Source organism: Condylostylus longicornis, unplaced genomic scaffold, assembly GCF_029603195.1.
Source record: "Condylostylus longicornis isolate FDR11 unplaced genomic scaffold, ASM2960319v2 ptg000055l, whole genome shotgun sequence".
Lineage (NCBI taxonomy): Eukaryota > Metazoa > Arthropoda > Insecta > Diptera > Dolichopodidae > Condylostylus > Condylostylus longicornis.
In genome coordinates, this window is record NW_026578024.1 from 7,038,452 (window position 1) to 7,326,809 (window position 288,358).

Genomic DNA, 288,358 nt, shown 5'->3' on the forward strand with positions numbered 1-288,358 from the left:
TTATTTTCAAATATACAATAAATATTTCGAATTTGGATTTATACAATAGTATATATAGAATAATTTATTGGAAATACAACAATTAATTAATTTTGAAAATTATATAAAAAAAAAAATAAAAAAGAAAGAGATGACAATAAAAATAAAGACGCTTGTATTAAGAATTTTTTTTTTACTTTTTTTTTTAATTTTTCTTTTGTTTTAATTCCATATTTTATCATATTTTATTTATATTAATGTTTTTAAGAGTAAAATTTAAGGCAGATTCATGATATAAAATATTTTTAAAATTAAAAAGAAATTTTATAAAAATTAAATACTATTTTAAGAGGAAATCAAAATAATGTTAAAATTAAAATAATAATTTTTTTATGCGCGTTTCTTAAATCGTATTTGTTTTATTTTTAAAAATAAATTTTGCCGATTGACAGTGTTAGTAATGAAATTTTTAAATTTTAAAGGTTTATAAAATGTTTTCATAAATTAAATGAATAAGGAAGAATGAAATTAAAAATTTAGCCTCTAAGTATTTCTCTATTTCATTAAGAATTTATATTGCATAAAATAAGGCGTTAAAGTTGATCGAAAAATTGACGATAAATATTTGGTATTTTTTTTTTTTTTTGGTTTTTCTTTTAATAGTACCTATTTTTATAACATTTATTTATGTGGGCACTTAATAGCACATTTTTCCAATTTGAAAATTTTTTAATAAAGAAATTTGACTCTTATTTTTGTTTTGAAATAAAATATTTTTAAAATAAATTATTTTATTGGATATTTTTAGGGGTAGTCAATAAATTTCAGTTTACTTTTAACTGAATTCATGCAAAATTTAAATATTCTCAAAATATTTTCACGTGAAATAAAAAAAAAATGAATTTGTAAAAGAAATTTCAAATATTTCTTTGTTATTTCTTTAAGACCGAAAATTAAAGTGAGTCTAAATTGAATAAAAAATTATTTTGAAAGAAATTATGGCTTTATCTTGAAGTGGAATCAAGAGAAATTATGGCTAATATTTTAATTATGCGAAGTTTTTATAATTTCATTTAATTAATTTTTTGTGTTTTTGATTTTTAATAATTTTCTTAATTTTTTATAAAAGTAGGTTTGTTTTAATATTCGATTTATTGTTTATTTTAATTTATTTTTATATATTTATAATTTTTATTAAACTTTTAAATTTAAATTTTTTTTTGCTTCTAAATATATCACTAGAAATGCTTTTTTTTTGTTTTGGTTTTTAAAATGTGTAGAGGCATTTAATTTTATCAATTTATTTAATATTTTTTTTTTAAATTTTCTTTGAATGCATGCTTAATGGCTTCTTATAGATTTTATTTTCAATTTCTTTACAGTTTTTAATTTATATATAATAATTTTTGAATGATTGCTATTATTTAAGATGACAATATAATTTTTAATTTAAAAATATTTCAATTTTAAGAAAATTATTTTTTTTTTAAGAAATTAATTTAATTTGTTGCTTTTATATTTACTGTTATATTGAATATTTTTTCTTTGTTTATCTGAAAATGTTATAAATTACCAATAATATTATTAATGTCCTTCTGAATTGTTTTCATAAAAAAAAATTAAAAATTATTTTATTATTTTTTTTTTGTATGCGCGCTTTATTTTTTCTACCGATTAAATTATATCTAAAAAAAATCTATTGAAATTAAATGAGAAAAACAAAAAATTATTAAAATTTTAAAAATAATGATAATTTTTACAAATGAAATGTTATATATGAAATTATTGCAAATAATTATAAAAAAATTTTGGAAAATTTAAAAAATTTATTATTTTCGTTTTCAATTTATTTATGATTTTAAATTTAAAATTTTTATTTAAAAAAAAAAAAAAAGAGAGAAAGCTTATATTTATAAAATTTAAATTAAATTAAAATTAAAAATTTTTTTTTATATTAATTTATTTTTTTTTAAATATATTTTATATTTAATTTAAATATCGGTATGATTACTAGTTGTTTTTCCTGTTGGTTCAATTATTTCAACTGTAACACTTTCAGCTGCTGGATTTGGTGTTACATGTGTTATCAGTGGTGTTTGTTGATTTGATTGTTGTGAATTTTTACGATTACCATGATGATGGTGTGGATGATGCCCTTTTATTGAACCAGCAGTTGTTGAATCACAACGTGAACGAATTGATGCAACAGAACCGTTACTGTTGCTATTACGGGATGCTATACATATTTTATGATTGTCATTGAAATGTCAATTTGAGTTGATATTATGTGATTGTTAATTCGATTATAAAATTAGAGAGAATACATTTTGAAAAAAAGAAGAAAAATATTTATTTTAATAATGTTATTTAAGAAAATTAAAATTTTTTTGAAAAATATTAATTTTGAAGCTATTTTTTAATTTTTCTAATAAAATTTATTTCTTTTTTTTTGTTTTCAAACTCTTTGTTCTAAAGAAAAGCATAACATTTACTAATTATTGCAATTATTGTTTACTTTATATTTTTTTTGCTACAGATTCAATAATAAATTCAGTTTTCTTTGAAATTTTAATATAGTTAGATAAGAAAGTGTTGAATTTAATATTTTATCACCTTATGGTGTACGTATGTACACCAAGTAATGTATTATGATGTGGCACTAACATGTATGATAGTACTTAAAAACTTATAAGACAAACAGTATGTATGATTATTTAGTAATTTACTAATAAAATAATATTATTTAGTAATTGATTAGTAATTTTTACTAATGTTCAATGGAATACTAATATTGAACTAGTATATGTATATTATGTATGATTAGCAACATTTTAGCACATGTATGATAAATAGTAAACGAAGCTTGTACCCATACATACATGTCAATATTCGATGATACATGAATAATAATAACTAATTAATAGCTGCACATGCATCATAAGCAGTATACTCGGTTTATATTATTTCACACTAATGTATGATGACATACCAATAAAATTTATTCAATTACTATAATCATTACCATACTGTATTATAATCATACATCTACTGTATAATCATGCTCATGTATAATCCACAAATATTGTATAAGAGTATGTGTGTGATTAGTAAGATATATGGTAATTTATAAATACTACTGCATGATCATACACTAATAATACATATTAAGAACATGTATGATTAGTAAAACACATGGCTAGCAGAACAACACACTAATCGTATGTTTGCATGATTAGTAGTATAAAAAATAAGCATTCAATTATTAATTTAACAAAATTTACAAAATGTTATTAGATTTTTACGAATAAAGAAATTTAATAATAATTCATTAGATTGAATTCCACCTGGTGGAAAATATGAGAATGAATTTTTGTTTCTTACAGGAAAAACTCAATTTGCTGAATTCATTATATATATATATATGATAAGGGCAATTGTCAAAATTTATAACTATTTGTGACTGGTTGTAATTTGTTTGATGATTTTGATTGATTATTGTGTTTCGCTATTTTGTATTACTATTGTTATACTATTGTTACTATTGTTATTTGATATTTGTACGAGTATTTAGAAAATAAATTTTAAATTTAAAACTGAATTTATTATTGTATGTTGTTGTTTTTTTCTTGGAAAAACAAATTTTAACCAAAAATTTTCTATTCTACGTTCAAATTTTACAAAAATTTTTATTCTCTTGTCTGCATTAAATTTAGCATGGAGTATAGAATATATTTTATTTTATTTTTTTTAATAATTTTCAATTATTTTTAATAATATTTACACTATAATGAATGAATATATTTTTGTGCACATAAATCATAATATAACTATAACTAAAGCATTTTTTGTAATCCAATAACATAAAATATAACAAAGATTATAAATGAAAAACTCAATAAAATTTTTACTGAAAAACGTTTTCTAAACAATTTTTTTTTTCTCATGAAAATCTACAAAACAATTTTGAAACAAAAAAAAAAAAACTTTTTTAATTTGTATATGTTTTTTTTTTCATTTAAAAACGAATATGAACAAACTAATATAAGAATAAACGCACACGATAAAACTCATATAAATTGTATAACAGCTTTAATATCATACGAAAAATTTGTTGAATGAGAAAAACTATATAAGATTGTAGATGCTTTATAATAGATTTTTAATTATATATTTTTTTTCTATATTGTATATATTATGTGGTGGTGTATATAACATTATGCAAGTTGAAGATGGATCTATAGAAATGTATTTATAAATGCACATATCATAATAATATTATGTATATAATATATATAGTAGGTGAGTATATAATATACATACAACTTTTGATACTACAATTGATATAACAAGTCATACAATTTTAGTTTTTTTTTTGTTTATACATAGCTATTTTCTAGATATAGTATAGAGAAGTATTATGTGCTATTAAATTAAGTATTTTGTATATATTATTATAGTATAAAATTAACAGAAACCAAACAATTATTTAACATGTTATTAATATAAAAAATCAAATATTTTTTGTTGTAACTGTTTATGTTGTATATTATATAATAAAAAAAATTAAATTGTCTTAAAATAATCCAACTTAAATAATTTTAATCTTTTTTTTTCAAAACGGTAGTTTGTAGAGTAGATAGAAGATTTTCAAGTGAAACATTTGAATTATTGCATATATTCAGGATGAGAATAAAATTAAAAAGATATTACGAATTGATGCGTTGATAGTCGGCGTGGCGTACTGACGTACAGAATAAAACTAAAAAGATATTACAAATTGATGCGTTGATAGTCGGCGTTAAAAAGGGCAGAGTTTTCTATTTTATAGATAACGTGCTAAATGTCCTTTATATTACATAAATTAAAATATAACAAAATTCACAACAATAATTAAGTACTAGTGTTGATAGAAAAAAGTTGTCAGTCGTTGCTGCAATTATGTTATTACAACCAAGATGAGGACGTCTCTTCCTCACAGCACTACACTAAATTATTCTTTTTTAGTAGATTTTATTTTATTATTGAATAAAGCTTTGATTTTTTCAGTTCAATTTAACCTATAACAAGTGTTACAAGAGAAGTGCCTTGTTAGTCAGTGCTTTTTTAAAGGTTTTAGTAATTGACCAGAAAAATAAAAGTTTAAAACTTAATGTTTATTATATACAATAAATTTATAAAGAAGTTAAGGGATCGAAATCAGAATATCGAAGTAGAATCTGTTTCTATACCTGCAAAAGGTAATTATAAAGGTAGATATTATTGAAAATAACTGTTTTGCTTATAACTATATAAGTGGAAAAATTGACTACAATAATAATTTAATTGATTAATTAGCCTAATTGAAATGCCAAAATATTTTGTTACAAGAACTAATTTAAATATCGAACAAATTGTAACAAAATGTTCTAATAAAACATTACAACAAAAACTATAATTCATTATTAGTTGGATTATTTTAAGTTTGGTGTTTGAAAAGAAAGAAAGTAAGGGAAAATAGAAACAAAAAATAAAAACAATTAAAAAAAAAATAAATAAACGTTTTTAAGTAATATTGTTCAACTGGGCAAAATGTTCGATGTAGTTGAATCAAACTGTTTTATTTACTCAACTTTATTGAACATTTCATATTATAATCACAATCTTGATCCAATATTATTACAAAGTAAGAATAGTGTGTTTTTAATACATATAAATAAAGATTTGTGTAGGCACGTGTATATGTAGTATTCCAAAAAAATTTTCAATAATTATAGAAGAATGCTTGTATAATAGTGTTTGTTGTATAATTGACATGTTCTTTTGGTATGATTGAAGATTTATTAATTGTGTTTGTTTTGGTTTAAGATTATATAGATCTGAAGCAGAAACACAAGTTCTCGTATTTTTTTATGTTTTTAAAATCATATGTGTTTGAAATAAATTTATGAGAGTCATATAAAGTAATTAAGTTCAAACATAGGGAGAAGAACTACTATATAGATAATTTGAGCTACTATATTAAATAGATATAATAACAATAATAACAAGTCTAAAAATTTTTACATATAATTAAGAACGATTGTTTTTTGTAGGACAATAAAAATCATCAACTCAACGAAATATCAATTAAGAAGATAAAGACGCATAAACGAACAAATAATTTCACTATTTAAAGATATACAATAAAGTATATAGTTTTGTATATATGTAAGTGTAAAATAGCATAATAGTAATTAATATTAATGTTATTTTAATAAAATTGTAAGATTGAAAATTAGTGTAATTCTCTTTTCAATATAATAATAATTACATATGTAACAGAAAAACAAACGCAATTTATTGTAGAGGTTAGAGTTAGTTAAGCAAAGTATTTGAATATATTAGTAAATTTTTTAATACATATACCTTATTTTTATTTATTAAAGAAATTGCAGATTTATGATCAAAAAATTTAATAATTGAATTTTGATAACATGAATATTAAGAATTTTCATTGTGAATGAATTGTTCTTTTTCAATTTTAAAATTTTGTTTTATGGGATGTTGCTGATGTTGCTGACGGTGATATACTACCAGCTGTCGCACTAGTTGATGGTTGATTATTTATATTACTATTATTATTATTATTGTAATTTTGACTATTCGATGATGAACTTGATGCCGATTTTGGTGGCGGTTGTTGAGATTGTGGTTGTTGTGGATGAATTTGTGGATAATCTATTGAACTGAAATTACCAGATTTTTCGCTGGTACGTGAATCATTTGATCTTGTATTACTTTTTGAACGTGTCATTCGGCCTATAATAAAATTTGTTTGTTTTTCTATTGATTTTGATTTTTTTCTACATACACATTTTTTTTTTATTGTATATATATCATATTATTATATATATATATATATATGAATATATATATAAAATTAAATAAGAAGAATATAAAAAAAAAGAAAATAATCGAAATATATTTTATTAGAGAAAAATGATTAAGAGAATTAGAAAAGAATTAGAATATTTTTGTTTTTAAAGAAGATAAATAAATTTTTGACATTTTATAAATGTATGTATGCAAATATTATAGATATAGAATAAAGGAGGAGATAGAATTAAATTAAAATGAAGATTTTACGGAAAAAATTAGATATTTTTAATTTTATAATTACTTAAATTTATTTAAAATATTTTGATTATTATATTTTAATTAAGAAATGAAAATGATTGATAATATTGAAGAATGTGGCGAATAAATTACCCCCAAAAATCAATTCATATTTTGTTATTCATATATCAGAAAATTTTATACCAGCATATTCAGTATCGAGTATCATAAGATTACTATTTCAAACAATTTTAGGTTTTCTAGATCTTTTAAAAAATTTTATTGCTCACTACTATTCAATATGTTGTTCTTTAAAACTTGTTCACTACCGATTTATTATAAGTTTTTTATAATGATTTTTCCGTAGAAATTTCAAAATTGAGCCGTTTGATGGTGCTTTTTTTTTGTTAAAAGAACGTTATTAAGTCAAGCTTTTAAGATTTTAGCACATTTCCAATAGGTTTTCTTTCATTTAGTACAACAAGTGGTCGTGTTCTCACAATCTGGTGCAACAAAATATACAATTATCTCTGTATAGATGTATCGGAAATATTGCTATAAAACTAATTTATGTTTTTGCTCTTAGATAAGAATCGTCATAGGGTCATCGTCTAAGTAATGTAAGAAAGTATAATTCAATGTGCTTCAAAAATTCAATTAAATGCAACGAAAACGTTACTTTTTTGCCAAACTCATTAATAAACTAAATTTCCAAATAAAATTTTCAACTATGATTTGCATACTTTTAGGAAACTGTACGTTTTCTTCCGTATTTTGGGTATATAAGTATAAAATGTCAATATTAGATAGTCAAATTATCCAAGATAAAACTTAAAAGCATAATGTCAAGATAGTTAACATTATCCTTTTAAGTTTTTATTTATTGAAAATTTCGTACCATAATCTCTTTTATAAATTTCCATTATATTCAACGAATTTTTTGCATATTTTCAGAAAGTTTATAAGTTTTAAATTAAGTTAAAGAAAAAGAGAAAACAAAAATTATGTTTCTTAGGTACGTGATATCCTTTTTTTACTCATATATTTAAAAATTCAATAAAGTAGTAAATAAAAATCAAAAAGAGTAGCGAAAAGGAACAAAAAACTTAACTTTAACTTTTTGCATTAAAATAAAAATTTTCTTTAGAAAACATTTCTTTTCTGCTCTTGTAATATGGTAAAATTTTGAATAGAAGTGTAAGGTATGTAAGAAAAAAAAATTGTTTTTAAACTTGAATATTTTTTTTTCTGCATTTCAATGTTATTTTGTTCGAATGCTATATAAATTGGGATTTCGAGAAAGAAGGAAAGAAAATGAAATATTTATTCAACTAAGTTGCAAAATTTCCTTAATTTTCTTGGATTAAAATTGGGATTTGACGTAAAATGCACCTGCAATAAATATTTCGGAGTATGCATTAACTATAGTAATTAAAAATTCTGAGATGTGTCAGAACTTTTAGGGACAATTTTAAAAATAAGTGAAACAACACGATTAAAATTTCAATTTTGATTATGCAATTTGACTAAAAAATTAAGCTGTAGAAGGTTTAAAAATAAGTAAGAGTTCAAGATCGATTTACGGATTAAATAGTGTATAAAGTGGGTGTTTTTTAAAGATGTTATTGAACATTGTTTTTCAAGGCAGATTTTCAATGTTTTTCTGACCTTTCTAAGGATACTTTCGGGATCTGCCACCTCTTGTTATCGAGCAACAAAAGAGTTTTTGAACAAAAGTTTTCTAACAAATTTTTTTGTTTGAGCAAAACTTTGGGCCTTTTTTAAAGACATGTTGTACAACCACATACGGCGATCTTTTTTTACATTTTTAGGGTGTGGTATTCCGGTTAAATTTGCATTAAAAATTCTGGTTCCAGTAACTCAATTATGGTCTTTTACAATACCGATCTGGAGGTAGTAACAATAGGGCTCATAGAAGAATTGTTCAAGTGTTCAAATTCGAAAACATGTTAACTTTTGTTCCTGAATAATTTACATTAATTTTTTTTTTAATTTGTATGCAGTGAGTGCAATTTTTTGGTAATTTTTGCTATACTATGTACAATTTGCTTTTTTGTTTCTATTGTTTTATTTTATAATACGACATTTGTATATTTTTCATTTCAGGATTTTCTCTCTAAATTTTGCTTTAATATTATTCTCTATAATATGAGTATATACCTATTTGCAGAAAATATAAAATTGCAAATTCATATTTCTTGTTTATTATTGCATTTTTTTGTTTTCAAACTCATTTCTTGCATCTGCAATAATCGTGTTTTTTTTTGTTGCTATTTTAGAACTACCAAAAATAAAAAAATAATTTTTTTAACATACCCATATTATGTATATCTTATGTATACTTGTAAATATACCTCATTTTTTTAAATAAAATAAATGAATATTTGAGTAAAAACATTGTATAGTTTACGTAGAGACTTATATAGAAGAGTAGAAATTGTGATGATTGTATCTAATGATGTTAACATCGCCTGTTATATTTATAAAAATTTTATTATTTCATTCATAAGTATGTGATACTTTTCTATCATGTAATATATGATTCTCAATTATACTATTTTCAACGCTTAATTTCTTTTGATTATTATGAAATACTCGGATAGCTGACGACAATATTATACGTAAACCGATTGTATAATTATTTTCATATATGTTTGTATGCAGGTAAGATGAAAATGTCGATGAAAAGGTTGAAAATTCATGAAAATAATAAATGAGAGAGAAAGATCTCATTAGTTTTAACATTTCTAAAAAGTTATTAAATTCGTTTTGTTTTAATTTTCTTTATTATTCATGTTCATTTGTGAGAAAGGTTTAAAGTTAAATAAAAAGTAAAAATTTTATAAACAATAAAAAACCATATTAAAAAATAACATTATTGTATAAGTATTTAGATATTATGGTATATTTTTAAAAATTGCATATTTATAGGGTTCGTGAAATCGCGATCTTTAATACTATTATATCGCTTCTGTTTGTCATTAGACAAACGAAATGAAAGCAACTGAAAATAGGCAATTGAATGGTAAATTTTCAAAACTCCAAATTTAAGAAGACTGCAATAAAACTGATTTTTAATCAATTATTTAGTAAAATGCTCGATTATTATATAGTTACTCCAACACAATCCTAATGAACAAGCAAAAAGATTGTAATGAATATTCGCGTATTTTCATTTTTACGACACTCCATTTTTTGATAGTATTATACAGTAGGTACAACATAAACATGTCGTACATGTACTGAAGTCAATTAAATATTTTCTATTATAATTATTTTCTTATAAAAATTCGAGTTAAAGTCTTAACTTGTCTATATTGTACGAAATAAAATTCACTTATAAAAAAACTGTGTTTGAAAATATTTAAATGATTTAGTTTACAATTTATAAAAGTTCAATACATAATATTATACACATAACTTTACAGTAATTTTATACAATTGAATCATGACTGTCTAAAGCGGCAACAATTAGTAAAAAATGGCAACCTTTAATATTTTACAATCTTAAAGAATGAACAATGTTTTTCAATTAACTTTTATAAGAATAAGAAAATTTCAAACAAAATTTTTATTTTAAAATTTTCAAGCAATTCCTTTCAAATTAAAATCTGATTAAATGTCAAAGCATTCACTCTTACATTCTTTTTGAAATACTTTTAGCTATTTTTAAAGATCTTTAATGATTGTAAGTATTATATGCGTAGTAAGCAATGCTTTACATAATTTAATTTTCAGCTTGCAGTTAAAATTCATGCCATATAACATAGCTACCAAAACTTTTTTGCATTTTTGGAATTTCGCATTATTTTACCTTATGTCAGTACGTTTTTAAAACTTATTTAAAATCAGCTCTATATTAGAAATACATAGTATATATTTCTATAACAGATATTTAAGTAAAGGCTGGCCAAGACCGCAATACTTCAATTTAAAATTTTTAGAAATAATTTTGTCCAAATTGGCAGTAAATATTGTTAAATAATATTCGATTAAAATATAGAATGATTTTCCATTGTATGGCACATGGTTGTATTAATAATTTTAAACGGAATTTAAGGATAATTTCTAAATTCGCTTTTAAAAGTGAATGGCAGTCATCTGAGCCTATCAAACTGTTCTGACGGAACTTCTAAGATGGGCTACAATTGGACACATTAAACTATTTAATTAAAGATAAATATTTAAAGCTATAGTTTTTAGGGTTGTACGGTAACTTTTAAAACGAGAACAGCCAATAGCAGGCACCTTTGACAGAAAGAAAAAAACTTCTGCGTAAGAATATGTTCTGGTCCCTTAAGTGTCTACAAACTCCATCCCAAAATTAATATTTCATAATTTAATTTGTGATTTAAAACTTCTACTGTATATAAAGCTGTTTTTAGTTAATTTTGTCAGCAGATTCAAGTTCAAGCATTCTAGTAAATTTAAAATTAAGTGCTGTTCAAATATTAACGTTTTAAGCGTATTTCAGCAATTTTCACAAAGAGAAGGTTACAAAAAAACTAAAGCTTAATTTTCACTTTTGATAAAAAATAAAAAAAACCAAATAAAAAAAAACATCTTTTCCATTTGTCCTAAGTGTACTTTTCTCTACGGTTTGCATTTAAATTTTTCTAAGCCTTAAAACACTTTAAACCCTTCTTTAAATTTTAATTTTAAAAAATTAACAATTTTTTGAAACGAAAAGAATGCAACACTCAGCAAAAATTCTTTTAAGAAAACCTTTTACTTTTCAATCAATAAAATCAAATCTTTTTATATGTATATTTGTATGTATAATATAGATAAACAAAAATCTATATAAATTTATTCAAAATACCCGACTAAACAAAGCAAACATTTAATTATTTAAAAAAAAAAAAAAAACAAACAATAATCAATAAATTTTAACTAATAATAAAAAAAATCATAGTTAAAAAAAAAATAATTAAAACAAAACAAGAAAACGAAAAAAAGAATACGTTTTTCTTTTTCTCTTTTTTTCTTTCGAATAACAAAACGAAAAGTTTATACAAACCCAGGACAACTGAAACGACATTAAATTAATGTGCAATGCGATGAGTACTGTACCTCTCTTACCTAATGACGGATTAGGTGAATGTGGTCTTAATGATGCCATACTAGGTTGACGTGATGGCCCTCTAACCGACATTCTGGAACCACGTCGTTCCTGTCCATGTAATAGTTTACTTTCACGCAATAACGATACATTCATTAAACGTGGATTTGGTGTATTAAATATTGTACGATTCTCACGCCATCTTGCCCTGTAAATAAAAATTATTAAATTATAAATTATTACATGAATATATATTACATTATTTATGCACTTATATACTTATATTTTGAGTTATAATGTTACATAAATTGTATTACGTATAAGATTCAAGGTATTAGATTACTTGAACGTTTTTAACCCTTTTGTTCCCCTTAATAGTACATTATAAATATGGTGTATAATCTCACTTGAAAAATGAGTTAATTACTTGTTAAAATCATTTTTTCTGGATTCATAACGAGGTTTGTACTTTTGGATGGCAAAAGTGATAAAGTCTGGAAATATTTTAAATTTCAAGAGTACGGCTTCAAGTTTACAGTAAACTTCTCGAAAAACTTTTGTGTATAAGCTGATCAGTTTCTATTAAATTTTTATATACCGAGTAATTATAGAAAAATTTCATAGTAATTAAAGAAAGATTATATTTTTCTAAAAACTATGTAAATTGAATGTCGGAACTCGGTGAAATTTCCGGTAACAAAAATGGGGACTTAATTATCGCTTTTATAATCCATGTTTTTTTAATGTGATCACGGATGGGTTAAAGTAAATGGAGTATAGCTTTATTAATTTTATTTTGTAATTGGTAAATATATTATTCATGCAATGCCAATTCTTATTGATGAACCGGCTGCAATAGGAAAATTTTTTTACGGGTTAAGCTAAATTATAGAAATCTGCTAACAATCCAAAAGTTAATGAAGCAAGGACTTAAATTACGACCTTCCGCACATCGAAAAAAACCCAAAAAAACTATTTTTAAGTGCCTGGGTTTGTGCAATACTACTTTAGCCCATTGTCAACTTGAATGACAATTTACTCGTAAGTTTAAGTTTCTCTCATGAATTTCATTATTTATGAAACTATTATTCTCAAATTCAATTAAATAACACACCTTTAACAGAAAATCCGAAGTTAAATTTTTACCAGTCTTTCGAAGTTAAATTTTAGCGGTCTAGTTGCTAGCGGGCTCATTTTTCATCTTTAATCAAAATTAGTATATAACACATAAAATTTATATTTTAAACTATGAATAATGTCCTCGGCCATATTCTGACAGACTGATAGAAATTTTATTTGATTTTCTTTCGAAGTTTTCTTTTTATATTTATGTTATTAATTTTAATTGCAAAAAATTTATTTGACATTCTAATTACTTTATACGAACAAAGAAAATATTATTTCAGTCCTTTGTTTTGTGAATTGAACTTTTTATTTACAATTTTTTGCAATTTTTTGTTTAACAACAAAATGCTATGAAAAATTAAAATCACAATTGGTTTTAGTAAAATAATTTTAAAAGTATTTTTCTGTAATAAACTTGTGGATCTGAAGGGAGTCGGTGTATAAGACGAATATGCATACACATATGTACAAGAATTTCGAAAATTATTGGAATTTAATAAAATATTAGGAAACAATGGTACGAAACAAGTTCAAAGTGACTATGTTTTTGGAACTTAAGGTTCTAAATGAACCGGTATAGTCGAATATTTAGCTTTCTTAAGTTATTTAATAGTTTTGGTTATCTGTAATCTTTTCAGATATTCTTCATTTGGGAGTATTTCGAACTTTAAAACTCACCAAAATGTGATTTAATTTGAATTTGAGAAATTTAAATATTAAGGTCACAATATTGTTCTAAAATCCTATTTGGTTTTAAAGTTTTAAAAATGACTTAATCATTATTATTTCGAATATTGTTTTTTAATTATTATTATGGTAATTAAATTCTACAAAGCAATCGAATAATAATTTAAATATTTATTGAAATTCTATAATTTATTTTTTAAATTTTAATGTAATTATAAAAACATGAGAATTGTATCCTCTTCTGCCCAATTCATTTATAGTTTGTAATTAAAATTATTATAGTTTACAATAAAAGTTATAATAAAAATTAAAATTCTAATATTGGTTAAATTTTTAATGGGTTCTTTTAATTTTGTACATATGTATGTATGTATAATAGAGATTTGGTTCAGTAAAAATAATGAATTACTTCTCTTAATAAAGCCAATAGTTTAATATTTAAAACTTATTAAAATTTTAATATTTAATATTTATATATTAAAATCAATATATCAGATATTTTTTGGTCAGAATAATTACAATTATAGGTTCAGTGGTCTTTTATTATTTGTAAATAGAAAATCGAAATGAATAGAAAACTATTTTAAAAAAATTAATTTTTTACCATCATATTGAATTTTAATAAATCTTATCTACTTATTTTGCAATTTAGAATATTGTATTGTACTTACAATATAATATTTCTACAGGATGTTTCGCAAGAGGTCAAAAATAATTTCAGGTGTGATTCTTTGAGGTGGTGGGGGTTGCAGATATACTCGTTTTCGAGCTATAGCATGTTGAAAAAAAAGGGTACCAGACTTTTCTTGCAAATAAATAAAAGCTTATAACTTCGAAACCAAACAACATATAGTCATCATAAGGAGCTTGTCCTACAGGTGATTGAATGTTCTTTATTCTTAATCTTATAATTAATTTGAGTTGAACCATCTAAGTTTTCAAGTACAGTTCGTCAAAATTTAAATTTTTTTTTACAAAACTCAAAATTTCTCGAAAATTTTTGTTATTATTTTCCTTTTTTTTGTTTTTCAAAAGTTAACCCATAAAATATTTTCTTTTATTTATCACCGTTTTTCCAGTATGGAAATTCCAATCCAGTAGAGAAATTGATCGAAGAATCATCCCTGAAATTCCCTATGCGAAACACCCTGTATATCTGTAGTTATTTTTAAAAAAATTGAGAATATTTACCTAAAAAGTTCATTAAATGCAAATTAATTTTAAATATTTGAGTTGTACACAACACAACAAATTTTTAAAGTACACGTCGAATTTTAAAAAAAATTCCTATTCAGTAGAAATTTTAATTCATAATTTCTACATTTTATAAACAGTCTCTTTTATGATCCTGTTTTTCAGTGCGTTCTGTATGCATTTAATTCACATAGTATATATTTTGGTTTTTAAATATGGATGAAAAAATATTCAACTATGCAAAGTTTTTTTGTAAGAATCATTGTGGTTTTTTACTAGGATTGAAAAGTAACCCTCTGGTGGTCTTTTTAAATGTGGATTGCATCTATAGTATATTATATGAGATACTTAACCTGAGTTCACTCTTATTTTATTACAATGCATTTTGGTATTTTCATGTATACGTATGTGTAAGTGGGCTTATTATGTATGAATCATAAAAAAAATTGTTTTGGGAAAAATGCAAAAAAAAAAAATTTTGTTGTGGTTTTAGATTAGATTTAGATTAGAAATTTAATGTGGTTTTAATGCATATGGTTTTTGTGTGAAAATGTTTAAAAGTTTATTATTATTTTGTAAAATTTACTTTTAGAAAATAAGAAGAGCAAAAATTGAAGAGAATTTACAAAACAGATTTTACAGAGGCATTTACTTATATTGGGTCATATGTGCGATTCTGTGAAATTCCGACACGTTTCAGACAGTGAAATATTATGTTAAAATGTAAAAAAATTTAGAATTTGTAAATAATTTGCAATCAAATGTTACAGTCAGCTTTCGTTAAGTACTTTACTTTAATTTAATGAAACTCTATAAAATTTTTATGTATTGTCAATTTTTACAAGGAAAACTGCATAATTACATGCGTAAAAAAAATATTTTATACATAACAGTACAAATATTTAATTGCACAATGGTAATATCTAATTAAAGTCTAAAAAATAGAACAAGAAATGAAATAAAATTTTATGACAACACACTAATTTTGCATAACTTTAGGCTATCATGTTAAAAATAACTTAGCATTTTACAAGACATACTCGAGACAATTATTATTGTAATTAAAGTTATTTTTAGGATTTTTATTTTTTACAAAATAAAATAAAATTTTGAAGATTAAAGAATTTAAATTTAAATTTTATATGGTAAAAATTTTATAGGAAAATTGTAAAATGTTGGTTGCGTTCTAGTTTTGTGTCGTCAAAATTTAAATTAATTTTATTCAAAATATCCTTGAGAAATATATTCCTAATACTAGTAGATTGTAATTTATGAAGTTACACTACGTATTTAGTGTTAATTTTGTTTGAATTACGTGTTTGAATGGGTCAAATATACATGTACTGACATCGTCAAGTGGAAGTTCCATTTACTTCAAATTTCTAATAATTTTGAAATTTTTAAATATTCCAAACGGCACTATAAATAACTCAATTTTTGCTCTTTGAATAAAAGATATGATAGATTTCATATTTAGAAGGACTGCACTTTGGTCCTTTTTGTTAGAAATATTTTTTGTAACTAACATTCATTTAACCCTTTCTGTATTCTTGCAAAATGAAAATATTTTTGTCTCATTTTGTTATTTTTTTCTGCATATATTTTAGTTTTTCATTAAATTAAATCGGGATCCATTTATCATAGTAGATATTCAATATATCTATATATATATATATAAATCAAAATTATAATTCGTTCATCATCATCATTATCATTGTTATTCAGTATAAAAATATAATCTTTCAATAGAAATACCATATGTGAAAATATTAAACTGAAAAGGATATAAAGGAATCATTTCCCATATACGAGTATAACCAAAAAATCATTACTCAAACGAGAAAGCCTTGAGGGGTAGTTAAAAAGAAAACTTATATAATATACGAAAATTCTCACCTTCCTTGGTGTTTTTTTTTTTTATTTAAAAGAAAACCCCATTATGTAAATCAACTGTATATAAGAAAGGTAAATCTTATATTAATTTTATCAAAAGGATTTTTTTTGCTGAGTAATTTTGAATATCTACAGGTTGTCATTATCATTATTAGTTACTGTTTTGAATTCGGTCTCAAACCATTACAGTTCTCGCGGTATAGGAATTTCATTAATTGAAGTTTGCCTGCCCGTGTTTGTCTGTTGATAACTTCCTTTCTAAGAAAAAATAAAAGTTTCAATTAAAAATTATCGGGAAGGATTAACAAATACTCTGAAATTCAACATTTTCGTTTCTTTTCCTTTCCGGTATCGTTCGTTAATAAAATGATGAAAGGTACATCTAGTTTTGGTAAGAGGCATAATAAAACACATACCCTGTGTAGGAGATGTGGCCGTTCATCGTACCATATTCAAAAATCACAATGTTCCAGATGTGGTTACCCATCAGGTAAATTACGATCATATAATTGGTTAATCAAAGCCAAAAGGAGGAAGACCACTGGAACTGGTCGTATGCGTTATTTAAAAGTTGTAAGACGGCGTTTTAGGAATGGAAACTACCTAAGTTAAATAGTTTGGCATGCAAAATAACGAATATATTGCCCTACTTGCTTATATGCTTTTGGAATAACGGACTAATTGTTTTTGGAAAAATTCATTTCCAATCCGTTTCCCTTTATTAATCCTCTCAGAAACTTTTTGTTTGAAACATCTATTATTCGTGGAAAGGAAGTCATAAGCAAATAGAGACGGTCAGGTAAGATTCTGTAAAATTTTTCAAAAACCGGTAATATTAATGATTCACTCTGTACTTAAACTTGTACATGAATGTACGTTAAAGAAATCATTGTGCATTGCTTTATGTTATTCTTAAAGCTTATTTATTTGGAGCCTGTCTAAGTATTAGCATGTATTATAGAGTTCATTCATATGTATATTTATAAGTATTATGCAGAATGAGGAGAACTAAAAATAACTTAAGTACCAATCAACCAACAACAAAAGCATAACTTTTTTATCCCATCCAAAAATTATGAGCAAAAATTGTTTTTCTTTCTGTGTTGTGGAGAGCCTCATTCAACTAATAAAAAATAATTTTTCGATTTTATCAAGTCAACCATTTAAAAAGATTTTAGTATACGATATTATAATAAAAACGACTTCCTCCATCTGTTAGTGAATTTAAAAAACAATAAAAAGAAAGCAAAAATAAAATAAAATAGAAAAAAAAAATTCTTTTTCCACAATGTTTTGCGGTATGTTAACAGATTGTTTTTTTCGGAAAATCTTAAGCATCTTTGGCAAAAATGGCAAAAAAATAAAAATAAGTACTTAATGAAGTATTAAAATTGTATTCCCACCACCGCAAACTTCTGTTGTGTCCAATAAAAAGACATAAATAACAAGGAAAAAGGACATTTTGTTAGCATATGTAACGTGTATATTTTGTGATTTTTTATGATGCGACTAGCTATAGCTTATAATTTTGTTAGAACTTTTGGCTATTAACAAGTTTCTTTTTTACTTTCTTTTTTGAAAATTTTGTTTTTAAATTTAATCAGTTTTATATTATGGTTGTGTTGCCTTATCGATTGAATTCTTTAAAAGGATTTTGTACACATATTATAAATTGGTCACTTATGAATTAGGATATTGATGCGCCTATTAAATCTAGGATATTGTTGAATATCATTCATTGAAATAAATGTAAGGTAGAGAGAGAGAAAGAAAGACACAGAGAAAAAGGGTTCTTATCTTTATGCCAAATTAGTAAGTCTTTAATCAAATCATTGTGTATGATGAAAAACTAATAAAAAATAATAAAGAACAACTAAGATAAATAGCATGGTATGACAATAAAAAAAATATTCTGAAGATTTTTTAGAAAATATTCTTAAACCGCAAAAAAGGATTGAAAATATTGCAAGAATTTAATGGATTTTTGTTTTACGTTTTAGTTTATTTTAAAAGTTTTAGAAATAAAGGCAATTTTATTTAAATAATATAGAAAATAATATAGAAACTGGCTTTGCTTCAATATTATAAAGAAAATACTATATGCAGTTCACAATAGACTCTTCATACCTTGTTTATTTACAAAATTTCAAAATTATTTTGTAAATATCAAAATTTACGAAATCTCATTTTGTTACTCTTAGAGAAAAGAGAAAATATCGCAAATTATCGTTTTTATTATCTCCAACAAATTCCCACTGATTTTAAACTTAATTTTCTCTTGAAATGTTATACAGTGCGGAAATTGAAAATTAACAGCTTCTGGTTGCTACACAACACTAAAAACATTTAAAATATCTCTAAATCTATCTCTACTCTCGATTGAAAATTACATGGTAAAGAACTAATTCTGAATCAAGGTTCTTCTTTTGCTGTTGTGGCAGTATTTAACTTCTATTTTATCAGTGCTATAGCAGCAAAACGAGATTCCTTCTCTGGTAGTAACTTTTACATGATACACTTTTAAGTTTTTTTCAAGAAGTGAGAGCAAAACCGTAAGAAACAAATATGTTGAAAATTTTATTAAAATTAAAATTAATTTAATTAATTTTAAACTTATGTCTAAAGGAATTACTAGGTATTTAATTAATTTATTTGATTTTATTATCCTGTGAATTTATTTCCAACATATTGCTTTTATAATTACATAGTATTTAGAAAATATTTTCAAATAAAAATATTTACTTAAAATGAGTAGAGTTTATTATATGTAATCAATTTATTTTAAGTTTTTGTGTAAAAAATATGTAAGTACATACAATGTCACATGTATTTTAAATTGTATTTGATTCAAGTACATTGTAAGTTTTTGTAAAATATTTATGTAAAAAAGATTTAAGTGTCATATAGATATTGAAATTGATTTCATGATAGAAAATTTTGCTCATAGGCCATATTGTATTGTAAAAGATATCCTTAGGTAAGATTTTATTATTATTTGTTAGATCGTAAATTATTCATTGAATTCATTGGATATAAATATTCATATATAAATACAATATTATAACTTATTACTATATACATATATGAATATTATTAGAATTAGAAAATAAAATTTTTCATTTCTTTATTTTTGTATTATACAGAAGAGACATATTACGTTATATAATCTCACAATTTTGTTAAATAATTCTAATATTTTAGAAAATATTTAGAAAAAATAAAATTTGTGGTTTCTTCAAATTCAATATTCTTTCAAATAAGAACAATTGTTTTCCAAGCATAAAGGATTTATTCAATTTTATGTAATCAGTGAATCTCAACATTTTTAAATTGATAAACGGCATCAACTGAATTGCTATTGGTATATAACATAAAACCTGATTTATATTACGTAAAAAATAAAATATCATGACGTAATTTGAGTATCAAAATATTGAGGTACGTATATTTTGTTATGGTTTTTCATTTCTCTCGTAAGTCCCATAATAAAATTTTTATATGTTATTTTTCTAGACTAATGTTGTCGTATAGAAAATACTTTGGAAGCCAATTTATATTTTATTGTAGCCAATATTTAATTTAAGATTTTTTTATTGAATAAAATCGATTTTTTTCAATTAAACTATCAAATTATTTTTAGTTTCTTTAAAAAGAAAATTTCCTTCCCCTTTCTATTTTCCAAATAAATAGTCTAATGTTACAAAATAATTATTGTTCTTCATTGAAACTTAAAGAAAATATAGGAAGAATGGAATAAGAAGTCAAATAATAAATTCTTTTGTTGGTCCTTGTCATTTCGTTTGTCCTTATATATATATATATATAACGTGTAGTAAATGAATTTAATTATTCATTTTAAATTTATTTTTTGGAAAAAAATTTCTTTATCATTTTGATTTTTGGTATTGTTTACTTATAATGAAAGTAATATTGATTTTATAACACCAAGGTTAAAATAAAATAAATGAAAAATACTTTAAATAGAATAATTATTTAATTTTGTTTTTTTTTTTTTATTGCGGTCAGACTATTGGTCAAATTTCACAAAATTTTGAAAAATATTTGAGTTCATTCATCATTGTGTTTATTGATGATATCGAATAGATTTTCTAACTTTATATAAAAGTGTTGGGAATTGTTGGAAACTATCAAGAAAATCGTGTGTATAAATTTTTTTAATTTCAAATTTAAATTAATTTAAAAATTTAAAGTAAAATACAAAAGAATAAAATTAAAATAATAATAAGCTTTATTAAAATTGTAATAAAATTATAAAAACAAAAAATTAAACAAAATTTTTTAAAATATTTTAAAAATTTTCATTTTCATTTACAAAAATAAAATATCAAAATTAATCAAAACCAATGTAACATGAGAAAATCAAAAAATTGTCCTTAGATCAGGCCATCTCAATGTTATTTTGACGTTTACGTTTAGATCTAAAAAAAAGTTTTATAAGAATTCTTACCAATTAAAAGCTTTTTAAAAATTTTAAGATATAAAAATCAACTATGTAAGGCAATTATACTTTTAAAAACACAATATTAATTTATTCGTCATCATGGATTGTGATAATTTTAATTAAAAAATTAAATTAAAAATGAATATTAATTAAATTGGTTAATACTTACTGACTGAATAATCTGAGTACAACGCATATGATAATAAACATTAGAGCCATACCAACTAGGACACCAATCATAGCAGGATCAATTGAATGAACTTCACGGACTTTTGGTTGTTTAGCTTCAAAAATTAAATTCAATTAAAAATTCATAAAAAAATTAAGTGCAATAATGTTATAGTTCCTTAATATTTACCTCCACATTCAAAATTTCCATTATTGTAAACAGGTTGTAAATCAAATTTACAAATGCATCGTCCATCACGACATTCCGTTTTGAAATGGAAAGCTTCACATTCTTCATTAAAATTGCATGATTCATTATGAGATGCAACTGAAAAATTAAAAAAAAAAATGTTGATGTTTATTTTAAATAGAATAAAATAATTTAATAAATTCATAAAATTAATCCGCAAAACAGGTTGGATTGCTAAGCGGAATACATTTTTTTTAGTTGTAGTCATATAAGAACTGTGAAATTTCAACTTTAACTGTTCAAGTTCATAGTTTCATTCGTACGTACAACATTCGGAAACAAAAAGAGCAAAAATTTTTTATTACGACATCCATAATTTCAACTTCGGTGACAAAATTATATTTGCAGATTTTGCATCTCATATCGAAATTACCATCAAATATTCAGAGAAAATTTTACCATCAAACATTTAGATTTTGTATCAATTTGATCGGACCCAAACATTTTATAATAAGTTAATTTTTTCTTAAAAATATTGTTTATTTGTAGGTCCTTTATCTTTGGTCCCAATATTGTAAGTTCACAAAACATAAAAATTACTCAATGTTTTTATTTTTCCTCTACACCGCAACAATAACCTTTCGCATTGATTTTTATAAGGTTTACATACGTATGTATGTTTGTGCATTTTCATTATATTGTAATAGCTGCAGGACCTACATATTTTATCTATATAATGTATAATAAATACTCTCCTTAAAGATTATAATATTATATATACAGGGTAATTTCTTTTATAAATACATAAATGAAAAATTTGCTATTATTTAAATTTAATAGTAAATGTTTTGAAAATGTATGACTCATCATAGTAGTTGCATAAGTATTTGTATAAAAATGCCGCAAAGAATAAAAATTGAAAAATTATAAGCAAGAAATTTTAAAGAGAATAATATTAAGTTATTAGAAGAATAAAATGAAAAGGGAGAGAATTCATAATAAGAGAAATTTAACGAAATATCTCTTAAATAAATTGATGATTGCTGAGAACAGTATTTATTGTGAATATTTATCGATATGCATATGAGAATGAGATATAAGATATTTATATTAAAGAGTACGAGTACATTAGTGCCTAGTATTTTTTTTTTGCATAAGCATTAAGTACTATTAATTTATAACAAAAATTTGAGAATATTGAAGTTGACATGCATTTACAATATGCAAGTTCCTAATTATTTCTATATGTGACAATATTGATTTATTTGTTACATTACACATGAAATAGTTTCCTTTAATGTGGAATTAACCATATAAAATTTGTTACGAATGAAAAATGTTTTAAATCTATGCATACTTTTCTTCTTATTTTCGTCAAATTCTCTTCATTTTAGCTGTCGGTTGAATTTGTATTTCTCCCAAATGAAAATTATTATGGCTGCGTATATAATTTTGAATGTGTTAGTGCAATATAATTTCAGAAATTCCGTATACAATCTTATTATGAATGAGATTGTATGCATGTATGGCGTAATGTGAAATTTTTTTTAAGGTTATAATCAATACTCTTAATATAAATGACACTTAGTCAAGCTAGACTATTCATAGTAATTATTGAATATTCGAACGGTTACCAGCGGATATTATCGCTTTGTTTTTTTTTTGTGAATAAGTGAATTATTAATTACAAAAAATAAATAAATTCAAAATGGTATATTTATAATTTATTATTTAGTAAAATTAAAATCGATAAATGATGTTAATTAAAATGAAAAAAAAAAAAAATTGAAAGTTCAAAATCAAATTTTCATAAGAAATAATTTTTTTTGTTTTTAGAATCCACCATTTTTATTTCAATTGCCACAACAATTAGCACCTGGAAATTCAATAAGAATTAGAGCATTTATTCCACCTAATGGTGATAGGTATGCTTAAAATATTATTTATTTTTTTTTCTAACTTATATTTAGTATAATGTAATTGTCATGTTACTGGATTTGCCTGCTTTATTACATTTGAGTTGGTTTCATAATATTGTCGGTATACTTTTTTTTCTGATTTTGGTTATGTTTGTGTCGGTATAGTGAAATTGACGTTTGGATAGTAAATAAAACATAAAGTAATAGCAAATAAAATTCGAATGTATGTAATTGTTGTGACATAAATATTAGTTTTATTAACTACTAACTGTGATGATAATACATTGGTATTTTTGCAACAAATTATTTTGATGCAAGTGTATTTTTCAAATCTATGTCATACAACATTTTTTAACATTAGTAATATGCAAGACTTTTTATTAGATTAATCTAAACAGAAACATAACCAGAAATATGAACTTAAAGTATAATTACTACTGATAGTTGCTCTGAATCTAAAGTCATTCCAATTCTAGTCATAAAAATTGTTTAAATACCTTTATATATTGTCACATAACAAGAATTTTACAAAATAAACTAGGTATACTACAATGTGTCAGATGTGGCATTATTTAATAATATTCAATTGAAAAATTTACAAAATTATTTTTATATTATTTATATTCAATGGGATGGGTGCGGTGCGTCTATGGTACCTCAATGTCTGTGAAATTTATAGATTATGATTTTTAAAAATTTTAGTTAAGGAAACAGTCTATTATTCAAAACTATTACTTACCTACGTAAGTATATTGTAAGTTTCTATTTACCCAGTGGGAAATTTTGTCATTACATTAATAACTAGTCACATATGTATGTGGCAACAAAGGTTTGGTTTTGAGAAATTTAGGTATGTAATTTTTTGTTGTGGTCAACAATATTAATTGCTATGTAATGTAAAATAAATCGATGAGGAAATCGGTGGTTAATATTCAATTAAATTTATGATTCTTTCAAAATAATTTTTTATAATATCATAAAAAATTCCATAATATAATAATCATAACTGATAAATGAAAACGAGTTTATTTTATTATTAAATATTAATTAGTATTGATATTGCTATAAGAAGTCTGTTTTTTTTTTTTGAAAATATTAAGAATTACCAGCTACATATATAAGTATATATATATTTAAGTGGATTTTGTTTATTATACCATTATAATTATGACTTATGAAAATAAGAAAAATAAAAATTAATATTTCGACTGTACCTATTTTATACCAGTAATTTCTAGAGTGTGATTCATTTTAAAGTCCAATAATGAAATAAATTTTGATAGCAGCTATTTAAAATGAAAAGCTTTTATATACAATGTATAACATATATGTATATATGTATTTAATTTTCAAGATGATATCTCGTGATTTAGTTATAAATTTTAAAAAAAAAAAAATTTTGTTTATTTTATAAATTATATAAATTTATTAAAGAACAATGTTTACTTTTTAACACTTTGATACCTATATCCCTCTATTTATTGGTATGGGTATGTAATTTATACATGGGTATATTAGTATCACACATATAGAGAGTCAGTATAAATATGAAAAAATAATACGAAAAATTAAGATTTTGTTGGAATGACATCATAATGGATAATGTTTTTTTTTTAGTTTTATAAATATCACCGAATAAAGTGTAAATTTTACAAATTACAATGTATATACACAGAATATACATAATATATATTTTCAGTAGAGCAGCACATGTAAATTAATCAATATTTTGTATATAAACGACATCTATATACAGCATTATTTACATGCCCTATAATACTTCTTATATGTTATAAATAATATTTATTAGCAAACAGCAAAACAAAATTTGCAAGTAAATTTGCTAACGCAAATGTATTATTAATGTTATTGCTTCAAATTGTTTCTACAATGCAGTAAGCTACATAACTACGTAACTTTAATATAACAGCCTTATTATTTTGTATAGGAATTTTTTGTTATGGCATTTATGCGAATAATACAAAACAATATGAATTTCTCTTAAATTTTTAAATTTCTCGTTTTACAATTGGTTTCTCTTTTATTTAAATTTTCGTTAAAATTTCTTTAAGTACGTTCAATATGTTCATCGTATGTATATACGTTTATGTAAAACATGTATCGTATAATTCTGTAGTTTTTTTTTATATACATTAAATGCATGTGTAAATATAAAAATTATTTTGTGTCGCAGACGTATAGGGGAAATTATTTTTAACAAATCAGAATTTATAATAATAAATTGAATGAATAACGTAGCTAATTACGATAAGAAAAATTCCTATATTTTAAATTTATTTATTTTCTTGGAATTAATTTCAAATTACCACGTATGGAAAATGCATTTAGTTATTATGTACATACATATACATATGTATTTATAATTTTAAGTAATATAAATATTGTAATGAAGCCTGTGTTTAATTCATGCTTAATGCATTTAATATGTATACTATTATGTGTTTGTCATATGCTCGTATACGTATAATTTACTATTCGTGATTCATTTCGGTATTTTTATAGAATTTTAGTACATTATGTATGTAAATATGTAATTTAAATGTTTTAAGGTTAATGCAGTTTTTAGTTATAGAATTTATTTTCATTTATTTTTTAAAATTTAACATCTATACGTAATACATAATCGTGTACATAGTACTGCTTAATTTATGTATATATTATTGTGTACATAAAGTAGTTTAAATGATTTAATGTTGACTATAAATTATTTTCTTAAAAACGTTTTTTCTTTAGTGAAGAATTGATGACGCAGTTTTGTATTACATACACACTTTCATGTTTCCATATAATATGCAAATTGCAAATTGATGAATCATATGAACCTATTTTAGTTGGTATTTTAAATATTATGATCGAGTAACGATGGCAACAATACAGAAAAATATTCTAAATATTCTAAATTACTAATTATAAAAACATAAATTTGAAGTATATTCCAAATTATGTTAATGAAATTCCGAATTTAGTTGTGTACATCCCTGGTTATTTATGTTGAAATTTTATTTAGTGTCAATTGCTCTGCAACTGAAAATTTTTCTTGGCAGGAAGAAATATATTTTTCCATAGGTATAAAATTGGATGATGTTATTGGGTATCTGAGTAAAAATTTTATAGTAAAATGCAAATAATGATCTAATTTTTCGAAGAAAATTACAGAAAATAATAGCCAATTAGTTAACTTAAATAAATATCTACTATACATCAAAAACTTCATTATATATAAAGAACTAGTAGGATGAAATTTCTGTTCGAATATAGAGAAAGTTGTTTATATCTACAAATTATAAGTACGGCCCCTTTTATTTATAATTTTATTTTAATATTGAATTAATAATTATTATATTTATTTTAACTTTTTTTTTTCAGAGCTACAATAAATTTACAAAAAGGATCAACTGTTAATCCTGATTATGAAGATGATGAAATTCCACTACATGTTGATATTAGACAAGAAGGTGAAATTGTAAGAAATGATTTTTCACGTAATGAAGGTGGCTGGGGTGAAGAAGAAGTATCACAAAATCCAATACAATTTGGTACTGAATTCGAAATGGAAATATATGTAAGAGATTCAGCATTTTCAATTGCAATAAATGGAAATCATTATTGTGATTTTGAATTTCGGCAAGCATTAGAGGATATTCATTTTATTTATGTATTCCGTGATGCTCAAGTTGTATATTGTATGTTAAATGGTAATCCTCTTAGAAATTAATAATGTTATAAAATTAATTAACATAATATAAAATACAATTATATTGAATTAAAATAATAAGATCAAATATTTTCAAAATGCATAAATAAAATTAAATAATAATTATATTGAGAAATTAAATTCACACAAGAAAATAAAAACAAAAAAAAATTGTATTTTGCTAAAGACTTTCAAATTAAATGGAACAAAAGCTATGAACGTACACACATTTTCATACAATAATATTATGTATGTTTGCGTAAATTAAATAAATAATATTTATAATGCACTTAAAGTTTTCATTAATGTTTTTGTTTTAAATTTTTTTATTGTCAATAGATTTTTAATATATTTTAATTGCTTAATTCGAATTCATATGTGTATTTTTAAAATAAAATTAAAATCTATATAGTTATTTAAAGTTAAAAATTTCTAGCTGTTAAAATGAAAAGCGTTTACTCTACAAAACTGTTTGAAAAATAGCTATAAAATTTAATTAGAAATTTGTTAAAAAAGAAAAAATTGAAAAATTGTTGTTTTATAAATTTTAATTTATTGTTTCCGTACATTATAATTTTTGAATTTTACTTGAAATATATTTAAAATTATAACTGTTTCATATTAGATCTTTTATTAAATATTCACTATCTAAAAGGAATGCATTTGGCAGGAAATAATGCTAAAAATTGTAATAATTAATTTATATTCTAAAAAATCGCTCTTCACTACTGATCTGATTTCTGTTAAAATATAGAGACCGTCCGAATTTTTCATTTCAACTCAGAAATATTAAACACATTTTTTACAAACTTTTGATATTAATATGTTTTCGGAACCTTCTAAATCATTACCAAATAAATGTATCACAATATATTTACATTATTAAACTAATCTAGTCCTAAATATATGCAATTTTTATATAAATTCTTTTTTGACCACATCTAAATTCAGTAGGTATCTGTAATTTATTTTTTAATCTCCTATACTTCCCAAATAATAATCAATTACTTTTGATTGATTGAACTCATTAAAATTTGACAATATTAAGAAAAGTGAAAAAGAAAATCACGGTCAACTTAATTAAATTGTAAAAGAAGCAACCACAACAAAATGAAAATAACTGATTCGAAATTCTATGAACAAAAGGGTATGTGATATGAAAAATCAATGAATCTTTTATAAAATTTATATAAGTTTTTCATTCTTCATACCACTCCTACACCATTTCTGCGTATTGAAAGCTTTTTTTAAATATTTAACAAAGGATCTTTTTATGGTTAACATTTTCGTGTAAATGTTTTTGGCGTCAAAATTCTTTTTATTCCTGTTCACTTGTTATGAATTGACTAAGTGAATAAAGCTTCAAAAAAAAATGAAATAATAATGTTGGTGCACGTGGGAATGGAAGGATATTAAAAATATTTTGTATATTTACAATAAATAATAATATTTGTGGATATTGCTGTTCTATATTAAATATTTAAAAATTTTTGTATAGGTATGCACTTCATTTCTAAATGAATTCAGGTTAAAACAATATTATTCTTTTAATTACTTAAATAAGTCAGAACCAATGAATTTGTGTATTATTTTCTTAAAGAACTAACACCGATAAAGAATTTCAATGTTACTTTTCACAAACGCAACAAAAATTTTCGTCAATCATGTGCATGTCAATTATTCTGTAGTCTTAATATGAGACAAAATTGCTGGCACGTGATATTAGAAGAATTCATTGATCTCGTAAATGGAAAAGGGAAAAACAAAACAAATTAGGCATTTTAACAAAATATTTATATATAATATTTATTTTGAAATGTCTTTTATTAATGAATTTTACTATTACCAAATTTTTATCCTTAAATTTAAAAGTTCTCCACAATTTTATATTGTACGCACAATAAAAATTTTCAATGAAAATCTTAAAGTTTTCCCAAAACACAGCATTTAATCATAATGTGAAATTGGAAGAACTTACTTAATTTTCTATATACAAGTAAATGAAATACAATTCTTTACTATAGGATACTTTTTCTATAGTTGAACTACCTACGTACATAATTTATAATACTTTATAATGGAGACACATACACACAATGCATAATATTAAAATATATGATCATATTATATAAAAACTAGGAATCATGCTGTCGCCTATTTAATTGATTTCTTCTGTTTTCATAAATTTTCACATTTTTATCCTTTTGTCATTTGTTTTTCTCATATATGTCCTGTTTTATTTTATATATTTATATATATTTTTCTTGTATTATTTGTTTAAACGGATACATCTGAACGACGACAAAATATGATTACATAGTTCAGTAGAATAGGCGTATGAAATGTTAAAATAAAAGAATAATAAAAATAAGGAAAGAAAAAATTATAAGAAAAAAAAAGGATAATATTTAATGTAAAAGAAGAAAATAATAATAAAAAATAATCGTGATATAATGTTACGATAATTTTATAAAGATTATAAAATGCAAACATGGAATTTGTTTCGATAAAATTGGATTCTGGGAAATTTTATTAAAAATAATTTTTGAATTTCAAGTTAAGCAATTACATTTATTTATACGTGTGTGTGTATATAATGAAAAAAATGTGAATGTACAAATAGAACCATGCTGGAAATGGCGGCAGTAATGGTAAATTTTGCTGTACCAAAATAAATATTAATGCGGTGGCGTTAGTGAAGCTTTGGTATCCCGCTGAGAATAATTTTAATTTATAATTTTATCGCTGCCCCTTTGTAATTGATTTGTTTTTTCTCTTTTTATTTTTCTCTCTGTTTTTGTTGTGGCTCTCTGTTTATTGTCAAAATTATTGATGTATAGAACTATGAACGCGAAGAATAAGCTATCCATGACGTTACACACTTTAGAGTTCAACTAGATTTAACTGTATCTAGACATAAGTCAATTTTCAGAATTATTGATGTTGTGCTGAAATAAAATTTTTGTCTTCAACAATAAATTATTGCCAACATATTTCATACACTATATAGACTTCATATACCATGATATATCATGGAAAAGCCATTTTCGGGCGGTTTATTTATTTCAGTGGTGTTTATATAATAGAGCTGTACTGAGAAAATAAATTTATAAAATTAAAATTATGGAGACCAGTGTGCCTGTCTGCATAGTAAAATCTTCCTACGCATTTAATAATTAAACTCTTTTAAGAGGCGGAGTTCAACATAGTCTATTAAGTTGGTCGTACAATCTGAATATTTCTTTAAATATGTTTTATTGCTCTATACAGTTTTTATTTCAATAATAAAATTGTAATCATAATTCGTAGTACAAGTACAATATTACCATACTTCAGTTTTTTTTTTCAAAAAAGAAAATTAAGAATAAAGTAATAAAATATTTTTTTTCCGCCTTGTACTCATTGTGTCTCATCGTCATATACATTTTGGTTTTTTGTGATTTTCAGATCAGTAAATATTTAAAATTTTGTTGTAATAAAATATTTCCATCCTTTATTTATTATTAAATAAGTGAAAATGTTTGTTCATGGTTCATTCATTTCTTGTTTTTCCTCTTTAATTTTTTGATTAAATAAAAATATACTCAACAGATGGCATTATTTGTATGATATAAAAGAAAAAATAAAAATTGAAAATTAATAAAGTGATTTCAACATTAAATATGAAAACATTAAAAAAATTTGTAGTTAGCAAAAAAGCATTTTAAAAAATCTTAAATTAAAAATTCGTATAAGGGAAATGTACATTTATTGGCTATTATTTTATGTCATGATAATTTTACTCTACAAATGAATGGTCAATAATAATTGTTTAAAAATAGTTTGTGACAATCTAAAGTCTTCGAATCTCAGTGAAAATAGGTGACTCTTGAGTGAGTTTTTACATGGTAAAAAATTCTCAGTATTTAGAGCTTTATTAATTCAACAATTTTGAATAAAAAAGTATTCAGAGCTTTATGAATGCAACAATTTGGATTTTATAACAATGCTATAAAGGCTTACCGTTATTATTTTCATATTTTAGAAATCAAAATTAAAAGAATTATAAAAGGAAAGTATTTTGCCAGATTAAGTAATATAGATGCTATAATAATTAAATTAAATACAAGTAATACTCTTAATAAATACAATTTGCAACATGTCGTCAAACCATTAAATTAAATAGTTCATTTCATACATGAACTCCTTTTAATTTAATGTAAATATAATCCTTGTATTTGAATACGCAGCAAGTAGCATGTAAATTAAAATAAAAATCTTTTTAAAATTCATAATTGTATAAAAAAATTTTTTTATTATAATTTAGTCTAGACAAAATATTTGTTGCTATATTTATTTAATTGCTATGAGAATATATGCAAGCATACTAGCTATTTGGAGATTTCTAAAACTATAAAACTTTTAAAATTAAAAAATTCAAATTATTGTACTTTTGATAGTTTCGAAAAAATTACATATACAATCATACTCATGTATGTTTTTGTATGAAAATCAAGTTTAATTTAAAAAATTATTTTGTGTTTTATTTCATTTTTTAAAAGGATATTTAAATATTTTAAATTAAATTAATTGTTCAACTTTTGATTTGATATTAAAATTGTTTTTTATTGGCTTGAGGAAAATAATAAAAGTTTTTGTTTAAAATTTTATTCACTGACACTGTCAACCTTGCATGATCATACATTCTTTGTCGTGTATGGAATCTGTTTCCAATTTCTTAATAATGTGATAGATTTTATAATGAAAATCGTAGCTGATTACGAAATGATAAGTGGATTTCAAATTAAACTTTTTAAGGAAATTTGAAAATGTTAACGTGTTCCAGGGAAGTGAAGTTTCCAAGACTAAAAGGTATGCTAAGACTGTAAAATTTCTGTTTCTTTGTAGTGGAGAAAAAATTTTTAAATTACTTTTAGTTTCAATAGCTAATTTTAAAGCACTGTCAGTACGCCAATTGAATTCAATTATTTGTTATGAATAAAAGTGAACTTTAGCACAATATTTTAAAATTTTCCAAACTTTAGATGGATTTCTCTAAACTTTAGAAATTTAATATTATACAAACATTTTTTTACGCTACACAAATTCGAATTATAAATGCATTGTTGTGCTCTGCACCTTCGCGTAGGATACATTAACTTTGGTATGGAGTTTGTAACCACTTGAAGAAATCGTTTGCAGGATGAACATGTATATATTTTTGCTCAGCGTATAATTCTGCGTTGATTTAAACATGTCCATCCGTCAGTTCGTCTCATAGCACGATAACTCAAAAACGAAAAATGCAATCAATACCGAAATTTCACAAGTTGTTTCTTTTCTACCAAGGGTGGCTGCTATTGTGATTGCACCAATTCGGATAACAGATTCGGATAGTTGCCATACAACTTAAAAAGATGACTTTAAATACTCGGAAAAATAATCAGAATCAGAAGTCAGACGTGCATCTGTTAAGTTCCTACAGAATGGTTTTACAGGTTCAAATAATGGATAAACTCAGATTCTCAAGGTGCAAGGTATAATTCAGTCAGTTTATATCAAGTGAAACGTTTTTACTTGCTTCTTTTTTCATTTATTTCAATTATAAAATTTATTTTAAATTTAAAATTTATAATTTAGTAAAAAATTTTTTTCATATTTCATTTTATAATTTAAATATTTTATAATCTCAAATTTTACTCAATTTTCAGTTCATTTAACCGTAAAAACTACTAATTAATTAAATTTTTTGATGTTTTATGTGCGATTTAAAAAAAAACTCTATTATTAATTTCTAAAAGGAAATTTATAATTTAAAAAAAAAATAAATTAATTTGCGAAATGAATTTCAATTATAAAGTACCTGTGTTCCAACAAATGTAGACTTTAAAAATTATTTTTTGAAAAAAAAGTGTTATAATTGAGTGAGACAAAACAAAATGCTCCAAAAATTTTGGTTGGAATTAGATGGAAACTACTAAAAACATAAAGTTAACAATAAAGTTAATTTCAAAGCCGGCACAGTTTTATTTTGTAGAACTTTGAATTAGAAGTGCTTTTAACCACTTCCAAAAATGGAATGATGGTTCTCGTATTAAAAGTTTTCAGAATTAATTATAGAATGAAGATTATTGAGACTTTAAGTTTCATCTTTTGATACTTTTTCACATACAAAGAGCTATTAAGCAATAGGGATCCGAGAACTTGGGGAGTAACAAAATCCGAATATGGAACAAATAATTATTTGGAATTTTTTAGAGCATGTTTCTAAAATTTAAGATTGCATAATTTGAATTCCAAGAGACACTGCAGTTTTCAAAGCAATCATGTGAAAATCGTATAACGGATTGAATACACAAAATTTTTCTTCATAGATATAATGTATACAATAATTGATGATGTAAAATATATGTAAAATATCTCCCATAAATTTTATAATTTTCCTTCTGTTTTAAGCAAAATAAAAAAAAATATTTATTATAGAAGAAATAAACTGAATTTTTATATTATGTGGGCATAAATTGTCTTATAACTTGCATTTATAATAAAATTCCTTGAAGGACCTCTTATTGTTTTTATTTCTTAATTTAATTTGAAATTATATTTTGTTATAAATGAAAAAAAAAATACAAGAAATTGCATATTTATTGATATTACAAAATTTTTCAAAATCTTACATTACGGCATCGCATTATTAAGGTTAAATTACACATATATTTGGAAATGAAAGCAAATGCTATAAAAATTACAATACCATATAACATAATAATTGAGTTCTTCCATAAATAAATGGTAGCTTTACATTTTAGATAAATGGTATTAAATGCTTTTTCAAATTAAAAAAAAATTAAAAAAAACTTTTCTTTGGATTTTTTTTTGAATATTTTTATGAAGATGAAGGGCTTCACGATATTATTGACTTTTATAACTGTGTATCCATCTTTGTTCACAATGCAGGAAGAAATTTAGGCACCTTAAAGATTAAAAAGACCATTTTAAGGTGTCTTTGATTTTCGAAACATATTGTAGTGAAAACAATGGAGGAAACTTTAGATAAATGAAAAATTCCATTCAATTTTCCATTATGAGACCCATTTCAGGACGCATCAACAATTCCAATCTTTTAAAATTAATTTTTGCCTAAAGCAATTTTTCTATTATTTTTAAGATTATTGTAATATTTGCTATTATCATTATTCAGGTTAAGTTGAAGAAAAATAAAATTCAAAGTTTTTATCCAGATACAGAAACTTATATGTTTGACACAATTTATTCTTATAAGTTTCCCGTCATTCTTGTAATGGAAAATAAGACTTTAGTGAAAAATTTCATATTAGATTATCATAAGTAATGCGAATATTTTAATCATCTCACATTGTCATAATGCAATAAAAATTTTATTTGCAATATGCGATTATCGCAAAAATCGTAGGCACTCATGATTTTATGAGTACTATTTTAAAACTTAAAAAATAGAAAAGAATTATAGACGTTCATATAATTTCTCTAAACCTATTACTGTAGAATTTTTTCCCCGAAACAAGTTGCAATTTATGATTGAAATTTTATGGTAAATTCAATATTTATTTCATAAGTCAATATGGAAGAAAAAATTGAATACTACCGAGAAAATGGCAGCATTATGTTGTTATATTTTGATAATTTGTTTTTTTTTTGCCTATATGCTTTGATTTATTGCTGACTTTCCATTCTTTGTAACTTGATATCTTTGACACCTAATATTATATAAATTCAATTAAAGAAATAGACATTTGATTTTGAAGATTTTCTTGATATTTGTCTTGTAATCGAATAAAAAATAAATGCTTCTTCTATGGATTTTGTAGAACATTTTCAAAATATTTTAATAAATATTTATAGTCACCATAAGGATATATGCCATAATTATAATGGATTGCTTGGCAATAGAATTAAGATGGTGAGTTTTAATAGAATAAAAAATAAAGTAGAAATTCTAAATATTTAAATTATGAGCAGGAGAATAGTTTTATGCAATTTTTGAATTTTTTTTTTTATAATCAGATTTTTTTGTATAAATTAAAGTAACACACAGCTTTAGGCTCAGAGTTTTCTAGGAAATAAAAATAATGTTGAGATACTAATTGTTTTAACAGTCAAAATTAATTTAGAGCCTGATCGTCAATCTTGCTACTTTACTCGGGAAGTGGGAAGAAAGTGAATAACGCTCATGTAATGTAATTCTCAAGTGAGAAGAATTATTCCGTATGCGTTTTGAGTGAGAAGAATTATGCTTAACGCGTTATGTTCTAAAATGTATACAAAATTTAACCACTTTGTGAAGGTGAGACGTTCAGTCGATAATTTGAGAAAAATTGCAAAAAAATCTGTTCACAAAATGAATAATTTTACTGGAAAAAAGTAACATCTCTTAGAAAAACGGAAAATTTCTATTTGAAAGCGATTAAAGATTGAGATAAAAAATGACATACACAATTAGGCTGTTAATTACTCAACTATGACTGCCCAGTTTTAATAGGCTTTCCAAGCTCTTTACACCTCACAGTTTTGTTATTGATTGTTATACAAAATTATGTAAGCTCGCACATTAAAACATCCTTAATTTGTAATAAAACATTTAATAAAGCAAGATTTTGACAACTAATTCACACTTATCACTTATACTTATTTTATTGCCATGTCAAAATTGACATTTTCAAAAATATTATCGTTTATTACCGCGTACGTAATTAAAATGTACGAAATTAAAACAATTCAAAAATCTATAATGAGAGTTGACCATAATCTTCATAATAGGTACTTAACAAAATTATAAAATAACCTACACTCATTCCAGGAACGATTAATCTCTTATTTATCAAAATATGACACAAAAATCACACATAAAATTTAAAAGAGAACTTTTACAATATAAATGAAAAAGTTAAAGATGGCATCTTCTTTCCTCTCTCTCTTTTTTAACCTAAAAATGACAGCTCTCATTTCATTTTGCTTCATTTTTATTAGAAAACAACTTGTATAGTGAATAAAATATAAAAGAGAAAACGGATATGAAATATTTTTATAAAATAAAAACTTTTGCTCTTTTTCTCTATTGATAAAACGTTTGCTGTAAGAAAACAAAACAGTAGAAAAAATATTATAATAAAGGACAAAATAAAAATGACAGGATGTTGACAGTTTTTGTCATAAAATTTTCATTGAAATTTATGATTGATGTGTAATTATAAAGTGTATAATAAGTTTTATGAAATATTCGTATATTTGTGTGTGTATGCTTGTGTAGTGTTAATACTTTTATAAAATCATTAAGTGTACATAGCGCCGTACTCATAGTGAGTGAAAAGTATAAAATGGAGAAGTTGGTCAAGCTGAAGTTTCCCGATTTTTTAATTGTTAGGACAAAAGACTTTTTTTTTTTACGTATTTTTTGTTTTAGTTCATTTCACTCTTTTTATTTGTTTTTTGCATCATTTATTTTGTGTCAGAAAATTTATTTGACAAAAGGACAAAAAAAAATGGAGGGTTTATTTTTTTGAATTAATACCCTTCTTTTTTTTTTATTAATTGGGAAAGTTTACAAATGAAGGGGTAAAAAAATTAAATTTGATAACGGTAATTGTTTTATTCACTTTTCTTCTTTAAGTTTTAGGTTGTTTTTTGTTTTCTTCTTTTTTTTTTGTTAAAAGCCTTTAAGGTCTTTTAAATTTAATGAATTGATGAAATGAATTGCCTAATTGAATAGAAACTGATGTGACAAAACACTTAGGTTTAAATTTTTGAATAGAATTTGAATTTAATGTGGGAAAACTAAAAAAAAATTACATTAAAATTTTTGACATCTGTGTCAGGGATTTTGTTAGAGCTACCAGAAGATCACTGCTATATTACTTAATACTTTTGTACAAAAATCGAAATATACAATAGCTAAAACTTAAAGCTTTAAATCTTAGAATGATTTGAATAAAATATTCGCAGACTCCAAGTTTGCGTTCTTGCAACAACACGGAAATAATTATTAATTGTTCACTCTTATTATGCAGTAAATCAAATTAATTAGATTAATGCAATATTTTAAATGGCCTGACCATTGGTGCATTGGTTATGGCACCGGCCCTTTAACCGAAGGTCTCGAGTTCAAACTCCGGTCAGGTCACTATAAAAATTATATTCAATATTATTATAACTTAATATACAATACTAATAAATATTATACAAGTAATTTTCAAATATTCATAATATTCAATACTAAAGACTAAGAAAAATAAACAGTAAATATTAATAAACTGAAATATTTAATATAAATAAAAAACTACGGCAGACTAGTCAGCTACCTAGCTAACTCTCTATGACTATAGAAACTAGGGCATGATAGATATCATGCACTAGCCCTATACTCCTCCTAGGAGTGAAGAAGGAAAAAAAAATATTTTAAATGAAAATTGACTAATGCAATATTTTAAATTAGCAAATATTCAATTTTTTTGAATATAGCTAGATTTTTTAAATATAAAGAACCATGTTGGATTCTGTTTTTTAAGATTTTCTTAAAAAACTCTTTGGTATAGAGGTATATATTTGGTGTATCTGTGGTATATCTCTTTCTTTTACATTAATGTTTGCCTTGACTTGAATTTACTATAAAATTTTCAACTTCATATTTTTTTGTAAACGAAGGAAAATCTTCACTCAAATACGAAATTCATTCCTTTGCAAAAAAAAAATAACTATGACGGCTATTGGAAAATCATTTAATATCGAAATTTTTAAGAAGTTTATCAATCAAAAAAGTTTAAGAAAAAGTCCATTTTTTTTCTTCCTCTAAAAGGACAATTTTCCTAAAAGACGAATTGATTTAATTGAAAATATTTAATCGATTGAAATTTCAAGAATAAGCAAAATAAAAAAATTAATTTAAAAATAAAAGAAGACCATAAACCAGTTTTTGAAGATATAAAAGAGCTCAGTACACACTGATCTGTTTATACAATTTAATTTTAAGGAAATATAGGGTTTTATCTTCAATCTAAATTCGAATACAAATAATATTTTAGTGGGAAAGTTTAAAAACAAAAACAAAAGGAGACAAAACTTTTAAGAACTTAAATTTAAGGATATTTCTTAAAAAAGTAAAAAAACTTTGATCATATTGTGATTTTTTTTTTATAATAAAACTTTCTCTCATAAATCTTCCTCTTATTATAAGAATCTATATAATTTTTCTGATTATCCGATTGGAATTTTGGTAGAATTATGAAAAAAGGATAATGAATTTTGTGGAAAATATTTTTTGTTTTTGTTTCTCTAAGTACTTTATGAAATATTAAAAGTATTTTTGGAAAATAAAGAGTTAAATTATATAAAAAGTGTAATAAAATAAATGAGGTACAAATGGTGCTTGGATAAAGATTGTTCTTTTTTGTAATCCTGTGAAAGAAAAGCTGCATAACAGCAGAAACAAAAAAAAAAACATCATTTATTTTATTTATTTGTATAGGTGTCCTTTTGTTTCTTTTTATCAAAACTTTTAAATACGTTTACAAATAATTAAATAATTGTGTGAATGTGAGTTATATAAACATTTAAAATTTATCCTATAAACATTTAAAATTTGATTAAATTTATTATATATTAGGTATGTATAATTACATATGTTTGTATATGTATTTGTATTTAAATATTTTGCTGATAAATTAAAATAAAAAATCAATAAATAAAACGCATTGAATGAGTCCACTGCATAAGATGGTGTTGCCATATCACATAGTATTAAATAAAGATTTCAGTAGTTCTAAAATTATACAAATTAACTCGTTAATCGAAATTAGTTAGAAATAAGTAGAAGACATATTTTTTTGCTACAACATATACTGGATATCTGACTATTACTGGCAGAAACATGGAAATCTACGAGTAAATACTAGAGCAAACATGTTATGTAATAAATTTGACGAAATTCGAAAGCTATAGCATCCATGTCCGTAAAAATGTCAAGGAATATCAAGTTAAAGAACTGATTATAGCAATAATGGTAATGAAGTACTTCTTGTTTTACTTTACATATCTGATTTTACTTGGTATAGTGAAGTAATTTTACTCTCTTGGAATTGGTACGCTGATTTTTCCCTATACGATTAGTTAAATAAATTGCTCAAATTTCGAATTTCTTAATCGTATATAATTTTTCACTTCCATTTATTTTTGCTTAGCGATTTTTTTACGAGAATTTTTACATTTTCATTCCATTAATAAAATGGTACTAAATTGTTTACATTTTAACTTTGTTTCTTAAATTTCATAATTATATTTAATTTGTTTTTAAATAAGAAATGTTGGTCATATTCGGAAGGTAACTGATTTTTTCAAATATAATGACTTGGCATTACTTTAAAATTTTTCAATCGAATTTCAATTAATGGTAACACTTTATACTTTCATTCATTTTCTTATTTAACGGAAAAATTTTGTTTTCAATTCCATTGGATAAAAATTGAATAGATGAAAGAGAACGAGAAATAGGACAAGTATATAGAACCGATTAAATTAAAAAAGTGTTGCCAAGAAAAAAAATATTCTACAAATTGAATGTAGTTTTGGAAAAATTGTTTGTAAAAGTAGTAATTTTGCATACTTTTGGGCGCAGACAAATTTTTTTTAGTATAATTTTGATAGTATGTTAATATCTATATTCCTTTGGAAAAAATTTTACCTAAAAGACTAAATAGAATTTTCGGCAGTGTACCAACTAAGTTTTATGAACTGAATAATTTTTATTGCTCATGTTTATTTTATTTTGAAAATATTTTGAAAACTTGTACCTATTTTAATCAATATTTTTAGTAGTTTTTGTTTTTAGTAATATTAAAAAATTTCAACTTTAACCTTGCGCATATTATAATAATTATGCAAAAATAGGACAAGAACTTTTAAAATAAAAATAAATTTCTAAAATTAAAATGTAAGAAATTAGTTGAACAATAAATTATTTCTAAATATATTCTAATGATGCTCGAAACTGCAAAATAATTTTAGAAAAATTTTCAATTGAGAATGCAATATACAAGTATTTGAAATTAATATCTTTTCATTGCTACATACATAATATATATATAATTTTGAGATCATTTGCAAACTATACCCATATACGTATAACAGTACGTATTGAATGAGCCTTCTAAAATTATTCAAAGAACGTTGTTCAGTTCCAATTTTCATACATTTTTCTTTTATCAGTCCAAATATAATAATATTGAAATTATAATTTCCAACAGCTAGCTATTTTTATAAAACACTTGAACCTATCATTTAACATATCTATTGTTTTTTTCTTGATGTCATCATAATGCATACAATATCACATTTCATTATTTTTATTTTCTGAAAGGATTCATTTTATATAGAATGCAAAAATTTTAGAATAATAAATTTGTTCTTAATGCATATTTTTACATTAATGGTAATATGTTATACCTAACAGTATTACACATAAATTTATAAAATATTGGAAGTATATGAGGACTGGTATATACTATGTGTGTATTGTTATTTTTGTAACACAATGTAAACGAATGAAGACGTTTTTAAAATTTATATTTGACGGCATTACAACAGATCTAATAATATTTCTCGATTTTTTTTTCTTCTAAGTCATCTCACTCGTATATGTACTTAAAATATCACTATTCAAAGTGTGTATTGTAATATAATCCTTGTTGTTATATACGTATTTATGTCCTTAATTTGTTTTTTATCATGTATGTTGTTTCAGTTTTAAAGTTTGTTTTCTGTTTTTTTACGTTGATTCCTTAATGGGTTTGATTGTCTTCTGTATATCAAAATGTCAAGTTGTTTAGATTTCAAGTTATGTTTAGTGGGGGTTTTTTTTATGTATGTATATGTTGTATTTTTGTATGGAATATGTGAGAATATGTGAGATACAATGAAATTTGTAAAAAACTTTTACTTTTAATGTGTCAATTTGAAATTAAATTAAATATTTAAACTCCTAAGTTTGATTATTTTGGTATGATTGTTTTACATTTATACAATCAAAAAGTTTTATACATAATATACTGTTTTATAATCGGGTAGAACTTAGGCAGACTTGCAATTTTTAATTGTGCAACTGTTTGATTGCTTATTTATAAACTTTAGATTTACTTACAAGCGCGCACATATGCAACTGTACGATCGCATGCAATTAAGCAATTATAATTTTTTACTAACTGATTACAATTTTTAAACTAAAAATTGCATGACTGCCTTAGCCCTAAAACCAAAACAAAATTTTCTTAAATAAAACGATGTTTTGTATATAAGAGACTCAAATATTGCATGTTTCAATCAAACAATTATTTTATAATCATACATAATTTGTTGCAACGTAATATGGCTCATACAAGTATATTAGGCGATGAAAATATCCTATAATGCATAAAATAATATTAATTCCGAAAAACGTCAGTAAAATTTGTTCTATTTTTGAAAATTATAAATTTTGCTGTAATAACCAATCTTTTCTTACTCGTCAGACAATCATACTTTCATACAATATGTATGAATGTATGATTGAGAGATATAGATTCTCAATTGTAACATTAATAGACTTTCTAAATTAAATTAAAAGCATCATCATGTTCATTGTTCTCTTATATTAGTAGTTATAAGACTTATAATTAGTAGTTATTATTTAAAATTAGAAATCTTGAAAAATGATATTTCATTGAAAAATAGTGATATGACACACATTGAAAAGATAATATGTTCTAAATATATTCTCAATATTACAGTAATGAAGTGCAGTTGTTAGGATTTAAATAGCTCATTAATGATTGGATTTTATTACGATTTAATAATGCAATTTTTATTTTTTTTTTCTATAGATGCAGTTTAACTGCGTAGTTGCAGCATGAAAGAATTTTGTCACTGAAACTTACCTGTTTCAATTTTTATAGTTTTTAAAGATTTTGCTTCTGCTTTCTTTGAGACCTTAAATCTTACTGTTTTGCTTTGAGTTTATATAGAGGAGAATGTTAATAGAATCCTGTGTGAAAGATGTCAAATTTATAACATACATGTTCGACATGCCTCAAAAGTTTCAACTACAATTTCAAATATTTATTAGGCTAAAAAATTACAGTTAAAGAGCTACTGAGAGCTTCTCGACATTTTGCCAAAGAGCTGATTCTTACTTTATTTTTACACGATTTTAAATTTAAAACGTTTTATAAAAGTTTAAGGAATTTCGTCTAGAGTAGCGAGATTTTGAATGTTTTGAAAATTCTATTTAATTTTAACTGTTAAAAGACCCAAATCACAAAGGATTTAAGTCGGTGTGCTGTGACTTTATTAAAATTTAAAATTAAATTTAACAAAACTAACAAGCACGTGAGAATTAACTGGATACATTGCAATATTAAACATTGAATGACCTGTTCGAAAACAGGCAGCTATAAAGTCTTAGTCGAAGTCGAAATTATCTAATTTCTGAAAGAGGACATTTTATAGGTTGGTTTGAGCGGGAAAATTATGCACACACAATTTGAGTATTTGCTTTAAAGTTTCATTAAATAGTGTAAAAGTTGTGAAGTGTATTTTTCTTTCGGCTTTAAGAAATTTTGTTAAATGAAAATCAATAAAATCCAAAATAACAAATTTATTATTTTAATCATCATCTTCATAATCATCGTCATCAGCATCCTCGTTATGTTTATGAAAAATGTTGCGAATCTTTCATTGAGTTTTTTATGGTTTGTGCCAGTGATTCGTAAAAAATTTCTAATCCTGCTATTTTTACAAAAAAAAGAAAATGAATAAATTTCAGTTATACTTGGATCTATATGTACAAATGGCATTGTTAAGTTAAAGTTAAGTTTGCAACATTATTTTAGAATGATTTAGAAGAAAATGTTGAGCTTCCTCGATCATTTTCTAATTTTTTTAAAATGACAAATTGTCCGGTCAATTGGCAAGTCCTTTAACCTAAAAACAAAATCACTTTTATAAAAATTACGCAAGTAATCTTTTAGGTGTTGGTAAAGTCAAACCTAAATCATAAGAAAAAGAGATTTAAACAACAAAAAAAGTAACCTTCATTTTATTTCATTTTTTGTTTAGGAAAATGAAAAATGTATTCTTCAGTAGATTTAAAAAAAAAAACAAAAAATTAAACCAGAAGAAAGAAAACAGAAAAATTTTATGACCGGGGCTATAAATTTCTCAGTTCCTTTTTAAGTTGATATTTTAATATAGCCATTTTTTATTTATGATGATTTTATTTAGAAAACCAAAGCATATGGAAATCTGCGATTTGATGGTTTCTTTGGAGGTAATTTTTTTGTATGTGATTCAATTTAATATTGTTCGCACCAAATTAGAACCGTAGATTTTGGAAATTGTAATTTATTTAAATAAAATGCTATGATTAGTTTAATAATGGATCGAAACGATCCGCAATTGGAAAAATGTTTTTTTAGTTTTTCGTAGGGATGTTAGGATTTCTGTTCTCTTAAAAAACTTGTTGTGTCCTTAATTTAATTGTAAGATATTATATATTATGAATTACAGATTTACTTCAAATGGAGAGCGGTATACAACTCCCTATATGTGCTCTCAGTGCAGCTAATATAAATAAATATACAAGTTGCCTAGGTATACAAAACTATGAATTTGAAACAATATAAGGAGTGCCTGACAACTCACAAGACAATGGTTTTTGGAGAAATATTTCACTCTCTGTACTGTACAGCAAAGTAATCATAATAATTTGAAGGCCAGGAGACTTGTTGTTGTACGTTTACAAATAATGTTTATGGATTAGTTTTGTTAAAAAATATTTCATCATATTTAACTTAAATGATGTTTAATTCAAAAAATCTTAAAATTTACAATGTGATTGAATGTAATTGGAATCTTTAAAATATTCAAAGCATTAAAAAATGAGATGAACTGAGATATCTTGAATTGTCAGTTGTCACACATTGTCATTGTTCAAGTTCTCATGCCACATTTATATTTAATGTTCAAAATATATTGTGGCATATTTCAAAAATTTGTTCGTGTCTATATAGAATTCAAAATAGAATAATAAGAATTAATTCTTTAGAAATTTCTTCTTTTATACAGACATTCTCTTATACCAATCGAAACTGATATCTTTTAAGCAACGAATTCGTTTCCTTTAAAATATAAATATACAAAACAGCTTCCAAGTAAATGAAGTAGAATTACACGATTAAAAATCTCACTGTATAAGTTTTTAAGAACATGGTTTCCTTTTTGAATTTAACGTTCTTATAGATTATTCCACACCATCGAATGCATTGAAAAACAGTGAGCCAAAATTCAATAATACTTTTTTTAACAAAATTGTTGTATCTTTGAAATAAGATGAAAAATTCAATGGAATATTGTACTTTGTTAAAATTTTTCACTAAAATGGAATACGAATTGCGTTAAAAAAGGACCACGTCTCAGGACTTTCCAGTCTTTGTTATGACTTTAAAAGATACTAAAATGTTAAATTTTTTTATGTACAATGTAGTGTCGACAATATTTAAAAATGAACTAATAAATGAGCGGAAACTGTCTGCCGTGTGTTATCAGTAAATTTTTATTGTAGAATCGAACATAACTTATAATGTACTGCATTTTTACAATATCTCTATCTTCCCGTACAGTTGTTAATACTAAAAAATATTCAACAGTACTCATAAATATTTCTGTAGTTGGAAGTTGGCATAGCTGTTCAGGCACAATTCAATAAATTTTCAGAATTTTACCAGAATTTTTTCATTTAATATTGAAGTTAAACATCTGCGACTTGATTTTAAAGCATATTTCAGGTATAGATTATAGTATCATAATTTTTGCATGAATATTTCGAAAATTCTGAAAATTGGATTAGGTCTGAATAGATATTTGGATATTAATAACAATATTTATGATAAAATTTCTTTTCCAAAATTTTAAAAGTTAAATTTTTTTTTTTTTGAGGAACGTGATATTTTTGGTATACCGTATTTAACTATCTCATAAGAGGAAACAACAAAAATACATAAGGTATATACAATATTGAATAGAAGTCACAAACTATCAGAAATTCCAATATACTTGTATAACAAAAATCAACCACACAGCACATAATATAATATTGATAATGGTATACGTATAAAAGTGTGTATGAGTGAGAAAGTAAACCGGCGGTAAATTTAGTATTATAAGGAAAAAGAAGAAGAAGAAATGCAAGTACAATATGATAAGAATAGCGAGTATATAGGGAGTGATCTCTGTAAAAAAAAACCAATACTGAAAAAAAATAACAAAGTATCGGTAAGAATGTGAAAAGTTAAAAATTTTATTCGATTTTTTTTTTCTGCCTCTTTTTAATTTTTTTTGGCATTATGCCAATAAAAAATAATTTTTCTTTTTCTTTTAGTACAACTATAACAACACACACACAGTTCAAAAATTCAAGGAACATGAAAAAAAAACAAAATCAAAAAATGTTTAAGTTCAAATTTAAAAAATGAAAAATAAAGGGAAATTGCAGGGAAAAAAAGATATGTCAAAATATAAAAGAGAAGGATAGCCATAATGACATAAGAAGTTATGATGAAAATTAGAGAAACAGAGAGACAAATAGTAGAATATAGTGTACAGAGAGAGAAGAGAAAAATTTATATGAAAAAAAAAACAAAATGGCCAAACAGAAAATAAAATTAAAGAATACTTGTCAGCACAATTTTTTATAAGTACCTTGAGGATCCATTCATATTGATATAAATGGTTGTTACAAGCATTTTTGTTCATTTAAACTGTTTTTTTTTCTTCGTCTGTTTTTCTTCTTCTGAGCTTTAGATTATTTTTTTAACATTCTTGCTTTGCTACTGATACTGAAGCTGCCATTGCTTTACAAATTCTATTCATTTCTTTCCTATATTATATAGATATACTTGGTATACCTACATATTTTATTGTTATATTATATTTACAAAGGATTTCCGACCGATTTCGCTCTTAAAAAGTATATTATATTGTGAATTGTAGTAGTAAATAAGATTGCATTAACAATCGTAATTGTCCATAATATAAAAATAAAGGAATAAAGTGACCATATAAATCAAATATAATGAAATGAAAATTAATTGTTATTGCCAGACTATCAAATCTCTCACTCATTCGTATGAAAATTGCAAGGTCTGTTATAAATTATTTGTATCAAGGGAATTGATTAATATTTTTTACTCTGCTGATACTACTTGTATAACTTTGATATTTGACATGGGCGGGAAAATAAATGGGATTGCCCTGAATCAAGCGAAATTGCCCTTGAAATTTTTTATTTCCATGCATGTGTGACATTATATGCAAAATATTGAACATTTGATTTTGCTATTCCGTCTTTGTTTTGGGTTGCCAACGGAAAGTGTTCTTCATTTTCGTTCATCGCTTTGGATATGTTTTTACAATTAAAACAAATTATTTTGAAATTTTGATACATTGTACTTTATTGCCTTCCAATTGGTAGGATACTGAAATGCAGTAAAAAATTTTTGATTGAAAAATTGAACAAAAAAATTATTCAATTGGAATACTTCGGAACATGAAACATTAAGCATTGTTTTTGTAAATTTTACTACTTGCGAATATTTTGGAAAAAAATTTCAGCTTGGTTGCGTGATTAATATAATATATATGGCATTAGTTATTATATTACATATTATGGATAATTTGTTCAATGAATTAAAAGGCGGCGAATTTCGATATTCTCACTACGTTTGCAACGTAATCGTATTCCAGTTTTATTTATAATACAATAAATTTACTTTTTATCGAATTGTTCTTATTTAAGTGCCATATTTTTTTGTATACTAAAAATATTTTGTAAATATTTTTCTCTTTTATGTTACAAAATTACAAAATCTCAAAATAAAGAAAACTTTTGCTTAGTCTGGTGGAGATGGTCACCTGAACAACATCTATATCTTCATAATATAATATCCAATATTGTATATAACTGCGAAAATGTGAAAATATTTTGTTATTATTTTGGTTTTTCTTAATTTTTTATTTTGTCAGTTAATTTTTGGTTTCGGCTTTTTAGGTTTTGTTATAGTATGGTAAAAAATTAATATTGAAATCTTTTATAAATACAAAAGATTTTAAATTTTAAATTTTTAAAATGAGGATAAAATGAAATTTTTAAAATTAAATATTTATGGTTTTGGCATTTTAAAAGGTTAAGGGATTTTTTAAGAGTTTTTCAAATTTAAAAGCTGGTGAAGAAAATAAAAATTGTAGTTGAAAAAATTAATTCCCAAGTTTTTTAATTTTTGCTGTCGTAGAATAATGGCGAAATTGGTTATAGTTAACTCAGGAGGTGAATTTCACTATTTTAGAAAATTAAATATTTTCAGCTTTGTTAAGGGAGGATTGAGCAATTTTTTTTTTTCCTTCTTCACTCCTAGGAGGAGTATAGGGCTAGTGCATGATATCTATCATGCCCTAGTTTCTTATAGTCATAGAGAGTTAGCTAGGTAAGTGACTAGCCCACCGTAGTTTTTATTTATATTAATAATATTAAGTATCTTAGTCTTGAGGATCGAATATTATGAATATTTGAAAATTACTTGTATAATATTTATTAGTATTGCATATTAAGTTATATAATATTGAATATAATTTTTATAGTGACCTGACCGGGGTTTGAACTCGAGACCTTCGGTTAAAGGGCCGATGCCATAACCACTGCACCAATGATCAGATGGATTGAGCAATACCTCTTAAATTTATTAAAGTGCTATGCAAATTGCACTTTATTAAAGTGCATTGTTTTTGGTTTCAAAATTATAGCTGACTGAACTTTTAAAAAATTGTTGAAATTATTAATTTTTAATCGAAATCAATTTCAAAATAAAAAATCAATTTAAATTTTTCATTTCCCCAAGCCACTCTGCTCAATTTTAAATCTCAATTCAATAAATTTTTTTCATTTCTTTTTTTTGCCAATTTTAATTATTCTTCAGTGAATTTCACGTGAAAATAATTTTGCATGACTTTAAAATTTTGTTAAAACATATTAAATTTTTAGTCTGTAGCTACTTGCATTTTAAAAGTTTTCAAGTTTAGAAACTTTTTCACAAAATTTTATTGAATATTTAAAAAAAAATGATCATAAAAATAAAAAAAAAGTTTTTCAATTATGAATATTTGAATAGCATATTGAATAGAGTTAATCTAAAAAATTTTTTAAAATTTATGCAAAATCATCATGTCTTGGGAATAAACAAGTAGGTCTACCAACAGGTTACAGTGCCTTGATTTCACATATTTGAAATTGAATAAATTAAAGTTTTTATGTTCTTAGGTTGTGATTTAATTTCCTTATCAAATTTTCTAATTCTATAAAGGGGGAAAACCCCTAATAATTAGAATAATTATAAATACAATTTTATTGAGTTCTTTAATGCAATCTGTATATGTTATGGCCCCCATTATTTTTTTTACAAAATAATTACAAATAGCAAAGAAAAAATCAATTAAAACTGTAAAGTAAAAATTGAATTAATCTTGACACCAATAATTCCTCCCCTCCCTCCACTGTATTCTTATTTTATTTGTTGTTGTTATTATTTATTATAATCCTTGAATTATTTAATTCAAAAATAAAATTAAGTGACATTAAAAATTTTCCAAAAAAAAAAACAACAAAAACAAAGAATCCATATTAATCTGTGTTAATTTTTAACCTTTTAAATAAATGATTATAACCATTTATTATAGCGAGAAAATAATTTAAATAAAATATTTGCATAAAAAAATACAAACAAGAACAAGCAAAAAAACAAAAAGGTAAAAAGGATCTTTATAGTTTACCCATTTATTGTTAAAAAAAATTCATGTTATATACGAAATGAAAAGCTTTCCATTTCATTATTCGAAGAGAAAAGGTGTTTTTCTTTTTTTCTTACCCATTTCAATGCGCTCGGAAAAAAATCGAAATTATTTGCGTGACTTTATTATTACTCGTATACTTAAGAAAAAGGAGGAAAATTTTACTAAAGCAAAACAAAAATCAAAATGATATGCAAAATAAAAAAAAAAAACAATTTCGTTTTATGGAAAATCCAATTTTTAATAAAATATTCCAGACTTAATCAAAAAATCTGGTGTGAGCAGCACATGACCGACCGCAATTGTTATTGTCTAGTTTAGTAAAAGTATTGCAGAAAACTATAAAAATGCGGTTTACACACTTCTTTAAAATTTTAAGGGCACTGTAAGTTAACATTTCTTGAAAAATGTAAATTTGGCTCTTGGTGTTGTTTCGTTTTTTACCATCCGAATTCCCAGAAAGGGTCGTCCTTTCGGTTAGGTAACAATCAGAACTCAATTCTAAAATATCAATAAATTCTATCAATTATTTCCGTAGATGTGATAATTGTTTGATTATTTCTTTTTATATGTACAAAACTGTAAAATTGGCCCGCGAAGAAGTCCATTTCCCGAAGTCTGACATTTCCCAAAAGTTGATCAATCTGTGACATAGCCGAAATAAACTCACAAGTGAAATTTCATTAGAATCGTTTCAGTTATTTTGTGAACGTGCATAAGATACACGCGTGGCAAGACCGAAAAACCGAAAGACCGACAGACCGACATTTCTCTAAAAATAGTTGGCATTTGCGCTTCCCTATTTTTAAGAAATGTGTTCCCACAGAAAAATCAACATCCGAAATTTGGTGTCATCACATGACCTTCCTTATTGAATCCAATGCGGACGGTAAAAAGGAAAGAAAAAGCAAATTTAAAATGATTTTTTATAATAAAATAAGAAGAGAAATCATAAAAAACTAAAATTTTATCGTTAAAATTAGAGTTATAGTAAGATGGTAAAAGTAGAGAGCTATTTGGCGCCTTAAAATTTAAAAATTTTATTTTTAATTGCTTCATCAGTTTTCTTTAATCATTTTGATTTGATTATGTTGCATGCTAAAGTCTTTATCTTAAAAAATATTAATTCAATAATATTAATGATGAAAATACGATAGAAATTGAATTTTCTCATTATAAGAAGAAAAATGTTAGAATCGAGTGAAATTGAGATTTTTCAAGCACCTTATATCAAAACTTTTATAATAATTTCATTTATTTCGATTTTCTGTTCTAAATTAACCTCTAAACTATTTGAAATTTTACATAAACAAAAGTTACAAATTTTTGCTAGTCACACATAATGTGCTGTCGCCTTAATATTGAAATTTCGTGAGAACAATATTGTCTGAACTAAATGCATTTACGTTATTGAACTCTAAATAAATGAGATCAGAATTACAACAGTCATATTATAATGTACTGTTATACTGCTATATTCTTTTCTTTGTTTCAGAGGTATTTGGTAGTTCCTTTGTTTGGTCGATTAACGAATGGTGGCAATAAGGAAGACGAAGAAAAAAAATAATAAATATAATCATAATTTAGAATAAAATAAAAGTAAACAAGGAAAGCAATGTAAAAGCATTTTTTTTTATTTTATTTTCTTCTAAAAAAGAAAAGTCACGAAACAGTGTAAATATTCGAATTATTATTTTAATATATTGTGTGTGATTATTATTGTACCATTGCAGAGGTTATTTTGTGCACATACATACCTAAAGTTGTATGTGTGCAACTATAAAAGGATTTTATATCGTGTATATTTAGTGTTATATGTATTTATAAAGGAGTAAAGGAAATTATATATGATTTATTTACAACAAAGAAAAAAATTATTGGGTATATTGTGTTTGTTGTATGACAAAGAAAATTATTTGTTTAGACATGATACAGGATATTTATTGTATTATGATTTTGTTGTTTTTTATTTAAATAATATTAATTTATAAAATAATATATGAAAATTTTCCAAATTTTCATTTTATTAACTATGTCCTTTAAAATGTTGTGGAATGTCAAATTTTAAATAGTTCAAATTATTTCTGAAGTTGGTAATAATTTCTGGTCAGTTTTATTTCAAGTGATAGTCGTGCCGAAAAATTTATTGGTGAAGTAATTATAAAATAAATTTAAAGCATTAATTTATTAGTATTGAAGCTGGAACAAACCAATGGTTTATAAGGTAGCACTTTTCCTTTCAACAAATGAAAATAGTGCTATACAATCTATATATACCTACTGCATTATAAAAATTATATTTATTCGTATAGGAAAAAATTTCAAAGATTGCATACATTTAGGATGAAGCAAAAAGGAAAAAATTGAAAGAGACTTTAACATAGTACTTGAAGTTAAGGGCTAATTGCGTGAGTTAAGAAAAATATTTATACCTTTTAATAGTATGGCATTTACTGTTAGCTTTCTGCGTTTATAGAAACTTGGAAAAGCTTGCAGTTTCGAAAATATAAGACGTAAAAAATTCAAATTTTACAAATTTCGAAGAGCAATAATTTTAGAGGGAGGGAGAGTTGGAAAAAAATTTTCCTCTAATGAATTGAATTATTTGTTCAAGAGCTGCTAAAATTGCAAAATCCTGGTGCGTGCGGTCTAGAAGAAAATCGATATGAAAAATTTGCAAAATTTTAATAGCCATTTTGTTTTTTCAAAATTCATAAGTATAGATTCAACGGCGGCAGAAGAAGCATTCAAATACTTTTTTGTGCTTGCAAAATTTAAGAAGTGCTTATTTTTTTGCTATAACAAATATATAGTTAAAAAATGGAAGGCAGCTACTAAATTAATTCTTCTTCTTCCACTGCATTACAGTCCTCTGTGGACCAAAGCTTCCTTCACTATCCTCTTCCAATTGTCTCGATCTTGTGCAGATGTTGTGTAGTTATTTATGTTCAATATTTTTAAATCTTCGACTACTGAATCTAACCACCTCAATCTAGGCCTGCCTCTAGCTCTAGTTCCGTGATCTTTTCTCTGCAATATTGTTTTGACCTTACTGCTTTCATTCATACGGATTACATGGCCCAGCCATCTTATCCTTTGCGATTTTACATATCTTGTAATTGTTTCAAATTTCATCATTTCTTCCAGCTCATGGTTGTATCTTATTCTGAAAGTTCCGTCCTCATTTCTCGTTGGTCCAAAAATCTTTCTCAATATTTTTCTTTCGAAAGTAGCTAACAGGTTCCAATCAGACATTTTAACGGTCCAACATTCGCATCCATAAGCAAGTACAGGTCTAATTAAAGTCTTGTATATTTGTAATTTACTATTTCTCGAGAGTAACCTAGATTTCATCAGCTTCAGGTTCATGTAATAACATTTGTTAGCTGCATTTATTCTCTCTTTGATAGCATTTGTAAAATCGTTTGTACTTGAAAAAACAACACCTAAGTACTTGAAATCTTGTACATTTTCAAACTCATAGCTTCCGATTTCTAAATTTCGAGAATTTCTTGAAGATCTGGTTTTGATGAAGTACTTTGTTTTTTCTTCATTTATGTTGAGGCCGATTTCTTTGGTATTTTTAACTAGTCTTGTGAAGATCTCCTTTATTTGCCTTTCATTTCTGGCGACAATAGCTATATCATCTGCGTAAGCACAAATTTGAAACGATTTTGTAAAAATACTTCCTCCATGATCGATTTCCCGGATGGTATAATGAAGCATCAGATTGAATACTAGGGAAGAGAGCGCATCCCCCTGTTTCACACCACATTCTATATTGAAAGGGGCCGTTAACTTTCCTTGGATTAAAACTTTTGCACTATTATTTTTCAAAGTCATGCATGTCAGTCTTATTAATTTTTCGGGGATACCTAATCTCTGCATCACTCCAAAAATCCTTTCTCTATGAATGCTATCGAACGCCCGTTGGAAATCAACAAAAAGACAGTGAACCTCTTTCGAATATTCGTTGAACTTTTCAAATATTTGGCTTAAAATGAAGCATTATTCACATAGAATGAATTGAATTAATTCACATAGAATAAATTTAATTTAAATAATAATCTTATAAGCTAATTGAAGTGTTGTAATAAATAAAATCACAATCCATAATCAAGTTTTGAAAAATTTTTAAAATTATGTGATTTAGATTTTCGATAAAATTCTATTTAATTTTAATAATACACAAATTTATTACAAGTCAATTCGTTTAATAATAAATCTTTTTTTTTAGAATGACAATAGCGATTTTCAAATTGAATGTTATTTTTTAATAAATTTTCTATTAATTCAATAATAATATTACAACTCATAATAGTTTAATGGAATTACAGGCAAACTATATACGAGTATCTATTTCAGTAATCTTCTTATTGTAATCTAGAAATTTATTATGTACAGTAAAGAATTTTACTTATTTTATTCATTGCATTTTTTTTTCAAAATCTACAATACCTACATATATACAAATCTAAAGTTATAACTTGAAATATTGTGCATTTTAGAATATTTGTTAACATAGTAATAGCAATTTTCAATATGAAATTGATAAAATATTTCAATTTATTTTCAAAATTGATTTTTATTTTAAGTAGCGGAAATAGAAATAGCGGAAAAATGTTTTTATTTTGTTGTCCTTGCACAAAATTTTGAACAATCAAAGTAAAAAATCAGGAAAATTTATACAATATATTTTAAGTATTATAGGAGGATTCGCTCTGATGGGAAATAAAATATGTATGTATTTATGTGTGTTGTCTCAATCAAATGTTTAATAAATGTCATTATTGAAAAATGTTTCGTCAATGTGCTGTTTTTTTTTTTGGTGTAATTTGAAAATCTGTGCTTTTTAAATTGGCTTTGGTATTTTAGTTGTCTGAATGTTTATTTTGTTTTCATGTTGTTTATCGTATCTAAGTATGTTATACATAAGAACTTTAAAAATTATTGAAACGAAAGAATTTAGATTGTGTCTTTCATTTAAAAAAAATATTTAATAAATTAGTTAAAATATAAATACTTTGTTCCTTATAGTTACACATTGTATCCTTGAATTAGAATGTATTACCCTAGAAGTATGCAAAATTTTAGTCATCAAAGAAAAGTTACAGATCTGTCTTTTTTGAAAATAATGTACGGAATTTCTAAAAACTAAAATCTATTTCATACAAAATTTTTCACAAATTTAAAAAAAACTTTAAAATAATCATGCACCTTTCATATAATTCCTCATAGAAAACATGTTCTGCCGTACCGTAAAAAAAATAGCAAAATAGTTTTGAATTGTTTTTCCCAAAATCGGGTTTCTGATAAACAGAGCTTTCCGTTCTTGAGTTAAAGATTTACAAAAGTTTCGAAAAGCTCAAACGTATATGTGTCTATTCTTAGAACATGGAAATATTTAACAAAATTTTTACATATAATGTAAAATGAATTAAAAGAAGCAGCACAGTCCATGAAAAATGATTGTTACTGTAGTCTAAATTTTGATTTATACGATAAACATATTTGATCATATACGATAAACACAAATATTTTACAAACAATTTATAGTTTGTGATCGATTCTGCAAAATGTAAGAGTGGGACCCGAGTCTTCACTCATCTTTAGAGCAGTTATGTTCGTACTATTGCAATAAACATCAGTATTAACAGATTTGTAAAATTGGGGTTTCATTTTTATTTGACCAATTTTAACTTCTTTGCGACCTTTTAAGAAAATGAAAAATTTTGAAAAAAACTTAATTTTATGAGACCTTATAATACAAAAATAAAATAGAGTAAGAGATAACGTAAAGAACACATTTTCAACTTCCGGAACAAGTCAATAAATAAACTTGTGCCTATTTAACCCCCCTATATAATATGCTTAATATTTTTCTATTCATAAATAAAACATAAATGTTACCAATCTGTGAAATTGCTCTTGTCGTGAAAATGCACGTGACATGAAATTCAAATGAACAATTTGATTATGTATGTACCTTGGTATGATTGAAAAATTAAATTATATTTTCATTTTTCTTCTTTTCCCATATCCACCAAACATTTTTGGTGAGCATTTTTTTATTTTGAATATGAAAAAAATATTTTATTTACTAGAATGCTAAAAATTAAGAAGAAAAAATCTCTGTATAAAATGGGAGTATGAATACAATCTCATATGGGTACAAATTCAAAAAAAGTAAAGAAATGAAACAGAAAATATTCCAAAAAAAAGTCATCAATCACTGTGTTGTGATGAAAACCCGAAGGATATTAAGAGTTTTGAATGTTTTGTTGTTATTTTTAGTTGTTTTTTATTTAGTAAACAAAATGTAACAAAATGATGGAGAATATTTTTTGTCTGTCAGATTCTAGTTTCTAGTTAATTTTCATATTTGGAAATAAGCTAAATATTAAAATAAAGAAGAAGAAATATTTCTTATACCTCAAGCATTTAGTATAACAAAATAAAAGTCACTTAGCCAACAAAAGTGGCTATCAGTTAGTGTAACTAAAATTGTCATCACTTATGAACGGAAAGGGAAGAGAAAGGGAAAGGAAAAACGAAGAAAAAAAATAGTATTGGTATCAATTTAATATTAACAAGTCAATCAAAAATTTTAACATTTAAAACCGAACGTATACGACTACTGTACGGCGACATAATGGAAAGCGTCACATAAATTAAGAATAAATAAAACAAAATCAATGCTACCGTAGAGTCTGATCCTCTACTCTCTCCCTTATATTCGTACAAAGAACATACGAATACAAATTAATTTCGCACAACATACAAGTCGTTGTCTAATGCATCTTATAGTCCGTTTCGTACTAAGACGGGGAATTTTATGAGAAGTTTATTTGAGAGAACTTAAATAAGACAAATTAAATTAGAGAGCGAAATCAGAATTGAAATTCTCACATTTCAACCATACATTCTTATTCTATGGAAAAGAGAAACTTTAAAGTAGTTGGATGCATTTATATTTTTTTGTAATGAGAATAAGTGTGAAATTTTTAAAATTTACAGTTCCAATCTCAGTTTAAGTTCTTGTTTATTAAAACATTCATTTAAACGGCTCCTCTCAATTATACATTCAATCTACTCATTTCAAGTAATTTCTCGATTTCATTCTCTCAAAATTTTTAAAGTTTTTAACATTCATACGAAACTGCCACCTTGTGGAACTTTTTTGAATATATTTCTGTTCACTAGATATTTTTAATATTTTAATTATTATTATTCCAATCAATTAAATACTTATATATAAAATCAAATATCCGTTAATTAAAGGCAATTCAATTTGTTAAATTAAATTTTATCGCTATAATATTTTATTTTTGGTTGTTACCGTTTTATGTGTTTTCTTTTGCTTTGAACCAAAACAGGTACAAAATGTACCTGATATTGTGATGCTTTTTTTTTTTGTTTAAATTTAGGTTAGAACATCATAACGTTAATTGGTTACCTTGAGATTTGTTATTATAAATTAAAATATGTATGTACAAATAAAATATTATGTATGTACAAGAGGCACAAGCACAATTTCTCTAGTATACGCATTCCAATGATTTTGCATAGGTATATAGAGGAAAAAATGTAGAATGAAATTCATAAATCATGTCGTTGTATGTGTTGTGTTAGTCATTGTGTTGTTTACGTTAATTTTATAGATACCTACATACATAGAACACTAAATTAATGTTATACGGGTACGTACGTAGCAAAAATTTAAGAACATAAAAAAAAAACGAAAAATGACAATAAATTACCGTTATTCTGTTATAACGTTAATGCCGATTTTTTATTTCCAAATTCGTTTCTCTTTCTCTCTCTATCTTTCTTTTTTTAAAGTATTTCAAAATACTTTAAATGCTAGCAGAGCTAGAGTATGTATTTAATGTCTTTTTAAATAGTCATTTGCAAGTAATGTTGTTACATATTACACATATATACATATACGTATTTTATGTGCAAAAAAAATCCTTAATAGGACAATACTTGAGGGAGATACCATAAATAATAGTAGGTACCGCAAAAAAGTAAAATTAAACAAAATAAAAATAAAAAAAGTAAGAAGAAAAGAAAAAAGGAATTTTCACACTCAATTAAGAGTGTGCCTACTTAAATTTCTTTTTTTTTTTTTGGTAGCGAACCCTATTAAATTTTTTTTACAAAGGAGTTTGTATATGCCAAGAAGGAAGTTGTCATATTTTTTTAGTGAAGAAAAAAATTTTTCTTAATCACTTGTTAAGTGAAAAAATTTGTTAAAATTTTGTCTTTCTTTTTAACATTAGCCTAACATTTTTAGTTTGAAAGTGTATGAAATATGAAATTAATATTTTAAATTAACATTTAAGATGGTTAATTTTCAGAGAGTTTTAGCAATGGATTAATCTTAAAATGAATAAAGAATGGCACATAATTTTCGAAATTTTGGAAAGTTTTCTTAAATTTTTGGAGTCCCTCTTCTAGGTTTTTTGGAGTGCTTTTAGAAAAATTTGAAATGATCATGAAATTATATATTCATAGGTTTTTCATAGCATATGTAGGGTTTAAGCATTATAATAGGAAAATTTTTAAAATTTAAATGACACCTGCCGGTCTAGTTAAGTATTTTTGTACTGTATTCCTACAGAAGATAGATGACCAGTAAATATTTTTTGGTAACCATAATCATTATTGTAAAATATTTTGTCATTAAAAAGTATTTTAAGTATCATAAAATGGCGTACTGTATAATAATTATTATTTTGGGTAGTACGATAAGTGAATGATAAATTTGAGAAGAAAGGAATTTTAAGGAAGGACATTGTACCTAAACTTAAGTCGGCGTTTTGTAAAATATTTTGAAATACATTATGTGGTATAATTGTAAGAGATAGATTCTTTTCAAATGAATATTTAATTTTCTCCAAATTGAGTTCTTTCTATGGATGTTGAGTTCTTACAGGAATAACTACAGAAATTATTACTAAATTTTGAACAGATATATGCGCAGTGTTATTTTATTGTGCTTTAATTTCGTACTAAATTTTCATTTAACTTTTTACTAAATTTGTATTAATTTGGCTCAATATCTTTTTATAATTACCATACAGGTGGAAGGCATATTCTTTTAGAATTTACAAGTTAGCTGGCCTTTTAATTTATTTAATTTGAAAAGAGAAGGGGAAGATGTCAAAAGTACAAAGAGAAGTTACGAAATTATCATACAGATAATGTATGATGCTTTAAAGTTAACAGTTAACAGAATAATGTAAAAATCTTAAATATTTTAATTTATTAACTTGGCTACGCTCTTAATGTAAATTGATGTTCGAATTTTCGGTGTTCACAAGCACAAATTTATGTAAAAATTTTACAATCCAAACTAAACGTATTAACTATTTTTTACCATAATTAAATATAACAATATTATATGTACTAGTAAATAAATAATAAAAAATTAAAACTTACCGCGGCCACATTTATCGATATGATTTGTAATTGGGTAATCTTCAGTGCAACGGCATGTTTTTTTCTTTGAATCACATATTGATCCAGGAAATCCACATTGTAAAGTATTTTCGCATTTGTCGCCAAAATACTTTTGTCCTCGACTTGCATAATCTAAAAAGAAAAATAATAAAATTAATATTTTTTAAAGAAAGATTTAAAACATAAAAAATAAATAAAACTTAAAATTTCTGAATATTGCCAGTTTTCGAATACAATAAAATTAAAACACTCTATTATGCCTTTGTACACATTGTGTATTTTAATTTTGGTAGATATTTTTACAAGGTTTATTTTCTTCCACACAATTTAATAAATTAAACTTGGCACAAAAGATGAATGGTATTGAAATCATTTTTCTTTGTAAACATATGTTTGTAATAATATTTTAAGGCCATATTGACTTTATAGGTATCTTGCGCTTTGTTATTTTAAAAGCTAGTTTCCATTTAAGTAAAGGTATTGCGGTAAAAGGTTAAAAATATAGGGTTGTTTTATGTAAGTACAGTTTCAGATTAGAGTGAATTGAATTGCTAAAATATTTAATATTGAATTTGTAGAATAGTAATATCATTATTGGGGGTACAAGGCCGGTTTTAAATCGCATGGCATGATATAAGTTTACTCATTAACTGGAATAAATTGAACGATTTGAATTTTTTGCGGAAATTTGCACTTTCTTTGTGAAAATTCACTATAATTTGATCAAGATGACAGTATTCAAATTTAAAAACTTTTTACGGTTTTCTTTATATTTTTTAACATTGATATTTTTAATTCCATGTATAGATGTTCCCAACGCAACTAATACGATTTATAAAGATATTTAAGGTCATAAGTTATATTCCGATACTATTAAGTAGGTTTTTGTGGCGTTTCTAATTATTGTCTTACGAGTAAAACATCTAAGTATTATACTTAGCATACGGATAGGCTGAAAGTGTTCTTCAGCATACTCTGTCGGGAAATGGACAAGAAGAGACCATTGTTCACTATCTCTGCGGGTGTCAAGCACTGAGCGGTGCACAGACGTGTCACGTAGGACAAAGACTAGATTAAGATAGATTAAGATCTTCGAGGATTAGATAGCTTCCTCAAGAGAAACGGGTGGTTTAGATAGGCCACGAACTGTAATCGTACGTTCAATGACGGCCTGGTGATCATGGGGTAGTGGTAGCAAAACGGCGCATTTGTGCTAATTGGAGTGTCGTATTCCTGCTGAACCGGCCACGTTAACCAACCAACCAATAATAACTATATATCTATAATTATTTTTTTAATGAAAAATGAATTTCCTTCTTATTGGTAACTCCCAAATTGCTAAAATTATTTGCAAATGTTTATGGCTTAAAATTATAAAAATTGTTCCTAAAAGATTTAAGCACCAAAAAGAGGTCTTTTACAATTAACAAATAATGGTTTTATTAATCAATCATATTAATCAAACAAGGAACATATTCCAAGATTGAACCTATGACACCTGAGATTTGAAAAAATTCCTTAAATTTTATTTTTTAGGTCCTTCATTTTAATAAAATTATTTCAATAAAAGAAAATTCATTTAGAATAGCTGGGGTTTTCAACTTTTGCAAGTCTAAAATGAACTTTAAAACTTGTTTATCACTTGTCTCGTAGTTCAAAATTCAACAAAGAAGAAGCTACCTATACGAAAGGTAAACAAATAAATCAGATAAAGAACTTTTTTTACAAAATGGAGAACTCAAGAGAAATGAAAATAAAACATAACTTTATTCTTAAAATTATCCTTTAATATTAATAAAAATACAAAGAAAAAAAAACAAACGAAAAAAAATGAAAAAATCATTTTTTTTCCACACCACTGATTTTTCACACATAATTTTAAAAATTTTACCAGATAAATTCCGTATGTGTTGGGTATAAGCTCCTTTGAAACATACGAGTATGTAGCGATGCATGTAAAATTCTTTTATTGTGTATTTTTAGTTAAAACCCCTTAATTCTTCAGAAATCCCCTGCATTCTTTGTTGAAAGTGTACAAAAAGAACAAGAACAAAATAAATTTTCAAAGAGTTCATCGTATTTTGATTTACGATATGACAACAACGGTAACTTTTGTTTTTCTATTAATTTAATTTTTATTTTTCTAATTTTTTTTCAAGAAAAGGTTCATTGCTTTTATTTTTTTTATTTAATTTTTGATGGTTAGATAACCTTGTTACAAGTATAATGTAAACATTTTGTGTATAGCAAAAGAAAATCGTAGTTGTAGTTTTGTTTAATATTGCGTTATATATTTGGATAAAGGTTGCTGTCATGTAAATATTTTATAAAACATGAAAGTTTGAAAAAATTTTAAAATATTTAATAGAAATAGTTTAGTTAAGCTTAGAGGATTTATGTTTGAGTGGAGTCAGGAGAAATCAATGAGTTAGGTTAACTTATTTATGTTAAAATCTGTGGAATTGTGATGTCATTCTGCTTTGCATATATTCTCCTTTTGCATAAAATATAATTCGCGTGCTTAGGAATGTACGAAATATTAAAAATTTTTTCAAATTATCCTTTGCAACTTTAGGGTTAATTAACGGAATATTAACAAAAATGCGAATAATTGTTTTAACCTTTTGACATAATGTAAATGAGGTCAAAATGTCGTTAGCAGATGCGTTTATACAAAACAAAAATGTCGGTTATTACTATAAGATGGATGTCACTTACTGTCGGTATTACTATCAACCTTAAATTTTTGAAAGCAATTGTAATCAAATCAAGAATTTTTCCTTATAATTTATTTTGCCCTCAGAAATTTGTATAACCAAATTTTGTCTCAGAAAAAACTAAATAACTCGATTCAAAATAATGAGTATTTAACGTATACAACAAATGCATTTTACATATTGATACATACATATATGCCAAAATTTTGATAGCAGATAATCTAGTTTATTGTTCTAAACTCTAATGCCATTTTGAAATCCAAAAAAAAATGAAAATCTGCTGATTGTGGTAAATTTTTTTAAAAAATTTAGTATGTTCTTTACTGTTTTTAAAAATTTGATAGAAAATCTGATGACAATCGGGTTAATCCTATAATTTTCGATGTTTCCTATTAGATTCAATTTGTGGTGAGAACCTAATTTTCATTTTATTAAGATGAAATCTAGAATTTAATCTTATATGATGAAAATTAAATATTTGCTATTATTACTGCTTTAAATACATGATAGCTACAAATTGGCAATGTTAACAATCATTAAAACCGAGCATACTATTTCATTTTTATATTAAAAATTTTTTTATTGCCACAACGTTATGTTAATATTTCACATATTGTACTAAATAACTCATATGTTGTCAAAATGGACTAAAATAAAAGAAAAACTATTTAAATATTTATGCAGCCGAGTATTTGTACATAAATAAAATGTTATGTGCTTTGACACAAATGTATGTTGACGTAAATATTCATTTGAATTAATGTTTTATTATAGTTTTGTTTCTAAAAATATTCAAGAATATTTCCATATGGTTGTGTACACAATAAGTGATGCCTGGTGGTTGTAACCTTTAAAAGCTATACACGATTTAAATGATACTTAATACGCGCTATTGAATTTCTTGACGTCTTCTTCTTCTTTTAATTTGTTTTAGTTCTCTTGTCATTGTTTATTTATTTATATAAATTTATTTTAGGTATTTACAATTCAAATGAAAAAAGATCATGATGTCAAAACAATAAAAAAAGGAATGTACTAAAGAGTGTGAATTATAAAAGTTATAAAAAAGGTATGGAAAAGAGAAGGAAGAAGTTACATTTGAAAATGAGAAAGAGAAAAGTGGATTTTAATTGTAACTCTACAAATCATAAGAGTGAGGATAACATGTTTTTAAGATATAGTAAGAGTAGTGTTTCTTTACTTTGCGTAATAAAAGCGCATTTGGGAGTAAAAAGCTAAAAACAATTGGAACTAGAACTATGCATATTGTTTATACAAATGTGTACAATCTAAATAACACTTTGGGGAAGAACAATTTTTTCCATATACTACGCATAAAATTTATTTTTCAGTCATTGCATTTAGGGTTTATTTGTATTTTTTATAATAAAATCTGAAGATGTTTGAAATATTTTAAGTTTGAGGTGGCTGGTTGATAATAGATCCTTCACAATCTACTTAATGTATTAAGTATTTTAATATTTATAAAAAATATTTAAAATTTTCTTCTAAATTTTTTATTAAAATTATTCAAATTTTTTAATTTTGCATTCAAGTCATTTAATTTTAACTAAAATTTTTAAATTCAATAAAAATACTAAATAAAAAATGACATTCTAATGTTCAAAATTATTTGAAGTATAATGTGTAAGAATTTATTTTCAAATTCGAGTAATTTACATTGTCTTTTATAACTATGTAATATTAAATGTACTATCTATGTAAAAGATTCTATAGTATCCTCTATAGCACACTCCTATAAGAGAACAATTAATTTATTAATTTATTGTGTGACAACTTCGAGTCGCAAAATGAGGAAATTTTAATGAAAAATATTTATAAGATCTAAAAAAAAATTTACCTCAAATTAATTTTAGTTGCGGTTTACCTATATCATTAAAAGTTTTGATATTAAATTATACAATTTGAAAAGGGTTACTTTTGATTGACAAGTTGTGGTTATAATTTTCCTTTAAATTTTTTGAATTAAATTTTAAAATAGTGAGTAAAGTAATAGGAATGAAAAATTTCTAATTTATTAATTATTTTGCGTTTAAAAAGATACTCGTATTAAGCAAATTTTTTTTTAAAAAAATTCTCTTTTATAACAAATTTAAAGAGAAATGTGTCTATTAGTTTCGCTGTGTTTCACCGTACAAAATAAAACAAAATGTTTTCTCATCTTATGCCTTCTACCGAGTATGATTATGTCCACATACAAAAAATTCTAACGGAAAATAATTTAATTGAACTTAATTAACTGCATATAAAACTCTTTTAATACTAGAAGTGCTTCATTTAATTTGTGCTCCTATCCTAAATGTAATAAGAAAACATTTTACGATAATAAGAGAAAGATATGTAAATATAATAGTTAGCTAGCTAGCCAGTTAGTTTTGAAAAGAATTTTTTTTTATATTTTCTTTTAGTAAAATGTTCTAATTTCCATACACTTAATTTAATTCCATTCTATTTTTATGCTTTCTGCTTTCTTATTTTATTAGGCATGTTTTTCGCATTTCACATTAACTTTGATGTACCATGAAAATTTAATAATTTTAAATATCGTTTTTAATACGATAGATCTGTTAAGTTTCCGCCTACATTTTCTCTTTTAAGTCATTGAATTTATTAAACAGAGATATTGAGAAATTTGAAAAATGTTGAATTTCCACAGTATTGAAAAATTTTTTTCGATAAAATTTTCTCCCTTTAAATAAAATTTAGCATTTCTTAAATTTTTATAAATTTATTTCAGTATAACTCCTTTGTTCACTATAATAATATTTTTATTTCATTTAGAATATTTCCCTTAGATTTAGGTTTTATACTACATGCATATAGAAAACCAAATTACAATTGTTTTCTAAAATATTGAAAGAAAAAAAAAATTTATTACATAGCAATAACAATAAAAATCCGAATTTATACGATTTATCTCTTAAGATTTTCTCTTCTTTTCATTACTTTATTAAGTATCATGTACATATATAGAATTTTGTATAACCTCAAAATGTCTTTCTGTTTAACCGCATACAAAAATGCATTTTTTATAATCCTGTGTCTTAAGTCATTTTGATTTTATACAATGTTTATATTTGGATGTAGATATATCTAAAAGATTTTATGTGTAGATTTCTTATTTATTTATAATGTACTATATTTTTTATTTACATAATATATTATATACGTACAAAAGAATTTTGTTATTCTAAACCTATTTTTAAATTTGTCTTTTGTTTTACCTTTCAATATCACTGCATACATAATATAATATAAATGTTATACAAAACTTTAACTTTTTATCCGTTCATGAACATTTCATAGTAATACATATATATATATATATATATATATATATATATATATATATATATATATATATATATTACAAATCCTTTTCCATTGGTATCTGTGCATGTTATTATGCAAAGTAAGTATAAGTAAAAATATGTCATTGGAAGAATATTTATGAAATAAAAGAAAAATTTTTTCTACACACTTTAACTTTGCCTCATTCATTCTTATATTTTTCTGTATATTCCTACATGTGTACTACATTATGTCTGTATATACTCTTTTATATTTTAATAAGAAAACTAACGCGGGGGATGTTAGAGGGGTTGAACGGATTTAATTAAGGAGGTTGTATAAAAAAAAATCTCTACATTTGTATAATAACAATAGTGAAATAAAATGCAAAAAAATTGTTGTTATAGGGAGGCGAAAAAAAAAAGAGTAAAGAGAGATTAAATTTTCGGTTTCGTATATACAAGATAATAGAAAGGAAAAATATGTATAACATATGCATCCTTTTGTCATACACATCCTTTAATATTTTTTAAACGTTCTAGTTATTTTGAAAAATATTAAATACATAAAAATAATAATAATAACAATAATAAAGATCATATAAAGTCATCGTTATCATCAATTCAATCAATATCATTTACTTCATCATAATCATGGGGAGCAACGAAGAAGGCGACGACGAAGACGACGACGAAGACGATGACAATAACGACAACAAAATGTTTTTAATATTTTGTTTTTATTTGCACATTTTCATTCATTTCTTAAAGGAATTAGAAAAACCGGAGCGAGGAGAAAAAAAAAACGCTGGAGAAAAAAAAAATAGCATTTAAAGGACCTCTTGAGAAATTTTTTATTTTTTATGTTTTTTTTTTCTCGTATTAAAAAAACAGTCTTTAAATAGAACCTTAACATCATACTTAGAGAAAAAAAAGTGAACACTTTTAATTTTTTATTTTTGTTTTAATTTTATTTTATGGGTAATCCGGATAACATTTGAAACAAATATTTTGTTCTATTATGCTTTAAGATTAAAATTTTTTCCAACATTGTAAAAAATATTAAAATATTCTGTAATTTAATTATTAACAATAAGAAAGTTAATAACAATAAAGGTAATTTCAAAATTTTATTAGGAAATAGTGAATTCTCTCAGGAATTCTTAAATGTGCTCCAACTATTTTTATGAATTCTCTCAGTAATTTTTATGAATACTCCTTATGAGTTCTCTTAGTAAGTTTTAAGAAATTTCACAGTAATGTTTATGAATTCTTTTAGGAATTTTTATGAATTCTCTCAGTAATTGTCCTAAATTCTCTCAGAAATTTTTATGAATTAAATAATTTAGAAGCTGAAATCTTTTAATCTTAATTTTAATTGTACAATTTAGTATTAAATAATCCAGGCTGCACTCTTGTGATTATCTACATACGAATTCTTCTTATTAAATCTTCAAAAGTAATTTCAAAATAGAGATGCACATCCCTTATTGTACCAGTTTTGGTAAAAAATGATTAAAATTTGATTATTTTTGGTTATTTGAGGGTTAAGTTTATTCATTCTAGATCAGTGTACTAAACATGTGGTGTCTAAGATTACGTAAATAAAATATTCTGACAACGTTATTTTTTTTGTTTAGATGAAATGAATTTTAAAATATCCCCTTGCATACGTTTTGTATTTGTTTTTATATACGAACTCCTTATGTCGTAAAATGAAACGTCTATTGAATAGAAATTATTATAGTTCAACTTATTTTAATAATTATATATAAAAGAGAATTTTATTAGAGACATTGGGCTACCAATATAGAACAAATAAAAGAATCTTTGGATTGCCAATGAAATTATAATATAGAAAAGAAAATGAAAAAATAATAATAATTTTTTTCCTTTAAGATTTCCTTTAAAATGTAAGAGAAAAAAATTTTTATATTTGTAGTATATTGTATCCTTTCCGTTTATATATATATATATACAGAAATAAGTGCATATATGTTTGTACACCATCATTACTATAAATAAATCGTATATGTATATAGAATCTTAAAAAACATCTAAATGCCAGAAACCTTATATGTAATTTTCTTTCACTTCTCAATTTATGTGTGGTATCATTATTATCCTTTTATATCCTTATAGAGAAAGTTTTATCTACAATGTTCATTTATTTATACGTATATAATTTATTTTGCTGTTATTTTTTTTTTGTTGCCTTTCTTTACTACGATTAAAATTTTTGTTGCCCTTGTAACGTAAGAAAAATGAAAATAAAATAGGCGAAAGAAAAAAAAAACAGAAAAAAATATGAATGATGGTGATGATATGTCTAGGACCTCTTTAAGAATTTTTCTTCATAGTACAGCAAAGAGAACAAAAAAACAAAAAATAAAAAACGAGCAAACACAAAATAGTTTAAGAAGAAAACAAAAAAAAAAAGGAGGCCGCCTTTAATCCGGTATGTAATATCCTTGAGAATACTGTTATTTTACCATTTACTTAAAGCTTATTTTTATGATTATAGAAAAAGAAAAGAAAAAAGAAGAAGAAAAAAATTTGTTTGTTTTTTCCCTTGTGTTTTTCTTTTTATTTTATTATTATTTTTTTTTGTATGAAAAGAGGCACTCGTAAAAATTTTGCTATTAAAAAGTTGTAATGCGTTTTGTTTTTTCTGTTTCTTTTTCTTTTTATATTTTAATTTCATTAGAAATTCTTAAAAAAATTTTGTTTGAATTTATAAAACAGGTAAAATATTTTATTGATTTTCACAATTGAAAAAAAATTCTTTTTGTTATTGTTTTTAGTTTTTTGTTGCCATTTTAATTTGCCCGTTTATTGATAAAAAATTTGTGTTCCATACAAGGATTATTCGGTTTACATGGTAAATGCTACTGAAATTTTTTTTTTAAATATTCTACTTTGGATTTTATTAAATTTTTTAATTTTGTTTGAGAAAATTTTCAAATAATTTTAATTTTGTAGAAATTTTTCAGTGTAGTTCTTGAAATCGAAAATATACTGAAGGCGAACAATATACAGACTGCTGCAAAAGTAGCAGATTAGTATTTGACGAGATAAGTATTTGGTTAAGAAGTGTCTTTTTACAAATTAATGGATTTCTAGCACAATAGCTTTCAAATAAAATGTTGACAAAGAAATATATGAAAATTTCGTAAGGTACGAGTATAAGATTTTAAACGGATAATTTAAATTATTTAGAATTATACTAAGCAAACGAATGGTAGAACAGAATGACGTTTCAGAAAAAATTCAAAATTCGAAATGGGCCCCATATATGTATGTTATCTTGTACTTACATAATGCACCTGTTTAAGTTATATGGAAGCATTTATAATTTAAATAAAAAAAATTAAAATAAAAATTGTTTAATGACTTAATAAAATTTTTTATAACTGTTATAAGTATCTACACATCATAACACAAATATAATTTAAGTATGTGCATATGTATTCAAATAAAATGAAATGATAAAAACTTTATAAAACTTAGATAATAAATCATTTTTATATATCAGTAATATTAACCTTTAGAAATTACATAAAATATAAAATGTCAAAAAAATTGTATAAATAAAAGTTATAAAAATAAAAATATGAGATTATTATACATACATACACGTTATTCATATATAGATACTGTAAAAACGCCGACTAAATTATAAAGTGTTTGGCATATGAAAAATTACATATATACCTTCCAAATTTTTTACATTTGAAATTCTTTGGAACCGAGTGAAAAATATAGTCCCATAAATCAATTTATTCATTTTTTTTTCTCTTAAAGTTCTGGTAGCTCATATACAAAGTTTGCTTAATTATAAATGTAGCCATATCTCCAATTTTTAGAATATTGAAACTAGAAATTTTTTTAGTTAATTTCAAATAAAAAAATTTGATTATCAATACATAGGCATTATTTGAAAAAAATCACAACAAATTCAAAACTTCTAAATATCAGGAATGCCAACCAACCCACCCAGTTATGTTTATTCAAAATTAAAAAATTTAGTGCTAAATTAAAATCACACCTCAAGCAAATTTTCTGAATTCCTTGAACCTCATAAATTTTAATTAATAAAAATTGACTTTCTTACAAAAATTTTCATAATCGTAAATTTTGGTTGCCGGTCTTGTACAATATCTTAAACTATTTGGTCTTGATGAAGAATTTTAATACAAAAATTATTTTTTTAATTCACAGGTCCTCGAAATATGCACTCACTTGATTTTTAATATTTTATTTATGGTTTCTCTTAGGGCCTGATCGTCCTTACCGATCGTTCTTAATTTTTTACTCGGAAAGTGAGAAGAAAGTGAGTGACTATCATATTATATTTGTATAACAAAATTTTCGAAGAATTATTTCGTATCTCGCAATTACGTATCTCGCCTTTTTCTAAAATATATAAAAAATTTATTAACTTTGTATTAGAAAGTGAGATGTTCTGTCGATATTTTTTGAAAAAATGAGTAATCTTATTGGAAAATACCCAAAAGAAAAACGGAGAACTCTGATTAGAAAGTGAATACAATGTAAGTAATAAAGTGAGATATACGATTAGGCTGTTAATTTCTTATTTTTACTATTTTTTCAGTTCTATCTTAACCCTTTTTTATTTGGTTACTGTAAATTTTTCTTTACTTTTGCTCATTTCTTTATATTGTCATTTTTAATTTATTAACATTTGTTTTCCATCAAAAACAATACACTCATCATGAACTCAAGATTAAAATTGATAAATTATTCTTGTTGAAACTTTGCATTTAATTTGCATATTACACTTTGCAAATATTTACATCAGGATGATGACAGAATATTAACTTTTCTGACGTTTATAAAAAGGTTTCCATTTTTTTTTTTGTGAGAAGAGCTTTTATTAAAATAATTGCAATTGAAATTTAATCAAAAAAATTGAATAAATTACAAATTTTTTTAATTAAATTTTTTAAAATTGAAAATATTTTCAATTAATTATGAACGTCAGATTCTATTAAATTATAAAAATTAATGTTATATCAGCCTGCTTAACAAGAATTGTTAACATACCAGTAATAATTGTCATAAATATTGTTTTATTATTGTACAATTGCTATTTATCGTAAAAATATGCAATTTTCATTACATTTATTATTACAAGTAAAATTGAAATTAAGTGAAATTTCGAAATTTTTCCTTAAAGTATTAAGTGGAGCTACTTACATGCTGTATGCTATGAGGAAATATTTAATTTTTGAAAAATTTGGTTTATGTCATTGTCACTTCAATACTGGCAGGATACTGTAATATTTTGTCTACAAATATACCTACATATTATATCAGACAAGATCAACACTAAAGTTTTGTCCTCACGACATTTCTTTAAATATGTGGTATACCACATAGGACAGACACTTATTCCGTTAATACTTCTTATAATGTTCGTTCACTGTTAGTATTGGACAGAACGAGTACAATATAATCTGTGTTGTTATAGAAATGTTGCCAATTTTCATTTTCATCAAAATAACAAGGAAGTGTAATTTATTTCCGACCATATCCGTAAGGAATTTGGGATTATTAAAGGAATTTCCATTAGGCTTCTAAAAGTTTCTCTTTTCAATTTTTGTTTATTTTCTCTCTACATTTTTAAGGTTCTTTACTCCTTTATTCATTCAATATTATTAATAACTGAAGACTTCCTCTTAAATTCAATGTTGATAAGTAAATCTTATTTGATCTCTTTGAGAAAATTTTAAGAACTCAATCTAAGGATTTTCTTTTATTAAAATGAGTAAATGCTCTGGTATAACTTTATTAACAAATTTTTTTGCAATAAAAATTTTTAAGAAAAAAAAAATGATTGATTTTATTGTTAGAAGAACAAGGATAATAAAAATGATTTAAAATTTTTCGAGAATTTATCAAAAATATCTAAGAACCAAATTATAACAATATTACCTGCAAAAATAAGGAAATTATTTCAAACACATAAATATTGTTATACAAAGTACATGAAAACTTAAAAAACAGACATATGCAGTATAAAATTAAAAAAATAATAACGATGTTAAAGTTTTCAATAAAACTTCATCAATATGTCATAAAGAATTCTGCATTAACCCATCATAATGTGTGTATGCGCCACTCCAGCAGTCTATAATAATATGAAGAAAAAATTTAATAGTACCATATTAAGTACATGAACCGTAAATGTATTTATATATACATATATATATATATATATATACCGGAAATTAAATTATCAGTCTGCCGGATATTGTTCATAATTACATTAAGTATCTGGAAAAAAATTTTTATTTTTCTTTTCTGATGTTCTGTAAAAGAATTTCTTTCATATCATAAAAATAAATTGCTTTTGATTGGCTTTAATTTAAGGACATATGTGTAGCCAATATTCAGAAAGAAAAAATGGCAGAAAAAAAAACAGAGAAATTAAATTGGATTAAAGTAAAAATATTGGTGTTAAGTTAAAAAGATTATTCGAGAGTTTTGTAAATGGAATTATTGGAATTTTGTTTTTGTTGAATATTGATTTGACTGGCTTTCAAGTATAACCATATAGAGAGTATTTGAGTGTCATACACTTAATAAGTTGTTTGTGATTTGCTATCACCTGTTTATATAAATTGTGTTATTAAAAGAGGAACGAAGAATAAATTTTAAAATATTTGAAGCATGTCGCAAGTACGGGTATATATAAATACAGAGTCCCGATAAAATGGAAACGTAGAGTAATATGAATTTGTTTGTAATAATTTAGTGTAGTACGCAGACAATGATTATTGTAAATCATAAAAATTATTGACTACAGAGATATTGTATAAATTATCTCTGAATTGAAAATTTTTTTTCAGATATTGGTAATCTTCGAATAATTCTTCAGATATTGTAAATCTTCATATTTCGACCATATACAAGGAAAAGCTTTTTATTTTAGAAATTTAAGACTCGAATTATTGCTATGTGAATACAGATTGCTAGGAAGTATTCGATAACATTTCGATTTTTTTAGGAGTTTGCACCTTATTGCGAAAGAATTTATTGTCTTGTTTTTTAATTTTAAAACATAGAACGTGTTATTTATCTATGAAAAATGTTATTGCCTTTTTGGAAATCGCATTTATATAATTAATAATAAAGAGTCAGTAAAGGAAATGAGTACCTCAAACCTCTTCATCATAAATCCTTAAATTTTTCCAATTTTTTTAAATATATTCTCTCTAATATCCGTATAATTTTACAATTATTTATTCTATATTAAAACAATTTATTTTGATAAATTTTGTATTCTATTTTAATTAGAAAAATTACACGTTCAATTTTGATTTAGAACCCTTAAAAAATATTCAACTGTGAAAATATAATTATTCCATGTATGTATAGGGTAAATTTGAAGAAAAACCTATAAATAGAATTAAATATACTTGATATTTATCATATTATGCATTTGTGTATATACACATTAGGCTTTGAATATAAAAATGTATTCTTATGTGCATTGTGAATATTTTACACGAATAATGTACGGAAATGAAAAGGCAATTATTTCCACTTAAACATTTATTTCTCAATGGAATTGGAATTATGAAAATCATCTCACGGAACCTATTACGACAACCTCTTAAAATGAGAAAAAATACAATCTATGTGATAAATCATTATTATATAACACATAGTATTATAGCATATGTATATGTATTATTACATTAATAAATGAATTCCATATGTCGCACCCCAAATGTTATACAAATTTAATAAATTCAGTTTCGATGTTTTTCAGAGATTTTCTAAAATTTGAAATAGAAAATGTGAAAGCAATATTTCCTTTTTCTTTAGAATGTCATGCAGCAGATTTTCTAATGAATGCAATGCAGATAATTTAAGATTAAGATTTAGAATAAGTGATTAAGAATTATTACGCTTCTAGATATGTCACCGCTAAAGTCATATATTTAATATTTATCATCAGCGCAATTAAATAAAACAATTCTAGATTGCTGAGATTCTCAATTTAATGTTCATCTTTTACTCTCACAATATTGTGCATTCTCTAAGTACTGAATTAATTTTTTTTCATTTTCGACCATTTTGGACAGATTCTTATTAAATTAATATTTCGAACATAAATCAAAAAATTTCTGCATGTCATTTCTCTCCTAATATACTGTAATTTTTCATATCGAAATGATACTGTACATTTTTTAAGATAGCTCTGAGTTGAATAATATCGCACTTGTAGTGAATGAAAATGAAAGCAATTTCATATACATATTTGTACTAATATGCATGTGTGTAATGTATGTAATAGCGAGTAGGCATATTTATTGTAATACTCGTATATTGGAAAATTTTGCTTTAATAAGAATTCATAAATATTGAATAAAAATATTAAAATATAATAACCCCCATCAAATGAAATATGAAAAAAAAAATTACCCGTAAATGAGATTACATATTCATTTGAGTCTCTCCATATTCTCTTAATCAAAATTTTAATGAATTCAATATATTCATACTTGTATGCATGCTTAAATCATGTGAGACCACAATGAAATATGTCTGATATATGAATATGATGTGAGGATATTAATTCAATTGAAAAATTGTAATATGTTAAAATCTAAAAAAATTGCATACGGTTAGGGGTTATGGTTATCAGTTACATGGACTTTAACAATTATAAAATGATAAACGTTTGATTTGACAAACGTTACAAATTATGATACAAATTGTAACGTACCTGTAGTCAACACTGGCTATCATTTTAGTGTGACTAACTTGCTGTGAGCCAGTCAGTCTCATTCTTCTGAGTATAACCAATGAAAATATTCTATTTTTACAATACGAGTATATATGGAATATTTTTTATGGAATTTTTATTAGATTCTTAACTGTTATATTATATGCGGCAATTTCGACTTAAAATAATGTGTGACAGGGAATTCGGAGTCGATCAAAACATTTATTTTTTCCTCCTATTTAACGTATTCCAATTAAATTAAAGATTATTCCATTTTTGTTGCTTTTTTTATTGTAATAGGACAACTAATTGGAATAATTTTGTTATTTTGTCACCCTATTTGAAAAACATATGTATTCATTTGGTATAACAACAAAATGTTGAATAATTAGGTACACAGTTACTTGTGTACTACGACGCAGAAAAATGAAATGAAGAGTGAAATAAAATAACAATCATTATAACAGTTTTATTTTTGTAACGTTTTTGTGGAATTATACAAGCATAAAAGCATTTTGTATTAAGGTAAACAAGAAATTGTATTGAAACATCACCACTATTGCCATGCCACTATATTCAACCTTTATCACCGTTGATTTCGATCCTATTATGAAAAATTCATTTCTTTTGTTGTATAAGCATTCGAAATATTTTTTAACGCTAAAAATAACTTTTGCTTATTTTTTTTTTTATTTTTTTTTTATTTGGCGTTTATTTCTGCTTATTCGGAAATAAAAATCGAATCATGTGAAATTGGAAAAAATAAAAAGGAATTGTGAAAAAAAGGAAAAATTATGAGCATACAAAATGTTAGTTTCTTAATGCATATACACATACATATATATAAGTGTATACATATGTATTAACGTGTACATATACACATTTATTATAACAGTTTTGGGAACTCTAATTAATGATGTAATTAAAAGGATTTCTTTTTAATTAGGTTGGCATTAAATTTTTTGTTATTTTTCTTTTTTATTCTGTTTTAAGTTTATGTATTCATTTTTATTCGTCATGGATTTGTATGTGCCTATGTTTGTTTCGATATATGGCTCCTATAGTTTGAAATGCCTATAATAATGAAAAAAATCTTCTTCTGACAACATTTTTGTTGTATATTAAATATAGTTCGTATAATGAAGAAGTTCAAATAAAATATTAATACCAAGTTGTATAACTATAGAAAATATTATACACAATCATTTTGCTATCTTTTTGTGTTAATAGATCTAATATACTGGTATAGGCTGGTATAATACATACAAGTATGCTATTTCAGTGGTAGTTATAAATTCTGTAATAAAATATTTCGGGACCATTTTGAATATTTGCGACTTATTATGGCAATATAGTATTCCGCTTTACTCCGCATAAGTTCGAAGAGAAACCCTTTTGAATAGGATAATTGCATGATTTATGTTATAACTTTCGGTATACCAGTTTCATTCTGAACAATAATCTCTATATTGAAATATTTGATCTCATGCTCTATTCCATAATATTTTCATAAAACTTTGTTAATTCATTTTCTCTCTATATGTGGCATATTTGTATAAACGTTTTCCCAAGGGTCGATATGAGTTTTAGGTTGGCGCTCACTGTACTATGAAGCATCAGAGTTTTTGTATAATTTTTATTGTATGTATGTAGATGGTATATATGTTTTATTTCTATTTTGTTAATTACTTAAAAGCATAAAAAGATTTTTACTCTTTTTGAACTTTGAGATTTTTTCTGTTTGTTGTTTATTAAAGTTCAAATAGATATTTTCGGTTCATTTTGGAATAAATAGAAAACGTCTATCCAAAGAAATAAAATAGAATAATATGTAACAATTGGATTATAGGTATAATATTAGTATATAGTAACACTCCGTTTTGTAAAATGAATGATAATATTGGTAGATTTTTTCGTATTATATAACGCACATATTGGCAAAGCTATTTTGAATAATAGAATTTTAGTGATAACGTGTACGAGAAGATTTTTTAAATACCCTAAGGATATTTGTTTCAGTATGCATGAATTTAACCGCTAGCTTGGAATATTGTTTTACATGTTAAATTTAGTTCCCAATCAAAATATGAAGCTTTCCAATTGAGTTCCGCGTAATATTTTTGTTGTACCAAGAAAGCGGTCAGTTTTGCTTCAATTTATCAACACACATCTGATATTTAAACTGAAAATTGCTTTGTTTTTTTAGGATTTGGTACATTCTCATAAAAAGTTTATCAAAAGTTTCAGGAAGTTGGAATATTTCCAAATCCTTTGATATGTCTTGGATCAACTTGCAATAATTATATTGATTGTTTTGTTTTGTTTTGTAGGCATGTTCAATATGCATTACAGACCAATAAGTTATGCTGATATCGGATTTTGTTTCAGTGCTATATAACTTTATAATTCAATCAGAACCTGAACCCGAAACCTTATACATTTCAAGAACCTACGCTATAGTCACCGTATTATCACTCGGGAAATAAAGATAAACGTTGCTTGAGCAAGTCCTTTCTTAATCAAAAAAAATTCGATACTAAAGTCGGAAATGGAAATAATACAGGTAATTAAGATATAAGGATGTAACAAACTTTAAAAGTTGTATTAATTTTTATTCGAATGTACTCGTATATATGTATACAATATGTATATTTGAAAGTAATTTAAAAAAAAGAAACAAAAAATTTAAAGAAAGCTCTCAGGATATTTCGTTAATTAAATTAAATTTTGAAAGTTAAAAGGAAATAAGAAAAGCAAAGAGAAGAAAAAATTTCATTATTTAAAACAAGGATATTTTTTTTATTGATTTTAAATTGTTAACATTGCTAAAACAAAAGAAAAATTGCTTTAAGAAAAAAATTTTTTTCGGAAGTCATCCAAATTGCTTATACGATACAAACTGTTATACAAGGTTTTGTTATATTGTTAAGTACCTAAACATATTTTCATTGAATATTATTTTACAAAAACAAAAATGAAATTTGGCTGTAATTCTGTGAGAATTTTTAAAAAGTCGAAAAGGATTTAGGCGGAATTAAAAGTTATTAGTTATACAAAGTACATAAACACGTTTCTTTCTTATAAAGAAAACAAGGAACAAGATTATCTCAATTTAATTTTTAATGTTTTCGCCTGAAGTTTATGATTGTTCAGTGCCTGAAGAATTAAGCTTTTTAAATCATTAGATCGTACATCATTTATTTTTAATTGTCTTTAGAAATCAATAAGAATAACGATATGAAAGAGCATAACATTATTAACACGAATTAATTTCTGGCATTCGATTATTTGTCAGAGCTTAATGTCAGTCAAAATTGTCAAAGATTATGTCATTTGAGAATTTTTATAATATGAAATTCGAAGTTAGAAATTAAAATTTAATTAGTTGGAAACAGAAAGTTTCCGGTTAGTAAAATGTCACACTATTGCTGCTCTCAATTTTATAGCGAATCAAACAATTTTTTATATTGCGTACTAGGGGACAACAATTTAGAAAAATAATCCAGATACTTCAACTGATTTTAGAGGCACTTAGGGAGATTTTTTTTAATTTTAAACCCAAGTTAATTAATCGGCTGGAGGCCTTTTTGTATGATTTTCAGGAGTGCCATTAACGCTCAGTTTTTCAATTTAAATTATAATGAATTTGTACATAAAGCACCAAATTTTAAAAATAGATCATAATAAGGTTTTAAAATTCTTATATAAATAATTAAAATATTATAAAATAAACTTACCGAAATCAGGTTGTGATGAATCTGGACTTAAGCTGTATGAATTGAAGCTAAAAAAATCATTTTCATCGCATTTCACGGATATTGGTAATGTCGCGAAAATAAAAAAATTAAATAAAAAATAATAAAAGAATGGCATAGTTTTAAATAAGCGATTTTTTATTTTCCCATTACGATTTCCGTTACGGCCGATATTTTCATATTTAATGGTGTCGCGACCGTTTTTATCATCCGCCGTAAATAATAATGATGACGCAAATAAAAATATTGGTGATTGTATTGAACGCATTTTCATTTTAATAAAATCAAATTTTTGTTGATAACTAATTACCGCCAATATAAATTTTATTATATTGTTGAAAATTTTACGTAATTTTCGTAAATCGTACAATAATGATGTTGTTATATTTTTATCTTTCTTATATTCACTAGAGTTTTCTGCCACTACTATTCCAAATGTTACAATACTTGGTAACACTTGATTTTTATTATAATTCTCTTGAATAGTTAATGTTGTTGTTGTTGGTGTTGTTATTGTTACGTTCCTGTCAATTCTATAACGAGTACTAGTACAACATAAACTATTTCCAATGATGTTATTAATGTCGTCGTTGTTTTTATTATTTTTAATTAAGTTGTTATTATTGTTGTTATATTTTTTCTGATTTCGGATGTTTGTAAAATTTTTGTTAATGTTGGTATTGTTGTTATCAACTTTTATTAAGGATTCTTGAAATCCTTTAATATTTTTCAATTGTGTTAAATTTTCATTAATATTTTTAATGTTATTAGCATTAGCGGTATTAGCTTGTATGCAATTTTTATAATATACAATATTTGAATCTTGTTGCTTTTGATTAAATAAATTTGAAATAATATTGATTTCACTGTTATTATTATTTATTATATTGCTGCTATTGTTTCTGCTGTTGCTGTTGCTACGATTATTGTTGCTATAATAATTACTGCTGCAAAAATTATTTATGATAATTTTATTGTTATTATTAAAAAAATTTTTATTGAAATTTATTTCTTTCTTGTTGTTATTACTAATATTATTATTATTGTTGTTGTTAATGTTGTTGCTGTTGTTTTTGATGTTATAACTGTTATTATTATTTATATTGTTAATAATACAAATATTGTTGTTATTATTGTGATTATTGCTATAAAATTTATCACGATATTTTCTATTTTTAGCACCTATGGAGCTTTCGACAACATATGGAAAAGCTCCTTGGGGCTTGAAAGCCCCATCTAATTTCATATTGTATCTTCTCTATCTTCATCCATTCTGATGTTGTTGGTTTTGTAGTTATTGATGAATTTTTTGTTATTTGATTTATTTTAAATAATTTTTTATGTTTATTAAAAATTATCGGAATTATTTTTGCGGTTTTTTGTTGAATTTTTAATTATTATTATTATTATTTTTATCGTATATAGAAAATTATTTTGTATTTTTGCTTTTAGATTAAAAAGAGATGTTTTATTAAAAAATTGAATTAAATATTTAAATGTGGTCTTATTAAGAGTATTATATAGGTATTTTATAGTGTTTTAATAGTAAAAATATGAAAATTTATATAAATAATTATATTTATTTACATGAAACTCTATTATAGAGGAAATTTAGTATAATTTTTGGTGATTTTTCGTTGCGTTTACTTTTTTTCGGTTGAATTTTTATATTTTTTGGCTGAAATTATAAAAAATAAATTTAAATTATTTTAATTGTTTTTTAAAAATAATTTTATATAAATTTTGTTTTAATTGGTTTTTAATTTAAATATGAGAGTTTTCATACACTATGTGGTATAAATTTGAATTAATAGAGGTCATTGATATAGTTCAATAAATTATATTCTTAGTTAGTATACAATTAAATTTTAAAATTTCTAAATTTTTTTCTAAATATTTGGCTAGAGTATTTTAACATTTTAATTAAATTTTAAGTGATAATTTTAAGTAAAATGTCCTCAATTCAGTGGCATGTCAAACAATTGTTTTCTTTCAATGAAAATTAAAAAACCGTAAACCTCTCATCAGTAATATTTTTGTTTTGAATTAATAAAGTTCAAATTTAAGCCTTGTCAACTTCAAAAATTCAAGCTGATATTGTGTAAAAACTATAGTGTTATCACGAGGAAAATCTCATGAAGTGCGATTGTATTCAATTGTGCAATTGACATCTCATACTTGTATTTCATATACCATTCCTATATGTTGTAATACTCGTAATTATATACAAGGTACCATACCTTAATTTTTATACAAGTTTGTATGAAAAATTGAATTCTTTAGTTGATTGATCCCAGCATGTTTTTCTATTATAAAATTTTACACTAAAACTTTCTAAAAATATGAAATATACAAAACATATAATGTTTGTATAGACCATTTCATGTCATATATACAAAATTAAAATTACTAAATCTGAGGAGAATATTTTCATTCATAATAACTTTTTAGACCTGACATTTTGATCCCTGATTTTCAAATAATTATTAAAATATTTTTATTATCCTTAAATACGTAAAGATGTGTTACAATATCATGGTTGTCCTATGTAGAGAGTATAATTTTTCATTTTAAATTTAATGAATGTATTAATAAGCATGTGTTTTGCTACTTGTATACCAATATTATTGTTATGTTGCTGTTATGTTATATTATAATATTTCTTTTAAGCATACTGTAATATTGTTGTGTGGGGTTAAGTTTAATTATACATAAAATATAAATACGGATTGTATATAACAATATGTAAAAATTTTTATTTATTATTCTTTTAATTTAATTAAGTGTCATTCATATATTAATAAATATAATTACTATTATACAGGTTATAATAACCTTTTAGGGTTTTTTTGCCTTAATTATGAATTATATAAATATTTACATATTTATTTTAATAGAAATAATAACATTTATTTTATACTGTTAATTATCACTGCCAAACTTTTAGTTTATAATATGATTACTCAGGACTAAAAATCTTCAGGCTCTAAAATTTTCAAAAATGAGTGGAATGAATTTTCTGATAATGCAATATTATTGTGTACTCGTAACAGCCTTTTCTACTGCAAAAAATCTTTTTATATCATAAAATAAATTTTAAAATTAATAGATTTGATTAACATTTTATTGAATACTTTAGATGACTATTGAAAATACTGTAGCTTGTCTGATAATTATTAAAATTCAATTAATATTGGGAAGTGAACGGCTACTACACTCGTATGTAGGTTTAATCTGCATTTGAATGCTAGCCTATTGTAAATATTTTTCTCACTTGATACAACTTCTTTAACGCGAAATTCCGGAAAGTAATAGTGAATTTAAAATCTTTTTTGAAATCCTTCAATGTTTCGTTTTCAAAAACCTTTCAACAATTTTACGTTACCACTGACGATGCTGGATTCGTTCAGAGAAAAATTTTATTTAATGAACCTATCATTTAAATAAAAATATCATTTAATGAAACTGCCTCATATGCAAGTTCGAACTGAATATTATAATAATTCGCATATAAATTGGTGTTAATCCTGCAATAATTTCGCAATTTATGAATGAAAAAACTACAATACATAGAATTAATATTTTCTATTTCAAAGCAAATACAAAATTATTTTGATCTAAAAATCTAGACTCAAAATAAATTTAAAAATATTTTTAATGAAATTTAATAACAAATATGAAAATTCCAAAAAAATCTTCTTCCATTTTAAATTTTTATAAAATTTCAATATTCATGCCTTTTTATTTGCATAAAAGTTATACACTTGAATGGAAACAGAAAATTAATTGTGTTTTACCGAACATTAAAATGTCGAGGACTTATAAAAAAATTGCAATATAAAAACTTTTAATTTGGATGATCATAAAATTGAACAGAAAAGTTTTTGTTTTTTTTTTTCTTATTCTACAACTTTTTATTATTATATTCATACATAACTTTTATTTTAAGGTCTTAATTTTAAAGTTTTTCCTTTATATATAAGCAATTTTATAAATTTTGCCATCATTGTAGACTTCATGTTTTTATTTGCAGTAAAAAGAGCCAAAATTTAAAATTTTCTTAATTCATTGTAAACTTTTATTATAAAATTATAATTAACTGTACACACATACAGTTACCTTCAACAACAAAAAAATAGTTCCCGCAAAGGCTGTCAAAAATAGTTCCCGCAAAGGAGCAGATTTCCGTTCACCTCTGTTCACTACATTCATGAAACTAAGTCGATCTTTACAATATTTATTTCGATTATTTGGTGAATTTTGAAGGTGAAAATATTTTCTTTTAAACAACTCATTTGTAAATTATCTTATTGCATATATTTAGGCGACACATTATGGTTAAGTGAGATAAACGGAATAAATTTATGATAAATTGTAACTGTATGTAGGACAGTAATGCAATATGCTAGGAAATGATAAACTGTTTAGGGTAACAAAATTCGAGAGCAATAAATAATTCTAAAATTTACATTTTTAATCTTGTTTTTGAAAATATGCTAAAAACGATATGTGTACAAATTCACCAAAATCCGAATACCCATTTTTTGGCCTATTTAAGTTAGTGATAAAAATGAAGTGCTAAAGAGTGAATCTTTGCTCTACATGCATCCCATGAGCTTTTTTAATTTAAAAAATAAAAATATTAAAAGTTGTTGAACCCCATAACTAGATAAACCTAACTTATCAATATTACGAAGTCGTAAGGCTTTTTTGGATGTATATTTACTTAATCATTTTACAAATTTTCTGAGATTGAGTTAGAAAGTGCAAATTTCTTAATATTTGAGTTTCTTAAAATTTGAAATTTCAAATGCGATGAAATCTACCGAATTTTGTTTATTAAACTACATTCACATATAAATTTTATAATTATATATTAAGAACGCTTTGTGTTTTTTCAACAAAAATTTCCAATTTGGTGATAATGGAATTACGTTTAGCAAAATCACTCAAGATTAAAATTACTATTAAATTCAACGGTTTAGAGTTATTAATTAAAATGAGTTATTATACTCGTAATTAGAATTTCGATGAAAAAAATAAATTAAGAAATGAAAATGGTACAAAACAGAGCCTATACGAGTTGCCATTACTCGGGTTGCATATAGTAATTAATTGCGTATGTACAGTAGGTTGGTACTCATTTATTATAAAAATTATAAATTTAAATAATTTCATACAAGTAAAATCCACGCCTACCATCTGCTTTACTACTTTTTGACCTTAAAATATCGTAATACTTTTTAAGAAATATACTTACGTTCATACATACACCTACCTGTATAAGATATATACATACATGTATATTTGTAAATATGCGTACATTTATGTAAAAAAAAATTACTTTAGGCCGGAAAACAAAAAAAATTTTTTTTTCATACATTAAAATTTTCTTTTCAATTTAGTTTTCAAAGTTTCTATTATAATTGTAATTAAATTCTCTGTACGGGGAATACACACATTTAAATATTATGCATGAAGTCCCTTTAGCTGTTATGAAGTTTTTTACCACCCAACCTACTTTTGTTTTACGTTTGTTTCTTCTTCTCCCGTGCTTTTTTTTATTTTAATTTTAATTTTCTTTTCTCTGATTATTTGTTTTTGTAGTCTTTCAATTTTCTTTTAACTTTTTGTGAATTGGCAAGTGAATAAGTGATACACAATTTTAATAATTGTTTTTTTACTTTACACACGTGTACAAATTATGTATGTTTGCATGTACATGTAAATAATTAAATGCTTAACAAGAATACTGATATACCGACCTACTATACAATTTTGCGTGTGTATAGATTATTCCATAATAATAATATGTATGTAAATTTCTTTTAATACTGTTACTGTTCTGTTAAAAAGTGTTATGTAAAAATTCTACCTTAAGTAAATGAGGATTTTCAAATGTATTTTTTATTTGATTTTGTTTTTTATTTTCATTTCGTGTTACAATATTAATGTGTGGCGATAAATGTAACGATTATTTTTTTTTCTATTAGTTGTTGTTGCCAAACTATAATTTATACGGAATTCTCTGTGTAAATTGCGATAAATGCGCCTGAGGAAAGCAGAATGACGATGTAAAATGAAACATCCTCATTATCATATTCATAAATACAAGCAATGTGAATAAAGTGTATGCATATAAATCAGGAAGTTTATTGGTAGGTTTATTTACTTAGGAAATAAATTTTTTGTTAAAATTTCATACATGTTTTGTGAATGTATTTTAGATATTACGAAAATGAAAGTTATTTTTATTAAGAAATTATAGATTTTCTCTTACCACTTCGTTTTTATGTAAAAGCCAATAAAATATGGGGTTTCATTTCATAGTTGCCAATGCCAATATATTATGAAATTATCATTACACATATTATATTACCAAAGCCAATATATTGTATGTGCCAGAGATTTAAATTAGATTTTTCAAGCATTTTCGAAAAGAAATTTTCCACCGAATATACTGAATATACTAAATACGAATATACTAAAGCAGAGAAGCTGCTTTTATGTCATTAAACCAATACTGCTATAACTGTTATAACTGTTATACTACTCGGAATATTATAACTGTTTTACTGCTCGTACTTTTATAATTGTTACAACTGTTGGTGAAAACAACAACCACATTATTGAAGTAGGTACAAAAGCTATTGCGCTTTTTTAAAGCACAACATCTGTCAAATTATTGTCTTTATATGTAAAATTATTGGTTTCACAGTAATGAGTAGCCTTTTTATTGAAAGTTTTATATTGAAAAAAAAAAATATTAAAGAATATGTGCAATGGTATGGCTTTACTTATTCGTATCACAATAATAAACAGGTTATTCAAGAGTTCAGAAAGAGAGTTACCCTCAGATATCATTAAATAAAGTGAGTTATGCTAAATAAAGAGAAGTTCTATTTAAAAAATGTTCGCAAAATATCTATGTGATGTAAAATTAAAAAAATTTCTTGTACAACTTTCTAGTCGTATTAAATTTATAATTAATTTATGATTAATTCTGGATGAATAAGGTCTCTGAATTTCATTAAATATTTCGATCCGGATTATTATCATATTATGTAAGTATAAATGAATCTTCTACCCATTCTTCTTAAGATATTCAAGTTTTTATTAGCTTTAGGTATAATTACAAAATAAAATATGTGTAGACATACATAATGTACGTGTTTCGGAATAAGTATAAATATTGATTTCAAATTAAATCTAATCGAACAAATTTTATTTATATTTTCATTTTTATGTTTTGTTATTTTTATTTGTTGTCCTTATATACATAGTATAGAGATATGATAGCAAGTTTGTTATATAAAGGCATATATGTCTAACTACATTTATCCAAATTATTTATAGATATATAAGCTTAAAATGTATACGATTTATTCTGTTCTTACAAGTTTTTAATTAAATTAAGCCGAACAAGTATAATATCGTAGTTAATATTAATAAGGTGGATAACTACAGGATTAATACCGAACATGTCCTGTTAAAAGTGAAGGTATATGGTTGAATAGTTTGTTAAGTTATTCAATAATGTTAATGTGATATTATTTAGAAAAAATATACTTAAGTATATTAAAAATTCAATTTTATTTATTAAACATTTTTTTGATTTATTAGCTATCATTTTAGTATAATATTATAAGATGTCTTCCAAGAATTTTATCAAAAGATCATATGTCAATCAAACGTATTTTCTTAAGAGTAAAAAATAAAATTTTAGTAATAATGTCATCCATAAACATGTTAACCCCTTTTTCTCTACACGATAATAAATCAATATTTATGTCAGTTTTTTGGCATACTTACCCTTTTCTTAAAGTAGAGTGTAAGTATTTTTTATTGTTATATTTTCTTTCTATGTTCAACTGAAAAGGTCTGAAAATAGTAATATAATATGTAAAATGTAGAATGATTTCAATAGGATTCTCCATTCAATAAAATTAAAGAGAATGTCTTGGCATGCTCCGATATTTGGTACAATTAACTCTGATCAAATTAATAGTTTGTAAAATAGCACATTTTCTTTAAGCAATTCATTTATTATTACTTCTCTTTAACAAAAATTAAAGCAAACTTTTAAAGATACGGCATTGAACTACATAATTCTTTTAATATCGTAACATGCCCTCTGATTACATACTTTTAGGGGCAAGATAAAAGTTAAGAGAAGCGTTACCATCAGGCTCAAATTTCTTCCGCATTGATTTCTTCATGAATTTTCGATAATTTTCGTGACGATTTTCAGAACGTGTTCTCAAAAAACAGCCTTATGGTGGAAATAAATAGCTATCTTAATCAGTTTATAACTGTATTTTCTGTTATAAAAGTACATTCAGTTAGTTCTTTGCACATGTAGAGTTTTGGAAGAGAATCGTATGTTTTCTTTTTTTTTGAAAAATTCGGAATCCATGAATTGTTGTTCTATAATAAAACATAAATTTTTGAAGTTCTTATAGTAAGCCATTAGTAACGTGATTTGTGTTAATTGTTATTGAATTCCTCTTAAAATCAATTGTCTTTCTATAAATCAGCATAATTTAAAAATATTTTATCCAAACTATATAGTTAACAAACTCCTGATACCTATGTAGAACTATTTTAATTTCATATAGTGTTTATAATAAATCATCATTAGTTTAAGTACCATTAGTTTTTCCTTCAAATTATCCTTTATATTTAATCAGTTTTCTCTTACAAAATTTTCATTCATCAAATTTCGTATTTCATCAATTTTAATATATTTTAGTTAATGTTCTCTATTTTGGGATGATTTGATTAATTTTTCTTTTGCAGAAGAAATTTATGCAACAAATAAAATAAATTAAAAAAGGAAAACTGAAAGGGTATGAAAACAAAATCTTCATGAAAAATAATGTAGGTGTAAAATTTTAAATTATAATTTGGCATTTTTCAAACCTTTGAAAAAAGAGTATGTTAAACGCAGCAACATTTTAATTAATTAAAATTCGTTTTAGAAAATTTTAATTTAAAGTTCAAATATTTTGTGGAACTTGTAAAGAAAATGATGGTAAAATGGAAAATATTATACAAAATGTCAAAAGTTTATGTACATGGTGTACATATAAATAAAAAATTTATAAATTTACTTTTATTAATTATTAATTTATTATAGAAGGTCATGGCAAGTTCTGTAATTATTTCTACGTTATGAGAAAAATATGGAATTATTTTCAAACTTGATTATAAGTCTAAGAAAATCAATTTTAATAAATTTTTGAAAAGATTTTGAAAATGTCAAATAATTAGTAGTAAAGTAGGGAGTTCGAGATTATTTCGTTGTGTTATTGGGAATAAACAAATGTGCTCATTCAAAGTGACACTTTAAATTGTGTTAGTGTGAATTAAAAGAATTGCTGCCGTTCACATTTCTGATTTAAACTGGTTGTTTTTTATCATTTATTTTCATGTGTATATGTATATACAGGGTGTCTCATAACAAAGTGCACTGGTATATACCATCGTATATAGCAGTGCAGACGATTTTCATAGCTCAACAGGTTCGGATCTACAGGGGCTTAATTTCGACTCAATTTCGACAGATTTTTTAACATTTTGAAATTTTAAGTATAGCCCCGCGAATGTGTAATACAGGCGAATTAATAAATAGGATTTGGAAACCTCAGATTAAAGGCTTTCTTATGATCATTTACATTAGTTATAATCTGTTCAGATTTCGGAATCACATGATTTTAAAATTCGAAAAATTTGAAATTTTAACTTTTAATTTTTAAAAAACAATTTTAATTTTCAAGGTGACGTAACATGGGAGCTTTCTCCAATTTTAGTACAGCTGACAACCTACTCAAATCAGTTTCAAATGTTTATTGAAACAACTTTAACCTAAAAGGGAGAATAATATTGACATTTAAATAATATTTCCTTGAAGAATCGCCACTTCCTTAAAACAAAAATTTAAGAAATTATTATTATTCCTCAATGAAATATTATACTTCTCCCCCGTTGCAACTAATAAATTTTATAATGGTGACAAAATATCCTCAAATGTAATCCCTCCTTTGAACCAATTTAATAACAAGGAAATTAATAAATGTGCAATTTAATTGAAATTTCTTCCGGTGAACTATCGATCATCAAAAAAAATAAATTTCAAATAATTTCCCAAAAATTTTAAATAAATTTTCCTTAAAAAATTTTAATACTTCTTCCATCTTATCAAAATCAATGGAACTTTTTTAACAAACTTTCAGAAATTTTTTAAAAGATTTGAATAATCCTAATGAAGTTGTTATAATTTTAAAAATTTATAGACCTTGACTATAATTTCAATTAATCTCAAACTCTTTTATTATTTTTATTTTGCCGAAATCAATAACAAGTTTCTAATATAAATTAAAATAAATTTAAATTAAAATTAGAATTGGATTAATTTCTGAGAAGTAATTGCGTGGAATAAATAAATAAACCTTTTATTTTTCTAAAGAAAATCATTATAAAACTTCTGATTCGCTTAATTTTTTAATAAGATGTTTGAAAAAGAAAGAAAAAGTTGGTTAATTTTAATAAATAAATTCTACTTTAATAAATTTATCAAAATTATACCGAAAATATCAAGCTACTCTAGTTCTAAAAGATATTATAAAAAATAGGGGCTATAAAAGTAAAAAGTATTGGTGTCATGTTTTCAAATTTTAATTAAAAAGAGTGCTTGACTTTTTTCTAAATTAAAATATTTAAATATTTAAAGGAAAAGAGTTTAAAAATAAGTGAAACATTAACTTTATTTTCAACAAAACCTTAAAATAAAATCAACTTTCATGGTGTTGCATAATTTATAATTTAAACGAAATTAAAAAGATTGTATAAAAAATGAATGTACTGTATGTGTAGGTACAGTTATTTTCAATTGTATTAACTTTGTTAAGAGGAATGTAAAATCGCACAGTCATCACTCTCACTCACACCACGGGATCCACTCTAGGAAAAGCGATTGCAAAAAGTGAGTGAAATGTGAGGCGATGGGGGCTGAGTCTGCGGTCATGTCTCACGCCAACTCTGTTTTCCTGAACATTTTAGCTTGATACTTCAAACCGATTTACGGCAGACGTCCTAAATCCTGGTGGTGCAGCCTACGCTGAGGACTGCGTGGCCAAGGGCGAGTTTGGTCGTTAGTAGATATGTGGACCCCTGATACTAGGCAACCTTCGCTTTTATTTAACCTTGCAGTGGTATTGGAGATCTCAGTCATAGGTGACCGTCATTTTCCCCCTACTCGCGAATACAACATAAAGAACATTAAAACGAGCAAATAAAAGCAAAGATGAACGCTGGACATGACAACCGTGTCATCACTGGAGGCTACGGTAACTTCAAGTGAAGCCGACTGCAGTGCTAATAACATGGCTATTGTGCCGCTAGTAACATCTGCAGTCCCCAGCGGGCCAGTAATTTCAATGGGTATGGCTTAAGTGCCATTGACGTCAGTAGTTAACTATAGAGCTAGCCTTTCGACAACTACAGGCCATATAAACGAAGATGAACTATTGTGCAAGTACCTGAGAAGCGACACATGCTCCCAGATATTGTTACTCTCTGACGAAAAGCGGATTTTGTTCATGGCCTGACAAGGACTTAGGTACCTCCAGGAAGGTGAAGATGATAAGTACAGTGAAACATTAATCATATAAGTAAATCAAAAATTTCTGCCAGTACTGTAACTGCAAAATTTTTGCTTTATATATGATTAAACTAAAAATAAAATCATGCAATTTTTGAAATTAATTTATTTAAAAATTCTACTAATTCATATAAGAGAGTATATAAAGGACCATTTTTCCCTTTTTCAAAAATTTTGAATATATTTTTTTATAATATTTAATTCACTTCACTTTAATCATAATTTTTAACACCATTTGACATTTTTGTTTTTTTCTCCCTGCGTTTTTCTGTTTTTTAAATTAATCTCACCAATTTCTATATGTTTTTTTCTCTCTATTCATTTTCATTATAGCCAAACTATAGCGTATATCAAAGAGAAAAAATTTTAAAATGTAATGAGTAATGACGAACCCATTTTATAATATGGAAAGATTTTTTAAGTATTAAAAATAACTTTGTATTTTCCTTTTGCTTTATTGTTTTTGTTTGTAATTTTTTTGTTTTTCTGGGATCCTTTGAAAAATTAATGTGAAAAACTAATATTTTTCTTTCTATGAATATAATTTTAAAAAGCAACAAAAATAAAAAATCACCAAGAAAAATAATATTTAATTCATATACACTGAGAAAAAATAAATGTAAAAAATACTACAAAAAAACTCAAAAAAATTATTGCATATTTATTCAAGCAGTCATAAATTTTTGTCATACAAAAAACGCAAAAAGAATTATAAATTTCAATTTGAATTAGTTAAAGAATGTAAAAATATTGAAATTTTGAGATTTATGTGTGTTTCTTGCAAATGTTATCGAAAGTAGATAAAAATATCTGGCTATATTCAAAGAGACCGTTCGTGACACTGTTTATATTCAAAATCGAAATTAAGTTATTTGAAATAATTCAACGTTTACCATAGTCATATGGTGCCAAGTGCCAGTAACATTAACATGTTTATGTATGGTTATTTATCGTACTAAATTTCAAGATTTAGCATTAATGTTTTCAACTGCAAATATTCAAAATACCTTCATGTTTGTTAACCTAATACTCTTTTAATAAGCTACATATATTTATTACAATTTACTTCTTTAAATTAAGTTCCCTAACTACGGCTTAAATGTTTGACCATTGGTATGAGGATTTGGTATGAAATCATTGCGATAACAAAATCTAACAAGAAAATAAAATGTTTTTTTGTAATTTATTATTCTCGATTTTCTAGAAGAAGAAAAGTTTGCAAGAGAGCATCTTCACATTTGGCATTCTGATGAATCTTTTGCTTGTATATTATTGTACTGAAATTCAACAAAAATTTTTTATAGTGTGAATAAATGCAATAGCAACGAAATTTTATATTTTACGGGATGCCACAAAATTTACCCTTATATTTCTAATATCTAAATTTTTTTTTTTTTTTTTGAAAATTTTAAGATGTTTTTGTACATTATTTAAACGTTCCACAGAGTTCTATAGTTAGTCAACTACTTATAAATTATTATAACTAAAAAAGTGAATGAAAAATAGGGTATTATTAAATATTTAAGTCACGTACAAATAGTTTTTTTTTTATATGGGTGGTGCAGTACCCCTATTATAACATTTTTCTCAATTTTTTTGTTTTTGGGTAGAAGCGAATTGCTAAACTACATAAAGTATATTAAAAATTAAATATAAAGAAAAGGCGAAAGTCATATTTTTTCTTGAACGAAAGACATTGCAGATCTAAAATATTTTTTTTTCTCTATTTTCCTTTTTTTTCAAAAATAGTTCCAAAATATTTTCTTCGTTTTTCATCTTCATGGTAATTATTTATAAATTACCCTCATTGTTGTTTCCATTTTGAGGTTTTCAAATATAAAGTTTGCATTAATAAAAAACAAAAAAAGAAAAAAAAATGGGAGGAAAAGCATTTCCCATTTTAACTGATTCAAGTTTTAAAAAGATGAAAATAGAATAATAGCGTAATTTAAAAATTATTTTGTTTTACTCACTTTGCTTATATTCTATAGAAAATTTTCTGGTACTCGCATAACATAGATGACATTTTCTTTATTATATTGTTCAAAACTAATTAAAATTATAGTATTGCTTGTGTTGATTTCTAACACACTTCAACATATAATTTGCTCTACACATTTCAAGTGTGGTGAAAATTTGAGATTGTATGTTACAAATAAAAATTTGTCAAAGTAAAAATTAAATGACTTAATCCATATAATTTAAAAAGAGGGAGAGACTGTAAAACCGAAAATATAATTATGAGAGTTACATTGATTTGATTTTAAATTAAAAGAGAGTTTTTATACAATTTTCTTACCCACTCCATGCAATTTATTCAAAACCTGGTTCAAAATTAATACGCGTCACAATATTTGTGCTGCCACCAGATCGTGTTATTTTCAATAGAATGTGAATAGTTGCAGATGATTTACATCAATTTTTAATTAAAATTGCGACATTTTCACTTTTGTTTCGACTTGTTAACTTGAGTATCGAGTTACAATGAAAAAATTTACAATATTTTGGCAAATGTCCTTATAAAAAAATTATTATAAATTTCCATTTTATGCTCATCTGCTTTAGGATCTTTATATTTGGTTAAATAATTTCATAATAAGTAAATAAAATTGGACATTTTTACAATTTCTTTGTCCCAGTGAAAATATAATTTACGGAATACCCATAAAAATCTTTTCAATATAAAGATAAAAATCAATTTCTTTTAAAATTTTTTAATTTAATTCATTAGAAATTTTATAAATTTAATTAAATTTAGCAAAAAAAGCATGGTACATATGTGCCAATTAATTTATTTCAATTAAATGTAAAAAAAAAATATCAATATAAAAAATGTGCCACATATCTTTATTTAAAAATAAAATTCAACTATTCAAAATGGTAGCTAATTTGAAATTAAATCCAATTATCTGTATGTCTTCGAATACTATGACGATAGTTCCCTTTTTTATCATTAAGCCTCAATGTATAGAATATTGTAATTAAAAAAATATATTTCTAATTTTTTTATTTTTGCTCTGTATTTTCTAATTTCTCCGAAAATTATGTTCCACAAAAAAGCAAAAAAAAAAGAGGATGCAATAGAAAGGTTCAAGGATAATTTATACTTATACTCAGAATTCCCCTATTCTGATTTTATATATACAAGTATGCACCAATATTTTCTAGCAATACATAATAATGCTTAATATTTTTTTTTGGGGCAATATTCACTCATTAGTTATAAGAGAATTTCTAATTCATAATTTAGATTGCATTGAAAAATTTGGGGTAATTTACAAAGTGTAGAATTATGTTCAATATATCATAAAAATTGTAAAGGGTTGCTTTTGAAAAATATATTTTTTTTTTTTATATAAATATTTTGTATATTTGTAGTCTTTTGCTTTTGATAAATTATTAAAAGTTATCGACACATGAAACAAAAATTAAGAATAAAAATAGTTTTTTCTACGATTTTTTTTTCATATTTTATCATTGAAATTTACATAAGAGTAACTGGGGTTTGTATTACAAGTACCAATTTTTATTTTTTCCTATATATAATTTTAACCATAAAGTTTTTTTCATAGAATGTGCCATACTAGAATCTGTTTTTATAATAATTCACAAATTTTATATATCCTACTGTTAATGTACAAGTTTTCTGCATATTTCTTTAACTATTTTTTTAACATTTTTTTCATGTGGTGATATTAAAATTTATTCATTGCATGTGCGAGATCCATATCTGCATAAAACTACCCCAGATTTTTTTTTCATTTTTCTTAATTTTTGTTTTTCTTTTACTTTTACTTTATTATTCTAATTCTAAAATTTATGTACGATGAAACAAAAATAGATAGAAGTAGAGAGAATATATTAAAAAGTAAATAGTAAAATTTATGATTTGCCCAACCTTAAGATCTAGTTTTATATGTAGGTACAGAACTTTAATATGTTATTAATTTTGTTGCAGAAGTATACCCATAAAGCTAAATCTGTGATCTATATTAGAGCCATTTTTTGAAATATTTACAATTTTTAATACAATTTTTTAAAATTGAGTTTGTAATTGGTATGAAATTGATAAGTCGAATATGATTAATTAAAAATACTCAAATATGTTGTTAATTAACTCAAGAGCGGGATTGTCTTATAATAAATAATTTTCGCATATATCTATACGTTCTTATTGGAAATTCCCAGATTTATTAAATTAATGTGCATAAATTTTTAATACGAGCTTAAAATATTTAAATTTTAAATTAATATTATAGGCTTCGTTCTAAAATAAAGTTATATTTAGTATAATTGTTAGAACGGTTGCGTCGCACGGAGTATAGAGGAGATGACTTTGTAAAACATTCGTTTCTTCGAAGTTTAAGAAAAATGTTTACTTCCTGGATTTACTGGAAACCATTTCATGCTTGGAGAACAGTTAGAATAACATTATCATAATTTTCTAAAAGGTTCCTTCCAGAGCCTAGGTTTTCAAAGTATGCATTTTCTATGCCTTTGCTCTATATTTAAACAAGGGTTTTTGCAAAATAATTCAAAAACAATTGGATGCGAGTTTTATCAAACTCAATTTTTCTGAAGTTTCATTTCGGAACCGGACTACTAACTTAATGGGAGTGCATTTCGACATTTTGTTAATTTACTCAAAGCTTAGTTTTCCGGAATTCGAATATGTTTTGATTACCTTTAGGTTTTTACTTAAGAACGGGTTGACTTTCGAACAAACAGGTTTTTTTTCAAAAATTTTACAAATTAAAATTAACTCACAGTCATTCAATGTGAAATTAAAGGTCTTTAACTAGATATGATATTTAAATTTCGACTAAATCGATTCAGTAATTTCATTGTCAAGTATGATCAAAGCCAATTAATACACCTAGAGCAAAAACCAACTGGAACGGAACAAAAATGTCTGCATATTTCACTTTTACTTCGGTGAAAAGTACTATAAACTCAATTTCAAATTAATTATGTGCTCCAAAAATAATTTCTATATATTAAAAAATCATGGAATGTTTGATAGTTCTCTACGCACTCGTAAATTCCCGAAAGCATTGAAAATACTGAAATTGGAATTGGAAATAGAAAGTGGAATACAACATGTATACCTACTCACAGCACATATCTACGTTAATTATATAAGTAAATCCCATTGTGTATTGCCACATTCTTTTCAAATCATTGCAAGCATCTAGAAATAAGCGCTATAAATTATTCGAAATACGGTTAATGCTATCAATATGCAAAGCAAAAAAGTTCATTAAATAAAATTCCTTGCAATAAAAATTAAAAAAATGAAAGGGAAAAGTTAAAAGAGTTTTTTAATACTAAACTAGTAATTTTTTTTTTCTATTTTTTTTTTTTTTGGATAGTTTTATATTGCGGATGCTCATAACTTTACAGCTTTAACTACATAAAATCCTTTAAATTTATTGCTTCCATTTAAAGCGTAAAATTTTTATTATGCGCTGAAACAAAAGAAGGTCATAAATATTAAAAATGGAAAATGGCGTAAAATCTAAGAAAACAAAAAATTATTGGTTGATTGATTATAAAAAATATGAGGCAGGCCAGGATAATTTCACGGTTTAGGCTTGTTTTTTTAATATGAATAAATTTTATGATTTCATTACGTTCATATATTATCGTAATTTTGTGTTCAAACATTCAATTTAATACTTGATTTTGACGTGCATTAAAATTTGAAAACAAATTGAAATATTCTACATAAAAATTTTTACTTCAGAATCATAGAAATATCGGATTAGTTTAGTATTTTTAGGTATTTTTTTTTTCAGTAAATTTCGAGTTTTTAAGACTTTGGTTCGAATATATAGAAGCTCTTGTTACTGTTTCAGTTATTTGTACCAAGGAAAAATGAATATTTTAAACGCATATTTCTTGCTGCATTTCTGTTTTTGTTTATTGAGTAGGATCTTTCAAGCCCCTATTTGTGATCATTAGTAAATAACAAGAAATATGCGACATATCTAGAGTACAAATATTGCATCATTCTAGTTTGTTTAGTTACAGATTTGTTCTATATACAATGTAATTATAATAAAACATTTTCCAATGCTATTTCCGCTAGCTGCTGTAAAGGCGATCATCCCTCCGCGAGCTAAGTACGATTATAGCAAACCATCTGCTCTTGAATTAAAGCTGCATGTCTAGAATATCTGCATCTGTATCTTAACATTTATTCATTAGTAATCTACTTTTGATCTGCCTTTCAAACAGTTTCGCTGGTGCTTTATTTGATGATAATGATACTGATATCCATCTATTGTAAAGACAATGCCCCCTTTCAAGCAGATAACATTGAATATCTGTACACAACAACTTTGATAAGACTTCTTAAGATAACTTTAAGTTTGTTGAAGTGAGGCACTAATTATTAATTTAATATTCGCATTGCAGCACATACCCGTATATATATTTATATTAATTCAGCACATTTAAATGAGGGAAAAGTGAGTGAAATGTATCCGTTAACAAGCTTACAAATTTATAATTATAAAATCTATTGATATACACACAAAAAGCACTTCTGACTAAGTCAATGGTTCCCTTTTTTAGCAGAATGCATGGAATATTTTCCATATTTTATTAAGAAAAAAAATTTATAACGACATTGTCACATGCTATGCTAATAAAAATCTTATTGAGTTTACGACGTCGTCTCGTTACCCTAAATAAAAAGGATAATATCAATTCATGTTATTGAATTAAAAAAAAAAAACCAAATCTAGTTTATTCTCAATGATGAAAATGCATTTTTTTAGTATTTCTTTAAATGAATTGTTTTATTTTATGAAAAAGGAACCATAAAAATAATGAAAACTTGTAAAATGGTTGCTAAAATCACGCATACATTTATTTTGTATGAACTTAAAGATTATGTAGAATTGGTAATTGTCCATGAAGTCTGTTTGATTATTGAAATCTTAACCACAATGCAGAATATTCCCTTCTTACTTCATTTGCATGCGGTTACTTTAAAATATTGTGAAATTTTTTAGAAGACAAAAGTCTTGAATTTGAATAGCATCTTCGATATCTGCTTTTAATTTAATTATTGTGGTTAAAAATCCAATGAGTACAGAATTATTTCTAATGGTATCTTCTAACCATTTTTTGTTTAATTCGAATATTTTAAGCGACATTTTGATTTTTTGGTATTTGATGTGCTCATTTTAATTTCAGCAAGCAAATTTTTGCATACAAATAAAATATTCTTTGAATATTTTTGCATTTTTATTATATTCCTTAGACACAATGAATTGCATTGTGTTAAACATTGAGTACACATATTCTTAACTTTATTGTTTCAGAACTATTCCAATAATGTTTTACTAAATTATTATGTAGGTATGAATAAGTTTTGAATAATAATTATTGTGAAAATATCAGGATTACTTTTTTAGAAACTTTGGTGGTACAATTTCTATATTGCATTTTCTATTTTCTAGAAAATTCTTAAGAAGAAGGAAAACTATAAACAAAGAGAAAAATAGTTTCTCTATATACTTGGATTTTTTATCCTTTAGGATTCTTTGTATATCAGAATGATTCGCAAAATTAATATTCATCTAGGATTATTTGCTTTCCTAAAGTTTTGTTTTATGCGACAGAGCTATAACAGTGGTATTTTTCATTTAATCAAAAAAATAAAAACAAAAATATTAAAAAACGTGGAAAAATCCTGTATATTTTTTTAATTGAGTTTTTCAAAGAATGATGACTTCATATTTCACGTAATCAGTAAATTATATGTCAACTCTGAATAGTTAAGATGTAAGAATTTCACAATTATTATAAAAATTACCAACTGAATATAGAATTCAATTTTTATTAATATTTGAATTTAAAACCGCCCAATGTATTGTAAGTGTCTTTTATTTGAAAACTTGTCAAAATTTTTGTAATCGACAATTTTTGGCATAAGTTTTTATTCCCGCACAAACGTATGCTGTATCGACGTAGTATTGAAATTTCGAACTAGCAAATATTTTATTAGGACTCTTATATTTGATAAAACTAGTGGTTTTACCTGCCATAAAACTTTGTAATTGCATTTAGTCGTGTATTATGGAAAGTATTGAAATTTCAGTGTTGAAATTTTGCATAAAGTAATAAAAAACCTTGATTACGTATAAAACATTGTGGAAATTAACCCACAGCAATTATAATCATTCATTCGTGCGGGTTTTACAAAGTTGTAACTAGTATTTTAAGCTGAATTAGTTTCAGTCGGGCTGATTGCTCTCGTAAAAGTTAACTGCTTCGCCAGAATTGAACTTATGCTCGCCGGTGAACAAATAAAATTTTTAGGAACCTTTAGAAAAAATATTCGACGTTTTACAAATATTCAACGGTTATACAATGGGACATAATCAATAAATACCATCATATTAAACATAATTTCAGGCATATTTATTGCATAACTTTAGGATGATAACAACATTAAAAGAAGTCAAAGCAAAATGATGCTATTATACTTTTGATAAAAAGATATTCACAGTTACTTATTTCCGGTTATAAAATTTTGATGTAGCTTATAAAAAGCACCATAATTGCCAAAGCACCTAAAATGTAAATTGTTATATCTAGTGTCAATAATAGCATCTTTCGTAGTTGTAGTAAGTAAATGTTTTCTCTTTCTAGCAAAATTTGAAATTATTAGATTGCAAGTCTAAGAGAGAAAATATATTAAAAATTTTGAAAAAAAAATCAATTGTCGCAATAAATTAAATATGATGTTGAATTTTCCCATAACTCCAGTTTTCCTATTTAACATTAATATTATTGCAGTCAATACCAATACTAAGATGCAATTTATATTAACAACAAATTATTATGTGTATATGCGCTTATATTATAGGTACATACATAGGTAATCAAAATATTCATTTAAAATATTTTACATCATACATAATCACTAATTTTATTCGATCAAATCATTTTTAATTGAAACAAATATTAATTAAAATAAACATTTCTATTGTATGTTTTAAATAATCCTACATAATCTCGAATATTATTAGAAAATGGGGAAGAGATAGATTCGTATAAAAATATAGTGAATGTCAATTAAGGGATTAAGTTCAATAAAATCAATAAAATGTAAAATTTAAATGTTTTCAAATTTAATTCTAATTTCAATTATTATTAAGACATTTTATTGGCACAAGTATTCAATTATAACACGAAACAGTATGACACAACACAAAAGGTGATATTTAATTAAAATTTTAATAAGCTTATGTGTAAAAAATTAGAATGTTCTTTGATTAAAATTAAAATAAAATAAAATTAAAAATGAAAATAAAAATAAAATTTTCAATTATTTAGTAAGAAGATTGAATTTTTTTTTCAAAATCTTGTTACAATATGAAATAAGTATTTGGGTGTACGACCAACTACCAAGCATAAATGAGAAGACATGTTCAAACTCTGCTTTGAAAAACGAAATTTATTACTTTTCGTATTTCGAAATAAAATATTAATAACTTTATGTATTAAAAGAGTAGAGTCGTTAAATGAGACAAGGAAGTGAAAGTTATAAAACAGAATTAAGAACAAAAACAAAAAACATAAAAAAATGAAAATTTTGTTATTAAAAACATGAGGAATAAATTTTCCATCTATTAAAAATAACACAAGAGAAACAAACTCCTTAGGCACTTCATTTTCTCTTCATATATTTTTACAACAGCCCACCTTATATACTATTATATAAATACATTCATGTATTTGGGTAAATATGTAATTGTGTGGTAAAGATTTTAAGCTCTATCTTTTCATTTATTTTATTGTTCTAAATTTGGTATAAAAGAAAATTATTTTGGTTATTTTCCTCTTTTTCTTTTATTTATGCTTCTTTTTCCACATAAGTTCCTTTCATTTTTCATGTTATCCTTTATTCATGAAATAAAAAACGAAAAAACAGAACGAAACAACAAATCAGAACATAAACAGAATAATAAAATAAAAATATAGAAGAAGGCATATAATAAAGCAAATAGGGATAATATCATTTTCTTTCCTTTTCTCCCACTTTATTCTCTTAACATCAGGAACAGAATTTTTTTAACAAAATTAAAAACAATTTATGTTTTCGTCTTCAATTTTCAAATTTAATTTTTTGTTTATTTCTTAAATTAAAAAAATAGTCTTCATAAAGATACTGTTTTTACACTTAAGATATTGTATTCAACACTGAATGTTACTGTTAGGGAGAGAGAGTAATGTTAAAATAAATTAAGCTTACTGTTTAAGTACCTATTTACATTATTGAAATTACTTACAGTATGAATGAACATAGCGTACAATAAGGCCCATTAATGTTATATATTTGATATCAGTAAAAACAAAATATATTGCATATAATTAGGCGTTATTCTAAGTAATACAAAAACTGCGTCTTATTAGATATTAAGAAAGTGAAATTATTTTAAAATTTTTATTAAGCGAAAGAAAATTTAATTGGTTTTTTGAATTAGTAGATATTACGAATATTGCGCTCTATATCGTAATTATTCTCTCAAGAGCATAAAGTATGTTTATAATCTAATTTTAAAAATATGAAATGGGTGTATGTTAAAAAAAATTCCAGGAAAATCTCATTTTTATTTTTTTATTATCGTTTTTTATTATTTTTATACACTTTTCGTAATTAACAATTAAATCTCTGTTGAAAAAGGTATCGTTTTTCATTATTCAGTGTGTTAAGTTAATTAAGGGTAACAAGTATATCAGAGAGAAAAATTTATTTCTGAGAAAACAACTGAGAACCAATAAAATTTAGTCATGAAAAAATTTTTTAATTATTTCTAATTTCGTTCAATATTTTTTTGGTTTCTGTTTTTCTCAGAAAAAATACTAAAGGAAAACAAAAAGAAAATTTTCAAAAATTTTACTGCCAGATTACTTTCCTTTTTGACTTAATAATTAATTCTTGATTTTTTTTACATACTTTTCAGAGTTCCCGCTGGATTATTATTTGGTTTTTGGAAAAACTTCTTTAAAAGGTTGTAAAAGCTCTTGCAGTTGTGCAAGACAAGTGTTTATAATTAATTTTTTTACATTGCTATGTAAGAGTATAAGTCAGAAATAATTTATTGAAATTGGCTTTTATTACATAATAAGGCTTACATACGTAGTTTTGTTATGGACTGCTACGGTAGGGCATTAAGTATAATGCCTTTGCGGAAGATATTGTTATAATTGTTAGGGGGGAGTTCGAGAAGATTCTATGTGATATTGTACTCCAAATAACACTGCAAATAACGCTAGGAAACTCGGCAGAGAACAGTGGTTTCCTTCAATAGAAAAAGAAGTCTGGAACGTGTCGTGGAATAACATTGCTCGATGAAACTATTGAACTGAAGAGAAGGTCAAATATTTGGGTTTAACATCTGATAAGGGACATCGGTGAAACGAACACGAGGAGGCAGTCATGGCAAGGGCTACCGAGGCCATCATGGTATGTAGGTCTTCCACCGACTTGGTGGCTTTCCTTAGCCTTCTTATCATGGATACATATCGTGATGGTGATACAGTTTCAAACATACGGGGTGGTAGTGTTGATAGAAAAGATCAGACATTTAAATTTTAGAAAAATCCATTTCGAAATTCATGGTTGCATCTTTAAAGTTTTTTTAAATTTCAATATTTTCTAAAATCCGAATTTTTTCTTTTTATTCATAATGCGAAAACTAATAAAACTATGTTTTCCTTTCAGTTTTAATTTTGGATATAAAAATATTATTTTGTGTTAATATTACTGTTAACTTTTCTTTTAAATTAATTATTATGAGAGGGAATTGTAATATTAATATTCACCATGTTTAATTAGCTGTGAAATAATAATAACCATTTATTGCGTAGAAATTCTTGTATATATTGTTAAACGATCTATAAAAAGATTTTCTCATACATGTATTCTTATATATATTTATTCAACTTATCCACCATATTTATTTAAATTAGTATGATGAAATAATAATTTACTTCAATATTTTTATACTCTAATTATATCTTGTGTGCTTATAATAATATAATAATGTTTAAAAAAAAAATTTTTTTTTGTCATTCCAACCGGTTAAACACCATCATATATGAGTTTATTTTGTATGTGTATAAAATGAACAAAAGAATAAAAATAAAAAGAAGGTCCCTTTTTAACAAAAAATTATAAATATTCACATATGAGCAAATATAAGAAACTACATGCTATGCATAAAATACAGTAAAATCCTGCTATATTAAAATTCTAGAAGTTTCTAGTTCTTTCTCAACTCAACTTTAGTGATTGATTTTTAAACACAAATGATTGTGAACGTTTGTCATGTGATTGAATTAAGCAACATGTGAAAAATATAATAAAAATTATCTTCGAATATTAGAAACGACTGCAAATGTTAAGGATTTTTAAATGCTCAATTATTTTTTCATTATATTTGCTTGTAAAAGAACCGAAATGGTACTGTGTTTTAACCAGCAGAAATTAGAATTCCTGCCGTAACAAAGAACTACTCCTTTATTGATTTTGGAAAAAGTTTATTTTTAACTAATCTGCTCCTATTGTACACGTATTTGATTAAGTTTTTTTCCAGTTTTCAGTGCTGTGATATTTACAGAATTGTTGAATTTACTTATGAGCCATTTTAAGAACACGATAACATGGACACAATTTGATTACCTTTCCTTAAAGTTATTAATAAAAGTTTATACAGTAGTAAAACTAACACATCCTTATGTTAAGACCACTATGTTACAAATCGTAATCGAAAATATCAAAAACTAAAATCATTTCTATACACTCGTTTTTACAGTTGAAAATATCAGCATTTTATTATGAATGTAGCGCTTCCATATTAGAGCTTGCATGCATACGTACATATATATTTATTTAGTAATAATAAGATAATAAAATAATAAAATTCTCTTATAAAAATGACAAATAAAATGAAATTTTTCATTAATTTTTTATGAATTTTTTCACAAATTTCTAAGCCACTATCTCCTACTACCGATCCTAAAAACAAAACACACACAAAAAAATACTCCTGCCATTAAAGTAAGCGTAAAGCGTTAAAAAAAAAGAATATTGTACTTTTGTTTTTCAAAATAATCTCATGGGCCTTTATCCAAACCAAAAAAAAAAACTAAAATGAAAATGGTTGACTATAATTTGTGTAATAAAAATAAACTAATGTAAAAAAACGAAACAAAACATATTTTTTATATAAACAAGAAAAAGGAACTAGAAAGGACTAGAACAAAAATGAAGTTAGGTCCATATTGACACACCTTAACTGGGTAATATTAGTTATAATAAGGTATAAAAATTTATATAATGCCATTTTTTCCTTTTTTTTCTCGAAAATATTTTATAAAATTTGTTTGTTTTCACATACCCATATATGTATATGCATATGTGCTTACCTACCATGTAGTATTGTAGATTAGCCATGGGAAATATGGTATTATTTAGTCAAAATGATAAAGTTAAGCAGTTAAATTTATTTAAATGCATATGTTCGTACTATAAATAGGCTAAAAAGCCTGTAAATATTTTAGTTGTAAGAATTTCTCAGGTGTTTTTACTGACATTTTGTCGTCAAAGTTTGAATTTTGTGACGAAGCAACGTATGTTGTATATAGGGTAATGTTAAAGCTTTTTTGAATAATTAAAGTGAAATTTTGAATAATTTTGTAAGAAGAATTCGATATGATAGAGTCAAATTAGCAATTAGAGAAAAAATCAGCATTAACAGTAATTGAATGTGAAAATGAGAGTCAAAAATGAATGAACAATTCAACTTGGTGAGTCAATAAAAGAGTTGCATAAAAATGAAATAATGGAATAATTTCAAATTTCTAAGGATATTTTGGTTCCCTTTTAACAATTTAAGTTTTATTTATAATAGTTTTCAAATTCAATTTTAAATACTGTTATACAAAAACAGAATTGATAAAAATTGTTACAATACTGAGATATTGTGCTCTCACGGCGAAAGAGTTGCGGTGTCTCCGCTCCTTACAAATTATTCGAGTACATAAGGGTAGTGCATTTCGAGCGGGTACTGTACAACCATACTCCGCAGTCAAGAGGAGGAGGGCCGGCGGACAATAGAATAATCGTATTAAGATATATGTGGTCGTGGTGTACTGCTACCCCGGTTTTATAAATCTACAAAATCTATAGAAACAAGTCAGCACTTCAAAATATAATTGTTTTCAGATAGATCTTATTACCCTTGAAAAACTCAATTTTTCATAGATTTTTATTGAAAATTTCAATGGTTTTCCTTAAATGAAATTAAGATTAATGAAATTTTTCTCAATTTTTTTCACTGCGTATTCTGAATGAAATTTAATTTTCTTCTATTTAAAAAATTTGTCTTCTGACTTTCTATTGCTAGTCAAACTCTCTAAGTATTAATTTTGCATCATAATTCAAGTTAATTTCATCGTTTAAAATATGGAAAAGTTTAATCATAAACCTTAGGCTATAGACAAATTTCTAACATAATTTTTATTAAAATTGTAGAATAAAATTTCACATAAAATAAGTACCTAAATTCTAAAAAATTGCTATTCTAACTATAAGTGCATTTAAATATCATATTAACCTTAAAAATAAATTTTAAATAAAATATCCTTACAGTTACAAAGTATGAGGACAGAAATAAGTATAACAAAACAAAAAAATATCCTTGTGCAAATAATATTTCTGAAAGGATAAATGAAAACGGGGTTAAATAACTCATTAATGGTACTAGAATTAATTACTTAACAAATTTTGATTAATAATTAATATTCTTTTATAACTATATATAAGGAGAAGAAGAAAATGAATATGTTTCATAACCCTTTTCTCTTACATTTTCTCTCCTAACTATGTACATTTTTTTGCATCCTTTATTCAAACTTTGAAATATAAATGAATAACTTATTGACGGATCAGATATATAAACTGTTATACTTCAATATTTTTTGTATCTTCTTACTTTTGAAATGAAGTTTAAAAAATAAAATTTATTGAAGGGTACTAGAAATATTGAAGTATATTCTATCATCTATTATAACTTATGGAAATTGTATATAGATTTCGAGTAATCGAAACTCTACAAAAAATATTTTATACAATTTTATAAGGATCATAATATCATTTCAATAATATTTGTATGTATTAAGATTCTGAGCAATGATGTATATAAATATGTTAATATTCCATAAATTCATTTGTGGCTTATAAATTGTAGTGTAGTATATACGAGTACGGGTAAAATTTCATAACTAAAATAATAAATTTAATTAAATTTAAACATTTCTACAAAAGTTTAAAGAACTTTTCATCAATTAAAACTAAAATGTATTTATAAAGTAATTTAATTTATTTAAATTAAAAGAAAATAATAATAAAGAGTGGTATGAGAAAAGTAAAAAGTAAAATAAAATTTAACAATTTTATATTTGGAAAAAATTTAAAATTTATTGAAAGTTTTTAGGTTGTTTTTAAATTTTTTAAACTACAATTAACAAGTAATTAATTTAATCTTAAAAGAAAATAGAGGCTATAGGGTATAAGGATGTTATTTTAATTTTAATTGGTTTAATTTTAGTTTCTTAAAATAAATTTCAACGTGATTGTAAAAATATGAAATTGAAAACAAAAATTGAAAATAAAAATATAAATTTTTAGCAAAGAAATCTTATTACTAAGCCTACTTTTAAATTAACTACCACACCATGACAGTTGGAAATTTTAAAACTAGCTCGAGTCAAATAAGTAATAACTTTCCGAGTCAAATAAGTAATAACTTTTTTAATATTATTTACTTTGTAAGCTACTTATTGGGGATCGTTAACTATTTAAAACAATAGCTTTACACCTTAAAACCATCACATTCAATTGCAAGGGTTCTACGCTATTTCTACTTTGATTTTTGGTAATCTCCATTAGTAAAACAATTTTTTCGGTAAACTCTTATTGTTGCATATTTTTCTAAAAATAAAATTATGTTTATATAAAACTATTTTAGAATTAATTTCTGTCAAAAATCCAATTTCTAAAATTCCAATATTATTATTATTAAACTAAACGTCCAATATTATTGTTATTAGTTTGGCGGTTAAGGCCAATTTTCCTTAATTTTATTGCATATTGTAAGGGAACCTGCAATAAAAGAAGTATTAATCAATATTATTGAAATTATACGATCAACTATATTTCTTCGATGAACTACGAGTACTATAGACAATTTAATATTTTTGCAGTCATAACTTTTTGCAGAAAGAAAATGAGAGACCAGGGAACTTTTTCCTTCTATAGAAAAATAAAATTCCCATTTCTCAAATTATTCATATTTTGTACAGATAGACAACAATAATCATTATCGCAACCTTTGCTAATTGATTAACTGCGATTGACACATTGATTGTCACGTTATTGCGTGTTTTCTAAAATCTAAAAGAACATAAGTACATTTTCTGACGACCTTGAGAACGAATTGATTTCAAAATAAAGTACGATTACACTTTCGCATATTCATCTGCAATGAACATTTTGTTACATACAAATATCTAACAATACATACATATGTATTTGATTGCATTAATTATTTTTGTTGTAATTTCATTGAATATTATGAACTTTTACTTACATTTATTTACATGTATACTCGTACAAACAATGTTTGTATATATTCAAAAATTTTGTTTATCCTTGAATTTTTAAAACCTAATTATAATGGATTTTAATTGAAATGTATATAGGCATAATATTTGTGCAATTATTTATTTTTTTTTATATTATTTACAAATAATTTCAAAATTACATGCACACACACATACATTCATATACTCATATAAATATGTACAATATACGCTTAAGTGAATATTATTTTAAATTTATGTTTATGTTTTTCAACTTATGATAAACAATACAAGTACATATTATTCATTTCAATAAAAAAAAAAAAAAAAAAAAACAAAACATAAAAATTCCCTTCAATAAATTATTTGTTTTAATCTGAAATAATTTTTAATTTTAATTTTTTTTTTTCCTTATATGCCTCTACCCTGTAGGCTCATGATGGAAATGAAAATCTTCTTTCAACCAAATCAAAGTACGCGTCATGAAAAATATTACACACCATGCTTTATTATGAATTTTTAATATTTATTTTTTTGTTACATACTTATACAACTATACGTAATAATTTTACGAAGAAAAAATAATAGTGAGTCCTTAATAAAAAAAAAAAATAAAAGATAAAAAAAGGAAGAAAGGAAATATTAAAAATTTTCGTAAATTTGAATATTCTGAAGATGAAGGATTTTAATTCAACAAAAATTGAAATATTCTGCTGTTATCAGTTCGTGCCCCTCTCATATTTTTCATATAATAATAATATGTATATGTATATGTAGAAAATATAATAACGGGAAACTTAAATTAAATTCAAACAATTTATAAAACAAAGAAAGATAATATGTTACAACACGTGTACTGTACATACGTTACATACGGATTCGAGGATAAAAAAATTAAAAAATAAAAAACACAAAAATGAAAAGAAATTTCCAAAAGATCAGTATATTATTGCTTTCGCTTTACTTACTTTTTTACGCGATTTACAACGGAGGTATGTCACAATTTAACATAAAAAAATGAAATGAAAAAAAAAACAAGAAAAACCAACTTGAAAATGTTGTAAAACTCCCCAATGTGGCATGAAACGAAATCAATGTAGAATTGAAATTATTTTTTTTTCTTTTCTTTTTTTTTGTCTTTCATTCACTATTTGAGTGTTTTCATGTAATTTGAAATATGTGCAAAGATATGTGTAAGTATTTTTGAATGTAAGACTTTTATGGGATAATGGAAACAAGGATACTTGTTTAACGATGCCAACTTGAGGTTTAAAAGAAGTTTTATACCGTGTTGTATGCTCTTTCTCACTTTATAATAATGAAAGCCGAAATGTATACTATTAAAAAAGCAAAATTTAAACTTTAGTGCTTTTAATTGTATTTGAAAATTCAATCGAACTAGAAAGAGTAGAGCAGCCCAACGGAATTCAATTTTCGTTTATTTAAGAGAAATTTCTGTATTACGTCACTTTGATGCTATCGTTAGTGTAAGAAACACAAATACAAAGGAATAAAATCAAAGGATGCACTAATCGAAGTTATAAAAACTTTAAAATATGCACTTGCTGTAAGCAAAAATTACCATGGAGTGGAAATATTTTCTAATATAATCATATTTGAATGACTGGTTGCAGGTTCCGCTGCTATGATAATAATATACCGAAATTGCAATATAAGATGTTGTCGACGGTTCGTGCTTTCCCGGTTATATCTGCGGAATCATTGATGATAAAAAACAAACTTACCTAAATGACCAAATGTGTCACTTGTGATGTATTACACTTTACTATTCAAAAAGCCATGTATTTTCAATAGATCGGAGATAAGATATATTGAAAATGATTTATTGCTTCATGCTCTATTTTAGGGATATAGATTTTTGTGTTATCACCGGTGACCACCAGACGTTAAATTCACTAAATTGACAAGTTCACTTGCAATTATACTGCAACAATAATTACAAAATTTGAGTTTTAACCTTAAATTAAAATTTGACATTCTCCACACACAGTTTCTATTCCCAATAATTGACAGAGATAAACAATTGGAATAAGATCTATTCCTACCTCCTCATATTTTCGTTATTTGTTTATATGTGTTATGAATGAAAATTCAAATTCTGTATACGAAACAAATTTATTTATTGAAAAAATTTCTAAATAAAGTAATAACGAATACGAACACTTAACAACATATCATATGAAGCTATATAGGTATGTAACAAGAATGAATGTATGAAACGAATGAAGCTGAAATGCTTACAAATTCCTATACGAATAAAATACGAAAATATTCTGTTTTTCACAATTTACAATATGTTCGCCTCACATTTGCTCTTAAATCGTTATTTACAAGGTTATTCTCGCTCTTATAACAAGACTTTATCAAGTATTTTGTCGGTATAGTGTAAATGTATGATTAAATAAAACATTGATTATATGTGAATTTCAAACTTGTTTGGAAAATTTGATGTGGCTGATTATATGGTAATTTTAAATTTTATTTTATTGTGGCTTGGTTACATAAAGAAAATGTTTTGTGGCATGGTTTGGAGCAAACAGTAACTTTTTATACATTAAATTAAATACATGAAAGTCACAAGATTTTAAAGCTTATGTTAATAAAAGTACATTAAATTGGATAAGAACTGAAAATTTTAGAAATTCTATGTTTTTAAGAAATATCGTTGATCATCGATCACAAAATAATGGAGCAAAATCATATAATCTCATAAAATTTGCTCTTTGACATATTTTTATTGATATTGTTATGGCATCTTATAGCCATGTTTCATTGTTCACTGACCGATTTCTGCTGTCCAACATTATGTTGCAATCATTACAAATCGAACATAAATATATGTATTAAACCCATTTTAGTGACATAACTCGAACCTGTTCGAGTTGCAACAAACATTTCAACTAAAATTAAAATACCCAATTGAATTTGATCATGCAAATGTGCTCATACCAATTGCTAGAATAAAATGTCAATATGGATAATTTTTTTTTATATTGTTGCAAAGTCACATAAAATTACAAACTTATTGCATTTATCAGAAAGAAAATAAAAACGTAAAATAATATTCGGCAAAGCAGATGTGTTTCAACATGATTCTATCACTATATATATATATATATATATATATCACATTACATTCACTGAAGTCAATGAAGTATGCACTCTCCCTATTGTATATAAATTACAATTGTTTGCTCGTATATTTTATTGCAACAAAAAGTCACTGTCATTTTGTATGTTTCATTTCTATTCGAATATTGTCTTTGTATAACATTTCGCTTACATTACGCTTACATTCCACTTCAAATATAAAATTTATATTTTTTGTTGAACAGGTGACTAAAAATTTTTCGAACATATTTTTTTTCTCTTTCGTTTTTCTGAAATAAAGAAATTCTTTTAATTTTAATTTTGATTGAAAATATTAAAAAGCAAAAGGAAAAAATTTAATTGAAAATTTTGATTAGTAAATGATTGAGATTCGATGAAGTTATCCTTGATTTCAAATTAATATTCAATTTTTGTGTAAAAGAATGAATTTTTGATTAAATTATTTCACTTTTAAAATTAATCGTCATTTTCTATTTTGACGCGAAACAATAAATTAAGATTTAATTTATGTCAAGTTTTTCTTTTGTTATTTTTGTAATTTTTCGTTTGATATTTATGACAAAAAAAAGAGACAAAAAAGCAAAAAAAAAAAGAGATAAAAACATCGAAAAAGGGAGTGGGAAAATTTTACACAGTTAATTAGTTTTTAAATTTACGGGCCTATTGAAGGATAATCATTATTTTTTAATATTGTTAGCGCGCGCGTAAAGTCACAATGTTGTTTTTCTGTTTCTGATGAAATTTGTTATACTCGTAATTGTACACACATATAGATAGCTAGTATGTACTTAATGACTATATTCTCCAATGGGATATGATTATATTTTATAGTTTTATAAAATAATTAATTTATTTTAATGAATTCTTCAGAAATGAAAGGCAACAAAAAAAAAAACATAAAATTATTCATCCAGACACTTTCCCATGGGAAACTACTGCATTGAGTAAAATTTGAATTAATTTATTAGAATATAAAATGTTTTTGTGTAATTTGAGTTTAAAAAAATTAATTTTGTAAATGTTTTTTTTTTTTTAACAATAATGAAAATTAACTAATGAAAATTAAAATAATGACTATATTGTAAGCAAGTAATAAGCGAAATTAATATTGTAATAAAATTATTTAATATTAAAACAGAACGTCAACACTTAATATGTAGGTAATGACCCTATGAGTCACTCTTAATACTATTAATACTTACACATTTTTCAAATGAATGAATAATGAAGTGAATACGTAATGAATAATAATGTAGGTGTATAGGCAGTAAAAATTATAAAATACGGGTTTGAGGTCAGAATTCATACAGAGATGAAAACCGAACCATGAATAATTCCATAACAAGAGAAAACTATTTGGCGTGCAATAATCTAAAGATTTTTCAAATTATTAAGGGATTAAGGGATGATTTTTAGAAATAAGAAAAAACGTTTTCTCCAAAATATAGTGGAACATCCTACGTATGCATTGTAGTTTCTGTATGAATTAGTTTAGAGAGGAGGAGGCAGCAGCCCCAACGGTGCCACCCAACACTGGGCCAGCAGAAAGCCCACCGGCGTCCCTCCACAGCACACACCAACAACTAAATCCATTGAACTCCCTTAAAAATCCTAGCAGATCACTCAGAGACACCTCTGAGAGCTCTCCAATCCGTCGAACCAATATTCTCCCAAAAAGCGCTCCCTCCTCTGAGTTAAAGCGGAGCATTCGCACAGCACCCCAACATCTTGGCATCCCCGGCATATATCCGATGAGAAAATGCCCAGCCTCTTAGCCATCTTTCCCAATTAACAGTGTCCCGTCAAGATGTCTACCGCAATCCTGAGATCTCCTCTTTTGTATGATTTACTAAGCACAAAAATACCTTATTAAATATTCATCCTTTTCTCCGTTTTTCATCATTATACGGACATATATGAAGAAATTTTGCAATCAACAACTTGAATCCCCTCTGTAAATTTCACATTTCACTAGAACACGAATAGTCTCCAATTCTTTTAGATAGATCATCAAATTCCCAGTAATGCTTACAATTTCAGTGTATTTATGTATACATAATAATTATCGAATATGTCTGCTAAAAACCCGATGTCTTCCGAATTTCACATAGAAAACAGATTAAATTTAAAATAATTTTGTAATTTTTTATACATACTGTAGTAGGTTCTTTCCATAGTTCAAAGATATAGTTGAATTTATTTTTTGACTTGCATAAATTTTTTTGTTTTTTTAATTTTATTTTATCAGAAATTCTGTCATTATTTTAACTTTAGTCATACATATATCTTAAGTTTCTTTTTTCATTTTCGCATTTATTTTTACTTTTTTTTTCTTGATTTTTCATTTTTACCATTGCCTCTTAGCACCTGCCTTAATTTATTTTGCAATAGTTTGGAAAATTGGAATTCATTTTTTTTAAATTTTCTTCAGGATTCAAGTTTTTCTTTCGGTTTTTCTTTGCTCTTCTTAGTTTTCTTATATTACAAATTATTTTCTGAACCACAAGAAATAAAAATATAAAAGTTTTGTCATGGTATTTTTATGTGCTAGTGCTGGATGTATGGTGAATATTATGCATTACAACTACAACTACGAAAAGTAAATCTTTACATTTCAAATAATATAAAATTAAATTTAAATTTCGGGAGACAATGTTATGGTTTAAATTAAGTTTTCAATTCGTTCTGCAATTGATCCTTTGTAATTTAATAAATTTTTTGAAAAATCAAAAATTTTGTAAAGTTTTAATAAACAGGTTCAAAACTGAATGAACTGGTTCAAAACTTAGATTGTGATCGAAAATTTATGATTTCAATTCGATATAAGAAAAACGGTTTTTAATGAAAAATTTGAACTCTAAATCTAACTTAAATTTCCAGTAGTTTTAGAAATTCAAAATATAACCACTTCGTATAATTGAGATGCAATTTGTTTCGAAAAACTTGTCTTTTTTGGCCACAGTGTTAAAATATTCTACGATCTTATTCGAAAAATCAAATTACAAAATATTTAATAAAGAATTAAATAATTCAAATTAAGGAAAACACAATACTTTTGTCCATAAAGTTCTTAAAATTCGAAAATTATTTATTTCGAATAAATATTCACATAAATGAATGTAATGAACTTACATATGTGTGTAGTTATTGCCTCACATGAAATAAACACCATTTTTTAAGAGTCCTTTATTTTCAAATCAAAAAAAAAATGGAATAAATTTTAGAGTACTACATGGGAAATTTCTGTATTGCCTCAGGGAAATTGAAGAAATTTTTGTTTTGGATGTTTTTTGTTGCTTTTTATTTATTGCAATTAATTTTTAAAATTACTTACGTTTGGGTTTTCTCTCATGTTTTTTTTTATATATATTATATATGACGAGTAGTATGTATAAGTATCTGAATATGAACTCGGCCACAAAATTCTCGCAATATGCAGAACATTTCAAACGAAAGGAAAGCGCTATTCACAATTTAATTTTGAACTACTCTGCTTTATTTTTTTCTCGTAGTGTGCAAAGTAGAAGTATAAAAACCTAAGAGACAGTAAAAATTTCCTCAAATGATTTAAGTAATTAAGGTTAATAGTTTTATTATGCGGTGCAAAATTAAACAATTATGTACGCTAATTAAAGACTAAATTTCTATACAATTACATACAATTGCACTTTAAAGCATTTGCATTTTTTTATTAAAAAAAATTTCAATTATGGATTTTTTTTATATATTTAAGTTAAACGAAATATTTTTATACGTTGCCAGAAACTACTTGAAGCTATTGTAGCATAAATCTTAAATGAATGCCTAAAAACAATTTCTCTATGCATAATTATAAAAAAAAACCTTTAAATAAAACTGTGAGCACCACATTGTGCAATCTCCAACAAAATTTCAATACAGAATTTTGAAAGAACTGAGTAAAAAAATATCTAAAATATCATCAAAACAGCAAGACAACAAAAAAAAATTTCTTTTTTTTGGCATCAATTTTATTGTACATTTAAAATAAAATTGAACAATAAACAATATTGTTAAAAATATTTTTATTACAAAACAGCTATTGCAACTGTGCATGTTTTGTATATGATGGAGAAAACAGCGCCTATAACAAAAGAATAAAAAAATGCATACGGTATGGAAAATTTTTGCAAATTGACATGCAAAAATATTCTATTTTGTAAAAACACTATTGAAAGCAATAATAAAAGTGTGTCCTAAATTTTTCTCTGTCTGAATTTGGTCGGAAATATACGCACTAAAAAATAATATGTATTAAGTTAGGTGAGAGTTTTTCACACAGTTCAATTACATACCAAAAATTGTATAAAATTCTGTATAACAATTTATAAAAATTAGTTTCATTTTAATCCTAGTTAAATAAATCAAAAAACGAATTATGCACGAAAAAGCACGAATAAAGTACGAAAAAACTTTCATTATATCACCAATTAGAAAATAATTCGGCACAGTAACATTTTGCAATTAAAATAAAGTACTCAAATTTTTTGTTGCAAACTAAGAAGTTTTAAATTAAACAGGTTGCCAAAAGACTTTTTATAAAATTTATCCAAGTTGCGACCTTGCGTCAAAAATATAAGCGACAAAATAATAAATACATTAATGTATTCTTTACTCTTGCGGAACACCTTGTACAAATATTTTTTACAAATTTTTCATAAAGATTTGCGAGAAAAATGCTTTTAACAAACCTATTATTTAAAACTAATTTGTTTTTTTCTTTTATTTTTCTTTTTTGTCCGAAAATTTCATTTAAAAATTCTGCAATTTCATTACAGTATCATTTTTACTTTAAATCTGTTCAGAATTGAGTCATTTGAATTTATCAAATAATTTTCATTAAAAAAATATAGATATACAAACGAATTTTGTACCAAAAGGTTATACACCAATTTGGTTGTTGCCCGCCATCATAAAAATAAACCTACTCGTAATACAATAAAATTATGTAAGAAGCTGAAGCGAGATAGCCATTACACAACAAAATTGAAAGAACAGTTACGAGTAGTTTCATTACATAAGTTTTAAATTTAATTATTTTTTAAAATAAAAAATTTATTAATTAAAATTTTAGAAAAATTAATTCATAAAATGTCACTTGACGTCGCTAGTATTAACGAACTCGACAACTTGAGTGTCAAATCAAATATTATCATCAATGAACAAACTAATAATAATAAAGTGATGTTAACCTCAAATCAAAATAATGTTGTCAAATTCAATAATCCACCACTTAAAGTAATTAACAAAAGTGAAAATGAATTGAAATTAATATTAAAACAATTGAATATAAATGATTATAAATTAAAAATAATGAAAATTGGAATTAAACTCTCACTATTTGGAGATGAGAGTGTTTACAAATCTTTATTGAATAATTTAAAATCTCACAATTGTCAATTTTATACTTATAGTAGACGTGGTCAAAAACCATATAAAGTAGTCTTATATGGTTTACAAGAAACTACAATTAAAAACTTCAAACGAACAACAACAATAACATCAAATGTAATAAACTGTAGTAGTTCTACTTGTAATATTAATTCAAAAACGTCAACACTGATTACAGATAATGACATTTTAATCGAAATATTAAAAAATAATTTCAATTTACCAGTTTTAGATGTAAAAAAACTTGTATTAAAAAAATATAAATATTCAAAAAATTCAATTTATTTGATTTTTCTAAAAAATAAATTGATTACAATAAATCAATTGAATGAAAAAATAAAAAATTTATTTGGCAAATCTGTGCATTGGGACGAATATCACGTAAATAAAAACTTTGTACCACAATGTCGGAATTGTTATATGTTTGGACATGGTTCCAGTTTTTGTAACATGAAAACAATATGTGCACATTGTTCTGGTAATCATTCATTAAAAAATTGTAATGTTAAAAATATTCCTGGCAAACGAAAATGCATCAATTGTGGTGAAAATCATTTGGCAACAGATCCATCATGTCATAAACGTGCGATTTATATAAAAATGAAAAAAAATCAAAAAAGAAATTTTTAAAATACATTTTTAATATACATACGTAATACAGCATGCATATAATTTGTATGTAAGTACACAAATACGAGAGACGATTGAAAAATAAATTTTTTAGTTCAACAAAAATTATGTAGTCTGTTTTTTTTTGTATAAAATACCAAAATGAATACTGCAAATAAGATGTGTGCCACAATGTTCTTTAATGTGTGTTTGTTACAAGGAAATACCTTTTCCAAACACATAAGCTTAAAAGGCTATATTAAAGCTTAAAAAGCAGCTTTAACTTGGTTAAAACATATTTGGTTTTTCTTGTTTAAATGATCATTCAAGAATGAGATGAGCTAGAGACTTGGCAGACATACTATTTTTTACAATATTATTGAAACCGTTATTGCAAAAGTGTCAGGCCAACTTGGTGGAACAAGTACATCCTGTATACACACGTTAAAATAGACACGGAAACTTAAATCAATTTACCAAATATGATCACACGACATAACTTTGAAATGATGAATAATTTTTTTCAGTAACAGATTTAAAATTTGTTTGGATGACTCCTCAGATTACAAAAAATATTTTCAAATACAGCATCAGCAGATGTCTTACTTGGAAATTATGTCTATAAAGATTAAGAAGTCATTAGATTGTCTAAAATAACATTGAATTGGAAATTGTTTCGTGTAAAATTCCAAGCAATTAAATTTCGGAAATAAAAATTTTTAGCAAATCAAAACTAAATTTATTTCTCAATTTATCAAGGACTCATATTATTTCAAGAATTATTTTGAGGACGTGGTATCATGAAATTTTAACAACCTAAGAAATATTTATGGCTCTTTCGTTTTTGCTATAAAATGAAAAATTATTCTACTTAATTTCGTAGTTTACACAGTAGATTTCTTATCAAAGGAATTTGATTTTTATGATTTTAAACATATTGTACGCACACTTAAAAAATTTTAACATACTATATGTACGTAGCTATAATAATGGAGCATTATTTAAGAGAACCGAAATTTATTTTAGAAAATTCTTAAATTTTAAAGATTTTATGTAAATCTCCTATAATATTTTTAATACTTACAAACAATTCTAAAAAATTTTTTATTTATTTTCTGTTTCATTTTGGGTATAAATTTCAATTTATGTTAGTGATTTTAATTTGTTAAAATTTTATTAATTTTAAAAATAAATATTGGAACAGCAACATCCTTTATATTAATCGTAATGTTTTCCATTTTTATCGTTACTATGATAGGAGAGATAGGAAGACTCCTGAATTCAACACTATTGCAACTTATAAAAATTGTTTTTTTTTTTTTCTTAAAATTTCCTAGTTATATAAAATGCTAGTTTTTTTCTGTAATTTTAAAATTTACGCTTCTGTCCCGAAAATGAACGAGGTTCTTAACATAATATAAATGTTTTTCGTGAATCATAAAAAATTTATGGCATAATATAACCTTAATAGTGTAAATTTAAAAAAATTGCATATACTTAAGGATATTTAATACACACTATATGCAATAGCATACATGGTACGTAACATATACAATTTAATATTTAAACTCGAGATGGTATACATTGAAAATTTTGGGTTGTTTTTTTATTTCCAGAAGAAGATACACAAATAGTCGTAAATTAACAATAGTTTAAGCAATAAAAATTGTGTTTTTTTTTGTTCTTGTTTTTTCGTACATTTATTTGTAATGTTTCATGTAAAACACGTAGGTTCTTCTGCATTTATAATATTTATATATTAACATATAATATTGGGTACGTGTGTTTTTGTGTGTACTCTCAATTGGTGTCCTTAGATAGTCACATTTATGTTACTGAAGAAAATTTACTTTGTATTGTTCTATTCTAAAGATTCTGGCATTTACTATATTCGGTTAAATCAATGAATATATTTTTTTCGTTTTCTGGACTATCCATTTTCCTTATAAATGAAATAGAAAAATTTAAGTTTTCCGAAGGATATACTAAGTAAAAATAAACATTCCTAAATGTTTATTTAATACTAAATTTAAACTTCAAACAATTTTGTAACAAGATATTGAATGAATTAAGCCACAATCGAAATAGGAATCTTATACGGTTAGGGCTAAGCTGTACTAAATTTTTTATACCAATTAGATAAAATTATTATAGGAAATTTTTAATGTTTTTGATCGAATAACGTAACATTTGTTATATCCGATATATCGAAAGAAATTCAATTGAATTAAACGACTTTTTTATAAACTATTGGCTTTAATTATTCCGAATTATTGGCACTCTTCTCTAAGTACCAATCTTGAAATTTAGTGTAGTTTTTTTCCATAGTTTGAATATTAATTTCACAACGCCTAATTGAAGGCAAGAAACTAATGAATTTGATTAAAAAATAACGAAGGATATGCATATGTAATATGGCAATGCACTATTGCAACTCTATGACAATTATTTTTGTCAGTAACATTGAATAATAGGCGGGTAATATAATCAAATTTCTATTTCAAAATGATTAGTGTGACAAATTGCCTGTAATGAAAATGAAATGAATTTCAAAATGAAATTTTATACATACATTGCTTGGAGAGCAATTGCAGAGCACAAGACCAATAAAAAATTTCAAATATAGAAGATGAACAGTATATAGAATATAGATCAAATAAAATATTTTAACTCTCTGTTCTTTGTCAATAAATTGTTCGCTTGTGCTCAAGTTTATTAGTCTTGTTTTATATTAAAAACTTAAAATGTCTTTGTTCTCTCTATCAACATTTTTATTTATAAACATTTCACATATTGTTCCATTTCATGACATCAACCTTTTTTCTTCTCATTTTGTATCCTTTAATGATATGATGTTCTCTAAGGAATCTATTAAAATCCCATTATATTAATAATAAATGTTCGTAAAATGTGTGTATGTATGCCAGTGTGTCCATGGATAAAAAAAGGGTAATAAATTATTTTACATTTGAAAAAAGAAAATTCTAATTAACCTTTTTATTTTTTATATTTTTTACTTAACTACGTAAAACAAATGTTTGTTTAAAATTATAATAGAAAATATTTCAACAATGTTTAACAACAGTGAAGTAGATTAAAGTGATATAGTTTAAATTTTTTTTTTAAAATGGTAGCGAGTGTGTGAAAATATTGTTACAAAATGAGTTAAAAAATTAGAATAAAATTAGAAACTCATAGTTGCCATGAAAACATATGCACAAATATGATTATTGATGAGACATGATTATAGGATACAGCAAGGATATGTGTTTGGTTTCATTTCGTGTACTCAAGCCTACTGTATACAAAATAGCATACACACTAAATGAAACCTCTCTAATGGGAACGCACACATATATTCATTTAATTTGTCGATATTTTGTAGGAGCCCATGTATTAACACATAAAATACTGAAAGAAATAGTTTTTTTAGTTTCAGATCACATGATTTTATAAATTTATTATAAAAATTGATCATCTAACAAATTCTTATTTTAAATATTGTGTTAGTGAGCCTCCAATCGACCAATTTTTATTTCAAAGTATAACACCATCAATCTTTTAAGTGATAGTCAATTAGAAAAGTTATAACAATTCAAGATCGCAAGTCAATGAATTCAAGATCTTAAATAAATTAAATTTTTTTTTTGAAATCATGGGTTTGTTAATAAAGCAATTAAATGTTCGGAAACAAATATAAATTTTTTATTTTATTAATAGTTTTTAAAAAATATTTATTGTTGAAATTGTAAAATTAAAAAATTCCGAATCTTAATTTTGCTGAGAAAATCCAATGTTTATATAAATATACATACATATATGTATGAGGAATATCTTAAATGTCAATATTACATTTTAATATTTTAGTATACATACATATATTGTACACAGCCACATCTACTATGGATAATTATGTATTATGGCTGTAAAGCACAGGCTCTTAGTATAATGTTCAGAATACTCGTAATATCCAACTGTGATGCTCTCATCAATTTCCAATTACTCTTACATTCTATATTATAACAGATGAATACTTACATTATATACATATTTAATACATATATGTATACGTACAAAATATTATGTATGTACATAAATATATTAACATTTATATTTAAGATTACGTAGAGAAAAGGATTCTTAAATAAAGTTTCTTTGGCAAATATACTATTAAAAAATTATAAAGTTTGCTTTATTAAAAAGATCTTTCAAAAATAAAGAGAATCGACTTGCAATGAAATTTTTATTTTAATTATTATATATTTCATATTTTTTATTTTATAAACCGGGCTACTATGTCAGGGTGGAACTTTGTATGTATAAGAGTTTTAAAAATTAAAAATTCCGAAAGTATTATTTATTTTAAAATACGAAAGAAACTTTTATTTGTGTTTCGAGAATTGAAAATTTAAATTACTGTTGTGGTTACCCTTTTAACAGTTTCTATTTTTTTTATATCTAAAATAGCACCCAATTCATTTAACAAGCATTTAAAGTAATGGTTTTAACTCTGATTCTTATATCACACGAATCAGATTTCAAATTTATGTATAAATTAGTAAGAGTCATAGATTAAAGTGGAAAAAGAACCTAATCTCAAAACTCATCACTCAAAATCAATAGCCATTAGCTATTTTTATTTTTCTTGAAAGCAAGGCTACTGCTGAGTCTTTTGCTCTCAATTTTCTTATTATTAGCATTAATTTCCTGTCATTGTTGACAAGACTTTATTAACACATTGATAATTTTGTGCCAACTTATTTTTATTAAAGGAATTTTTGCCTCCATTATAATACCATCAATTTTCATTCAAACATTTTTATTCTTCTTTTTCTTTAAATAGAAATTTTTATTTTTTAATTTCATAAGTCTTAACTTTATTATTAAAATGTTATTTGACAGCATTTCCATATTTAATAAAGAAGAAAAGAAAAACCTTAAATTTAAAAAAAAAATTTTAATCCTGTGAAATGTGTCTTCAAACAAGTAAAATATTAAATCCTAGTAAAAAGCTGGAAGACATTGTAATTGGACCAAAAATAAAATAAATTACAATACTTTCGTTTTTGCTTTTTTCTTGTATTTTTTTTTTTTACTTTTAATTTTATATCTAGAGCACATCTGCAATATTCTTTTGAAATTCATGACTTGAATTTAAATACAAGGTACTTGTATTTTATTTTTTGTTATTCGGGAATTTGTATTGAAAACTTTTGGATGATCCTGTGATATTTTCAATTTAGAGTATAAGGTAAGGTTTTAAATATAATAACTTCGAGATCCGAATTGTAATAATGCTGTATCAATGCAGAATTCAGTTTATAAAGGCTAAATTCCTGAGTTGTGTTTCGATACGGCATTTTTACAATTTCGATATCAGATAAATAATAAGGAGGACTTTTAGAAATAAAAATTCCGCAATTAATAAATTACTTTCCCATTCAGTTCCTTACTATTCTATTATAATTCTAATAAAATAACGCTGTGTACCCTGGTATTCAGGACTTACATAGTTCCTTTTAACATATGCAGAACACAATGTCGCCTTTATCGTATGCAAATAAAACTAAATTGAAAAATGCAGCTGGAAATTTTTAATTTATTGCTTTTCATGATCTTGCTCTTTAATTTAAAAGAACATTGAAAATAAGTGCAAAAAATTTTTTTTCCGAAAAATATTTTAAATTAAAATTTTAAATTAAAATTTAAAAATAAATAACACCCTGTAATTTTTCTTAAAATAAAAATATAAAAAATTAATGTTTAACTAGGACATTGTTACAAAACGTGCAATGAAAGTTTTGGTATTCATTTCATTGTTATTTTATTCATTCTGCAGTTATATCTTATATAGTTACCAATCCAATAAAGTAATAGTAACACAATTTTAATCGAATGGGCAAGCAACTACTTATACAGATATACGAGTATGCACAGCAAATTCCTTTTCACAACTAAGTTTGAATAAAAGTAAGAGAAACCAACAAAGAACACATAACGATCTTCGCATTTCACAATATATACTTGTAAATTTGTAAATGAATGTACGACTTGAATTTATATAAATTTAAATTTTATTCAGTATACACTTATCTAAATATCTGAACGTGTGTATATGCGTTTAATAGCTATTCGGTTAGTATACTATTGCGTATTTTGTTATATAAAGTGAACTTGTATGATGTGTTTTGTTTTATATGACAATGTTATACAAGTAGTTATGTGTTAAGTTGTATAATTTTGTGTGTATGATAAATATTGTGCAGTATATAAAAAAAAGACCTTAGTGTATTAAATAGTAGTAGATCATGAGATGAGGCTCATTAATTTAATTCATTGTAATATTTATAAATACTTTAAGGACTTTCATTTATCATTCATGTACTTTGATAGATGTTATTTTGTGAATGATGATGAAACAAAAAACAAAAAATAAATAAATAATAGTATGGTAAGTAATCTCACCCACACAAGTATAACAAATATTTTTTTTTCGTGTTTTCTGTAATTTATTAGGTTCATTTGACCACTAACAATATTATGATGGACAACAATTAATTGCCATTACATATATAAAATTTAAGGAACCTTCCCTAAAAATAATTATTGAAAATATTTAACACCTTTTAAATTAATATTGAAAACTTCACAGCATCATGTAGTTTTAAGTTTGTGGATTATAATTAAAGTTTGGTTTGACCTTAATAATTAAGTTTGATTCAAAAACTGATCAGATTTCCAACATTTTTTATGAATTCATGGATTTTGTTGGAACAAATTAAAAAGTTACCTTGAATAAAATCTTAATTCCTGTTTTGTTGACACATTAAACTTCAATTTAAAAATTATATAATAGATTTGTTATATAAAGCTCGGCTATATTGCCACTTTTAACAGATGACAAATGAATGGAACTTTTAAAATGTTTAAGGTTAAGGTAAAATGTTAAGGTTCTTTAATTTCAATAAAACTTCGAAATCGTTTTAATCAAACCGATTCTAACAAGAAAATTAATCAAACATTTTTAATATGTCAAACACATCAAACATAAAATGTGTGAGAAATGTTCCATGTCTGAAACATACTTAATGTTTGATTTAAAAACAATATTATTGTATTTGAATATTTATTAAAAAGCTTAGCATTTCCATTTGAAATTCTCTTATTTAAATAGCCACTTGCATTTAAAATAATTTCCACTTTATTTGTCATATGAAGTACTTAAATTCATTCACTTGATTTAAAAATGTTGTAAGTTATTGTACTTTTAATATTGCTCTAATCCAATTTAAATCTAATTTTTCATAACACTTGCACATTAAATATTCTTAACGTTTTAAAAGAAACATTGGATGTCCTTAGAGAATTTTTAGAATAATTATTTTATCATTTATAAATTACATTGCACATGAGACCATTTATTTATCTTAAATCGTAGATAAATGACAATTTTTCACATTAAATTCTTTAATGTTGAATTCACTTGTTAGAATTAATTTATTGTATTTTAATTCTATTTTATTAAATTTATATTTTGTTATTGTTAATTACTTGAATCAAATATAATAAAAGAAATTACATGAAGTTGTACTATATTTATAATGGGAGCAGGTGTAGGTACCGTTGCAAGACTTATTTTTAAAAACAATAGTGAATATAAATATTGATTGCTGTCTTTGGAGTGAACTCAGGAATCAAAATATTGTCATATGAGTCAGGTAATATAGGAAAGCAAGAGATGCATTCTTTAAGGAAATATGAAAATTTTTAACAATTAAATGTCCAGACCCTGTCTGGTTAGGTCCTCGCTATTCCGAAAGAATAATCCTTTCCGCGACATTGTTTACAATATAATAGAAGAATACACTAAAATTGTTTAAATATTCAAATACATTACAAGATTAGGCCACAATTAAGTGTTCTTAGCAAGACACTGAGAACATAAATAAGTACCAGTAAAAGATATTTTAGCTCACGTCATATCTTACCCGCAAATGATAAAACAAAAATTTGACATTGGGATATTTCGCCAAAAAATCTTTTTCAGCCTAGATTTGCCATTGAGCTACTCATAAGGTCAATCAACTTTGTAACATTTTTTCGAACACTTTTTGTTCGAAGCCGATTCTACGTGTAGAACGCGCATGGAATAGTAATTTGTATCTGTTATATGGGATATAAGAGCGTTTTGTTCAAAATATTTTTCATTTTATTTTTATTCCCTTCTTTAATTATTATAATTAAATTTAATTAACAGTTAAATATAAAATTTACAGTGTTTGTATAAAATTAGAATATTTCTATTAACCTTTTTTGTGTAAATACGAGCAACAATTTATAATTATATATAGTAAGAGATTCGTTTACATCGTTTAATTTTCACAATTTCCGTAAAACAGGAGCATTAACTTGCTTCTACAATAAAATGTGATGCTAATGTTGAACGATTATCTAACATAATCCGTCATACTTTATGCATTCTAATTTAATGGACACCAAATTTTCTATATAGGTAGATGTTAAATAAGCCTACACTTTTTATAGCCTAAATTTTAGCAGGAATATCAAAACACATACGTGCAAACATTCATATATCTTATGTTCTATATTGCTTACGATTAGCCTACAGTAATGTTAGTTACTCTCTTGGATATAATTAAGTTGATTTATTTTTTATTAAATGTTAAATTTACATGCTACATATTACATAAATCCGGGATAAAGATTATACCTAAAAAGAATATTATCTTAAAAGGAATTTCTGTAATTTTTTTGAAACTTACATAAATTATGTACAAATTTCTATATAAGTGAAGTAGGTAATTATATGCATGAAGATTGTACATATATTTTAATGTTATTTACCTTTTAAGGTCTCGAATTTTTTTTGCAAAAGCAAAAAATTTAATCTTTAATTAATTTGTGTGTACCACTTAAGGTAAATTCCCTATATTAAATTAAAAAGATTAAATTATGTCTTTATAATCAAGGCAATAAATCGTTTACGAAATAATTATATTTACACACACAAACATAAATGTTTATAATATATGTAATAATAAAATTTTGTGAAACATAAATTTTTAACAGCCACAAGATTTAATAGGAAATCTTTTAAAGAAATTAAATTGAAGCGAAAATTTTTTTTTTTTTGAAATTTATTAATACCTACATTTTATGATTTTCATTTACTGCCGGATTTCTATTTTATCTAAGTATGTATGCCATGTTCTAGAACATAAATGTTTTAATATCTATGTATATGTAAATGGATTTGAGTTCCAGCTTGAGGTTATTTATTGACATCCTATTATTACTAATACATAGGGGTTAAAATAATACTGGGGGTAATAGTGATTAGAATGGCAGTATAGCCGTAGATCTCGTCTGTGACGATAATGTCAGAGGCTGTGTATGAATTGGTGGCAATTAAAACTGTATAACACCTTACTTCAGTTTCAGTTCTTCAAAAAATTAAGGCTCATAGTTACGTTTCTCATTTCTAATTTGAATTGAGTATACAAATTTGTAAAGTGTTTCTCACCTTAGTTAAAAGTTTGAGGCACTCTTATTTTGCTCCTTACCTGTAAAGAAAAAGAAAATAATTTTAGTATGATTTTTTTTCAATAATTTTGCAAAATACCAGAAAAATTTAATGGTCTTAAAAAGAAATTTCGATTTGTAGTTCACATTATTTACAGTGGAACCTATTCAAAACTTGAATGATTTGTCAATATCAAAAATAAATGCTGTAGTCGGTTTTTTATTTTATGAACATGTTTAAATATTTGAAAATATTTAATGAAGTTTGATTCATTATGAATTTTAAGTTAAAGAGACAAAACAAAATAGGAAGCGAGGGTGGGAGGATATGCCCATACGCAAATTCTTAATTCCCTTTGATAGTTTCTTTTGTATAATTTTTTTAATTTTAAAACCTTACAGATTTTTGTTCGGATTTAGTTTGCTAGGCAAAGTAGAACTGAACAAAATTGACTCAAAACCAGTTGAAAAAGTATAGCAAAAATTGTTCAATGGAATTTATTAAATGGAATTATTGTAGTACAGAAAATGCTTTGTTCAGTATACTCTTCAATACAAGCACATCTGCAATTCAATAAAAACTTAATACAAATTTTGAATATTCACCATTTAAGCAACTAATCGGAATTTAAAGCAAAAGAACTATTTTGATATACAATTCATATTTCAACTTGTCAAAACGAAGAGTCAAATTAGATCACCGTGACATCGTAGAGGAAACTAGATCATCATCACATTCTGCTAATTCAAAAATGTCGACTTATTTTCCGTGAAGGCGTCCTCTTGGAGTAGTAGTTTAACCCATATTTACTTTAATAAATAATGCATGCAATTGGAATAGCTTGAAATCTACTATTCTCAAAATATTAAGCTCAAAAATTGCTTTCAATAATTGCTTAAAAATTTAATAAATAAGTTGCTTTATCAAATTTCGAGTTGAATGAACAATTTTACCCTTGAAATTAAATTTTTTCATGTTATCAATTATCCTATATATCAAGCAATATAATTTGACTAGATTTTAGGTCACGAAATTTTTATTATGTTTCCATTACCATAAAATTTTTTATATGAACGACAATAAAATATTTATTTTTTTTATTTTCATTTTTTAAATACTTTAATGTTAATTAAAAGACAATAATAAATTTTGCTTCAAATTAATAATGAACCAGTAAGATTTTAAGTAAGTGTATAAAATAATTTTAAATATTGTATACAGTTAAGGATATAGCAAAAAATATAATAAGGATAACATTAGCGATAAAAAGTTTTTTAATTAAAATCGTTATTTTGTTTTCCAATGAAAAACTTTAAAATATTTTAGAAAAAGTTGAAAAATACGGGAATAAAATGAAAATAAATATTTTGTCTCGTATTGGAAACAGTAAATACTGTTACGGTAAAAATAATATTAAAATCATATTTTTCGTTCTTATTAAGTCTTGTACAGAGAATGGAGTGTTGGAGTCGAGAGTATTGGAGTGCTCCCTAGACATGGTAATAGGATGTGTCCAGAATCCAAATACTAGTGATGTTTTTCTCTTTAAGCCCCTCTTCTCGAGTTCTTGGGCCTCAAAAATTAAATTTCTAAAAAATGTCCCATTTCTATTGTCTTTAAATTTTTGTTCGTTTAGACGCTTTGCGAGTACTTGAACATCACGTCTTGATCACTCTGTAAAATTTAGTTTTAACTATAAGTTTTGTATTATGAAACAAGAGTAGGTACACATTTTAAATTTAGAATTTTCGCTCCTTTAACTCTCCTTCTAATTTAATTTTAAAGTTTTATTATTTTGTGCCTTTAAAATTTTTGAATTGAAAAATTTTCTTTAAAAAAAGTTTAAGAAAATTTTCAAATTTAAAATTATTTACTTCAAAAGTTACTATATTGTAGTTCTATATTCTATAACGCAGTTGTATTGGAGAAAAACAAATTCCATAAATCACTCCTCTGATAGTCGAATTATATAAATGATATCTGAATGGCAATAAATAAATCCGAGATAACTAAAAAAATAAATACAAACTAACGTATATTTTAATAGCTGTACAATGTCATATTGTATTTAGAGAGTATAGTGTTAAAGATAAGAGAATTTTAAATTTAATCGGTGAAGGATCTTAAAATGAGAAATGAATATTTGATTATATTTTGTATTATACCGTATTATTTGTCTAATTTTCTTATCTTAGAACCTCTAAAATCTTGTAAGTTAACGTTACGCTATACTATCAATAGTAAAATTAAGAATGGTTTAAGTAAGAAAGAGAAACCCTAATAGTAGTTATTACAATTATTACAATTTGAACGAGCGAGAGAGCAAAAATCAAATTTAAAAATTGTCTCTTAAGAAAAAGAACATGTGCTTCTCTGGTTCCAATGAATGGTTTTCATGTATATTGAAGATAAATTTAAATATAAGAAGGGATTAAATAAAGTTTACATGTTATCGAAGAATTAAGTTGTCGAAAGTTGAAATTTTGTAAAAAATCCGGAATCGCTGACTTAGAAAGTGGTGGCAAAAATTTTACAAATTTTTTTTTAAAAAATAAGGTAAGCTGTCGTTGAATTTTTAATTTAGTTTGACATCTCTATTTATTCATGAGGTGTTGAATTGGGTCCAAAACTTCTAAAAATAATACAAATTTTTTCAGTTCTTCAGTGTGGTTGTCGTAATTTTGAGCTTTTCGCTAAAAAATTGTAAGAATTCTCTTATTTTTCGACTCATTACACAATCGAAACTTGCTGCATGTTTAATATATTCGAAAATTCTTTTTGAAGAAAATATTTTTAACTAATTTGTGCTGATGTGTGTTAGAAAATTTAAATTTAAACCATTTCATAAATGATTGTTAAGTTCATATTTTTTTCCCAGGACTTAATTAAAACCTATTTATATATATATAATTCGTAAATTTCCATTGAAAGTGCCTCCATTCCATAAAACTTTTTAATTTTAAATGCCTAGAATTTTGTTTTCGCAGATGGTATTCTTTCATATTACTTTCATTATTCCTCTCATCAACTTTTAAATTAATATGATAAATCTAATTTATAATTGAAAGAAATAAAATAATCGGTTAAGCAAACACGCCCAGCTAACATGTTTTTCACCTTTTCATTTTCATAAATCAGAATTTTTTTTTTGATTTATATCTTTTATAATTATATAACAATATAATAATAATGAACTTAAGAATTTTCTAAATTAGATTAAATTTTAGAAAGTGAGGATAAAAATTATAATTTATTCTTAAATTTCAATGAAAAGAATTTTAATGTTTTATAACCTCTTTTCAGAGAAAATGAAAAAGAGGACCAAAATATTGTTTGAATAATAAGAATTTCCATATAAACAAGGAGGGATTAAGTAAAAGATTTATGTATATGTAGGTGTATATAATGCTATTTATATATTAAGTACTTATGCAATATATTTTAGGTAATTTCTCTTTTATAATGAGGATTAAGGTATATGAAGAGATAAAATAGGAAATTATGATATCCATCATCTTAAATCACCTTCTCTTTTCGAAACAAAAATTGTAATTTCTTTTTTTATTATATTAAGTAATAATGGCAAAACAAAATTTAATTGATGAATACCTAAATTTGTACAGCAACATGTTTGATTGTAATGACAGTTTTCTAATTGGAAATTCTATGGAAAGCACATAATCTGATAAACTCGGCTGCGGTATAACAACTTTATTACAGTTTCTGACTTTCTTTTTGCGTAGAAAATATAAAAATTTCATAATTGATTTCATAGTTCTGATGATTTTTTTTGTGTTATTCTGAAATTAAGTCATAAGTTTTGCAGACATTTTGGAAATTGACTGTAAAAATCAGTGGTAAATTAGTTATTTGCTTCAGGTTAGTAAATTTTTGTCATAATTTTAAAGAAAATCTGTTTGTTTGTTTGCTCATGAATATTTTAGTGAAGGTGCAATTTCTTTACCAAAAAATTTTTACATATCCCTTCTCCCCAGAGACTTACATAAGTGTTCCATACTGTGTCATAAATTAAAATTTTTTACAAATAACTGCGCCAAAACTGCGATTTTCGAATATATTTTAGATCAGAATCAAATAATAGGGAATTATAATAATTATCTTAGTAATAATAATGAATCTTAGTAGTTCATCCTTGAATATAATACTATAATAATTTTCCAGAAATGGAAAAATTTCCATTTATAATTTTCCATTATAGTTAAGGTTGGAAAGAAGATTATATAAATTTTTTTTGTTTTATGTGAAATTCTAAGTATTAAAATTCAGTTAAGGCTCAGTAAAGCACAATATACAAAGATAAACTCGTTAAATCTTAACTAATGAAGTGGAGAAGACTTCAATAAATTTGACAGGACATGTGTTGCACTAAATTTATTGTAATGGAAGACTTCAATTCCCTCAGATTTGTACGAGAGTAATTTATATTTCGAGATCGCAATGCTGTACCACGCCGCAATTTTCAATTATTTAATCTACATTCCCGTTTAAATAATGTTGTTTCAGAAACCCTGTTTTTAGCGTTTGCAATAATTTCACATCACATCGTTCAGATGTGATGTGTAAATCAGTCAGATAATTAAAAGCTAAGTGTATATGATAAGTTCATATTTATTGAAAAAGAGCAACGAATTAAAATTATATTTAAAATCCATAACAAATTTTTCCGATTAAACATTTTTAAACATTGATCACAACTATTGTGCTTCATATGAACAAATAATTATAAAAAGCAAAATAGTTTTATTTTAAAATCTTTCAGGAGAAAACTGGAACATCGCAGGTATAAATTTCCTATTGAAATTAGCAGTCATTTTGCATTATTTTTAGTCCATTTACTATTAATTATTGACTGAAAAGATATGGAATAAAAATATTATTTTTATTAAATTAGGCTCTTAAAGCGAAATTAGAAGTCATCAGGGTAGCAAAAACCTTTAAAAATTTCTCAAGCATTAATAATTATAAATACCTTGTTCTCCTGGGCGTATTCTCTTTCTAAAGAATCAAATAAATTTTAAAAAGAATACGAATTTCATATGAAAAATTTGCATTTGCCTCAGAAATCTTTTATTGTAGTAAGGGAATGCATGCATTATTTTGAACTTTTCATTTATATACGTACGTGTTTGCGGTTATCATTGCTCTTCTTCAAACAAAATATCCTTGAAAATGTTCTTTTGAAGTATCATTTAAATTCTATTGTTTGTTAACAATGAAATGAACGTTGGTTTGGGGAACAATTGCATGTTCTTTAATACTCCTTGTGTACAAAACAAACATATTTATGTTTTTTCTGTATAAATTTTTATTTTTTTTGTTCAAAAATGTCTTTACTGATGTCAAGTGCGGCATAAAAAAGAAAATATTTTTTTGTTTACATTTTTGTTTTCTCTGATGTCTTAACAAATGTGGTTAAGAGAGAGAAAAACCGTCAGGATGTGAATTATGTTTTTAGCCTTTTTATATTTTTCGTTTTTTCTTTTTTTCTTCAGAATCCTTTGCATTTGGTAGTTTTATTGTTTTTTTTTTTTGAAAATGGATGCAAATATTTGTTTTAATATTCCATACAGGCTTGCGAAAATTGTGAGATAAATAAGGGATTTGAATTTAAACCTTCTTTAACGTTAACATTATTATATAATACACGCTGAAGAATTCCAACCGACAACATGCGACATTTTAAATATTTTGTCCCTTTATTTTTTTTTAAAACAAAAATTATTAAGCTCTGAATTTATTTTAAAGAGCAATTCAATTGTGGTGCACCAGAGTATTAGAAATTAATTGAGGAGAAAATCACATTTTCCGAGAACTTCTTAATAACTAATGTAGCTCGATAATGTTTGCATATTGTTTTAAAAGAACAATGAATTGTTTATTGAAATGGACGAATCAGAGTGTATATAAGCCGAAAATGAGTACATCATTTTTATTACTATGTTTTTCTTAACTTCGTTTCTTGTTTGTTTGTCAGCAAATCGTGTTAATTAAATTTTTTATAAATTTTTAAACTCTAATAAACCAGATCTCATGACAGATTTCGATGACAGCTTCAATTATATTAGCTCAAAATAAGTTTTCGGTCCTATATAGTCCCTAGGCCCTTTTTTTGCGAAAACAAATTGAAGGCTTCTAAGGTGTAATCAAGTGGGGTAACACTGAAAAGGTCTCGGCATGCTCTATAAGTTTTGTTCGAAGATCGTCCTAAAAATCGATTCTGCTAAGCCGAGGGTTCAAATTCAACTCTACAAAGGCAAAAACTGTCAAGTGGAGTACGGTTGGATAGGTCTTGGTGTGCTTTAAACTTTTTCGTGAAACAAAAATTTTTCTTATTCTATATTATTTCTGTCTTTGTGTAATCCTGGCAAACCACTACTATATTTAATTTCTCGTTTCAAATTTATTTACTTCATTCTGCATCAGGTTCTTGAATTAATTCATCTAAATACTAACAATATATGTTCAATCAAAACTAATGCGAGCGCCTGTAGATTTACAAAATATCGACACTATTTTCCAATCAACCTTTAACTAATTTGCCATTTTCTTATTGTTTTCAGAAGTTCGACAAATTCCTATTAGAATTTGTTAAAATTCTTTAATTTTTAAACTATTTTATTGAGCTTTGAGCAATAGTCAATGCGTTACTAGTACCTCGAATACAATATGGGTAAGATTAGAGGGAAGGCGAGGGTTAGGCATTGTTATAATTTTCAAAAAGTATAAATGATTAATTAAAACATTTTGCAAAAAAAAGTGCAAAAAGGTTTGACAAACAACTTTCTAATGGTCAAAATTAAATATTAAACTATTTGGCTTACAAAAAATTTGATATCGCACCTTATTGTTTCCTCCATATTAAGGGTAAAGAGTGACATTTTTAATTAATTACGGTATTCACCTCAAACACTGATTGTTTTAAATTTTAATTTTTTTTTTTGATTTTAAAATAAATTTAATTTTTTTGGTTTCCTTTGTTTTTGCGATCTTGTTGTTGTTGTTGAATAAAATATTGGTCCCTTTGTTGTTTAAATTTTTTGCCTCATTTACTTTTAAAAGGGATGCAGAAATCAAGCAAAAACTCTCTTTTTTTTCTACTTTAGTATTCAATTTATGCTTGTTAACACCTAAAAAAAAATATGTGCGTCATGATTTTTACTATGTTTACTGCTAAACAACAATATTATGTATACAGGCCTGTGTGGCCGTGCCTACAAATATTCTATTTCAGTTATTCTATGAGAAAAGAAAAACAAAAATGGAAGATATGAAAAAAGCCTTGGACTAGGTTAAAATTTAGAAAAGGAAGAAAAACATTTTTTAGTTCTTTTAATTTTTTCTTAGAGTTTAATATGAGGTTTGTACACAATTAGACTCTAATGATGTTGGCGACCTTTTTTATGTTTATGATTTGATTAATTTTTTATAACTGATGTGAGGTTGAATTTTAGCAATACAAAATTTTTTATTAATTTTATTTGATAAATTTATTTCAAACGAGTAAAAAATTTTCTGTGTTTAGTTTTACTATTCAAGTTTTCATTGAATTCATCATGGTTCAATGATCCTGCCTCAAAAATATTTGTACACCATAAAAACTGGCTTAGTTTTACCCATATTTCATATGGGATGAGTAATACTTGAATAGTAAAATCAAATTAATCAAATAAAATAAATAAAAAATTTTATATTGCTAAATTTCAACCTCACATTAATTATAAAAAATTAACGTTCCCTCAAGATGTAATTGTATATATTTTAAGTTTTATCCTGACTAACATTTATTTGCAATGTACTCTAGTTATTTTGCGCCACACTTGGTTATAAAATCAAGTATTCAAAGTATTGACCAAATTTACAGAAATGTATATAAAATGTCGTTCAGTAGACTTACTTGCGATGGCTGGGAAATGGGCCAGAAGTAGACCATCTCTCACTACCTATGCGGGGCTTGACTGGTCACGTGGAGCAGAGTATGTGTGACGATCGACGCGGCGCGGCTTGATGGCATAAGGGATTTCGATAGATTGTTCAACAGAGCCGAGTGGCTTATATAGGTCACTTGTAATCGTAAGCTCAATGGCGTGGTGGTATCTAAACAGCACATCTGTGCTAATTGAGATGCGCTGGATATCCTGCACCGGTCATATCATCCAACACCTTCTTTATATGCATGTAATGAAGTGACACTCTGTGTCACTAATTCAAATCTTTATTATTACAAATCATCAATAAATTTTTTATATGCAAAGCTAGACTTTTCATTTTAAATTCAAAAACCTAATCAAAATTAATAGCTATTCTTTATGATTGAATAATTTTCAAAAGATTCAATGACACGGAATACTATTGTTCTCTGCTTACTTGACTTCTAAAAATTAAATCGGCGCTGTTTTATAGGAAAATTGATTTCTTTTTATTTCTTCTCTCATACTTTTATTAATAATTGAAGTCTACTAGAAACGATGACATTAAAATTAATTAAGTACCAATTATATGAGATTTTTGTATAATAAAAGAAAAATATTTTTTTCCAATGTTTTTTTTTCCATCCGTGAGATATGCAATTTTCTGAAATCTTTCAAAATGTTTTAAAATTTATTTTCAATTTTCTTTTTTATTACTTCTCTTATTAAGGATATTTTCATATATCTGACAGCGGTATAATGTTCCAAGTGGAAATAGCTACTGTTAATATTGCTAAAACCAAAATAAAAAGAAGAAAAAAAGAAGACTTTTTAAAGAAAATAACTTAGAGTAAACTTTTTTTTTTTTTTTTTTTTTTTTTTTTTTTTTTTTTTTTTAACATTTATAAAATTTTTACCATTATTACGGATATAAGTTCAAATGTTTTCGTATTAACGGAATTTATAGAATTACTAGTTTTTGTTTGCTTTTGTGAAGTGCAAAACAAAATAAAGTTAAGTATAACAATTTGTATGTTAAGTATAACACTATGTATAACACTTTAAAATTCAAATTTTAAAAAGTTTAATATTAGATTTTTAATTCAAATTAAAGTAAATTTCCCTTATCGATTACTTAAGATATTCATGAAGAATATTGCCGTGAAAAGAGATAAAGAATATTTAAAGTTTACGCTGAATATAAACATTTGGGAAAATTTTTGTGTAAAACGAACTGTTTGGTAAAGTTTTTTCAAAATTTTAAAAATTATTTTGTAACTTTTTGGCAAAAAATATCTCTATTTGGTTTCTTTACCTTATTAATTACATAACCGTCACTTACTATCACTTATTTCTTAAACTAACAAATGCAAGATTGACCGGTATCCTTGGTAATTTCTTTCAAAATCATTAAATTATTATAGCGTATATAAAGGTATAATAATTAGTTATACAGATATTAAACTGAATTCAAATAATTTTAGCGCAATAAAATGTTAAAAACTTTTCTACTGAGCTATACCTTATATATTATTGTTTAGGGGACAACGGTGTTCCTAACTTTTGCTAGTAAAAAACATTTTGAAGGGGAATTCCTGAAAATTTATAGTTAGATAAAATAGAGAATTAATAATAAAATTTATTAACACTTTCAAGAAGTATTGGAATTAAAATATTTTTTTTGCTCATATGAAAAACATCCCTTCCTAAATTCTAAATTTTTAATAGCTAATATTCCCCCATTATACCTTTTAAGGTTGTTTTTATAATACAAAAGCTTAATTTAAATTAAGTTAATCAAAAATATTATTTAGCCAGGAAAAACTTTGTCTAAAATTATTTTATGTACCATAATAAACCACCTAAAATAAATTTATTCACATTTGTTTTTGTAGGACTACTATGGTTAAATAAATTTTACAAAAACCCCAAAAAAAATAGAATTGTTTTCATGGTCTCAACATTAAATTTAAATAAAATTAACAAAATACAAACTTTATATAAAATTATTAAAAACAAATTAGGAAAAATTCAACCAAAATGAATTAAAATCTAACACAATCTCACATAGTGTATTTAGTATATGTTTTACTGTACTACAAAAACAAATAATATTTTGTCAAGCAAAAGGAAAGAAGAGAAAACTGAGTCAATTAGATATTATTAAAATTCCAGGGATTCAGGGCATATAAGCACAAAGTATATTGTTCTAAATATATATAAACTAAATTAAAGGCTGTTATACAACTATACTCGTATCTTTAATTTATAACAATAACAAAATAAAATATTAAAATATTCTCTTTATATTTTTAATATATGGCTATTTAAATGTTACCAAACTGAGACGAGTAAATTAAATTATAAGTTTAAGCAATATGTATATAATATATTTTACTTCCAGATGTCTTTAGGCAGTAATTAAAAGCTGTTTATATACCTTTGCCAAGAGAGTAGAAAGTTATTTGAGTATATTGAGATGAAAGCATTTAAATGAATTAATATTGTTAGAACAAATGTTAATAAACAAAGAACTGTTAGAATAAATTCAATGAGAAGAGTATAAAGCGAGTAAAAAACTATTAATAAATTGTATTGTGAGTTGTGACTCACTGCAAATAGTCAACTTTTCTACTGTATATATGGAACTGAAATTAAACAAATACATTTATATTACATTAAATATGTGCCTGAGTATTTGAAATAATTTGAATTGAATGCAATTTTATACATTCATTATTATTTTCAATTTGTTTGTATAATTTTTGAGGGTCGAATATCAACAACACATGTAATTATAATTTTATTCCTGAAGAAAGCAACCTATAGAACAAACCGAAAATAATTTTTTAAAATCTGTGTAAATCAATCACTGTCTAACTAAAAAAGAGTAGGTCACTGACTCTGCGAAAAAAAAGAATTTCAATTTTACCATCTCAAGTGTCTCTACTTTTCATCTGCCCTGCATTTGTATGAAAATATTTTCGTTGTTCACCAAAAAAAATTAATTATTTAAAAAATTTTTATTTTCCTCTCACAAATTACTTACTTTGCAGATAAAATTAAAATATTTATTAAAATGCTGTTCTTATACAAGTCTTATGACTGAAACACCAAAAGTATTTTCACAGATCAGTTTTTCATAATAAAAATCCTAGATAAATGTATCATCGATTGTATCGTTACAATATTTTTAGAAACTACACATTTTTTTATTTGACAAACTATTGTTGACTATATGCCATTTTAATTATAAAAGCAAAAAAAGAACAAATATTTGGGAATGATCAAATTTTTACAGTTGAAGAGATTTATATCAAATTTGGAAAGGTTTGGTTTATAACCAAATATAAATCTATACATACATATGTATGTACATACATATATGGAGGAAAATCGTAAAACTTTAGGATAAATTTCTTTGTCTCGATTCTATTGTATTTCTTCTAGCAAATTTTTCAGTTACAAATTCTATGAAAATCCGCTAGTTCTTTCCCAAACATAACGCGTTTCATAAAATTTAAAAAAAAAATTCCTAAATAGAAAGTGAAAAATTTTCCTTTCAAATTTTGTTATTTTTTTTCTCTCATAAAATTTTCCTTTCGAAATCCTTTCAATTTATAATTTTCACTTTTTGGGAACTTTTACATCAAAAATATAAATTGAATACACACATATATAAAACTAACAGGATATACGATATAAATAGATTTATTATTAGAACTATGAAATTAGTAGATTTACACCACCAATTTTGTTTTGTTTAGATTTTAGATTATAAGTTTTTCTTGCCTACCTTTTCCCCTTTTATATACAATGTGTGTATATATGTGCTTATAATAATTTAAAATGTTCTAAATTTTATACATATAGACAGAGATATTGTCTATTAGTTCATTGTTTATAAAAAGTGTAATACATTATGATATATATATATATGTATGTATATAATCCTGTTTCTTGCAAAAATTCTTAATTTTTGCCTGACTACCACATATAGACAGACCGGCGTCAGATTTTTTATTATGAACAAACATTTTAATTTAGTTTTTATATACACTCATTGTTATATTGTGTACAATACTGCAATATGATGATTAATATATTGGTATATAAGTTGTATAAATGTAGGTGAATAGGTAAAATAGTATAACACTATTCTATATAGTTTGTATCAATTTTTAATATCGATCCATTGAGATTATTTTATTTTTTGTATCTATATACACATGTATACATAGGATGGTATTTCGTGCCTTCTATAAAGACAACAAAAGAATGAAAAAATGTTCTTCTGTGTAATATTTAAAAATTTACAAAAAAAAAAAAAATTTCCTTGAAATAATTTTCCACTACATTCATTTTCTATGTAAAATGTATTAAAGTAAAAAAATTACAAGAACAAAATGAAAAAAAAAAAATAAGTAAGTATTTTAAATGTTTTTACTGTTCCTCTTTTTCATTTGTTACGCCTTCCAGGCTTACGAGTACTATCATAATATAAAACTGTGTACATACATACATATGTACGTATACAAATTGTATTATAAAAATTTTTATAATGGAAAAATAGTAAACCGTAAAAAAAATTTTTATGGAATTACTACATGGAAATTATTAAAATGAAACACGATAGTTACCGAGTTTTTTTTTTAAATATAAGGAAATAACTATTATACTTTCTTCTTTTTTTTATATTTATTAAGTTATAATGATAAATTCTATGGTTACTTTCAGAAAATAAATAAAAATATAATGTCGATATAAAAATTTGACTTATACCAACTTTTTAATATTTACCTGACTTTAATCCTGAATTTTTATGAGAAAATTTAGTTTGGATACCATGAAAATTCAAGGAGAATTCGGAATGAATAAAAGCGATATGGGTTTTGTTTAAGAATTCAGAAAAAATTTAAAATAATATTGATGAATTTTCTCTTAAAAAATGAAGTAGAATCAAACCAATGATTTGCAAACTAATATTTTTCCCTGGAATAAATGAAAATATTAGTTTTCAGAAACAATCTAATTCAGTATTTAAATTACTTTCATTCATATACAAAAATAATTACGTACATCAAAAATATTGCATACATTTCGGATGAGGCAAAAAAAAAAAAAGGAATGGTCGTAAAGTCGGGAAATTAAGGAGTGGCCGTATGGAACTAGATTGTTGGAGGGAGATATTAGCAAAGGAATTCTTCCCATCGAACCACCGCAGACAAATATTATTATAGCCCTTCTACTTTCCACTTATACTATTCCAGTTCCAAGTAAATATCTAAGTTATGTGCGGTCGTCTCCTCGTCGTCTCGGTAGAATTCACACAAAAGGGAATCTGATTTGCCCAGTTTGTGCAAGTGATATTTAAGAGATAAGTAAGAACCAATCTGACCATTGGTGCAGTGGTTATGGCACCGGTCCTTTAACCAAAGGGTCTCGGGTTCAAACCCCGGTCAGGTCACTATAAAAATTATATTCAATATTATTATAACTTAATAATATATACAATACTAATAAAAATATTATACAAGTAATTTTCAAATATTCCTAATATTCGATATTAAAAAAAACTAAGAAAAATAAATAGTAAATATTAATAACCTCAAATAATTAATATATAAATAAAAACTACGGCAGGCAAGTCACCTACCTAGTTAAACCCTATGACGCTATGAAACTGGTGCATGAGAAATCATGCACTTAGCCCTATGCTCCTTCTAGGAGTGAACAAAGGAAAAAAAAAACTCGACAGTTAAGTAATTGAATTAAGATAAATATTTATTGGAATTTTTAAATGGCATGGCAATTTGGAAAATATAAGGCGCCCGAAATTCAAATTAAGGAAACTTCGAGTGGCGATAATTTAGGAAAGGTAGAGTTAGCAAAAAATTTTCTTCGAACAAAATGTCAAACTTCTGAAACTAACGGTCTAAAAGGAAAACTATATCAAAAATTTGAAAACAAAAAACGGGTATTAGATAACGGGTTTTAGATATTTTAAAGGCCACTTGGTCATTTTAATGTTTGACTATGCTGTATTACAGTAGAAGAAGCAAGCCACAGACACACGGACACATAGCCTAAGTGAAACCAGTAATTATTTTTTTTCCATTTTTTTTTTTTTTTGGTAAAAAAAAGTGTTAAAAATATCGAATATTGGTAAATTCTAACAGTAAAAACTACTTTTTAGAAATATCAAAAATTTTCGTGAAATTTTTTCAAAGAAATAAATATAGTTGTTTGTTTTGCTCTTGGTTTTACTTTAAATTTTTATTATTGGCATGTTTCCCAAAATTTTAAGAAATTTTTAAATGATTTTTATCTTTAAAATTTTGTAAAAATATTTATTTGTTTTTATTACTATTGAATAACACCTCCAATAAGTAGATCCTAAAAAAAGTTATGAAACATTTTCAATAAAACTATTTTTATTTTCATAACTTTTGAAATTATTTTAATTATGATTTCGAAAAATGTTCCACTTAGAATCAAGATAACGACAAATTTTAAACAACGCAAATACAGAAAAATTGTGTCATTTCTCTATAGCTTTGTCGCTTTCAATATTATTGTGTTTTTTTTTTTAATTGAGATTTTTTAAGATTTTTCTTACATAAACGAAAAATTTTTTTTTAAAGTTTGAAGAATTTCTATTGTGTTATTATAGTTTAGAGGGAAAAGTTTTCGTTAGTCATGTAAATATAGAAGGAGAATGTATTATTATTTAGACACACTTCTTAACACACTTCTGTCCCACTATCTATTTTCTAATAGAAACTAATTTAATGCCCTTAATTGTTATTATTAAACAAATTTAAAAATTTCAAAATATTTTTTTAAATAATTGCATCAATTTTAATTGCTTCATATGTGCGTGTGATTTGTTTTTTTTTTAATTTTTGAAGTCATTACGGATAAGTTTAACTGTATAATAGTTTTAAAATATTTATATAGGGATAGGAAAAGCACACATTATTAACTATACAATATTTAATGTTCATAAAAGCAATTTGAATTTTTTATTATACTTTAATAACCCTGAAATATTTAATATTTTATTAATGTACGAGTATATATATATTTTTAACAAAGAATATGGGAAATATTGTGTCATTTTGAATCACTTTGAATGTACCCTATTAAACATGAAGTTGTTGAATTTAAAAATAAAATGCTGATACATGTTGAATGAATATGAATATGTTGAAGCTATAATAACAAAATATCGAATAAAATGGAGATTCAGGTTGTGTAGTGCAGTAATACGAGAACTATGTCGAAATTAGAGCAATCGTAATTTACGCTATATGACAAAACTGCCTCGTGAAGTTTCCAATCATTACGCAAAGAGAAGAAGCGGATGTTGTGTGGTTAAGAGGCGACAAATATTGCATAATGAGATGTCACCTAACACAAAATTAATCTTAAATAGAGTATACCGAATAAAAAAGAAAATTCAGGACTTTGCAGAATTAATTGGAAATTGAGCGGAACGAAATTTTCAGATAAGACATCAGTTCTAGAGCGGTAAACTGGGGTATGTTTCAAACTAAACGAAGAGAAAAATCAATAATGGATCTATAATAATATGGGAAAACTAATTGTTTTCAACACGTGAAATGACGAGGCAACTTTTAGATGCCGCTACATAGATTTTAACCGATGCAAGGAAGTTAATTTTGATTCGTATGAATTATATTGTAAAATTCATAGGCAAAAGTTCACAACACATTGTTTTCTCAACTTAACCGAAATGCAGAGATGAGCCTTCACTAGACGTAAATAAAGAAATCCTAATTCCTAACATTTACGCAATAATATTCGGAAGAAGCAATATAGAAATAAAGAAAGCGGCTGCACCTGGCGAAATTCATTATAAGTTCATCAAAGTAATAGTTCACAAAAAATGTTCAGTATGTACGCAACAAAAGTTTGAAAGAAGATCTTTTTGGTAAAGATTTAAATCGGCAAGAATAGTCAATAAAGGCAATTGAAGACGATTACCAACACCGTCATACAGACCATTCTGCATGTTAGGCATGGCAGGAAAACTCTTTAAAAAGTCAATTAGATCTACATTGTGTGTGGTTATTTGGACACGCTTTGATCTTGCAAATATGCAATTTGAATTCGGATAACTCAATTGAATTTCGAATAACTCAATTAGAATAGTAGTAAGAGCATTGAAGTCAGTCTGTTCTTTTGCGAAAATTATTCTAAATACAAATTTACAAAATTCCTGCAGGTTTGAATATTTGAAATTATTTTATATTTTTATTTTAATTCGCATTTGTGCACATATTGTAAAATTCATAAAGGATTAAGTATAGAAAAAGAATTTAATGATAACAAAAGAAAGTATGCATGTTCTACAGGTTCTACTCTTCTTTAACATACAACAGGATTTAATTAATAATAAAATAGCAATTATTTTTTCTACTGACGTTGAGTTTTTCGTAACCTCATAATCATAATGCTATAAAATATTAATAAAAATATAAAAATAACGTTTATGTGCTCTTTTATTAATTGACAATGACATTAAGATTTTAATATTAAAATTTCATTTTATATTTTTTCAATATTTTGCATATCAAATTAAATTCAATATAAATTTATGACAGTATTTAAATACTAAAATTCATGTTCTATCATATTCCTAGAATTAAATATTGTACATACAAGTACATACAGACATATATTTATAGAATAAATTAAAATAGTTCAACTACACATAATTTTCATTAATCCTGTTTAATAATTCTTGAAGAATTTGTAATATGAGTGTGTTATTCGTTTATAAAAATTTTATATAAAAGTAGCATAGATCAACCGTATAAAATGTACTTAAAGATAACAAAAAAAAAATCTTACATTAAAAATTATTATAAAAATTTTCAATTTAAAAATAAAATCTTTTTCCTATATGAAAAGCTATTAAAATTTTATTTAAGATTTCTTTTTTGTTGTTGTTTTTTTAATGTATTTTTTGCATATAGAATTTTTAATGTTTTAATTGATATAAGCCTTATATTATGTACAATACAAGATAATAATAGAAATTTTAAAAAGAAATATTAAAAATTTATACTGCAGAGAGTCTATAAAGGTAATACACGTTATCTAGATTGTCCGTCCTGCTTTAAATTTAATGTAAGCAAAGCAAAGTGCTTATAAGTGATGGGATTAAATTAGTTTTTGTGTATTTTGTGTTAAAAATTATTGGAATATGGCGAATATGAAAAAAGTACTCCGACACCATCAAAATATGCGACGTGTTTGGTATCAAAGTGTACTGCTAAAGAATATAGTAGATAACACTTTGTATGAAGACAACATTCACAACTTAACAGCTTTTGTATTAAAGAAACTTTTGTTTTACTTTTTGAAATTTTAAGAATAATTCCGTTTCTGTGTCAGATAAGCGCATAATCAAACATGATTTGGAAGCCATAGAACAAGGGCTTTCTTATGAATATTTACATTAGTTATAATCTCTTAAGAGTTCGAAATTATAGGATTTTAAGAAATATTAGCTTTTTTACGTTACGCAGCTTCGTAATCAAAATTTTTTCTAAATAGTTTAAAAACTAGATTGAAAATATCTAATTCAAGAAATTGTTAAATTTCAACGTATCGAGGATCATTTTCTAGCAGATCTTACAATGCAATAGAATCCTTCATTTTGTATTTTTGTATTACTTGTCATTTAATTGAAATCTAATTATCCAGTCTTTTCAAATGGAATACACCACAATAATTAAATTAAATTTAATTAAATCGTTCAACTGGCAATAAATTTGTAAAATGAAAAATCACTGTACTTATACAGAATTTCAAATAAAATTTTCATGTACCTAAATACTTCAACCCTAAACATTTCAAGTGCGACAGCATAGATGTACCATATATGTATGTATTGTATAACATAAGCATTTTAAAATTATAAAAGAAACGAAAACGACTTTATTTAATTCATTCGTTTTTATTTATAATGGGACTTGTAATTGAATATTATATACATATGTACACAGACACATATACAGGGTGTCCGGGACTCAATGGTATTCCCGAAGCAGGGTGATAGAATACATGCAGACGAACAAAAAACACCTAGTGACATTTTCCTTTTTGGGCCCTTGTTCTCGAGTTATGGGGCCTCAAAGTTGAAACATCCAAAAACCGGCTTATTTTCACATTTTTATTTATAACTCGGGAAATGTGACAGGTATATTCAATCTTGTACACTCGTTTTAAAGCTAATGAAATACTCATTCTAACGGTTTACCAGCGGTTGCAAATACTTTTTTAGTTTCAGAGATATTTAAGTGCAAAGTCAAAATTTGTTAAAAATTTTTTTTTTTAAATTTTCGTTTAACCGTCATTTACTCATAATTCCTCGTTATCAACCTATCATTTTTTTTACAGGAAGACGAGCCCTATATTGTGACCTTCATTTTGATATGACATAATGTGAGAAAAATTTTAGAAATAACATGTCTATCAGGCGAAAACTGAGGCCAAAACCTTAGAAAATTAACTAAAACAACGTATTTTTCAAACAAAAACAAATTTTTTTAATCTTTATTACGCAGTATTATGCATTATTAACTTGTACTTTTTCTTTTCCAAAACGAAAGACATTTGCATTACCTTTTTTTCTCCACAAAATATTTCCAAAAGTTTCAGGAATATCGTGTCTACGAGGATCAAATTTATAAAAAAATTAGTTATAATCGATAAATTAGTTATAATCCAAGTAATGTTCACCCTCTGATCATCTGCGTATTTTGATATTACATATTCTAAAAATCCAATTGTTGATCTTCAGGTATAGTTAATGTGGAAAATTTTAATTTTCATATTATTTACAAGAACGTTTTTTTGTAAGTAAACTTCTTTTTTTTATATCCATATATCCTTATAATAATACTTTTACTAATACTTTTAATTGGTACTTTTAATATTCTTATTCACATGAAAGTAGAGTTAGTAAGTATTTTAGTATTCTTAATCAGAAAAAAAAATTAAATACTTTTTATCATAACTACATTGGACCCTATTGCTCCAACCACTTTTCGCTTTTATTTAAATCAACTTAAGTATCAAAAAAATTGGAAAATTTCTGTTTCATCAAGATTTAAAACACTAATGAACTTCACCTAAAAAAAGTACTTTTAATTTTGATTCATATTATTTAAACTATTATTAAGGATATGAAATAGAAAAATTTGTATAAATAGCATTTTAGTTAATTTTGATCACTTTAATTTGGCTTTCCTAATAAAAAACACTCTTGTAAGTAACAAGAAAATTAAAATTTTCTATATTACCTACAGGTGAAGATCACTAATTACATTTTTTGAATAATAATAAAACACAAAGAAGGTTAAAGGGTGAACGTTTCTTGAATTATAACTAATTTATCGTGAAAAATCTCGCTTTTGTTGTTTTTTATAAATTTGATCCTCGTAGACACGATATTCCTGAAACTTTTGGAAATATTTTGTGGAGAAAAAAAGGTAATGCAAATGTCTTTCGTTTTGGAAAAGAAAAAGTACAAGTTAATAATGCATAATACTGCGTAATAAAGATTAAAAAAATTTGTTTTTGTTTGAAAAATACGTTGTTTTAGTTAATTTTCTAAGGTTTTGGCCTCAGTTTTCGCCTGATAGACATGTTATTTCTAAAATTTTTCTCACATTATGTCATATCAAAATGAAGGTCACAATATAGGGCTCGTCTTCCTGTAAAAAAAATGATAGGTTGATAACGAGGAATTATGAGTAAATGACGGTTAAACGAAAATTTAAAAAAAAAATTTTTAACAAATTTTGACTTTGCACTTAAATATCTCTGAAACTAAAAAAGTATTTGCAACCGCTGGTAAACCGTTAGAATGAGTATTTCATTAGCTTTAAAACGAGTGTACAAGATTGAATATACCTGTCACATTTCCCGAGTTATAAATAAAAATGTGAAAATAAGCCGGTTTTTGGATGTTCCAACTTTGATGCCCCATAACTCGAGAACAAGGGCCCAAAAAGGAAAATGTCACTAGGTGTTTTTTGTTCGTCTGCATGTATTCTATCACTCTGCTTCGGGAATACCATTGAGTCCCGGACACCCTGTATACACAATATATGTCTATTAGGTATACAGGCTGTTTCACATAGAGTGGCAAATAACTTAAGGGATGATTCTTTGGTGATGGAAATTGTTTGAGATGGGGAGGGGTGCAGATATAATTGTTTCCGAACTACTGCCAGTTGAAAAGAGGTGCCAAATTTTTGTGTCAGAAGGTTGTATTACGTACGACTAATTACTCTTATTTCGGTCTTAAAATAAATTAGATTTGAGCCATTAGATTTAAAATCTAGATTCAAAATCTTGAAAATTTGTGTTATTTTTTGTATTTTTATATTTTTTGTTTGTATTTGATGCCCTACTATGAGAGATAAAAATTAACCCGTACAATATTTTTTTTTCAACAGACTGTAGGAAAACAAGTATATCTACACTACTCCCCGACTCCCCCGCTTCACACTCCTCATTCACTCATACACTTTTTTGATGGAAATTTTTAAAGAATCAACCCTGAAATTATTTACCACCATATGTAAAACACCCTGCATAATGCACTTAACCTATACAAATATAATTTAATCTTTAACATTATTTTTTTTTGAATTTTTGAAATTGCATTATTATTATTATTTATTATTTTCTATTAAAAAAAAAAACTAGGACATTATGAAATTTATTTTAGTTAGTCATCATAAAAAAATACAAATTGTATAGAATTAAAAAAATTATGGGTAGACACAAGGTATACATTGTATATATATACGTATATACAATAATATAGAAAAATATCATACATTCCATTAAATCAACATCCTTATAAGGATATTATGAGTAATTTTCAAAGTATCAAGGCATATTATATAGAGAAAGGATCTTTAAAGAAATATTTTTATATTTTGTTTTGTATTATTATGTGATGGCTACATTCTATTTAAATAAATAAATAAATAAATTGTAAAAATATTGAAGATTTTTTTTTTAAATTAAAATTTTTATTTTATATTTTTTCTATTTTATTTTCATAATGATTTTTATGATATATTTTTATTGTAAATGTGCACAATATATGTACATATAGATATTTTATAAATATTTTATTTATTTCGTTAAAAAAAAAAAATAATTTTAATTTAAAATATAATTTTTGTTCTTGTTTTCTTCTTATGAATTTGCACAATAAATATTTTTTTTAAAGTATGTATTGATTAAACAAAATAAATTTTCCTTTCGTAAAAATAAAGGATTCTACACTCTAATATGTTGAAATCAAAACTTTATATTGGTATTTAAATTATTTTTTTACACTCAACAACTACAATAAATTGCAGCCCTTTTAATAATCCTTTGATATGGTTTTGTATTAACTCTTGCAATAATTGTGTATATGTTTGTAACAATATTCTTATATTCGTTGTTTTAAAAGAAGAAAAAAATCATTGTAATTTTCTCCCTATATTCAAATATTTTTACAATAAAACATGCCTATTATAAAATATTGTCCTCGTATAATTTTTGAAGGATTTTAATTTTTAAGCATTTAAATTTCTTTCATTTATATTCTTCAAAAATAATAACGTTTTTATTGCATTTTATTTAAATATATAGCATGTATATTGAAAATTTTGAGGGAATACACTTTTGCGAAAACAAGGTCTTTTGAAATTCGTATATATATAATACTTAAGAGTATCTACCACACATTTATATAAATTAAGAATATACAAAAGAAAATGAATTACAAAAAAAAAACAATAGAAGAAAATTATTTCGTTCTTTAAGAATTATTTTGCGCTATAAATGTCCTTTGATATTATTTATAATACAATAAGAATATTACTATAATACTTAAGAGTTTTAACTATATAGAGAGTAAGTGTTTTGTATTACACGAATTATGTACCTGTATATAGACAAGATAGTCAAAGAAAAAATTAGTAGCAGTATATGCATTTATGTGTTACGACAGTAACTATCAATTATTATGCGTGCAGCTTGAAAGTAGAAGTTTTTTTGGAATTCAAAAATTTATAAAAGCTTGCAGTGTAAAGTCAACATTTTCATACTATTGCTTTAATAATATACTCGTAAGTATGAGCGGAAGTATTATTAGATGTTATTTAAAGTGCTCTTATTCTCCCTTTGTACTCTCAGGGCTCAGATAGATATGTAATTTTTAGTTTTGCAACTGTTTTATTGCTTATTTGTATACCATTTGTTTATATTTCAAACACATGCAACTATATGATCACATGCAGTTAAGTAATCAAAGGTTTGCAATTTTTAACAAACTGATCGAATTTTTATTTAACGCATCCGATTAGAATTGACGCAATAGTATAGTTGGTTAGATGTGCTCGCAACGATTCTACAATCAAATCGCAATTGCAAAACTAAAACTTACATGTCTGCTTCAGAATGCGTGTCATAACTTGTAGTATGAGAAATTAAGATTATAATAATTTGAATAATGAAATTTGGTATAGAAATGAGACAACAATATTTTCAAAATTTTGTATATCAAACATGTATGAAATGATACGAAGTTTAAAACTATTCTTACTTTTTTTATTCCTTCCATTTTGTTATTTGGAGTTGGAACCGCTACTTTCGTTATGTTATAAAAAACAATTATGTTTCATACTTCAAAATTAAATTTTCAATAACACTCACTCAATCAAACTTTAAATTGTTACTCGACTGTGAGCACACATGTCTACATACAATTTTTGTATATTAAACTTCTTATAATTATGTATGAATACTTATAACTTTCGAAATGAATTTTTTTGTAAATATATATATGTATATGTATAGGATTGATGCAGCGAATTATTTTGCATCGAAAAAGAAAAGTCGGAAAATAACAAACGGTTCTGGTAACGTTTTGACCTTTGAAAATTCTGATTTATTTTTCATTTTTTCTGTGATTTCGATTCTGTTGTGTTTTTATGTTTTCTGTTTTTCTTTTGTGTCACATTTTATACAAACAACATTTTCATGCAATCGGCAAAATGAATTGATATGTCCTTGATATTACTTCATCCTTTTTGTAGAATAAATTCCAAAAAAAAAAAAATTTCCAAAAACAAATAAGTTAAAACAAAGAATTCTCTTTTTTTTATTTCTACTTTTGTGCAGTACCTTCCCTCTTTTTGATATAGTTTTTATCTTACCATACACACACAACTAATATGTGTCGATAATATGTGACGACATCACAATACATACATACATGTAATTTATATTCACAAAATATAATCCGCATATGTTGAAAATTACTTAAAAATTTATTTATTCAAATATTCTGTTAAGAATGAATAAAAATAAAATTAATTTTGCCAACTTTAGGATATTCTTATGAAATATAGCGTTGTAATATGAAATGCATATATTTATTTTTTCAGATTACCAATTCTTGTGTGTTTGTGTACAGTTGGTTATAATCTTTAAAATGCAATTGGCAGAAACCATATTTTTTATAATGCAATTTTTTTCATATTTATTATGTCATGCAACCTCGAAATAACGATATTTTTAGTGCTAATATATTTACGATATCAATTTTTATAAGAAACTATATTTCTTAAAATCTTTAAATGTATAGCAAAAAACGCCACGTTACAAATCATATTGGAGACAAGTTCATTAAAGTTTTAAAAAAATTTTTGTGTAATAATTTTTTATGAAACATGCAGTTTTTGCATTGAAGTCTGAGATATAGACTCAAGTATGTGCTTGATTAGATCGAATTCTGAGTCAATTTAACCATATTTATCCCTATATTCAACCTCCCGTCCGTCGGTCACCCAACCTTCCCAACTATAACTCAAAAACCAATTGAGCTAAGTTTTCTAAATTTTCACAAATGATTTATTTTGGTAAATGCCAGAACCCTATTTATATCGAATATGATTCGAGGTACTGGTTTGAACAAAAAAATATGGTGATGTGGCCATCATTTTCAGCAAAACTCTTTTAGATTCTATGGGTTTATATGGTAACTACTAAATATGTGTAAAAGAGCACTAGACATATAAAAAGCAAAGTTGTATGAAATTGTATGTCAATTATCTCCGAAATTCAAAATAATTTATTCGTACGAGTATCACAGATTTGACAAAGTAAACTATATCTATTCTGGTTTCTCCTTAAATCTGGAAGTTTTCTGGATTTTTTAATGCCTTATTTACATAAATTTTTAAACAACTTACCTGCTAAAATATTTTGTTATAATCCATATTGTATGATTTGCCGAAATAGTAATAACAACATGTGCGATTATACAAAAAAAATTTACTTTTACATATTTAAAAATAAAAAACCTTTTAAAATAAATTTTTTTTGAAATTACGAGTAAGATAAAAATTATTTGAAATTTTTGTCCAAAAAAATTCTTTTTGTAACAGATTTGAATTCTCGTTTGAATTCAAAGCTTCTTATGTATATGAAAATTATAGCAACACCTTATTAGAGCAATACTAAATTCAAACTGAAATAATCACTAATATTTTTATATAGGGCAAATTGTTAAAACAGTAACAGTAACAGTAATAATAAAAATTGAAATAAGTATCAACCGAAGTTTAAACACCTACAATTGAGGGGCAACACAGAGAAATACGAAATATTCTTGTTACGTGACCTTACTTTATTTCGAGAAATATTTTATTTTTATTGAAAAATATTCAATATTTTAAAGTATAGTTCTGTAATTGCAAACTATGTTTATATATATGTTAGTATGTATGTATATATATTATGTGCATGCATTCTCGTATATTTTCATTAGGTATTTTAAAAAGAATGTGGGTGCACATCTAATAATTTTTAGTATAGCAGTTTTATTATATGAACAAGAATTTTTTAATATGCAAATTAAAATTTTTAGAAAATTATTCTCATATAAATAATATTGTGAAAGTAGATTTGGAATGCAATATCTAGCATTGAAATATTCTGAATTGTGAAAATTTTAATAGATCCGAAAAATCTTATTTAGATGAGAGCTAGATTATTAAAAGAATTTTTTTAGACAAAAACTATCTTAGAAATTACAAATTTGACTAAAAATTTTTCTTGATTTTTTTAATTGTTTTAAAATTGAAAACACTTCCTGAGGCACATTCGAATTCTAGTTGCAATCTCTTCCTTTTTTAATTACCAAAACACTAAACTCTCTTTTATTTATTTTCTTACTTCAATTTTTGACTTTTGCAATATTTCAAATTCACATTTATTGATCCAAATAATTAAGTGTGAAGGCACACATTCTCACATTTACAACACATTTAAAATTTTTATTGAAATAAATTCTTTTTAAAATTTTTTAATAGCAAAAAAATGCGTTTGTTAGTAAAACTAAATACCGCTTAATAAAATCTAAAATTTATTTTGCATTCCGGAGTGTAGAAATCAGCAGCAATATGAAAAACAAAGATAAGAAATAGAAAGCGATTATAGAAATTGTTGCCAAGTTTGTGAGAATTTCAATAAGTTAAAAAGCCAAACCAAATACTTAGGTATACAAGATTAAACGAAATGTGTTAAAATATTTGAAACCAGACCATATGCAAAAAAAAAAACAAACTTCCGTAAAAAATTTTTCATTGTATCAAAAATTGGCTTAGATTCAGAAATATTATCTTATGTCATATTTGCATTCATGCGAATTCTTACACATTCTTACACATTTATAAATAAAACGGTGATATTTTTATTGTAGTAAAAATATTTATATTGCCAATTTTGAAATTAAATTTCGATTTAAAAGTATTTTCTTTAAAAAGTTATTTAATTTACATTTATATTTAAGCCAAAAACAAATTTACAAAAAGTTCTTGAAACATTTGATAAAGGCACAGATTCTATGTTATATTCGTCATAGGAAAATTTTTATTCTTGGAAAGTTTCTGTTAACTGTCGTTAACCAACTGCTTTATTGCCACAAGAAAATAGTGTGTTAGAAGCATTCGAAAATCGCCCTCACCACCTCCATTACATTACAAAACACGATTAGCTTTAATAGGCTAGTAAAGGGCCTCTATAAAATTGACTAATCAAAAATATTGATAATTGATCCCGAATTATTGATAAGATAACCCGGTGTTTCTTAAAATTGTTTTCATACATAATTAACGTATGTAAAAGAAATCATCCATATTTTGTTCTTAAATATTTCGATAATTTTCATCAACATATGGTAATACTGATAAAGAATGCATATACATTCCATTTTTAAAGTCTTTCAATAAAACAAAAAACATTTTGATAAATTTGATACTGATATTTTTTTGTTTTATGCGATTTCATTTGCATGGCATAGAGTGAATAATAGTGAATAGGGTTAGGGAAGTTTTAAATTATTTATAGAGACTATAGTTTGCACAATCATATGTTATGAAGTTCACTTGACCTCGAATTTCGAAAAATTTCAGTATTTATTTAATTTATCAATTAACAATTTCGAAATATAGCCACTCAAATCTAATATTTTAAAATTTTCTTCTAAGTACCATTCTACTAAGTACATTACAATTGGATTACGAAATATATTCTATAATTTTAGCATTTTTTCATAACGAACAAGAGTATAAGAAGAATGTTATTTCGCATTTTATAAACAGCATGTGTAAAAATATGGTCTTAAAATAAAAGTAAAAATTTTAATCACTTGCACGAATTTATTTAAGCTTCTAAATTCTAAAATTAATGGCTTATCTTTTAGCTAATTCTCTTTTTAGCATTTTTCTAAAAAAAAATTGATAAAAGTACTTATTAGTTTCTCTCTGTTCATTCGTCCATCTATTCGTGTGCTGGTTAACAAAACATCTTCACCCTTTGAGAAAGAAAACAACAATTTTGGAAACAAATAGATCTTTGGGAAAAATCTATTTCATTAGAAGAAATTTTTCGCCTCACCTTCCTTTTAAAGATTATGACCCCTCAAAAGTTTAAAAATGATATCTTTTACCGCTTATTGTATCGAATTCATTTTTTTGCTTCTCCAAAACAAAAACTTTTTCAATCCCACAAATGCAGAAAAACAGCAACTTTCTTCTGCTATCGTGAGGCAACAAGAAGTTAAATATTACAATGGCAAAATGACTGTTCAAATTAACTGTTATCTTACACTCGTTTTTTTTTTCAAATATTAACACCGTCTTTTTCTTAGATGGTGAGAGAAGTCTCTCGTTCGCCTCCTGAGTTAGTTATCGTAAAGTATGTAAAGTACTACTTTACAAACAATAAGATTTTTGTAAGTTTACTCGTTTTTGTTTACGATAACCTATGCAAGAAGAAAGGTCATTAAATTATTTAATTTTTTTTAATTCCATTTTCAATAAACTAATATTATTGCTTATAATGTCTGCATTGTTTTAGAATTGATTTTATATTGAATTTAAATACCGTAAATAAATCTTAATCAGCTTTTCTATAGTTTCGATTTAATACAATAAAATAGTTTTATTGAAATTTTAAATAAATTTGTCCTTATTTTAATAAATTGCTTTTGAAATTCCATAAGTTCTAGAAGCCGAGACTTTGAGTAGAAGGTTATTAAACCGTTTAACTACGTGGTACATTAATGTTTGGCGGTAGGTTATTCTTGCTAATCTAAAATCTCTGAGAGATGGATATAAAAATATTTCTGTCTTTAATTTTTCATATTCAATGAAAACCCAATATTAATGACGCGGTTGAGTCAGTATTTTCTTATTGCAATGACAAGAAAAAAAAACGAATTGTTTAAGCTTATCAACGTCATGTTTACAATTTTAACATTTGAACTTTCATCTTATAAAAATTGATTTTTATTTTAAATCAAACCTTAAAATTTTTACATTTCAAAATTTTATTTATAAAAGCATATTATACAGATTGAATTTATTATAAGAATTTCAAAAATATTTTCAATTGTCAGTTCTCTTAACGCAAATCTAATTTCGGTATTTTCTTTGCGTACATATTTCTGCAGTAACTCAATAACGATAAGATCATAGTCAATCAGTTAAACAAAATTAACGATATTCAAATCTGACAATCGGAAATCTGGGTATACATACTCCTATGTTCATACATACATTATACATACAGTTTGATATTTTTTTTTAAATCTAAATTTAAACCGAAGAAATGTAAAAATTTAAGAAAAGAAGAATTGACAAAAATGCTCTATTTTAGAATATTCGTTGCCTATGATAAATTTAAGCTGCTCTCCAGAATTAAGAAAGAAATGCTATTGAAAAAATAACATGAAAAAACTGCAAACATTCTTGAATAGGTGGCTGAATATCTGATGGTAGAGAACTAATACATATGATTAAGGTATAGGTGAAATAAGGTGAATAATATCTAATAGTTCTAGTATGAGGAGGATGCTAATAAATAAATTGGTGGGGCAAGCTCGGAAATGATATTCTTGTGAGCAAAATTTGGAGACCTCCAATCACTTATAGTTCTTTCATAAAGTAAGACGTGAATACTCGAGAGGCATAAAATAATGAAATAAGTTATTCACTAGGAGTCGTTTCTACCTAAGTTAGAAAAATTAATAATTTTAAGTAAAAGCAATTGATATTTTTAAAAGAGCTCAAAAATGTGTTGGAATATGACAACAAGCTGAAAAATTACGTAATGTGATTATTTGGTTTCCATAGCAAGTTTCTTTTTCCAATGATATCACCTTACAATAAACACCACTTAAAATATTAAAATATACGTGGCTCAAATACAATTGGTATGAGGTTAATTCTTCTTTTTTTGACATTTCTTCTTAATTTATTTTTTATTACAATACACCACAAATGTATATTTAGTCGAAATTTCTATTGATTACTCATAAGTGAATTCTATTTTCTATTTATTTACTTATAATCTTATTTGGTTTATGAAAACTACTATAATTATCTACTTAAATTACATTTAGCTAATTTCTGAAATTATGATTCATTTTGTTTACCAAATAAACGATAGTATTATTGGTATTTGTATAGTGCCCCATGTCCAAATATTTCATACTCGTACATTTAATTTAAAAATAAATTATCGATTTTTGTTTTCATCATCAAATTCTGCTCATCCAGGATGAAGCTTATTTTTTGCCGTAATGAGTTTGGCAATAAGCTAAATTTCCATATAGGAAGTGAGATCAATCTGTAAAGACTTTATTATCTCCAGAAACTACTTCATTAATTAGTTACCAAATCCAAAGTTGAAGGTCTAGAACGTGATTCGTCAATAAACTTCACCCAGTTCATGTGGCAATATCAACATTTGCATTACGAGTATTTGCAACTTCTGAATTATTTTTAATTTTTATTACCTTCAAATTCTATAGAAATATATGTAACACCGTGTATTCTAGCTTAGATGTTTATTTATTTTACAAAATAATTTCGGAACCTACATCCTAATTGATGTTTCACTTTTTTTATTAAATAACATTGGTAATTACAAAAACATTAGAGAAATTTCCAAAATGAATTTAAATTATTACATAATATAATATAAACAAAAACCAATGACATAACCTCATAGTTTTTGTTGACCTTCAATATTTAAAAATTTTGACAAAACACTTTTAAAATTTTTTTACGTATTTTAATTTGTTTTTGTTTAGATTTAGAGAATCATCGCGTTATTGATCTGTCAATTTGATTTTTTAAACTTGCAATGAAGCAAATTTTATTTTATTGATTTAAAGGTAAAAGCACAAAATGCATTTGGTGGTTTTTTTTGTATATACGGTTTGAAATGAACTTTTCAATAAAACACAATGCGCCAAAAATAATTTAGACATAACGATATTAATTTTTTTTTATCTTACCATAAACCCTTAAATTAGCTCAAGTTATTATCATATTAATAAAGTTTCAGATATTTCTCTAAATATCAGTTAGTAAAAGCAAATCTTTGAATTGGTGTCTAAAACTTTATTTCAAAAGTCTGCCAGAGCTATATAACAATGGGCTGGGTCTTGCTCGCTCGAGTCTGCCAGGAAAAAGAAATGGGCTATAGTCTGTTACCTCACTTTCATCATTACAGCAGTGTTTGTGAAATCATCCATGGGGTGGCCCTCCTGGCACATTTGCCAATTAGACAAAACCACATTGGAGCCCTTATTGCAAATACGATATCTCTTTGAAGAATAGACATCCCGTTCTTTAAATAATGCAGATTTAGTTTAGGCCGCAGTTGTTTGGCAAAATTACATTCACCACTTCTATCTGTTTGCTGTATTGCCGCATTACAAAAACCTTTTTATTTTTATTTATAAATTATTTCTTAAATATTCCTCCTAAACGTATGCAAGCAAAATATGATTAAATACAAATTTTTTAACGCTTTCAATACTTTAGAAAATTTTAGCATTGCCGATTCACAGTCTTGTAGAATTCAATTATATTGTATTTCCTTAAAACTTTTGGAAAATTTGAGACTTGTTGGTGCATATTAGTAAAAATTTTAGCATATTTTAGCGTTCTTTTGAATGTCGCATTTCCCATGATTCATTTTCTTTAATTTTGTTATTATCTTGATTATTTTCGTCCACCATTCATTTAAAATTTTTGATAAATCATAAATAAATATGATTAAAAGATTTAATTTCTTTTTAAATGCAATGAAAATCCACTTAACATGATCACAAATGAAATTGTCACACAATATTGTTGGATAAAATAAAATTAAATGGATGAAAAATGTGCAGCATGTTTTTAAACACTTACCTTTTTCCTAAATATAATTTCCGTTTTATATAAATTATTACAAATATATATAAAACTTAAGATACATATACATATGTATATATATGTATTTGGTATTTCCGTTTTTAAAACCGGAAAATTGAAGGCCCTAGGAATTTTTTGTTTACCTTTGTTTCGCTTTCATATACACGGCAATTTTTCTTTTTTTTTTTTGTTTCCTTTTCTCAACTTCTTTATGTTTTAAGTGTTTGTTTGTACTTTACTAATACAAAGGTAAAGCTTTTTTGGAATTTTGCTTTTTTTCTCTTCTTTTGCTTTTATTCCTTTATTTACTTTTATTTATTACATTTCAATATTATTATTAGAAAAGAAATAAAAATAAGATTTTTTTTTTATATTTTTCTGTTGAATTATCCTAAAAAAAAAATATACAAAAGGGGACAATAAAATAAATTTTGAAAACAAAAAAACAAAATTTGTATAAAACATGATTTCTCTTTTAAAAATTCGTTAACAACAAGAAAAAAATTATTAAATTAACTTGTATTCGAGGAAATACAATTTTGCCAAAAGATCCTTTAAAAATTAATTAAAAGAAACAAAAAGACAAAGTCACTAAAAGAAAAATAAATAAAAAAGATAATAAAGCGAAAAAATACGAAAACGAAAATAAAAATAACAATAAAACAAAACAAAATAGCTATTTATATTACTAATGTCCTTTAAGGATTCAAACACATGTACAATTACAAAATAATATGAATGGCGAGAGCTTATTATATCAGTAGGTATACGTGTATATGTATAAATGCCTCATTCTCTTTGTTCTCTCTTCTCTCTAGACAAATTTTTCAAAGTGATGCTTAAAGCAAATTATTTATTTCTAAATAAAAATCTAAAATAAATTTTTATTATATGCGAAATGTTGAATTTCAATCACATTTAGTTTGCTTGTTTGTTTCCCTGTCTCTTTGTCTTCTTTAAAGAACAAACATATTGGATGTTTTTTTATGCATCCACCTACAGAAGATGGTCTTTTAGAAGATTAAATACAATTTGTTTTTTTTTTTATGAATTTCTAACATTTTAATATAAAAGTTCACTATTCATTTCTTAATTTATAATTTTCTGTATTTCATCTTATAAGCTTTATATACCAATAAATTTAGTTCTAATTCATTGCAAATGAAAAAAATAGATTGTAATCATTCATATTTATCATTGGACATATTAAGAAGTGTAGCTTTAATTATTAGAATTTATCAGATCTTGCAGTTTCTTAAATAAATCAAAGGAATTATCGACAATATTTTCATATATTTGATTAGATGAATTCATTACAATGGTACGTTAACAATTATTCTTAATTAGAATAAGAAATAGATTTTAAAAGAATCGGGAACTGCTTAAATATAATCTAAGTGAAAATTTATTGAAATTAAAATACAGATTTAACTTACAGTCAAATCCGAATTAAAAGTTTATATAAGAGCTATTAATTTAAAATATTTCTTAATTTTGTTATGGCACTTAAAATTTTATGGTACACTTTGTTATGGCACTAAATATTGCATAAGTCACTGTTAAATCAAATAACAAGCATATCATAATTTTTTGATATGCTTAGAATTTATTGACATCACATAGGCGCACGAAATAAGAATTTCACTCAAGTTGATATTTACGGCACTAAAACAATCTCATTTAGTATTAAACTAATGGAAATTTCTTCATGCAACTGCTGAACAAATTTTTAAATTTTTTTGCCTTTACTTCGTTCCTTTGATTACGTCATCCATCTATTGTGCAGTTATATGAAAAAATTTCCATTAAGTTAATATTATTAGTGTAATAAGCACATTACTTATTAATTTAACAACTACATATTGTAATAGTAAATTCATTACCTCATTTAATTTTAAATGAAACATTAATGAAATTGTGCATGTTATAGCCAAAGTGAAAAGCCAAAGTATTAAAGCGCATTCATTAAACAACTTCGGTCTTTAATATGACTTGTGGAATATTACACAGGCAATGACGAAATGACATTGGCTTGTTGTTCTTCATATACATTGAGATGCAGTAGCAAAACTAAATTGCCTTAGTTTTGATGATGACAAAAAACAGATGGAGAAGCAGAAGATGAAATTTCAAATCGCTATAGCAGCATTTGAAACGTTACGGTAAAAGAAATAACAAAAAAATACAAAAAGGAATTTATTTCTAAGATAAGTGAGATCAAGTCATTGTCATTCATATTGAAATTAAAGTTATTCCAAAATTTCGAATTCTTTCTTAGGCAAATTCAATTTATTATGCCAAGAAAAAACAAATCGGAAAAGTAGATATGGGTAATAGTTCAGATTCATTTAATTAAATTTATAAGACAACTATTGATTGACGAACGTATGTTAAAAACTACTGTTACATATCATAGCAGCCACAATAACCCATACTTGACGAAGGATGAGAAACTATGCACGTTTGCTCTTTTCAATTCTCCATTCTATTTTAGTGTTTTATTTTCAATAGTTAAAGGCCAAAAGGACGATTAAAGCTAAGTTTTTTATTTATTTCTTATTTTATTGTTTTTATTTTGCAATTTTCATGTTTTCCACTCAAATTTCCAACAAAAAATGCTTTTATAACCAAATCGATTTTATTAAATTTTCTCGCACACTTTAATATTTCCAAAGCAAAAAAAGCTATTAAGCCAAAAAATAAGAAAAATCATGACAAAAATTTCTATGTTTCACAAAATTGTTATTGTATGTGAGAAAATTTAGATGTTTGAGAGACGCACGTAAAAACGATATAAAAACGATTTTCTTGTTCTGTTCTTATATTTTATGTTAAGAAGTTCCAAAAACCCTCAACTTAAATTAAAAATGATTTTGAAGAAATGATAATCATTGTTAAGTTTTGTAGATTTTAACCAAAAAAGATTTTAGTTGATTCGAAAATTTTTGTTGTCTGCTTATATTGGTTTAGTTTTTTAGATACCCATTAAGTATCTTCACACAAATGTATAAAGGATATTAAAACAAAATGAATTCTTTAAAATGTTTGGCACGAGATTAAAATAATATGATGAACAAAAAAAAGAATAAAAACTAATTGAAATTTTTTTGGAGAAACTTTTCAAGTATCTCTAGAATTAAATTTTAATTCCATGTATATAAGATACCATTTAACATTTTCCTTAAGGATATAACAACAAGTAAAATTTAATAACTTAAAATATTAAGTAGAAAATATCACTGTATTTGTAATTAAATGGTAATCAATGTGTTTTGTTGATTTAAAAGTTTTGTAATCAACTCGAAGTTTTTCACAATTGTTTATACAATTGTCATACAAAGAAACATTTTATTATAAGTTATAGGAACACACAATGCAGCCCAAGTATAGGCACATTAAAGCAACATGTTCTTATTAAAACTTGATAATAGATTTTAATCATTGAAAATATTTAATATGATTAGACACTTTGTAGACCTTTTTGAAACGAAGCTATTGCATCTTAAAAGCATTCCGTTCTCTTGTACTAGTCTTAATTTTGATAAAGTTAAGTATAACGTTTGCAACAAAGGAAACAATGTAAAACAAATGAATTTTGAAACATGCACGCGGACATATTTCAAGTGAATGGATTCGAGGCTTAGTACTCAGACAAAACAAATTCTGTGTCTATAAAGATTTTACTTACCATGTTTGTTCTAATTTTTCCCAATATTATAATTTTGTAATTTTTGAAAAAAAAAAAATATGTAGAAATTTTAAAACATGGTACTTAATTTTTACTTTATTGAAATAGGAAATGTACTGAACATGAATTGTTTTCTATTGCACGTTAAGTAAAACTAAAAAAAAATAACACGTTAAGGATATTACATGCATGTAATAGTAATGTATAAAATAATGTATGCATAACATTTATACCATAGTTATACAACAAATTTTAACACGCAGACTGTTATTAACTGCACCCATAGGAGGTACTCGTATGCTTATATATTGAATAAAGCATGAGCTTTTCGACCATCACCATCACTCTTTTAATTACAATTTGCCGCGTATGAGCGCATATTTTATATTGTATGAGTGCTATTTAAATCAAAGTCCATCTTTTACGAAAATTTTTGAGAAATAAACAATATATGAAGAATTTTCTTAAATTTTGAGACTAAATGCATTCACGTTCTTTAATCAAAAAGAAAAAATTAATAAATGTTTTCATTATTTTGAAATACCTATCATATTATACCAATAAATTGGCATATATAAGAACCATTATTTAAAATTGGCTCATTTTTTTTTTTCTACACGACCATTAATACAAATTTATGTATATATATATATATGTAAAATCATAAAATACATGACAATTTACGATTTCTCATTTATTTTTGATTATGATTTTGATTATCGTAAAATTTATTAAGCATTCACTTCAAATTCTAAACATAGAAGAAAATTTCTTATTTACAGGACTTAAATTTGAAATATATTTAACTTAAAATTGGCTAAACGTGATTTCATTCGGAAAATACTAAAATTTTAATTTTTATATTTCGAATGAAATTTTTCTTTGGTATTTTTAAAAACAAAGTACAAAATCAAAGAGAAATGGTAAAACATATGGGGGAAGTAGGCAATGTTCTTTTAAAATTTATAGGCTTATTGCAACTTTAAGCTATATTGCATGCTCAATTGTATATGTTACTCAAATTATTCTCTCATTTAGGTCTAGCGCTGAAAACAATTTTGAAATTTAAGTTTTTTTAAATATTTTTATTTAAGGCATAGCCGCAACTATTTGTTCTGCTATTGTATGAGTATTGCCATCGAATAAAAACATTGCTAGAAAGAGATAGATTTCTTCCAATATAATATTGGGTCAATGATTTTCTCAAACAACAGGGGCAATTTGTTTTCTTTTTTTTCAAATATTTGAATATATGTGAGTAATTTTTGTTTATAAAACGAGAACATTTCATATTTACGAAATTGTGTACAATATTATTGCAGAAAAAATTTAATCTACTCTAACAATTTAAACAAACAAAAACTAAATTTCAAATATTTTTAATATTTTATAAACTATCACAAATACAAAAACCAAATCTAATTATAATTTCCTTTCTAGTTAAAACTAAAATATAGAAGAGCTCAAAATTATTAAATTTCCTAAAACTTTTTCCATCCATATTTTATAATTTTGAATATTTCGTGTCAAAGTTCTGTTTTAGTACAATTTTCAATATATTAATAATTTATTTAAATTTACACTTTTGGTATTATTATACAAAGCTGGAGTTATTTATGTGTTATTTATTTTATTCTATAAATATTATAATATTGTTTTAGAAGGAAAAAAAATTTATATTTAACTTGGTACTGTTGTAAGAAATTTTGTACATATGAATAAATTTTTTTCTATATAATTTGTTTTTAGGTTCAGAAATTATTTATATAAATACTTTTCTTAATATTTATACACTTACACTATAAACTTACATAAAATTAAATTATTCATACAAAATTATTTTGGATTACAAAGAGCAAGAGAAAGAGTAACATTCGCTATATTGTAAATTTATTAATTTATGATTTTCTGTCAGAAAAGAGAAACTAGTACAAGGTGTTATGTAGTGAAATCTAAATTTTTGAAAGCTCAAAATGCGAAATTTTATCGAAAATTAAACCATGAATTTGCGTTAACAACAATATTCAAGTTGGGTTTGGCATTAAATAAATCAGCTGAACGCATATAGAGTTGGAATTGATTATTAATTTCTTCTCTTTTAAAATATGACCACGCTGTGATTATTATTTTATGGCTTCAAATGAACAATCTTGTAAAATACAAAATTCTCAAATTTAAATCGTCATTCAAATATTAATATGGCAAGAACTATGAGTGCAACAAAGAAAAATTTCAACATTTTCAAGAAATTGTGAAAATGTCATTTAAAATAGCAATTAACTCTAAATGTGAAAAATTACAAATTTTAATTCTATTTAGTCACATTTAATAGAAAAAAGCTGCAGTAAATTTACGTCAAACAATAACGATATTTCAAAGCAAACTTCTTTTGCAGCTAACTTGAAGCTTTCCAAATTTATTCTCTTTTGAAAAAAAATTAATAATTTTTCTTAAGCACCCTGTCATTATTCGTTTTTCATATTGTTTGTTATAGCATTGTTACACCATATTTATAAAATATAAAAAATCCTAATTATAGTATAGTGTAAACATAAACTCTCTATTGTATATTTTTGTATGTGTACATTTTCCTTCTTTATTTTCAGCCCTTCATTTCATACTTTCCACTTGTATAATATTTAATGAAGGGCCTATTAAAAATAATCTGTAATTTTAGGAAATTCTTCGTTGATTTTTTACAGCTGCTTTATTTTTATTTTATTATAAAAAATATTATTTGTTTTCTGTTTCTTTTTTTATTTTAATTCCACATGGAGAAATAAAAGGATAAAAATAGTAGAAAAGGATAATAATTTAAAATGACGTTTTTGAATGTTGTTATAACCATTTTTCTTTTTTAATTTTTTTTTTAATCGAAAACCCGAATTAAAAAAAACAAATTTAGCGAATGGTAATTTTTGGCGAGTAAAAGAGAAATGAAGAAACAAATTTTTATTTTTCCGTGATTAAGAATTTCTTGTTATACATTATATGTGTGTGTATAATTATTATAGCACAAACCAATATATATAATTTGTGAGGGAAAATAAAATTTTACAACAAAATGCAAATTACTTTTTCATACTATTTAAAAAAAACACCAATGATTTTTTTATTAATATTTATACCCGTACGAACGTATGTTCGAAGGGTATACTAAATTTGCCTTACCGTTTGTAACGCTAAGAAATAACGGTGTTAGATATAGACTCAAGTGTATGTTTTTGATCAGCGTCAAATTCTGAGTTGATTTAGCTTTGTCCGTCCGTCCGTCCGTCCGTCGGTCCGAACGATAACTCAAAAACGAATTGAGCTAAGTTCACCAAATTTTCACAAATGATTTATTGTAGTAAGTGCCAGAACCCTATTTAAATTGGACATGATCGGGGTAGCGGTTCGGGTAGCTGCCATACAACTTTAAAATTTATTTTGCTATATCTCAGAAACTATAAAAGCTGTGGTATTGAAATTTCACACAAATGAATATATTAGTAGGGCCAATGTGTCTCAAAAAAGTCGTTGAAATTACTTGGCTCCTTCTGGTACCTGCCATACAACTTCAAGAGTTATTTGGCTGTATCTCAGAAACTATATAAGCTATGGTATTGAAATTTCACACAAACGAATATATTAGTAGGGCCAATGTGTCTCATAAAAGTCGTTGAAATTACTTGGCTCCTTCTGGTACCTGCCATACAACTTCAAAAGTTATTTGACTATATCTCAGAAACTATAAAAGCTGTGATATTGAGATTTCACACAAGTGAATATATTAGTAGGGCCGATGTGCTTGATAAAATTCGCTAAAATTTCTTGGCTCTTTCTGGTAGCTGCCATACAACTTCAATAGTAGTTTGGCACAACCAGTATTTTGAATAACACATAGTACTGAAATTTTGCATAAATTAATATGGTAATACGGCAACTTAAAGTCATAGTCTGCCCCATAGTTAGTTATGGCACATTAGTTATTCGCACATAGGATAACAAATTCGTACGGGTATCACAGAGTTGACAAGGTCAACTCTATTTTTTTTCTCGTTTTTTTTTAAAATTCAATTCACAAAATTAAATCAAAAAATTAATTTGAGTATTACTTATGGTAACTTATTTATTAAATTTTAATTATATTGTAACCAAATATATGAGGTTTTCTAAGTGAATGTTACGGTTTTTAGTGTTCAAAATTTTCTTCCTGCAATAAGAAAAATAATTTTTCTACCAAAATTATTAAGAAATTTTTTCCTTTAATATTTTAATATTTTTTCACAATTAATAAATTTTCCACGTGCAACACAAATATCCAACTTAGGATCTTAAAATATCAATAAAGGAATATCCGTAATGTGAAGGGTTTTTTATTGTACATACAAAATTCCCAGATACAACTTGTTTGATATCATACAAGTTATGGAAATGCTAATTTCATGTTATAGGTTATTTGTAAAACGACTTGTTGGAAATCATACAATAAAATCATACAAGTTTATTTACTTGCAACATGTTGGGTGTATAGTAAATGTTACGAAATTTAAAATTGAAAAATGCTATTGTTCGCATTAATAAACGATAAAATTGAAAAGAACTGAGCTATTATTAACGTATTGAATGAAAGAAATGAAATTTATATATTTATTATTAAGTGTCTTTACAATTCGAATTCAAAAATGTTATTTCAATATTATTACACTGTTAGGAATTCGACGTAGGTGGTTGCACTTAATTTTAATACTCTTATACAATTTTTTGCATTACCAGTGCATTTTTTCAAATAAATTGAAAAAAATTTTTCCCTATTATTATCGAAATTCAATTATAATTTTCATTTTTATGATAATTTTCGATATTCTTTTTCTTATGCTCTTAGGAAATTGTTTAATAGCCTCCTTAAAATTTATTAAGTAGATTTTAGATTTATAAGAGTAAAAAAAATGATTTCCTATACACACAAACTTATAAATGATTCAATATTAGCTTGTAGCCATTTAAGGAACAAAAGATTTTTTTTTTTATAACAAATTTCATTTATTAGCATTTTTGATTAATTTTTTTTCTAGATTTTCCTTACGTTCTAAAATAAAGAGTTTTCTATAAATAAAATTGATTTTTTATGCAAATGAATGGCAGCATTTTAATCAGATTCAGTAAATGTTATTGAATTTTATACTTTAACATTTTATTTTGTAAATTACACATATCAAGTAGCCGTATTTAATAACATATATAACATGCATGTAAAGGGTACTAAAGTAACCACATTTAATAACATGTATGTGAAGAGTATAAAAATTTTAAGTTCTTGTACTTGTTGTAGCCAATGGCATTTATATTACGCAGGCCATTTTAAAATGGTTTTTATTTAAAGGACATAAAAATCTCATGGACATTTTATGTGAATTTAATTTTATATTTGTACAATATGCAAGTGAATTTTACATAGTGCCTTATTAATTAAATAAGATTTTGAAGTAAATGAAATGAAAAAAATTCTTGCTTTACCATTTTAGTTATGATATATTGCTAGTCAGGAAAGTTCTTTAATAATTAAGATATTGAATTTTAAAAAATTTAAAATTTTTTAGAAATTTTGCATATTTTCAGGCGAACGAAATTCAAAAATAAAAATTCAATACAGATTACAGTTGAAATTAAAAATAAAAAACTTTCTAAAAAAAATTTATTTATAGAATCAAGGTTTGTCTGTATACAAGGATTTTAATCTTCTCTGTTCTATCAATCTTAATTTAAGATTCAAATTACCTTCTTATTTAATGAATAATAAACACACAAATTGCATATATTGCGGTTTTACTTTATTATTTTATGATTTCCGTTTGTTTTATTATTTTTAAATTAAAAACAAATTATTAATTTAAAAAATAAGTTTTTCCTGTTTTCTTTTTATTTAAATTAGAGAATTTTTTCATTTTAAAATGGAAATGAATCTTAAAAATCGGAAGCGAATGAAATTAAAATTTCTTAATATAGCTACAACAAGTACTCGAATAAAATGCGTTATGTTGTTATTGAAAATAAAATAATCACGATTAAGAATTATGAAAATTTTTTCTTAAAAATAAAGAGATAAAAGAAAATAAAATAAAAGTTTTAAGACGGAAATTATTATGTTGAGGAAAATAATTGTTATTTTCAAGTACTCAAGTATCTCTGAACTTTTATGATAAAGGAAACTAAGCAACATTCTAGTGTTTATAAGGAAAACTTTTTGCGTCTTTTATTAATTTATTTGATCAGAGGCAATAATTTTAAAAATTTATTTTATATTCTTGTTCTAATTTACAAATAAATTTATTATTTTAATTTCTTAATAGAAAAAATATCATTGAAAATATCAAACAATTTAAAAAAATATTAAAATAGGCTCAAGTGGCTAAATTACAAAATAAATTAATTAAATTTCAAGGAATACATTTATTAAAAACACTGAAGAGAATTGAGATAAGAAAAGAGAAGAAGATTAAGAAAAACGCTCTTTGTAAGAAAGATTTTTACATTAAATAGATGGAATGAGTGAAAAGCGCCTTGAATTTTGGAAACTTTTCCAGTAATTTTTTTTCTTATTGATCATTATTATTCATTTTTGCAAATTAGTTGTGTACAATTTTAATTATTAATTTTGAATAATGACACAGTTTTAAGACATGTTTCATGAAATTTAACTTAACCCTTTGATGTTCATTGAAAATTTTTAGAAGCAGACAAAATTTCTAAAACAAAAATTTTTCCAAATCGATTTTAACAGCTCCTTGGAATATCTTTTAGCTTTATATCAAAATTTAATGAAATAAATGTAATTTTAATAAATTTAATGAAATATAACAGATTTTTGTTAGTGAATTTAATGAAGTATAACAGATTTGACTTAGTTTTCCTATAGTTGAAATTCGTACTCTTTAACTTTAAGATATAAAATTTAAATTAAATTTGGAACATAGCATTTCACCTTGTTAATTCCTTTGTTCACTTATATTTTATGTTTAATTCATTTGCTATGTGAAATCCAAAATAAAAATTACAATTTGTAGTTTATTCGGAGGTGGAAATCATGAAAATATTCAAATAATTTTCATTTTACTTGAAACATACTCATACAGTCATAAAATATACAAATGAATAATTTTCAGTATTATTTTCATTTATAATAAAATATTGAAAGCATTTATATGAGAGAACCATATCTCAAACTCAATATACGATAAAAAGGATAAAGTAATAATCAAATACAAAAGTTTACTTAATACCCATGTGAACTAACGAAAAATTTATACAAGTTATATTTATCTAACTATAAAAATTACTTAACATTCAAAACATTATTATATTAAATATAAAAATGAGTTCAAATTCATAAAGATATTGAGCAATCAAATAATTTCCAAAATCATATGAATATCATGAAAACATCCATTTAGTTAATAAAATTTCCATTATTAGCTCTTTTGGTTATTTTACATCAAATAAAAACATTTAAGAAAAATTGCATATATTACGGCGCGCCTGTTGTTATTATTACATTTTCCGACGCAAAAATTTCTAAATCCCACAATATACATAATAAAAATAAGGTAATAATTATTCAATATTTTTATGTACATATATATAATATATTATGTAGATATGAGCCTAAAAATTTCTTATAAAAAAACATCAAACATAAATATTGTAATAACAATAATTATTGTTAAACAATAAAAATTCTATTTTAATTTAATTTTTAGTTCTCCTTAACACTCTCGCATATATTTATGTATATTAATATAAATAGCTTAGATTGTTTGAATTTAATAAGCTAATTTTATAGAAACGCAAAAAAGAGCACACACAAATTTATATATTGTGTTTACACACATCCTAAAACCTAATATAATCCTTACAAACCAAAATACCTTTACCACAATTTAAATATTATACTCGTATATTCGCAAACATGTAACATATTGCGTACATACATTATACCTATAACCCTTAAATTTTCTTATGAGCATTACTGCACTATAAGTGTTATATACTATTATAAAATAGAATATTGTACGTGTTCGTACAGTCACAATATCATATGAGTACAATATGATGTAAATATATATACATATATAGATATCTAAATAAAATGATAAATTTATAATAATCTACTATGAATATATACATATATAATTTTGTAACACACATGTAAAGGGTACTTGTATTCTCTGTGAAAAAAAAATTCTCAAATCAAAAATATAAGAAGAAGAAAATATAATTATAAACCGTTCGTCTAGCATTAGACTTAGCAAATACAAATATTATATACATTTGTACATGTACATAAACATAGAGAAGTATATATATGTACATAAAAAGGATATTTGTAAGTAAAAGTTCACCTCAAGAAAAGTGACTTTAAAGGAAAAACAAGAAAATTTATAATACTTTTTTTTTCGTTTTTATTTTCTTCTATGTTTAAAAGACCGAAAATAGAAGAAAAATATAAAAGAAAACGACGTAGATTAATAAAGGAGCAAATAACTGGCAAAAAAAAAAAAACAAAAATTACAAAAATAGAAAAAAAAAACATGAAAAGGATAACAGCAGAAAACAGCAGAAAAAATCAATGCGCTCATATAATACTGAGGTAAACTGAAAAAAGAAAAGCAATGTGAAGCAAAAATAGGTCAATATAAAAGTATGTATGTAGGTATATATGAGCTTTAGTATTTTAGCCTTTATTTTCTTTGTACGACACACTTGTTTTTTGCTTCGTGTTTTTTTTTTTCCTTTTTAAATACAAAATTTTGTCCAGCTTTGTAGTAAAAGGCAAACTCTTATATACGGCAATTTTTTTTTTTTTTTTTATTACATACATAAATTTATTTATTTAAATATATGCAGTAAAAAATTAAATTATTTATACATTTTATATATTTATATGCACAAAATATATTCTACAATAATATTATATAAGTGCATATACACACAAATACGAATAAATACTTTAAAATAAGCACATTTGTACTTTTACTTTATGTTTTCTACAATTTTGTTTTTCTTATCTTCTTTTTTCTTTATACTTTTATTTCTCTTATATTGTAGAGTTAAAATAATCTAAAGGTTATTTTTCTTCCGCATTATTTACTAGATTTTTCATAAAAATTCTATATAAGAAATAAAATACAAAAAAAAAAAAAATCCCATATCAAAAGAGAAATGATAGAATAAGAGGAAAGGTGAGAGGAGACGAAGAGAGTTTGGTAGTTTATTTTTCTTTTTTGTTAATTTTAATGAACTAGAGTAGTGGAAAAAGTTCGAAGACATAATCAAAATAAAATTTCATGTTTTTTAATATGGTAATTTCCTCTCAAGAAAAACAAAAAACACAAGAAAATCAAGAAAAAACCAAATTTTTTTTTTATGCAATTAAAAAATATCATACCTCCATTAATATTTTGGAGGAAAATATGCAAATTATTCGCTTTAATTCACTTTAATTCATAAAATTCTTAATGTGTTTAACCTAAATTTTTTGAAATTCTCAGTTCTGGGAAATTTTTTCTTGCTCTAATTTTTGTTTTTTTCTTCTTATGTAGTTTTATTCACAAACAAAATTTCCTGGGAAGGGGGAATACTCATATATGATATCGGCTCTCTTCCGAGTCATAGAAAATAATTATTATGCAAATAAATTAAAAATAGAAAAAATTAAAAAGTATATAAAATAAAAATATTTTAATTTAAATGAATTTTAAATAAATAAAATTGGGAAATTTGGCAAATTATTATTTATATAATTTATTAATTTATTTTGCATTTTGTTTTCATTTTGAATTTCTATTTTTTATTAGTTTATGTTTTTTTTCCCTTTCTCTGTTATTCTATTTTAAAATGCACTAAAATATTTCCTTTATTTTTATTTATATTGGAATGCATATTATTAATAATACAAGTATACGTGTATGTGTTTATGTATGCGACGTATATTGTTTATAAAATTGCAATTAAAATTAAATTTTAATAAATTGTTATGTTAAATGTAAATGTTATATATTTTATTTTTTAGTTTCTTTGTTATTATATTTTTATTTATTAATATTATGTTTTTATAATAATAAAAAAATTATTTGTATAATTAAATTCTGCAATTTTAAATATTCATAATTATTTTCAACTTTTATTTGTTTTCTTTCTTCTTGTTTGAAATAATTAATATTCATTATATTATATATATATATAATAATTATTACAATGTACTGAATAGTATAATTTAATTATTCAACACAGTTAAATTGTTAAAAATTATAAAAATTATACACCCTTTATAAAATATATTTACATAATATTATAAATAAAATAATGAAAAATAGAGAAAGAAAAAACAGAATAAAACACTTTATTATATTTTCTGGTAAATTATATTTCTTTTAATTAATAATTTAATTATTCAATTTTCAAGTACAATAAAAAAAAAATTGTGTATATAATATTAATTATATGGTCACTTATTATTTTAATTATTCCATTTGTTTATAATGTAAATTATTAATAAAATGAGAAATTTTATTTAGATCTTTTTTTAATTAAAATATTTATGTTGTCTAAATCACTGCTTTCAAATGATTTTATAATAAAAATTTAATAATATTCATTAATTTTATTTAAAATTGAATTTATTCAAAGGATATTATACCCTTTTGGTATATGCACAAATTTCATATACTTATAATTAGTTTGTTACATGTAAATTAATTATTTCACATTTTCTGAGTATTAATTTTAAAAATTAAGAATTTTTTGTTTTACATTTCAAATAAGAGAAAAATAATAACACAGAATATTAAGTGAGGATATTACAGAGAACGAAGAAAAATATTGAAGAGAAAATTAAAATTACGTTTATAATATAGAAAAAAAAAAAAACAGAACTTTTGAATTAATTTGAACAAAATTTATTTTAAATTTAATTATAAAATTTTAGATTTATTTTTATTTATTTTTAGTACTTAAATTAAATTTACAAAAACAAAAAAAAAAATTAAAATATAAAAATTCATTTTTATTTATTTCGATTTTCCGTATTATTTTTTATAGTATAAATATTGAGTTTTTTCTTATTACCATGAATAATATTTTTTTTGTTACATACACATATACAAATGTGTATATCCTTTTTTGAAAATAACACACAACCGACGAAAAGACAAATTTAATTTATTTATTTTTTCTTCTTACTTCAAAAAAATTATTTTCTTTTACAACAAAAAACGAAAACAAACATACGTTGTTTACGACTTGAATAATTTTGACGATCTGACTGAAATCCTGTCAGTGTTATACAAAAAGGATATGAAACCAAACGAAAATTGAATTGTTTTCTTTCTCTTTTTATTTTTTGAATTTTTTTTTGATTATGTTTTTAAAAAGAGAGAGTGAAAATTATAAAAATAAAAATACGCACAAATGAACAAAGACTAAGTATTAAAAGAAGAATATGAAAAAAAAGAAGAGTAAGAAAAAATGAAAAATTAAGAAATGAAAACGAAAATTAACGAATCGTAATTTGCTCTTGTTTTCGTGTTTTGTTTTTATTTTTATTCTATTCTATTTTTTGATTTTATGTTTTATACTTGCTTTTTATAATTTTATATTTTTAACTACTCGTATATCGGACGAAAAAACTTTGTTTTTTTGAACGATAGGTCGAGCTTTCAAATACCGTTTAAAAAATCATTGAAGACTAAAGAAAAATACTGCAGAGAAATTTTACTATTGAATGAACGGATAGAAAAATAAAAAATAAAAACAAAGACAAGAAAAAAATAAAGTAGGAGAAATTTATATTTTAATGTAATTTGCAAAAAAAAAAAAATTAGGATAATCGAAAAATTGAGGAGAATTTTTGTTTTATATAGGAGGGGACATGCGCTTTAATTTTGTATAGAAATTCACATTTATATATTATTACAGTTAAGTATAACACATAAGTATATGTATATAGTATATAAATGTATGGTATATAAATGATATAATTTAAAGAACTTTGTTTCCTTGTTGCACTAAGGCGCCTTTAAGGGTTTTCATATAAAAAAAAATAAAAAGTTAAAATAATTCTTATTTTTAGATATTTTCAATCAAAAGTTAAAATAATTTTTTTTTTGGAATACCTACATGCTCTTAAATCTATATTACTATTCTATATGCAATGCATTGTTTGATTTCAAACAAAATAGTTAAACAAATAAAATGTTAACATTTTATATCGTGTATAAAATAATCAATTATAAATTTTATAAAAATAATAAAAAAGAAATTTAAAATATAGCACTATTTACATTAAATATTTCAGTATTAAATGGTTTTACTATAAAGCATACATCGAGTTTGTATTTCTACTTCCATAACAGATGGCTTCAAAAGCTTGATAAAATCATCAGTTCCCCGTCGAGTTGAGTAACAATATTGAACTGGGTTCTTAAACTTCAGTTCTAATTTATGTTTACTATCTAATTCATCATATTTGAGTTGAACTGAACTTAAGAGTAGAGATGGAATAGAATTCTCAATTGAGGCGCTCAACGCATTAGTGCCCTACCCAACATTTTTGCCAATATGAGTTACTATGTTCAATAGAGCTATAATGTCCTAAATAATTGTTCTATATTTTCAAAATACTTAAAGTTTACTCCTCTTTTCACTCTATTTTGATATAAGTTTGATTTTGCTTTTTAAAAATTTTCTTAAAAATTAAATATTTAAACATTCCAATCGCAATTTACTCGAAATGTCATTTTTGCAAGTATGTCACTAATGCACTGAGTGTCTCAATTGATAGAGTTCCATTTTTCATATTAAATTTTGAGTTCGACTTAAATACCGTGGAATACAGGTGAATCCAGATTTTCTATATTTCGTTTACTGGAAATTGCTAAATTTAAGAATTTTTCATCTGATTGCCACAAAAACTTACCCAAAGCTGTTTCATAATTAAATTCAATAGATTTTTGGAATCATATGGGAACTTAGGCACCGCACTGTTTTCATTTATTAAGTTTCATTGAATTCAATTCAAATCACATATGATTTGTTTTTGAAAGTACTCTACAATTATACTGGCCATCTTTGAACTTTCTAAATTGTTTAAAGTCATTTTGTATACTTACATATGTTTTTTTTATAATAATTTTGAACAAAATAAAAAAAAAAAACAAAAGGAATTCATTCTTAAAACAAAAATGACTTTTGTTCGTTCCATTACTTTGTTTTTGTACTGATTTCGTCATCCTATTTATCATAATAAAAAAAGGATAATAACAATAACAATAAAAGGTTAAAAATATCACATCGCATTTCTAATTTCTAAACAATTCAAGTGTTTTTATTCCATTCTCTTTCTTTCTCTCTTTTGTATTTGTTGAAAATTTCGAAAATAAAGAAAAATAAATATATTCGTTTTTCCCCTCATTTTTGATGCATATTAAAACAAAAATCAAAAAAAATCAAAAAAAAAAAAACAATCACATGACATTTCAAATACAATATTTTAACCAACACAAGCATAAAATATTAAGAGGAAAGAACTTTTTTACTGTAAGTCCCTTAATATTTTGCAGATTTTTCATTTCTACTGCAGAAACTGTATAAAAAATAAAATTAAAACTGTCAAAATGTGAAATGCTTTATTGTTTACAAATACACAAAATTCAAACTATGGATACAATGAGTATGCACGTTCCATTTGAAAGTATATAACTATCTTAACTGTAATATAGAGCAATTGGGAACAGTTCGTAATTAGAAAATAGTTTTGCATTCTAAAAATCATAAAATTTTAATTTAAATGGTTGGAAAATTTTTTATTATGCCCCCCTTTCTCCGTATACCGGGCATGCCCTACAGCACCCGTTCGAGACCCACTCACTCGAAGACCATAACTCGGTCGCTTTTAGAGCAAAGTCCCTCAATATTTCCGTTCTCCCATACAGGCGATAGCATTACGCTCTCCTTGCCGTACCATAAAATCTTCTTAAATCGCTTCTTGTCATAATATCTCGCGAAGACTTCTTCAGCACTCCGAGCTCCCCGTCTCTGATTCCTTCGTTCCCAACGAACAGTATGTGGATTTATATTTGGACTTAGTTTAATTACGACTACGTTTATAGTATTTAGCATATCTTTAAATAGAACACAAACTATAGATAGTTTTTAGATACATATATTATAAATTTATTACTTTTTATCTATACAATATATGTAATATTATGCATTATTCTGTAAAAGGTGATTGCGTGAATATGTCTGTATGTGTTACTAATGTCTGTATGACTTCACTTTTACTCTATTATTCTGTCATATAGCACGATGTCATGTTTATAAATATATAATGTAGGTAATTGAGTTATATACATACCTATATACAAAATTATTAAAATTATTATAAACTAGTAAGTAGCAAAAGTGAATGAGAATATTAGATAAAATAACATTGAAACATGTGTACAATATTTCTATAGTACTTGTATAGTTCAATATGATATTTTACATATATACATGTACTCAGATAATTACGAGTATAGAGACTGTTTATATGTTACTTATATGCTTATATAGTAAGTGTAGAATACTGTATATAATGTAGAATGAGGGAATTGAAATGCGTTCTGCATTTATTTACAATTTTTCAATTCATTTAAGATATAAATATTTATTTGTGTATACAAGAATGCACATTACATACTGCCTTTTTACATTTTATTTATTATAGATTTTCTAAGTATACTTTAAGTAAGAGTTACTTTAATACTCAACACTATTTCTCTCGACCATAAATGTTGAGACAATACAAATTATTTATGTACAGATATCATAATTATTATAATTAAGCGAAAAAAATTACTAATAATGTTCATGAAAATTACTATGCAGTGTGTTAAGAATATAATACGAAACAATAATTGGAAAATCAGCTGGAAACGCACGATATATTTTCAAATTATGTATACAAAATATTGTAGAGTATTTAATAAATTACTGTACAAGGGACTGCCCTAAATAGTGAGACCTATTATTTGTAGTCTATTATAATCTACAGAAACCGGCGGCATAAAATTTTTCGGCAGATATTTGAACAGAAAATTTTCTACAAATTGTACCTGTTTTCTAGTTAAATTAGAAAAGATAAAACAATTTTGAGTAATTTGTGGAATCAGTTTTGTCTAATAAAATCAAACTTCTAAGTACACGCAAATTTATTACACGCTTTCAAACATATGGCAAATTACAAACAATACCAATAAAATTATTAATTTTAGGTCAAAGTGTACGCGTTACACGTAAGTATTTGAATCCGATTGCATACCTTGAACAAACAGGTACAAGCATTTTTTCCAAATTATTTTTAAAAATAATTTCATATTATTTATTTACTCAAACACGTGTATTGGAAAAATTACATAACTTTGTATGTGTATCTGAAATAATAACAATAATTAATATTATTATCGTAGGTTTATTGTGAAGTGTTAAAATCGTATAATTGCTTTTACATGTTTTTAAGTTTTTATGTCTGGAGTTATCGGAATTTATTAGTATTATGTTGATTGATTGTTTCTATAACAAAAAAATTGAATAAATTAAATAATAAATTGTTCATTTAAAAACTAATTTTTGGTGTCGAAAATATTTGCCTATAGAATATTGATTGTGAAGATTAAGTGGTAAAATTTATTGATAATTAAAATTAATTTTTGCAGAATTAATTAAGAAATTCAATAAAAATTTGAAAGAAATTGTTTTATCTCGTAAAAATCAAATGCCGTAGTTTCGGCAGAGTGGATTATATAAATCGCAAAAGAGAAAAATCAGTAACTATACAGAACACAATTCATAAATATAAAATATTTTATTAGATTTTTGATCAGCCATTAGCATAACACAATACATATATAGTTTTGTTTAAGAAGTAAAATTTGAAGTCCATGTTCAATTTAAAAATGATTAATTTTCATATAACACTTAAAACTTGATCATTAGTAACGTGAATCTCTAATGAGTTCCCTAAGTCTAATTATTCTACAGCTTAATTTGTTTGTAAACATGCCAGAACCACCCGATTTTCTCATTTCTCTTGACCATTAATTTCAAGATTTTCAAATAATTTTAAAATTTAAGCTTGCCGTTGGTAATCTCTTACGAATTCTATATTCTAATATAAAATTTATGCACATCAACATCCACTTACATAATATCAAGAACATTTGTAAAATTTTACAAAAAAAAATTAAATCTATTTTATTTATTTTCAATTATATTGACAAAATGTTAAAAACCAATATTTTCTCATGATATTAGCCTTATGAACTTTCTATTTACTAATTTATGAAATCAAATTCAAATCAAAAGAGAGTCAGTCCCAAGTAAACAAAAATATTAAAAAAAAAAAAATTTGTTTGTTCTTTTTTATTTTTTGTTGTAGGAAAAAAATAATAGGGGTGAATAAACGCATTTTTTTGTTTTTTTGTTTTTTGATCCTTCGAAAGAGAAAACACAATAATTGTATCCTTAAGTTCATTTGTTTTCGTTAAAATATAAGTACAAACTTTTAATATGTTTGCATGAGAACTTGGAAAATCTATGAAAATGGAAAAATCATGATTAGCTATGTAAGATGTTTTCATTTCATTCTGTTTATGAAAACTAAAAATATTTGTAATTTCCATTCTTTAAAAAAACGTACTGATTAACTTCACTCTGTCCGCCCGTCCGTCTTCATCTTTAAACGCAAGTTTCTGCAGTGAAGTATAACTAAATATTGAACTGACAAAATGACGGTTAAAAATACTAGTTACCTAAAACCCGATATAAAAATTAAATTTCTGATATCGTTTTTCACAGTCGCCCAAATTTCTGTAACAAAAAGCTAACGGAAAATTTCATGCCATCAAAAAATAGAATTATTTATCACGACTCACTTACTTGATTTGATTCCGACCCTTATCTTAACTCCACCATCAAATTTTTTTTTTTGTCATCCTAAATATATGCAATATTTTTGATTGTATGAATAAAAGGAATCTGAATAATGTGAAATATTTTTTAAAAATTTATTTTCATTTGTTCAAGGAAAAAAAGCAAACCTTTGATTCAACTTTATTACTAGAGCTTTTACTACTCAAATATTTAGTAGTATATAAAATATTTCAATAAAATTATAGTTGAGACCGTCTTGTTTTTTAAAAGCCTTTTCATACTTTCAACTTATTTGTTTTCAACTCTGCAAATTTATATCCTACGACCTGCACCTTAATGAAGAGTAAGTTAATTTTTGAATGGTTTTTATAACTATTTTGTGGTTTACATATGCCTCAAAAATTCAATGCATATGATTCACAAAGTTTGGATTTTACAATAAAATTGTTTTAATGTAGGGTATGTAATTCAGTCAGCTAAGATCAACTGAAATGTTTTCACTTGTAAATATTATGAATTTTAAAATGTCAGCATGCTTTTACAATGCAAACTGTTACAAAAGCATTATGAAAGCAATAAGAATAAAATGGTTGTTAAAATTTCAAGGTAAGTAACTGTGAATTTTTGAAAAATTTTTTAAAGAAGCTTTAAATGAAAACAACTTTTGTGATAAACTTACATTGAAAAACAAAAAAAAGAAAATTAAAAAAAAAATTCAAAAGAAAATTCATAAATTTTTGTGGGAAATAAAAACCTGAAAAAAAGTTAAAAAATGTTCGTCACTTTTTAAGTGCGGGTACTTATGCTGCTACGAATTGATAATAAAACTGTATGTGAAGTTAAGCATTTACTTTAAAGGATATTTAAAAAAAAACACAAAAAGTACCAATTCAGTTCTTGAAGTTTTTCAAGAAAAATTTAAACTTTGTTGTGGTAATCTCATATTTCCAGCAACAAGAAGGCAATATACTCTTTTCTGGTTGTAAAACATCCTAATTTAGATGAACTGTTGTTAAAAGTTATGGTGATAGTTTAGGTAAATATTACTCCTCGACTTCCTTAAAATTTAACAGTTTTTCATAGTAAAAGAAATTTTAAGTACAAGCTAAATACAAGTGAAGAGAAAACTAAGGAATGGAGCCGAAACATTTACAATTAAACTTACGAAACAAAAATAAAATTTGGAAACTTTAAGTGCTTTTTAAACTTTAATGAATAATGAAAATAACTTTGTATAAATGAAAATGGCACAATATATAGAATATGAATGAATTCTCCCCGAAGAGAGCTTTACTATAATTATAATTAAAATTTATATGTTCTCCTGTTGAATATAATGAGTACTTACACATATACATAGAAGCTTCAGAAAAATCACCTTTACAAATCAGTTGAAAATGTATGTTCAATAAATACAAATGAAATTTATATGGGGGTATTCCAACGATAATAAAAAAATATTTGTGTACCATGCAGAATGCATGAATGCTCAATTAAAATATTTAAAAAATTGAATTTATTTATTTATGAGCCTCGAATTCTATGTGACCATATAAAAGCACATATACCAACATACACATTATACATATAATCTTCCAACAAAGTAAGCCCAAATAACAATCATCATTATTAATAGGGTATATTAAATTTCAAATCGCAGTAAAAATATATTAAAAAATTTAGTTAACCTATAAAAATTTTCCTAAAAGGATATTGTTTTATTATTATTCTGTTTTTCGAAAAACCATGTTAACATAATTATCAAAATATTAAAAGGATATTTGATTCGTTTCATTTAACTAACCACTGTATATGCAAATGTAGGTCAATATTAGTTCAAACAAGTAAAAACGTTTCAGTCGGTATAAACCGATTGAATAATACCCTGCACCTTTCGTTATTGTGTAGCAATTACTCGAACCTGTGAAGTCATTCTATAGAAACTTCACGGATATGTCTGACCTATAATTGGACATCCGACTGCCAAGTTTCATGAATCTGACTTTATAATTTTTCCAAATATTTAAAATTAGCTTCTGGAGTTGTATGGCAGGTACCCGAACCTGTCAAGCGATTCCTCTAAAACTTCAGAAATATATTTGACCTATAATTGGACACATGACTGCCAAGTTTCATGAATCTGACTTTATTATTTTGCCGAATATAAAAAATTTGCTGTTGAAGTTGTATGGCAGCCACCCGAACCAGTGCAGCTATCCCATAAAAATTTTTAGAGCATGTGTAGAATATAATTGGACACATGTATACAAAATTTTATATTTATACCTTTATTAGTTTTTGAAATATTTAAAATAAACTCTTTGAGTTGTATGGCAGCTACCCGAACCCGTTGTCCGAATTAGTCCAATAACAATAGGGCTCGTCCTTGGCACAAAAGAAAAAACTTGTGAAAGTTTGGTGTCGATTGCATTATTCGTTTTTGAGTTATCGTGCGAACGGACGGACGGACGGACGGACGGACGGACGGACGGACGGACGGACAGACGGACATGTCTAAATCGACGCAAAATTTTACGCTGAGCAAGAATATATATATATGTCCATACCGCAGATGACTCCTTCAAGTAGTTACAAACTCCATACCAAAGTTAATATACCCTTCACGAAGTGCAGGGTATAAAAATCATAAATTTCTTTCATTTCGGGATAGAACCAAATCCAATATAATAACAACATAAACATGTACTAAAATTTTATACAAAATAATTAAAAGCAACTATAATTAATCCGCAATAACATCAAACACAATATTATGTGTACTAGAATTTTGAATTGGATTCATATTATATAAAAGCAATATTATGCTGATGTTGCATGTTGTTGCATATCATTAAGCCTGCATATTAGAAGAAATGCATTTAATGTGAATGAAATAAGAATTTAAGTTTTTACCGTAAAAAATATTGTTATTTGAAATGGAAATTAGGTGCAAGAATACGAGTATAATGAATTTTATGAAAATAAAAATAATTATATAAAAAATTGTAATTAAAAGGAAAAAAATTAGTGTTTTTAGATTGCTGTGTTGCTATATTTCTAGAAGAGGATTTTACATTCTTTACTACATCTAGATGGAATTTCTAGAAATTTTATATTTGAGTTCTGGTTGTCATTGAAATTGACTTGGAAAATTTACAGGGAAACCTGGAATCATAAAAAATAAACCCCTACTAAAATTCAAATTTACATTTTTCTATTTACATTTTTAATTCTATGAAAAGTAGTTGCTTTAAATAGGACATTTTCATAACCTGATATGCAACTCTTTAACAATGTGGTCGATTATATCCTATCCATATCAATTTAAATTACAATTACAAGTACCTATAGCAAATAATCCGTTTAAATAATAAAAAAACTTCTTAGTAAGTAAACATGCAATTAAAGAGTGCACTATTATTATTACTTAAAAGTAACACTATTGGGGAAAAAAACACAATCTGCAAACTTTTATTAAATAAAATTTTTGTCTTTTACTAATTTAGAAAAATTCACATTTACATGGTTACAAAAACATTAACCTTTTTCGCAAATTATACAAAATTTTTCGCAATATTCTTTTACTAATGTGTTAAAATTCGATTTTTTTTTTTTTTAAATAAATTTTCCTAAAAATTTTTAGTTCATTTTTTTCAGTTCTTTTTTAAGTATTTTTGTTGTTGATGATGATGACGATGATGTTAATGGATCTTATATAATATTAAAAGAATAATGTTAAAGATGATGTGGTTCAGGAGCGGCATAACGTGCTACTATATCGCCCCAGAATGTTCCATAGTCTTGTAAAACAGTTCCGCTGAAAGTGCAAAGAAAAAAGAAAAAAAAATTAAAAGCAAAAGTATAAATAAAATATTGTATATAAGGTGTAAATGAAAGTGAGAAAAATAAATAAAAAAAAATTATGGTTGAAATAAAAGTAAAAAGCAAATAAATATGAGATTTTATTCCAACATGATTTATTATTATTTTTGCTTTTTTTTCTTCTTTTTCTTCCTTATATAATTATGAAAAGCAAGAAAAAAAAAAAGAAATAAACACCTTTGTGATTCATGTGGGATTTGAAAGAAAAAATTAGGTAATAAAAAAGAGTTAATTTGAAGGGAACAAAAATGTAACAAACTATGTACGGTGCCCTACACCTACCTCATATTTCTAAATGTGAATTCGGGTCGAAAAGAAATTTGAAAATTTCGCGTAGGTTATAAATATTGCTCTCCTATATTCATACGATATATACTTACATACTTTCATCCATATTAAACAATTAAATATTTTCATATGTTTGAAGCAGATAAACAAAATATCAAGGTTTGATAACACATGCATATACATTTTTATGTATGTAATTACGTATATATAAGTATGCAAAAATAATTGTACTCATTCAAGTGAAATGTAGTTTGCGGGTACTAAAATTATGAGAATAAGAGGGACTCGCTTCATAGAAATTGTAAATTAAAAATAATAGAATTAATAAGTAAGGGTTAACCTTTTATTCACTTTACTCCATGTTTTGTAATAGATTATTGGTAAAATGTGTATAAACATAATATGATACCATGTTATATAATATATAAATACACAAAATGTACCTGTTGTTTATACTAGTATATTTTCACCATTAACGACTTATTAGATCTAATATTATGAAATGAATATTATCACACATTTTGTAATTTTGAGGCAAAAGAAACTTTTAACAATAATCTTCTTAATAAATTTCCCACGTTTTAAATGACATAAGATCTCATATTCTGAATATAACCTTATACACTCAAACAAAAGATATTACTACATCTACCATAGCTTTTCATTTGCTCCTACTGAATTAAACATCGGAGCAAAACATTTTCTATCACGTCAATTCTGGTCTGTTCGGTTGCAGAAACAGTCATAATATTTAGTTAAATTTTCAATATTAGGCAGCCATTTTAGAAATGTTTTGTTTGTCAAGTACACATGCAAAATCTTACAAGTTAAATTGAAAACGTAGTTACAAAATCTAGCTAAATTTTGTATGTCACTAATCAGCTATGTATACCATTACAAAAAAAATTTGTATTCAATATGGAGGCAGAAATATTGCCTATTTTGTTATTTTTTTAGCAACTTCAGAACAAAGTTATAGTTATATTTTTTGGCTAACAAAATAGTGACTATTTTTTGCAATGTACGTTCAGTACGCATTGTTAGCTCTATTGATTAATAAATTGCTTAACAGAGTGCATATTTTATTAAATTCTACTCAATTAAATTTCCTGAAAATATTCTTGTGTATGCGGTATTTTGTCAACAATTTTCTTACAATGTAATTCTTAACATACATACCTACATATGTACATACGTAAATATTTCCTCTACTAATTTCAATATTTAATTCGCAATAGTTTTTTTGCATTACTTATAGTTTCATTTTAGTGTCATTTTTTGTTATTTTATTTTTATTTCCCAATATAACCGGCTCTTTAAGTTTATTGAACCAAAAATTAAGTAAAGCACTACCAATTCATACAACACATATCTATCTGCACAATAATATACATAAATATATATGTACATATGTACATACATACATAGATTAAACTGGTTTATTTGTTTACTTTCCATATTTACAGAACACCAACCTAAATTATAAGGAAATTTTCTAAATTTATTTTGTGAAAAAAGAAAAATAAAAACAAACGAGTATCAATTTGTATATTTTATTTTTTCCTATATAAGTATTCTTTCTCTTTCCCTCTCTTTTTGGCGGTGTCTTTCACAACATGTCAACTAACATTATTAAAAATGTTGACAGAAAAACATACTATTTTGTAATATCGAATATTCGTAGTAAATCAATTATAATTTGGAGTTCAAATAGGTCTCCGAAATATTTTCTATCTCATTCAATCTTTTTAAATTTTAATCAATTTTTTTATTTTTATTTACAAGAAATATATAAATTATTAACCCATATCTTAAGGCAATAATGAAAACAAAAAAAAAAAAAAGAAAACTGGTTTATTAACCGTGCACCGGCTTTTTGCCGTTTATTTTTGGTACACTGATGGAGACATACTCTGTATAATATGCATTTATAATAGAATGTATGTACATATGTATATGCAAATATGTAAGTGTGTACATACTAATGCCAATATCGAGTTAAAAGTATTATTTCTATAAGCAACATTATTATTTGCTTTGATACTCTAAATAATAATATCAAAATGTTGAAAAATATTGAATTTCAAGTGGGTGCTCTTAAAAACAAAAATACCAACCAACCCAACATAATAATTATCATTCTTCATTACATTTGTAATGTACATAATATGTGTGTGCACATAGTCAGTACATTTATACTATGAATGCTATATGTAGCTCTATATTTTTTTCAATCGATAAAATTACGATAAATTATAGTGTTAAAGAGGCGCATTGATTGTTAATTAATTTTCAACTCGATTTTCATTTAGAATCAATTATTTAAAAGCTTTTGAATGCTTTTAATTTGCACATGAACAAAATTTAAACTTTAATGTACTTACATACATACATATATATCCATACTATATGTAAGTATGATCGTGTATTGTAAAACCGTAAAAATAAAGTTATTAGAATGAATGTATTTATTATTTTGATGCAAATGCATGTAGGTATGTGTATTAAGTTAGTTAAGTGTTTTGTATGAAATCTATTAGCTTATGCTAAAAAATTCTTTTCTTAATTATTGCTCATATTATGTGTTATACAATATAGTTAGTAAGATACTCGAATTATCTCTGCAATAAAATTATTTATATCATTAGAACTTATTTTAAATAAAGTTCATATTTACTAGATATGTACATATATCGTATATAAGTATGTTAAAAATATAAGAAGTGAAAAGGTTAAACCATGAACTTCTTTATAAATTCTAGGTAATTAAAAAAATAGAAATCAAATACTCATTTTAGAAAAAATCATTGACATTAAGTATACATACAAGTAGACACAAATACTGTACAGTAATTAAGTACATTCTACTAAGCGTTTTTGAAAATTACAATATTATTCGTTATAAGAAGGCATTGAAAATAAAATGCGTTCTGTAAAATCAATTTTGATGTATAAACTCTGACGGACGTTAGATCTTTTTGATCTTTAAAATATATGCAAGTTAGTCTCATGAACATGTGAAATGAGAATTTTACCAATAAAATATCCCGCCTGCGCGTATTTCTACCCTTCCTACTGTTTTTCCTCATGTTTACAAAACTTTTTTACATTGATTTCAAGATAGAAAAATTAGATTTGGTAGACAAAAAAAAAATGTGAAAATATTAGTTCCTTAAGGCGAGATCCTCCTACTTTCCCGTAGGTTTTTAAAGAAATACACAATATACTATTTTTTAAATCATGGATTTGATCGGCTATATTTTTGTTATATGGATTACATTGGAGCTACAAAACAGAATCAAAAACAAGTTGATAGAAAAATATTATTATTATCACAAAATAGGTACCAAATCAAAGAATCGTTATGCAAAACAGTATTTTCAACTATAAAACCAAATTGGCAATTAAATTGATTGGCTCCAGTCAACTTTCAGAAAATTTCCAATCAAAAAAATTTATATGTGAAAAAAGGAAAGAAAAAAAAATATAAAAAATTTATTCCTCCCCGGCGGGGAATCGAACCCCGGTCTCCCGCGTGACAGGCGGGGATACTGACCACTATACTACCGAGGACTTGTATAAATTGGTAAAATATCAATTGTAAAATTTTCCAATATAGTTTTAATAGAATCTGTAAAATTATTTGTAGTTTTTTTAACAAAATCTTTTAACATTTTTTTGGAATATTTTACACATAATTACGTAATTAAAGCGAATAAATGATAGCAATGAAATTTTGTGACTTGAAAACCGACTACTTATATTATATACATATTATATATTATGTATTCTACGTATTTTGCACATACATAGGTACTACATGGTACAAGATAACAGATTATATTTGCAGCACAAATTTTTGAAACTCTTAAATACTTATGCATACCTGCCCGTTTGATATAATGACCACAATTATGTACTAATGTACATACATATATATTTATATGAACCACCATAATAGTGAGTTTAATAAAATAATAACCAATTAATTCACACGATAAATACTTTTTCTGCGAAATTCAAAAATTACGAAATATTGAAAGGAAAAATGTTAAAAAACCAAAATCAGTGACAAAATCAGAATCTGGGAAATCTTTAAAGCTTAATTTTATAAAAGCAAAATCAAAATATAAACAAGTAGGTATGTATACACGCATGTAGGTATGTATATTAATACAACATAATATTTATAATGTGAGTATCTCATAAGTCATACGTAAACATTCAATTTTCTGTTAGCTATGAAATACATTTTTTGATTATTATGTCTGATACAGGCATATTTACATATAACTATGTATTTATAAACCATGTAGGTATTTATATTTATAAAAGCATATTCTATTTATATATTAAATCTTTTAGTGGACCATATTTGTGTAGTGTTCACAAAAAAAAGTTTAAAATTTTTAATACAAGTGATTTTCGAAACATTTAAACTGTATCATTCACATTTATAGGATACAAATTCTTGGGAGTTATCGAATTTCATATCCTAAAGCATATGCCTCAACCAAATAATAAACAACTCAATTCAAGCTTAATATAAAAGAGCTTTTCACACATAGCCTATAATTATTATAATATTAATAGTGAAAACTGATTTCTATTTACGGGCAAACAAATGTTGGAAATTAAGTTAAGTAATGCTATAGTATTGGCAATATAGTGAAGTTATTATATGAGTAACGCTTTCAAATCAAATGAACTATTTTGCTATTGTCAAAAATATATTCCATATTCATCACATTATTTTTCGGCAGTTATTACTTACTTTACATTGCAGTTAGTTATTTAGTCTAAGATCACGCTATGTTTTTACAGTATAAAATTAGAACTACTCAAAGATTTCTCTTAAATTTATGCAAACTTAATTAATAAGAAGAGAATTACATATGTATGTATGTACATATTTCAATTGACTGTCTCTAAATATGTATTATTGAGACTTATACGGAGGGAGTACGCGAGAATTTGACAATTTACTAACTATGCTCTTAATAAAAATCATTTCAACTATTTTGAAGTAACTTTTATGAAAACCAATCAGTTGTGAGATGATAGATTTTAGACGGAATTTAAAACCTAGTTTGAACTAGTTAATTAATAGATTAACAGAAAAATTTGAGATTGCAATATAAACCAAATATGTAATACCATCAACGCTATGTTAAATATTAGTGTGTTCGTATAAATTATTTAATGGGCTAATTTAAAACTGTACTACAAGAGATATATGCGTGTTTACATACAATATAAAAAACCATGTAGGTATACAATTATATTGTCATTCCACAGACTCGTTTATGCACTAATTGTTGAAGTGTTTACAGTTATACAGTAAATTACGAGTAATGGTTAATTTTTTTGGTCAATTTACTGAATTAATAATAAATCATTTTAAAGTCAACAAATATAGGTATTTAAGAGATGTGAAATAATTATACTGGAAAATTAATCATAACAATAAAAACTAAAAACAAAGATTAAAGTAAATTTTAAACAAACGCGAAAAAAAATCAAGTTTTCTAACCTAGAAATTTTTTTTTTTCATCGATGGTTATTAAATTTAATTGCTGCACAATCTATAGATAATATTATAAATATATTGTTTATATACATACATATGAACACATACCCGCTCTATACAAACACATATTTTTTATGCATTGTTTTTTTTGTTTTTGAAATTTAGTGAATGGTGCTGATTTTCCCGGTCGAAAATTTTGAAATTTTGTTTTTTTTTTTGTGCATTATGGCAAGCATTTATGTATTTAATTATTTTGTTTATTTTTTTAATCATCGTCCATTGATTTCTTTTGCAATTTTTTTTTTAATAATACACAACATGACTGCGGGTATTAAGTATACTATCAAATTAAATATTAAATTATGTGAGAGGTTAAATTAACATTATAATTGTTAAATCATTAAAAATATTGAAGAAAAAAAAAACCAATTAAATAATATTCTTGATTATTGTTAAGGTTACTCAATTCATTTTCACATAATATTGACCATATAGGAATAGGAAGTTGATCGGAAAAGCATTATGTTTTAATGGAATATGGAAGCAATTTTAATGTTGAGTAATATTATAAAATTAGAATTGAAGCCAACACAATAATGTAAGAATTAACATAGCACTTTATGAAATATTTTGATTGAAAGTTATTTTGATATAATTTGGAAACATGGAAAATTATTCAAATATATGAGTTTATATTGTATGTTTGAGGGATTAGCATATGTCATTAGCAACATTAAGCTTTAAAAATAATTTAAGACAGTATCAGCAAATTATTGCTTAAATAAAGCGACAGTAACAATTTTTCGCAATTTAAATTAAATTGTAATTTAATTTTGAGAGCTCTGCACCTACTTAAATTAACGAAGCAAGTCTTTAATTAAATCACGAACTGTTTCGATTTGAAAATTCGATTTCTTATGCAATACTCGTATTTGTGCTGCAATTTTTGAAGGCTTCTTATAAAATGCATATTCACCTCTATGTCCGTAAATTTTGAAAAACATGTGGCGTGTTATTTAAGATTACAGTATACTAAATGGCTTTCACTTTGAAATTTAATCAACTTTGCTTCAGTTCTATATTGCAGTAATAGGTTTTTACCTTTACACTCAGCTTAGAAATAAGTTCTCGTATAGAATTTTAATACTGTATTATTGCATTATGAAACGCAAGGTTTGTTTATTAATGGTTTTGAATAGACACTACATAAAATCCCTTAATTTGAATATAATTTTCGGAAGATAATTAAATTCATTTTGTTTTTCTGTAACAAAGTATTCGAATATTAAGTATAACATTTAAAAAATTAAATTATCTCATTAGTTTCCATTCTTCTTAACAATAATTCTTATTTGTTATAATTGATGTCAATCTCTATGCTACTTTTAAACTAATTTTAGGAAATATTTGAATAAAAAATATGTCTACTTGTCTACTCCTTCCTATAGTTACATGTTTTTTTATATTATTTAACTTAGTTGAAATTCTAAATAATGTGATTGACATTGATTTCGTGTAGAAGTTTAATAATTTCTTTTAAATGTAATATCGTCTTAGACGTGACTATGAATTGCGTCTTTTTGAGAATATCACACAAACACAGCATATTATAATATACCTTATATACTATAAAATATGGAGGATATCGAGAGAAACGAACTAATATAATTTTTAATAGGTACCGTGTTTCTTATTTATATACATAGAATTTTATATTGCGATTGTTAAACGAATATTAGTAACTTCATTGTTAGTTACTTTTCGGCTTTTTTTCCACTATATACGATGGTTTTACTTTTATATTTTAATTTAAGGAAACCTAATCTCACGCACATTTTTATGATAACGCAATAATATATTTTTCTTTCATAACATTTGTTATATAGTTAAGTAGAAAAAAAATGTTTTATTACACTTTTGCAAATCATGATATTCTTATAAATAGTTTAAGTTCATAATACGAAAATTTTTCCAAAATTATGTTCCAGTAAATTATTTTCCAGTATGTTTTTGATTTATTTGTGCATATTATAAGTAAATATGAATCCTAATCGCATCTTATTGTAATTTGTAGCCATTTCCAATTTATTGTATGAAATTTGAATAAAAGAATATACACCTAATCCCAAATTTACTCAGTTAATGATTTGTAGTCATGCCAATAATAATATCATTAAAATAACTTTAACTCTACTTCCAGTTTCCTTGTAATTCACAAAATTTATAGTGCTGAAATGGTTGATGCTAGAATGTATTCAATGGCTTGTTCATATTCCTTTTTAAAATGTTATATGAAAATAACATAAAGTCAAATTGTGACCTAATAACAACTTCAAATATTGCAACTAGTACTAATTTTTGTTTCTAGAATTTTAAAAAACTTTCATAAATTCAAATTTTTTGTATAATTTAAAAAACAATTATAATAATTTATAATGAATGAATCTTAACTGTTATACCATATAGTTATACCTATAGTCCTACTCCTACCTTCAAAACATTCATTGCTATACAAATTATATTGTTTTTTATTAAAATATATTTAGTAATGTTCCGTCTATTAAAAGAATAATATAAAAATAACCTAATAAGAATTGGATTACTATAATGTCCTTAATGAAATTATGATTATTGATTTCCATGGTGCCCCCAATACCATTTTTGAGAGAAAAGAAAAAAAAAAATCTTAAAATAAAAGGACTAAAATTCGAGCTGAACGGTTTAATATTTTTGTTTTGGAAACTTCCTAATAAGCGCAATAAAACCTTTAAAAGCATGAAAAAAAAAGAAACGATTAACTTATTTTCTTATTTTGGCATGGCACCACACAATAAGTATGGTGGGGTGCGGTGCAATTTAAGAAAACAAGAAAGCAAAACACTTTTTTGTATAATAAGAACCGTTTTGGGTAATTTTCTTATTTTGTTTTTTTTTTTTTGTAAAAAAGTATAAAATTTTCTATTTTTGAGCAAAAAGAACGACATAAGAAAACGAGTAAAAATAATAATTGAATGATTGGGTGCTGGGGTGTTGGATAATTTTGTCGCTGCTGGAAAATTCTCTGTTTTCACTTTCCTATGTATTATTTAATTAGATATTATTGAGTTGTATTTGATTTAGTTAAATTTGAATTTATAAAATTGTTTTCTAATAAAGAAAATTAAATTTTGTACAGCTTTCACGTGATTGGGTATTAAAATGAAATTAAATAGAAGTGCTGTTAAGGTCTTCTTAGAATTTGTTTAATAAACTTCTTTTCAAAAACAAAATATTTCAACTCATCCCTGCAACACTATAATTAGTATTCCGTGTCTAAATATTTTGTAACAATTTAAATTCCAAAATAAAATGCAATTTTTGCAATACATACTAGTATGTTTAACACTTCACTAACTCTGACATGAAATTAGAATTTAAAATAAATTTTGCAAAAAATTTGATATTAACTTCTATTATAGGGATTAATTAATTAATTATGTACTAATATTAATAGCATATAAAAGCTTACGTAAAATAAACTTGACCAGATTTATGATGTGGAGCATTCCATACTAATGTTGCACCAGTTTTATTCTTTGGATCAGCATGTGTTACAGCTGAACATTCTGGAATTGTTTTAATATTAAGTAATTGATCCCAATGTCCAATCCATTCATTAGTTTCAGCATCACGTGCTTGCAAGAAAAATCCACGAAATATTTGATTTGGATTATGTGCTGGATATATTTGAACTGTTATGATGAAAAAATAATATGAAATATATTGATAAGTTTGGAATTACATTTAAAGTGTTTAAAGGAATTTCGATATTTTAAATTGCAAAATTGTTAAAAATATTTTAATTTTTTTTATCATTAAATATGAAATTTTTATCACATTTTGGGTTAAATCTTTGAATACAATCCGAAATATCAAATTTTTGATAAATAAGCTTGGTAAGTTAAAATCTAAATTTTTATGAATTAAATTATACTGCCATTAAACAAAACATTATAAAAGGTTTAAAAACAAAAACATGACCAAAATTCGGGATGGTAAAATTTTGTATTTTATGTTATGTTAGTGGCACTTTCACAATGCACATACAAAAGGACCAAAACAGCCATCATTACAATCTTTAGTCTGTTTATTGTCTTAATTTTGAAAAATTTTCTAATTAGGTAATTATTATCAAAATTAAAAGAGCAGTAACATCGAATAGAAAAAATTGCAACTATTTTAGTATTTTATTATGAAAAGTTTAAAAAATCAAAAAATTACTGTGCAGCTGATTCAAAAATAAAAGCATACCTGTAACTTTTTGTCCAGGATTATAATGACTTTGACTTGCGACCACAATATACGGTAAAGTTTCTAATTTTTGAGATCTTGCAGCACCATGATTTGGTTGATTAACACGTTCCCTTCGAACACATGCATCAGCAGGAGCTCCATCTGGAAATCCATTACTAACTGTTGCGATTCCAAAAATAAATAAAATTGTTTTTACATGAACACTTTTCATTTTAAATAAATAGAAATTTTTTATTAAATAAATTTAGAACAATGCTTATAAACTCTTGGTTATGAAAATTTTTTAAAAATTGCAATTCACTCTTTTTATATTGGTTTGTTTCTTAATTGGTTTTCTTGTCAATATTTTTGAAAGTCTTTAACAATAAATTAAATAATTCACGAATTTGTAATCCTATTCTTTTTACAGCAATAATTAAATTAAAATCCTTTTTATTTGTTATTTTATCCCTATAAATCCTGATCCGCCAATTTAAATTTAAATAAACGCTAATGCAACGCGGCACAATTTCTTATCGTTCAATTTTTATAAATTTTTCAATTAAAAATCTTTTTCGGAACTTGAATACAAACCGTTTTAAAGTTTTTCCCTTCCACTGTTTTTTCTTTAATTTAAAAAAAAAATTTAAAGTAAAAAATAAAAAAATACTTTTTTCATACTTTTGAACGAATTAAAAGCTTGTTAGTTAAAAACTCTACCACTATACAACGGTATTTATGAAAAATGTTGCAATTTAAAACTAAACTAACAAAAAATGCAAAAATAAAAAAAAAAGTTAAAAAAAAGAGTTGATTTTCTGTTTGATTTTGATAAGTAATTAATAATATATTGTATATATGTATGTATATAGGTATGGTATAAGTGGTATGAAGGTACACCGTATGGCATACCAAATAATATGGAAACATATTTGAATTTATTTTTTGTGTGTCACTTTTTTGTTACCCAAATCGAATTGAAATCAAAAACTAAATGTACATGCAGGCGTTGAAAAAAGCTCTCACATCTGAATTTTATTAAATTTGAAATAGAAGAAAAACTTTATTCAAAAGCATCAAACAAAGCTCAATTACCTTAACTTTATCGAGAACTCCGATCAAACAAAAAAGTTTCAAATTAGACTGCATAATCAAAAGTGACGAACGTGGCTGGAAAAGGCGGAAATTTCTAAGTGTAACGCAAAGAACTACAGTGACTGATTAATTTCAATATTGAAAATTTTTATTAAATATGCAATAACGGTAAGCTCTAACCGTTATAATTCATTAGAGTTCTCATTGTAACATTTTTCCGTCAAACACTTTACATTCATTATATTCAGGGAGCGCGTAATATTCCATTTATTATTTTAAAATATATTATTATATAACAGTTTAAAAGAACGATCAGTTTTATTTCTGATCATGGTGTAAATTATAATATTATTTAATGAGTTTTTATTACAAATACAAAGTGATATTAAATTACATAAATCACAAATTAAACTTTAAACGAGTGAGTTTTTTTTTTGTAGTTTGAGCGTAAGTAAATTTTTTATATTTGTTTAAATTACTCAAAATAATTTGGATTCATTGTATCTCAAATATTCTCAATTTATTCAATTTTTTTTAGATACTATAATATTGTGAGAGGAAACCTTGAATAATTAAGTTATGTATATGTATGTAATGTACACAAACGTCACAATGAATGAGAGAATCAAAACTTGTAATTAATAAATTAATGAAATTCCGGAATTTTTAAAAAGAAAAAATATTGCACAAAATGTATAAAACCGGCTTTTTTTTAATCAAAATTCATATACATAACTATATTCGACTCTTTCTTACTTACTCATTTCTTATGGTCATTTCGAAATATTATTACAATGAATTTATTAATTTGAGTGAAATAAAAAAATTGATAAGAGATCATTTTATATTGTAGAGCCAGAGGTGAAAAACCTTTATTTACAGCAAGAATCATATGTGAACTATAAGATATTTTTAATTGTTTCTATTATTTTTTAATAATAATAAAACTAAAGTCTTTTACCGTTACCTTATTGCCATTAAGGGTTCTTGCAGACATGCAATTTCTAGCTTTAGAAATGTTTGATTGTGACACATGCGTATACAAGCAACTGTATGATAGCATACAATTAAGTAATCAAATAGTTTCTAATTTTTTACAGACTGATTGCAATTTTTAGTTTACGCATTTTATTTATATTGATGCATAAGCAACTATATTTCCGCGGAACAAATTTACAATCGCACAGTAATTGCAAAAATAAAAATCTGGAAGAGCTCTAACATAATTTTTAAATTTTTCTTTTAAGGTTCCATTTCTTTTCAACGATTTGTTTTCTTTTTATCTTAAGCGAGCGCCGATACTTACGATTCGCGAATTTGTGTTTTGATAACTCTGATCATGAGAGGCAAATTAAAGAAATGCTAGTGTACACTACATTTTTATGTATACTTACCCATATTACTATCTTAAACAAACTCACGTAATGATTCATAGATACAGGGATTTGTAATCATAACATTATGCTCAGCAAAGAAGTAATTGAATAATGAACTTAAAAGATTGCAGGCACAGTACTTATGCTTTGAAAAATTTTTAAATTGTTTACTTCTCCCAAATCCTAGTATTTGAAAAAATAAACTCACTCGAGAGAGAAACCAAAAAAAATTAACGAAAAACAAAAACAAAACAACGGCCAGTTTTTATGTATGTAGTCCGTTTTGTTTAACTAACTTTTGTATGCAAAGTAAAATGAACAAGTATCACACTCAGCGTTCCCACTTGGATACAATTGTATCCATTTGGATACATTTTTGCTTTAAAATTTAGCTTGGATACAAAGATACTCAAATCTGCTAAAATGTCGGAATTGGCTACATTTTAAAATTTTGCTGAAATATGGATACATTTCTTTCTCGAACACTAAATAAATGTTAGAAAACTTTTAAAGTCCTATAACTTTTAAGTGCATTATCTTCCAAAAAATGTTATTTGCTGACTAAATAAAATTTGCCCGTTTTCGTGCTGAATAGTTTTTACCGCATAGTTCAACAGCTACAGAACATATATTTTCTGACCTTAAATTTTAAAATGTAATAGAAATTGCGTGTGATTTCTAAAAGAATTTACTATAAATAACGAAACTTACATTGTTGAATAAAGCAAATTAATATTATTTAAGAGTTTATTGGTATAAAATAAGGCAATTTAGTATAATAATTCTACTTTAGGAGGCTGGATACATTTTGGATACATTTTGTTCTTGAAATTGGATACATTTTGTTTTTATTGAGTGGGAACACTGATCACACTCGTATTATCAATACAGCAGTCCATTGGAACATAGAACTTAATAAAGAGATAAGAGAAAATAATCTTTTTACAATTTTATTTCGATTTATTCATATTTTAAATATAAGGCAATCTTTCAGTACTCAGTTCATTAAATTACATTGAGTGGAACAGTTCAGTCTAGTACAAAATTTAAATTTTTATTTAAAAAAAAATTTATTAATTAAGTCAGCGTTTATTGTTCTTGTTTTATTTAATTTAATTCAATAATTAAACATACACTACACACCTATATTAATTAATAAAAAATGGTCATCAATTTTGCTGCCGGACCAGCACAATTACCTAAAGAGGTAAGATTAATTTCAGATAAAGTTTCAATATTATTTTTCTAGGGTTCTAGGTAATTTGATATGAGCTTTGAATATTAAGTTATGAGTGAATATGTATGTATGTATGCATATAATTTGTGTTGGTCAATCGCTACGTTGTCAGTCTAAGAATGTAAAAAAATTTATTGTCTATTAGAAAATGTAGTTAGTCTAAATAAATAAAATTCTAATCTTATAATTTTAATGATATTGAATTTCAAATGAGTTTTGTAGAGTAGTGCTATTATCATTTCGGGAACTTTCTTTTTTATTATTATTGATCAATTTATTTTGTTATAATTCCGGAAAAAACATTATTTGTAAATGTGTTTTTGTAGTTTTGTTGGAGTCAGTTAGGTCATACAATAATTATCAATATATGTACATATAATAAACAAGCTTGTAATGCAAGGGAATGCAATAATAAAAACCAGATTCTTAATAATAAAGATTAAAAATATTGTTTACAAAATTGATTACATATTTATTCTTATTATTGTTTTTAATTCAATAATAATTATAGCTACATATATGTATATGCATACTTAATGTATTGACATTGATAAGAATATTCTTGAATATATGAAAATTTTAGTATTCAAAAATGAATTTTGAAAAAATTTGGAATAAAATTTTGAACTTGATTTCCTTAAAGTACATTGACTTTCACTAAAAAAACGGAAAAAGTATTTGCATGAAAATGTGTTTGATATGGTATTGACGTCTTTCAGTGTCTGGCTTTTCAAAAATACCAACAAAATTTGAACACATGTATATATGTATGTAATATAATGTAATATATATAAAATAATAAATTTACTTTTTGGGGGTAGAAGTTTATCAAAGTTAATTAAATTAGCTTAAGTGTTCCGAAGGTTTTTTGAGAAAAAAAAATGTTTAATATTTGCTTAAGATCTTCAAACGAAAGGAGTTGACATTGCAACGTCTACGTTTAAAAATTTGCATTATGACTAAAACCTTAATTATGTATTTTACATATCCATACATTATGTATGTGTTATAGCTAAAATTGTGTATTATTTGTATACTTTTATAACTTAGGCTTTGGCTATAAAAATTAATTAAAATTATCGTTTTTTTTTTAATTTTTAATAATTAAGGTACTTGTTGAAGTCCAAAAACAACTTGTTGATTATAAAGGACATGGACTTAGCGTTATGGAAATGTCGCATAGAGGAGTTTTATATAATGCAATTCATGAGAGTGCCATTAAAAAACTAAGAGAACTTCTTTGTATACCAGACAATTATAAAGTTCTTTTTATGCAAGGTGGTGGAACCGGATTATTTGCAGCAGTTTGTATGAATTTATTGGGACGTACTGGTGCTGCTGATTATATCGTTACAGGATCTTGGTCTGAGAAGGCTGCTAAAGAAGCTACTAAATATGGTATTGTTAATTTAGTAATACCCAAAGCAGAAAAATTTCAACAAATTCCTAGTGAGGATGTTTGGAAATTAGATCCAAATGCCTCATATTTATATTATTGCGATAATGAAACAGTTGATGGTGTTGAATTTGGTTTTATGCCTAAAAGTCTTAATGATGTTCCATTGGTTTGTGATATGTCGTCAAATTTCTTAAGTAGAAAAGTAGATGTTTCAAAATATGGTCTTATTTTTGCTGGTGCACAAAAAAATGTTGGTCCAGCTGGTGTAACAATTGTAATTGTACGTGATGATTTAATTGGTCATGCAATGAAAATAACACCTTCAGTATTTGATTTTGCAGTTCTTGCAAAAAATAACTCATTATACAATACTCCACCATGTTTTGGGTAAACTTTTTAATTTTTATTTACAATCAATTAGAAAATTTTACTAAATTCAAAAATTGTCTTTTAGGATTTATGTTATAGACTGTGTACTAGATTGGATTAAAAAACATGGTGGGATTGACGGAATGGCAAAAAATGCAGATATAAAATCACAACTTATTTATAAAGTAATTGACGAATCTAATGGTTTTTATAATTGTCCAGTAGTAACTGATGCAAGATCTCGTATGAATTTACCATTTAGAATTGGTTCAATAAAAGGTGATGACGATTTGGAAAATAAATTCTTAAAAGGAGCGGAAGTTGAAGGTATGATTCAACTGAAAGGACACAGAAGTGTTGGAGGAATTCGTGCTTCATTATATAATGCTATAACAATTGCTGAAACAGAAAGATTAGCTGATTATATGATTGAGTTTTGTAAGAATAATCAAGCAAAAGCTTGATTTTTCCAGAGCTCAAATGACCATGTAAAAGAATTTACAAATATTTTAATTTTTCGTTTCGTACAACATTAGTTATAAGTATGAAAAATAAAAATATTTTTTTAATATTAAATTTTTAAAAAATATGTACATGTATTTTCTTCTCTTTATTAAAATTCACTTTTCATTAATTGAAGTCCTCTTTCATAAAAAATATCATCTAGAAATTTTTCAATATATTCATTTGTTCCTCTTAAATTATCAACAACTTGCTTGGCCCAAACAAAATATTGATTTCGACGTTCCTGAAAGTACGAAAGTTTTACCTATTACATAAGTTTACCTATTAAACTAAAAGTTGGTCATAATTTTTACCTCAGTCCAACCTTCTGGTAAACATTCTTTCAAATCTCTTAAGTTATCTAGTTTATCAGCTAATTTTACTAATTTTGCTTTATGGGTAGATTTTTTAGCATTTACAATTTGTAATCTTTTACGTTCTTGCTTTTCTAAACTTTTATCATCGGTAACTTCCTTTACTATATCGCACACTTCCTTTCCAAAATTTTCTTCAATTTCTACAAATGTTGTAGCTGTATCTTCTACAGTATCATGCAAAATTGCTGCCATGAGTACAACGGGATCATTAATACTTCCTTCAACTGCAAGAATTGTTGCAACTCTAATTGGATGATTAATATATGGGGTTTTTGTAGAATCAAGACGTCTTTGATCTTTATGTTTAATAGCAGCAAATTGTATGCAATTCAATAATGTAGCTAGCACATCCATTTCAATAATTATAAAATTTGTTACTTTTTAGTCTGAAAGTAAATACATATAAATCATAAACGTTTTAATTTAAAACCGTAATTTAAAACATAAGGTTTAAATACTAATTTCAATTCTACTTTTAAAAAAATTACGCGAAAATAATGCGAAAAAACTTTTTGTGAATGGTGATTTCGAAAAACTGATGTATGGCAATATCGTTTTATTATTATAGTATAGTTCTATTTTTGATTGTTTGGAAGCGCAATCGTTGTTAAGAATAAATTTATTTTGTGTTATTTGTTGTAATTTACCTGAAAAATAGATGTCGCAGCAATAGTATAAATGAAGTTGCATGCACAAAATTTTAAATCATGAACTAAATTCAATTTAAACTTCTACACATATGTATATATGTATGTACATATTATGTATATAAGCAGGTTCATTTTCGATTTCTTTGCATAACAAAATTAAAATTATTGTAATATTAATAATCAATTAATCGATTTAAATATAAAACAAATTATAAGGAACTTAGTACAGCAAATCACACTGAGTAAAATTTCACATTTTCTAACTTAAAAGGCAAGCAAAATATCTAATTAATTTAACAAACTTACTGTATTCACGTTATGTTGAATATAATTGAAACTATACCTCCAGATTTTTTGTAACTAACGTCGCTTTCAAAAATAAACTTTTCGCATGAAACTTCCAATTTTGAAATTTCAATTTTAAGAATTTTTAATGAACTAAAAAAATACTGCCTGAAAAATGAATTTTTGTAAACAAATAAAGTTAATTAAAAACAGGTGTTCAAATGCCAAAATTGACATTTCAGAATTGAAATGAAATTATAAATTTAATTCCTTTTGACGATTACAGAGCGCCTAAAAGCGTAATACGAACTTTTCCATAAACAACGGATTAAAAAATTAGTTTGGGTCTTTAGTAAATTTTTGTTATAATATTCGCCGCGCTCACAAGCCACCTAGCATTCTTTTTTGAACAATTGTAGTTATGTGTGACTATGAAACACAGACGTTTTTTATTAAATAGAATTTTCTTTCATGAAGGAAGCCGTACAAAAAGAATGTGATTAGTGGTCTGCATTATCAAAAGTAAGTAACGTTAAATTTAAAACATTGGTATAATCTACAGCAATTGATAATATTTGAACGGTGCTTTACTTTTCTAAAGGTAGTAGAAAAGTAAAGCACCGTTCATAGTGCTTTACTTAGCCTCGAATAGCAGCGCCTCGAAAATAAAATTGATGTTGAATTCTACATCTAAAACCATAAAAAAGCTAAAATCCATTGAATTCTATTCTTGAAAAGTAACATTACAACTTAACTCTACTGTTCACTAGAGTTCCCAAATACTAAAGTTTTAAATTACATAATATTATGCATGTATTTGTTTTATTAAAAAAAACATTATGCACCATTAAAAGAACCATTTATTGCCGATAATACAGAAAAAATTTTTGATTTTGACACCAACGTCCACTCTTTATAAGCTACATAGTCCACATAATTAAATACCTTTTTGCAAGCTTAATTTGAATTGTAATAGCACCAGAAGATAAATTGAAATAATTCCAAGAGACTAAAATTAAGGTTCAAAAAAATAAAAAAAATCATTCACAATTTCCAATTAAAAAATTTTACATTACCGATGTAAGCAGTTCCCTATTAACATTTCCAAATCCTTTCAAGTCAACAACAGCTGGATTCATACGAATTGCAACAATAAATAAATCAATTTCTTTTTGAGTTTGCAGATCAACTTTATGTAAATCAACCGAACACAGTGTATCCTGAATTCCTCGAGCTACAACTTCAGTTGCTTTATGAGAACAATCAGCAAAAACATATAATAGAATCGAACAATACAAAGCAATTACAAGTAATCCAACATCTTTTAATTCAATGCCATGATCAAGAAATCCTGATAGAGCACCGTAAGTTGATATTGTTATATTAACAAACCTAAAAAATTAAAAATACGCTTAGGAAATTTGCTAATTACACTACATGTATATATTGTTCAATAATTTTACATAAATATAGAATATGTTGAATAAGTTCTAGCATAAGCATTGCCTAGTGATTGTAAGAGTTCACTTAAATTTAACCATAAATATCGATATTGTGATATCATTGATGCATTACACTCTATATGAATATCCTAGAATATACAATATAAGATCTCTCTTAATAATTTTATAATCCATATAAGAAGAGATGTTTACAGTTTGGAATTGATTAGATAAACTTGTTGCTGAAATTCTAATTGCTGTTGAATTTATATACCATAAACAAGCATTCATATTTATCATTATTATAATGTGATAATAGGCACTTGTATGCCACAACAAGAATCCTTTAAAAGAAATATTTTTAAGAGCATATGTGAATAAATACAAAATGAGTTATCAATCTTACCATCTAATAGATTTTGTAATGAAACTAAAAAAAGAATTGCAATAAAAACACAACCAATAAACATGACTCCAATTAAAATTGCTAAATTTGGAAAAGTTAAAGTTGTCCCAGTAACACGATAATAACGAACCTAAAATTAATATTTTTAATAATTCAACATAAATTTCAACCTTAGATTTCTTATACTTGAAATGTACCCCACATTGTTTTATAGCGTGCAACTTCACCTGCTACACCCCAACCAACGAATGGAATCCAAAAATGTGGTACCAAAAATATTAGAAAAATAACTGCATATATATATTCATCAAATTTCGAAGTTTGTAATAAAATGTTTGCACGAGCTCTACCAACCAAAATTACGATTACAGTTGCTATTGAATAAACTATAACTGCATATATCATTGGCCATGAAATCCATCTGAATGCGACCTACAAATTTAAATGGAAAATATTAATTAATGTAAAATTTAAATTTTATTTCCGGTTTGTTGTTTTCAATTCAATTATAGAGCAGACCTTATTTGTACATACAAGAACTCAAAATTAATTACGGAACTACATATATGTAATGTCAGGGAATTTTAAAAATTTACAAATACTTACTGCTCCCGGTTCTCGAATAATAGGCATTACTCCCAAAAGTTGAAACAATTTTAACAATAACTTGTGATCCCGATAAAACTACGATACAAATAAACAATATTTTATTTATAAATTTAATAAAAAAGCAGGAATTTAATTTGAACCTGATCGTAAATTTCAGCAGTAGGTCCATGGGTAGATTTTAGTTGTTGCCGTTCCAAACGTTCACTTTCTCTAGCAAATGTGGACATTTCACTTTCTAATTCTCCAATGATTAACTCTTTATTTCGATGAGCATCGAAAATTTTATATAAATCTTTTCGAAATACTGAATAATTTAAAGCTTGGTCAAAATCCTCATCTTCTATGTATGATTCACGTCGACTCATTTTTTATATTTTATAAATTCAGAAAAATCAAATTAATTTCGTTAAATAATAGGTCAGAGGTGTCCAATAGAACAAAATCGACTAAAAGTTCTTAAATGAATTTACGGTAAAGCTAAAGTTGGTTTTTACGACTCTTTTGATTATTTTAATATTTTTCATTAAAAATTTATAAAATATTTTTATATAAATAATTTTTTTTTTGATAAATTTTAAATAGAAAATGGAACTTTTCTATGAAAATATTTATTTGCGTACTCAAGGTCAGATTAAAAACAAACCTATAATTTGTATTTTTCTTCAATATTCAATACTGCCGCATCTTGATGGCAGCAATACCTACACTGTATAAATGTATAGGTAAGGTAGGACAGAGTAGCAATCTTTTATTATATTGTATAGGAACTTATTTTAGGACAGTCAACCTACGTATTGTGTCATTGTCCATGAATTTTTCAATGAACTTTTGGGAAATTTTCCTTATTTTATTTACTTTTTGAAGCTCTCTGTATTTTACTTACTGTGTTACAATGATAAAAATAATACATAAATACAAACATATCTTAAAATATAATTTTTTTTAATTATTCAAGAGTATATAGGCTCAAATCCTCAAATTTTAATATGACAAACTCCCATGTAAATTAATTTTAAAATTATTTTGATATTAAAGCGATTTACGAAAATAAGGAAAACTGGTATACATACCTATTTTATACATAATTAAATTTAGTTCGGGTAAAATTTCGTTTTACATTTTGAATTATTGTTTGAAATTTGCTGTCTATGCCATAATTAATACGTCATAAGTTTGCTTCGCACCCTTATTATAGAATTTTACTAATAGCTACATACCGCTTCTGAAATTAGTTAAGTTCCATGTGATGTTTAACTGTAATAACTAATAAATTTAAAGAAAGCGACAGAAAGTTTACAGAAAACAACAACAGCGCATAAGATGACGCTTTTATACTCTCTGTGTTCGTCTTACGTTCACTGTTTTTTCAAAAATCTTAAATAGAGATGAGATTTAAGATTCCAGAGAAATAGGGGAAACATTTGCGATTTTCAGCTAGTTTATTCATTTGCATCTGCACAAACCATGTACGGCCGGGAACACAGTTGCCCATTTATCATTGACATTTTTTATTTGTGAGTTTATTTAACTCTCGACTAAAATCGTCTCAGTAGACGAAGAGATTTTCACGAACATTTTCATAAATTTCTGGTTGAACAGTAAACTTTTAAACTCCATGTTCATTATTTTTTTAAGTTCTTAACGTCAACAACCTTAAAAATGCTTAAATTTTATTAAATTCTTTAAATTTCAAGATCATTAATATTTTTATTTAATAGATAACAACTATAAGGGTTTTACATTTTTAACCTATTTTTTATAAAAAAAAATTGAGAGGGTGAAATTTTTAATATTTTTAAATTTAAATACTTCTTGTGCTAAAATCTACGTATTTGCGCTCATATTTAATTCAACAGATAGCACTCATTCAAAATTCATTAAATTCGATTCATCACTTTTATTTTAACATTAAAATATGTAAAAAGGTGAATCAATTTTATTTTCATAAAAATGTATTTAAAGTATGTTAATTTTGAGTTCAATCCAATAATATTGCTTATGCATGATCTACAGGGATGATGGAAAAAAATTGGAATATATTTTATTTTTGCTTATATGTTATATGCAACGGCGAATCGTAATAACAGGGTTGTAACAATGAAACCGTTTTCCTTAAAAAAATATCGAGTTGCACATTTCAATGTTCCGCAAAACATTCGTTTCTTGTTTCATGTATGGAATTGGGAATAATTCAAGTTGGAAACATTTTGTACCAAATAATTTTGCTAGGAAATGCATTATTTTTCACGGATTTCAATTAAAACCCTTAAGTGACAATTTTTAAGTAAAATAAATTTCCTCCGTATAAATAGTGCAAATGCCAATCTCTATTTAATGTCGAGTACGAAATTTTCAGATAACAAACAACCTACAATCATTCCTACAACTTATGCATGCTTTTTAAATTTTGAAATCTTAAGTATCTCTGCCATAGTAATATTTTTGAATTAATACATTGAATACTTCAACTAAAGTAATGATATTCAATTCAAATGTATCAAAGGTACTTGTACTTATTCGTTAACTATGGGGAATTTCAATTTTTCGTTGTTGAATTCAAATTGCTACTCCTTATATCTTCTACTCTTTCTACATATATCCTTATATATTATATTTGTGTACGTACATATTATTACTCAAAAAGTGCAGTAATTTAGAGTGTAAAACAAATACAAGAAATAAAAATTATATTCTTGTAAAAATATTGATTACTTTCACAGTTTCGTCCTTGGAATAAATAAATTTAATTAAAAAAGAAAAGAGAAAGGTTTTTAACCTATTTTGACCTGAATTTCCAGAAGTTTGCATTCATTCTCTTTTCAAATTTTTATATATTTCATATTTATATATGTATATATATGTATACGTACATAATAACCTATATACAGAATATATTATAGAAAAAGGATAATGAAATGAAAACGAAAGAATAAAATTTTTTTTTACAATTTCATTTGGCGACAAAAATGTGGCACCATACTTTAAATTTATACATTTGTATGCACTTTATTTTTCATAAAAAGGATATTTGATTTTATTATTTTTTATTATTTGATCAAAATAATATTAAAGAAAAATAAAAATTAGGTATATTGGGGTAAGTAGCATGAGAACTTTTAGTAGTTGAAGGTCAAACGAGGAAAACTTTTAAAAAGAAAAAATGTGTGCCTGTAATTATTTTGGCATTAAATTTGATTTTTAATTTTTTAATTGAAAACTTTTCTTCAAATAGGAATTTTCATTCTGAAATTTCCTTTTTTTATCAATTGATTTTAAAGGTCTAATATTTCAAACTGTTCTCTAAATAAATCAAATTTGAAATATTTTAATTGTTTAAGGAAATGGTTTGGCTAATAAGAATTGTGTATGAATTTACAAAAAATCGCTGGGATATCACCAGAAAGTTTAATGAAATTTCTTGAATGTTTCCATGAGAATTTAAAATAGATTCTTTAATAAAAATGCTGGAACCCTTAATATGATAATAACATGTTCATCCTTATTTTTCCATTTTTTGCCCTATTTTCACATTCAACTAATTCACATTTATTTAATATCTTTTACTTTTAGTACATATGGATATGTGCTGTGAAATTGTTAATGTTGCATAATAGATATTTTCCCCATTTTCTTACATTTAAATTTATTTATCTTGAATATTTTATGTTTCAATTCCTGTAACACCCAATACGAGGGTTTAACAGTAGAATATCATCCTATTCAAAATATATGGAATATAAATAGTTTTCCGAAAAAATCTCTGAATCCAAAAATGAATAAATTAACTTAAGATTGTCACATCGCAATGGTCACGATTTGCGTATCCTTTATCAAGTACCTAAATTAACGATATTGGTATTAGTTTATTTATGGTTCTTTTATTGCCTTGTTTGTATAGCCATGCAGCTTATAAATTTTATGTATGTAAGTATATGTAAGAAATTATGATTGGCCTATAGTTGAACGATATAACAGTATAATAGTTAATCGTTATCAATTTGTGAATACTAAATTTTTCGATTTCGATTGATTCTTAATTAAGTTTAAAAGCTGAAAACCTCATATATCTCAAAAAATTAAAAATTTATCTTTGTTCCAAATCGAATATAAGCTGCTTTTATATGCCAGTACAAATTTTACATTTTAAAACAAAAGGGTTATTATTCTGTGAGTGAGCATGTTGTTTGGTCAGGATAGCCTTTCAATTCATCATGTCACAGCTGAAAATGGGAAGAATAAGTAAAAAACATATAGATTTTTTTTAGCATAGAGCCAGGATGATCCTCCTGGATTTTGTTTTAAAGCGATGTGAATTAGATAGACTTGATAATATAAACAATTTTTTCAAAAGAAGCAGGTGAAAGATTACTATCCATTGCGGATGGATTTTCGTACTATTGCTGTAACATAATGCATGATAGTGCTAAATAATTATAGTGTTTCAGTCATGATAATAGTTATTATTAGTCTTATAAAGTATGAGAGCAGCCGAGTAAATTCTTAAAATTATTTTTTTTTATTAAATACTTGCAATACACAATTAAACGAATATTTGCTAGAATATATGCAAGCGCTAAATAAAATGAATGCACTCCTATCCACAATATCTTATATGTATGTGCATGTACAGTGTTGAGTTGAGGAAAATTTTCAAATAATTTGTCTTAAGTATAAGATATTTTTCTTTTCACACTTAATGCTTGTGTGTGTACAAATATGCACATTATATATGACCCATTTCTTGGCAAGAAAATTTTCGCTCTACATTACAATCTTAAAATAATAATATTATTGCAACAGAAAAAATAAAATTTTTTTAACTTGCATTATTTTTGCCCATCCTATGAGGAGTTAAAATCCGAATCTACTAAAAATTATTAGTACAAAACAAAATACGGTTTTCGATTGTTATTCTTGTATTTAAGCTATATAGTAAAATTTATGGCACATCATGGTCAGTCCAATATTGGTTTAATTTATGTTTGTGTTTTGTTATTGGAATGAACAGTATAAATTCATGAATTAATGCATACACGTATTGCTCTAGTATTTTATATAAATCAGAAAATTTCTTGATTAAAGAGTATTTCTTGTTATCAACAATTTTGGCTAAAATTATGAGTACTCCACTATATTGTCAAGATATTTGAAGAAATAAATTGGAGTTGTCTTAATATTTATATTAAGAGAAGACCATGGTTCTGTAGAAAATTATAGTAGGATTATGCTCGTTGTTGCGGTCTAGATGTATCTTTTCCAGCGTAATTAATAAAAATTGACTCATGGAGCATAATTAATTTTTAATAATATTAAAGAGCACGAACATGAAATTGGGCCATTTTAATAATGGTTTATTTAATTTCATAGAACCTCCATTCATAAATTCATAAACAACCCCAATGTTACTTGCTATACATAAAATTTAATTGGGATGATGTGTTTTCTTTTATTCCTACTTTACAATTTTCACATGAATTAAGTGGTTTCCATTACAGGAGAGCAGAATTTACACATTCTGCAGCTATTAAAAATTATCCGACTTTCAATTTCAACATCTAATTTCAATTACCATAAAAAAAGTTTCCAGTTGAGTTTAGACTCTTATGTTATAAGACTAAAAGCGTTTCGACTGTATAATTCTTGATGGCAATTTCGCAGACCTAAAGAAGCCAAAAATTAGAAGATTTAAGGTATGAAACCGATGCTGAATCACTTATTCTTGTGTTTTTATAAAATTTATTTATTTTAAAACATTCTATTCACAATAATAATGACTTTTCCAACATCATTCAAAATCATACTGAATGCAATACCATAAACGAAAAAATTCTATGGAAGCAAAAATTTGTTATACAGGACGGAAAAGAATATAAAATTTGAAAGGAAATAAAAAAAAAGTATTGGACTGGTGCCAGAATTTCTGCTCCTGTGATTATTTTGTCTGAAATTATTTTGAAAGTGAATGTATAAATTTTAAAAGTATAGACTCATACTTGTGTAATATAGATATGAAAATATGTATAACAATTTGCTCCTTTTTAGCTCTTCACAAATATTTTTCTATATAAAATACTTATGAGTGCCATATAGTATCAACTGAATTTATTGATTTTCTTGTTTTCACAGTACTTACATACGTACCTACATAAGTATTTTTGTTTTGTTGCATAAATTTTATTGGAATTGTTAAATTTTTGTGTTGATTTTAATCAAAATTTAAGAACATAAAGAAAAGCTGTACTTTAATAACATCATAATATAAAAAAATATAACCTTTTGTTACTGTTGCATGTCAAGTTTATCATTATATAAGACCCGTTCTCTCAATTGAAGCTGTTGAAATTTTGTTTTTATGTTGAACATGTTGAATATGTTGATGAAATGTTGTTTTAAATTTATTAGGGCGTATTGTAATTTTGTATATACAATGTATGTGAATATGTTTGTATAAAAGTTATATAGGACAAATTAAATTGTATTAAAAAAATACTTCAACTGTGTTAATTTACTTATATGAGGAGTTTCGAATTATTGAAAACTCTACATATAGAAAATTTTCTTTAATAAAATTACAAAATTTTAAAATTTTTTTAAATATTTATGTTAAGTTTTTCTTATCGATTTATTAATGGAAAGGTGTTATATAACAAGCACATTATGTATATTACAGAGTATAATACATATACAGAGTATAATTGATGGAAAATTCAATGAATCTCAGAATATTTAATGAAATTTAAGGAATCTTAAAGTTTCTTTTGAAGTCTTAAATTATTTAAGAAATTGCCAAGATTCAAATTGGAATCTGTGATATTTTAGGAAGAATTTTAGGAAGAAACAATAATCAGGTAAAGCATTGTCGTTAATACATTCCGCTTGCTCAGTTGTGAATCTATTTTGTAAGTATACTGCCATATAGTCGTCAGGAATCCCTGACAACAGAAAAATACAATGGTATCAGAATTTCTTGAGATTAATAATAATCATTAGATAGTAATAATCAAAAATGACCCGTAAAATATTATTAAATTTATCATTCAGGTCTTCAATAACACTAGTCAAATAAAAATTAAAGTTTTCAAAGTAATAAAAAATAATTAGTTGCAATTTTTGTTTTTTTTTTTCAAAATTAAAAAGCAGAATAAACAAAATCTTGAATGAAAATTTGTTATAGGGAAGTTAAAAATACAACAAAATTTTTAACAATTAAAAAGTCATACAATGTCATTATGGTCGTATAACAATATTAAATGAAATCATAATAAATAATATCTTGTGTTTTTTTACTTTATAGATAATAAAAATTTAGAGTTTTTAGAGGAAACATTAAAATAGTAGTAAAATTATATTAACCCATTTTTGTTATGGCATTTCAATCAACTCATTATGTACTTATACGTACCAGAGTGAATGCGATTCATATAACTTCTCACAAATAAATGCCATAAAATGATTCAAATAATTTCTTTAATAAAGTTCAAAATTATAAAATTTTATGGCGCGATTACCGTCTGTATTTGGTATGAAATCTTGTTTGTTTGATGTATCGAATTAGGTTTCAATAAGATTTAAGATATTCAAGACTAGAACTTTGGGAATAATTAAGTTATTCATCATTTTTAAATTGCTCGGATTATGCCAATCATACTAGTTGTGGTGGATAAAACTATCGTTGACAATAATTCTTCTCAGTTGTAAGAATATTTGCTGTTGTGCTGGTTTTGGACTTTGATTCAAGTTACCGACATTAATAAAATTTCAAATTTCATTTTATTCAGAGTAATAATTATCAAGTTAGGAGCATACAAATTAGGAATGTAAACCAATATTAAGGTTTACATTCCTAATTTATATGCTCTGCTATTTACTTATAAAGTATTTATGCTGGTCAATGCAAATCATGAACATTGGGCAAATAATTACAGAATTATCAACTACATCAGCAATTACAAGTCGAAATGCAAAATCATAATATTCGGACTAGTTCGTTTTTCTTAGTAATTACAATGCAATTTTTTCAAAATTAAATTTTTGCAAATATGAAAAAAATTATTCGAACAATTAGTCAAGCAAATTATTTAATTAAAATTATTTTTTTTCACTTATAAAACATTTTCATTCCTATTTAGAATGGAGTCCCCGGGCACTGTTATATTGACTCATATTCTAAAATTTCGTTGTTTTCTTCATAATTAAAATATTATTCATAACAATAACTATAAAATTAATAAATCGAAAATAAATTTCAATTTAAAATAATGATATATTCCAATTAGTTTCGAAATTAATTGGTTAGATGTTAGTATGCACTGCATTCTCAATTTATTATAAAAAGATTTATTGCAATTATGCAATATTTCATTATGAATCTTCAAAATTGTGTTCTCAAATTCACTTGTTTACGAATATACAAGATCGTATACGTTCAAAATAAGAATGAACTCAAATAAATGAACTGACATAAATTTGACCTTTACCAAAAAAATATAAGAGAAAAACAAAATCAAATAAATTCACTTGAACATTAAACGGATCAATAAAATTTAATTTTTTTTTTCAAACAAAAATTTTATTATTAACGCTAACAATAATTTTGTATGCATAATAAATTTTAAAATAATTTTAAAATTTGACTTTTAAATTACTTTAAATGTTCATTTTTAATAATGAATTTTAATTTGAATCTATGTACTCATAGTAATTTGAAGAGAAAATTAGTTGGTGCAGTTTGGGTGATCAAATTTAAGTATGTGACGTGATCGTTTTGTTTTACGTTATTCTTCTGTTATACATTTAATATTCATTTAATTTTTGTAGAGAGAATCTAAAATCTAATTAAAATTTTTTGTTCATAAAATTTGAAAATTTCAATATTTCAAAAGGTTCTGTAATTGATAAAGAAATGTTTTGCAAGAGAAAAATATTTTTCTAACATTTTTTATGGGATTTTCGAAGCTTTCAATAAAATTTTCCAAATTTCAAAATAAGTAGTCAAATATGTACATATTTTGACATTGTAGATTTGTACAACGGGGGCAACAATGCACCGCGACCACGCATAAGGTTCTATTGTGCGCCCCCATCCGAGTGCGGGACATGCCCTACAACACACGCTCGAGACCCATCCTCCTGATGAACTCAAGCCACTTGTGAGGACCAGAAGACCGTAACTTCGCCACCGTTAGAGCAAAGCCTCCCAGCACCTCCTCCCTCCTACGAACAAGAGCATCACACCCCCCCAGGAGGTGCACCGAGGTCTCTCCATAGTCCACAGAGGTCTGTCCACAGAATCTGCAAGCATCCTCGTTTTCCAGGCCTAGCCGACTGAGGTGTCCCCTAAGCCTGCAGTGACCCGTCAAAATGCCAGTGAGGACTCTCACCTGGTTCTTGCCCATCCTTATAATTTTCTTAAATCGCTTCTGGTCATATAATCTCCCAGAAGCCCCTTGGCTTGCCGAAGCCCCGGAAGACTTCTCCAGCGCTCCGACCGCCTTTTTTCTGATTCTTTCCTTAATTCCCAACGAATTGTATGTGGTCTGATTCCGCAGAAGGGCTCCGGTCCAAGAAGAGGTGTGTTTGCCCCTTTCTTGCAAGCGCATCAGTGGCCTCATTTCCTTCCACGCCCACATGGCCCGGTACCCAACACAGTGCGACCCGGTTGCATCTGCCTAACTCATTAAGCTTCTCAAGACAGCCCCATACGCAGGCAGGCAATCCGACATAATCGTTATTTCTTGTCCCCGATACCCCCTTTCCAGGCTGAACCGCACGCACATTTCAATCTCGTGCAACTCTGCCCGAAACACACTCGGAAAAGTTCCCATAGATTCAGAGAATTTGGTCCTTGGCCCAAATTCCCCCGCACCCGTCCTAATACTGGTCTTTGACCCATCTGCGTACCATCTAATAACGTGTGTTCCAACTGGGAGGCCCGAAAAGTCACGCTCCCAGTCCCTTCTGTTACTCAGCAACGAGGCAAAATTTTTCTCGAAGCTGTACCTCTTACCATGTCGTTCTTAGGCATCGATAGGAGCGGAAACTCCCCGACAAGACGACCCCAATCTCTCACACCGATTATTCCGGCTCCATTTTTCCCCAACCTGAAAATGGCAGTCTTCGCTGCCATCACCACAACAAGATGCAAGGGGGTTAGTCCCAAAATCACATCCATTGCCGCCGTTGGACAAGTTCTCATAGCCCTTGTGATGCACACGCATGCGAGTCTCTGCAATCGTTCCAGGTTCCTTCTACCCGTACCAAGAGCCACCCTTCTTGCCCATGCCACTGCTCTGTAAGTTAGGAGCGGTACGACCATCATGGTATACATCCACCACATGACGGGGAGCAGTCCACGACCTGCCCGAGATGGGCTTGCAAACCATAAGTGCCCGGGTTGCCCGTGTACACACAGCTTCCTCGTGACTTCGCCAAAGAAGCTTGGAATCAAACACCACTCCTAAGTATTTGACCTCCAATTTTCTCTTTACAGCCGCTCCGCACACCTATATTGTGCGCAGATATTCCAGCTTTCTTCTCCTAGTGAAAGGCGCCAGGGCCGTCTTGTTAGGGTTAAGCCTGAGTATCGCACCAGGCCCGGCCTACCCGTAATCCCCTTCGGACTATATCACAAAGAGTTCCCTCAAACTTATCTATAGCGATGATGACTATATCATCGGCATAAGCTTGGACAGCAATTTCCTGACGAAGCAGCTCATCAAGGAGTTCATCCACCACCAAACTCCACATTAGCGGGGACAGAACCCGACATTGTGGGCATCCCCTGGCCACGCGCATACTTAGGGTGCTCTGCCCCACAGCAGTCTCTGCTACTCTCGTGGCCAACATATTAGACATCCATAGAGAGGTGCCATCATCCACGTCTCTACGCCTCAGGGCGCCCGCAATTGCTTCATGAGAAGTGTTGTCGAAGGCCCTCTCGATATCCAGGAATGCGCATAGCGTCACCTCTCCCTGCTCTATTGTGCTTTCTAGGGTACTGGCAAGGCGAAACAAAGCTGTCTCTGTCGACCTCCCTGCCCGGTACGCATGCTGGCAATCGCTCAGCGGCCTCCTCGCCAGCACCCCCACCCGGACATGGTTATCAATTATTTTCTCCATCGTCTTCAATAAGAACGAAGTGAGGCTAATCGGTCTGAATGATTTGGGCACCATGTTCCTTCTTCCCACTTTGGGAATAAAGACAACCCTAGCCACTCGCCAAGGCTCCGGAATGTATCCGAGAGCCAAGCTACTCCTAAATATTCTTATTAAGAAAGGCATAATTGGCTCCTGCCCGCGTTGCAGAAGTGTTGGTGAAATCCCATCCACTCCCGACGCCTTGAAGGGCTGGAAAGTGCCAACAGCCCACCTTATCCTTTCCTCCGTAATTATGCGCGCAGCTCTCCGCCAATCTTCAGGACGTGGTGTGCTGCATTCCCACGCCACGGATCCGACATCCGGAGTACTGCCAGGGAAATGCGCCTCCAGGAGGAGAAGAGCCCTTTGCTCCTCGTTCTCCGTGTAGGCGCCATCCGGTCTCCTTAAAGAAGCAGTCACTGGCACCCTGTCTCTAGCCAGGGCCACCAAGGTGCATCTGTGAAATCCCTTGGCACACTAATGGGGCTGTTCGACTCAAAAGCCTCGACCATAATTCCCCCCGAGCTCCTCCCCAGCCCTTTCCAACACCAGGGGATGCCTGGCCACAGTTCTAACCGAGGCGCCCGATTTTTGAAGGAAGATTTCTCCTCCATCAACCCACCCAGACAAAACCGGATGATTCTCTATGATCTAACATAGAAACCTCCCCCGATACCTTCCAGTCGCGTACCAGAAACCTCGCATTCGGACTGCCGAATGTGATATCCAGTACCTCCTCTCTAACCCCAGTTACAAAAGTTGGGGCATTCCCTACATTAAATATTTTTAGGTTTTTTTTAACTACAAATTCTAATAAGGACTCACCTCTAGTATTGGTGTCGCTGCTCCCCCATGCAACGTGATGCGCATTCGCATCACAGCCCATGATGAGTGGCCACCTCTTCCTATTGCACTGCTCCACAAGCCTTCGCACCTCCGGTGGCGGAGGGGATGCTCCATCCCCCGGAAAGTATGATGATGCGAGCACTTTCTCCAAGTCCTTGCCCCCAACATTAATGCGGGCCCTGACAGGTGTGAGGTCTCTTGTCATGTACTCTGAAAGTAAAATAAAGTTAATATTTTTTCTAATTAGAATGCAGGTCCTGGGTCGGTCCTGCCCACAATCCCATACAACCTGCGCATCCCTAATTGGCAGTCCTTTGATGTGCCCCCTGTATACCCAGGGCTCCTGTACCATGGCTATGCCCAGATGTTCCTTGGTGAACATCCTTGCCAGAACGGCCGAAGCTGCCCTGTCGTGGTGGACATTCACCTGGGCGACCTTGGTGCCTTCGTTCCTCATTTGTTGAGTTGACTGGCAGGGTGATCTTCCCCTGCCATCGGGGCGTCATTTTCTGGGAAAGACTCCTTAAGACTTACAAGGGTTAGCTCCAGGTCCTCCACCATATCCTCCGTCGTTAATGATGGAGGACGCCCCTCATCCGGGGTTTCATATCCCTCGGAAAGACCCCCCTCGTACGCCGATTCCTTTTTGGGATCATATAACTCCCGTGGCGATTCTACCCGGCCCGCCGAGGATACCACCAACGCTGTTCTTTCGGGCTGCCCCATTCTGAGCCCGTGTGCAGGGATTTTCTCGAACCGGTACCGCAGAATGTGACCGCCCCGCCTGATAGCTTCCGCGGAAGAGTTATCGATCCCTATTCGGAGAACCTTTCCGGCACCGTCCTCTCGCTGCCCCATCAGCTTCCAGACCCGGGTGTGTATTCCCCCGTTTTGGAACTGGAAGATGGCCAGCGTTTTTTTCCAGGTTTGGCCCCCGCTCCTGGGGACGAAGACAGTGATTACACAAGGCTTAGGGATATCATCCATCTCCAAATGGAGATGGCAAGGAAGGGAGATGAAGGAAATTCTGGTCCGCTCCATTTACCCAGAACTGGCGCTCGCTTGATCAACCATTCAGCTGTCTCCTCATCTGCACAATCGACGAGTTACATCCCGTGCCTAAAGTGTATTCCTTCAAATTGGATGATGTTATCCCAGCCCTTGGCTACCTCGTCGATTATCGCCTCCTCCAGCTGGGTGAGCTCCTGCTGGGTCAGCATAATGGAGGAGTATTCCCTCGACAGAACTGTCACCTTCACAATTTTAGCTAGTGCCCGGTTCCGTTTTCGAGGTGGAGGGTATGCGGTTTCCCATATTCCTTCTTTCAGCCGTCTTCCTTCTTTTGGCCCGCTCTCCTTGGGGTGTCAAGGAATCATGTCCACTCTTGCCCCCCGGAGCCAGTGGAGGTACGTCTCCAATAGGCCTCTTCCTTTCTTCCGCCAGTTTCCTAGCCTCATCAGGTGATTTTCCCTGCTCCAGGAATCGCTTGTTTGTTTGTTTTGGTCCCACGAATAGCTAGGGAAAGGGTAGTCCTCTACGCCAGAGCCCCGCATGACGTAGTAAGGTCAAAAATACTCTCTGAGGTGACCCGGTATCAGAGTCTACCAACTAGTCGACTAGGCACGGGTCGTGTAACACCATTGGATTGGGGGGGGGGGGGGACTTATTGAAGGTAAGCTTACGCCGTTACTTCATGCCCAGGAGATTCTCTTGGTTTTCAGGTCTTACTTTCGACCTTGTCGTCATGGTTACACCTGCCAGACACCACAGAATCGTGGTATCCTCCGACATCGCTCTTAAGATCACTGACCCTACTTCAGCCCCTTCACCACGGCAAGGTGGAATCCCATCAAAGGAGATATTTAGACAAAATTCTACTCATTTTGATTTGCCATTCCAAACGCAACGTTTCCAAATTAAAAAGATTTAACAAAAAGTATTAATTAAGAATTTACTGTCATTGAGGAATCAATTTTAATTTTTAAGCAATTCAATTGACAACTGCTCATTACTTGAACAAACCGATTGAATCGCTCATTAGATCATTTTCTTTTGGAATACTTTGAATACTTGGAATCTCTGACTTTAATTTTAACAAACTAAAATCAGTTCCTTCCTCCGAAAATAATAATCGCGGAATGTGCTTCTCGTGATATGCTTTCTTACATGTACGAGAAAGAAGCTCAAAATTGGGTATTATGGATGGATCATCTGAAATGTAGCCGGTTAATTTGTCGATTCAAACAAAAATTATATGCAAAGCTGATTTTTTTCCTATGCTTTTTAAAGTAAATGACCATTATTTTAAACATCAAAAAATAATTTAGCTTAAAGTAATATTCAATTTATAAAACCTTAAGAGCTCATTAAAATAGTTTTGCTACTGGAGTTAGATTTTTTGGAATGTTCTTCTACAGAAAATTTAAAGTTTTTTCCAAGTTGCAATTAATTAATTTTTGCAAATTAAAAAATATGGTTCACATACAACTCTCTGTTTATTTATGGCTATTTTATATATTCAATTGAGATGGAATATGAAAGAATCTTGTTAAAGACTGAATCAATAATAAAAGCCTTTGCATATTGTAAAAATCATACCAGTTTTATAATTCATAGTTTTTTTATATTTTCTTGTTCAATATAGGTCTAAAGCACTATTCGTTGAACCATAATATAAAATTAAATATTAATTATAAAAATAATATGTGATGACTGGATGACATTTCAATTGGTAATGTAATCAAAGGGCGAAGCGCGCGTATTCTTTTAACGCTTTTTAATTGAAGTTTATATTCAGTGCCATTCATAATGCTTATATAATGGCGTCATAAATCATATTTTTTTATAAAATTATGCGTTTTAAATGTAAAAAAATTGAAATTGATAGATCGACTGAAAATTTTATGAATTAAATATTTTCTTTTTACATTTCACAATAGACGAGAAGAAATTCGTTCAGATTGATTTTAATCCAACAATTAAAATTTCAATGAGAGTAGATTTATGTATAAAGTAGAGATTTTAAACAATTACTACATATTGCTTAATTGAATTTTTAAACTGAATTGGAATTTAAATGTCTTGAGAATAAACACTGATCTCTTAAAATTTTTAAATTTTTTAAAAACTGATTTATTATATCTAATTAAACAGGCTTGAAAATAGGATGTAGGTATAAAAATTATGGTAGACCGATTGCAGGAATTATTCAATATAGTGTTCAATAGTGATTCAAAGCAATGCAGCTTAAAAATATTGATGCTAAATAACAAAGATACAAGTTGAATATTTTTATATTCCACTGCATGGCCTGAACAACGTACATTAAGCGGAAATATTTTTACATGTATGTGTTTTGTTTCTACAAAACTCAAAGTAAACATGTTTTAAAAATTTTTTTGAGAGAATTTCATTAAATTGTTTTGACTTTGTCTTAATGTGGTTGAGTGTCACATATGTATTTTGATTGCAATGACAAATAATTTTGATTGATGCATAATTTTTTTGTGTAATGCATAATAATGAACCAAGTAAGCAACTGGACCAAATTTGTTTAAATTATGTGAACTAATATTGTTAGAATAGTTCGTTCTTACAGTGTGAAAATAGTATTCAGAGTAATATACTTACTAAAGTTATATAATTTTTCATGTAGCTGGATATTAAACTGTATATACGATTAACAACAATTTTTTCAGAATTTAATCCCGAACCTAATCTCTCAAATGTATAAATATATTAATATAGTACTTATAAAAGATAACTATGAAATATTAAAGTTGTTTATTTTAGCACAATTCTTTCACCTACCTATATTTGCGTATAACAATATTTTTAATAATTTTAAAATTGCAATATTTTTTGGGTCAAGGATATCATTACTTTGATTCAATTTTTATTCAATTCTTAGTATAGTTAAGCACATACTATATTAAAAATTTAAAAACGAATCAGGAGAGTCTTTCCGCTACAATTTTAAAATTTATTTTAAAGTGTTACATTTCATATAAATTATATATGTAGCTATATTTTATTAAGAGAAAAAAATTAATTTGTGTTTTATGCTGCACCTTTAAAATTTTTTAATTAGTGTAATTGTTGGAAAATGAAAGCTACAAAGAAGAAGGAAAATAATGTAAAATTTTCAAAAATGACAAATATTTTACATAAACCAGAACACGGTCACAAACTTGAATAATTGTCTTGTGTTACATTTCTGGGGGATGAATATTTATTCATCTAATTTACAAAAACTGAGACTTTATTTAACACATATTTATACTATTTTTAATAATTTTGAACGGATAATTTTTATTACATAATCAGTAGGTGATAGTTCAGATTTCGAGACCGTCATATATTTAAATATTTATGAATATTGAGCAGTAAATTTTATTGTTTTCACCTCTTATACAATAAAAGACACACTAACTTTTGTGATTAAGACTTCACAAGAATAATTTAAAATCTAGCGATTGTCGTGTATTAAGGTCTAATATCGAAGATTATTAGGATCATGTAATAAAATATTATTATGTTAAAATTAGTATTAAAAATAATTTTTCCCCTATGAGACTTTTGGCTTTCCGCATCATAAAATAAATCAAAATGAGAATAATTTTATATTTTGAAATATTCTTTTATAAATTTTAATAACTAGAATAAATTTTATTTAGTGAGTGTTTTATAATTTTTATGATTTTGTATTTATACACGAAGCTGGCAACTATACATTGTACTAGTCAACGGCACAATTTTGTAAAATCACTGGAGTTTTTCCTGAATAAGTAAATTTATATGAAAAATATAACATGAATGTAAAAATAAATTTTATTATCACATAAATACCTTTGTGAAAGCATAAATGCCTTGAATAAAATTATCCATTAACCCTTTCGTTGTTGTGATTTTATAGATCAAACTTTCGTTGTGGTATTTGTAAATAACTTTATGTTAGTCATGTCTTTATGGTATTCCGTAATATTGTGATAATAAAATCAGTTATAGTAGTTCAAAAAAAATCTGATATGATCAGCACATGACCGACTGCAATGAATATTGTCTAATTTAGTGAATGTGTTAATTTTATGCACTTCTATACAATTGTAAGGACATCAGTAAAATTTCAGTTAACATTCATCGAAAAATGTAAATTCGGCTGAATCCTTGTATAGAGTTTCGCTTTGTGCCATTCGAATTCCCTGAAAAGTGAGTATGTCAGCCAGCAACAAGCACGCAAATATAGAATTTCAAGCAACTCCATCATCTAGTTCCGTAGATATGTTGAAAAAAGGAAAATCAATCTCTAGTTTGGATCATTGTTTTAACACCAAAACCACGCCAAATTTAAATATTAAATTTCAATTGGTTGATTATTTGGCAAAAAAGTCCAGTCCTCGAGACCTGACATGTCCCAAAAATCATATATAAAATTTCGCACACACAGGCCGACATACCGACATCTCTCTAAAAGTAGTTTATTTACGCTTCCCTACTATGAAGAAGTGTGTTCCCACCGAAAACTAGACATTCTAAATTTGGTGCCATCATAATATTTCTCTTATTGTATGCAATGCGGTAATAAATTTAAACCGCATTAATATTGATAATAAAAGACAATTGTGTGTAGTCGAAAAACAAGGTTGTTTAAAAGTAAAACTGAAAGCGAATAATAAAAACCAAATTAGTTTTGCATTTTCCAAAATGTCATTCCTTCGCCTATTATATAAAATTACAATATCATAAAAAAAAAATCATTTATGTATTTCAATTGTTTTATGAATAATATTTAAGGATATTATAATATTACGCGCATGTTGTTTAACATTGATGACCTACTTTGAAGAAATCAAAAAATTTTTACGACATAATTTAATTATTGACAATCAAAATAATAAAAGATTACCTATACGGTTTGTAGTAATTATAAATTAAGGGTAAATAAAATTATGCTTTGCAATATGCGTATAGAATACCTGTTACGTATACGACTGCCAAAAGAATGCACTGTTGTATATTACGACAAAATGATGCACTATATAATTATAATTCATGTAACAAACCTTAAATACCTAAATCAGTGATTGTCAACATTTTTTTTTGTTGTCACGGCACACATTCAATGATTGTAAAAATTACAATGCAATGCTGATATACAATATATTTCTATTTTTTCGTTTTAAATATGTATATGTTACTTATTACCGAAAGTCCAAATTCACACAAACAAGCGGTGATTACGGCGAATACCTAATATTATCAAAATGAATTTAATGATTGCTCCGAATAACTTCAAGTCGAATTTCTATTATCCAATGTAATTGAAATTAGTTCTTCCTCTTCATTCAAATTCAATTCAAATACAAAAGTACAATATTCTCATTTTATATAGTGAACAGAAGAGTCTGAACACAGTATTATAAGAATTTCCGATTTAGTATATTTTAATAAGGTATAATAATTTAAAAATTCAATAAAATATTCCACAAGTTGCTGCACAAGATTTTGGTTTTGTTCCGTCTAAGACGGTTTCGAATCATTAAGAGCGAATGCATTAACAATCAAATGGAATGATTTCTTTCAGTAGAACCAATGAAGCCATATTCCTTATATTACTTTAATTATAAAATTGAAATTTTACTTTTTGATTCCAATTTTATTAATAAAATATTCGGCGTCTGACATCTTAGGATTTAAGTATTATAAGTACGCATAATCTATGCACTTTGCATTCATTTCACTAGTTTGCATTCTGTGTTTTTCTTAATTTTCTCACATTTTATTATAGCTTTCCTTTAAAATTCATAATTTTCCAGTTTTGTTTTTTTAATATGCACTTTACTTTTAATATAAATATTGCTAAAAATGCTGTTTTCAGTCTCATTGATACTTTAGTCCTGCATTAACAAAGTATAAATAACCTTTTCATTTTTATATATGGAATAGTTTTAATTCGCCTGTCAATCTTTGGGCTTCTCCATTTAATATTCAATTAAGAAATTAATTTTTATTAGTCTTTCTTCTTCAATTTAATTTTATTCCTATTCTTATGTAGTGAATATAAATTTCAATATGCATTAAGAGCAATGTGTTCTCCGAGTCGCAAATAAAAATAAAGGAAATAAAATACATTCTGTATTATACGAGTATAAATAGTATAACTATGTAGATCTACATACTGATGTATGTATGTATATACGCATAAAATGTGTAAAATTGTTTTTAATAAAAAAACATTCAAAATAATTATTGGTATCGGAAATAGTTCAGTATTGAAGGTCATTAATGCAATGACCATGGAAAACATAAATTAAAATAGTATAGCTAGAGTATAGAGCTATGTATGTAGGAATAAAAGAAAATAAAAATGGTATTTAAGAGCCGCTTGAAATCGGCGTCATCTCTTTTCATTCTTAATTTAAAAATGCTGTTTAATTGATTTTCGCTTTTGTTTGTGGTATTTTCGTCGTAATTCACTTTATTTAGCGAATGCTAATTTTATATTGATGTTTTTTTTTATAAAATGTGAAATATTTCCATATTATATAAAATAGTTAGTCAGTTAGAAATAACAAGAAATTTGTGCACAATTTAGTAGAGGCTACATTCCATATAAATATCTAACTTATACGTACTTGCGAAACTTATTGAAACTTACCACTGATTATAAACCGAAAATCTAGTAAGCCAGCTGAACAAAATTTTTAAGGCGTGTATATTATTTATACTATGTAATTATAATTCGGCAGTTTTTTATTAAGTTTCAAGGAGTTACATGGATTAGTTTTGAAAATATTTGAAATTAGCTTATAGAGTTATATGACAGCTGAACCGGTCAAGCATTTTCATACAACTGCCGTATTTTAAAAAGCAGGCTTTTTTAGTTGTACGACAGTCAACACGAACCTGTTTTACGACAACAGCAGTTGTCTTTGCCAAAAAAGAATTGATAATTTGATCGCCTTCTTCATATACAATAAAATTAAAATTATTTACGGTATTTATTAGAATAGTGTTGATATTGCAATATACTTTGTTATTTCAAATACATATGTATTTTACTATTAAACCAAATGTTCAAATTCTTTAAAAATTTTATTCTATTTTAAGTTTGTGGTAATCAATAGAACCGATAAAACTCAAGTCGTTGAACTATTTTCATCTAACCAATATTCTTTATTATTTTGATTGATTTATAAAAAAAACAAATGATAATTATATTCAACATTTTAACGTTTAATAAATATTAATAAAATTTCTATAACTAATTTTTATACCGCCAATTAAAGGCAATAAATTGTATTGTAATAAATATTCCAATGTCCTTAATATTTGAGTAAATTGATTTTATATGAGATGGCAAAATATACTGTCGCATTTCATAGAAAATTGTATAGGAAAATTTGAAATTCTTAAATTGGAATTCAAAATAAAGTGTTTGTGAAAATATTTTACAGTAATGTGTTCTTAATTTCAATCTACAGGAAATTTTTAATATTATTAAGCAATTTAACTAACTGGTCTAGTTAGGTGTAGATTTCTTGTTAAACGAATAACAAATTAAATGAAGTTTTGAAATGACAAATTAACAAATTTTGTTCAGAAAACTGGAAGAAAAGTTAAAAATTTTTAATGTGATTAAAGTAATGGTAAAATTTAAATTTATTTAAAGTTATTGTGAATATCAAAGGCTTATAATGTGGGTCCATTACCCTATTAATAGTAATTTATTAGTTATATGCGAAAATATTTTAAAAATGATTTCAATTTAGCATTTATATTCGCAGCTGCTTTGTTAATGACCAATTATTTTAGCATTTAATTAAATAGTGCATTAGCCGTAGTAGCTGCTTAAAGAAAGTGTAATTAAAAGACCTTTAGATTAAAATTTCCGAATTCTGAAGGTATCACTTCTGCTAAAAATTTCTGATCTCAATAATAAATTGTTTATTTTCAGGGGAAAACCTGATTAAGTCTGAAAACTTCATTTTGGACGTTTTTTTGAAAACTGAAACGCAGTTGTCAAACCATGGAGACCTTGTAATAAAAATAAGGCCTCCTGAATTTGACTATCACCTGCAATTGCCTAACCACCGAATTATTACTTCTACTTGTTGGATATTTCCTTTTTTTAAAATTATATTTAATATATGAAATTTTGATTAATCTTAAAATTCATAAATCGTATGAATTATTACTTAATCCTTTGTATTATATGGCATTTTTATATGTCTATAAATATTTATATGCCACACACAAATTCATGTAATTTTGTGGTAATCCTTTATTTCTATATTTTACCTTTTCTATAAATAAAAACTTTAATTCCATTTAAAAAAATTTGAAATTTTTTATATTAAAATACAAACATAATGTATGTACAAAATTATGTATTAAAATATTATAATAGAAAAGTGTATGTAGGACACAGAGGGTCTTAAAATTTATATTACATTTTTTGTATACATATATACACACATAGATATTTTGACCCAATTCTCTTATTTATATTTTATATTATTTTGTTATTCTAATATCCTGGGCAAGTTTTGCACCGGAATGGTACCTATATGCAATGTAAAGTAACTTTTATTATATATAATATTCAGGAACTTAACAGAAGTGTTAAAATACTTAAATTAAGTAAAGTTATAATAAAATATATAAATTTTACATTTACATTTCTCATTTAATATTATTTAATATTATAAATGGTAAGTAGAATCGTACCAAAAAAAAAAATAATTTTAAATACCTTAGACATTTTATTTGTTTTTAGAGAAATTTTAATGGAAAAAGGAGAACATAATTATTATGAATGTATGGTAGTAGCATAGCAGTACAACTTTATAACACTTAAAATTGAAATCTTGAGCAAATGAAAGCTAGTAATATTTATTATCAAAGGACATTATTATATTTTGAATTTTTACAGATTTTGTGTCTTAAGGAAAGGAAATGAATAATCGTGATATGATGGACTGTAAAATATAATTAGAATACGAGTAAGTCAGTGTACCATAAGTGAGTAGAATTAAATATGTGCCAGTATACTAGAATACGAAAAGAAAATATAATGTTTCATTCAAGTTTATTTTAAATTAAGTATGTAGGTAATTTGTGATTGTGTGAATAATTCTAACTCTAAATTATTCTTCTGGTTCAATACTCGTAATTTAATTTATTTTTAGTGTATTTTAATTTGGAACCTATTATTCATTACATTAGAGAATAGGAATGACCAAATTTTTTAATTATTCATTAGCTTATACGTGCATATTAATATTGTTAATGATTTCCATTAAGGTGACTCAATTGTTCAAAATATGATTAAGAACAAAATTGTGATTGATATTATAATCAATTAAGTTTTATATTGGTTTTTCAACAAAAGCGTAAATCAGGATGGTAAAAACTAAAAGAAAGAAACCATTATCAAACTAAAATGTTTAAGACTTACCAATATTACGAGTAGTAATATTTTCTTAGAAATTTTCATAACTATTCCGAATTTTCATGATTAATATTTTTCTTTACCCACTATAGGCTTAGGTTGTTCTATTGCCATTACCTGTTTATTAATAAGGCTGACTAATTCAAAAACCGTTCACCAGTTGGATTATGTTTTTCTAGAATTAAAAATATATTCACAATTTTATTTTCAGTTGGACTTTTATAATCCTAATGTAATTGTGAAAATCATATTATAAATTTTTCATTTTAGTAGTTAGCATTCATTACTGGTCAATTAATATAGCATTAGCGATTAACTATATAAAGTGATAGCAAGTTATGTTGATTGTTTATAATTGTCTCTATAACAAATTTTACGAGGCTTTCTTTAATATATTCAGAAACTTACTTTGTATTCAAAACAACATTGTACGGCGTTAATAATAATAATTTTTTAAAAGGATAATAAAAATGTTCAACTAGTTTTTATTCTATACGTACAAGCAAACACAATATGTATGATTAAATATTATTTACAATAAAGTATGTGAACTGTGAATGTGATTAAAAAATATTTTATTATGATGTTAAACAAAATATTTTTGTTGTGAACTTTCCAAATTTTGAGACGGGAAAATTTTCGATTGTTGTCCTTTTATTTTGTTCTTCTTTGTTTCGTTTTAACATAGTCACGACTATAATAGTGGAAAAAACAAAGGATAAAACAAAAATTTCGGATATTTTTCATAGTATAATCATTTTGAATGATTTTTAAAAATAGGTCACCAGTAAATGGAAAAAGGAAATTATTCATTGTGAACAGGACGTACTATTTCTATTATAACATGTGAATGGGTTGGTTCTCTTTAATTTACTTTTGGTATTATTTTATAAATCATTGATTCAAACAAGAGAGTATTTAGATAAGTATGAGTTTGCTTGATTTTTAGGATATCTATCTATAATTTACTTAATGTGGGATGAATGAATTTTTTTGGCAATTATACTCGTATTCGTATACATTTTGTTATTTCTGATAGATGATTGTCATTTAAGTTGAAAAAAGGATATGACAATAGTTTATACGAGTAATCAAGATTCAAGAAGATAATATTTTATGCTCTATGTATATATATTTTTATATATAATATATTATGTGTATATTTGTGTGAGTATTTTGTATATAAACGTTCATTCAGTTATTTATAATATTTTATTTAGAATAAGAGGAAATAAGCTACTAAAAGCACGTTTTAATTTCAACCAAAGTTAAACTTCCAATTAATTCTGAAGATAATGAACACTTTATATGACTTACATTAATAATTATTTAAAATAAAAGTAATTTTTCTGGCAGTACAGCATTATGTTCACTAACTTCATTGACCCTGTTTTTTTCAAAGCTTAGATAAAGAAACAAAAGCGTCGCTTTTGTTTCTTTATCTAAGCTTTGCCTATCTAAGCTATTCAAATTATTAACATTATTAACCAGATTTATAGAATTTTTAATATCCATTACATAATAATTAAAGTTAATGTAATGAATTTAGAGAATAATATGTTAAATGTTAATGTTAAATATAGCTCTAGGAACAATACTGATTCTGTGTACCTGTGACCTTTATATTTACATTAGATTTTGTATACCTATGACTTGATGACCCGTTGTTCAGCTAGTTTCAAATAAGAGGTACAGAATGTCTTGTTAATTTCTGCCCTTAATTTCAGTGTTTAATAATAAGAAAGCAGTGCCGCATCTCTTTCTATATTACAAATTGTGTCAAAAGTTTTATGAAAAGAGAAAAATTATTCGATTTTTTTTTTGTCAAATCAAAATACATTTATACAAATAACTTATTAGCATTATCTCATTCGAATCAAAAATCTTAAAACAACAATGATTTGATTTCAAGATTTTTTTTATAGCTAAATGCCCTCAAAAAATAAGTACGGCAACGTATGTATTTCAACTGCGGTAGCATTATCCAACAACAAAAAAAATAATCATAATTTTTAAGTCGAAAAGTTTTTTTTTTCTTTTCTTCTTCTTTTAATTTATACTTAATTTTTAATCGTTTTTCAGCCTCCGGAAATGTTTTCATCATTTTATGAAAAAATAATCATCAATTTCAAGTGCACACTTCTGGATATCACAAAAAAAACACTTCTGAAAGATCAGTTAACAAGCATTTATGATATTTTTATAAGATTATATTAAATGTACGCTTATTAGAAGTAATTATAGACGAAAAATGATTGATTATACCGCGTCTTCTTCAACTACTTCATGCTTACAAATAACAATCTGCTTGTTGACGGTTCGAATATAATTTTTGCTAGTATGTATAATAATTATTATTGTGAGCAAACAATGGTAATAGGCGATTAATAAGTTTAGCAAATTATTGTTTGGTAATAGGTACGTTAAGAATGTAAAATCAAATAATAATTTGACATTAATTTGAAGATTTAAAAAGTTTTATTTTAAAAACAATATTATTGATGATTTTAATAAATTAATTACTAATTAACTAATAATTGTATTGTATTTAAAGTTTTTAAAATTTAGTACAGAATATACAAATTTGGTACAAAGGATTTTCAAAATTGCAGCCTGTGGGATCAACTGTGTACCTTTAATTACAAAAAAATTAATTTCTTACTTACATTTTGATGTTTCTCTCCTATTCTTTTTTCAATGAATACTGAAATTTTTTCTGCAAAAATATGTCAAGTTGGAGTCAAATTCGCTTGTTTTTGACATAATGGTGTAAAACAAATTTAGTACATTCTTACTTTTGTTAAAAATTCAGATTGTACCAAAATCAAGAACGTCAAGTTGACTGCACATCTTTTATTTTGGTAGACTGGGTTTATTTCGGACTCAAATTTATGTATTTCAAAAATTTAAAATTTATGCCTTGTATCTTTATTATTTTGAAAAATTACGGTTAATTTCCAAATGTTTTTAAATTTAATCCATCTAAATAAAATGCACACATAAACAAAAATTTTTTAATATAATAAATAATAATATTTTTCATTCATACAATCATTATTTACTCATACATTCATACTTAATTTTAAAATGTATGAGTTTTATGGTTGTATGCGATAAATGGTTTTGCTTTCTGTTGTTCAAATATTTTTCGTTCCATTCAATTTTCAATTTCAACTTGTTCATTTTCTCCGATGTCACTTCTCTGATTTAATTCAAACTTTGCAACTAAAAATTGTTTGAATTTGTTTTAGTTGAATGTTGAATTGAATCACCTCATACAAAACATAATAACAATCATACCATCATACAAAAAATCTATTAATAGAATGTTGGATCATCATTATATTGCTTTGGTTTCTTTAAATCATTGGTGAAGTATAAGTGCACTGAACTTCTTTTTTTTTCTACTAACCGTTAATTTTTTTAGTACTTATCGAAGCTTTGAACTCATCGGTTAATTTATAAAATTAATTCGGATGAAAAGTGTTTTTAAAAATTATTTTTTTTTAGTAAATAAATTGATAATTTTAATAATTTTTTACTGTTTTATTTAAGTTTATTGTATTTTAAATAAATAAAATTGTTGAAATATATTTGTGACGTCATTTGTAATAAAATTATTTTTTAAATATAAGAGTATTTTTTATTATTTTAGATCTAAAACACTGTTAAGGTTTTTTTTTATAGCTAAAACAGTAGTGAATTTTATTGAATTTTCTGTTTTGTTGTTGTCAATATCACCTGGAGTATAGTTCTAAAATTGTATTTATGGTATTTATTTTGAAAAGCTAAAAATAGAACAAAAAAAAAACTATAACCATTTCATGTATCGCATTAATTAAGAATGGTATGTGCCGTTAATGTTATACCATTTGAATATAAATAAGTAGGTAAATAATAGAATAGAAAGAAACATATGTTAAAATGGCTTAAATATTGTTAGTGTCCGCCTGTCTCATAGGTAATAATATTTGTGTGTCTGTCTAATTCAATTTACTTGGTTATTTTTATTGCGTACGTATAAAAATTATTTTGTTGACTACTTAGTGCTTACATTAATGGTATCTTATAATAATGGTAGTTAAACATGTTAGTAGAAAACAACCGATTCTGAAATATTCAAGATAGTATAAAATGAAAAATAATTGAAAATGAGTTTCATTTTGAATATTAATAATCTAGAAAATAGTTAAGAAAGAGTCCGTGACTCAAGTTTTCTAGTGTTTTTTCAATATCGAATAAATTATAAAATTTAACAATTTTTCAAATATTTCTTTAGTAATCTAAAATCTGATTTATTTCATTTATCAAATTTTGAATTAAAGTGTACACTTTCAATAGAAATTTGGAAATTTTTGTTGAATAGGGTACGGAAAATTTATAACAAAACGGGGCATTACCTTTGCAATTATAATGTGTTATTACAAGTAATTAAATATAGTGTAATTAAACGTGTATAAGTTAATACACATATAGAATTTATGCACAAATAATTATAGGGTAGGGGATGGTTAGATCACAATTTTTATATGCGTCTTTTTCTTCATATACAAAATTAGATTTTAATTTGCTAGTAGGACTAGTTTATTAGATTATTATCTACAAATTATTTCGTTATTGGAATAATATTAAATTTACTTAAAGAATCGATAATCGGAACCGATAATCGGAATCGATATACATACATACATAAAATTCATTATTATTTTAATATGAAATATTTAAGTGTTCGGGAACTGCTGTCCGACTCTCTTAGAGATATCTTCGACTTTATACTTGGAACCATGATATTGTAGTTGGAAGTGTGGGGAGGCTACAATAAATAGTTGTTAGGGTGACTCTCGGCTCCCTTAAAAATCTGAAAATCGACAAATTTAATATGAAATTACAAATATGAAAATATAATAAATCAATACAAAATTAATTGTAATTTTCGGTTTAATTAAAAAAATATTAAACATTTTAATAATTCCAATTTATTTTTTTTCTGTCCATATCTTTGGAAATTTAATAAATTAAATTATATATTTCAAATTAATTTAAACTAGTTTAATTTTGAAAATTTTTATTAATTTAATCCGTTTTTTATAATAAATTTCATTCAATTTAATATCTTAAATCATAAAATATCATAATAATAAAAAAAAATCTTTAACTAGTTTGAGTCATTAAAGATAGCCGCATATTTTTATATAAAAAAAAGTAAACAACTTTCAATATTTGATTTTCAATATTATTGAAATTTTTTTATTATAGGTGGCCATAAAAAATATTTTTAATGTTTACGATAAACTGGGGTTTTTATTGAAAGTTTGTGTGTATGCACTTGGAAATATTTTTGGAATAAATATAAAATTGGCGGTTTTTCGTATATGTTCTCTTCCAATTTCTCATATTCTCATCTTTCAGAATTCTTAGGAGGTATTAATCGGCTTTAAAACTGGAAAAGTGTACCAATATCATGCATTTTTAAATCAAAAATTTTCAGATTTTCGATAGCAGATCAAATGAATACATGTGTCAGAAATAAATTTGTTTCAAAAGTAGAACTCAAGTGAAAGATTTTTAAGATTACTTTATAAAGAATGGTGTTATATTTTGTACAATAAAAAATTTAAAATGCAAAAAACTAAAAATTTCCCCCAAAACCATGATTATGTTTAAAATCAAAAAAACCTCTATTGTGAATCGAATTTCACTACTTCAATTTAATTATATGCTTACATTGTTAATGAACTTTGTTTGTACGCTTGGGTAACAACGCGTTGAACATTTTTTGGGTTTGCATGAAGACACACAACTTATTTTTTTTTTCAATTACCTGCACACAATTTTTGTTTTTTTTTTTTATAACAATTTTAATAATTTTAGGGAAATTATTTACGCTTGATTCTAGATTTTACTTAATATAGTACAAGGTAACAAAATTCTTATCAAAGTATAAAATAATTGAATAATGCCATGGAGAAAATTCACGATTATTATTTAATTAAAAAAATAACAATTTTTACATGCACTCAAATTTTATTTATAAACGAGAGGGGTCCAACCTTTACTAATAAAAGTCAAAATTATAGGTTAGTTAAAATTTTTGTACAAATTTACTGGAATTGTGAGTTTTATTAATTAATTAATTAAATTATAATAATATAAATTAAAATAAAATTACAGGTTTTGAAATTTATAAGAGCGGAAGAGTACCAGGTAGAACGATAAAGTGGAATACAACATTTAGTTGAACTGCATTAAAATTTTGTTGAATACAAAAAAGTTATACAAGAATGATTTAAGAATTGATCAAATTTTGTTCAGTAAAATACAATATATTCAAACATTCCCATTCCATTAAGCCCGGGTTGAATTTTAGTTTTAAAAAATTGACTTGTATTGTCTCACATATGCATATTTAAGGAGTAGATATACTATCAACCACCTATTTTCGAATTTTAAATTTTTTGGTACTCTCACATAATAGTTGGATGCGTACGTGTAAATTCAAAATAATAATTAATAATAGAATATGTTAAAATTCGGCAAAAACTGCCTTATCACTTGCATTATAAAATTATGCCCAATTATTTTACATACAATAGATTATTAAATTTTAATAATCACTAGAATTTAATTTTAATTTGCAATAGCCACCGCTACAATATTTAATAATTTTATTTTTATTTGACACATTCGATTTCGGAAATAACATCGAGAATTAAAAATTCAAATCACTTCTTTTGTTTAATATTTTAATAGTTTTAATAATGATTAATTATTTTAGCAAACAAATTAAATAATTTTGTTTTATTTTTTGCTTATTTATTAATTCAAATATTCAAATTTCGTGAATTTATTCGAGCAATTAATTGATCGTATATTTTTGGCAAATTTTTTAGCATTGAATTTTGAATTATAAAAAACTACCATAATTTATTTTACAATTTAATTAATGTACGAAATCGAAATCGAAATCAAGTTTTTTTTATATTCAAATCAAGTGGTATCCAAAAAAAAAAACAAGTCAGACCTACATGTTTGTGTGTTAAGTATGTGCTTGGGATGGGAAGAATATATAAAATATTTTTTGCAAATTTTTGGGACATAAGATCAAGTTTTGTTTCCTTTAAATTTTTTTTTATTTGGATGTATGGAGGTAGGTATATATAAAACTCTAAAAAAAATTGTGATTATCCAAATAAAAGAAAATAATAGTCATTAATTTCTAACATATACGGAATCATTTTGCGAAAAAAAATGTACGTAACGCACCTTTTAAAATTTACCTTCAATATTTTTTCGAATGAATTCGATATGAATAATTATTATTAATTACTACTGTTAAGACTTTATATGGTAGTTAAAAATAAATCAAAAATATCAAATTTTTATTTGAGATTCCAGTTATTCCGATAAAAGATATTGTGATTTATATCCGCACACAGATTCGGCTTTGTAAGTTTAATAGTGTGCCGGTGACGATTGCATAAATGATATGAAAAAGAGAAATTACCGATCTTATAAAGTAATTAAAATATAAAATCAATTTCAAAGTTGAAATTTATTGTTTGGTAAGTAATTCCAAATTTTATTCAAAATAGCATTAGAAGGCAACTGTCTATCAAATCAACATCTAATAAGAGTAAGTATGCAATTTAATTAATTGTACAATTATTTTTTTAAGGCAGATGTTAAAAATCATCGGCAAACAAAGATAGACGGACTCAAATTGTTATCTGACCTGTCAATAGTGGGGAATCATAACTTCTTAAACCATTAGTTTTGCTATATCGTGTTTTTGTTTATGTTTACGTAAAGGAATACACGGAAAGTTTGTTTCAGCTTTTCAGGCTAAATTGAGAGATTGATCTTTCGTTTCAGTATTGATAGGTTGCGAGGTCTCAATATTTATATGCTGCTCCAGAAGCGTCTTATGTTTCATTACATTAAAAACTTAATAAAAGCTTATAAAAATTAAGTAATTTGACAATTGTACGAGTTTTCAAATTTTGTACTGAATTTAAAGTGTTTACCTATAAAAATTTTAATTAATAATGTTACTGCATAGAACAAAAATGCTGCCAAATTTTAAAACAATTTTCTTGAATTACTTAATTTCAGTCATCTATAGATTGTTGAATCCTCTTAATTCTCACTCAATAAACGATCAAATGAAAGAAATGGCTTTTACATACTTGGCGGAACAAAAAATATTTTTTAAGGAAAAGACATAGGGAACCCCTTTTCACTTCCCCAATCATTTAGGTTATTAAACCTTGTGACTTTTAGACTTAAATAATGGCATCGATCTAATAACAAAAATAGAAAATAATAATACCATAATAAATGAATGTTAACAAAATATAATATAAGAAAATCATGTTAAATTGCAATATATACGGTAAAAGTACAATTTAATTTCCACCCTTTTGACGGAAAACCCAGACAAAGACTTGATGGAGACTACCATCATAATATTGAAAAGACAAACAATTTTCCAAACCATTTAAATAAATTAGGTATAATGTTACAATAAAAATAAAAAAAAATACATTTTTAGTTAAAATATTTAAAGGGTCTGGAGCAATTTGATTGTTTGTTTTGTATTATGAAGACTAAAAATTCCACCAATTTTCTGAATTAAACTAAAATAGCAATGTTATCCTATCTCTTAACGGCAATTGTAATGACAATGATAAACAAGTTTTGATCAAATATATTCATATACATATATGTATGTATGTATACCTTATGTCAGAGCTGTTTATGTGTTCATAATATGTTTTTTTGGTTGTTTTATCACAAAATGTTAAATTTCTCCTAACATTTACGCACCCACATGCAAACCTTTTTTTTGGTGAACTTTCCAATTTAGTTATTGAAATGACTACCCCTTTTTTAAAGAAACTAACCGAGAATATTATTAAAGTTGAGTAAAATTTAAAAAGTTTCACTTCAATATTCAATGGAATGAGGAAATGAGTTTTATAAAAATATGAATATGAATTATAAGAAGAAAACGAGAAAAAATAAATTTGACCGTGTCAACTCTGTAATACCCGTACGAATTTGCTATCCTATGTGCTAATAAAAATGCCAAAGCTGACTATAGGACAGACTATGACTTTAAGTTGCCGTACTACCATATTAGTTTATGCAAAATTTCAATACTATGTTTTCAATATTTTCTAAGATATGGCCAAACTACTATTGAACTGGTATGGCAGCTATCAGAAGGAGCCAAGCAATTTCAACGACTTTTATCAAACACATGGCCCAGCTAATATATTTATTTGTGCGAAATTTCAATGCCCAAAAACGAATTTGTGCAGCTACCCGAACTAGTACTCCGACCATTTCCAATTTAATAGGGTTCTGGCATTTACTATAGTAAATCATTTGTGAAAATTTGGTGAACTTTATAGTGTGAAGGTGTTTATTCACTGGAGTGTACTGCATTAAAATATTTCTTATTAGACGGAACCTTTTCCTACCCATATTTAATAATTCTGAAGACCACTTCTATGAGAACAGGTGTATGAATAATTTAGTTTGTCGCTACTGTATTGTGTTTAACTAGAATTTGTTGCATTCCTATTGCAACCCGTCTCCAAGTCTCATGGCCATAAACAATCCGCACAATGATGAAGTTACAATGAATTTGACCTCAGAGGTGTCCTTTGCTAGTGTTCCAGCGAGTTTGTTTACGTGAGTACCGTTGTCATCTAGCATCTACTTGAGTTTAACTCTGTTTGACGGTGCCAACTCAGTTTTCGCCTTTAAAAATTGTGAGAACATCATCAAATATCATTATTTAAAATTTAATCCCTTGCAATTAATATAAAAGACAATTCAAAGCAAGTATAGACGTTTATTTCATTTTAAAAGATGTTTGCATAAGCACGTAGGCGACATTCCAAGTCAGTTACCTTTCCGTTGTTAATATACCATTAATTATTAAATTTTCAAATGGTCAATATACGTATTTTGCGCTGCCATCCCTTTAATTTATGCCTAAATCTGATTTTCTTTTATTTATCATGCATAATATACTACATAAAGGCGACTCCAACATTAAGGTAACAAAAAATAATAAAATCTTAAAATGAAAATTTTTGATATTTTAAAATTAAAAAAATTCTTTTGGGACTGTCGAAAATATTTCTCATAGTAATTCATTATCAAAGTCAAAAACAACATCACAACGTGACATTAATGAAGTGACGAAAAAAAAATAATAAAATTCAAGTAATTTCCAAAATCAAGAAAATATTTTATTTTATCTATAAAATTTAAACACTCAGTGAAAATGAGGTATGCCTGGTTTTTATAAAAGAATTTTTGCCTCCTCGTTTTTTAACAAAAATTCTTTAACATTTTCTCTACTGCATGACTTGGTGTGTATAAGGTAGCAAATAACTTCCTTAAATTTTTGTTGAATCTTATACTTTAACACCTAAGTATTTTAACATAAATATTATATCCCCTAATGATCACACTAAATTTCATAAAATTGAGATTAAGATGGTGAGATTTTATACAATATAAGTTATTCGACAGTATTTTATTTATTGGCAGTAATTGAGGGGGCGTTGGGAGTAACAATAATATAATCTAATGAAATCGTTCTCATTTTTAATCATAAACTGATTGAGAATCTAATGATAAAAAATTTATTCGTATCTTTATGGACTGATTTCAACTTTTAGGTTCTGCAAGCTAAAGACTCGTCGTCGCATAAAGTAAGTAAATTTTTTAATAACCCAATACACAACCATAATTAATTGTCAAAGCAATAATTTTCAAAATAATTGCATTTCTATTTGTGAATTCTTGCATTTAGATTTCTTCATTATCGTAGGTCCACTATAATGACTTGAATTTTAAATCTGTTTAAATAATTTTAATTTATAATGTAATTAATTACCATAATGGTGCCAAATAAAGCAAAAAGTTTTCTTCTAAAATAAAAAAGGCTTCCGTCATTTTAAATTCGAAAATAAAATATAGCTATTTATTTAAGATCTTAGAGAATAAAGCAAAAATCTTATATAGACCTATACCAAATTAACAATATTAAATAAAATGGCATTTTTACTTTTTGATATTTTTGGATGATTGCATTTATTTCATAAACGTTTTGTGTTTACAGAGCGCTTATTTTTAGACTCTATTTAGTTTTTCGCACTTTTAAATAAATGAAAATTTTGAAATTTGCTTCAAAAAAATTTTTTTCTATAGTTCTGCAATTGTGTTATTATTTCGGAGAAATTGCATTTTAAGAAAAATTTTTCGTGTAATTGTAAACAATTTTTTATTTATTTTTGTGGCTAATATGAGAATTCTTACAACAATACTCTGAATTTCTAAAAATAGTAGAGCAATTGCAAAGTATTTAGATTATTTTGTATCCAAAGAATTGAAAAAATTTAAATTGTAGTTTAAATACTATTTTGCAATTTTTAGAAAATTGAATTTTTCTTAATTTTTACAGAGAATTTCTAAATAGTTTAATGGCGCTTTAGTGCCTATAATTACGTGTAAAAATTAAATTCCGTTGAATTGAAAACATTTCCATTGAATTCTGAAGGAAAACTATTATTGATAATATATTGAACTGGTATATAGCACTGCTATGAGAATTTTCAATGATAACAAACAAGGTAAATTCAGAATCACCCGTTTAAATTATCGCTATAAATTAGTTGAATACGCAAACTCAACTATTAATTGTGTTTCATGCTATTGTCTGGTCACCGATACATAAATTCCTGTGGCAGGGTTTTATATGTATTGCATTTCGTTTTTGCATTATTACAGTTTGAAATACTAAAAACAGAATTAAAATTTTACAAGCACAATATTTTGATTTTTGATTAACTAGGACCGATTAAATATTAAAACATTTAACAACAAAAAAGGAATGTTTACACAATTAAATTAAATTTGTGTATTCTAACTAGTCTAATCGAAAACTGAATACATATGTATGAATATAAATTTATAAATAGAAAAATAGATTAACGAAATTAACAAAACTAAAACTTTATCATTTCAACTTTCTTGACTTAATTTGACATTGATTAATTACAATTTTAATGAGACCTAACAATCGGATAAGATTTCATCATTTAATTTGTGCTAAAATATGACTTTGAAGATTGTGTCACGAAATAATTTGCTATAATTGCATATAATTATATGTGTATATCAAAAACATAATATGTCCTACAAAACTATACTAAAATGAAAATCCTTAACGATGTTGAAGAACTACTTACTTAAAAATTAAAAAAAAACAAAATAGTTTTGAAATAAAAATGTCAAAATTAACTTACATATACATATATAGGGGAAATTTAATTATTATTAATTAATTATAATTTTACGCAATCTTAACAGCAATATGAACAAAATATAATACAATAATAATTTGATCCGTCTATTACGAAAATATTAAAAGAATTGTAATAATAATTGACTTCTGTATATACGCCAGATCGCGATATTAATAACCTTTACAGATATTTTGCCGCATTATAATCGCATAACATTTTGGCAAGTGTCATCAAGAACTTGAAATGAATGTGAATAATTATACACATTATGTATATAGTGTGTTGTATCATTAATTTTGACCAAAACAATTAAGAAAATTTGAAATAAAACAAAAATTTTCGATTCACTCGCATACATGCATAATTTTATAAAATATATTAATAGATGTCGCTGAGGTCATGCATTAAAAATAAAGAAAAACGCATTAGAGCGTTAAGAGAACACCAAGCTAATTGAATCATTGTTAATCGGGATTATCAATCAAAGGTGTCATATTTCAACAGAAAGGGTTAATAATCGGTACATTTTTAAGGGGCTCTCAATAAATAAAATAATCAACTGGAATAAAAATAAACACGCATTGCAAATAAAATAAGTAAAAATATTTAGCTCTCTTCTGAAGTGTTATACTTACTACATTGACATTTACATAAAAAGTGTAGTTTGGAGAAAGGTTTTTCTGTATGCAAAATCTGTTATACTTGAGAATAAAATTTAACACCATGAATGTGACGCACACTAGTATATGTTTAACATATTCTAAAGAACGAAATAGCAATTCAATAATGCCATCAAATTTGTCTTCATAAAATAATTTTTAGAATTTTTGAGTAATTTTTTTTTTTTAATTTTTTTTGTGTATAATAGTTGTTGTAACAAATGGTTGTTTTGTTTCTACTAAAAGTGGGTGCTTTTCTCATAATTTATCTTTGTCAAAATAATTTTCCATCACATTTTTTCAAAATGAATACATTTATTTTTAAATAGAATCATTAGGATCAAAATATTTCATAATTAAATGAAAAGCTCAAATTTCAGTGCAGTGAAATTTTGGTCATAGCCAATTAAAGAATATTTTTTTTTTCTCTTGTGAATTAGTGAATGTGTTGTGGATGCAGTAAATAAACCACATTAGGTACATTGATTAAGTAGAATTGATCTTTTAGCCCTAGGTAGGTAGATTCGATCAATTTTTTGCAATGCCATTTAACTTCTGTAATAGTTCCATTATTATTCTTTTGAGATATTTTTCAAACAAAATTCATTCATTCGATGCTAGTAGATTATCCTAATATCTTAGTATAAAAATTTCTTAAATTAACACTGCATTTTTATATATTTTTGAAAAGAGTCACCACGGATTTTAATCCTGTAATTAAAAATTTTTTCAATTATGCCGACTTATAATAAATTTATTTTAAAAGTATTGTAACTTGAGAAATTTCTTGACTTCTTCTAAATTTTAAGTGTAAATTCAATTGTTGTATATTGGTAAAAGAACTATGCAAACTCATATTATTTATTGGTCCTTGTAGATGTCAGAGTTCAATAATCCTGAACTTTACTAACAAAAGCACTAATTATTGTCGTTTATACTATATGGTTCATGTAATATTCACTAAAAAAGACAAATTCTCTTTTAAATCACTCAAGTAAATCAATATTTTTAATAATTAATTTTTATTACTTTCACATTAATTTTGTATAACCACATTTTAATTTACTTTCTATTACCACAAAAAAGCAATTAAAAACCATACTAATAGGAAAAAAGTTCTACAAAGTACGAAAAACAATTATTATTTTCTTATACAAAATGAAATTTTCATTAAAATGTGGAGGCACTCTCGCAGTTTACTCAAATATCAAAGTCATTTCCTTTCATAGTTTTCTCTATGCAAATATTTCGTGCGATGTCTTAATTCAAAAAATAATAACACGGTTCTGAAATATAACAAAAGACAAATAGACGTTTAAGGTTGGGTTGATTGGGTCAAACATTTCTGAAAAGAAGAATTTTATATTTTAGTAAAATAGAAAATTAATAGTTTATAGAGTTCAAGGCAAAACAGAATGACCTATACAAAAAATTTTTTTACCCTATAATACTTTTCAAAATTAAATGTGAAATTTTGTCACTTTGTAAATAATTGTTCTTTAAGACAAAGGGATGACGTAGAAAAAATTTTTTTAATTTTTTGAAAAGAAATTATAGTTTTCAAAGAATGACCGGGATTATGACCTGCTATTAAATATTTTTGTTAATCAGTCATGCGAAATATTTGTTTTTTTTTTTATTTTAGAACCAGGTATAAGTCAAAGAAACGTGAGTAACTTTAGTCTATACATAATGAAGAACATTGTGTAAGATTATAATCATGGCAAAGTGTTATAATGATGACTCCTTCTGCTTCTTATAACGTCGTAAATTGTACATTCAAAATTTTTTTAATAATATGAGTTTAGTCTTCAATTATTGTTATTGATTTGGTGAAATATCCTAACAGATTTTGTGTGAAGTAAATCATGGTCAAATAAGGAAAAAACAAAAGAAAAAATTCGGGTGTATGCTTTATCACATTTCGATCTTTCAACGAGCAGCAGCGTATTGGGAGATCGCTGACCGAGATGAGTTCTTGGGTCGAGAAATGTGGACTAGGAATGAACCCAGAGAAAATGGAGCTAGTGCTCTTTAGTACAAAAACGAAAGGACTTAACTGGAGAATTCGCGTTGAGGAAAGGGTGAGGAAGGCTTGCACGGTCCTCTACACCTAAAAGAAAATGGTTTTGGGGTATGTGATTGCACACAGCGCTTGTACTACCAATTATCACCTGCGGAGCGTCACGGTTTTTTGTATCTCAAGATTGAGCTTGGACAAGAATTTTTATGTCGAGCTTCCCTCTCCTGGCCAGTGAAACGGCTGGCTTTTTCGAGGGGTTTTGAAATGGCTTTTTTGAGGGATTTTGAAATGGTTTTTTTCACCGACCGCTCCAACAATGTGAGTGGGGTCGGGGCTGGAGCTTTCTCCTTGACACATGAGGTATCTCAATTGAATCGGCTTCCTGATAGATCGAGTGACTTTCAGGCGGAAGTTTTCGTTATATTGAATCGCAAGATTTGGGGTGTCTCCCAGATAATTTTATTGTGCTGCGAGCGTAATGTGGTAACAATGAAGTATTTATTAGTAATTTCAATTACACTCTAAACTAAAAGCTCGACACAAAAAAAATAAAAATATAAAATCACAACATTCCTTGTTCTATTTTGTGATCATCGTTGTGATTATTCTATGTATTTTGTATATTTTCGTACATGAATCAAAAGAATACAAAGTAAGTATGAATGAAAAAATATTTTTATTTTAATTATTTACATAAAATATAATTTGTTTGTTTTAAATTTAAATAAATTTTAAAAGAAACGAAATTTTTTTTTTTGTTGAATTTTATTTTTATGTCAAGTAAATAAAGAATTCTGTATATAAGTCTAGGTCAATTAGCATAGAAAAATAAAGAAAAAATAAAAGTTCTAGGAAAATAAAATTTTCAAAATAAATCAATAAATTTTTTTTTTTTCAATTTATTTTTAAAATGGAGATTCGCTACTTTTATCGTATAAAAATAAACAGAAAATGCAATTTATGATTTTTTAAATATTACTTATAATATTTATTATGCATTCTATTGCATAAAAGTTGCAGGGCCCTTTCTCAAATTGTAAAGAAAATTATTAAAATAAAAAAAATATTAATTTTATGCATAGTTTTTAAATTTATGTTCTGGAACGTTTTCCATTCATAATTTCGTATACGATGATTAAAACTATGATAGATAAAAATGAAAATTCTCTTTCTTAATGAAATTTGGAAGTTTCGTGTAAAAAATGTGAGAATTTTAATTAGTTTAAATTTACTATATTTACATAACATATAAATTATTTAAGGACGCTTTTGGGATGTCCTGTGATTCAGCTACTAAAAATGTGTACTTTCTTGAAAATATGTTAAGAATTTAAAATGGCACTAGCAATTAATTATGTAAAGAAATGTCTAATTTAGTGTTTTTCATTATGGAATTCTCATTCGAATATTATATACAGCTATGGTCAAAATAATAGAAACACCTAATATTTTTGTTCATAACAAACCCAAATCATTATATTGCTGCCACCATGTTTTACGGTTTTGCGCGTGAACCTGGGGTTTAATTCAGTATTTGGTGGACGTCTAACGAAGGTAGGAACATCTGGCCCAAATAAAATAATTTTTGTTTCGTCCGAACCAAGGATATTGCGCCACTTCTTTACACCCTCTGGCCCACTCCACTCCGAATGAATTTTAGCAAAAGTTTTTCTATGTTTAATATTGTTTTTACTGACATAGGGAACTTTTCGAGCTTCGCCACCAAATAAACTATTTTTGTTCAATATTCTGCGTATGGTTCTACCACTCACATTAGCCTGACATTCTTTTAAAATTACTTTTGAAGATTTCAATGGGTCTTTTTTTACATATCATTACAATTTTTCTGTTCAGTTTTTCACTTGTTTATTGTTTCTTCTTCGTGTTTCAGGACTTTTATTACTTTTTAAAGCGTTAAAAACTAAATGTACTGAACGTTCAATAATTGATAATTGTGGCAATTTCTTTTACACTTTTTCCTTGGTTTCTTAAGTTTTTAATTATTTATTTTTCCTTAACAGTACAATGATTCGATCGACCCATAATTCTGCAATATTTTTCCAATTTTTCAAAAAATTAAATTATGTGATTATTATAATTTAAATATTGTTGAATATTTGCTTAAATAATTTAAAAGAAATTAGTTTTATTCATCAATAAAGCTACATTCGTCGGGTGTTTCTATTATTTTGACCAGATGAAATACGGTATTTTTACTTTCAAATGGTGAATTCCCGCAGATTACAGATTTTTAGTGACAATAAATATATTCACAATAGAACATAATATAGCAAAATAATTTTGCAAAAAGTGGCATTTAATTCGAACATAATTTACAAAAGATATAAAAGAAATTAAAAACGTATATTAAGTGTTTCTATTATTTTGACCATAGCTGTATTTTCAGTTGGCCTATCTAAGTCATTCGGTTCTCTTGAGGAATCTATCTAATTCTCCAATGCTAATTTTTGATAGTCCAGCCCTGCCACACATGCTCTGTCCCTCGTTCAGAGCCGAAATTGAGAAACTGAACAATAGTGCGTAAATAACTGTGTTGATTTTATAGTCTCTACACGTATGTGATATAATCTGATATTGACATACTCGGCATTTGCTTATCTTTATTTGTCATTTTTACTTAAACTTTGATTTCGCTACTCCTCATTTGATTTAATTCAGACTAATCACAAAACTTAATTTATTAAAATAATTTTCTTACTTCGTCTTTTAGTAGTCTTGTGCAACCGTAAAATTCTCATTATCGAAGTACCAATTAACGAAATTGAAAATAAATACACAAAATTTATGATTACGTAAATTTTTATTCTGATTGCTTACGTGCAATTTTATGCAAATAATGCAAAAAGCATTCCAAATATGAATAATTTTAATGAAAGTTCTGAAAAGTATACTTAAAAAAAACTATTGAAAATTTTATTTTTCAACTGGAAAATTAAATGAATATTAATGTAAATCATAATTGGAAATTTAAGAACTTAAAGACTTTATATTTTACCATAAAATTTAAGGAACAATCATAAATTTATAAAATGTTATTGCTGATGAAAATTAATTTTGTTTAACAGAGAAATGGCAATTAATATTATAACGAGATTGAAATAAAAAATACCAAGATTAAATACCATTGCTTCTATACTAATTAAATACTTTGCAAGTGCTATTAATTAACATAGGTGTTTTGATTAACAAATGGGTAATACACTGAATATTTAACTACTACATGCAGAAAGGCTATTAATTAAGTGAAAATGAAAGTTCAAGGTTAATAAAAATACTCACAGAAGTTTAAAATTTAATTATAATTAAAATAATTCTTGTATCAAAGGAACTGCTTCATGGTACCATAATAAGATTTCTCATTATAGTTTATATGTTTTTCAGTATAAAGTTAAAATTGTGAAGGTTCTTGTTGGACTTCATTTTTTTAAAATTGTATAATGAAAAAATGGAAGTGTGATTGAAATTTCTACTGAAATGTTACATGGAAATGAAAAAGAAAGCAAGAATCTCTTGTTTTATTAGATTTAAAAAGAAATTTAAGCCACAATATTTTTCATCATTATTTTTAAGGAAGCTTAGGTAAAACTTTATGAAAATTTTGAAAAAAAAATATAGTTCAAACTCTAAATTAAGTTGCATTACGCGTAGTTTTCGAATTCAATCAAAATCAATAAACTGAATTTGACCTGAGGATTTTATGATCACAACCGTGGAACTTGATATTTTCACGGAAAACTAAAATTGTTCAAGTTCACAAAGAAATTTTTAAAGAAATCTTATGAAATGATTTTTCAATTTTTTTTATCTAGATTTTTGAATTCAAGAAAAAACTTTTCTAAAAACCTTATTTCGAATAAAAAATTTTAAAAATTTGCATACTTAATAAAATAGTTTTTTTTAATTTTCATTTATTTTAATTTACTTACATTTTTTTTAAATAAACTAAGTTTGTTTACTTAATATTGCAAAAAATTTTATTTTCTAGAGGAAATTACAAAATTAGTTCACGAAACGTACTCCAAATAATTGCGAACTTTAATCATTCCCGAAATCATCAAATTTAAATTGGAATCGAATAGACCTGCAACAAATTGAAATTTTAGATTTGAAAAGCTTTAATAAAGAACATTCTATTAATTATTTAATTATGGTGGGAAACTTTAGAATGCGAGAAAGAATTTGCTAAAAATTTGGAAATAGAATTCTTATATTGGACCAAGAATTTCAAGTTTATGGTATTTTTTTTCTAGTTTTTTAATAAAAAAACAAAAATAATTTTATAAAATGTGAGATAAAACAGGTTGTTGGATCTTAAATTAATGTTGAACGAAATTCCTCGGGGATTTTAAAATATTTTTTATACGTTTTTGAAAGAGTTTTTTAATTTTTTGTTCTTTTTTGCAAACTTTCCAAAAAAACTTTAATTACCAATAATAAAATAACATTTTTTTTTGAAGGCGAAAATCTTGTTTTCTTTCCAAAATTATTTTATTTTCAAATTTAATTTTATAATTTAAAAGTTTTGTTTTTCATCATTTTTTTAAAAGGTGCGAGTAATTTTTGATGGATGTGTGAAAATTAAATAAAAATTTTATAAAAATTTATTTTTTATTTTTTATTTTTGATATTTAAATGCGAATTAATGTAGATTTGTTTTCAACTCAATTTAATTGCTTTCATTTTGGTAGTTTTTATGTTATGATGGCCCATGGGTCGTTTGAAGAATATTAAATCAAGATAAAAGTTAAAAATTTGCTTTAAATCATTCTAAAATTTTTTTAATTTATTTTTTTTTAATTTGTAAAAGAAATAAAATTTTTTACGCATTTTAGTTTTATACCCCCCTACCTACGCACCTTTAATAAATTTGGCAAGAAATTGCCGAATTATGGTTTATACACGCCAAATTGTCCTGCTTTGGGGTTCAACTAAAACATTTTTAGTTGTCTTTCAGTATTTTTTGATAAATTTATATTTTGAATATAGCAGCTCAATTTAAAATTTTCTTAAATTATGGAAATATTGTCCAAATAATTTAGAAATTCGCCTTATATTTTAAAATTTTGCTTTTAAAACTTAATAATTGATTGTTCAATCTCTTAAGGTTTTAGAACCGAACCGGATTTTAAAGAATTGGTAATAAAATTTTTAGATCTATTATTACGTTTCTATTAATATTAGAGAAACTAATAATAAAATAAGGAGTAATTTTTCTACACTCTCCTAGTTGATTTTGTAATGCTCAAATAAATTTAAAATTTAAATCAGAAATTTTAAATTTAAAATTTAAAATTTAATATCAGAACTGCGAGAACAAATATTTTCAATTAAAAGTTCTGTTAGTAAAGGAAAGTTGTTCTGATCTCTTAGAAATAACACTAAAAAATTTTAATTAATTGGATCTTTTTTAAGCAACTCTTCCCCATTGACTGATTATTCTGCATATTTTTATAATAAATTTCAAAAACATTATACGGCGTGAATCTTTCAATAAATAAGTGAAAGTGGGCGTAACATATGTGTATGTAAATTTTACAAAAAAATATTTTACTTCATAGAAATTTTCCTTGATAACATAAGAGTATCCCCTAACATAACTAAATTTTTAAATATTCAAAACGGGGTGGTCCACAAATTAAATACTTTACATACATGCTAAGTATAAAATTGATAATTCCCTATAAAATTCCTTTATTAACCCTCTATAGTTTCTTAATCGAAACTCTGTTGTTCCTGTATTAATCTCAAATTTTTTCAATAAATTTCCATAAAAGAAAATATTTTTCATTATTAATTTAATATTCATTAAAAAGATTTTGTGGTTTTCATATAAATTGAAAGTGCTAATGTGTATTTGTCGTGTAATATCATCATTTTTCAAAATAATTGTTTTAATAATTTTTAATTCTGTCACTAAAAATAAACAATTTATTTTAACTTACCAACAGTAAAATACAAACAGTGGTCATAACCACACTTTCTATACAAAATGATAGCGGTTTCATACAATCATAACTTTCCCGTTTTGTATTATGGCATTTACAATGACATTTCCTTAAACAAATAAGAAAATAGTAAAAAAAAATAATCATTAAATTTGAACTGTGTATCACCTCAGTTTGACTATCTACCGCCTTTTTATATTCTTATCTGATTTGAACTAGCAGTTATAGTGTGCTACCGGTATTGAGTATTTTGAATGACTAATAGTGCAACACAGCTATTATTTTTTATTTATTTTTATTCTTTTTTAGTTTCAAAGTAAAAATTACCGCGCTTTTTAATATAAATAAATATAAATAAAGAAAAAAAAAATTGTTATAATTTTTGTTATAAAAACGATTAAAAATGCAGCCGCAGACAGCTATGGTTTATTTATTGTCTTGTGTCACAATACTCACTTTTTTCAGTTGAATGTGGCCGCTTACTGTTAAAGTGAAGTGTTTTAGAATAATTTTTCTTCATCGCATAATTATGGTATGATAGTGAAAAGTAGTTCTGTTTAATACAGTAGTTAGTGAGATTAGCGATCAGGGTGGTAAAAATTAGCGAAGCGTAAAATGTGATTTATTATAATTTTTAATTTTTTTTTTCTATTTATTTCTAGTTATTCTGATTATCCCTGCTGACCTTTTATTTTTGAACTAATATGTAAGTTGTTATATTTCAACACAAAATACAGAAGAACTTAAACTGACCACAGACAGAAACGGGCGCGTATAAATTAAATATGCCTTTGGAAAAATTTTACTAATTCAATATTTTTTTCGGTATGGTTATTATTCTTAATATTTAAGAAAATAATATAGATATGCTTTTAGTTCATTTGTTAATGTAAATTGCAAAATTTTATGAAATGAATAAGACCGCTGATCGAAGAAACATCTATTATAAACTTCAATTCAGAAGTTCCGTTTGATCATCCTTTCAAATGAATTCCATCTAATTCAAATTTTTATTGTTCTGCCGTTCATACGAAAAGTTTTAACAGTGATTGCTGTCTCTATCTAGCCTTAAAGCTTGATAAATTTTGCTTTTGTATAACGATTAGTTGGTTACAGGTAATAGCTTCACACTTCCTGACGTACAGTTATGACACCAGAAAGAATGAAGCCATTAACAAGAACCAACTATTCGCTATAACCTCTCGAATTTTTGTTCTTCAATTAAATTCTTGAAATCAACTTTAACAAAGCTTTGTGATACAATTCCATATACATACATCACATTTTAATATACATGCTAATAATTAGAAGAAACTGTAAACCATTTTGTAATTCAAATTTTTTTCATTACTATTATGATGAATTAGAAAATGCAAAAACAATTTCATGTCCTCTTCCTTATTTATAATTCCTAAGTAAATTTGATTCTGGTTTTGCATACACAATTATTTTTCAAAGTTATTATTTATATGAAAAGTTCCAGGACTCATACTGTAAACCAAATTACTTTTGCAAGAAGATATGAAAAGAGTTTTCTTTCACACAGACAAAAAAACTTAAACTTTTTGCTTCTCTCACATTGTGGAGTACTTTTTTCCAAAACATGAGTGTTCTCTTAATAAGAACGATTAAGAAGTGTTTTTCAATAGTTTTGATTTTTTCTAAGTACCGTATTCATAGCTCTAGTATTGACATAGTTCCTTAATATGAATAACAATCGCTTTCTTAGAGAAACCCACACAAATACGACAACTCTTGTGATTTGTTTTGTTACTTTAAAAAAAGAAAGAAAAGTTTTTATTAAGTTTACAACATGCTCTTAAATAAGATTTCTTTGTGAAAACTTACAGACTTTTTGACATGTCATACAATATATGGAGAATTTGGAAGAAGTTAAGATTGGAGTTTTAGAACGTTGAACTTTTGTAAAGTTAATATCAAAATACAAAATAAATTTGAAGATTTTAAATTAGAAAAAAAAAGTTAGAAAAACCAATGCAATTTTTTATAAAATATTTTGAGGAAAAGTTTTTAATGCTTTTTTTTTCCTTGAAACGTTTTGATAATTTTAAAAGCAAATTTTAATAAAAAAAAAAATATTAAAGTTAAAAAATATTATTAATGTGCAAGTAAGAACATAAATTCAATTTTACATTTCTTCGGAAGCATCTCTGCCTTGAAAGAACAACTTTGTTGAAGTTTAAACGAAGAAGATTAGCTTTTATGAGTCCTTAATGTTACTTCTGCTTATGATATGTAAATCTGTAGGTGCAGGCGAGTCAATCCTTAACTTGATTTTATATTCAACTTTAATCTACGTTCTGTCAGAGTTCTGTAAATATTAGATATTTTTTTTGCTTAACTTGAAATTAAAACCGAATAACTAAGACTAGATAGATAGATAGATTCTAAGGGAACCGAGTGGGACAGGAGTAACCCCTCCAAGCCACCGCAGTCATTTTTTGACTTATTGTAGGCCCCCCACGCTCTCGCCTATAATATCCCCGTCCCAACCACAAAGCTGGAGATATCCCTAAGGGACTTGGACAACAGTTCTCGAACACTTAGGGACCCATGTCCAAGACAATTGCGGCGCCGAACAGCCAGTGCCGGACAGTCGCTGAAAATGTGCACGGCGGTCTCATCGCCACCCCCACAAAATCTGCACAGGGGGGAGCCCTTCCCCAGCCTATGCAGGTGGTACTTCACTGGGCAGTCCCCCGTAAAGAAATACGCAATAGTGCGAACCCGGCTCTTGCTGATCCCCAGCAACTCTGCAGTGAATCCGCTGGAGCACGCCGAAAGAAACACTTTCGCATGACGGCACCCTGTGTCCCGCCAGTGACGACCGCATTCCGCCGCGAGCAGGCAGGCTGGCCCCCACGCGGAAGAATGCAGACCGCAGAAAGGCAGCGACTGCACAAAGAAAGCGGCTGCACAAAGTCAGCCCCAGATCCCGTCCGCGCCAGCCCATCGGCAACTTCGTTGCCCGCATGGCCACTATGGCTCGGCACGCAAATTAGCGTCACTCTGTTCTCCGATGCCAATTCCATAAGTGCAGCAAGGCAGCCCCACACCAGCTTGGATACAATCGACGCATAGGTACGATGGGCCTAGTAAGGGCCGTATATAGCCACTGTGCTATTCTGGGACTAATTCCCCAGGTCCCCCCGATGAAGCTCCTACACGTCCACAAGGCCGCCGTGGCTCTCCCGATAACACTATCTATATGGGTATTCCAAGAGAGACGATCATCCAGGGCTATCCACAGATACTTCACCTCCCTAGGGTAACTAATACGTTCACCAAACAGAAATGGGCTCGTTAATCTATCCCTGCTTCAGCATTTGGTGAAGGCGACCAAAGTGCTCTTGCTTGGATTTATATTTAACACAACGCCTTTGCACCACCTTTCCACACCACGTAAATTTTGCTGTAGAAGATCAGAAATAGTGCTCTCAAATTTTCCCCGCACGACGAAGGCCAAATCGTCGGCGTATCCCCAGACACGCGCCCCGGAGCCCCTGAGAGGAGCGATTAGATCATCCACTACAATGGACCACAGGAGGGGCGAAAGAACCCCACCCTGCGGACATCCTTTTGCACAGTCAGTTATGGTGGACATAATAATCCTATCCTGTAGCATCCAATTAACCCATCTGCTAGTCGTCGCATCAATCCTCGCAACGACTCACAGATGACATGATATGGGGTGTTGTCAAAAGCTCCCTCTATATCAAGGAAGCAGCCAACTGCCACCTCCCGCACCTCCAGTGAGTTTTCAAGGACCCCCACCAGATTCTGCAGAGCGAGTACACTAGACCTTCCCGACTGATAGGCGTACTGAGATTCATGCAAGGGATTGCTTCCCAGTGCATCATCCCGTATAAATTTATCAATCACTTTTTCTATTGCTTTCAATAGAAAAGAAGTAAGGCTGATTGGACGGAAAGACCTTGGGTGGTTGCTTGGTCACTAACCCACCTTCGGAATATCACTTTCGACGTCACTTTAGCCACCCTCCATGACTGAGGGATGGAACCCCACGCATAACTGGCACGAAAAATTTCTAACAGTGCTCTGGCAATATGTTAGAAACCCCTCTGCAAAAATGCAGGATATATCCCGTCATCACCTGCAGATTTGAAGGGCCTGAAAGAGGAAACAGCCCATCTAATCCTGCCCATCGTGAAGACTAGACGGGATCGTTGCCAGTCATCTCTCCTGGGCCAGGATGCCCTTGGTTCAATGACCGCATTTGAGTGATTCCGAAGAATCTTCGAATCAGGAAAGTGCGTTGACGCCATAAGCTCCAACGTCTGCTTTCCGTTTTCAGTCATGGAGCCATCAGGCCGCTCTATTAAGCCCAACCCGCTAGCATACTTTTTGGAAAGCACCCTGTGAAGACACGCACTGCTGGAGAGTTCATCAATGCCCTTGCAGAACGCCCTCCACGAGATTCTCTTCGCTTTCCTAATTTCTTTATTGTATTTTGTGAGTGAGTCTTTATACTCCTCCCACGAACCCGACGCCTTGCCCTTATTGAATAGCTCTCTGGTCTTTAGTCTAAGCTCTTCGTTCCACCACAGGCACTTCCTATTGCTCCGCCTCGGCTTAGCGCGGCAGCTCCCATGGTAGGCATTAGTAATAACCGCCGTCAGGGCCTCGCTGGCTAGTTTGATATCCATCACCGTTCTGACAGAAGCAGGAACGGATCCAATCCCATCCATGAGGAGCGTTTCGAATTGACTCCAATCTGTGGATTGGGGTACCCGATACGTTTCTTCTGCCAGGCCCCCGGAGACCATGATATCAAACCTAATCTGCCTATGATCGGACATGGATGTCTCATTTGAGACATGCCATTCACCAACCCTACTGCCGATAAATTCAGTGCAAAGGGTGATGTCAAGGACCTCTTCCCTAATTGCATTTATGAATGTCGGCCTATTGCCCTCATTCATAACCATTAATTTATTGCTATATATAAATTCAAGTAGGCACTCAGCTCTTTTGTTTATATTACTGCTTCCCCAGATGGTGTGGTGGGCATTGGCATCACTTCCTATTATAAGTTGGAAGTTCCTCCTTCCATAAAAGTCCACTAGATCCCTCAGTTCCTCGTCCGGGTGGGCACAGTCTCCCGGGAGATAGGATGAGCACACAATGAGCTCTGTCCAGCTCCCGGAGGACTTCACCTTCACCAACGATAAGTAAGACTAAGTTTTATAAGCAACTAACATTTAGTAGGATTATTATGGTTCGAATGAAGCGAATAAGTGCTCGAAGAAAATAACTTACTCGAATATTTCTATTTTAATAATATGACATATGAAGTTACTAAAAAAGTAAACAAAGTGTGAATAGTATGGGTTATAATAATGAATACTTATGATGGACGAGGAAATGGAAGGCAAAGTTCGCTCACATTTCCTTCAATATACTTTTATTGACGCTGAATTTAATTTCTTCCATTATAATTCTAGTAATTTTTCGAATTGCTCTAAACTATGAACTTAAAATTATAACAAAGTTCTAAAACTTTCTTTCTAGTTACATACTATTTCTAGTTTTGGCATCTCTCTCGAAATAATTTAATTTGCTTCGCGAACCTTAATATCGCGAATGTAAGAACAATGGAATTTTTTCGGTGTCAAATATCAAAAATCAGTAATTTCCTTCTATATTCATTTTTATTTTTTCATTTATAAATGTGTGATAACTGTGAAAAATCATGTTAAAAATATCTTATATGCCCCCTTTATGCAGGACCTTAACAAAATGAAATGTATTTTCTCAGACACATACATAAATTACCAAATTCCATTCGCGAATTTTTTTCCGAATGAACCGATCCGCTTCACACCGTCATGTAAATAAAAGTACTTATGCATATTTTTTATGAGACTACCAAGAAAGCGGATTGTAAATGGAGGAAAGTTTGAAATTTTATTAGTACATGTTGCACGTTAACATGAAATGTTTCTTTTTATGTGTCAGATTGCTTTGTTTACAAACAAAAAAAAAAAAAAACACGAAAAACAAATTTCGAAAAGGCGGAAATGCTGAAATTAAAAAATTCTCTTCTTTTTCTTTTATTATTGTTTTTCTTTTTTGGTTTTTTCATTTTCAAATCTTATGGTCGATCAGAAAGAACAAAAAAATAAAATTTAATGTCGGAATTTTTATTGCAATGCCGGTTTTTTGCGCAAATGAATACCAAGAAGACAAAAAACCCGTTGCGGCAAACATGAAGTTTTTTAGTTATTCCAGTCAATATAAGATTAATTTGAGATTTATTAGCAATATTTTAAGACTATAGTATTAAGGATCGATTATTCATTACTCCTTGCCTACAAACATAAAATTTAGGAACTATTTTACTAGAACTTTTTGGGCAATAATCAAAAATATTGAAAAACTTCCAATGTGAACAAAATTTTCGAATTACTTCAAGATAACAACTTGGGTAAAGGTTTCGGGTTTTCCTCAATGCTCACTTATCTAATTTTATATGCTCCTTAATTAATGATTAACTTTGAACTAATATCAGTTATAATTGTAATCCATGTGTGCTTTTATCCAGATTCAACTGTATGCAATACATTGAATTGAAGAAAAATTTGAACAGCAATGTTATCACGTATGTGTATTAAATTAAGCATTTACCGGGATTCTTTTACGATTGTTCTGTAAAATAATGGACGTCGTGATATTTCGACACGATCAACAAAAGAATTGCAACAAACAAAAAACAAAATTTATTTTTATTGAATTCGTGAAATTTGAGAAAAATTTGGTGTTTCTTAACAACTGTAACATTTGCACATTTGCATCTTATCTATACATGTGCTTACATACTTACATACGCACGTAAGTAAATTAATATCTGTACAGACATATGTAAGGGTTTTATTTCTTCTTTCACATGGTTTTCATATTTACATGTGTGACATTAATCGTGTAAATTTAATTTAATATGACAGCTTAACGGTAATAAAAATAATAATGAAAGCATGCGATACGTGCAAATTGTAATATAAGAATTTTTATTGCACTATCTGACTATTGGCCCATGTAAAGAGAGTATCGAAGAAGTTTTTTTGTTCTGTTTTAAGCTTGTTCTTATTGTAAGTAAGTATGATGCATGGAGATGAAGGAAGTATTTCGCTGCAAACATTATTATGACATTGGAAGAGTTAAATTTCTTTGTGTAAGAGAAGTCTTCAGATTACGATTACAATCAACATGTATAATTGTATAAGTACTGGTTATAGTTATTTAAATTAGTTTAGGTTCAAATTGTGTTCCAAATGAATCCTGCAAAAAATAATTCTTTTCATGTAAAATATGATGATTACGATTGCTTGTTGTTGAAATTATGTGTGTTCCTTTTTATACTACGAATTCAATTATGGCCATTTCAAGTCTGATTGTGCGCAGATAACAGTGTAAAAGAAGTTTTGAATACCTTAGACTTTTAAGATTTATAATTAGAATCCAAAAGTGGCAATAAAACTTTAAGATAAGAAAATTTCAAGATTTTAGTTCAAATTTTAATTGGAATTTAGTCACTCTATATATCACGAGCAAGAAACTTAAAGTAATCAAAAAATCTTCCTATACTAAAATTAATATTGCAAACTTATAATTTTTCCATATTTTCTTTATTAACCATAAATCAAATCCTTGAAAATCTCTTTTTAATTTTCTCATTTAATTTAAAATTAACATTGACTTTATGTTTATGGTTTTTCATTTTCCTTTTTGTTCTTTGAATATAAAAATTATGCTTGTAGTACACAATATGCTGCATGCCTTTTTCTTTCTCCTTTCAAAGTTTATTTTGTTCTCATCCTTGAATTATATCCTTGACCTTGAGCATAATAACATTCCTTTGAAACAGTTGTTTTCATGTATGTATGTATGTATTTAAAAATAAAATGTACTACAAAATTATTTCGTACAATAATCATAAAAAAAATGAATTCTTTGTTTTTTTTTTGCTTCTTGTTTCGAATGCAAATTAAATTTCTTTGCTTTTTAAAGTGTAAAGCAAATAAACAAGACTCTTTCAAATTTTTCCAGCATACACTTTTCTCTCTTATTGTTTTTTTGAATTGCTAAACATAATTTTTTTTTAATTTACATTTCAATTCAGTTTCAACAAAATAATATTGTTATACGTTGTTATATTGTATAACAATTTAATTGCGATAAAAATGCCCTTCGCTTAACGTTAAAACATAAAAAGTAATAATTTTCCAAAAATTAAAAAAAAAATCCGAGAATTATTAAAGAACATTTTAGTTTTCCCAAAATGTTATACAGTCAAATAAATTTGGGAAGAATAAAGTGTTTATTACCAAACAAAGAGTTTTACTAAAACTTTAAAAAAATTTTAATGTCTAAAACTAATTATTTTAAATAATTAAAATTACCAAATGTTTTTGAAATAAAGTTCATAATTGCATTTGAAGTTGAAGAAGAAAGAAAGAAATTTTCAAAATAATTTTTACCACAATTAACTAAACACAGAATTTTGTAATTAACGTATTTTAAATTTTCACTAAAAACCTTCTATTTAAAATGCAGAAAAGGATTTTTAAATTCTAACTCAATTATTTTAAATACTCAAATAATTTTCAGAATTTTAAGATTGCAGAGAAATTTATTACCCCCTCTACAATCATACTATGTCAAATCCAAGTGGAATGAAAAACTCTAACATTTTATTCTATATAGCATACAAATATACAGAATTTTAACTCAAACTTTTGACATAATCCGGCGACACAACATGTCACAGTACAATGATTGATAAACAACTTCAACTACACTATAAAAAAATAGTTGAAAAATTTTATAAAACTTCCCGACTAAATAAAAATAGTTAAAAAATTCCAAAAACAAAAAAAATAAACTTTTTGCATCAATTTGGTTAAAGTTGCCCAGAGTTTGGAACAACAAAAAAGACTAAACAAAAATGTGTACTGTAAAAATTATTCAGTTTTTATACGAGTAATAATTTGTAAATTTTAATTTTTATCACGAACTTTGCAGAAAGCATTAAAATTTACGCCTTTTATTTTTTCCCTTATTAGGTTATATGACCACGAAACAATAGAAAATTGGCTTGCCAAACGTTGCGTTTTTTAATTTCGATTGAATATAATTTATTTTGGAAACAGGTATGTGAGACCACTAGAAGAAAATATTGTTAGCGTTAGCGTTAAATGTTCCAATTGGCATACTTATCATTGATTGTTCATTGGCATACAACTGTGATGGTAATTGAACTAAATGTTATAGCTTTAATTTAAAAGGTAACAACATAAAACGACCAGGCTGCTATAAATTTAACATAAATTTGTTGAAAGGGTTCATTTTCACTACAATATTTAATGAACTAACAATTAATATCAGTGATTCGGTCTTTAATCATAAATATTTTAAGCTACAGAAAGACATAATTCACCATTGTGAGCATTTTTAGTCATTTTGCGTCCCAGACAGACACAATTTTCTTTTATGAAAATTTTTCAGGAATTTTACGTTCTAGGCGAATATAGTTTCATTATTTTTACACATTTTAGCGTTCTTATAATTTTACATATTATTTGCGCTCGAAACAGACAGAAAAAGTATTGGTGGTACGTATAAGTCCGGCAATCACGAAAATGAAACAGACTTAATTCTAAATACTAGAAGTCGGTTTCGCAAATGTTTTGTATTGAATGAGTTAATTCTCAAAGGATAAGCGAAATAAAGAATGAGTGAACTGCATAAGCATACAACTGCATGTTTAAAATCTTAAAATTTAATAGAAAATTAATTTCATATCACCCGGCATTCTTTAACTATTAAACATCTCTGTAGAATAAGGATGGCATTTTCTATGCAAATTAAGTAAAATTTTGTTATTATATTTTATATGCAAATGTGTATGTATGTACTTACCCATATGTACATGTATACTTAAATATACAATATTTTATTTTATGGAATTTTTTGTTGTTATTTTTAAAGAAAGTTTGACAACTGCATAAACTATAAAAGAATTGTTCGGTTTTGTGAAAGTACCAAATTTTGGGTAAAATTCGTGCTTTTGTTAATACACCAACGCGCGCCACATTCACAGAAAGTTTTAAAAAAAGTTTTTTTTTCTATTTTATTTTTATTCTGTGTATCGTAGTTCGTAACTCCATTCTTATAGGTTTTGTAGATTCAGTTCTTGCCATGTATTTAGATATCTAGTACATACCTACATGTGTATATAAGTCTATAAATAAATTTACAGCGTCTATAAATAAATATGTAAATATGTTGAACTTTTCTGTTGCTTCCGTATATTTTTGTATTTAAATTTGTACAAGGCGTATGTATGTGTGTATAGTACCTATTATGCAAAATGTCTATTCACCTTTTTTGAATATTGTCTCGTTGTTTTTTTTTGGCTTTTTGGATGATAGTTTTCACCTGCATGTTATTGACAATAAACGAATGGAAATTCAATACAATCAGAATTTATATTTTACTGGGGACTCATAATATTGAAAAGATTACCTTTTGCATTGAAAATTTCTTTTTAATTTTTATTTTTTATTTTTCTTCATTGAAATGGGAAAAATATTAAAACTGGGTCAACCAATTTTTGAATTGAAATATTATTTTCATGTTATTTCTGGTACAATATATAAATAAAAAGATGTTCTGAGAATTAAGCATACAAAAAACTATTGAATTTTCTTTTGCATTCAAAGTTTTTTCCCCCAATAGTACCTAAAACATATTTTATTTATTTACAAAACTGTACGACAATAATGGAGAAATTCAATTCATTCAATATACTAGCATATTCTTTAGACATTATATTTTTCTTTAACCAATTCTCCCATTATAGATTTCGATGATGTCTAAAGTTTAATTATTAAATTTTATTCAATGAGTTATTTTGCATATAAACCCGAGATAGACAAGATACTGAAGGTTAATATATTTATTTAAAATATCGTATGAAAATTTTCTCTGTTAAGTTTATGGGAACTGCTTTAAAGGGTTAAGAGATTGGTACATGCATTCACGCCCACATAATTTTCAGATAAATTCAACAGATAAAGTCGAATATAATTACTAATGCATACTAAAGTTTCTGAGCGATGGCAAGTCTTATTAATTGCTGTTATTATAAAATCCAATTCTTATTAAATATTTAACAAATTTGATGTGATCGATTAAAAAAATGTAATGAAAATGAACATAAAACTGAAAATAATTCATAATATGTGAACAAGAGTTCTAACCCCGCAAATTTGTTGCAACCCCGCAATTATTGCATCGGCATATTTTTCTTTTGATATGCAAATTTTTATTTGAAATAAAAAACTTAATATTATTAAATTTTGTAATTAACTCTATAAAATCAATTAGTACAAAATTGTTGCACTTGCATTAAGATTTGGTTTTGCTTTTAACATTTTCAAGATTAAAAAAAAAATTTAATAAAAAAAACATGAAAATTGCATTAAAATCGCGTTTTTATTCACATATTAAACTGTTATACATTACACCTTTACAATTCTGCGCTTAAGAATTTTATGATTTAATATTCTAATTAAGAAAAGTTTTAAGAAGAAAATGTTGTTCTTACCAAAAATAGTTTTAATGTAAATAGAAATCTACAGTGGAGCTTGAATGAAAATTTTCATCTGTCGATCTGTTGAAACTCTGTAGCGTATTTGATATTAAGAAATATAATAAATATATTAAGAAAATTCTGAAATTCAAGTTCATTGTTTCAACACTTGATTATTTAAAAATTTCTAGGTATTTAGTGATACCACGGAATCATAATATACACATGAAATAAACAAGTTGCTTGTGGCTTTTGTTATCGTAACATAGAGTGGGCGAGCAATATGCCAAATATTTACAAAATAATAAGAATTATTTTTCATTTCCATTTGTTTAAATAGTATATAGAAAGCAAACAATATTATTAATGAAAATAAGCACGTTCTCTTAAAAATGTTTACATTAAAACAATGGTTGAATAAAAGGACATAATAATATGATTACAGATGTAAGCTACACAATTAGGCGAAATATAAAATCATATTGTTAGTTGATTGTCATAATTCAAACAAGTAATATTCTTTACTTTAGGATACACTGATAGGAATAATTTTGAAAAAAAAAAAACAAATTTTTCACAATTTTAAATTGTGCTACTTTTGAGTGAGAATAGCTCCGAAGGAAGACCGAAAATTTGGTCATGAAAACAGAATTCGGTAGATTTAAGTAGTAGGTACCGTATCAGCTTATCATAGCAATAATCAATATTAATTGGGTAAAGACTCACTAGTTCTAAAGGAAAACGTATTCAATATTGCAAAGTCAAATAAAAATAGCAGCTTTATTACTTAAAATACCACAAATACCAGCCAAGAGTACCGGTTATTTTAAAAGAGAGCTAGACATTTAAAAAGCTAGCAATTATTCAATTACAATAATGTATAACCCTTATTTTGAAAAAGACACGTGACCTTTCAATCTTTCACAATGTTCATTTTTCATACAGAATCTTAATTTTTTGTATTGCTTTGAAAAATTTGCTCAAAATTCAGTAAAAAACTTCATAATTATTTAAAAAAAGAAAAATAATTTCATAAAATGATTAAGCAATTTTCATGTTATTTCAATAAGTCAATTATTAAAGAATATTATTTTGACAAGCAGTAGTATTGCTTTTTCAGCTCTTCCATCGTGACTATTAAGAAATTATTAATTTTTGTTTTTATTTTGGTGCGTGACATTAATGAATTTTATAAAAAGACTTTAAGCTCTTTTTATCAATTTCTTCATGATCATCATCACGATCAACCACAGTATAAAACAAAAAATTTTGTAATTGAAAATCAGAATAAATTTTTATTATGTGGGGTATAGTTATACAATACATTACGGACCAAATTTTTAATGCAATGCTCAAAAATATTTATTTATGAAATATTATGAAAATATTGTTGTAACGTAGACTTACAAGTCCACGTACTGTCTGGATGAGTTTTAATTTTATTTGAAATGTGTTTTGTAATTAAAATCTTGTATAGTATTGAAGAAATTGTTTGAGTAAAAAATAATTGAGTAAAATTTTTTTTACTTAGAATAAGTAAAATGTAAAATTGTGGTAGTTAAGCAACATTACGTAACATTATAGTTTACATTAATAGTTTGGTCACGAAACAAAATGTTTATAAATAGAAGGAAACAATGTTTGCTGTAAATTTTATATAAAACTTTTCCTCATTTTCTCTCCGATATGGTGCTCCAGTAAAAATAATGCCCTCTATAGTGTTATGATGCAATGTGGCCACTAATTTTATTACAGAAAGAGACTTACATTTTTTCCAGTGTTACCTTACTAAGAATGACTGAGAAAACAAAATTATTTCAATTGAATGACCTCATAGAATTTTATTTTCCTTGTGACTTAAACCCAAATCTTGTTTAATAAATCACAAATAATTAAATTTAATATAACTATTGTTTAGTTATTGCGGGTACATAAAACCTCAACTTACAACACAAATAATTTGCAATATAATAAAAAAATTCTGAAAATTTTCATGTGAGAAAAATGAATAACAAAAGTTTTTGCATTTTTATATTTGCAAGAAACTTATAGAATTTTTGTTTCACTTAAAATTAACATATTTATCTATTTTTTATACTAAAGATAATACTAATTGCCACTTAACCTATAAGTCATAATGAAATGTTTGATTTTAGAAAAAAACATAAAGTTGGATCAAACCAATGGCATGTAAAGCAGCACTTTTCTCTTAAAAAAGTAAGAATACTGCTTTTAATAACAATCTACTGTATTATTTAAATTTTTTTTATTCAACCAAAATACTTCAATTTATTGCATGCATTTAGGACGAACAAAAAAGAAAAATTGGAAAAATGTCAACATATTCGTTGAAGCCCATGATTAAATGAGTAAAGAAAAATAAGTTAATTTTTGAATGGCTGGACATTTTCCGATGGTTCTTTTCTTTATTGAACTTTGAAAACACTCACAAATTCGGAAATACAAGGCGCCGAAAATTCAAATTTCAGGAATTTCAAAAGCAGTTTCTTGGAAGAGGGTGGACGTGGAAAATAATTTTCTTTAACAAAATAAACCATTAATTTGTTTCTAAAATTGGTTCAAATTTCAGGCTCTTACAAGTTACTATCTTTAAGAAAAGCTAAAAAAAACGGCATTTGCATAACGGTTGAAGCCGTCATTTTGTCATTTAAATGTTCAATTATATGCTGCATCACAATAAACGAAGCATGTCGCTACTTTTCTGCGTTTGCGGGATGCTTGTGGTTTTAACACAACGAGTTTTCTCCTACAGAAATAAGTCTCTTATAAAAGACCTATGTGTTTGTCTTTATAAAATTTGCGGTTTGCATATTTAAGAACATAAAAGTTTCAAGGTTGACGGAAGAACTAAGCGAAATTAATAAGCATTTTTTTTTCCAATTTTTTGTTTTTGAAAAGTGCTAAAAAGCTTGAGCGTCACTATAATATGGAGAAACGGTTAAAATATTTTTAAATTGAAGTATTTTAGAAGTGTTTAACCTCGATTATATTTTAAAACAAATAATACACTGAAAAAAAAAGAAAATGCAAATTAAATTTCCAATGCAAATATGTAAAAGCAATGCAATTAAATGCAATTTTTATAGCTTTCAGTACTATTAATAGCATTTAAATTCAGTACCGCGTTTACAGCTGTCATTTCCAAGTCTTTAAAAATATCTCCAAGTTTTCTTTGGAAAATAAAAATTTAATATTTCTTATAAAAACATGATGTAATCTTTATAAACATTATAAGAGAAGTTAATTATCATACCAGTGATTAAACACATTGTGAATGATACTTCAAATATTTAGAAAAAAAAATAAATATCTTTGTATGCAAATATGAAAAATTAAAACAAGAGTTATTGACTTACCAACAACAAAATGCTTGACTCACTACTTCTTAATTTTAGCTATTGTAATGTTTACTATGTCAATTCTTTGTCTTTCTTCTGAAACCCAATTCATTTTTCTTGAAATTCAATCGATTGCTGCAGAAAATCACGTACTCCTTCGGAAACGAAACAAAAATTGCATTGCAAATTGTGGATTTTGCAAATGTGTTGTAACACAGATTCTAATGGAAGTAATTATGGCAGCTCAATTTGAAAGAAAAATAAAATAAGATAGAAATTACTAAATATCCAGAGAGAAAGTATGGGTTTTATTCAGCATATGCTTATGAGCACTGTGAGTTACTAAAATTTAAGTTCATGGTAAAAAATATGCGACAATAGTAATTGATGATAATGACTATTTAATAGCAATTTTATGCTTCCTTCAATATACAATATTGAATGAAATATTTTGAATAAGAAGGAAAATTTTAGGAAATTTCAAATGACACACTAAAGCCATTAAAAATTAATAATTTCTTCAATCGAAAATACACGATAATTATTTAAATTTCGATTCTAAATATTAATTCTGTTGTATTAAACTCAAGAACTTAGTGCAGAAATAAATTCATAGAAATTTCTGCTCTTACCTCTGTCTTTCCTTTACAACTCAGTTAATCGCCATTATGTTAGCTAAATATTTTTCTTTTAGAATTTTTCAAAATTCATATTTTAGTTTTGTACTTTATTTCAGTACTTTATTTAGTACTTTATTCACTCTTGGAGTTTGAATCATAAAAATTAGAATTCAGAAAAGCTTACGCGATTTCATTTTTGAAAGAGCATTTCCGAAATTTTAACTATAAAGTTGAGATACTGTAACTGAACATTTACGCAGACCAAGTCAACGTTTCTGGTTTCCTTAAATCAGATCCAGAAAACTGAATTTCTATTCAAGACTTTACACATGGAAAATATGAAGATAATATTCCATAATTCCCATAATTCAAAGAATAATAAAGACGCACGGAAATTGATATGAGGGCATACCTCCCTTAATTCATATAATATTAAATACGATGTGTAAAAAAGTGATTATGTCTATTTCGTATAGTTGTTTTTGTGCTTAACTTCTAATCTAAAATTATCAATTTATAAAATATGGATGACATAAGCAACTTATACTGTAAGAAATTACACTATTGAAAAATACCGACAGTAATTGATTGCATGTTAAATGTAAGAAATATTGATATACTTAATTCTGATTTCAAATTTTCTGATCTTTCACTATCGCAATATTAAAGATGTTTTGAAAAAATGAGGAAGAAAAAGTTTAAAAAGAAAATGTATGTTTTGCAGCATGAATATTAATTAAAAGGTCCATTATACATATTAGTATTATGTATGAATGCTGCATTAGAATACGTGTACATGCTTTGAAGATAGAAACGATTAAACAGTATAAAATGTAGAAATAGAAATTCTATTGAAAGTATTCATCGATATTTACATGATCATAACTTCTTGAATTTATAGTGGATGTTTGAATGTTAAAGACATTGTGGAATATTCAAGTCAATATAAAGAGAAGACTTACATAACATTTGAAATTCTGACAAAGATTATTGCTGTCGTAACTATTAAATTATAAATGTGTGTAGTGGCCGATCTATTCAGTTTAATGTTACCATAAATTATAAGATTAATGATATTACCAATATTATTTTGGACAGATTTTATTAGTATCATAATTCAAGATCGCAATAAGCTGGTGGACAAATTGTAGAAAAATATTATGATTGCAAAATTAATTGGAATTTATTTGGAACACTACACTTTTCAAAATGTTAATGTGGTATACATGAAATTAAATCAAATTTCAATTTGATTCCATTTTACAAATGGAATCAAATTTTCGATCACTTTCTGCATTACTAAGAGTCTTATTTCACAAATCCAATTATCACGATTTACTTACAATATGACAATAGTCCACCTTATTTGTGTAGGCAATTCCAAATATTGCCAGGAAAAACATCACGCAACTTTGCGCAAAAAATAAATTATCACACCTTAAATCCAATAAAATGATTCACCTAAGTACATACCATCCTAATGCGTCTACGAAATAAGTGTAACATCGGCTTATAATATCCGATCTTTAATTATTTTCAAATAAGCAAGAACAAATTTCTCTACTCCTTAAGCAATACCAGACACTTAACGGTTAGTGTTAAAAGTTGAAAAGTTGTGATAAACAATAGGTTCCTCTGATAATACAATTGAAAAATTTACTGAAGTTGTCGAGGTACGTATGCCTTTTGTACCTAGTTTAAAATCTGATCTCTAATGAATAATTCGTTTTATGGCACAATCTATAAGAAGATAAACAATAATAAACGTGGGATGAAATTTGTTTACATAATTAGTAATAAACAAATTAAGAGCCGCAAAATTTCTGCTCCTAACTTTAGAATAATAAATTGCAACAATAAAGTTTTCCACACTTGCTTTAACAATTTAAGTAGCAAAATAATAAAGCCCGTAATATTAATCGTAAAAATCAAAATTTTCCTCTACAACATTTTGTGTTACAAGCACTTTGCTCCACAAAAGATATTAGACATTAGGCAGTTTTACACTAATCAAGTACAAATTGTAGTTGTAAAATTTTAAAATTAAGTAACTTATATTAAAATTATAACCTGGTTTACGTTTTGGAAAATTTAACTCTTGCCACTGTGATATTTATATACTACATATGTACATACTTTAAAAGATGTTCACAGTATTCCCAAATACTGCTCTAACTATATCAACCTCTCCTATCGCGTAATGAATTTAATTAGTTAAAATTTTCACCACCTTAACTTTTAACAAAGCAACCTGTAAAGGTAATTTTGTTTTATTAATTGCTCGATTTTTTCATTTTGCCAGTAACAACATACTCTGTCGAAACAGTAAATTTTTTTTATCATAACGGTGTAGTGTAGACAATAATAACAAACTGCAAGAATAGAAAACTTAAATTATGACTGAAACAAGACTCCAACAAACGCAACAAGATAAAAAGAAATTTTTTTTTTGGTTTTTGACTTAAGGTACATAAAGTAACAGCCAATCAACAGCAAAACAACAACCTAACCCAAACATAACAGAATTTCTTATTTCTTTTTATGGGAATAACATTATGTACGACTATAACCAAGTTTTATTTTATTTTAACACTAGCATTTTGCAAATTATATAGAAATACAAATTTTCTATTTCGATTATAATTCTGAAGAAGATCAAAGCCCGCAAAGATGACTTGAAATCTCATGTGATGTAAAAGTATTTAGTTTTGTCTGATATTTTCTAAGTATGTGAAATGTGACAATTTTACTAATTTCAGATTTCGCTGTAAGTGAAAAAGCGCCTTAGATATTGTATGTAAGATTTGATAAAAGAAAAAGCAATTTACTGACTATTTTTCGAAATAAATTTATTGCCTTAATTCAGCACCAAGCTTTGATTTCCCGAAAATTATTAAAGCTATGATACTTACAAGTTACGTGATGCACAGTTTTTTTACATAAATGGAAATTTAAACTTACGTACCAAATATAATTTCCAAGATAATAATTGCCAGATTGTTATTCATGAGAACTTCAAAACATTCATACTGTTTTGACATTTCCGATATTATAGTAAAAACCTGACTAGTTCTTTAAATACCCCTGAGTTGAATTGTTCAACTTTTAATTTTACATTTATGCAAATGTTTTTATTTTTGTTTTGCATTCACCTTTATAAATGTTTAAGGCTACAGCAATGAAAACAAGCAAAACGTGCAAAACAAAAATACTAGACAACCAAATGAACAATTGGACAATTCAGTTGTCTTTACATTTATCTTTTCTTTTCGTGCACCTATGTATACATTTAATCTGCAACTGAATATAGTGATGACGTTCATAAATGATTTTATGTATTCAAGATATTGTTACCGAGTCTGAATACAACTACAACATAAATATTACTATTTTTAGAGGTCTTGAAGTTCAACTAAGTTGCATAACATCATTTTCAATGCGATGCTTTTATTATTCATTTATTAGTCACATAGGTAATATTTTTATTGCACCTTAACAATAAATTTGCATTGTGAAAAATTCAAATACAAATTGGTTTTGTCTATTTTATCTGTTCAAATCTCATACAGATTTACAGTTAACGAGGAAATAACGGAATTGTAAAGAGTTATAAAAAAAGTCATAAGAAACCTAATTAGCATATTAGTGTAAGTCTAGTAGTGTACAAACGATTTGAGTACAATATAGAATTGCAATTTTTTTTTTAATATGACAATGGACGTGAGTAATTTGTAGGAATTGAGGATTTGTATTGGAAATCTTCGTGTACATTCATAAATGTTATTTAAAATTAATTGCCCAGAGATTGAGCATTAAGAACTTAATGACATTTTTAAAAGCAATATAACAATTTGCAAAAAAAAAATATGAAGACTTTCGGCTATTCCGCTTGAAGATATTTTTTGCGAGAAAAATTCAGTTTTTGCTACCTAAGGCTGTCAATTATATGAGTGTTTTTAAATTAAACATTAAACGAATTGTTTATGAATAATGTAATTAGGCAAAATATAGTAAATTATAAATAAATTGCTTGGTGTTATACTATTTGAGTTTTAAATAATATTTAACAAAAATTTTTGGTCTTGCGTAAGTGAGGGAGATTAAAAAACGCCGTCATTAATGAGTAGTGACACCAAATATCGCACTCTAGTATCTCAAATTCGGTGTAGCCGATTTTCACATAAAATTTATATTGTAGTTTGCTATGAGAATAGTTCGACGGTTACAACTTTTGGAATATATTAAGTCTCTAGAACTGAAATTTTACTACTGGTCGATTTTACATTTCAGACTATTTTTAAGAAAATATTCGGCGAATTTTCCTGAAACTTTGTATATAAGCTATGTCAGCCATTGCACTTTTATCTCAGACCAAATTTTTATTGAAACTTAATATCCACATATTATTTTAAAATCTGATTACTAAAACTGATTAACAAATTTTTCTGGAATATCAGAGCTCGGAAACGGAAAACTCACTAAGGGCTTATTTCACACATTTTATACCAAATCTCATATTTTTCGGATGGTAAATTAAGTTTACTGGAAGAGTTGCAAGAAAATCGGTTCAAAGAAAATTAATTTCTACTTAGAACCAGAAGACCCAGATTTTAAGTTTTCTAGGCATATTAACTCTAAACGTTTTATAAGAGCTTGAAATATATATTTTTAAAGGACATTTTCATAATCTTATTCAACATTTTATCAATGCGGTCGGTTACATGTGCGGTTCAGATCAGATTTTTTTACTTACACAATCCACGATATTATGTGTGATTACTTCCACGATATTATGTGTGATTATGTGTACATATAATTTACATAATAATATTACAATATTCATAATATACGAGTACATTAAAAAAACATAGCCTTTACACCATTATATACGAAAACATTAAAATTTTTGTCCCTAATCGTCGTTTTAACAGATTTCAATTACACACCTTAACAATTTTTATTTTTCATTTCAAAAAGAAAAAATCTAATTATAACACTTTTACACAAACTTATTTATTACCACAGTGTCTGATTATTGTTAATTGGTACGCATTGAAGGGAATAAAACCACATCAAAGTGATTTAAAAAATTTGAAAATTATAAAAAAAGTGCAAAAAATTTTTTTTTGACTAGGTGCCTTTAAAATACAACAGAGCATTTAAAACCCTACATTCATTCGACTGCGAATATGCAAATTTTATAAACTTTATCTGTGTATGTCTGATTATATACACGCTTGGATGTACAAATGTTTCATACATAAATTCTAAATAATATTTGCGGTCTACTACGAATATAAATTACTTTCTCGCTCATGTACACACATATAAAATATCATAAAGTTTAATTGTGCAACGTGGCCTGAGCCTTTAAAATCTTTTAAAAATTTAAAAATTCATTTACAACACCATACTTTCAATTTCGTATGACATTTTGTCATAAAATATACTTTTAGTATGAAAGTGATTTTTATATTTTTTTGAATTAGAATATCTAAAAGCTAACAAATCAAGCGCACCAGCAGAAAAACCAAATTCTTTCGTAATAAAAGGGGTAAATATGAAAAAACATTTAGTAGGGTAGAAGATTGATTCATTAATTTCAATATTTTGTTGAATCAAAAATTTGAATGCAACTTTGAGTTTTAAGTAAGAATGATGTTCAAATTGTCAAAAATAATAAGTAGAATTTTTCATATTATTTATTATTGGCGCATCAAGTCCTTAAAAATATTGCTTAAGCTTGAGTGTTCCAAAATTTATGCCGAAAAAATGCCTTAATTTCTTACATGTTTATTATTCGATACACAAGTGTCCGTGTTCTGTGGTCCAGCGTCTTTCGAGCGGATGTGCACGCCATTGGAAGTTTTTATAATGTCGGACGGTCAAGCAAATTTTTTGGGAGGAGTTTCAATCTGCCCTCCTTTGAGGGAGCTTTGTAGGAGCGTCTCATACACCAAGTGGGGAAATACAATATATTCTAATACGCCGGTCGCAGTCCACTGCTCATCTACAATCTGTATACAGACTTACAAATGTATTCAAAATAATAAATTAAGGAAACCGTAGTAACATTCTTCAATATAATCAATTAATAAATCTCACATAGTAGGACAATTTGTGATTTTTCAATTATGATATTTCATTTCACGAAAATAATTCTATAAAAAAAAACCATAAAAAAAAAATTGTCGGTAAAAGTGCATTATAACAAACAAGTCGGAAATTACGTACTTGTGAGAATTGGATATTAAATGACATGTCACGTTGAATTTTCAACATCACTTATTTCTTTTCCATTCAGACAATAAATAAAATTTTACACTTGCATAAGTGCGGTTACCTTTTACTTTTTACACAAGTAAATAAAGCACCTACAGTGATATCATAAAAATGTACATTATATCTCAAATAACTTAAATAGCCATCAATGAAACGTACAATGAAATTAATGATTAAATCATTGTCAAGAGAAAGTTGAAATAGAAGGGTGCAATATTATTTTATTTGGGATGTCTACCAAATGATTGCAGTTAGCAAATAAAATATGTATTTCGATTTATTTAGGAAATAATTGTATATTCAGAACAAGTAATAATCAGACATCGACATTCGGCGTAAAACGATTTCGCTTGTACTTTCTGTAATTCTTATAATTTATTTAATTTTATTTATTAATTTGTTAAATATTGTGCGTTCGTATAGATATTAACGATTAAAGACGTTATAAGTAAGTTATCAAGTATACAATGTTGAAGGAGTGAATAATAGAATAGTAAAGCAAAACAGCTATTTACAAGTACATTAATAAGTTTCCTTTACAAGTACATAACATTTATAAGCTTCCTTTACAAGTACATAACATTTATAAGCTTCCTTTACAAGAACGTACTATCGTTGTTTGTGAAAATACATGAATTTTATGAATTATTTGCTCTAGAAATAATTTTGACCCCATACACCCGCTCTAACGACAGTTGTTTAATAATAATTTAACCTAAAACCTCTTGCCTGCTAGTCCTAATCATCAAAATTGAATATTGTGAACTTTGTTCCGTCGTGACGTCACAGGCACATATTCATTTCCTAAAAGAAAAAAAAAAAATAACAACAACAAAGAATACAAGGTTCACAACAATAACATGATTGTACTTATCTGATGAATTCTCCCGGCCTTGGCATCTGTGGCTGAAGATGACAAAACGATCTGTTGATGTTTTTCTAAAGTTATCCATGTTGTAATGATAATCGGTAAGTGTGTCATTTCCAATCGAAAATGCTTTAAACATAATTTCCATGTTCTAAGGCAGCATCCTTTTAGGTTTTTAGGTTCTAACATCTGTAAATAGAGAACGTAAAAGGATGGAAGGTTATAGCGCCTGAGCTCGCTTTCCGGAAATCCAGGATGTGGAATTGGGGAAGGAGAGGAAAAAAAAAAATAAATTAATAATTGAAAATTTTTGATCAAATCAAAAAAAAAATTATTAATTAAATTTAAATATATATATATAGATATATTTAAGTGTAGATTCGAAATATTGTATTAGGTGCAACTTGTAGTATTAAGTGTAGACTCGCAAATTTTGTATTAGGTGTTCTCCTAGTATTAAGTGTAGGTTCACAAATTTTGTATTAGGTGTCCTCCTAGTATTAAGTGTAGGCCCGCAAATTCGATATAGTGTAGGTGCATAATTCCGATATAGTGTAGGTGTATAATTCTGATATAGTGTAGGTGTATAATTCTGATATAGTGTAGGTGTATAATTCTGATATAGTGTAGGTGCATAATTCTGATATAGTGTAGGTGCATAATTTCAATAAAGTGTAGGTGCATAGTTTACGTTCGCGAATTTTTTTTGCGTACGATTAATCATTCTCGATTGATCAATGCGATGTTTCGGTTTCGTTCGCCCTTGAATGTATTGGTAGTAGGCAAATCTTCACTATTGAACGTTTTAGTGTCCCGTTCTTCGTCTTGATGGTAACTACTCGAACTAGTCCATCTGGACCGGGGTGAGTCTCGATGATGCGACCCATCAGCCACCTGCTTGGTGGCAAATTTTCATCTTTTAGGAGGACCAAGTCTCCCAATTGCATATTGTCATGTCTTTTAGTCCATTTTGGACGTTGTTGTAATCTGCACAAATATTCGCGGCTCCAACGGGTCCAAAAGGTTTGATACAGCTTTTGAAGCAGTTGCCATCTGTTCAGCCGATTTTCAGCAAGATCCAAGATTGAAGGTTCAGGTGGCGTAACAATTACGTCGCCAATCAAAAAATGCCCAGGTGTTAGAGCCGTATAATCTTCTGGATTTCTGCTGATCTCGCATAAAGGCCTAGAATTTAGACAGGCTTCAATTTGAGCTAGAACAGTTGTCAATTCTTCATAAGTTAATTTGATATTGCCGAGTACTCTCCTTAAGTGTTGCTTGGTAGATCGTACTCCAGCCTCCCACAAACCGCCGAAATGAGGTGAGCCCGGTGGTATAAAATGGAATGCCACACCTTCATTTTCGTGCGACTGCGCCAACTCTTCTTTTAATTGCTGTAGCATTTGTTTGTGTTGTCTGGCAATTTCCTTATTGGCCCCAACAAAATTAGTGCCGTTGTCACAGTAGATAGCTTGACATTTGCCACGTCTGCTGCTAAATCGTCTGTAAGCCGCGATGAAGCCTTCACTACTAAGATCCGTCACCAGTTCTATATGAATGGCCCTTACTGTGAGGCATATGAAAATTGCAATGTATGCCTTGTACATCCTAGGATTTTTACCTTTGTGAGTCTTGATTTCAAAGGGCCCGCAGTAGTCAACTCCAGTATGTGTGAATGGTCGTGCAGTCCTGACTCGAAAAGCTGGCAAATCACCCATTAATTGGGTTTGAACTGCCGCGCGCTGTTTGTAGCATGTTATACACTTATGTATCACTTGTCGAATCTGGTTTCTTGCGCCAATAATCCAATAGTTCCTATTTAACACATTCAACATAAGTTGGGCGCCACCATGTAAAGTTTCGCGATGAACCTTTTCCAACAATAGTCGCACAAAGGGACTTTTATCGGGAAGAATAATAGGAAATCTTTCATTGTAGTTTAATTCTGAGTGACGTAATCGACCCGCCATGCGCAATATTCCATTTTCGTCTAAAAAAGGGCTTAGTTTTGACAGACTACTATTTCCATTTATAACTTTTCGTTTTTGAAGCTGAAATATTTCATGCCCAAAATGATGCCCTTGAACAATGCGTATCCATGTAAATACACTTGCATTGAATTCTGTTGCTGTTATAGAACGGCCACCATGCTTGATTTTCTTAATAACATTCATAAATCTTTTCACATAGCTAGTTACTCGTATTAATTTCGTAAATGTTGAAAATCTATTTTGTAATCCTAGAATGTTGTTATCGTGATGATCGTTAGTGAGTGTACTGTAGCAAGTTGCTGATTTACGCACCTCTTCGTCGGTGCTCTCGCATGTGGTTGTATGAGGCCAAAATTGTTCAGGCATGCTCAACCATTCAGGTCCGCGCCACCATAAGTCCAGATTCGGCAGTTCTGAAGGTAGAACACCCCGCGAAGCACAGTCTGCTGGGTTCTGCTTTGACGGTACATGTCGCCATATATTCTTTCCTAATAAATGGTGGATCTCAGCAGTTCGATTTGCCACAAAAGTAGTCCATTTACTTGGATGCCCTTGAAGCCAGGCCAAAACAATCTGGGAATCTGTCCAGGCCCGTACCTCTGACCAGTTCGTAATTTTCAAAATGCAGATCATCCGTCTTATTAATTTTGCTAACAATGCTGCTCCACTCAGCTCTAGTCTTGGTAAAGAAATCGTCTTTATTGGAGCTACTTTTGACTTTGCCGCCACAAGACTAATTTGCCTGTTACCACTTTCGTTTGTGACTACCAAATAGACAACTGCCGCATACGCTTTAATTGAAGCATCGCAAAAACCATGTAGCTCCATTTTACATGCCGTCGAGGTGTAACTGAACCATCTAGTAATCTTGATCTTTTCTAATTCTATAAGACTGGATCTGTAGTTCTGCCACTCATCCTGTAGTGCCTTTTCCAAATCATCGTCCCAGCCCGAACGAGACAGCCATAATTTCTGTATCATTATCCTGGCCAAAATGATACAGGGTGCCAGCCAACCAAGCGGATCGAACAACTTAGATACTTCTGATAGAACCGATCGCTTTGTCCATTTCGAGGCTCCATTCTCCAATTTGGTAATTCTATACGAGAAGTAGTCATTGGCTGGGTCCCATTGCACTCCTAGCGTCTTTACCGTTTCTGCATCCTCTATTTGCAAAGGCCATTCAATTTCTCGGTGCTCCTTAGGAACCGCTCGCAGTAATGGTGCCGCATTTGATGACCACTTACGTAATGAAAATCCGCCCGAAGCCATCATGTTGATGAGTTGTTTCTGAAGTTGTAGTGCTTCTTCAAGTGAATCTGCGCCAGATAGCAAATCGTCAACATAAAAGGACTCTAATGTTGCTTGTGATGCCAAAGGATATCTGATCCTTTCATCTGTAGCCAGCTGCTGTAACACTCGCGTAGCTAAAAAGGGTGCGGATTTAGTGCCAAAAGTCACGGTAGTTAATTTATAATCACAAATAGGTTGTCTAGGTGATTCTCGCCAAACTATTCGCTGATAATTGGTGTGTTTAGGTGCAAGTTTGATTTGTCTATACATTTTTTCGAGATCGGCTGTAAAGGCAACTTTATATTTTCGAAATCGGAGCAAAAGAGTGGCCAAGTCGTCTTGGATGACTGGGCCCTTCATCATCTTGTCATTCAAGGATGAGCCGTTGGATGTGGGTCGCGACGCATCGAAAACAACTCTTAATTTCGTGGTGGAGCTACTCTCCTTGATGACACCGTGATGCGGCAAATAATTGGAAATGATCCTTTGATTTTCATTTCTCAACTCGATTGGTTCCACCCTTTGCATATGATTCATGTTGCTATATTCATTAATGCACTTGATATAATCCTCTTGGAGTTGTCGATTTTTGCAAAACTGTTTTTCCATACCAAAGAGTCTGGCAACTGCAATGTGTCTCGAACTTCCAATCTCAATTGGGTCTTCTTCTATGAATGGTAGCTCCACCTGGTATCGTCCATCTGCAGCTCTTGAATGTGTACTGCAAAAATGTTTCTCGCATGCTAGCTCCTCTTCAGTCATCATTTTATTTTCTGGTATTTCTTCAAGTTCCCAGAACCTCTTCAGAGTTTCATTTAAATCCGACTGCATATGGAAGTTGTTTATCATTATTGTTGGAACATCTTGTAGCTTTATAGCTCCGGACAGGATCCAGCCGAAAATCGTGTTCTGGGCAATCGGTGCGCCAAACGGACCCTTCCTTAAACCGTCTAATATTATTTGGCCAAAAACGTCAGCACCGATGAGCACGTCTATTTTTCCCATCTTGAAATATTCGGGGTCAGCTAAAGTTAATCCATTCAGGTGTGGCCACTCTTGCACGAAGATGTCTCGCTCTGGTAACAAGTTCGTCAATCTTTTAAGCACTAAACCCGACACCTGTACTCCTGTAGAGCCATTTGCACTTTCAATTATTACTTTGACCCTAGCCAATGATTGGCCAATATTTGTTTGTGATACACCGTGTATGTCAGCGACTATCCTCTCCTTCTTTAAACTTAAGCCTTGCACCAATGACTCTGTTATAAACGAACTTTGTGAGCCGGGATCAATCAGCGCCCTAGCTCTTTGATATCGGCCCGTAGTAGGTGAAACAACTCTGATATATGCCGTAGCTAGCAAGACCCGTTGTCTGGAATTGGCAGCCGTGCCGCATGTGTGGACGTTATGACTGCCGGGTACAAAGACTGGTGCCAAAGTGGACAACTCTGGCGCCACCGCTACCGCTTGCTGTGGAGTATGTGCGGCGTGGTGCGCATGTACTTGTGGTGTAGTTGTAACTTGCGATGAGGTTCGCTCTCCTTCATCCTCTCGGTGTAGTAATGTATGGTGACGTTTGTGACACCTGTAGCAGCTCTGCTGGCTTGGGCAAGTGGTCATCATGTGTCCAGGCTTCAAACAATTTATGCAAAGCCCCTTAGTTTTTACTGCCTCCAATCGCTTACTTTGACCCAATCTTGAAAAGGCCTTACACTTTCTTATCGTGTGTGCGGCTCGACAAAACGGACATGAAGCACCATTATTTGTTGACCCAGATGTAGCAACATGAAATGAAGTGCTGCCCCTGTTCCGGTTTGAGTCGTTCTGTACTTGACTCCTTGAACCTGCAAAGAATTTTCTAGCTGCTATTGCCTCCAATGTGCGGAATCTTGTTTCTAAAAAGTTTTCAAGCTGTCGCCAAGTTGGTAGCTGCTTTTCGACGCTTATGTTTTGTTCCCAAAGCTGATGCGTTTCCATTGGTAGCTTCTGGACTATGAGGTACACTGTAATTGGATCCCAGCCTTCCACATCAATTTGTAGATTAGATAGAGCTTGTAAGCATTCATTTGTTGTGTCTAAAAGCCTCCTCACTGCAATGGCTGATTCCTGGTGCACGATCGCCTGGCCAAGAAGCCGTTTCAATAGCGTGTTGACTAGCACCCGCCTGTTGTCGTAACGCTCCTTTAGCATGTTGAATGCAGCCATATAGTTGTCCTCTGTTACCTGAAAAGCTCTTAGCAATTGTTCGGGCTCCCCAGTAAGATGCAACTTTAGATATTGTAATTTCTGTACTGCTGGAAGAGTTTCGTTATTGTGAACCAGGGATCTAAAAAGGTCGTAAAAGGAAGGCCATTTCTGGTAATCACCATCAAATTTTGCCAGCGTTATCCTTGGCAGGTTTATCGCCACACTTGAAACCTCCTTTCTCATGCTTATGCTGTGGTTCGGATCCACTTTCAAGTCCGCCTCCCTATTAGGAAACCTGTCGACCATTTCAGCATCTATGGACTGATGACTAGTTTGAAAAAGCGTCTTTATTTCATTAAATACGCTGTTCTCGAGGTACGGACACTTCGCGCTCTCTGCGTTCCTATCTGTGTAAGAGGCCACCAGAATCTGTCGATGACGCTTCTTTATCTCATTATAAAGGGTCTCTATGTCGTTCAAAACTTCCTCATAACATCCCTTTGGTTTATTTTCTCTTTTGTCCCTAGAAAAATGTGTTACTATCTCCTCTATCAGGAATTTATCCGCCAATTGCAACTTAATTAACTTGTCCATGTTAATCCCTATGTATTTAATTTATTTAGTTATAAGGTTCCAAATCCGTACCAATTAGCTCCCAAACAAATCAATTAAACAATTTAAACACTCAAAATAATATCTTTATTTTCAACTATATACATATATTTTGTCTAGTTTTGTTGAAATTACAACTATTTTATTAATTAATTAAAACTAGTGTCAAATAGTTCCCCAAATATTAATTTCATTCAATCTGAATCACAAAGTATTATTTGCAAAGTACCACGCAAGTTCATAAAAAAAAATTCAATATATATTGTTCTCTCCTCTTCTTTTTTCACTAAAACTTATTCTTCATTATGTCCACAAAAAGTAAAAAATTTGTCCCGAAAAATTGTTCCTTCCTTTTTTTTTTAGCACTCAAGAAGAGGACAAAACGTATTATTAAAACAAAAATGTATTTCTATTTAAACCGCCAAAATTATTTTAGAAAAATTCAGTCAAATATGCCAGTAAAATTTGTTTTCAAAAAAAAACACTTATTTAAAATATTTTCATAAAGAAAGAAATTCTCGTAATCAAAATCTCCAATTTATTTTTTAAATCCAACTTGTATGCAATTTAAAAGAAATAATAGAAAAAATGGAACGAACTCACCCTAATTTCTCTCCTCCTCCTTTCTAAGTCCAATCCTTATTTCCAATTGGCGCGAGTCGCGAGACCGATACCGATACCGAAACCGCTTTTCACTTCTACACTACAAATAAAAATTGTTCAAAGTTCTTTTTTTCCTTTTGTGTTCTACACTAAATATTATAGTTTTTTTTTTATTATTTTTTTGCACCACAAAGAAATTCCACCACTAGTCTCTTCAATATTTCAAACACTTCTTAAATTTCGCACCAATAGTTTGCAGTTTGTTATGTGTTTTTCAGTTTGTTTCACTAAATCTTCTTCGTTCTTTAATTTAAACTTAGTTTTCCTTTTGCACACTACACTACTTTTATTCTAGTTTTTTTTTTTCTTAAATCCAAATTTTTTGTGTTTCTTTTCTTTTTTTTAATGCCGCGAATTTTCAATATAAATCCGGCTCGAAGGACCAAAAAATGTAGACGGCGATTTGCGCTAACATTTTATGCAAAACCACTAAAATTTTATTATTGCCTCTTTTCAACGCAATTATTATTTTTTCCTTTTTTTTATATAAGATAATTATAAGAAAACAACTTCACTTTTGTTTTTTTCTCTGCAATTCATGTACTAACAATTTATTAAATTTTACAAATTAACAAATTAACAAAATTTAATTTTCTTTTAATATGACTTTATATAAACCAAGTATATGACAATTTCGATATAAATTCAAAATGGATAAGTTCGATGCGACGGTTTTTCTAATACTGGCTTGTTGATCTGGAATTTTCCATTCTATTTATAGATCCAGAAAGATTTTATCCAAACTGTTGTGCAACGGTGATACACCTAGCCAGTCCCACTTTTTTGGTTGATAACGTTTTCTTGTATATAAAACAGATGACGCAGTTCACTGAACTTGAAAATACAATGTAATTTTATATACACTGCGCCTTGATTTGTTGTTGTAAACACTCTATATTATTATGTATATACAATATTTCCCCTTTTCATATTTTTCATTTCATTCGCTCGTTCTTTTTTATTTCACTCCACCACACTTGACAAATAGCTGATATAATTTATTTTTGATCGACCTTGCGGCAACACCGATCAAACTGAACGAAAACTATTGAACGAATCTTTTTTGTCTGCAAATGTCAATATTTGATTTACAAAAGATAAACAAGTGAAATGTGGTGTAGTGTTTTTTTTGCTGATTTATTTGTTTGCAAAATTAGAAAAAATTATGGAACAAAAGTTCCTCAAATATTAAAATTTAATATAAAACAACAACGAGACCAACCACGAAAGAAGGACTGACTGCGCTGGACCAAAATACTCAGGACTAAAGCGATTGCAAACCTGCAATATATTCAACAGGTAAGTTGAAGTTTCTTTTATATATGATCAAATATATGTATGTTATGTGCTTTAATTAGCTTCAATTTTAGGTTGAGATGAAAACTTGCGCAGTTGGATGCATATTGAATTCATCAGATAAGTACAATCATGTTATTGTTGTGAACCTTGTATTCTTTGTTGTTGTTATTTTTTTTTTTTCTTTTAGGAAATGAATATGTGCCTGTGACGTCACGACGGAACAAACTTACTTATCAAATTCATAGAGCACACGAGATTTTTGCAAATTCTAAACAGGTCTCAATTCCGAAAATGAGTGTTATTCAAATATTTCAAATAGAATTATCCGCTCATATTAAGTCAGCAAATTTTGCATTTTGAAATAGCAGTTGAATTCGTTTTCGAATTAACACGTATTTTTAAAAAATTTGACATTCCAAGAAAAAATGTAACCCAAAAATTCGATTACTAAAGGGTATTACATATTGAAAAAGTGGAATGCTCTTCTCTTCTTTCATAATTGGCATTGTAGATTTGTGCAACAGGGGTAACAGTGCACCACGACCACGTATAAGGATCTATTGGGTCACTCTCCTGATGAACTCGCGTTAATAATTGATAAGTAATGAGTTGAAAAACTTTAATAATTCATTATACACTCATATACATAAACTAAGCACGAAATTTTATCCGCACCTCCTATAAATATGCAACTATTTATCATTAAATTCCGAAAAATTTGCAGATTAATGAATAAGAAATTAGAACAAGAAGTTACGTAAACACATTCCTTAAAGCACATTTCATTTAAAAAAATTATGCTAAACAGAAATTCGATAAGCCCCATAATAAATTAAATTGTCAACATTATCAAATGAACAATGTGAAATTCAGCATAAAGAAAGAAAAACACTCTACAAAATACACTTTCATTATTACAATAATTATATTCACTTTTTAAGCTTCTTAAATGGTGATCAAGCGTATAAATACTACAAATTTTGCTTTAAGCGTTTTTACTTTTTATAACATTGATGATAAATCGTGTTATATTTGCTTCATATAACTAATATTTAAGTAAAACGCTTAAATACTTTCATTTACATGCTACTATATACATGTATTTATATATTTGTGTATGTATGTACTCGTATATTTTCTTTCTTATTTACATATTAATTATTATGTTTTATGCACATATTGAGCATTTACATATTCTACACCATGTTTACTATGAATGTATCCGTGATTATGTTGAATTTTTTATGATTTTTCAGACTGTATGGCTCACACTTGAAAAGTTTTTTTTTTAAATGTTGAACTAAATAAATAATTTTAATCTAGTAATCAGCTTTCAATATTATGAAAATAGCTAAACGCTATTGGTTTTTTTTGGAAATATTAATTTTTGTGTATAAATTAAAATAGATTTTTAATAGTGTAAGTGTATACTATTGAATATTAATGATAAATAAATGTACTGCCATTCACTTTTCCAAAATTATTGACTAATTTTTTCAATAAAAAATCTTTGAATTCTCTTAATTACTTAGCCAGTTACTATTAAAAGGACACTTTAGTAAAACTTAACTCAAAATTTCAAAATGTTCACCTTTTTTTCTCAATAGTTTTGATCTTATGCTTTATGCGTAAATTTAAAAATTTTAGTAATCTAGCAAAAATTACACGCATTTTCACGCATTTGAAATTTTTATTTTAAACATTATTAAAAGCGTTTTATAAAAATTTCAATTTCTGTCATTACTTAACCAAAATATTTTGACACTGCACAAATCAAAAGCTTAAAAAATCCTGAAAAAAAAATTTTATTCCACGTCTGATGGTAGATAATAAATTTTTTATTTTTCGACAAAAATTTATTACCAGCAATCTCTTCTGTGTACAACACAACATTATGCAACAAAATTAGGTCGTTGTGTCAAATGACAACACCCAAGCCAATTTTATACAGAATTTTGATCATGATATCTCAAAGAACAGGTAATGTATATCTATTTGTGAACATGTACACAAACTTATATGATATATTCGTATACGAGTATAATATAATTTTTTTTACTTTTTGTTTAATCCACGACCGTTCTGTCAATGAATGTCAATAACTTAATCCATTCGAAATTTTTATACTCGTAAGCAACATAAAATTTTTCTAAAAATTTCAAGTGACGCTGGATATCACATAAAAGCACGACCAAATCAAATTCTCTTATATCACACTTATGTATTTATATATCTTGCATATACATACATACATATATATAATGATTACTCTGAAATGTTGGTGTATTAATGTACTTACATTTGCAATGCAACATGCACTTAAAATAAAATGTAAAAATTTTTGTTCATTTTCAATTTTTTACAAAAAGTGACAAGGTAAACAATATAAAATAAAAATATTTTTGGACGTCGTCTTCTCTGCTCATTGCGAAGATTGTCCAAAAAAAAAATTATTATACTATCACCATAGAAACAAAAATTAGAATCAGAATTTTTGTAATAGAATGTCGTTATAGAAAATTTCAATATAAATCCGAGAGAGTATGCAAGCCCTTATACTACTGTATAGTATGTGAAGAAGACACGAGTATTAAATAAAATAAATTGCAAAAAAATTCAAAATTTAAATGATACAGATGGTCGATATTATCTGTTAATTAATCAGAACCGTCTTTCATATAACTTTTTTCATTTATCGTCAGATCAGTGGCTTCACTTACTATAATTTCTATCGTCCACTTCCCATTAGATAAAATATATTATAGTTTTGAAGAATTAATAAATAGCTAGTTCAACTCGCGGTTAGAAACTAGGAAAAGCATATTTTTATTATAAATTTTCAGATAACATGAATTCAGACTTTTAAATTCAGAGAAGTTGTGGCACCACAACAAAGAAAATTACAGTTTCTTCATACGATTTGGTTTCTTCATACGATCTCCTTCGATGGGATTCCACCTTGCTGTGGTGAAGGGGCTGAAGTAGGGTCAATGATCTTAAGAGCGATGTCGGCGGATAGCACGACTCTGTGGTGTCTGGCAGGTGCAACCATGCCGACAAGGTCGTAAGTGAGACCTGAAAACCAAGAGAATCTCCTGGGCATGAAGTAACGGCGTAAGCTTACCTTCAATAAGTCCCTCCCCCCCAATCCAATGGTGTTACACGACCCGTGCCTAGTGGACTAGTTGGTAGCCGGTGGGTATACTGGCTACCGCGAACGGAGTCTCTCTGATACCAAGTCACCTCAGAGTATTTTTTACCTTACTACGTCATGCGGGGCTCTGGCGTAGCGGACTACCTTTTCCCTAGCTATTCGTGGGACCAAAACATGAATGGAACAAACAAAACAAACAAAACAAAGAAAATAGAAAGATCGGTACGACGGGAAAACACCGTCATGGTCCGGGAGCAACCGGACATAACAAAAAAGGAGAAGGTTGCAGGGGAAATGGAGACTAATCTTCGTGATACTCCTTGCAATAACGAAAAAGGGAGGAATGCCATCGAGGAAAGTCGGAGCAGCTGAAGGGGGCGATAATCGACGAGGTAGCCAAGGGCTGGGATAACATCATCCATTTTGAAGGAATACACTTCAGGCCCGGGATGGTACTCGTCGATTGTGCAGATGAGGAGACAGCTGAATGCCTGATCAAACGAACGCCACTTCTGGGTACATGGAGCGGACCAGAATTGATGGCAAGGAAGGGAGATGACATCCCAAAGCCTTGTGTAATCACTGTCTTCGTCCCCAGGAGCGGTCAGGAAGCTGATGGGGCAGCGAGAGGACGGTGGCGGAAAGGTACTCCGAATAGGGATCGATGACTCTTCCGCGGAAGCCATCGGACGGGGCGGCACATTCTGCGGTACCGGTTCGGGAAAATCCCTGTACACGGGCTCAGAATGGGGCAGCCCGAAAGAGCGGGGTTGATGGAATCCTCGGCGGGCCGGGTAGAATCGCCACGGGAGTTATATGATCCCAAAAAGGAATCGGCGGACGAGGGGGGTCTTTTCGAGGGATATGAAACCCCGGATGAGGGGCGTCCCCCTTCATTAACGACGGATCAGATGGTGGAGGACCTGGAGCTAACTCTTCTAAGTCTCAGGGAGCCCTTCCCAGAAAATGACGTCCCGATGGCAGGGGAAGATCACCCTGCCAGTCAACTCAACAAATGAGGGACGAAGGCACCAGGGTCGCCCAGGTGAAAGTCCACCATGCCAGAGCAGGACCGGCGCAGGACCTGCATTCTAATTAGAAAAAATATTAACTTTATTTTACTTTCAGAGTACATGACAAGGGACCTCACACCTGTCAGGGCCCGCATTAATGTTGGGTGCAAGAACTACTCGTTAAGAACTAAGATAGTGCTCGCATCAGCGTACTTTGCGGGGGATTGAGCATCCCCTCCACCACCGGAGGTACGGAGGCTTGTGGAGCGGTTTTGTCTGGGTGGGTTGATGGAGGAGAAATCTTCCTTCAAAAATCCGAGGCGGACAAACTGGGAGGGATACAGAAGGGACCTGGAGGCAAAACTGTCGGGCGCCTCGGTTAGAACTGTGTAGCCAGGAATCCCCTGGTGTTGGAAAGGGCTCGGGGGAATTATGGTCCACGCTTTTGAGTCGAACTGCCCCATTAGTATGCCAAGGGAATTCACAGATGCACCTTGGCGGACCCCGCGATTAGAAAACCTAAGAGTCGGGGTTCGCAGGCTTTTCAATAAAGCTAAGCGAGAGAGTACCTGGGAAGAGTACAAGATGAACCTGACAGCCTACAGTAAGGAGATCCGCAGGGCTAAGCACAGAAGCTTTAGATCATTCTGCGGAAGCATAGCGGAAACGCCGGCGGCTGCGAGGCTGCACAGGGCCCTCGCTAGAGACAGGGTGCCAGTGACTGCTTCTTTAAGGAGGCTGGATGGCGGCTACACGGAGAACGAGGAGCAAAGGGCTATTCTCCTCTTGGAGGCGCATTTCCCTGGCAGTACTCCGTATGTCGGATCCGAGGCGTGGGATGATATAGTTATCACCGCTAGAGGTAAGTTTGAGAGAACTCTTTGTGATATAGTCCAAAGGGGATTGCGGGTATCTGGACTTGGTGCGATACAGTAGGATTCAGGCTTGAGACAAGACGGCCCTGGTGCCAAACCCTGACGAGACGACCCTGGTGCCTTTCACTAGGAGAAGAAAGCTGGAGCATCTGCGCACAATATACGTGTGCGGAGCGGCTGTAGAGAGAAAATCGAAGGTCAAATACTTAGGAGCGGTGTTTGATTACAAGTTTCTTTTGCGAAGTCACGAGGAAGCTGTGTGTACACGGGCAACCTGGGCACTTATGGTTTGCAGGGCTATTTCGGGCAGGTCGTGGGGCTGCTCCCCGTCTGTCATGTGGTGGATGTATACCATGATGGTCGTGCCGCTCCTAACTTATGGAGCAGTGGCATGGGCACGAAGGGTGGCTCTTGGTACGGCTAGAAGGTACGTGGAACGATTGCAGACACTCGCATGCGTCTGCATCACAGGGGCTATGAGAACTTGTCCAACGGCGGCAATGGAGGTGATTTTGGGACTAACCCCCTTGCACCTTTTTGTGGAAATGGCAGCGAAGGCTGCCATTTTCAGGTTGGGGAGAAATGGAGCCAGAATAATCGGTGTGAGAGATCGGGGTCGTCTTGTCGGGGAGGTTCCGCTCCTATCGATTCCTAGGGACGACATGGTAAGGAGATACAGCTTCGAGAAAAATTTTGCCTCGTTGCTGAGTAACAGAAGGGACTGGGAGCGTGACTTTTCGGGCCTCCCAGTTGGAACACACGTTATTAGCTGGTACGCAGATGGATCAAAGACCAGTATTGGGACGGGTGCGGGGGTATTTGGGCCAAGGACCAAATTCTCCGAACCTATGGGAACTTTTCCGAGTGTGTTTCGGGCTGAGCTGCACGCCATTGAAATGTGCGTGCAGTTCAGCCAGAAAGGGGGTATCGGGGAAAGGAAAGAATGATTATGTCGGATATCCGGGCTGCAATCGGAGCGCTGAACTCGTTTTCAGTATCCTCCGCAGCAGTATGGGGCTGTCTTGAGAAGCTCAATGAGTTAGGCAGATGCAACCGGGTCACACTGTGTTGGGTGACGGGCCATGTGGACGAGGATGGAAATAAGGCCGCTGGTGCGCTTGCGAGGAAGGGGGCAAACACACCTCTTCTTGGGCCGGAGCCCTTCTGCGGGATCGGACCACATACTATTCGTTGGAATCAAGGAAGGAATCAGAAAGAAGGCGGTCGGAGCGCTGGAGAAATCTTCCGGGGCTACGGCAAGCCAAAGAGCTCCTGGGAGATTATGACCAGAAGTGATTTAAGAAAATTATAGGGATGGGCAAGAACCAGGTGAGAGTACTCACCGGCATTTTGACAGGTCACTGCAGGCTTAGAGGACACCTCAGTCGGCTGGGCCTGGAAAATGAGGATGCTTGCAGATTCTGTGGGGAGTATGGAGAGACCTCAGTGCACCTCCTGGGGGCGTGTGATGCTCTTGCTCGTAGGAGGGGGGAGGTGCTGGGAGGCTTTGCTCTAACGGTGGCGGAGTTACGGTCTTCTGGTCCTCACAAGTTGCTTGAGTTCATCAGGAGGGTGGGTCTCGAGCGTGTGTTATAGGGCATGCCCCACACTCGGGTGGGGGCGCACAATAGATCCTTATACGTGGTCGCGGTGCATTGTTGCCCCCGTTGCACAAATCTACAATTTTTCCTAATTATATCTAAGTAATAACCAGGAAAAAATAGTAGCAAACCTTCCTTTTTGTAAAGCACTCGAAAATATTCAAAAGCGAATGTAATAATATCCTCAGAAGAATTTGAAAGCTTTAAGTTTTTAACATACACGTAAGTTATTCCTTTAAGTAATCTAAGAAGCTTACTTTTCCTACTAGTTTCTTTTCCTTTTCGCAAGTTTGCATTCACACAGTTCTCTTTTACTTGTCGTATTCAAACACAACCGCTTAAGTGGCGTTATGTACAACATGCTGAATAATAATAATAATAATACATACATATGTACATATGTAACACATGGTGCTGGAATTTAATTTTTAATTTATAAACTTGATACCTCATCTTCTAAAGAAGTGTCTAATCTATAATCTGATTTAACATCTTCTAGGTTCAAAAAATTTACTATATGTGCATAAATTGCAAAAAGAAATTCTTTATCCAATTTTGTTTAAATAAATTTCTAGATTTTTATCATATATCCGATATGTCTATCAGAATTTCTTCTGGCAGTTTTGTTAACATTATTTTATTTACACTTCTATTTCTTACATAATATAGTAATTTAAAACTACTAGATTTTCTTCTATTTTTTGACACAAACATTCTTTGGTATTTTATTTTATAAAATATTTTGCGATTTGTGTTACATAACAAATATTTTATTACATAAATCAAGTGTTCTTATATAGGTGATAGAAAATATTTTATAGATGGTCGGTGACTATACAATAAATTGCTGATACAATTATGTAACCAGGGGTCGTGTAAATTAATTTAAGTAAATTATTTTAATCAATATTAAAATTCATTAAAAATTAATATGTGTATACATGCATATGATTTTCTAGTCAATAAATATACGAGATATGCATAGGTGCATTGAGTGTAGGAATTAAAAATATGAAAAACAATTACCTATACATTTAATAAGCAGTGCTATTGGCTAAATGTTTAAATATATGTAAAATACCATAGATATTGTGGTATTACTATGAGCTTTTTAGAGAGATATTTATCTTGTTACATATAGTACCAATGCTTTACCATTTTCAATCACGTATTATTTTATTCTCCATAAAATTTCCTTTAAAATAAGCACATAATGCGGTAATAACACATTAATTGCACGTCATAAAATAATTAACTATGAAAGGTGATGGTTTAAAATTTCTTATATTCACAATATTGCCTCCAGAATTTTTATTTTATTCCATGCTCTAAAATTGAAAATTAGCGTGTAATTAAATTTGATGAAATTAGCTATTTTAATAATAATGGTTGAATAATGCCTAAAATAAAATTTTATTAAAGAATTTCTTTGTGCCGTAATATTTTTCTTACTAATTTTCAATAAGTTGTCATATAGCAAGTCACTCAAATTATTTCGACCTAATGCATTTATTTGCAATTTATTTATATTTAACTGTGTATATGAAGTAAATTTTAAATCACATCTAAATTCATTGAGAACATTTCTATTAAAACATATTTAAAATCAATAAATTAATTTGTACAGACACGCATTGACGTTCACAAATGACAAAGAAATGTGTTTGCCACCCTTTAATGACTTCAAGGCAAATTTAGAACAATATTAAAATATACTTTATCATCATAATTATTATAATACAAAAATTGTCATTTTGTTTGACACAATAAATACTTTGTTATTTCATAGGAAAACTATCAGGAAATTGAAAATTTAATTGAAAAAAATTAAAAATGTGGGACAATTTTAAAATTAAATTGTTGTTTTAAAAGTTCTTAATTATTTTGTATGAAACGATTTTTAAAAGAAATTGTTCCTTAAATAAATAATGATCGATAATTCGTTTTTATTGATTCATAATTACGACTGAATTATTTGAACCTAGAGTCATAAACTACCACGCAAGTCCCTTTATTTTTTACAACTTTATGGAGAGTGACTCCATTCAATAGCTCTCCCAACACTGGTTCTATTTGTTGTGTAGCTTCGAAATAATACATAACTTTAAGCTAAAACTCCTAAACATGTCATTATCTTACAAAAGCAGAATGCTCGTCAAGACATCTTAAGAGTTTTCTTCAGTTGATAATGCACGTATTTCTTATATCAGCCACTGCAGTGCAAGCTACGTTACCACTGATGCAGTGGTGTTGACTGCAATAATACCTCTTTATTTGTCGTCATCGGTCCCTTTTGAAAATTCTGAATTTTAGATTCTTCTAGTCAGAAAGAAGTATTTTGGTGACTTTAAATTAACTATATAGTTACATAATATTCATATGATCCAAAAACCCCTTGGAATTCTTTGCTGATATCACATTTCTGTTACAATTTGGCAAGTTTTAGTAGAAGTTCTTTACCTAATTATAAAGCAACTTCATGGCTCTACAACCAAACTTAAATAATTTTTCATATTGGTTACTTAGCAATTGTGTAACATAAAATTGAATGCTAAATTTCTATTAATTTTGTAACGATTTCACACTTTTACGAATAGCTTAATTGAAAATTCCTATGTATGTATGTATTTAAAATAACAAATTAATTAAAAAATTTTAACTTCAAAAGAATCACTAAAATTTGCTAATTGTACTGAAAGTATATAAACAAAATGGAATTTAAATTAATTAAATTATGTAAGCGTACTTGGAAATTTTATTCGCATATAAAAAATATTCGAAGACTTTACACATTACTAATTCTTAAATATTCAGTCATAAGGTAATCGAACGATAGTATTGTGTGTTTGATAAATTTCTAAATTGCTGAAGTTGCTTGATCACATTATTGACCCAGCGAGAGCGATTTTAAATAGATGTTACAATCTTAATTGCATGGGAATGTTATTAGTTTAAGAATAACCCCGTAAGTAAAATACTACTTTTAATTAGTGTAAATAGTTGTATCAGTTTTTACTGCCTTTTTCGTAGCTTTCATAAAATTATAAGTAAATAATTTTCTGTAATAACAAAACGTAAATAAGTTCAACGAATTATTCATAACAACTACGAACAGAATTACAAAATTATAACACCTTCTCAAAATTTAATTCATACTATACTTACATACTTTTAGATGATTGTCAAAATTAAATGGCGTTTTTGGATTTCAATCAAATTTTCGATTTATAATAATGGAAACACTTTGTGTTTCTTTGCCAAAATATTTTACCATTTTAGATACACGTATACTAACAAAATAAATAAAAATCAATTACAACAAAAATTTACTTTGACATTTTTTTAAATATTTCAAATTTTTTCCTACTAATTGGCGGTGCTAAGGTGCAAATTACAAAATCCAATCAAACAAATAAAAAAAAACACTTTATTCAAAAATTTTATATAAATTAAATAAGCGCTCATATAAATAGAAGGCGTTAATCAATTATGTCAATTAGATTTGACATATATATACGAGTAGTTACGAAAATAGCAAATCAATATTATTCAAATAAAATTTTAATTAATGATTAAAATGAAAGAAAAATAGAAAGAAAACAAAAATCTAATAGACAATCTAGAAACTAAATCACTTTAAATATCACACATTCGTTAAAATACTATAATTGAATTTCATTTTAACCTCATTTAACCCTAAAATATTTCGAAATTCTGATCACACAAGTTCTATTCTATATTGCATAAAATATTATCAGCAGATTTGAATAATCACTTTACGTGACTTCGAATGCCATTTATTTTATATTTTATGAATGTTTGCTTAGGTTTAGAAAAGTATTGAGTGTAATAGAATTGATGAAATTTTATGTAGTTGTGTGGTAATCAAAATTGTTCCAAAAAATGATCTTCTTACTCGTTATTAAACTTTGTATCCTTTTAGTAAATGCATTACATTACATCATAATTTTATTGTGCAAACAAAGTTCACAAGCTGAGTTCTACCCTTTTCCTTATAATAAAAACTCTTATAGTTCTATTAACGCAATTTTATGATACGATAGTACTTGATGATCATTCGGTAAATTTTCCATTTATTTTCAATTTATTCGGAAACCAGAACAAGTGCTCCAAATAACAACAAAAAGCAACATTTTATGGCAGTTCGCTTAATTATCTAGTGTCTGAAATAATGCTTGAAAACTTTAAGAGAAATTCAGATTGTGTCGGTATTTTCATTACTAATCAATTCCCGTTATCTCAATTTTTAAGATTGCATGTTGTTGAGAACAAAACTGCCATTTAATTGATTGCCAAATGGAATTCTAAAACAATACAAAACCTTCCAGTTCTAAGCCATCCTAATTTTTTCCTGCAAAGAAAATATTAGCTTCCTGTAATTCCAAGATCTTGTGTTTAAATATTTGTTCAAATTTGCCTTTTTTGTATGCAAAAGTTTAACAATTTGCAAATATACCGAAAAAACTTTTCTTAATACAATTCACGAGTTCACGATACTGATTCATTAACCGCCTTGGTTTAGATTTTTAATGAGGCTTTATAGAAACTATAAATTTAAAGTTGTTTATTTTTTTTTGCTTTTATCTTTTGATATTAAATTAAATTATATATAGAAGGTGAGAAAACTGTTAAGTGAATAATTGTATGACTCAAACATTATTCAGGTGAAAAAAACATACAAAAATACCGTGAAAAAGTTAACGATTTGTAATTTATAAACAAGCATAGTTAGTCATTTTGTCGGCACTCTATTTTTTCCTGTTGCTCTATTCTTGTTTTTTATTTCTTAGTTAACCATTTATTTCGCGCGCAGTTTTAATTCCATTCGAAGCTTTTTTTTTTTTCAAACACCTTAATAGTGGTAATTCACTAATTTTGCATTGAATTTGTGTTTTGTTTTTGCAATTGTTTTAGCCAGATATGGTATTAAAATATTTTTAGTAATAATAGACAATAATATTGTAAGGCGTTTTTGTATTATGCTGTTAAAGGAAAACAAATTAATTAATTTAATTTTAATTGAATAATTATTATTAAAACAATATGTTAAGTGATTTTAATTAATATAAAATAAAAGTGTGCATATGTAACACGTATGTAGTTATGAATATCTGTAAAAACCAGTGTTTTATTGCCCCCTCCTGATTCATGACAATTTAATTATTTTATAAGAGATTAATTTTTAGAGTAATTAGTATTATTAATCGTATAATATTAATATTAGGAATAAGTATGATAGTAAGTGTGAGATATTGTAGTGAGTGTTAGTGTCATAAAAATCTGGTAAATAGAACGTGAGTGCTAAGAACAATTATTTAGAACTTGTATTAAGAACTATATTGAACTTAGATTTTAAGAAAATTTTAGTGTAAATTGTATGAAATAATTGTGAAACTTCTAAATTAATAAATTATGAAATCTGGTTGAATGTTAAAATGTTAATTAACTATATAGAGTTGTTCTAGGCCGATAGCCCTGGCAGCTAGTGTTTTATATATATTTAGAAATTATAACTTTATTATTGTTTAATAAACAAATAAATAAATAAATAAAGAGTTGTTCTGTTTCAATTCAAAACAAAATTTAATGCTTAACAGTTTTGCCGTCCAAATGAAATTGTTATACCGAAATTCAAATGAAAAATCAAAAGAAACCAGTGGACTTTCATAATTATTCTAATCTCATTTTAAATTTTTAAAGAATTACATCTAATTAATTTCTCTACTGTAATTTGAAAGACATAAATGTAAAATTGAAATATAATATGGCGAATTAAACACAATTTTTTAGCGAACTTTAACGTTCATGTTCTAATTAAGTATACCAATTTGTTAATAGCATTTAAAAAAAAATTTTTTTACTTCCACAATGTTGGTCTTAATTTTTTTATGCAAATAAATTCACAATTTTTTTTTATCCTAGATAATTTGAACTGTTTTCATATTTTAAATTTTTATTTTAGTTCTAAGCTAAATAATAATATGCAAGAAAAAAATTGAGAACCCTACATTTCCATACTGTTATACTGCTTTAATTTTGAATTGTTTTCTATTTTCTTTAATGTGATTTCTATTACAGCTGAAATGTGTCTTCATTCTGTTCTCATTTTCTGCTTTTTTGCTGTTTAAGAATAAATTATTTTAATGTAGTCTATGGATCACACAATCCACATCACAATAGTTACTATTGCAGATAAAAGATGGTAGGTATTTTTTGTTTTCAAATAGTTTTCTGGCAACTAAGTTTGCACGTATGTATGTTGTATAACTCTTTACAACGAATAATTACATATAAGATGGAAAATAATTAGAATCAGTGAAAAAACGTTGTTAGTTGTATTGTTAGCCTTTCAATAACTTGTGAATCGGAAATTCTAAGGCCTAGAATTAAATTTTTGCAGTATATTTATGATAAAGCTACTTTTCTAAATTTAACCAATTGGTATTTTGTAGTAAGTCCATAAGCTACAAAATGTTTCCAACGAAATTTTTCAATGAAAATTACCTACATTATTGCTGCATTATTTAAGAAATTAAAACGCAACTACAAAAACTCTACATCTCTACTTTTATACACGGTATACATCACACAAAATGAAAGGAAGCAAGCGGATGAAATAAAATCATTCTTAACCATTTTAGTGAAATTGCATCAGATGCGACTTAAATTTTAAGAAAAAAAATTTTTTTTCAATATTTTGGTTTTTCACACAGAAAACCTTAGCGCATTTAAAATATTTGAATTTTATAATATACACAAGGAGCGCGGATCACAAAAGGATGCAAAAGAAAATCAGAAAAGACAAAAAGTTGTACTTGTATTTTAAAAGAGGAAAAAACTGGAACAAAAAAAAAGAAATACGGATCATAAATTAAGAGGCGAGGGAGCGCATTAATTTTTTTCTCTCATTGCATTTTACTGCTGCATATAACAAAGTATTTCCGTACGGGAAGTAAAATAGGAGGGTACATTATAAAAACTTATAAAAATATTGTATACACAGGAGTGATAATGATGATTTTTATGTAAGAATAACTTTCATGCTCTTAAAAACTAAAATATAAATATTAATTTTTGGGCGTACCTAAATTAAATGTCTGGTTAGTTGTCTACCAAACATGATTATGATAATTAGTGTGATGACAATGATGATACTATAGTACTAAATCTATAGACGTCTTCAACCGGAATAACATTATAATTGAAATTTATTATTTATGAAATTGCATTACAAACAAATTGAATTTTACTCAGCCGGCACTATGCTGCATTCTGTATAAGAAAGAACTTTGAATTTTTCGATAATCATTTTGTTACCACATTTTATATTTTATTGATGAGTGGTTTAAAGTCAAAAGTTCTTAAATATCTTCAAGTTTATTTGTGTATTTTACGTTATAAATAAACAAAATTTTTGTTTTTAATTTTGTGATGACGGATGTTAAAGTTTCAATATTATTTTAAAAATAAACATTTTATCAGATTCATGTAAATAATAAATTTTATTAAAAATTATTGATTACAAAATTTTTACTTGTTTACATATAGCGCAAAAAACAGTATAGAGAATTTTGAGTTGAAAAAAATTTTATATTAATTTTTTGAGTAAATTTACAAAAGATAAATCGGAAGTTTCAATATCTGATAAAAGATAGAGGATATAAAATTCTTTTACAACGAAATTTCATGTGTTTTATAAAAATTTAATTAAGTAAATTTTATCCAAAAGAGAATTTTTAATTCATAGATAGGTTACCGATCGAATCCATGCAGTCGTTAATATTATTGTGAAGATAGATACCCAATATGACCATCATTTACGAACAGATACTTCGAGAAAGCGAAATAGACGAAATACTTCGTCGTCTCCTCCTCTATCTCCCAAGGGCAAGAATTATTGGTGGGAATTTCCATTGGGGTTTATTAAAATCACTGTAAACTTAGGAACACCTCAGTAGTCTG

General features: G+C 26.6%; 7 protein-coding genes and 1 non-coding gene across 17 annotated transcripts; 2 read left to right on the top strand and 6 right to left on the bottom strand.

Annotated features, from left to right (window-relative positions):
• Positions 1-994: 994 nt before the first annotated feature.
• On the bottom strand, positions 995-170,123 carry LOC129612106 (GATA zinc finger domain-containing protein 14). 8 transcript variants are annotated; one of them, XM_055525613.1, is made up of 9 exons: positions 169,944-170,123; positions 155,147-155,540; positions 77,357-79,052; positions 58,810-58,962; positions 21,856-21,993; positions 21,667-21,781; positions 12,157-12,344; positions 6,364-6,756; positions 2,085-2,215 (listed from the first exon to the last, which is right to left on the bottom strand). In XM_055525613.1, the coding sequence occupies exons 3-8, from the start codon at positions 78,618-78,620 to the stop codon at positions 6,479-6,481; spliced, it is 2,136 nt and encodes a 711-aa protein (XP_055381588.1). In that variant the 5' UTR covers positions 78,621-79,052; positions 155,147-155,540; positions 169,944-170,123; the 3' UTR covers positions 2,085-2,215; positions 6,364-6,478. The 8 variants fall into 8 exon arrangements, with proteins under 8 accessions (XP_055381590.1, XP_055381589.1, XP_055381588.1 ...); XM_055525610.1 differs by having other exon boundaries at positions 12,148-12,344; XM_055525611.1 differs by having other exon boundaries at positions 12,148-12,344; positions 170,058-170,104.
• LOC129612108 (32 kDa beta-galactoside-binding lectin lec-3-like) lies at positions 23,438-28,108 on the top strand. Its single transcript, XM_055525620.1, has 3 exons — positions 23,438-23,566; positions 23,692-23,780; positions 27,162-28,108. The coding sequence occupies exons 1-3, from the start codon at positions 23,564-23,566 to the stop codon at positions 27,508-27,510; spliced, it is 441 nt and encodes a 146-aa protein (XP_055381595.1). The 5' UTR covers positions 23,438-23,563; the 3' UTR covers positions 27,511-28,108.
• Positions 170,124-179,483: 9,360 nt separating the features above from the next.
• Positions 179,484-192,255, bottom strand: LOC129611970 (putative defense protein 3). The gene is made up of 4 exons (XM_055525401.1): positions 192,252-192,255; positions 189,781-189,942; positions 188,999-189,221; positions 179,484-179,607 (listed from the first exon to the last, which is right to left on the bottom strand). The coding sequence occupies exons 1-4, from the start codon at positions 192,253-192,255 to the stop codon at positions 179,526-179,528; spliced, it is 471 nt and encodes a 156-aa protein (XP_055381376.1). The 3' UTR covers positions 179,484-179,525.
• Positions 183,462-183,533, bottom strand: Trnad-guc (transfer RNA aspartic acid (anticodon GUC)). Its single transcript has one exon. It is a non-coding gene; the product is annotated as a tRNA-Asp (tRNA).
• A 967-nt stretch (positions 192,256-193,222) lies between the features above and the next one.
• Positions 193,223-195,827, top strand: LOC129611785 (probable phosphoserine aminotransferase). The gene is made up of 3 exons (XM_055525093.1): positions 193,223-193,440; positions 194,580-195,256; positions 195,324-195,827. Exons 1-3 carry the CDS (start codon positions 193,396-193,398, stop codon positions 195,700-195,702), a joined length of 1,101 nt encoding a protein of 366 aa, XP_055381068.1. The 5' UTR covers positions 193,223-193,395; the 3' UTR covers positions 195,703-195,827.
• Positions 195,828-195,833: 6 nt separating this feature from the next.
• On the bottom strand, positions 195,834-197,241 carry LOC129611786 (guanosine-3',5'-bis(diphosphate) 3'-pyrophosphohydrolase MESH1). 3 transcript variants are annotated; one of them, XM_055525094.1, is made up of 3 exons: positions 197,076-197,241; positions 196,057-196,505; positions 195,834-195,986 (listed from the first exon to the last, which is right to left on the bottom strand). In XM_055525094.1, exons 2-3 carry the CDS (start codon positions 196,471-196,473, stop codon positions 195,852-195,854), a joined length of 552 nt encoding a protein of 183 aa, XP_055381069.1. In that variant the 5' UTR covers positions 196,474-196,505; positions 197,076-197,241; the 3' UTR covers positions 195,834-195,851. The 3 variants fall into 3 exon arrangements, with proteins under 3 accessions (XP_055381069.1, XP_055381071.1, XP_055381070.1); XM_055525096.1 differs by having other exon boundaries at positions 197,113-197,215; XM_055525095.1 differs by lacking the exon at positions 197,076-197,241 and adding an exon at positions 196,767-196,832.
• Positions 197,242-197,964: 723 nt separating this feature from the next.
• LOC129611971 (gustatory and odorant receptor 22-like) lies at positions 197,965-199,876 on the bottom strand. Its single transcript, XM_055525402.1, has 8 exons — positions 199,652-199,876; positions 199,509-199,586; positions 199,089-199,334; positions 198,903-199,032; positions 198,710-198,840; positions 198,518-198,645; positions 198,131-198,446; positions 197,965-198,063 (listed from the first exon to the last, which is right to left on the bottom strand). The coding sequence occupies exons 1-8, from the start codon at positions 199,874-199,876 to the stop codon at positions 197,992-197,994; spliced, it is 1,326 nt and encodes a 441-aa protein (XP_055381377.1). The 3' UTR covers positions 197,965-197,991.
• A 66,545-nt stretch (positions 199,877-266,421) lies between these two features.
• On the bottom strand, positions 266,422-270,948 carry LOC129611975 (uncharacterized). Its single transcript, XM_055525405.1, has one exon. The coding sequence runs from the start codon at positions 270,946-270,948 to the stop codon at positions 266,422-266,424; it is 4,527 nt and encodes a 1,508-aa protein (XP_055381380.1).
• Positions 270,949-288,358: the final 17,410 nt, after the last annotated feature.

What these genes read in the sequence shown, in the direction of transcription:
- LOC129611975 (XM_055525405.1), bottom strand. Translation starts at nt 270,948, where the DNA reads ATGGAAACGCATCAGCTTTGGGAACAAAACATAAGCGTCGAAAAGCAG.
- LOC129612108 (XM_055525620.1), top strand. An exon ending in ATTCCACCTAATGGTGATAG is followed by an intron (nt 23,781 to 27,161) that starts GTATGCTTAAAA and finishes TTTTTTTTTCAG; the next exon opens with AGCTACAATAAATTTACAAA.
- LOC129611786 (XM_055525094.1), bottom strand. Translation starts at nt 196,473, where the DNA reads ATGGATGTGCTAGCTACATTATTGAATTGCATACAATTTGCTGCTATT. An exon ending in TACCAGAAGGTTGGACTGAG is followed by an intron (nt 195,987 to 196,056) that starts GTAAAAATTATG and finishes TCGTACTTTCAG; the next exon opens with GAACGTCGAAATCAATATTT.
- LOC129611971 (XM_055525402.1), bottom strand. Translation starts at nt 199,876, where the DNA reads ATGAGTCGACGTGAATCATACATAGAAGATGAGGATTTTGACCAAGCT. An exon ending in TTATTCGAGAACCGGGAGCA is followed by an intron (nt 199,335 to 199,508) that starts GTAAGTATTTGT and finishes TTAAATTTGTAG; the next exon opens with GTCGCATTCAGATGGATTTC. An exon ending in ATAGGGAACTGCTTACATCG is followed by an intron (nt 198,064 to 198,130) that starts GTAATGTAAAAT and finishes CCTTAATTTTAG; the next exon opens with TCTCTTGGAATTATTTCAAT.
- LOC129611970 (XM_055525401.1), bottom strand. An exon ending in TCCTGGACAAAAAGTTACAG is followed by an intron (nt 189,222 to 189,780) that starts GTATGCTTTTAT and finishes TCATCATAACAG; the next exon opens with TTCAAATATATCCAGCACAT. An exon ending in TCTGGTCAAGTTTATTTTAC is followed by an intron (nt 179,608 to 188,998) that starts GTAAGCTTTTAT and finishes TTGCACTTTCAG; the next exon opens with CGGAACTGTTTTACAAGACT.
- LOC129612106 (XM_055525610.1), bottom strand. Translation starts at nt 78,620, where the DNA reads ATGAAATTAGATGGGGCTTTCAAGCCCCAAGGAGCTTTTCCATATGTT. An exon ending in TTCATCACAACCTGATTTCG is followed by an intron (nt 58,963 to 77,356) that starts GTAAGTTTATTT and finishes TTTTCTTTTTAG; the next exon opens with ATTATGCAAGTCGAGGACAA. An exon ending in TATCGATAAATGTGGCCGCG is followed by an intron (nt 21,994 to 58,809) that starts GTAAGTTTTAAT and finishes TTAATTTTTCAG; the next exon opens with TTGCATCTCATAATGAATCA.
- LOC129611785 (XM_055525093.1), top strand. Translation starts at nt 193,396, where the DNA reads ATGGTCATCAATTTTGCTGCCGGACCAGCACAATTACCTAAAGAG. An exon ending in CAGCACAATTACCTAAAGAG is followed by an intron (nt 193,441 to 194,579) that starts GTAAGATTAATT and finishes TTAATAATTAAG; the next exon opens with GTACTTGTTGAAGTCCAAAA. An exon ending in AATACTCCACCATGTTTTGG is followed by an intron (nt 195,257 to 195,323) that starts GTAAACTTTTTA and finishes ATTGTCTTTTAG; the next exon opens with GATTTATGTTATAGACTGTG.